This window comes from Acomys minous (genome assembly GCF_964271855.1).
Source record: "Acomys minous genome assembly, chromosome: 2".
Lineage (NCBI taxonomy): Eukaryota > Metazoa > Chordata > Mammalia > Rodentia > Muridae > Acomys > Acomys minous.
The window spans coordinates 81,801,025-82,089,382 of record NC_140484.1 but is presented as its reverse complement, the minus strand read 5'-3'; the positions used below and the strand labels follow the sequence as shown (position 1 = coordinate 82,089,382).

General features: G+C 42.9%; 5 protein-coding genes, 1 long non-coding RNA gene and 1 pseudogene across 13 annotated transcripts; 3 read left to right on the top strand and 4 right to left on the bottom strand.

Moving 5' to 3' along the window:
• Positions 1-12,962: 12,962 nt before the first annotated feature.
• ARSH (arylsulfatase family member H) lies at positions 12,963-20,124 on the bottom strand. Of its 4 annotated transcripts, XM_084773571.1 has the most exons (12): positions 20,068-20,106; positions 19,725-19,768; positions 18,723-18,788; positions 18,314-18,463; positions 17,931-18,052; positions 17,293-17,418; positions 15,906-16,329; positions 15,564-15,700; positions 15,276-15,410; positions 14,969-15,131; positions 14,461-14,582; positions 12,963-14,046 (listed from the first exon to the last, which is right to left on the bottom strand). In XM_084773571.1, exons 3-12 carry the CDS (start codon positions 18,734-18,736, stop codon positions 13,739-13,741), a joined length of 1,701 nt encoding a protein of 566 aa, XP_084629697.1. In that variant the 5' UTR covers positions 18,737-18,788; positions 19,725-19,768; positions 20,068-20,106; the 3' UTR covers positions 12,963-13,738. The 4 variants fall into 4 exon arrangements, with proteins under 4 accessions (XP_084629697.1, XP_084629695.1, XP_084629696.1 ...); XM_084773569.1 differs by lacking the exon at positions 19,725-19,768 and having other exon boundaries at positions 20,068-20,124; XM_084773570.1 differs by lacking the exon at positions 20,068-20,106 and having other exon boundaries at positions 19,725-19,918.
• Positions 20,125-57,663: 37,539 nt separating this feature from the next.
• LOC311592605 (uncharacterized protein) lies at positions 57,664-198,843 on the top strand. 4 transcript variants are annotated; one of them, XM_084773229.1, is made up of 13 exons: positions 64,767-64,902; positions 96,372-96,488; positions 98,003-98,225; positions 148,863-149,085; positions 159,672-159,942; positions 164,239-164,331; positions 165,156-165,346; positions 179,142-179,284; positions 183,280-183,339; positions 193,448-193,529; positions 197,316-197,429; positions 197,550-197,636; positions 198,570-198,843. In XM_084773229.1, the coding sequence occupies exons 9-13, from the start codon at positions 183,337-183,339 to the stop codon at positions 198,668-198,670; spliced, it is 387 nt and encodes a 128-aa protein (XP_084629355.1). In that variant the 5' UTR covers positions 64,767-64,902; positions 96,372-96,488; positions 98,003-98,225; positions 148,863-149,085; positions 159,672-159,942; positions 164,239-164,331; positions 165,156-165,346; positions 179,142-179,284; positions 183,280-183,336; the 3' UTR covers positions 198,671-198,843. The 4 variants fall into 4 exon arrangements, 1 of the variants encoding a protein (XP_084629355.1); XR_014777460.1 differs by lacking the exons at positions 64,767-64,902; positions 96,372-96,488; positions 98,003-98,225; positions 164,239-164,331; positions 183,280-183,339 and adding an exon at positions 119,927-120,049 and having other exon boundaries at positions 198,636-198,843; XR_014777462.1 differs by lacking the exons at positions 148,863-149,085; positions 159,672-159,942; positions 164,239-164,331; ... (5 more) ...; positions 197,550-197,636; positions 198,570-198,843 and adding exons at positions 57,664-57,750; positions 58,235-58,378; positions 119,824-119,935 and having other exon boundaries at positions 64,679-64,902.
• LOC311592602 (uncharacterized protein C2orf78 homolog) lies at positions 62,321-69,747 on the bottom strand. Its single transcript, XM_084773226.1, has 3 exons — positions 69,597-69,747; positions 66,008-66,766; positions 62,321-64,869 (listed from the first exon to the last, which is right to left on the bottom strand). The coding sequence occupies exons 1-3, from the start codon at positions 69,601-69,603 to the stop codon at positions 62,981-62,983; spliced, it is 2,655 nt and encodes an 884-aa protein (XP_084629352.1). The 5' UTR covers positions 69,604-69,747; the 3' UTR covers positions 62,321-62,980.
• On the top strand, positions 92,061-93,487 carry LOC311593112 (protein LSM14 homolog A-like; annotated as a pseudogene). Its single transcript has one exon. The product of its transcript is annotated as a protein LSM14 homolog A-like (transcript).
• LOC311592603 (uncharacterized protein C2orf78 homolog) lies at positions 117,571-124,960 on the bottom strand. Its single transcript, XM_084773227.1, has 3 exons — positions 124,826-124,960; positions 121,175-121,933; positions 117,571-120,014 (listed from the first exon to the last, which is right to left on the bottom strand). The coding sequence occupies exons 1-3, from the start codon at positions 124,830-124,832 to the stop codon at positions 118,126-118,128; spliced, it is 2,655 nt and encodes an 884-aa protein (XP_084629353.1). The 5' UTR covers positions 124,833-124,960; the 3' UTR covers positions 117,571-118,125.
• VSTM2B (V-set and transmembrane domain containing 2B) lies at positions 169,939-199,975 on the bottom strand. Its single transcript, XM_084773228.1, has 6 exons — positions 199,891-199,975; positions 198,870-199,496; positions 198,147-198,331; positions 197,125-197,154; positions 195,511-195,994; positions 169,939-170,532 (listed from the first exon to the last, which is right to left on the bottom strand). Exons 2-6 carry the CDS (start codon positions 198,949-198,951, stop codon positions 170,444-170,446), a joined length of 870 nt encoding a protein of 289 aa, XP_084629354.1. The 5' UTR covers positions 198,952-199,496; positions 199,891-199,975; the 3' UTR covers positions 169,939-170,443.
• Positions 199,976-199,978: 3 nt separating this feature from the next.
• On the top strand, positions 199,979-233,954 carry LOC311592606. The gene is made up of 3 exons (XR_014777463.1): positions 199,979-200,103; positions 228,752-228,859; positions 233,212-233,954. It is a non-coding gene; the product is annotated as an uncharacterized lncRNA (long non-coding RNA).
• Positions 233,955-288,358: the final 54,404 nt, after the last annotated feature.

The following is a 288,358-nucleotide window of genomic DNA, read 5'->3' as shown; positions in this document are numbered from 1 at the left end:
AGAACAGTTGGGGAGCAATGTCTATACGACATAAGGGAGATTCTCAGAATAAAGATAGCAACTAAATATGGAGGGCCAGAAATCAGCATTTGAATCTTTTTTCAGTACACAATTACATTATACCTTTAGCGTAAAATTCCTCAAGGGTGTTGTAGAAGATCATTATGAAGTACTGAAAAAAGCTGGGGAAGTAATACAATCCCAAAGCATTCTTTTGGAATATTGATGCTTGGGGTGTCTATTACTGGCTTTCACCTTGACTAATTACCTAAATACCTGCAATTAAATAAAACCTAAAAATAGAGGGCCACACCTGTGAGAATTTTTTCTTTTAAGCCCTTTGAGAAAAAAAAAAAAAACCAAGTGTTACTCTGGCAGTAAGTCAGGAAAAGTGAGCACAGTCTTCCCTACATTAGTTGGCCAAAGGCTTTCTCTTTAATATTTTCTAGTTTTCAGTAAGGACATGTTTTGTTCTTACTGTCTGAGGGCTGGCTTCCAGGGTCACAGCAGCTTGGAGCTGCAGCCATTGCTGCTCACTGCCTGCTGCTGTTACAAATCCACACTCTATTAGCAAACTATCCTTAATGTATCTTGTGCCAGCAGTGACCCAAACAAAACTCATGCTGTGCAACAAATGCAGATGAGCTTTCTTTTTTGCTTTAAGGATGAATGTCCTTCCCTGTGGTGCAGATGTGCTGATGGCCGTTCCTCTGTGCTAAAGGACAGTCCTCAATATTTGTAATAAACCTTGTCGCAGATTCTGGAAAAGCCTGGCAAATCATGGTGCTAGTGACAAATATCTACATGTGGAATGGCTGGATGTCTTCCATTAAATGTTTGTGGAAGAGGAGATATAGACAGTTGGGGAAGTTTGCACTATTACTGTAATAGTTATAACTGTGCTTAATAGCATTCACCTCAACTACTTAGATTTCACCTTGTTTGTACATGATGACAAGTCGCCTCTAGGTCTCTGTGTCGGCTCAATTTTCTTAGCAAATATATTTTACTATGAACTTATTAAGTGAGAGTACCTCAGTTACAACCCGATTAACCTTAACAATAGGAAAGAATGATTAAAGAATACAATAATAAAACCGTAAGGATATCAGTTCCGAGGAATGATTCTCCTGGCATAATCAGGAGGATTTCTTCTGGTGGAACCTGAATCAACTAGAACCCGGAACCTCAGTGGGAGCCTGGAGCCCCGAAGCCTTCCTTGGAGCCGTTCTCTCTAGGAGCGTCTTGAAGTGGAGTGATGAAAAGCCAAAACTATCCCAGGTCTCCAAAGGTTCTGGCCTCTTCTTTTTGGCTCACATTTATATCTCTTCTCAGAATTTGTTCAAGGCTGTTTTTCAGCTGGTTAATAACCAATCTCCTCCACACCATGGTTTGACTTTGAAGGGGATAAACATCACCTGCTCTCTCACAAGTCCTTTTCTCATGCCCCACTTGTGATCTAAACAAAAATCATATTTATCTTTCCCTCATCGCCCCATTTCTATTAAATAAAATAAGCTATATACAACATTTCTGTATGGTAGAAATGCAATGCCTCTCCTGATCACATGTGCTGTATTTAAAGAGTTTAAAGTCTGCATAGGAGAATTTTGCTTTAATAAATAAAAACTAGTATGTTTAATGTTTATATGTGGAAACTCAATGAAAAACATACTTAATATACCTGGCTGAACTTTTTTCACTTTATTTTACAACATGTGAAGTAATGACCAATTGTGTGTCTAACTTTTAAAAATCCTTCCTATTTATTTCTTTTATATACATTGGTGTTTGCCTGCATGTACGTTTCTGTGAGGGTGTCAGGTCCACTGAAACGAGTTAAAGACAGTTGCTATGTGGGTGCTGGGAATTGAACCAGGGTACTGTGGAAGTGCAGCCAGTGCTCTAAACCTCTGACTCATCTTTTAGCCCCCTGAATCTCTGATTTTACACCACTTGGTAAAACTACAGTGGTTTCCCTCAGGAGCTTTTCAGGAGCACTTAAAACCTCATAAAATTTGCATGGTTTTATTTAAAATTTTTGATTGGCATTTCAGGCAGCATAAATATAGCAGAAACTATATGGTACATTTTACTCTTCATTTATAGATATTTTGGCTAGCTTTATTTAAAAATCTTTAGGCAGTACTTTTCTCACTAAATTTCTGCATGTACTTACCTGAGTGATTCAACTGATTACACAGATTTGGATTTCCTTTGTGTGAAGAAATGTTTGAATGTATTAGACTATGGGCAAATTTTAGGTGCAAGGCACCAAAAGGACAAGCGTGTCTTGTGTGTATCTACTAAAAAATACATAATAAAAGAATGACCGAAAGACATAAGTTAACCGTAGGTGTCATGGTACTGTCTCAGCTATTGTTCTATAGCTGTGAAGAGGCTCATCTTGCAGCATTTTGCTTAACACTTTCAGATAATATGAAAACTCACAAGCAAGGGAGAAGCTTCCGGCTTTTTAAAAATTTTTTTAAAGAATGACCATCCAAATTGTTCGACTTTACCAATTAAGACTCAGGGGCCAAATGTTGGAGTGAAAACGTGCTAGCTCAGAAAGGCAGAGAAAGCACCCAGCTGACCTTCCTACTCAGCTCATGTCCCAGAGGGAAAAAGCCAAAGAGCCAAAAGCCCAAAGGACAAAATTCTCCTTCTTCTTTACACTATCTTAAATATTCTTCTCTCATTTGTACTCTTGTCTCTGGGATTGTGGGGACACCATCTCATTACTCATTGGATTTATATCATGACCATTCATGGATGGCTCTGTTAACTGAGTCAAATGCATGTCAGTAGATGGAAATGCTATTTTTAAAAGTGGGCTCATTGCCATAATGTCTTGTAAATATTTAGGTTTCTTTCCCACTGAGATTTTATGTCTCATGGATTTAATCCCAGGTGATATTGCTGTGGCTGGTGGCTTGCATTCATACTGTTCTCCATTTCCTTCCAAATCTGGCTGAATGTATGAAGGGCTGTGAACTCATGATCCATTCATTCTCAGGGTATCATCTCTGAATGTCCATGTTCAAAATGCTCTACACAGGAGATTATTAAGGGATATTTCATAACATTACCAAAAATGACATAATTACTTAACCAAGAAACATCATAAATTATCAAAGAAGTGTTTGTACACCTTGGTACGAGGAATAATTTCTGAAAAAGTCACACATCGCAGATACAATTTTCATTCATGGTAGTGTTAGGGTCCTGGTGAGCTGCTGAAGAAAGACTCTAGACTCAGGCAGTATGCAAAAGCAAAGAGCCTTTATTCTGCAGAGATTTCCAGCATGCAGGAGTGACCACCTTGACAAATGGTAACCCTAAAGTGAGTATGGGGCGCAGACAATGGTCAGCCACTCCCTCAAGTTCTGTGTCCTGCCTTGCAGGTTAAGGGATTTGTGGCTGGGTTCATATTTCTCTTTCCATAGCTCTATTCCCCTCCCCGAGACCTATGACAGCAGTGGCCTCCTCCTCAACCATCTGACCACAGCCTATCAGATCTCATTAGGATAGCCTGCATCCTCGTCCTCTGTGTACCCAGAATGCTGCCCTACCAATGGGAAGTAATCAAATTGAGGGCACCAGAGTTCATAACAGAGGAAGTCCCCACCCATCCCCCACCCCATGAAATTGAGAATGAGCTGTATCTGAACAGGGGGTATAGGTACTCTTCATGCATTGTCCTTGGTTGGTGCAGGTCCTCCCCGGTCGAGATCCTCAAGCCTTGATTATCCCTTTGTGGAGCTCCTGCCCTCTGGGGCTTCCATCCTCCCACTCTTGCATACAACTCTCAGTGCTCCTCCCAGAGAGAGGCTGCCAGTCCTAGCATCTATCCCAATCTGCCACTGGGTAGAGTCTCTCAGAAGACATCTATGTCGAGCTAATATCCATTTGTAAGTGAGTGTATACCATGTGTGTCTTTCTGGGTCTGGGTTACCTCATTCAGTATGATCTTTTCTAGTTCCATCCATTTGCCTGCAAATTTCAAGATTTCCTTGTTTTTAATAGCTGGGTAGTATTTCATTGTGTAAATGTACAGTTTCTTTATTCATTCTTCAGTTGATGGACATCTAGGTTGTTTCCAGATTCTGGCTATTATGAATAAATCTGCTATGAACATAGCTGAGCAAATGTCCTTGTTATTTGGTGGAGCATCTTTGGGGCATATGACCAGGAGTGGTATAGCTGGGTCTTTAGGTAGAAGTAGTCCCAATTTTCTGAGATAGCACCAGACTGATTTCCAAAGTGGTTGTACAAGTTTACACTCCCAGAAGCAATGGAGAAGTGGCCCCTTTTCTCTACATCCTTGCCAGCATATGCTTCACTTGCATTTTTGTCTTACCCATTCTGACAGGTGTAAGATGGAATCTCAGAGTGGTTTTGATTTGCGTTTCCCTGATGACTAAAGACTGTGAGCATTTCATTAGGCGTTTCTCTAGGATTCCGTGTTCCTGAGTTGAGAATTCTCAGTTTAGCTCTGTATCCCATTTTAAAATGGGATAATTTGGTTTGGTGGTATTTAATTTCCAGAGTTCTTTATATAGTTTGGATATTGGCCCTCGGTCAGATGTAAGGTTGGTGAAGATCTTTTCCTAGTTTGTAGGCTGTTATTTTGTTCTCATGACAGTGTCCTGCACCTTACAGAAGCTTTTCAGTTTCATAAGGTATCATTTATTAACCATTGATCTTAGAGCTGGAGCTATTGGTGTTCAGTTCAGGAAGTGTTCTCCTGTGCCAATGAATTCAAGGTGGTTCCCCACTTTTTCTTCTACTAGATTTAGTGTGTCTGGTTTTATGTTGAGGTCTTTAGTCCACTTGGCCTTTAGTTTTATGCAGGGTAATAAATATGGATCTATTTGTACTTTTCTACATATAAACATCCAGTTACACTAGCACCATTTGTTGAAGATGCTTCTTTTTTCCATTGTAGGGTTTTGGATTCTTTGTCAAAAATCAATTGTCCACAGGTGTCTGGGTTTATTTCTGGGTATTTAATTAGATTCCATTGTTCAACAAGCTTATTTCCCTGCTAGTACTATGGCATTTTTGTTACTGTTGTTCTATAGTCAGCTTGAGATCAGAGAAGGAGATTCCTCTGGAAGCTCTTTTATAGTACAGGATTATTTTTGCTACTCCTGGTCTTTTGTTTTTCCATATGAAGAGAAGATATATCTTTGCTTCTTTTAATATATTCTTCAATTTATTTCTTCATAGACTTGAAATTTTTTAAATAAGTCTTTCACTTGCTTGGTTAGAGTTACACCAAGGTTCTTTATATTTTTATGGACATTGTAAAAGGTGTAGTTTCCCCAATTTCTTTCCCAGCATGTTTGTTATTTGTATATCTTGGTTGAATTTTTCCTTTAATGGATACGAAGTGTTCTTTCTCATCTCTTTTGAATAATTTTGGTTGAATGCATATTTGATTAGATATTGGAATGGCTACTCCAACTTGGTTCTTGTGTCCTTTTGCTTGGAAAATATTCTTCCAGCACTTTACTCTGAAGTAACATCTATCTTTGTGGCTGAGGTGTGTTTCTTGTATGCAGCATAATGCCAGCTACCATTTATGCATCATTTCTGTTAGTCTGTTCTTTTTATTATAGAGCTGAGTCCATTGATGTTGAGAAAAATTAATGGCCAATAACTGTTATCTCTTTTTATTTAATGTTGGTTGTGGTAGTGTGTCTAGTTTTTGTTTTGCTACTGAAATTAACTGTTTTCTGTTTTTTCCCGGGTGCAATTAGCCTCCTTGGGTTGGAGTTTTCCTTCTAGTATCTTCTGTAGTGCTGGATTTATGTAAAGGTAGTGTTTAATTTGTTGTTGTTATTGTTGTGGAATATCTTGTTTTCTTCATCTATGGTTACTGAAAATTTTGCTGGTTATAGTAGTCTGGGCTGGCATCTGTGGTCTCTTAAGGTTTGCAAGACATCTGCTCAGGCCCTTCTGCATTGTATAGTCACTGCTAAAAGTTGAGTGTGATTCTAATAGGTTTGCCAGTGTATGTTACTTGGCCTTATTCCCTTGCCACTTTTAATATTTTTTTCTTCATTCTGCACATTTAGTGTGTTGATTATTATATTGCAGAAGGATTTTCTTTTCTGGTCTACTCTATTTGGTGTTTGTATGACTTTTGTATGTTTATAGGCATCTCTTTGTTTAAATTGGGGAAATTTTCTATGATTTTGTTGAAAATAATTTCTGGGCCTTGGAGCTGGGCTATTGTTTAAGTTATCAATAAGGCCTAATAATGTTTGTTATCAGGCTTATACTTACTATTACTACATATAACCCGCTAGCAACAAATCAAGACACAGACACTTGTTATATTTTAAAATAGCCTTAGTTAACCTGGGGCAGGGCAGACATTGCTCCTCTAAACTACTTCCCATAGTGGGACCAGTATGGGATACCTGTTTCAATCCAATGCATTCTGCTTCTACCAATTTCTACCAAGCTACCTCCCATCCCAAATACTCGCTAATGTTCTTCATCTGGGCCAAGTCTCCATCCATGCCAGCCATGTGCTTCTCTTACCCCTAACCCGTGATGGCAGGACCTCCTTCTCCTCTCTTCTCCTCAGGTCCCTCTTCTTCCCAAGATTCCTTCTGTCTCCCCATGCCTGGGAACCTTACCCACACCTATCCCGTTTGCCCTGCCCACGTGTGATGGCTTTTTATTAATTAGCATCAAAATACATCAGAGCAACCCCCAACACTGGGCATCTTCTCTTTCCTTAATTCCTAGTATTCTTAGGTTTTGTCTTTTCATGGTGTCCTTGATTTCTTGTATTTTTTATGTCAGGAACTTTTTAGCTATCAGAGTTTCTTCCATGGTTGCATCAAAGCCTTCCATTGTATCTTCTACACCTGAGATTCTTTCCTCCATCTCTTGTATTCTTTGGTGATGGTTACCTCTGTAGTTCCTGTTTTTCTCTTTAAGTTATCTCTGCAGGATTTCATCAGTTTGTTTCTATTTTCATCTTCAGATCTTCAACCATTTTATTGATTTCCTTCACCTGATGTTTGCATTTTCCTGAATTTCTTCGAGTAATTTATTAATTTATATCTATAAGCCGTTGTCATGGCCTCTCTAAGATCCTCAAACTGTTTGACTCTATCATCTTGTATTTCTTTACACAGCTTATTCATTTCATCCATTATTGTCTTCATAAGGAAATATTTGAGGTTGTTTTATTGTATTTCAGTTCCGTTTGATTGTCCAGGGCTGATTCCTTTAGGATAACGGCGTACTAGAAATGCCATATTACTTTGGCTTTTGTTGTTTGTGTTTTTACACTAGCATTTGTCCACATAGCTGCCTCTGTCATTGTGTGGTAGTTTCTGGTGTCCTTCACTGTCTATTGAGAATAGCTCATAGTTGAAAGGCTATAGGCGGAGAACCCTCACCTACAGGGATCAGGGAATCCTTCTGTGAATCAGCTGGGTGGCAAGTATCTTATTGAGTATCTTAGCATCTATGTTCATAAGGGAAACTGGTCTGTAATGCTTTCTGTTGAGTCTTTATGTGGTTTGGGTGTCGAGGTAACTGTGGCCTCACAAAACAAATTGGGCAAATGCCCCTTCTATTTCCATATTGTGGACTAATTTGAGGAGTCTTGACATTAGCTCTGTTTTCAAACTGTTAAAATTCCGAACCAGAATTTTTTGGTTGGAAAACTTTTAGTAACTGCTTGAATTTCACTAGGGATTGTAAGTTATTTTTTCACCTTTTAAAATATTATTTAAATACATTTATTTATACAATTTATCAGCTTCTGCCTCCTATCTTCCTGTTTCTACCTCCCACCCTCTTACCCCTCCCCCTTCTCCTCAGGAATATGGAGACATCTCTCCCTGGTACCAACCCACCCCAGAACACCATTCTCATCAGGATTAAGCACATCCTTTTCCACTGAGTCCAGAGAAGGCAGCCCAGCTTGGGAAAAATGATCCAAAAGTAGGCAACAGAGTCTATGTTAGGGACAGCCTCTGATCCACTTGCTAGCCGACCCACATGAAGACCAAGCTGCTTATCAGTTGCATATGTGTTGGGGTTCTAGATCCAGTTCATGCATGCTCTTCGGTTGGTGCTTCAGTCTCTGTATGGGCCTAGGTTAGTTGTCTTTGTTGGTCTTCTTGTGTGCTTTTCCCTTCTGGGACCTTCTATTCTTCTCTCAACTCTTTCCCAAGACTCTTGGAGCTCCACCTAATGTTTGTCTGTGGGCTTCAGCATCTGGTTTGATCTGCTCCTGGGTGGATGACAGTTATGCCAGGCCCCTGCCTGCAACCATAGCAGAGTTTCACTAATAGTGACAGGGTTGGTGTTGTCCCATAGGGTGGGTTTCAGGTTGGGCTAGGCATTGGTTAGCCAACCCCCCAATCTCTGCTCTATCTTTATCCCTGTATACCTTGTAGGTGGGGTAAATTTTGGGTCAAAGGTTTTGTGTTGGCTTGTAGTCCTGCTCCTTCTACTGGAAGTCCTGCCTGGCTAGGAGGTGTCCACGTCATTCTCCATGTTCCTGACTACTAAGAGTCTGAGCTACAGTCACCCCATATTTTCCCAGGAGCCTACCCTGTTGCAGGTCTTCAGCTTGTCTCAGAGACACCTTCTCCACTTGCTTTCCCTTCCCTTTCCGAGGCCTTTTGCCTCCCACCCCCTGTTCTTCTTATATTCTTCCCCTCTCCACACCCTCTCCCACCCAGTTTCCAATCTTTATCCACTACAGCAGGCCCTGAATTTCCTAACACAATTGAAACACACACACGCTCAAACACACACACACACACACACACACACACACCCCACACACATACCCGTACACACACACAACTTAAATCTGTTCTTATGAAGATGATAGAGGCCTTTAAAGAGTAAATGAATAAATTCCTTAAAGAAACACAGGCAAATACAATCAAACAGATAGGTATCTTTAAAGAGTAAATTAATAAATCCCTAAACAAATACAAAAAAATACAAGTTTTTATAACTTCTTTATCTGACCTTGATTTAACTTTGGTGAGTGGAACCAATTGAGAAAATTATCCATTTTTTATGTTTTCCAGTTTGGTAGAGTATGGGATTTTAAAGTATGTCCTTATAATTCTCTGGATTTCCTCTATGTGTGTTGTCATACCCCCATTTTTGTTTCCCATTTTGTTCAGATATTCTCTCTGTGTCCTTTAGTTAATTTAGATAAAAGTTTGTCTATCTTATTTATTTCCTAAAAGAACCAAGTCTTCATTTTCTATTTTATGGATGTTTTGTGTTCTTTTGTCTCTGTTTTATTGATGTCAGCCCTCAGTTTGATTATTTCTTGTGGTCTACTCTTGAGTCATTTGCTTCATGTATGAGTATATCGTCAGTTTTGGAGAGTGTTTCTTGAGGAGCTGAGAAAAAAAGTATATTCTTTTTTGTTTTGATGGAATGCTCTGTAAATATCTGTTAGGATTATTTGGTTTATAGCTTCAGGTAGGTCTGTGATTTCTGTTTAGTTTTTGTCTGGTGACCTGCAAATGTCAAGATTTCCCTCTTTTTAATATCTGAGTAAGTATTCCATTGTGTAAATGTACCATTTTCTTTATCCACTCTTATGTTGAGGAACATCTAGGTGCTTTTCAGATTATGGCTATTATAAATAAAACTGCTAGGAACATAGTTGAACAGATGTCCCTGTTGTGTGGTGAAACATTTTCCAGGTATATGCCCAGGAGTAAAATAGCTTGGTCTTGATGTAGAACTATTACCAAATTTCTGAAAAAGCACCAGATTGATTTCCAAAGTGGTTATATAAGTTTGTACTCCTAACAACAATGAAGGAGTGTTCCCTTTTCTCCATAACCTTGCCAACATGTGCTGTCAGTTGAGATTTGGATCTTAGGCATTCTGACTAAGGTTTAAGATAGAATCTTAAAGTCATTTTGATTTGTATATCCCTGATGACTAAGGATGTTGAACATTTCTTTAAGTGCTTTTTTGGCCACTCGATAGCTTCTGTTGAGAATTCTCCTTTTAGCTCTATATGCCATTTTTAATTGCATTATTTCATTTTGTGATGTTTAATATTTTTAGTTCTTTATATATTTTGGATTTAGGCCTTTGTCAGCTGTAGAGTTGTTAAAGATCTTTTGCCAATCTGTAGACTGTCTTTTTATTCCATTAACAGTGTTCTTTGCCTTTCAGAAGCTTTTCAGTTTCAAGAGGTCCCATTTATTAATTGTTGATCATAGAGCCTTAGCTGTTAAGTTTTCTGTCCAAGAAATTGTTTCCTGTATCAAGGAGTTCAAGGCTCCTGGTATCATGCTAAGGACTTTGATCCACTTAGACTTGATTTTTGTGCAGAATAAATATGGATCTATTTGCATTTTTCTACATGTAGACATCCAGTTAGACCAGCACCATTTGTTGAAGACACTATCTTTTTTTTCTGCCAAAAATTGATGTCTGTAAGTGTGTGGGGTTGTTTTTTTCTGGGTCCTCAGTTTGACTCCATTGATCAACCAGTCTATACCATGCCATTTTTTTATTACTGTTGCTCTGTAGTATAGCATGAAATCAGGGATGGAGAAACCTCTAGAAGTTCTTTTACTGTATAGAACTCTTTTGGCTATTCTGGGTTTTTTTGTTTCTCCATATGAAGTGTAAAGCTGTTTTTTCAAGGTCTGTAAAGAATTGTGTTGGCATTTTGATGGGGATTGCATTGAATCTGTAGATTGCTTCTGGTAAGATGGCCATTTTTGCTGTTTATCATACTCATCCATAAGCATGGGGTCTTTTTCCATCTTCTGATATCTTCTTAGATTTCTTTCTTCAGACAGTTGAAGTTCTTGTCATACAGGTTTGCTTGGTTAGAGTTACACACACCAAGAAACTTTATATTATTTATTGCTATTATGAAGGCTTCTTTCTTTCTGAGACTGTTTGGCTTTTTTATACAGGAGGGTTACTGATTTTTTTTTTTAAATAATCTTTTATCTGGCCACTTTGCCAAAGGTGTTTATCAGCTATAGGTGTTGTCTGGTGGAATTTTTGGGGGTCACTTATGTATACTGTCATCATCTGAGAATGAAGATGCTCTAACTTCATCTTTCCAATTTATATTCCCCTTGGTGTCCTTTAGTTGTCTTATGGCTCTAGATAGAATTCCAAGTACTACATTGAAGAGATATGGAGAGAATAGGCAGCCTTGTCTTGTACCTGATTTTAGTGGAATGTTTTTTGAGTTTCTCTCAATTTAATTTGATGTTGGATAAAGGCTTGCTGTATATTGTCTTTACTATGTTTTGGTATGGCCCTTGTGTCCCTGATAGCTCTGAGATTTTTATCATGAAGAGGTGCTGGATTTTATCAAAGGCCTTTTCTGAATGTAATGAGATGGTCACGTGATTTTTCCTTTTATTCGTTTATATGATGAGTTATATAGGTAGATTTTTGTATGTTGAACCATTCCTACATCCCTGGGATGAAGTCTACTAGATCATGGTAGGTGATGTATTTGATGTTTTCTTGGATTCTATTTGTGAGTATTTTGGTGAGCATCAATGTTCATAAGGGAAATTGGTCTAAAATTCTCTTTCTTTGTTGAGTCTTTACATGTTTTATGTATTAGGATGACTGTGGCTTCATAGAGTAAGTTTGGCAATGTTCCTTCTGTTTCTATTTTGTGGAATAGTTTGAGAAGTCTTGGTATTAGCATTCTTTGAATGTCTCGTAGAATTCTGTGCTGAAACCATCTGCTCTTGGGCTTTATTTGATTGGTAAACTTTTGATGACTGCTTCTATTTCGCAAGGGAATAGGACTGTTAAAACCATTTACCTGATCTTGATTTAACTTTGGTAAGTGAAGTTTATCAAGAAAATCATCTATTTCTTTTAGAATTTTCAATTTCGTGGAAACAGTGTTTTGAAGTAAGATCTAATGATTCTTGAGATTTTCTCCATGTCAGTTGTTATGTAGCCCTTTTCATTTTTGATTTTGTTCATTTGGATACTCTCCCTCTGCCTTTTAGTTAGTTTGGCTAAGAGTTTGTCCATTTTATTGATTTTCTCAAAGAACCAGCTCTTATTTTTGTTGATTCTTTGTATTGTTTTCTGTTTTTAAATTTAGCCCAGAGTTCATTTCCTTTCATCTATTCCTCTTTGGTGTGTTTGTTTTGTGTTCTTCTACAACTTTCAGATGTGTCATTAAGTTGTTGTGTTGGATCTCTCCAATTTCTTTATGAAGGCATTTAGTTCTATTAACTTCCATCTTTGCACTGCTTTCATCATGTCCCATAAGTTTGGGTATGTGCCTTTATTTTCATTGAATTCTAGAAAATTCTTAATTTCTTTATTTCATCTCTGCTCCAGTGGTCATTGAGTAGGGAGTTCTTTAGTTTCCATGAGTATGTAGGCTTTCAGTTGTTTCTCTTTTTGTTGAGTTCCAGCTTTAATCCATGGTGTTCTGATAAGATGCAAGGGGTTATTTTGATCTTCTTGTATCTGTTGAGGTTTGCTTTGTGAGTATATGGTAGATTTTGGAGAAGGTTCTGTGCAGTGCTGAGTAGTAGCTATATTCTTTTGTTTTGGGGTGAAATGTTCTGTAGATAATAGGCCCATTTGATTCATGATATCTATTACTTTCATTATTTCTCATTTTAGTTTCTGTTTTGATGATCTGTTCATGGTAAGAGTGGGGTGTTGAAATTTCCCACTATGAATGTGTCTCTGTGAAATTTAAGCTTTAATAATATTTATTTTGACTCCCACAAGTCTTGCTCCCCCCCCATATACAGTCTCACTGTGTCTAAGCACATTGGAGAACCTTATGATTTATGGATGTGGAGTCACTTCCTGTTTTGCGAATGCAGGATGATGACTACAATGTTATGGCAGGTGATGCTGTAGCCGATACTGATTTACTCTTCCAATAATGCACTAGGAATGACAGGAATCAGAAAACCTTTGGCATCACATAATTTATGACAATTTATTAAAATTTATGAGCTTATTACAACTTATGGTAATTTAGTGCAATTTATGCTGGTTTATGATTATTAGTGATTAAGGAAGCACACAAAGTGGGTTCCGAAGGAAAAGGAAGTGGACAGGAGTGGATGTGAATAAGACTGAATAGTAAACGGAGGCAAAAGAGGAAACAAAGCAGACAGAACAGGAAGTAAAGGAAATGAAACAGGAAGTAAAGGAAATGAAACAGGAAGCAAGGGAGATGGAACAGAAAGTGAAGGAGACAGAAATGGAAGCAAAGCATATGGAACAGGAAATGAAGGAGACAAAACAGGAAGCAGAGGCAAAGGAATAAGAAGCAAAAGAGAGAATAGGAAGCAAAAGTGACTGACCAGGAAGTGACTTGATGTCATGTGTGAAGTTGTCAATAACAGCCACCATGTTGGATCCCAGATGGACACTGGGAAGCATTGTGCCAGGAGCACTGCTGATGTCTGGGAGCACTGTTCATGGAGTATCCCAGAGTCAGGGAGTACTGGATGGGTAGTTCCACCTTGTTATGGACCACATGCACAAAGAACTCCGTTATCAGCCAGGAAGTACCGTGGGAAGCACCACTTGTCAGGGAGCTGAGTATGGTGAGCACTATAGTGTCAGGCAGCACTGTGTATAGAGCACCCCACTTAAGGGAGCACTGGATGGGGAGTACTTTAGTGTCCCAGAGCACTTTCCTCCGCCATCCACCATCTGAGAACACTGTACAGAGAACCACTCAGAAGTCCTCCCCAGTGCAGCTGCACAATGGGAAGGTGCCGCAGCATGGCTGCAGCCATGGCTTCCAGAGCGCTTTGTAGATGGTGAGCTGCCGCGGGGTGGGACTGATTGTGGCGCGGTGGTCCCTCACGGCAGCTGCCATCTTGCCAAGCACAGTGTCTGACAATGCATCATTATTCAGAGGCTGCAATTCGCCTGGGTCCCGAGAGAGGTCGAAGAGCAGTGGGGGGTCATGGTGGGTGACATCACCAGAGCATGAGGTGGAAGGACCGGGGGTCACGTAGTGCACCTTCCATACCGTGCTGCCTGCATGGGCAGGGCCAGGTAAGCCAGGGACCAGAAGGACACATGCGTCCTCAACAATTACTGTTCCCCTTCCACTTCCTCTTCCCTTCCCCCAACTTGTGTCCATCTCCCTCCACTTCCAGTTGTCCTCCCTTTTGCTTTCTTCTGCCACCTGTTCTTTTCCCAATTCCTGTGGGCCTCTCCTGTACTTCCTGTTGCATTCTACTACCTTCCCCTCACCTTTTGTTCCTACTCCCTCACTCCCTGTCCTAGTGTCTGTCATGCCCCCCAATTCCTATCATCTCTACTTCTAGTGCCCCTCACACCCACTTCCTGTTCCCATAACCATTCTTCCTGACTCACTCACCTCCCCACTTCCCATCCCATCCCCACTCACAATCCCAGCCCCCACCTTTCTGTCCTGCCCCCACTTACAGTCTCTCTGGTACCAGCGGACACTGTGCAGGAAATCCCCACAGTAGTGGAACAGGAACTCATGCTCGTGTCGGGTCATGTGACCCTGCAGCAGTGGCATCAGGTCAAGCCCGTCAATCACCCTATGAACAGGGAGAAAGACGGGTTTCCTTGCATGTATTAGTCATCCATCAGAACAAACCACAGTGACTGTCCATCATTCCTCAGGACACACCCACAGTGGGTGCCAATCGCTCATCAGGACATGACCACATGGCTGTCAGCCACTTATCAGGACAAGCCTATAGACTGTAAATTACCCATCAGGGCACACCATAGCCCTCCTGTCAGTCACCATCAGGGTGTCAATCGCCAACCAGGACACAACCACCCTAGGTGACAATCAACCATCAGGACATGCCCACAAGTGGTGTTAGTCAACTGTGAGGATTTGCTTGCAGCAGGTGTCAGTCACCCATCATGGCCCGTCCTCAGCCCTCCTGTCACTCACCCACCAGGACCTGCCCACCTGTCCCAGGGGAGGATTCCTCCGCCCACATGAGCCAACGTTGGGTATAGGTCCATCTGGCTAGTGGGCTCATCCAGCACTAGTCCAGCCTGCAGCACTGTTGGCCATCTGAAGATGCCGGGCACCCGGACTCCGCCCTCCCATCCGCCCATGCCGCTTCCTCCTGTCAGGTAATGAACATGGCCACGAGATGGCGGGCCAACGTAAATGGGAAGCAGTAAAGGGTTAGAATTCCTCCCTTGAATTTTGACCTCCAACCTCCAGGCAGTGACCAACACCCCCAGGCATTCAAGGATCCATCACTCACCCCTGTAGACCCCGTTCCAGCCACCCGCGTAGGCCCAGCCCACCCGAGCATCCAGGCGGCCACCGTTGTCGGATGTGAAATAGACAAGTGTCTCATTGGTCAGGAACTCCTGGTCCAGGGTGGACAGCACCTTTCCTAAGGGAGGGGGCGGAGCCAGGAGTGAGCACATGGATGTAAGGGCAGGGCTTGTGTACACATGAATGTACAATGTGCGGCCTGTGTGAGCATGTGAGTATGAGGGCGGGACATATGAGATGTGCGGTGGGCTGTGCCTGACGCGTCACTCACCCACCATCCAGTCCAGCTCCTCCACATTGTCACCATATGCCCCGAACTTGCTCCGTCCCCGGAAGTCCCCACGTGTGGGTAGAGGTGTATGCACGTGCAGGAAGGACAGGAAGAGCAGGAAGGGGCGGTGCTTGTGCCTGTGTTGGGACTCACACATCAATCATCCTTGGGATATTCCCATAGACACGCCCACAGCCTGTCAGTCACCCATCAGGACATGCCCACAACCCTCCTGTGACAGTTATCCGTCGACATAGCATGTCAATCACCCATCAGGACACACCCACAGTTGGTTCTCCCTCACCCCTACCCCTAACCCATCAGTCACCCTTATGACTTCACCTGTCGATGAAGCCTAGCGCCTCCCTCAGCATTAGCCCAGGGGCCCTGGTCTCGTCAGCTGGCTGCTGTATGATGTCATGGTTGCGCATAATGATGCAGTTCCACCGCCTCACAAAACCATAGCTGCTGAACCATGACAGGAAGAAGAGGGCAGCCACAACACCGGAAGTGGCAATCACAGACCCAGGGACCAGAAGCCAACCTGCCAGGCGGACCGTGAGCAGAATGAAGAAGAGGGCCAAGATCGCGGCTGACGTCACCCACAGCCACATGCGCAGTCGCAGGTGCACTTCTGGGGTGGCACCAGCTCCACAGTCTCCCAGCAGCCCTAGTGGCATCCCATAGAAGTAGTCAAAGCCGTGGTTGAGTGGGTGGGCGCAGTGGTCTCCGCGGGACACGCAGCTCAGGCCCAGATGCCACTTCCCTGTGGGGGTAGGTGGTGACATCACTGCTACGTCATTGCTTTGTCACAGGGACAACAGGCACATGTATCCAGTCACCCTATGGCAGGTGTATAATGTGCTGGCTGTGGATAACATCACTGGAGGTATGATGTCATTGCAGGGACGTTAGTGCCATGTCATGGTATTAACAGTGATGTCACAGTGGCCTCAGGTGCACATTCCCTTTTCATAGGTGTGTAGTATTTAAGTTTTTAATGATGTCATTGAGGAGGGGCTGTGGACGAGTCCCGGTAAGTGTCCCGGTAAGTGATTGATGTATGAAGGTCAAGACGCAGAAGGGTGAGCTGTATGAACCTTTTCCTTTGGTTGTTTGTGACAGTGACAAGTGGCCTTGGGTCATGGGAGAGTAACAAGTGTTAATCAACTGATATCAAGATAACATGCACAGCAAGAAGCGGCCAGATAGGTTGTCTCACCCTCAAAGGCTCTCACATGGCTGCAACAGGGCTTTACCCCACCCCTTCACTATATGACCTTTACCCTCCTCAACACCTTCTCATCTATGACCCCGCCCCTACCTCAGTCCTTACCTGTGACCCCAACCCTTCATGTTCTCCCATGCCCCCTCCACTTCTCCAGTGGCCCCTCTCCCACTCTTACTCACCTTTGACACAATCTCAGTCTCTCCTCACCTATGATGACTCCTCCTCACCCATGGCCCATCCACCACTGAACTCTGCCCTGGCTCTGACCCCCTCCCAAACAACCATCCCACTCCCCCCTCCCTCAATGCCTGACCTCTCCCTCTATGTCCGACCCTAACCTGATGTCCCACTCTCTTCCTTCCATTAGCCATGCGCCTTCTATTATGGCCATGCCTTCAACAACAGCTCTGCCCTCTCATCAATGGGCTGGCCCCACTTCTCCTTTGCCACATCCCCTCATGAATGTCCAACCCCCTTTAACCTGCCCTACCCCCTCACCAATGAGCCCAGTGCGGTATCCCCGCTGCTGCAGCATCTTGGCAAACGTCGTCTCATTGCTCGGGAGCCCACCGGATGCTCCCAGCCACGTGATGTCACGAAACATGTCATTAGGAGATGCCATTCCTGGGGTCACAGGGGTTAGAAGGTCATGGTTGCTGCCAAGCCACTGTATCAGCCTGATATCATCATGCACAGGATGCCACGATGGCATCAGCAATCTCAAAACAGTCTTCATGACATGAGAACCCACTGGTCGTGGCATCCTGTTCCACCATAATGATGCCATCACCCCAGGCTCCCTGACAGATAGTTGTATGTGGACATGCAAATATATGCAAATTTATCGGAATGCCGAATTAGCATGTGGCACTATAGGCCCATCAGAGGACCAAGTCTGTACTGGGAATCTGGGAGGTCATATGGTGCATTCTGTGTAAGCCTTATACTGAGTGTGATTGCTGATGAGAATATCACCAGCCCTGTCCCCATGCACCTTAGGGGTATTGCTTCTTGAGGAAGGCTGTGCCATGCATGCTGGGTAATTTGCACTTTACTTGTGATGGCGTACTGTCCTGGCCCCATGCACGTGGTGACATCACGGCTACCACCACCACTCCCTTTCCCGAGGTACACACCTGAGCGCACTGGGTACCGCCCAGTGAGGAAGGCCGCTCGGCTGGGTGTGCACATGGAATCAGCTGCCAGGTGCTGAGTCAGCATCACGCCCTCCCGTGCCAGCCGGTCGATGTTGGGAGTGCTGTTGGGTCAAGAGGCCACACATGGTGGGCGCGGCAGACAAGGGTCATGGGGTCCCCTCCACATGTCAATCAATGCCCCATGCCAGCCAGTCTTGGTGTAATCCATGAGCAAAAATGAACTGTCAATCATCATTACTGACAGGTAAGGGGAAGGGACAAAGTCACTGGGGTCATGTGACTCCAGTGCACAGCTTAAGCAATATGACTGTCACCCTGGAGTGCTGATAAGGCGTGGAGCGAAGAGGCAGGACTAAGTATACCTGATAGAGCTGTTCCCGTAGCAGCCTATGTCACCTACACCAAGGTCATCTGCCATGAGCAGCACAATGTTTGGCCTGGAGTTCCGGGTCATGGGTTTGTCAAACCGGTCCATGAGCACACAACAAAGGGGTAGCCACAGCCAGCTGGTCCTGCGGGAAGTGACATCAAAGGGTTATCAGGACATGCCCACAGTCCTTCTGTCAGTCACCCACCAGGACATGCCCACAGCCCTCCTGTCAGTCACCTATCAGGACACGCCCACAGCCCTCCTGTCAGTCACCCACCAGGACATGCCCACAGCCCTCCTGTCAGTCACCCATCAGGACATGCCCACAGCCCTCCATCAGGACACGCTCATAGCCCTCCTGTCAGTCACCGATCAGGACACGCCCACAGGAAGTGGCTTACCAAGTGCTCAGCATCTTCCTTTTGGGTCTGTGTCCAGGGGGCTTCTGGGTAGCAGCTTCCTTGTAGCTAATCATCATAGGACATTAAAAAAAATCATATAGCCGAGGGGGGTGCCAAGGTATGTTGGGAAATTTTCATGGTGGATGACATTATAGGAGGAAACGTCATGACATCGTTAGCTTTGCTTCCCCCAAACTCTGACCCCTCCCATCCCTTGCATATCCTTGATACCTGATCCCTGACCTCCGCCAAGGGGAAAGAGAAGAACCTGCTGTTCCATGCAAGGTATGCTGGGAAGATTGCAGGAATGGGATGTGGGAAAATGAGGAAATGACGTCAACTACCCTGGGCCCTTCTCCAACTGACGAAGTCAGGAACCCCAGGGCTCCCCAATTGATGACATCAACAACACTGACCCCTCCCCCAAATTACATCCTGGGTAAATTAAAGTCACTAGACGGTGGCACAGGAAATAACAGTAATTGATGTCTGGGGTTCACAGGGGAGGAAGTGGAGGGCCAGGGATACAGTCAGGATGACATCATAATGTCACATGGTGGCCAGGAGTCACCTGTGGTCAGAGGTTAAATTCAAAGTGGACGCAGCCTAGTGTTTAATTTTCCTATCATTCCCTTGAAAGGGAGTTAAGCAGCTAGTCCAGGAGGGTTGGGCCAGGTCGGCTTATTATGGGATGCCAGGCAACATCATAGTTAACGAGGAAAAGGCAAAGAAATTTACATATGCCTGCCAATCAAGCTATCAATTCCCATCGTGCTTTGGACACAGCTGTCAATCACACACATCATTTTCTGTCATGTCTCTGACAGTCACAGCTGTCAATCAAACTATCATTTCCCATCATTCCCCACTCCCAGTCACAGTTAGAATCATTTCTTTCCCATTATGTCCCAGTCACAGCTGTCAATCACCAATCACTTCCCATCATGCCCCAGTCATAGCTGTCACCCACACTCATCACTTCCCATCGTGCCTCAGTCTTACCTGTCATGCACACTGACGATTTCCCATTTTTGACACAGTCATACCTGTCAATCACACACATTATTTCCAATCATGACCGGGATCCAGTGTCAGCTTTTCCAGTTCTCAATCAAATCTTCCTCATTTACATACAAACCAAATGACATCAATCAATCATTTCCCTTCATAACCAGGACCCAGTCACAGCTGTCAATCAAACCTTACCTCTTTCCCACCTTGACCAACTGACAGCTGTCAATCAGTCCACCCATTGACCCCCCTCAAACCCCCACACTCCATGAGAGGCATACAGCAGAAGCATTCCCCTCCCCCTGCATTGAGATGACAAACCAAGGACCCTTACCCAGGACAAGCTCTGTCCGGTCTTCATGCACCTACTTCTCCACAGAACCCTTCCCAGCATGCCCTGGGTCCTCATTAGCATAATGGACCCTAATTAGCATGATTATAAGCCTGCTGCCCTCACTGGCATAATTAGATGCTAATTAGTGAGTCTTTGCTTTTAAAATTATAATTCACAAGGACTCCTGCACTGCATGGTTGCAGGAAGGTCAGGCTGGGGGTGACTGTGACTGCAGCCTGATCCCTTTCTTCCCTTCCCTCCCTCCTCTCCCCACGCCCTCACCCGCTCCTGGCTCCCTCCCAGCCCCCTACCTCCCCTATCCCCCACACCATAAGCCTGGAGTGATTGCAGAGGTCAGAGGTCAGTCTTCACGTTGGCTGCTGGGTACACCCATGGGAGGGTGACACCAACAGTAGGCAGTGCTTCCTTGTCAATCATTCGTCAGGATAAGGCCACTGACATGCTTAGAGTCCTGCTGTGCCTGTCAATCACCCAACAGCATTTGTGCATAGGATTGGCTAGTGCATGAAAGGAGGGGCCTGCGCATACTGGGAGGGGCTCTGTGTTTCTTTGGAGAGTCGTGGTGTATTCTGGGGCGGGGCTGAACATTCTTCATAGGTCCTGTACATTCTGGGAGAGGTGTGGTATATTTTAGGAGGGATTTGTCCTGGGAGGGGTGTCTCTTTTTCTGGGAGGGGCCTATGCATTCTCCATGGGCTCTGCTAATGCTGGGAGAGGCGTGATGTATTCTGGGTGGGATCTGTTCATTCTATGAGAGTGGTGTGGTGAATGCTGGGAGCGGCGCGCGAGGGGGGGGTGCGAGGGGGGTTAAGAGGGCCCTAATGCATGCAAAGAGGGTCTAGTGCATGTTGAGAGGGGCCTAGAGAATGATGGGAGGACACTCGTGCATGATGGGAGGGGCTTGTGAGGGGCCCTATGTATGCTGGGAGGATCCTAGTGTATGGGGGGGGTGCTATACATACTGGGAGGAGCCTATGTAGTCTGGGAAGAGCCCTGTGCATTCTGGGAGGTGCTTAGTGCATTCTGGGAGGAGTCTTGTGCATGTTGAGAGGGGCATAGTGCGTTCTTGGAGGAGCCCCTGCATTCTTGGCAGAGCCTTGTGCATTCTGGGAAGAGTCTGGTGTATTTTCGGAGGGGTCCCACGCATTCCCCAGTGTGCCCTGGCTTCAATCTACCCACTCTTCTCCTTCAAGCCCCTACACGCCTAGCTACCTCCAGGGAGCCTCCCCACCTACCACCCCTCGCTCCCATCCCTGCATATTCCCATTTGCTGCTGAACAATGCAGAAAAGTCACTCGACCAACCCTGTGGCGCTCAGATTGTATAACTTCTCAACCTGTGCAGCAGGGGTTGGGAAGGAAAGAGGGCAACTGGAGGGGGGGGGAGAGATTAAGTTAAATTAAATCTAATCCAGTCTGAGCAGGTTCTACTGCTCCCTCCAGCTCCTCCCCCTCCGTGACAGCCAGGCCTGGAGATTGTGGCCAGAACAGGTTTGATGGGTTCCTTCCCATCCCTCCTCCCCCTGCTCTGATTCCCTGGGAAAGAATTGAGGAGCTTTCAGACAGGCTGGAACCTGTTCCAGGCTGGGGACTAGTAAAGCTCCTTAGGTAATGGGTAGGATGGAGACAGAGAGAGTAAGAGGATGAATTTTCCCAGGGGTGTAGGGAAGGAGAGGAGATGGGGTTTGACTTGGGAGAGGAAGGATGAGGGAGGAAGGAGGGGGTGAGGATTATCTGGGAAGGGGATGGGGGCAAGAAGATGGGGGTAGTGAGTATAAAGGATGCAGGGAATTCATCAGGAAAGTCGGGGGGAGAGGGAGACATTAGGGTGTTGGAGAAACCTAAGAGGGGAGGGAAGTCTGAGGGGAAGGGGAAATCTAAGGGGAGATGTGGGGTGCAGGGAGAGTCTAATGGGGTATGGAGAGTCTAAAGGAGGAGAGGGTATCTAAGAAGGAACCTGGAGAACTGGGTAGTCTAAGAGGGAATGGGGGATTCTAAGCTGAATCTGTGATGGAGAGGATGTCTAAGGAGGGAACCTGGGGTACAGGAGGAGTCTAAGGATGGAAGCGGGATCTAAGGGGGTAACCTGGGGTACAGGGGAGTCTAAAGGGCAACCAGGTATGCAGGGGGAGTATAAGAGGAAAACTGGAATGCATGGGAAGTCTAAGGAGGGACCTGGGTACAGGGGATGTCTATGGGGGGCCAGTCTACAGGGGAACCTGGGGTTCATGGGGAGTCTAAGGGCCAACCTATAATATAGAGGAAGATAAGAGGGGAGAGAGAGACTAAGGGAAATTTGGGTTGCATGGGGCCTCTAAGGCCAGAAAGGAGGTCTAAGGTGGGGTAACTGGGGTACAGAGGAGTCTAAAAGGCAACCTGGGGTGCAGGGGGAGTGTAAGGGGTTGAGAGAGTCTAAAGTGACAGAACAACCACTCTTAAATGGTTCCTCATAAAACTGAACAGTTTCTGTAAGGCAGAGGACATTGTCAGTTGGACAAAGCTGCAGTCAACAGAATGAGAAAAGATTTTTACTTGACCTCACATCCAATATAGGACTAATTTCCAATTTATATAAAGAATACCAGACACTAGATATCAAAAGGCCATATCATTCCATTTAGAATGAGGGATAGATCTGAACAGAATTATCAATAGAGAAAACACAAATAGCTGAGAAATACTGAAAGAAATGTTCAACATTCTTAAGCACCAGAGAAATGCAAATCAAAATGGCACTGAGAATCCCTCTTCTACCTGTCAGAGTAGCTAAGATCAATAGTAATAGTTACAAACCATGCTGGTGAGGATGTAGAGAAAAGGGAAACACTCCTCCAGTAGTAGTCGGAGTGCAAACTTACACAGCCACTGTTGAAATCAATATGGCAATTCCACAAAAACCTGGACTTGATCTAACTCTAGATCCACATAAACAACTGCTGGGCATATACCCTAAGGATGCTCCATTCTACAACAAGGATATTCAACTATGTTCATTTTGGCTTCACTCACAATACGAAGAAACTGTACAAAACATATATGTTCCTCAACAGAAAATGGATATACAAAATGTGGTGCATTTACACCATGGAGTCATACCCAGCTATTGCAAAAAATTGCCTTATAAAAGTTTCAGGAAAATTGATGGAACTGAAAAATCATCCTAAGTGAGGTATCCAAAACCCAGAAAGATACCTATGGAATGTATTTATTTATAAGTGGATATTAACAGTTAAGTAAATTATTTCCATGTTACATTCCTTAAGTCCAGGGATGCTGGGTATAGAAGAGGGATCTAGAGTTGGGAAAACATGGGTCTTTGGGGGAGATGGTAGTATAGTTTGCTCTAAACTCATGCAGGGGGTAGGGATGGTAGGGGAGATGGAAGAAAATACAGGAAATGGCCACTGGAATTGGGAGACCTTTGTGTTGTGTGAAGTGGAAAACTAGTGCACTGGAAATGTCCTCAAATCTATGAAGGGGATCCAAATGATGCCCCCTAGAAATTGGGGAAATGTAGTCTCAACAGGCCATCTATTGTCACCAGGTAAGGCTTCCTGTGATTGTACTCCATAGCATTCAATTAAGTATTGGGCATAAGCCACATGGAAATCAACATAACTATACTAAGACAAAGGCATATTAATCCTTAACCTGACAGAGGGGCTCCATTGAGTTGGACAACACCAGTATACTCATTTTACATGGAGAAGTCAATATAGTCTTACATGGAGCCTTCAACCGTATATTCTAGTATCTTTGCAGGTTGAAGGTATTCTACAGACTACTGACAGAGAAAACGGAGAGCCAACTTACCTACAGGGCCTTTGACCTACAACGCAGCCTGCAAAAAAATATGCTAGGGCAATGGAAAAACTGAAATTATGGGAGTAGACAAACAACATCTGATTTGACTTCAGCACCACTCCATAAGAAAGAACTTATTCATGACAATGCTTTGGTAGCCAAGAAAAAGAGACTTCATAGCCTAGTGTATGTGGGTAAAACACTACTTGTCTTTTTAAAATGGAAAGATATCAATAAAATGACACTAATGCTATTTGTCTATACTTGTAGATCAGTATCTTACCCTGTCACCATCAGAAGATTCCTAGGAAACCATTTATGGAGAGAGAGAGAGGGGGGGGGAGATTGTTACTGTTGCTTTCTATAATTCTTCAAAGGAAAAGGCTTTAGAGAAAATAACACAAAAATTTATAGACTGGACTGAGAAAAATGCTAGGGAATGGGAGACAAAGCAAAATGAAAAATATGTAATTTGGAAACAAACTTTAGAAGTTAGAAAGGCTTATAACTCAGAATAATAGTACTGAAATAGAACCAGAAGAAAAAAGGCAAGAACATGCAACACAACTGTTAGCCTGCAGGTCCTGTTTACTCAGATAATTAATTTTATTTCTTCTCTAGTCTCTGATGGGGTTGAGGACAGTAAAACACTATGAGTGTAACATTAGTATAATTTCAGATTGTTTCATGGTTCTTCTTTCTGTATAGAGTTTAGTGTGTGTGTGTGTTGTATATTGATGTAATAATATAAATGTATAGGTAAAAGGGGGCGTTTTATTAGACTAAAAAGGGGAATTGTGACACAGAGGAGCTTAAGCAGTCAAGGAGCAGAGTCAAGACTGAAGAGAAACCCACCATCCCCAAGACCAAGAGGAAGATGAATCTTCCTGAGCTCAGCCACAACAGCTTTAAAAGGTCTCCAACCCACCTCGGCATGCATATACTGGATTCTGTACAGGTATTTTACCCACTGGGGAAGAAGAGTGAGTCCCTGCAAAAATTTTGGCAAGGACAATGATCCCAGTCCAGGCCCAGGCACCACAGCACTGCTGTATATACTACGTGAGGGCCACAGCCGTGACAAAATCCTAGGCAAGGAACAGAGAGAAGAGAGCAATGCTATGAGAAGTGTCCCTCTTCTTCCTAGTTTGAGCTGGCCCCATGTGGGAAGGTCAAGTTAGTACCTCTGCCATTCATAACCTTGGGCAAGCCTCTAGATAGACCTGTTTCTAGAAACCCTCTCTTCCTTGCTTCGTGGAAGCCCACTGCAGCTTACCCTGCATGGTCTCCTTCCCATTTAGCCCAGCCTACTGACTCGGGCCATCCCAACTCCCTCCTGCCAGCACACCTTTGATGGCCTCTGCCAAGACAGCTCTGCCATTTTCCACCAGTACCACACACTCTAATGTAACCACCCAGTCTAGCACTGTCCTTCAGTCAGCTGCCTCAAGGCCTGCACCCTATAGAGCATCACCTCATATTTCACTCTGGAGGGAGTGAACAAGATCACTTCACCTCCCAAACCTCAAAAGCAGTGTCTGCTGCAAGAATTCAGCCACCAACCAATTACATGAGGAAAATTAACATTCCAGGGCCCATCACAAATGAGCAGAGGCCAGAGAGGGAGGCCATGAATAGGAGGGCTCAACAAGAGCAAGAAAATGCAGCTTTTCCTTTAGAGGGAGAGGATATGGAAAGTTCTCAATATTATGGCTGTGCAGTGTAAGAGTGGGCCACGTTCTATAACAAAGTGCTTTTCAATGTGAACAAGAAGAGATACAAACACAGATGCAGATAATGTACTGACAGAAAAAGATTTGTATATACGTAAGAACATATGTTGGAATATAGAAAACTTAGTAGATACTGGACAGATAGACAAAATATTTATATCCACATATATTTGAATACTTAGTAAAAGTACCTTGAAAGTGTTAAATTGGTTATTTTACTTGTGACTAATATAGGTGTCTTCTGATGTTTCTCTTAATGTTGATGATTTTATTTCATGTTCATTTTTTGAAGGACCTCCATTGTGATTCTGTTTTCAAAGTACAATAACACATTTTATATTGAATACAACTCAGTAAATATTTATTTAATATTAAATCAATTAACAACACGATAGTCATGTTAAAGTCATTCTCCTTGAGTTTTTCATTCACTGGGCATGCCATGTATTGAAGTACATATTGAATATTGTGCACACTCTTCCTCCATTACCATAGTCCTGTGCATTTCTCCCCTTCTCACCACAGCCCTCTGTCATCACTTTTTCTGCTACCGAGCTTTGCTTCCAACTTCATGAAACACATACATACAGGATTTCATTTATGCAAGTACAATCTAGGATCCACATATGAAATAAAATATAGTTAACTGAGTCTGCTTAATTCACATGATAATCTTCACTGACTTTTTTGCCGAAAAGAGTATAATTTTATTTTATTTTATTTTTAGGAATATGTAATTTTCCATTGTGTTTACACATCACATTTTCTTTATTCCTTTCTCTGTTGTTGACATTGGGGCTATTTACCTAATGTAGCTGCCTTGGATTGTTAAGATTGACTATTTCTGGTGTCAACCTGACTTCATCTGTAATTAACTCAAACTCACTTTTCTCGGCACACTTGTGAGGGACTTTTTCTTAATTAAAAATGATTAAGTTATTTGAAATGGTCTGTGGGCAACTCAATATAAATCTGCATCTTTTTATGTGGGAAGATCTGCCTTTCCTTTGGGCCATACCTTCTGGTGACAGCCTATATGCAGAATGTGTTAAAAGGAAGCTGTTTTTTTTCTTCGCTTGCTTGCCCTTGCCCTTGCTGGCAAGTCCATTCCTTCACTTGCATTAGAACCTGCTTCTCTTGGATTCCAGACAGTATACTTAGGACCAGCTGAGACAGAATTATGGAATGAACAACTACTGTACTCTTGGGACCGTCTGTTGGTGGGCAGCCATTGTTGGACTCACCAGACTATAGCCTGTAAGCCATTCTAATAAATCCCCTTTCTGTGTATAGATAGATGCATAGACTCATTCTATCTGTTCTGTTCTCTAGAGAACACTAACTAGATGATATTATGGACAGGTAAGAGCTAGTACAAGTGTAGTAATTGTAGCAAAGAACACAGAAGAACACCCTTAACCTGAACTGAAGTTCTGTTCTGCTGGCCGGTAGCTGTATGGGAAATTCGTCCAAATCATGCAGCCCCAACCCTCAGTGCCCTTGGTCTATTTTTGGTTTTTTTGAGACAGGGTTTCTCTGTGTAACCTGCCCTTTGTCTTTGAAGCACAAAACAAGTGTGCTGCAATCAACATTTAATATACAAATATGCCTTTTAATATAGGGAGTTGAAATCCTTTTTGTAAGTATTCAGGAGCGGTATTAACTGGGTCATGGTGTAGATTCATAATATGCCATAGACTTCAAGTGTCCTGTCTGTACCAACTTATAGAACTCAAACTTTGTGCTTTACTATCTCATATAATCCAAATACTTTGCTTTTATCACCCCAGCAACTTATCTTCCTCATGGTCTGCAAGTCTCATTTCCTTCCCTGTCCTCAGTCCCTGGCGTAGGTATCTCCCTTGACTCAGTCTCCCGCTGAAGCTTTCCAAGGGTGCTTTTGGTTAGTTTGGTTTTATTTATTATTTCCCTTTATTGAATTGTATTTTAATAACATATATTAAATTCCTGTATTATTCAGCTGTTTATCTCTCTTGGGATACATTATTTAGGTCCCCCTTGAGTTCTTTAGACATACTTATAAGCATTCTTTTGAATTCTTTCACTGAGATTTCATCTAATTCATTATCAGTAGAGGGCATTATTGTGGAAATAGTAACGTTGGATGTGTCAGGCTGCCATAGCATTCAGATTGAATCCATCTGATCCTGTGTTTCATAAACTCCAGTCAGGAAGAAAGAGCTTCTTTCACTTTATGTTTTATCTTTTTAGTTTGCTCATTTTACATCTCATTTGTAGCTCCCTTCCTTGTCTCCATCTAGTCCCACCCTCCTTCCCTCTTCCTCCTCATCCCCATTCTGCTAGTCCTCAGAAAGGGAAAGCCCCTCTCCCCTACCATCTGACCCCAGCCTATCAAGTCTCATTTGGACTGCCTGTATCCTCTTCCTCTGTCACCTGGCAAGGCTGCCCCACCAGGGGAAGTGGTCAACAAGTGGGCACCAGAGTTCATAAGAGGCAGGCTGTGCTCCCCATATTATGGGACCCACAAGGACACTGTGCTGCCTAATGACAACATCAGAGCAGGGGTTCTAAGACCTCACCATGCATGGTCCTTGGTTGGTGTATCAGTCTCTGCAGCACCCTGGAACTCTGGCTCAGATTCGTTTACTCCATTGTTTTGCTTGTGGTGCTCCTGTCCCCTCCTGTTTTTCTGTCCCCCAACTACTCCATAAGATTCTCTGCAGGCCACCCCAGATTTTCACTGTGACTCCCAGCATCTGCTTTGATTTACCACTGAGTGGAGTCTTTCAGAAGACCTCTTGGCTAGGCTCCTCTCCTGTTCTTTCTCTTCAACATCTTCTGGTATACACCATGCCTGTCTTTCTGCATCTAGGTTACCTCACTCAGGATGATCATTTCTACTTCCATCCATTTTCAAGATCTCCTTGATTTTAATAGCTGAGTAGTAGTATGTTGTGTAAATGTACCACAGTTTTGTTTTCCATTCTTCAGCTGAGGGACATCTAGGTTGTTTCAAGATTCTGGCTATTATGAATAAAGCTGCTATGAACATAGTTGAGCAAATGTCTTTGTTGTGTGGTGGAGTATCTTTTGCGTATATGCCCAGGAGTGATATAGCTGGGTCTTGAGGTAGAACTAGTGCCAATTTCCTGAGAAAGCACCAGATTGATTTCCAAAGTCGTTGTACAGGTTTGCACTCTCACATGCAAAGGAGGAGTGTTCCCCTTTCTCCACATCCTTTCCTGCATGTACTGTCATTGAGTTTTTGATCTTAGCTATTCTGATGGCTATAATGTAGGATCTCGGAGCTGTTTTGATTTGCATTTCCCTGATGACTACGCATCCTGAGCATTTCTTCAAATGTTTATTGACCATTCAATATTCCTTTGTTGAGAATTCTCTGTTTACTTTTGTACCCCATTTTCTAGTTGGATTATTTGGTTTAATGGTGTTTATTGAATTCTTTATATATGTTTTGGATATTAGCCCTTGGTCAGATGTAGGGTTGATGAAGATCTTCTATCACTTTGTTGACCGTGTTCTTTGCCTTACAGAAGATTTCCAGTTTTATGAGGTTTATTTATTAATTGTTGATCTTAGAGCCTGAATTGTTGGTGTTCTGTTAAGGAAGTTGTATCCTGTGCCAATGAGTTCAAAACTTTTCTCCACTTTTTCTTTTAACAGCTTTAATGTGACTGGTTTTATGTTGAGGTCTTCAATCTACATGGACTTAGTTTTCTGCAGGATGATAATTATGGGCCTATTTGCATTTTCTACATGTAGACATCCAGTTAGACCAGCACCATTTGTTGAAGATGCTTTCTTTTTTCCATTGTATGGTTTTGGCTTCCTTGTCAAAATCAAGTGTCCATTGGTGTGTGGGTTTATTTCTGTGTCTTTGATTCAATTCTATTGATCCATTTGTCTGTTTCTATGCCAGTAATATGCAGTTTTTATTATTCCTTTATAATACAGCTTCAGACATATACCTAAACATAGTAAAAACAGTATACAGTGAGCCTATAGCCAACATCAAACTAAATGGAAAGAAATGTAAATCAATTCCACTGAAATCAGGGACATGACAAGGCTGTTGACTAACTATCTTTTCAATATAGTATTTGAAATCCTATCTAGAGCAATAAGACAACTAAAGGATATCAAAGGGTTGCAAATTGGAAAGGAAGAAGACAAGTATCATTATCTACAGATGATATGATAGTATGACATCATATATGATAGTACAATAGATGATATGATAGTATACACATGATTGTATGATAGCATAAGTGATCACACATATTCTACTAATGAACTCCTACAGCTGATAAACACCTTCATCAAAGTGACTAGACACAAAATCAACTAAGAAAATCAGTAGCCCAACGTTATACAAAAGACAAACATGTTAAAAAAAGAAATTAGGGAAACAACACCTTTCGCAATAGCCACACACACAAAAAAATCTCCCTGTAACTCTAACCAAGCAAGTGACTGTAGTTTATAGTCTAATCAATAAACTCAATTCATCAGGATGGCACAACACTCATATCACACAGAGAAAGACAGCTTCCCTGGGAACACACACACACACACACACACACACACACACACACACACACACACTATCTCCAGTTGGATTGGCCTTAGTTATATGTTGTTCTACCCATAGCCTGTGCAGTTGTGATCATAACAAAGTACACTACCACATACCACATGGAGTGGCCACAGGAGGATTTTACCTGCAGATACTGCTCCTTCAGACAGTCAACCTCAGTTGAATGCCTTATTAATAGCAAGGGCCATGAAATCTCAACTTCCAAACTCATCCTTTCATTTTTATTACATTTATTTATGTGAATGTGTTCACATACATACACACATATGTAAACATGCCACAGTGCACATATGGAATTCAGAGGACTATCTGTAAGAGTCTGTATTCTCCCTCTCTATGTGGGTCCCTGGAATTCAACAGTGGTCATAATGCTTGATGGCAAGCACCTGTACCCACCAAGACATCTTACCAGCTCCCCAAAACACAACTGAGCCATTTTACTAACTCCCCAAACTCACCTTTGGTTCTTTTCTCTGCCACACTGAACACCAACTTGTTGTATTAACTTTTCCTGGGGAAGTATAGGGAATCTATTACAAACCAATGTAAGGATTCCTTTCACCAAAGTTAAACTTGGTGAGTCAATAAATTTATTTATAAATAAGAGCATAAGTGGCCACAAAATAGCTTCATCACTGGAAAGTCCTACTCCATCATGGATGATGACCTCATAGAAGCTGCATCATGCAGTTTTAATTTCAGTTAACCTTCCACTTCTATATAGTCCAGCATCTCCAAAGATCACTGGTAGTTAGATTATAATGTCAGGAAAGAGTAATTGATGGAATCCCAATTAAGAGTCCCATGATCCTCTCCTCCTTCTACTGTAGAGTGTTGACAATTTCATTACCATTAATGTAGACTTAGCTATTGCTACACTGTTCTGTTCCATTTGTTGCTATGGCTACCATAACAAAGTAATCTGTTATCAAAAATGGCAATGAGATAATCATGGCAAGCAATACTATAACAGATGAGCAGGACAGAGGCAACTTACTGAATTGACACTGGGTATTAAATAGAGGAGGATTCAATTTGTAGAATAGAATGGAATGGGAGTATAGACCCTCAGTTGCGGTTTGTTTGTCACAGTCTAGATGTCCTTGTTAGACTCCTAGGTACCTGTTACACCCCTGAGTAGCCCTTTGTGAAGTCAAGTTACACATGAGCCCTGTCAGTTGGTGATCCTTGAGAGGCTGGATTGCAAATGTGTTTGTTGCCTATGACTAGCTCTAGGTGCAGTTAAGATGGGGTCATAGATACTGGTCCCACTGTTGAACAGGCCTTCATGGGTTAGGTCACAGATACTAGTGTCATCACCAGGTAGTCCTTCAGGATTCTGGCTGTGAATGTTGGTGATGTCTCTGGGTAGTCCTTCCCATGTCACTGAGAACTTGAGTCTATTTTTCCTTGAAGGCTCTGTATGTGAACCTGTTTCTACCTCACTGAATACCTCAGGGTTGTGATCCAGAGCTAAGTAGAAAAAAATCATTTTAACTAAAATCAGCATGTTGACAAGGGTGCCTACATTGTTCATTCTTTTCAATATAGTACTTGAAGTAGTAGAACAAGTAAAAGGAAAATAGACAGAAAGGAAGGAGTCCAGCCATGATTTCAGGTAACATGGTATCTATGTAAGAGGTTCTATAAAGTATACCAGGAAGATCTCAGAACAGATAAGGATTTTCAGCCAAGAGGCAAGACATAAAATCAACATGTAAAATAAGTAATCTTTCTATATGCCAATAGCAAACATACTAAGCATCAAATCAGGAAAACAACCCCACTTATGCAGCAACAAAAAATAAAATGCCATGGAATAAACTTACTCAATTGCCCCAGTGCTATGCCCTTATATATCCTTCATGGGATCCTATTTCTTGCATAGCAACACACTTAGCAGGTCCTGCATCACTGTGAGTTTACTCACATCACACTCCACTCCTCCCATCAGAATCTTAAGGAACTGTTTGAGCAGGTGGAAGCTGTACCTGTCAAGCAGCACCAAGAGAGGGGGGGGGCAGACAGACAGGCAGACAGACAGACAGAAAGACAGACAGACAGAGAAAGAGCTTCGATGCTGCCACTTCACCTCCTGGTGTACAACAAGCATGATGGCATGAAGACATGCATGCTCATGCTGCAGCCATGACAAAGATGAGGTAGGTGACCAGAGCTGGACCTTGCATGGCACAAACATCTGTGTGGGAATGGAATTCCATTTTATTCAAGCACATGGTTGGTATCAGTGACAACATTTTGATATTGCTGACATGACAGCCACATGAAGGCCAACAGGAAAAAAATGAGTGCCACAAAATTGGTAATCTAATGAGTCTAAGAAAAGAAAAAAAGCTCCTTGCCCATCTGGAGGTGGGAGCCCAAAGACTGCACATGGCCAGAACCCTGCAGACCTGGGAAAAGGAATCCAAAGCAGTAGACACTGCAGCTCTGTGTCAGCATCACCCTTGGGCATCTCTTTCAGCCAGTGACAGGGTGGTAAGGATTCCCAAACGTTATGCATTTTCAAATTCCTCTTTCTGTACTCATCAACTAAAGAGAAATAAAAAAGGCCTTGCACAGGTAGGGACCTTCAGGTCAGAGATGTGGGAAATCATCACCCCTCCATGGCCCTCAGAGAAATGCACAGGACTCTCCAGAAGTGTCTTCATGGTCTCAATAACCTGTGGTTTGGATTTTTCCTGTAATCTGGGACATTTTGTTTCTCTTTCTGAGATTATAATATATAATACTAGAGAACCAAAAATCATAGAAAGAGCATCCATAAACCTGTGGATTTAGACATCACAATGTACTTTTGCTGCCTTCCAGATAATGTATTTGATTACATATTACCAGACAGTTGTAAATAGATCTCCAATTGTAATATCTTTTTCAGGAATGCAAAAAAGAGAAAAGAATAAATTAATTTCAGTATTAAAGCTATTCTATGTACAATATGTACTGATAAAATATAAACTGATAAAAATATAAACAGACAGGACCAGAGTGATAGTGCAGACATTTGAGTACTGACTGCTCCGGCAAAGGACCTGGGTTCAGTTCCCAGCACCTGCATAAAAATCACAACAGCTTGTAAGTCAATTTTCAGATCATCCAACATCCTCTTTTTTTTTCAATATACCAGGTACATACTTGATACACTTGCATACATGCAGTCAAAACACTATAAATGTTATATGTGTGTATATATGTGTGTCTACATGTGCGAGAGAGAGAGCAAGAGGTGGAGACAGAGAGAGGCAGAGATAGTGAGACACAGAAAAGCTAGGTCAGGTGGCAGCACTAGTTTTAGTTTATGGCAAGTATGCTAACTGGCAGAGACTCAAATCATTGCACCTAAGCCTTCACCCTTCCTCAATGATCAACCCTTTAAGACATAGCCTAATATCCAAAATAAACAAAGAATTGAAGAAATTAAACACCACCAAACCAAATAATTCAATTAAAAATGGGGTGCAACACTTAATAGAGAATTCTCAAAAGAGGAATATCAAATGGCTGAAAAACACCTAAAGGAATGCTCAACATCCTTTGTTATCAGGGAAATGCAGGCTTTTGAGAATCCATCTTACACCTACCAGAATGGCTAAGATAAAAAATTCAAGTGACAGCACATGCTAGCATGGATGTAGAGAAAGGAGAACACTGCTCCATTGCTGGTAGCAGTGCAAACTTATACAAACACTTTGGAAATCAATTTGGCATTTTCTCACAAATTTTTGACTAGTGCTACCACAGGGGACAGCTATACCACTCCTGGGAATATAACTGAAGGATGCTCTGCCATACCACATGGACATTTGCTCAACTATGTTTATAGCAGCTTTATTTATAAGATCCAGAATCTGGAAACAACCTAGATATCCCTCAATTGAAGAATGGATAAAGGAACTGTAGTATATTTATACAATGGAATACTATGTAGCTATTAAAAACAAGGAAATCTTGAAGTTTGCAGGCAAATGGATGGAACTAGAAACAATCATCCTCAGTGAGGTAACCCAGACCCAGAAAGACACACATGGTATATACTCACTTATAAGCAGATATTAGCCCAACACAGATGTCCTCTGAGAGACTGCACCCAGAGGGGGATTGAGACAGATGCTGGGACTTGCTGCTAGAATCTGCCTGGAGTCCTGAGAGTGGTATGGAAAAATGGGGGAATGAAAAGACCCAGAGGGTTTAGCAGCACCACAAATAAACCATCCAGGTCAGATGATCTGGGCCCAGAGGTCCTGCACAAACTGTTGTACCAACCAAGAACAATGTATGCAGTAAACCTAGACCCCCTGTTCAGATATATGCAATGGACAACTCCTCCTCCATGGTTGTGGGGGGAGTGGGGACTCTCTCTGACATGAACTCTGTCAATTTTATCACTTCCCTTGATAGGGAGGCTCTGCAGGCACACAGAGCAAGGAGAAGCAGGCTATCTGAATGAGCCCTGGTAGGCTGTGGTCATATCCTGGTGGAGGCAGTCCCTTTCTGTCAGAGGTCTAGGGGAGGAGAATAGGGTGGAAGAGGGAGGCAGAGTGAACAGGAATATACAAGGAATGGGTAACAATTGACATATAATCTGAATAAATTATAATAAATTAAAATAAAAAACAAAACCAACTAAAAAAAGAGACATGGGCCTTAGAGGGACATTTAAGACCCAGATGATTGCCCCTGAGCATTCAGTCTTCCCCATTCACTTCCTGACCAGCTGTCAAAACAATCCTCATCTGCCCTCAGCCCAGAAGTATTTCTCATGAAGGTAACAGTTACACAAGCCTCCCTAAGACTAACACACACACACACACACACACACACACACACACACACACACACACACACACAAACAGAACCATCGTTGGTCAGCACTCAAACTAAGGCCCTGTTGCTTTCCTTGCTGTTGAAATACTTCTGATTTTCTGTATTTTATACTTCAATTGTCATCTCTGAATTAAAGTTTTCTTACAAGCATGACAATACATAGGGCTTGAGACGGAAAAAGCACACTGAATGCTAGGAGGAGGTGGGCCACACCTAGAGCAGAAGAGGCAGAGAGAGGCTGATGCCGCCTCTGCTCTGTCCTTTTCTTGTCACTGAGGCCCGGAGAACATAAGTGGACATCCAGTTGACATTGGGGAGCAGTTTTTAAATATCTATCTTCAGGATCCAGCGACCAGTGATAAATTAAAACTTCCTTATCTGTTAACTAGGTGGGTAAAAGTAAATCTATTGGACACCCTTTGAGAGTGTGTCTGTCTTAGGTCTTACACATTGATCCATCACACAGCTTTATCCCTCCCTCCTCCCTATTAGCACCAACTGTAGAACACAAGTACTGAAAATTAACAACTTTAATAGTCAACATGGCATAATTTTTTTCTGATCAATTACCTAATTAAAGATAGAAAATATCCTGATGATCAGAATGAATTTATGTGCAGTTCTTATATCTCTTGGTGCTGTCTCTCTCCTGGGCATCCGGCATTAACAGTGCATCACATTGCAAGAACCAGGAAAATTTCTTGTGTGCTCTGTGACTCCAGAACAGGGAGTGGAGGGCAACACTTTGAAAAGTACAGTGCTTGGGACAGACATAACTCAGCAGGCATGCCTTAGCCAGGAAAATCTGTGAGGCTATTTCAAGAAAGTCCCAAGCAGGGGTGAGATCCCCACACTGAGTCCCCTCACATACTGACTTCCTATATCCCTTTATGGGGATCTTGGGTGGGTAGGGTCCAGCTCAATTAGATCATTCCCAAAATGAAAAACAAACAAACAAAACAAAACAAACCACTTGTCCTTATTTACATCCAACAGAGATAAGTGAGGCTTCCAGGAGCTCTGTCCTTCTCAGATGGAATTCTAACTTATCTATAGTTCGAAGGGGAAAGTGGTCCAGTGTATGTACTTAGTCTACTATTCAACTCAACCCATCCTCAAATTCTATCTTTACCTATTCCTCATTTCCCCTTTAACATCCTGACTCTTTCAGTGGCACAGACGACAGATTCACTTTGTGACATGACAGGTTTATGTATTGCCCCTCCAGGCACATTTGTATTTCAGAATATGACCCCAAAGAAAGCCTTCTGCTAACTCTGCCTGAAAGAAGGATGCTCATCACTGCTGTTGGTATCTTGGGTCCGCATCTACCTGGAACAGCAGCTTGCCTTTCACTATAATGATAACGACAGGGAATCTGGCATTTTATGGTGTTCCCCAGAATCACGCCACTTAGAAATCTACCTACTTGAACATAGGCCAGGTGCTTAGTCACTGATACCTGAATATCCCTCCCACTTGAATATGATGAGGCCCTGACATTCTTCCTGCCTTAATGCCTTCTCACACAAACTTGTCTCCCACAGTGATAAGGAAAAAATTAAAATCCCAGCCTAGATTGCATCATTAACTGTCATCATACACTCAGTAAGTGCCAAAATAGATGAATAATGTCAACTGGTAACAATTTCCTTAAGTGACTTCCACTCCCTTTGTCTAATGACACTTGCACCTTAAATTCATGAGCTCATAGTCACATATAGTGCTCAATGGTGGACACATACACTGTTCAAAGCAGAGACACTCTGCAGATATGATTGCCTCTCCATGGTGATAACAAAGTCATTGGGTAGAATATTCTTTCATAGAGAAGGGGGAAATCATACCTTCAAAAAGCGAGAGTGACAAGTCAACCTCCTTGCATTCGTCGGATCAGCCCAGTGTTGGACTCACTACAGTCTACCAGTGCATACTGTCCTCTGGGGTGGATGGTCTCCTGCCCTTCCACTCATTTAGCAGCCACCAAGTCATGAATGTTATCTGCAACCACATCTCTTTTCCTCCTTTCTCTCTCCTTTTAACCTCAGTCTCATCTAAGCTATCTGGCTTTGCTGAGGTGTTAAATCAAAATCCAGTTACATTGTTTATGAAAAATAAGTATGATATTGAATGTCTCCAGATTCTACTCATAAAGACCAGCTGTGATCCTAAGAAGTACTGGGTAAACCTGATTTTTAACAAACATGGAGGGAAATCACTCCCAAACTCTGGAAGAAGGCAGCAGCCCTGCTTTATTCCTGATGCTGCCCTGACATCTAGTGGGCAAATAAAGCATCATTCTGAAGACTCTTTCAGCCTTGCTGGCTAGTATTTCTCCAAGCCGGTCACTTCCCTATCCAGGAAATCCAGGGAGAGATCTCAGGGCTGGCAGATCATTGAGAGGAAGAGGCAGGGAGATCATAGTGTGGGGTAGCGTGGGCAACCTATCCTGGGCTCAAAACAAAACACAAAGGGTAGGCTTTGAACTCATTAGCAGAACTCTTGCCTAATACATGAAAGCTGCTAGGATCATTCTCACATATAACTGGTTATCAGACAACTAAGCAGGAAGTGGTATTGGGTGGATTTATGATCAGTAATTATTATGGTGCTATCTTTACACATGTAGCCAATAACAGGGAGAACAATGAGCACAGTCTTTAGCTCTTTTTCTGTAAGTCCATCTTTTCCTCTAAGCCATTTGATGTGTTTGCTACAGTATCTTATAGCTCTTTTCTTCCAGTTCAGGCAGAGGGGACATCTGCAGCTCTGTCCTCTCCTGATCTAACTTGAAGATTCCTGCTATTGATGCAATTGTTCAGTCCTCGTCTATCCTGAAGTTTTCTGCCTCTGGTGGCATTGTTTGTTCATGGTCTAACTTGTGGTTGCCTGCCTCTGCATATTTTTCTTCCGCATTACTTTTGCATACATTCTTCTATACTTCTTATAAAAGTTTAAGCTGCATGTTTCACATTAAAGGACAAAAGAGGCAGGAAGAACGAAGGGTATTCCATCTTTCAGAAAGCACATAGTGTGAGGTATTTTCCAGCAAGTTCCCAGAGTCTCCTTATGATATCTCTTGACACAAAGGAGGTCCTTGGGCTTCTAGTGATAGAGTTTCACTGGTGGGAGTTCATAGGCCCTTGCAAGATTGGGAAGACTTTGTCCTGGACTATTTGAAGAGCCTGGATGGACTTAAGGAACTTCTATTTAGACATTTCCGCCATGAATTCTGAGGAGAGTTTAGGAACTAGAGGAGGAAGTCTACCAAACATGGTCTCATAGAGAATTAATCCACAGGAATAGGGGGGTCTTCTGGGCTTGGAACAAGGAAAAGGGAAGGAGGGATACCCAATCATTGCCAGTTTCTAGGGTTAATTTAGTTAAGGTCTACTTCAAGGCCCAGTTCATCCTTTCTACCTGTCTTGAACTCTGGGGATGGTAAGCACAATGTAATTTCCAATTAGTCCCCAAAACCTTAAATAAGTGGTGTGTCAACTTAGAGATGATGGCTTACCCATTGTCTGATTCTATAATGAAGGGGAGCCCATACCTTGGTATGAGTTCATCAATGATCTTCTTGGTTACTAGGGATGCTGTCTCTCTCTTCGTGGGATAGGCACCTACCCATGTTGAAAAGGTATCTATGAAAACTAGAAGATACAGACTCAGATCCAAGATGGTGGCACAAAATACACACCTTGTTAAATCAGCAGGACAGCAGTGACTATTCAATAACCAAAGGACCTATCTGAGAATCACAAAACACCAGTACTGGTGACCCATAGGTGAGAGGAGTCCAAACGGTGTGGAGCATAGTCAGATCCAGTTTTGGGCTACCTCGCAAAACCACCAAAAAGTCCTGGGTCTCTGCATAAATGAGTGCATAGCCTCCGAAGCCTAGCACCCCACTCCTGGATGGTGGGCAGCTTTTGATCTCCTGGGGCACAGAAGGAGCCGTGGCTTGCAAAAACACCAGCATCTGTGGGTTCTAACACCAAGCAGGCACCGCAGCCTGGAACACAAGTGGATTTGACTCAGGTCACCCAGAAAAGTCACAGAAAGCTCCACTCCTGGGTCCAAGCAGGCACTGAGCACATGCTTCAACCAGAGCCATCACAATGGGAAGAGGTCAGTGTAAGAACACAAACAACAATTCCTAGGACCATTTGATAAAACCAAACCCTAGCAGTCCCACCACCACAACAAGCCCTGGACATAATGTCACCTCTGATGCACAAGACAAGGACTTCAAATCTGAGATTATGAAAATGATAGAGGCCTTGAGGGAGGAAAATAAATCCCTGAAACTAGAACAGGAATACACAAAAAAGAGAAGAAAGAATTGAACAAATCAAAGAAATTAGCAAAAGACAGAACTAAAATTAAATAAGAAAAGGAAATTGAATAACAGGTTTCAAGACCTAAAATGGAGATAAAAATGATAAAGAAAACACAATCTGAGATAATCCTGTAAATGGAAAACCTAGAGAAGAGGACTGGCTCTACATACACAAGCATTGCCAAGGGAATTCAGGAGATGGAAGAAAGAATATCAGGGTTAGAAAATATAATTGAGCAAATTAAAACAACAGTCAAAGAAAATGTTAACTCTACAAAGCTCCTGCCACAGAACATCCGAGAACTCTGGGACACTATGAAAAGACCAAACCTAAGAATCATAGAGATAGAAGAGAAAGAAGACTCCCAAATGCAAGTCCCAGAAAATATTTTCAACAAAATCATGGAAGAAAACTTTCCTAATCTAAAGAAAGAAATGCTCTGAGCCCCATTTCTCTATTGGGTTATTTGGTTTGGTGGTGTTTACTTTCTTGAGTTCTTTATATATTTTGGATATTAGACCTTTGTCAGATGAAGGGTTGGTGAAGATCTTTTCCCAGTTTGTAGGCTGTCACTTTGTTCTCTTGACAGTGTCACCTGTCTTACAGAAGCTTCTCAGCCTCACGAGGTCCCATTTATTAATTGTTGACATTAATGCCTGGGCCATTGGTGTTCTGTTCAGGAAGTTGTCTCCTGTGCTTATGTGTTCCAGACTCTTCCCCACTTTTTCCTCTAACTGGATTAATGTCTTTGGTTTTAGGTTGAGGTCTTCAATCCACTTGGACTTGAGTTTTGTGCATGGTGACAAATAGGGGTCTAATTGCATTTTTCTACATGTAGAAAATGCAGTTAGACCAGCACCATTTGTTGAAGATGCTGTCGTTTTTCCATTGAATGGATTTGGCTTCTTTGTCAAAAATCCAGTGACCAAATGTGTGTGGATTCATCTCTGGGTCTTCAGTTCGATTCCATTGATCCACTAGCCTATTGCTGTGCCAGTACCATGCTGTTTTAATTACTGTTGCTCTATAGTACAGCTTGAGATCAGGTATGGAGATTCTGGTGGCACTCAGAGGAAGGATAATAGGTCACCAAGAAGAGACTCGATACCCTATGAGCATATACAGGGGGAGGAGGTCCCCCTCAGTCACAGACATAGGGGAAGGGAGTAGGGGGGGAAGCGGGAGGGAGAGAAGAATGGGAGGATACAAGGAATGGGCTAACAACTGAGATGTAATATGAATAAATTAATAATAAAAAATAAGTATAAAAAAAGAATTAAAAAAAATGCCCATCCATATACAAGAAGCCTACAGAACTTCAAATAGACTGGACTGGAAAAGAAAATCCTCCCATCACATAATAATCAAAGCACTAAATGTACAGAGCAAAGAAAGAATATTAAAATCTGCAAGAGAAAAAGGCCAAGTCACATATAAAGGCAAATCTGTTAGAATTACACCTGACTTCTCAACAGAGACTATGTCAGCCTGGACAGATACCATGCAGACACTAAGAGACCAGAGATGCCAACACAGACCACTATTCCCAGCAAAATTTTCAATCACAATAGATGGGAAAACAAGATATTCCATGACAAAACCAAGTTCAAACAGTACCTAACCACAAATCTGTCCCTACAGATGATACTAGAAGGAAAACTTAAACCCAAGGAGGGTAACTTTACCCAGGAAAACAAAAGAGATACACAACCCCATGTGCACAAAAACAAAAGAAAGGAAGCGTGCTCTCTCTCTCTCTCTCTCTCTCTCTCTCTCTCTCTCTCTCTCTCTCTCTCTCTCTCCCCAATACTACCAATATCAAAAAATAGGAACCAATAACCACTGATAATTCATATCTCTCAATATCAATGGCTTCAACTCCCCATGAAGAGACACAGGGTAACAGACTGGATGTAAAAACAGGACCCATCATTCTGCTGCATACAACAAACACATTTCACCCACAAAGGTAAATATACCTTAGAGTAAAGGCCTAGAAAAAGGTATTCAAAGCAAATGAACCCAAGAAACAAGCTGGAGTAGCTATCCTATTATCTAATAAAATAGACCTTCAACTAAAACCAATTAAAAGTGATAGGGAAGGTGACTTCATACTCATTAAAGGGAAAACACACCAAGATTATGTCTCAATTCTAAACATCTATGCTCCAAATGCAGGAGCACCCACATTCGTAACAGAAACATTAGAAAAGCTTAAATCACACATTGAACCCCACACAATAATAGTAGGAAAATTCAACACCCCACTTTCACAAATAATAGATCATCGAGGCAGAAATAAAATAGAGAAACAATGAAAATACTAGACATCATGAATCAAATGGACCTAGTGCGCGTACACACACACACACACACACACACACACACACACACACACACACACGGGGTGGGGAGACAGAGAGAGAGAGAGACAGAGAGAGAGAGAGAGAGACAGAGAGAGAGAGGAGCTTTTCACCTAAACATAAAGAATTCACATTCTTCTCAGCACCTCACTAAACCTTCTCCAAAATCGACCATATACTCTGTCACAAAACAACCCTCAACAGATAAGAAAAGATCAAAATAATCATTTGCATCTCATCAGACCACCAAGGATTAAAGCTGGAACTCAACAACAACAGAAACAACAGAAAGTCTACAAGCTCATGGAAATGGAAAAACTCGTAGAATTCAATGAAACTGAAGGTACAACATATCCAAACTTATGGGACACAATTAAAGCAGTGCTAAGAGGAAAGCTCATAGCACTAAGTGCCTTTATAAAGAAACTGGCGAGATCCCATACTAACAATATAACAACACATCTGAAAGCTCTAGAACAAAAAGAAGCAGACTTACCAAAGATAGTAGAAATCATCAAACTTAGGGCAGAAGTCAATATATATATTGCTGAAGATACTTTCTCTTTTCCATTGTATGGATTTGGCTTCTTTGTCAAAAATCAAGTTATCATAAATTGTGTGTGGGTTTATTTCTGGGTCTTCTAGTCAATTCCATTCATAATTGGTATTAGCCCTTCTTTGAAGGTCTGGTAGAATTCTGTGCAATCCATATCATCCTGGTGTTTTTTTTTGTTTTTGTTTTTGTTTTTTGTTTTTTGTTCTCATATATATATGAGAACAATTCAAAGAATCAACAAAACCAAGAGCTGGTTCATCGAGAAAATAAACAAGCTAGACAAACACTTAGCTGAACAAACTGAAAGGCAAAGGGAAAGTATTCAATTCAACAATATTGGAAATTAAAAGGGAGATATAATGACAGACATTAAGGAAATCCAAACAATTATTAGGTTGTATTTCAAAAGCGTATATGCCACAAAATTTGAAAATCTAAATGAAATAGACAACTTTCTTGATAGATACCAACTACCAAAATTGAATCAAGATCAGGTAAATAAACTAATTAGTCCTATATTTCCTAAGGAAATAGAGGCAGTCATCAAAAGTCTCCCAAGCAAAAAAAAAAAAAAAGACACACATGGTATGGATGCACTGATAAGTGGATATTAGGCAGATAATACAGGATAACCATTCCACAAACTAAACACCCAAAGAAGCTAAGAAACAACGAGTGCCCATGGGAACATTTTCCTGGTAAGACTGAGAACCTGTCCTAGAGCCTGGGCCTCGGGTACTACCTTGAGTACTCTGACATACCCTTGATTGAGAAAGGAGAACTTGGGACCTTTGATCTCAAGGTCCATCCGTTCTCATCTGGAAGCAAACAGTGACTGGACCAACCCACCAGAAGCAGAACACAGGCTCCCTGCTGGATGCTGAAGGACAATTGACCCATCTCCCCATTTTATTTTTTAAAGGAGGTGTCATCATAGCATGCAGCTGCGGGCTGTTGGGTGTTGAACCAGAACCTGACTGCCAGTGACCTTATCAATATTGCTTACTTGCCATTTTAAATTGGATGAGGCAGGGTGCAAACATCAAAATAAAGATAGCTAATAAAGGGTCAGGAACATAAGGGGTTAGTGGACCAACTTAACTGTTTAGTGGGTCTTAAAGTCAAGTTTGTACAGAATTTTTTGAGGATATTAACGTGATCTCAAATAGACAAGCCATTATTCTCAATACTATGCAAGTCTCCATATGTATGGAACTTATTAGGTCTAGCTCCCCTATTTTGGATCAAGACCCCCAAGAGAGTTTATCTGTTGCTGGAGGAATCCCAGGCTGCTAACTGTGGATGTCATCACCTGTCTCAGAAGTCCCCAATAAGATATGTCTAGCCGGTGGCTGCTGCATGGTTCAGGCAGATACAAGGAGGATGGCAGGTCCAGGAAGGAATCTCTTATCTCTGTCTGGTGTGCAGAAGTTTATTCTTCCTTGTGGAGATAGGCCTGGAAGCAAACACAAGGGGCTCAGATGCCTGACAACTGGATATCTATGTAGAGGGTACTTTAAGAAAAGGAGGTAATGGGGCTGGAGAGATGGCTCAGTGGTTAAGAGCACCATCTGCTCTTCCAGAGGTCCTGAGTTCAATTCCCAGCAACCACATAGTGGCTCATAACCATCTATCCTAAGATCTGGTTCCTTCTTCTGGGTGCAGGTGTACATGCAGGCAGAGCACTGTATATGTAATAAATAAATAAATAAATCTTTAAAAAAGAAAGAAAAGGAGGTAATGCATAGGTTAATCCAGTAGCCATCTGATTGTCAATGCATTGTACAGGCCTAGAAGAAAAGGCAAGGGGTATAGTCTAATAAAGGGTAGCTGTTTGAATGAAAAATAGGGAAATTTCCTGGGAGTCTGTATGGGTATCATGAGGGTACTGCAGAAAGCAAGAGGTGGGTGTCAGAGGACTCTCAATTTTGGGCTGGCATCTTTTATGTGGGCAGTCACCTCTGTTGAAGTTAGGAAAGCAAGAAAAGGGGCTGTGAATCATAAATTTTCTTAAAGTAGTGTTAATTATGTATCCAAAATAAACAGTAATAGCTTGTCTGTTAGAAAATAAACTGGCTTTAACAGTTGGTAATGCAGGTTATTTGACTTGAGAAGTGGATTCATGATTCTGGAACAACATATCAGATGTTAATCTTTAATAAAACCCATAATCATACAGAAGTAGTCTATCATCAAATACAGAGAACAATTAAAATAGATTTTTATCTCAAAATCCTGTTTTTTACAAATAGAAATGTTAAGTCAGAATTTCCTATGGAAATTTACAAAGACATTTAAGTCCTCACTGTTTAGGTTTTTGTTTTTTCACATATAAATTGTGTTTTGTCTGCATGTCTGTATGTGCTCTACATGGATTCACTGTCCATTGATGCCAGAAGAGGGTGTCATAACTCTTGGACCTTTAGTTACAGATGACTTTAACTGTACAGATGACAGTATGGGTGCTGGGAGACAAACTTGAGTCCTCTGCAAAAGGAGTAAGAGCTCCTAGCCACTAGGCCATCTCTTCAGCTTTCACCTGCCCATTACTAAAGCCCTCCATATGATGCTGAATCATGGATTTTTCCCTTCCATGTGTTAAATGTCAGACCTGAGGGGTGTCCTTTGTCACTTTACTTTGTTCTCTTCTCAGGCATTCCAAGTATTGGGATCCCAGGATGGACTTTTTTTTTTTACTTTTATTGAATGTCTATGATTTACACATCATGCACCAAAATCCCACCAGTAAAATAAAACAAACAGACAAACAAAAAAAATCTTGTCACAGAAGCTGTAGTGTATCATGTAGTATAGCCTTTTGTCCACCTATGTTTACTTTCTTTTTTTTAATTTTTAAAATTAATTTATTCATATTACATCTCAGTTGTTAGCCCATCCCTTGTATCCTCCCATCCCTCCCTTCCTCCCACTTCCCCCCCACTCCCCTCCCCTATGTCTGTGACTGAGGGGGACCTCCTCCCCCTGTATATGTTCATAGGGTATCAAGTCTCTCCTTGGTGACCTATTATCCTTCCTCTGAGTGCCACCAGGCGTCTCCATCCAAGGGACATGGTCAAATATGGGGCACCAGAGTTTGTGTGAAAGTCAGATCTCCTTCTCCACTTAATGGTGGAGAATGTCCAGGATGGACTCTTTAACCGAGATTTAGTTTGTACTCTTGATCTCTTCATTCCCTCAACAATAAGAAACATCAAGAAAATACCTATATCTTGTTCACTATCTTATCCTGTTTACTTGCCTGATAAGAAGATAACATGCAAGGCAAATGCCACAACACTCTTTAATTCCTTCCTTACACCTTCAAGGTCCTGTTGGTCAGCCAACTCAGCTTCAGTTGCATGTCTTACTATATATAGCAGCAGTCACACCACCTCAGGGATGGCTTTCCAGAAGTCTTGTGACACACATGCTACTCAAAGTGACTGCAATTAATGCTCTAGTCAATGAACCATATTCATCAAGAAGGTACAACACTCATATCACATAAAGACAGCCACTCAAATAATACCACAATAAATAAAGTCATGTAATTGGGTGGTATGGTGCATATCTTTAATCCAAGCACTCAGGAAACAAAGGCATACAGAGCTCTGTGAGTTTGAGGCCACCTTGAACTACAGAGCAAATTTATGGGCAGCTAAAGCTGCCTCAAAAAGAATCACTGGCCAGTCTCCGTAATGAAAAAGGAATCAAAAATTCTCAAAAAAAGTCAACAAAATTTTATGACATATCAAAAAAGATTCATCCACCATTATCAAATTGCCTTCACTTCATAGATACAAGGTTGGTTCAACATAGGAAAAACAGTAAATGTCATAAATCACCTCAAGGATTCAAATAAAAATATCATATTAAAAAAGTCAGAAAACTTCTTTCTCAATGACATCCATTTATGATTTAAAAAGATACTTAAGAGGGCAGACACTTAAGGAAAATGCCCCCTCTTCATCCCTTCCTCCCTTCCTCCATCAACATAAAAAAGAACAGGAACTAATAACCACCAGTCCTTAATATCATTCAACATCAATGGCCTTAACTCCTCAATAAAAAGACACAGGTTAAAAATATGGATGTGAAAACAGAGCCCAGAATTCTGTGGCATACAAGAAATACACCTCAGCAATAAAGACAGACATTACCTCAGAGTAAAGGGCTGAGAAAAGGTATTCCAAGCAAATGGACCAAAGAAGCAAGCAGAAATAGTCATTCTAGTATATAAAACAATACATTCAACCAAAACCAAAAGTGATGGGGAAAGGACACATTATACTCATTAAAGGAAAAATACATGAAGAGGACAACGTCTCAATCCCAAACATCTATGAGCCAAACACAGGAATACTCTCACCCATGAAAGAAACATTACTAAAGCTTAAATCACACATTGAACCCCACACATTAATAGTGGGAGACTTCAATACCCCACTCTCATCAATAGATAGATCATCAAGACAGAAACTAAATGGAGAAATAATAAAAATAATAGCCATCATAAAATAATTGGATCAAACAGATATCTACAGACCATTTCTCCCAAACACAAAGACTATACCTTCTTCTCAGTGCCTCACAGAACCTTCCCCAAAATTGACCATATAGTTGGTCACAAAGCAAATCTCAACAAATACAAGAAGACTGAAATCATCCCTTGCATTCTATCAGATAACTATGGACTAAAATTGGAACAGAGAAACAACAGAAAGCCTACAAACAAATGGAAACTGAAGAACTCCCTACTCAATGACCCCTGGGTCAGTGAGGAAGTAAAAATAGAAATCAAAGATTTTATATAATTCAAAGAAAATGAAGGCACAATGTATCAAATCTCATGGGACACAATGAAAGCAGCACTAAGAGCAAACTTCACATCATTAAGCACCTTCTGAAAGAAATTGGAGAGATCCCGTACAAGCAACTTAACAGCACACCTGAAATCTCTAGAACAAAAAGAAGCAGGCACACTCAAGAGGAGAAGATGGCTGGAATCATCAGAAAGATACCAACTACCAAAATAGAATCAAGATCAAGTAAACAAATTAATTAGTTCTATATTTCCTAAGGAAATAGAGGTAGTCATCAAAAGTCTCCTAACTAAAAAAAGCCCAGTACGAGATGGATTCACTGCAGAATTCTATCATACCTTCAAAGAAGAGCTAATGCCAATTCTCTTCAAACTATTACACAAAATAGTAATGGAAGGAACATTACCAAACTCATTCTGTAAGGCCACTGTCACCTTGATACTTAAACCATACAAAGACTAAACAAATAAATAGAATTTCAGAACAATTTCCCATATGAACGTTGATGCAAAAAATTCAATAAAACCCTTACAAATTGAATCCAAGAACACATCAAAAATCATTCACGATGAGGGAGATCCAACATGGCAGCTTGGAACACACAGAGTTTGATCAGCAGTACAGCAGAGACTATACAGTGACGTAAAATCGAAAGTGAGAACTACAAAACACCAATGCTGGGGATTCCCAAGTGTGAGGGGCCACCCTGTGTGGAGCATAGGTTGGTCCAAGCCTTCAGTCACATGGCTAATCAACAGAAAAGTCCCTAGAGCCTTGAAAATACTGGCAGTGTGCCTGGCAGATCCTGCAGCTTCTGAGCTCACTGTGGGGCAAGGAAACACCAATGTTCGTGGACTCTAGAGAAAACAAGATATTCCACAACAAAAGCAAATTTAAACAGTACCTATCCACAAACCCATCCATACAGCAGATACTAGAACGAAAACTCTAATCCAAGGAGGCTAACTATACCAAGAAAAACACAGAGAATAGATAACTTCACTTTAAGAAAAAAAACAAAAATTAGACAAGTATTCAAACACATTACTATAACCAATATCAAAACAAAAGGACCTAACAGTCACTGGTCATTAATCTCTCATTCAATATAAATGGCCTCAACTCTCCAATAAAGAGACACAGACTAACAGAATGGATGCATAAACAGGTTTTAACATTCTGCTGCATTCAAGAAACACATCTCAGCCATAAAGATAGGCATTACCTCTAAGTAAAGGGCCAGAAAAATGTCTTCTAAGAAACAGGCACAAGAAGCAAGCTCAAGTAGCCATTCTAATATATAGTAAAATAGACTTTCAGCCAAAATTAATCAAAAGAGATGAGGAAGGATACTTTACACTCAACAAACTAAAAATCCACCAAGAGGACATGATAATCCTGAACATCTATACCCCAAATACAAAGGTACTCACATTTGTAAAAGAAACATCAATAAAGCTTGAACCACACATCAATATCCACACATTAATAGTGGGAGACTTTAATATCCCCATCTAACTAAAGGATAGGCCAGCAAAACAGAAGCTAAACCAAGAAATAATGACATTAACAAATGCAATGAATCAAATAGACCTAACATATCTATAGAAATTTTCATTCAAACACAAAAGATTATACCTTCTTCTCAGCACCTCAGGGAACCTTTTCCAAAACTGACCATACAGAAAGTCACAAAACAAGGCTCAACAGATCAAAGATTGAAATAATACTTTGAATCTTACCATACCACCATGAACTAAACCTGGACCTTAACAACAACAGAAATAGCAAAGAGCCTACACAATCTTGTAAACTGAACAAATCTCTACTCAATGATAACTGGGTCAGAGAAGAAATAAAGAAAGAAATTAGGGTCTTCCTAAAATTAAATGAAAATGAAGGTACAATATATTCAAACTTATGGGACACAATGAAAGTACTTCTAAAAGGAAAGTTCATAGCACTTCACAAAGAAATTGGAAACATCTCAATACAAGCCTTACCATAATGGCACATATGAAAGACGTAGGGGGAAAAGCAAACACATTCAAGAGGAGTAGACAGCAGCAAATAAGCAAACTCAGGTCTGAAATCAATAAATTAGATACAAAAAGAACAATTCAAAGAATCAGCAAAACAAAGAACTGGTTCTTTGAGAAAATCAACAAGATAGACAAACTCTACTCAAATTAACTAAAAGACCATATCCAAATCAATAAAATCTTGGCATGACTCTAACCAAGTAAGTGAAAAAGTTGTATGAAAAAAACTTCAAGTCTCTGAGAAAAGAAATTGAAGAAGCTATCAGAAGATGGAAAGGTCTCCCACACTCAAGGATCAATGTAGCAAAAATGGCCATCTTACCAACACCAATCTATGGATTCAATGCACTCCTTATCAAAATACCTCCACAATTCTTTGCAAATATTGAAAGATAAATTCTTAACTTCATATGAAAAAAGAAAAACCCACAATAGATAAAACAATCCTGTAGAATAAAAAGTCTCCTGGAGGAATCTCCATCTCTGATACCATCCTGTACTGTAGGGCAACAGTAATAAAAATGGCATGGTGTTGGCACAGAAATAGCTGCTTGTTCAGTGGAATTAGATCGAAGACCCAGAAATAAGTCACACACGAATGGACACTTCATTTTTAACAAAGAGGCCAAATCCATACAATGGAAAAAAGATAGCATCTTCAACAAATGGTGCTGGACTAATTGGATGTCTACATGTAGAAAAATGCAAATGTACCATTATTTACCACCTGCACAAAATTAAAGTCCAGGTTGAATAAAAACCCAACATAAAGCCAGACATACTAAATCTGTTAGAAGAAAAAGTGGCAAAGAGCCTTGAACTCATTGGTACAGGAGATAACTTCCTGAACAGAACACAAATAGCTCAGGCTCTAAGATCAACAAGTAATAAATGGAACCTCAGGAAACTGAAAAGCTTCTGTAAGGCAGAGGACACTGTCAACAAATCAAAACAACAGTCTACAGACTGGGAGAAGATCTTCACCCAACCCACATCCAACAAAGTGCTAATTTCTAAAATATATAAAGAACACAAGAAATTAAACATCACCAAACCAAAAAACTCGATTTAAAAAACGGAGTGTAGAACTAAACAGAATTCTCAGCAGAGGAACAACGAATGACAGAAAAACACCTAAAGAAATGTTCAACACCCTTAGTTATCAGGGAAATGCAAATCAAAATGACTCTGAGATTTCATTTACACCTACCAGAATGGCTTAGATCAAAAATTAAAGTGACAGCACATGCTTGTGACTGTGTGAAGAAAGGGGAACACTTCTCCATTGATGGTGGGAGTACAAACTTGTACAACCACTGCAGAAATCAATCAGGTACTTTCTCAGAAAATTGGGAATAGTGCTACTGCAAGATCCAGCCATATTACTCCGGGGCATATACCCTAAAGATGCTCAACCATACAACAAGGACTTTTGCTCAACTATATTCATAGCAGCTTTATTCATAATAGCTAGAATCTGGAAACAACCAAGATGTCCCTCAACCGAGGAATGGATAAGGAAACTGGTACATTTACACCATGAAAAGCTATTCAGGTATTAAAAACAAGGAAATCATGAAAATTTCAGGCAAATGGATAGAACTTGACTCAATCATCCTGCATGAGGTAACCTAGACACAGAAAGACATGTGTGGTATATACTTATTTATAAGTAGATATTAGCCCAACATAGATCCCTGCTGAGAGACTCCACCCAGCAGGGGATTGGGGCAGATGCTGAAACTCACTGCTGGATTCCACTGCTGGACTCCTGGTAGATTGCTGAAACTGGTAAGAAAGAATAGGGGGCAGACAGAAGGACCCAGAGGGTTCAGGAGCCCTACAAGGTGACCTTCAAGATCGGTGGATCTTGACCCAGGATGTCCTGTACAAACTCCTGGACCAACCAAGTACAACACAATCAGTAAACCCTGAATCCCTGTTCAGATATAGCCAATGGACAGCTCATTCTCCACAGTTGTGGGGAGAGCAAGGACTGCCTCTGACATGATCTCTGGAGCCCTGAATTTGACCATTTCCCCTTTGGTGGGTAGGCCTGGTGGGTGTAGAGAGGAATGGGAAGCAGGCTATCTGGATGAAACCTGATAGGCTGTAGTCATATAGCAGGGGAGGATGTTACCTTCTGTCAGGTCTAAGTGAGGGTAATAGGGCAGAAAAGGGAGGGTGAGAGAGAATGGGAAGATACTCAGAAGGGGATAACAATCAGGATGTAATCTGTATAAATTAAAATTTAAAAAGTCATTCACCATGACCAAGTAGGCTTCATCCCAGGCATGCAGGGGTGGTACAATATGTGGAAATCTATCAGTGTAATCCATCATAAAACACATAATCATCTCCTTCTAGATGCCCAAAAAGCATTTGACAAAACCCAATACCCATGCATGTTAAAAGTCTTGGGGTGATCAGGGATAAAAGGCACATACCTAAACATATTGAAGGCAATATATAACCAACATCAACCTAAACGGAGAGAAACTTAAATCAATTCACCGAAATCAGGGACAAGACAAGACTGTCCACTCTCTCTGCATCTCTTCAATAAAGTATTTGAAGTCCTAGATAAAGCAATAAGACAACAAAGGAGATCAAAGATATACAAATTGGATAAGAAGAAGTCAATGTATCACTATTTGCAGATGATATGAAAATTTACATGAGTGACTTCAAGAATTTTATCAAGGAATTCCTACAGCTGATAGACAATATGACTGGATACAAACTCAGTTCAAAAGAATTAGTATCTCTCCTTTATACAAAAGACAAACAGGCTGAGAAAGAAATTATGCAAACAAAACCCTTCACAATGGACACACACACACACACACACACACACTCACACACACACACACACACACACACACACACAAACCCATAAAGTATCTTGGTGTAACAATAACAAAGCAAGGGAAAGACCTGTATGAAAAACACTTGAAGTCTCTGAAGAATGAAATTTAATAAGACATCAGAAGATAAAGATCCTCCATGTTTATGGATCAGTAAGATTAACATAGTAAAAATGGCTATTGTACCAAATGCAATCTATTGATTCCATGCAATTCCCATCAAAATGCCAACAAAATTCTTTACAGACCTTGAAAGAAAATTCTCAAGTTCATTTAAACAAACAAACAAACAAACAAACAAACAAAAAACCCTCAAATACCTAAGCAATCCTATAGAATAAAAGATCTTCTGGAGGTATCTCCAGCCTTTATAGCAAGCTTCACTATAGAGAAACAGGAATAAAAAACAGCACAGTTCTGACAGAAACAAGCAGACTGAACAATGGAATTGAATCATCAAAGGCTCAACCATAAACTGATACACCTATGGACAACTGATTTTTTGAGAAAGAAGGCAAAACCATACAAAGGAAAACAAATAGCATCTTCAACAAATATTGTTGGTCTACCTGGATGTATACTTCTAGAAAAATGCAAACAGACTCTTATTTATCACCATGTACAAAACTAAAGTCCAAGTAGATTAAAGATCTCAAAATAAAACCAGACACACTATAACTGTTAGAAGAAAAAGTGGTAAAGAGCCTTGAGTGCTTTGCAAAGGAAACAATTTCCTGGACAGAACACCAATAGCTCACCCTCTAAGATAAGCTATTAATAAATGGGACCTCAGAAAACTGAAAAGCTTCTGTAAGGCAAAGGACACTGACAACAAAACAAAATGGAAGTGCACAGACTGGGAAAAGATCTTCACCAACCCTACATCTGGTCAAAAGCTAAAATCTAAAATATGTAAGTAACTCAAGAAATTAAATATTCCCAAACCAAATAATCCAACTTTTAAAATGAGTACAGAACTAAACAGAAAATTCTCAACAGAGGAATACCGAATGGCCGAGAAACACATAAAGAAATGCTAAACATCCTTAGTCATGCTAAATCAGAAAGGCTAAGATCAAAACTTCAAGTGACAGCACATGCTGGTGAGGATGTGAAGAAAGGGGAACATGTGTCCATTGATGGTGGAAGTGCAAACTTGTACAACCACTTTGGAAAACAGTCTGACAATTTCTCAGAAAAATGGAAATAGTTCTACCTCAAGACCCAGTCATATCACTCCTGGACATATACCCAGAAGATGCTCCACCACACAACAAGGCCATTTGCTACACTATGTTCATAGTATGTTTGTAATAGCCAGAATCTGGAAACAACTTAGATGCCCCTCATCTATAGAATGGATAAAGAAACTGTGGTATATTTACACCATAAAATACTACTCAGCTATTAAAAACAAGGAAATCTTGAAATTTGCATGCACATGTACGGAACTAGAAATGATCATCCTGAGTGAGGTAACACAGACCCAGAAAGACTAGCACGGTATATACTTACTTATAAGCAGATATTATGCACATAATAGAGGATAACCACACAATAATACATAGACCTAAAGAAACTAAATAACAAGGAGGATATTAGAGACAATGCTTAATTCTTATTCAGAAGAACAAATAGAATAGACACCAGAAGCAGCTGAAGAAAAGAAACAGAAAGGGAGCCTACCATAGAAGTCCTTTGAAAGACTCCACCCACCAGGAGATCAAAGCAGATGCTAAAACACTCAGCCTAACTTCAGGGTGGAGTGCAGGGAGTCTTATGGAAGAGTTGGGGAATAGAAAGACCAGGAGAGGTCAGGAGCTCCACAAGGAGAACAATGGAGCTAACAAATTTGGGCAGAGGGAGGAGGTAATGCAGAGACTGATGCACCAACCAAAACCATGCATGGGGAGGACCTCAACCCTCTGCTCAGATGTAGTGGATAGGCAGCACAGTCTCCTTGTGAGTCACATAATATGGGGAGTAGGGACTACCTCCAACATGGACTCTGGCTCCCACCTGTTGATCACTTCCCCCTAGCAGGGCAACCTTGCCAGGCCACAGACGATGAGGACACAGGCAGTCCAGATGAGAAGTGATAGGCTGAGGTCAGATGGTAAAGGAGGAGGGGTCCCCCTTCTGAGAACTAAGGAAAGGAGGGAGAGGACATAAGGGAGGGAGGGTGGCAGGAAGGGGTAGACAATCAGGATTTAAAGTGAACAAATTAAATAATTTTAAATAAATTTGAAAAGGAGGAATTATTAAATCTAAAAAAGCATGCATGAGATGGGTCTAGGCCTTCTACATGTGTTACAGATGTGCAGGCTGGTCTTCATGTGGGACCCCTAACAGTAGGGAGAGGGGCTGTCTCTGACAACTTGATATGGCAAGGAGGGGTTGGTATCCATGATAGGCCTCCCCTTTTCTGGGAAGAAAAGAAGTAATGGGGGAGGGGAGGTAAGAAGGAGGGACTGGGAGGGGAGGAGGGAGAATAAGATGAAATCAGGATGTAATAAATTGATGAAAAAAGATCACCCGTAAAAGCTTATGGTGCTTAAGAATCACTGGGATCTTATTAAAACATGGGGTTTTGATTCCCACTCTAGACTCTGCATGTCTCAAAAATTCCTCAATTGATTACATTTAGAGTTGTTCTGATTTAAAACACCCACAAATTATAATTATGCTTGGGCAGTTGCTCAGTAAGTCCAATGAAAGGCACTAAGAATGAGAGGGTGTATATGGTTGCAACACTAAATGCTGCTGACTCTAAGAGGTTTAAAACAGATTTTTTTCACATTTTAGAATCTATAAAATTGATACATATCCAGACCAGATAAAATACAACCGTCTTTATATACAGAATTCAGTTCTCCCTTGAACTGCATTTGAGACCATACTTTAAGAATGCACAGGGCCTGGAACTCCGGGACTAACTTTTTTTTTTTTTTCCTGATTACAGATTCCTAGCATCAGAGGTGAAAGACTTTTTGCAACAGGACACATGCAACAGCTACGGAACATTCATTGCTTGTCAAGCAGTTGATTTAAAATGGTACATAGACAGAAATGTGTGTGTGTGTGTGTGTGTGTGTGTGTGTGTGTGTGTGTGTGTGTGTACGTATTTATTTTAATGCTGTTAACCTTTCTAAGCAATTTTAAACAGTTGTTATTCCTAGGTATGCACAATAGCGTTGAGATATGCCAAGGAACTTCATCTCTGATTAAAAGGCATGACAGGGGTGTAAACTACCAAATCAGAGGCTTAATTTTTACTGCATCTTCTCTTTGCTCTAATACAGCTCCAGTGCTTGCTTCCCCTTCCTGGAACATCTCTTTTCTGCTCACATACCAATGGCTTAGGTCTGTGATACTGCACCTCAGCATTTTACAGGGGCCAAAGGTGAAAGGGCAGCGAGTAGAGGGGAGCAGGGCCTTGACAGCTGTTATCCTGGCGTGTAGTGGCTAGGTCCGGCCAAGGCCTTGGATCCACTTCTTTTAGTTCTCCTGAGAGGATCCTGACATTGGAGATTGAATCTGCTGATTCGCACTCTACATCTCGATTTATTTTGTGTACTGTGATCCAGTTCCCTAGAAGCTGTCTTGGTTGCGACAGGTATCCCGGATTCATTTCATAAACCATCTTCCAGTTCCTGTCCCTCTCTACTCTGATCCCAGCCCAATTCCACGTCTTTTATCCCGTTTACTCTTCTTTGTTGGACCGCTTCCCGAGCGCTCTGATGACGTCGCCTTCAGGACTCAGTCATTCCCTTTCTTCACTTTGTTCAGCAGTGTTCACGCACCAGAAATCTTTCTTTCTTGTTTAAAATTCCCATTGTACCCTAGAAACAACCTACTGTGCACAGTACGCAGACTTGCTCTAGCTGGTGTCAGTGGACTGCAAGCAGATTTCAGATGTGGCGTCTCGCGTGACATCATCAGTGCGTGTCCTTTCTGTCAGCACATGCGCCTTGAGGGGAGAGTCTTCGTGGCTGAGAGATGGGCAAGCGGTGAAGGCCCGCGCTGTGGCAGGTGGAGTCTGTTTGTTGTGGTCTCTTCAGTTTGAGACTTTCTGGCTGGAGCACTCCGGCTGCCTATCAGGATTAATGAAGTATATAGCGAGGTGAACTGGCGGCAAGGGAGATTAGGGCCTACTGTGAGCACAAGTGGGCCTGGGATGTCGGCGGTAGGCTGTAGTGAGGTCTGATGATTAATTTTGCCTTTTTTTTTTTTTTTTTTTTTTTTTTTTTGTAGCAAGGGGCTCACTGGGAGGCCACGAGTGGCCTACAAGTCATTCCAGAGATTACTGGTCACATTTTGTAACAGTGGCCTGAGATTTAGTTGTGTTTCTGCTACTACGTACTTTTATGACATTGTTTAAGGGCCTCTTTCCTATGATTTTTTTTTAAAAAAGGAGTAAGATTAGCTGGTGTCAGGAGCAAGAAGGTAGGTATGCATATGTAGCATAGTTAGTATAACAAACATTATATTTATGTTGAAGGTCATTACATTCAAATCCTGAATTCCTAACTACAGCCGAAGCCCATCTCTCCAAGGCTCCTCACCTGTGTGACTTAGCTTAGCTTAAGGTCAAGTCCAGTCTCCAACAGAAGTCTTTGATTGGAGGGTCAGGATCCTGGGGGACACTCCCCAGATTTGGAGAGCAGAGTGATACTCTTGGGAGTTCTAGGACTGTCTAGTCATCTTAAATGAGTGATGTCACTGGCCTCTGCTTATCAGGTGCAGCCTTAGGTGTGGTGAGAGTCTCTCACTAAGCTATTCTTATGTGTCTAATAGGCATTCTTAAAAACTATGTTCATTACAGCTGGTGTTGATGGTCTCATAATTTTTTAAATTTAATTTTTCATTCTGAAAATAAAACTCTCCCTGTGTAGCCCAGACACTTGCTACTAGCCTGGCTGAGCTTGAAAGTGTAATGTTCTTGTCTCAGCTTCTGGAGGGTTGGAATTTACAGGTCTCTTAATGCATCCAACCCAGGCAGCATTCTTGAGACTCTGAACTTTAGTTTCAGTCATTATGTTAAGAGATAAAAATTATTCTGATGGCTGTAGATATGGGAAACAAAGGCCCAGCCCAGCCTCCTCTTTAGCCCACTTATTAGGAGTCACTTCATGGACCCTTTTGAAATGCCTAATGTAGCTTTGGGTATCTGCCAGTGTTCCCTGTGATTTTCAGATTACTGTAGGGTGATGGGTTCCTCAGAGCAACAGTGACACCACTGTTGCCTGATTACTAAAATATTTGTTCTTTAAGATAGAGACATGTTCACTTTGTTACCTATTAGAATTTTTCTGATCACTGTTGATGATAGCAATGTACTGGAAACAATATTTGACAGCATTGGACTGAGCAAGTGAAGTATGTGCTGTTTTATTTGGTAAATTAAAATTATCATATGCCTGATAGCATGCACACCAGTAATGCCAGCACTCAGGAGGCTGAGGCTGAGGGTAATAGATTTTCAGGGCCTATTAGCATAGACATTGAGACCCTGTCTGAAAAAGCAGACAAATGAGAGGTTCCAACAAGTCTGATTCCTTTAGGAGAGTTACATAGCAAAAGGATCACTGGAATCCATATTTTTAAAAAACATTTTATGTTTATTGGTACATTGCCTGCATGTATGTTTGTGCAAGGTGTCAAAAGCCCTGGAATTGGAGTTACAGGTAGGTGTGAACTACTGTTTGGGTACTGGAAATGAACCCAGGTTCTGTGGAAGGCTAGCCAGTACTCCTAACCTCTGAGCTGTCTCTCCAGTCACAATAACCTATATGTTTTTTAAAGAGTTTTTTTTTAAAGAAAGTGTGTGTGTGTGTGTGTGTGTGTGTGTGTGTGTGTGTGTGTGTGTGTGTTGGAACCTCTGGAAAATCAAAAATTGCTCTTGATCCCTGAACCATCTCCCCAGTCCTCTGAATCTGTGATATAAAGACAATTCTCAGGTGGGGTGTTCTTATATAAACTGATATGGTAGGGTCCCCTGAGAGATGAGGTAGTCATAATTTTTAGGATGACTGTAAGCAAACAATAAATCTATACAGAAAAATTATACAAGTATATTTAAAGCTTTTAAAGAATGGTGGGGAAATGTTTTTTGCTTATTTTAAAACCATCATTTAATGCAAATGACACTTGTTTTTTTTTCTTTTTAAGGCAATGAATGATAAATTTTGCGACATGGATGTGCATATATTTTTCCATGAGTGTGAAAGTTCTGTGAGAATTTGAGGTTTGGTGACATGGTGGTGACTCCACCCACCTCCAACAATGTACTTTGGAAAAGTTGAAGTAGAATTGGTGAGTTTGCTCAGCAGGTAAACGTATTTGCCAACCAAATTTGACCATCTGAATTCCCCCCCCAAAATCCCACCATGACAGAGGACAGATTCCAGACAGCTGACCTCTGACCTCCCCACACATGCTGTGGAAAAATTGGATGTATTTTATCAGACTCTTAAGGATGTCAAGATGTACAATGACCTCATGAGATTCTGACAATTAGGACTTAAAGAAGTACATGACATTTTATCTGGAATCTTCTTAATTGTTAAGGTGGTGCTTCCTATATATACCCCTGTACTGAATCCTTTTCTAGTGAGGAATCTGCAGCTACAAGTGATTGGACCTTTCCTTGCTCTACTAGGTAGTGCCAACCTTGCCCAGATATTCTGCTTAATGTGTCACTCTGCAGGAAACACATTCCCTGATAGAAAGGAGAGTGGTAGGTCTTCCAAGACTCTGGTCATCCTATGTAAAAAATGTTTCTTCTATATGGTATCATTATTACCACTGAGTGCCTTATAGATCTGATGCAGGATCTCCATGAAAAGTGTAAAGTAAAATAATTTGAAATACAGTATCCCAAATAAGGACCTCCAAAAAGCCATATGCCTTCTTGATGCTAAGTGCCTGAGTCTGGCTTGTGTCTCAGAGTTGTTGGCTAGGAAGGTCATATAGACATCTCAGATTCTAAAGACTGTGTGATCCTGTTGTTAGCTATCCTGAGGTAGATAGTAGTCCCATTTCTTGAGTTGCATAATATCAAGAAATCAGATGGAATCAAGCTGGAGTCTCACTTCCTGCTGGCTAGCTTCCATCGATAGAGTAAGTCTTTCCATCCTGTTGTTGGAGAATGCTCACACACTGTCCACCTCATATGAGGGCTACCTTTCACACAATATTGAAAAGTCAGGATATACACAGTCACACAAAGAAGGCACAGTGGTTAGGTATAAAACCAACCATTTTACAATTCAATTTGAGCAACAGTGGCACAGCATGAAGGTTATATCTTATTCTATGATCCAGGAAAATATCCCCAGTAACTGAGGAGACCTAAGAAACCAATGGTGAGAGAGCTGCTATGGTTTTATTGAATGGAAGGTATGGGCATCATTTCCCTTTTAAATAGGCTTGCTTGTGCCCATAGATTCGTGTAGCTGTCTGTGCTGCAGTAACTGCTATAGTCTGCCTCCTTGCCTCTTTGCTGATGGAGTTATAATTGTGTAAGCTGCTGGGACTCAGTGTTTTTTTTTTTTTTGTGGTGAGATAATAACCTAATATGGATAACAGCAGAAATGGTTCATGTACAAATTCGTGCTTTGAAGGATCCATGTAAAAGATTGTATGAGCTGCAGGACACAGTGTTGCACACCTCTAATCCCAACAGTTGGAGAGGTAGAGACATGCAGATCTCTATATCAGAGTTAAAGGATATAGATCCAAATGGCTTCTATACTGTGAACTGATGTGCAATAATCCTATGCCAGTGCCCATATATGGAATTAAAATAGCACATGGTGAATTATGTGCCTAAACACCTCAATAGTCTATTGCTTTGGATCACTCCCTTCTATATGAAATTGTCCTGTGAGGATAATTTAATATAGGTAGTAGGATCTTTTAATCCTGGCCTTTTTAATTTTGTCTGCATGGGTGACTCTGGACAGCAAATGTCCTTTGTTAGAATGGACAGGATTAGGCCTTCACAGATGTTGAATATTTGATATTGTAAAAATAGCTACACCATGAGAATCTGCAGGTGGATGAAATAACCCAATAAATTCTGATGCCATTACTCCCAGAAGAAGGGTGGGTTTGTGTTCCTTTTCCTCCATTAGGAGTCCTAACTACTTGGATGGTAGCATCTTCAGTCTTCATGACCCCTGCTACTAAGATTCTCAGTTAGCATTAACCCTATATCCCCTCAACCCAAATGTCCCTCAACCAAAGAATGGACAGAAAAACTGTGCTGTATTTACACAATAGAATACTACTCAGCTTTTGAACACAAAGAAATCTTGAAATTGCCAACAAATGGTTGGGACTAGAAAAGATCATCCAGAGTGAGGTAACCCAAATGCAAAAAGATATTCATGGTACATACTCATAAGCAGATTTTAGCCATATAGAAAGGAATAACCATACTACAATTCATATACACAAAGAATATAAAAAACAAGGAGAACCCATGGAAGGATGCTTAAATCTCACTCAGAAGGGGACAAAGGGTAGGCAGTGGAAGTGCTTGAAGAGAGGGAACAAAGTAGGGAAGGGAGCCTGGACAGAAATGAGGTTGGAGAACAGACTTGGGAAGAGCTGGGGTGGGAGAGCTGAGTGCTTGCAGAAACAAGAGACACTGTGGTGGGAGCATCACTGTGCAAAATTGGAAACCTATGACAGTGTAGGATTCTGGGAGAAAATCAATCTTAAAAATACCAAGGAAGTACAAGATTCCCTGTATAGTAAACTCTCATCTCAGATGAGGTCAGTGATGCTCAGCTATGGTAGCTAGTAATAACTTAGTAGTAGCTTAGTAATAGCATAAGGAGACTTTTGGATAAGTTAATATGAGTTGAGTTCCAGATGTAAATACATTAGTTAAATCTACTGTGGTTTTAGAGGGATAACAAAAATATTCCTTGGCCTCTTCATCAAATAATTCTGGGAAACTTGGATATTCATGTATATATAGAAAGAAACTTGATTCTACCTGGAACTGTGGAGCATTCCTTTAGTCCCAGCCATCTGGAGGCAGGGGCACAGGCAAAGGCAGAAGCAGAGGCTATGGGAGGCATATCTCTGTGAGTTCAAGGCTATCCAGGTCTACATAGTTACTTCAAGGACAGACAGTGCTTTGGAAAGAGAACCTATTTCAAGACACTCAAATTAAATTAAAAATCCATGCATTAGATTCCTTAAGGGTCATATTACCCAAGTCAATATGCATCAGAGCCCTGAGTGTAACAAACTTGAAACTGTTAGAAAACAGATACCACATAGAGTTGAAAGTACAAGTATAGGCCAGGATGGAGCAGGACTCCAAGCACTCAAGTAGTCCTTCCCATAATTGATGTGTGGTTTCTGAGGGAACTAAGGGGATAATTGCCAGCAAACAAAGCAGTTACTTCAGGGAATGGCCAAGAGAACGGGAGCAAATCTTTGTTATTATATATGCAGATAGAGGATTAATATCTAGATAATTTACAATGAGATAAAATGTCTAAATCATAGGAAACAATGCAACTCAATTGTTGAGGGTAAAAAAAGAAGTCCTCAATGATTTAATACAAAAAAATTGTGAGCACATAAATATGTTCAGATTCAGGAAGAATCAGTGAAATGCACAGTGAAACTCCAGGAGATGCCATTCTTGGTCAATCAGAAAAGAGATGACAAACACTGATTAGGGCATATGTATGAAAAAAATGTTATACCCTTGTGGTGTGATGAAGTATTCCACCCTGTTTAGATGTCAGCATGCATGGTCCACCAAAAGCTGAAACCGGGTTTAGCATATGGTCCAATTTTACCATTAAAAAACCTCAGCATATTGGAGAAGTACTTGGCCATCAGTGTTGACTGTAGCTCTTGATGTCGTACATTAGAGAACCAAGCTTAGTGTCCAACAGCCTTGTCATGGATGAGAAAATGTGATGTACATATAGAGCAAAATATTTACAGCCAGAAAGTAATGAAGTTATGTACAGAAATCTGGATTCCGCTCACGCCTGGTGAGATGACTGAGCATGATGAGAACACTTGCTGTTCTCTCATAGTCCCAGGCTGAGTTCCTAACTCCCTCGTGGTGGATCAATCTTTCTTCATTCCAAAACCAGAGTTCTGATGCCCCCATTGCCCTGTGTGTCTACTGCACACATGTGTTGCCAAGAAACATATACAGAAGAGTCACACACATTAAATAAAATATTAAGTGGGTTTATTATAAAATGGGTGCAACTTGAGACAAACATATTCATCTAATTAAACCCATCTAAGAGAAAGTCATCTTAATAGGTTTTTTTCTCATATCTTGGTACTAGATTGTATATACACGAAAGTATATATTTCATCTCATGAAATAGTGGGAAGAGCTCTGTTCCCAAATAATGGTTAAGAGCTGATGTGAGAAGTTTCAAATGGAATGAACTGTGGTCTCAACCTGAATGTGTCCTGTTTACAGTATAATGTTAGTATATATATAGTGTTCAGTGACTAGTACAATGAAAATGAGGGTGAAAGAATAATTTTCTTAACAGTATATATTTTGATGAATTGTGTGCATAGTAATTGCTATATTTATGTACATACATGGCCTTGGAAAACTAAATTAACAATAATAATATCTAAGTTATGAGAAAATAAAAAGGCTTTTATCTTTTAAGTAAACTATGGATTAAAAGCACTGACTAAAATTTTTTTGTCAATTTTACTGTATTCAAATATTTACAAATATTATAGAATATAGGTCTGTGTATATAAACACAAAAGTCAATATTCATCTACATACCTACATATATACCTATGTCTCTATATATTTAATGTATGCATTGCTATTGATGTCTATATTTATCCTTATCCATACTGGTAAACAACTTGTTACAAACATTTGGCCTCCTCTTACATTGCATAGCCATAATATTGAGAAATTTCCATGTCCTTCTCCCTCTGAAGGAAAAGCTGCAGTTGCCTAGAGGAGGGGTACTTGACAGCATTCTCTCGCTCCTGCTGAGCCCTCCTCTTCATGGCCTCCCTCTCTGGCCTCTGCTCTTTTGTGATGGGCTGTGAGATAACTGGGCCTGGGATGTCAACTTTCCTCCATGGAATTGGTTGCCGGCTGAAGTCTTGCAGCAGATACTGGGTTTGCGGTTTGCCAGGTGATGGTGCCTTCTTCCTGGCAGCAGAAACAAGCTCTGTTTGGAGTGAAGTGTGAGACGATGCTCTGTCGGGTGGAAGCCTTGATGCAGCAGACTGAGTCACAGTGCTAGACTGGATGGCTTTGGGTACATTAGATTGTGAGGCACTGGTGGAAATGGGCAGAACTGGCTTGACAGAGGCCATTGAAGATGTGCTGGCAAGAGATGGTTGGGCTGGCATGACTGGAGTTGGCTGAGCCAAGTGGGAATGAGGCCTTGCAGAGTGAGCTGCAGTGGGCCTGTGTGATGTCAGGGAGAGGGGCTTTCTAGATACAGGTCTGGCTTGAGGCTTGTCCAGGGTGGGAAAAGGCAGAGGTACTAACTTGACCTTCCCAGGTGGGGGCAGCTCATACTGGGATGAGGTCAGACACTCCTTGTGAGCACCTATTTCTGCTCTTTGGGCATTGCCTATGGTTTTGTCAGGGCCTTGGCCTTCATGTGGCATATCCAGCAATGCTGTTGTGGCTGGACCTGTCCTGGGATCTTTGTTGCTGCTCGAGATTCTGAGGGCCTGGGAGGAGCACATGCTAGTTTTCTTCTCACTCTTCTTGCCCAGAGGGTGAAAGACCTGCACGGACTCCAGCATGTGCATGCCGAGGTGGGTTCGAGGCTTTTTAAAGCTGTTGTGGCTGAGCTCAGGAGGATTCCTCTTCCTTTTGCTCTTGGGGATGGTGGATTGCTCTTCTGTCTTCACTTTTTTCCTTGACTGCTTAATTTCTTCTGTCTTCTTCGAGGTATTTTCTCTGGTCCCCTTGGTGTTATCTTGCTCCTGTGTTCTAGCTCTGCTGGGCTTGGGTTCCACTTTCTGATCTTTGCCTTCCAAGAGCTTAGCCCTGTTGTCAACAGCCTTGTCAATGACTCCAGCACTGGTCACAAACTCCTCTCCCTCCATCAGGTCCCTGGGATGGATTTTGGCCTGAAGAGCTCCATCAAGCAGCTCAGAGGCTTCATGGTCTTTCTTCCTCACCTGCTCTGATGGTCCACTAATAACTGTAGAGATGTTCTGGGCCTGATCCCTGCAGGGACCTGTGGAGACTTTGGATTTGGTTGCTGTGGGATCTTGGAATTGTTCTAGGTCTGTGAGGGTGTTGAATAATTGTGGAAGGTGAATATCTGCCACCAGTGTTTTGATGTCTGCAAAGTCGATAGTGGACATCATCACATTGTCCAATGACCCTTGCTCTTCTGGTCCAATGATGCTACCCTCCATACCGGCATTGTCAGAAACAGGCTTCTGCCTTAAGCTCACAGAATCAGTGCAGTCTAGAAGCTGCTGCATGTCAAGGTTTGCTAAAGAGAGGAGTGATGTGTCTTGGTTTTCTTTTGTGCTTTTATGGGTATCCAGAGGCATTGGAAGCTCAGGTTTAGTCTCATCCAAGTTTTTATTCTCTGTTTGTTCCAGGCTTTGAGCTGGAGGCAAGGCCAGGAAATCTGAAAGGCTGTGGATGGAGGCTGTTAAGGACCTGTCCTCATCCACAGGTGTTGTCTTCATTTCGGAAACCTGGGTGTGGGTGTTGCACAGTTCTGGGCTCTTCATCAGACCGTGTATATGGCCAGAAGGTGGCAATCCCAGGAATGCTTCCATTTCCACCACTGAAAAAAAGTCAAGAAAGAAGTCAGTACCTGGTAAGTGAGATGCTTCCTCACCCCTTTCTTTGGAAGCATCACAGCACTCTGGTGCTTTTAGCTATGTAGATGGCAACCTATGTGTTCTGCTTGGGCAGCAATGGCAGCACCTCTGTTCACAGACAAATGGTAACTGTTCAGTTTCTGGTGACTATGCCATGTCATGTTTTCTCTCATGTTTTTGTACAGAATTCCCTATATGTGTGCTCCTCATGTGCCTTTCCCTTTGTCTTTCATACAGTGAGTCTCATTCCCTTGGGAATTTGTTGTTTGGCATGTTGTCTGGTCCATAACATTCTCGAACTTGCCTGACTGTACAACTTCTTTCATTTTAGGGCATTACTCAGATGCCCCCAGAATCCTGATTTTTATGTGGCTTTATGTATACAACTCCATTTGGATACTGCTATGACACAGCATTTCAACAGTGAAAGCTTCCTCTAGACCCATGTTTGTCCAACTTCTTAGAGGTACATGGCAATTGATTTAAGAAGTTAAAATCTTTCTGTTTGGGCATGAAACAATGTTAGAGAACATTTCCTCATTATTGTACAATCTTGGTCATGGATTACCTCTGAAGTACCACAGCAGGAGAGAAAGAAGCAGCAGCTTTGGATAACTTAGCCATGGTAAATGGGCTGCCCCTAAATTTGTCCCTGCAATTTGAGGTGTAAGGTAATTCGTTTAAAAGTGCTTGGCCCTGGGAGGAGTACTTTCGCCCGGACAGATTTGAGCTACACTGCCCTGAAAAATGATTTCCATTCGTGGAAAATTTAGTGTTACCAGCACAAAATCTCTCCATGTTTTCTTAAGGCCCAGAGTAATAGATAAGGAAGGAGACTGTAGGTAATTATTGTGTGAGACTGATTATCTTTGGTAGTGACATGTGTGACCGTGGGCACCACTTATGCAGGATGGATGCCTCACACTATAGCTCTGCATTGTCTCTCATTATAGAGTCTGATGATGGTGATGGAAACTAGAGCTGGAATAACCTGTCAAGACTCACATTCTCCTTCTGTGATGAGTCCCCACTACTGAATGTTAGCGCTGAGTCTCCTTAGAGTGCTAATACCATTCCTTCCTCTCCTGGCTTTTTACTCACCTTGAAGACTGGTATCTGTCATTGCTTGAGCTGGTGCAGAGTAGAAGGCAGAGGTGGAAAGTGGTGCTTGCACTTTCTTTGGCTGAATCTCTTTTAGCACCATCACCATTTCTGGTTGCTGGGCTGACGTCTGACTCTCAGGGTAGCACACAGAGCTGTAGGTGTGCAGGCCCTGTCCCCGTTTTCCAGGAATCAAAGGACAAAGGCCATTGTGGTCATAGTAATAGACCTGGCTGCCTTCCTGGTAAGAAGGGGCCAGGCTGTATCCTTGATTTGGCATCTGCAGTGGTATGGCATGGTCAAAGTTGTTAGACAGTGTTGGATACAAAGGGACTATCACATTGGGATCTAAAATTTTATCACGCTCGGCTGTCACAGACAGTGAGGAGAGTGTGGTGTCCGGGTCACTGACAGTCACAGTGAAGTCCTGGAGTGAAGTGGCCCTCCCACCAGTGCTTCCTGTTAGATCCCACTTGAGAGAACCTGGATAGGAAAGCGTGGAGGTGGAGATCTGGCCCTGGTCAGTCAGCACTGTCAGCATAGCCGTGCCAGCATGTTGGTAAAGGTAGGTACTGCCCATAAGAGGCTGCAGAGAAGTGCTGGAGGCTGATGGCAGGAGCCAGGCTGAACTCCCAGCTGAGGTGGAGACCCTGGAGAAGTTGCACACCCTTCCTGCTGAGGGTGTGGAGTTGCTCAGTACAGGTAGAGAAGGCTGCAGAGAACTTTCAGTCCCAAAGAAAGCTGAGCTTTGGAAATTTTCTGTAGGAAGCAAGAAGACAGTGGGAAAATGATGAGACTGACACTTCCTATCTTCCTGTGGAGAGTAGTGCTATCTCCAGTTTGTACTCTTTGGGAGAGTCTGAGACTGATGTTCCCTCACCTGCCTCTTCTTCCTGAGTGGGCATGGAATCTCTAGTTGATTTAGTTCAGCCTTTGCTACAATGTAGACAGTGTCCTACTTTGCCCTGCCTTGTCCTTCTCTTAAATCTGTTGTGACACTTCATCATAACTGTGTACTGGAAAAGAAGTATTTGGAGGTGTGAGAGCTTAGCTTCCCATGCCTTTGCTTCAGTCCTATGCAGATCTTAGTGCATATAAGAAACAGGTCTCAAAAACTGTCCATATCCCTTAGATATTCAAATTTTGTGGCATATATGCCTTTGAAGTAGGATCTTATGATTCTTTGTATTTCTTAAGTGACTATTGTTATGTCTCTCTTTTCAATTCTGAGGGTATTAATTTGGATAGTATCTCTCTGCCTTTTTCCTTAGTTTGGCTAATGGTTTGTCTATTTTGTTGATTTTCTCAAGGAACCAGCCCCTGGCTTTGTTGATTTTTTGAATTGTCTCTTTGTTTTTACTTTATTGATTTTAACCAAGAGTTTGATTAATTCCAAATGTCTGCTCTTCTTGGGTGTTTCTGTTTCTTTTTTTCTACATCTTCCAGATGTGTTGTTAAGTTGCTTATATGATATATACTCACTTATAATTGGAGACTATCCCAAAAGGGATGTCTCATGAATGTCTTCACTTACCCTGAGCATGGGATAGATGTAGGACATCCTATTGGGATTCTAGGTGAGAGAAGTATAGGAGAATGAGAAAATAGTAGGACCCAGAGGGTCATAGAAACCTACAGGAAGAACATCATGATAAGCAGATCTGGACCCAGGGGGAAATGCTCAATCTACTGCACCAACCAAGGAGAATACATGCAGTAAACATTGAACCCCTACTCAGATCTAGCCAATGGATTGGACATTCTCCACAGTTATGTGGAGAGTGTGGACTGACTCTGACATGAACTCTGGTGCCCCATATTTGACCACTTACCTGTGGTGGGGAGGCATGGTGGCACTCAGAGAAAGAATATGCAGGCTACCAAGATAAGACTTGATAGATAGCCTATGACCATATAATAGTGGATAAAGTCCACTTCGGTCAATGGCTTTGGGCATAGGGGATAGGATAAAAGTGGGAGGGAGAGAGGAATAGGTTGATACCAGTGAGAGGATAACAACTGAGATGTAATCTGAATAAATTAATTAAATAATAAAAACATAAAAAAGGAGACAGGTCTCTCAACGTAGTTCAGACTGGCTTTAGAGTAACAGAGATTGGCTCTAGATTGCTGTTATCATAGGTGTCTGCAAGCACCTTTACTGCAAGCTGTTCTTTACTATGAGCATTCTTGTTTATTAAAAGTGATATATCAATGATGTTGTATACAAATACTTGCGCATTCTATCTCCTCGTGCACATCTTCCATTGTTTCTATAATTCATGACCTCTTCATTTAAGTATAACTATTAAACACATATTTGATTGTAATTTTATGAATATAGCCTGCTGATAACATTTCTTGGGGCTTTCAGGTATTTAAGGTTGACCTCGTGATCTGCTAACCTATTAGAGGGTTCATCCTAGAATAATTTGATTCTATGTTACTGTTAATTGACCATAACTCTTGTAGAGGGAAGCCTTCTGAGGATTCCCTCACCTTTGTCAGTGTGTGCTGAGAAGAGAAGAACTGACACTAGGGTGCTCAGCCCCAGTGATGATACCCAGCATAACCAGGCATTGAAGACTCGGGGAACTTTGTACAAGAGGGAAGGGATAAATTGTAAGAGCCAGGAACTAGTGGGAAAGTGCCTTCTGTATATGACAGGGGAGCTGCACCCAGACAGCTCTCAATAGTGTGGGTACCTAACCAATGCTATGGAAATGAACATGCTTTAGGCCTTTTGATTTGAAAGGATCCCAAACTATCTGTGTTTTCCTTTAGAATCACCTCTGCAATTCTGACTTATTTCCATATTTTCTCCCCCCTTATCTTTATACTTTGATATGCCTTCAGGTCCCTGTTGGTCTATCTTTCACATAACAGCCTCTAAATTTCTTTCCCTACAATAACTGCCTTCTCAGACTCCAGTTCCCTCTTAGTCTTTCCAACATTCTGTTTATCTAAGATATACCAAGGACTCTAAGACCTAGCAGACACTCTCTTTATCTCTTTCTGTATTTTTTTTATTTTGTTTGTGTCAAGACAAGGCCACTGGAGCATAGGGTTGACTTGATCTGATCTTCATTAATTCAGCCCTTACATGTTGTGTTCACTGATGAAGCTGTGTGTAATGTGCACATGTAATGTGGTGATAAGTGTATTACCATACCTAGTGTAACTGACACATTTACAATGGTACTGAGCAGTAACAGGGAAGTAGTAGTGGAGAAAGACCATTACAATCATGGTATGAAATCTAGATCTCTGTACATCTTGTTTATCTTTGTTTCTGTTGTATTTACCACTATCCAGGAGGGCTAGATTTTATTCCTTGTTCACTTACTTGCCTCTTAAGATTCAAGTATCCAGAGTCCAGAGCATAGTGGCATTGTAGTCTCAGTGAGGATGAAGAAACAGTTGAGAGTAAACTTCCAAATTCACATTCTTAGTAAGAACCAAAGTGAAATGTGACATTGAACTTGATATTTCTGTATCAGTAGTATCCTCCTTAGTATTCTATTTAAATGTATACTAAATATAACAAAAGATAATATGAAAACAAACAATTTAAAGTTTCTTTCCTTACCTGACATGGTCAGAGTAGGGGTGAGTAGGAAAAACAGTGATCCAAATTATAATGGAGCAGGGTAAATGGTAGGTCTTGACGAATGTACTGACCAAACTAGCACCTGTGTCCAGTATCAGACAGAGGCCACTGGTCACTGGTCACAGGTGACCTGTGATCCAATTTGTTTACAGGCAGCTCCATGGAAACCCCAATATTCTACCAGATGCTGATAGGGCGAGAGCAAGAATGATGTCATAAATCAGGCAGTAGCCAATGGGAAGGTGAGATTCTGAGCTAAAAGACAGGATTGGGTGGAGGAGATGCCAGAAGATAAACAGCAGCCATGAAGGTTGAGGTGTGGGGATGGTGAAGGTTGGTAATCTGCATGGCATTCCTTCTTCCCTTGACTTCTACCCTAGGAGATCATGGCAGTGCTCCTCAATGAAGCTGTGTTTTTATGCATATGATATGTCACATTCCAACAAAAATATATCCCATCAGCACACACTATACATACAGAGAGCACCCTTGGACAAGGAGACAGACATCTAGGTTGGGGCAACTCAGTTGAGAAACCACTTTAATTTATCTGAGATGTGAGCTGTCAGCATTTGTTCATGACAAAAGGATGAAATTATAATTCTCATTTGTGACTGTGTTGAAGGGCAGGGCTGAGTGTATGGAATGCACCTTGTAGCAGATCATGAACTCCAAGACTCTTCTCTTTGGGTTTCTTGTCCAGGATTCCTTTTAAAAATCTGTGCTACGTAGGTTAGACACATTTTCTCCTCTGTTTTCTTCCTTCTTTGTATGATTTGATTCTTGTACCATTTGATCGTGCATCCTTACACTAGTGGGTGATATCACAGTGATCTTCTGTTCATCATGCAAATGCTTGTCAAAGTGGATTCTGTATTTAGAACAAACAGCAGAGGAGCAGAAGTTGAGGCTGTAAGCATCCCCTCCTTCATTCATTTATTGCTGTTCTCCTGCCCGTACTCTGTGAATCCTTTCTGGTTTCTCTCCTTCTGTGTTCCTGAGCTGGGTTTGTCCTGTAGCACGTGTTGTTCTGGATCTCACTGTGGATTTCCCTCTGTGTTCAGACACTTGGGCACTCTGACTCTGTGTCCCTTTGTATAGAATCATGGTTGTGAGACACTGAGTCTGACTGCCTTCACTTTTGTTCACAACCGAGTGAAGTGTGGCAGTTACGGTAGCATCTTTCTTCCTGCAACAACCTCTGTAGAACTTTGGGTTTCCAGCATTCTCTGCCATGCTTGGGTAGAAGACTAGGATAAGTAGAAAGCAGAATACCTGGAGAAAGGAAGAAGGCGTTTGTAGGTACAGATGCTGGGTTACATGAACAAAGACGTTGGTGTTTTGGTTCCTATGTGAGAAAAAGAGGAGCCCATCTCTAAGTATGTCCTCACAGACAGGAATATATTTAGCATTTTGTAGAAATACAGGGAATCTTGTATCCTTTGTCATTTTTGATGTGTCTTTTATCTCCTTTTTCTTTCACTCACTGGTAGTTTCATAGACTATAGATTATGGCATGGGTCTAGTATGTATTCGTAAACATTTCTTATCTATCTGTGCACAAAGCAGTAGCTAATATGACAGTGACTATTACCCTTTATTTCAAATGACAATAGAGTCACTTAGGCTGTCTTACAACAATCACATTGTGTATTAGGGGTTTCACTCAGGAGCTTTGACAATGACCTAGTGGTGTAGCAGGCAGTTGCATGTCTGGCTCAGTAGAGCAGTTCCTCCATGCATATCATTTAATGTTGTGTAATTATGGACAAAACTCTGCTGTAAGAATGTCCTTTTTTACATGACACACAGAACCATGATCAGGGAGAGGACAAAGAGTCATGGTTAGAGACAGACACAAAGGACAATGCATGTGCTAGCTATAGTTTAAGTAAATTGACAGCCACCACATGCTATATAAGTGAGTTTTACGAGTTTTTAAATCAAACATTCATAGATGGCATAGGTGAAACAAGTGGACTAATGCAAGCAAAATAAGCGTATGCTATCTTGTGTTCACTAAACCCTCTGAATAAGCTATATACATTGGTTCACTTGCAAAAGTATGCTGTGTTGGAGATTGCTCAGCTATCATGTGCCCTCTCAGTGACCAGATATGGGCTAGAAAGGAAAGTGGGACGTCTGTATCTACAGTGTTATCCTGGAACTTGTGAGAAATATGCATAGATTGAGGTGGACATCCAGACACTGACCATGTTCTTGTCTTTGGGTCACTGTGATGAGATTGGCATGATTTTCCAGACCCATCAAGGGATTCTAAGACACATAATAGACCCATTAGAGTCTGACAACTAGGAGTTAAAAAGACATGTGGCATTTGCTCTGGAGCACAAACATCTTCTTAATTCTTTAGGTAGCATTTCTTATGCATACTCTTGTTCTGAATCCTATTTTTGTGAGGAATCAGTAGGTACAAGTGATGGGACCTTTTCATGCTATACTGAATCCTGTCAGCCTTTTCCAGGGAAATCTGCATAGTGTGTGACTCTGCAGGAAACACGCCCCCTGAATGAAAGGACAGGGGTAGGCATTCACATCCCCTTGTCATCCTTTGTAAAAATATTTTGTTTCATGTATGGTATCATTGTATCCTCCAAGTGCCTTATAGATTTGGGACAGCATGTCCACAGAGCGTTAAAGTAAAAGAATTTGAAGGATGAGACATGAGACATCTGAAAGAAATGGAGGGAGTAAACCGCGTGAAAAGGGATGGGGAGGGGAACAAAGGTGAAGATCAGGTGTCAGGAGGGGAGGGTTGGGAGAGAGAACAGAAATCAGAGAGAGTATCTCTGGGCCAGGGAAGGGCCCCTGGGAGTCTGTAATGGTGATACAAGCTGTGTCATAGCACAGGACATATGGAGCCTGAAGTGTGAAGTGCCTACTTTCTATAGCCAGGTGGAACTCGTAGTAGAGGGTACAGAAAACCAACCCATACACAAAACACACCAGCCAACTAGTGACTGGCCCAACTTGAATTACATGCTATGAGAAGGAACTCACCACTGACACTATTAATAATATTCTGCTATATAAGCAGACAGGAAGCTAGCATAAAAGTCATCTGAATGCCTTCACCCAGAAGCTACTAAAAACAAATGGAAAAATCCATATCCAAACATTAGGCAGAGCACAAGGAATCTTATGGAAGAGGAAAAGGAAGGACTGGAAGAGTGAGAGAGGTTAACGACACCACAAGAAAACACACAAAATCAACTACCCTGGGCCTTGGGCTCACAGAGACTAACCCACCAATAGAGAGCATCCATGGGACAGATCTACCCACCCAACCCCCAGACACATATGTAGCAGATGTACAACTTGGTCCTCATGTGGAATCTCTGATAGCAGGAGAAAGGGCTGTCTCTAACTGTTGCTTGCCTTTGAATACCTTTCCCCTAACTGAACTATATTGTCTAGCTTCAATAGAAAATGACGTACCCAGTACTACTTGATATGCCAACAGGGTTGTTACCCAAGGGAGGGCTCCCCTTCTCTGAGAAAAAGGAGGAGGTACACAGAGGGAGGGGAGGCGAGGAGAGAGTGTAATTTATGACTGGGATATAAAATTAATTAATTAATTAATTAAAAGAAAATAAATGGAGCATCAACTGAAAGCAGTGTACCTTTTCAAGTATAGTTTAGTAAAGGACACCTTTTAAGGTGTTGCTGGATATATGAAATATTCTACCCTCTCTGTATTTCAGTATGGAATGCCTGTAAATACCAAAAGTAGGTCTACTGCATATTCTACCCATACTGCTTCATGGGATTAAATGTATTAGTGATTTTCACATCACTGTAGATTGGAATACTGTCATCAATATCTAAAGACCAGAACTTGGTGTCCAACAACAAAGGAATAGGTAAGGAAAATGTGATGTCTACTCATAGTGAAACTATTTTATACTAAATGAGAACAGAAAATTAAAACTGCCAATACTACATCTCAGCATATTTTCACTGACTGGGGAAGCCTTGGTAATTTTTTTGCATAAATATAGGGCATCTTGTGGCCTTCCTAATTTTTTTTGTGTTATAGCTCACCTTTCCTCACTAGGTTTATAGACCACAGATCATAGCCTGGTTTCTCTATGCATTTATGTATGTTTCTTATTCTATATGCCTTACAAAGTACAATTGTTGATGACAGTGCTTATTAGTCCTTACTTTAAAATGACAATTGAGCAAGGGATCTTGTTCTCTGTCATTTAAGATTCTACAGATTTACTTGTGACTTTCTGCACACTACATAATTTCTCACAGTTTGCATGTCAACCACAGGAGAAATGCTTTTCCGTGCAAATAGTTCAATGTTGAGTAGTGGTGGACAAACCCCTGCTGTACCAATGTCAGTAATCAAAGGACACCTGAAATGCCTTTGTTCTTCAGGCCACCAGATTATTTCAGGACTGAACATCATCCATTTATGACATCTGCTGTATTGTTCCCTTTTCTATACTGTGATGCACTTCCTGAGACCATGAAGGACGAAAGTTCATTTAGGCTTTAGTTTTAGTAGTTTTAGAAACACATTGTCTCCTGAAGAATAGATACAAGAGGAATAGAAGGTCATCAGGACTGTGTGAGGAGGAAGCTAAACACACACACACACACACACACACACACACACACACACACACACACACACACACACAGGGGAGGGAGGGGGAGGGAGAAAAAGAGGGAGAGAGAAAAATGTTTTTTGATATCATCATTATTTCTGTGACTTTTCACAGACAGCTGAGACCATTATCGTTCTGGGTTCATATTGATGGATGAGGGTTAATTCCTGTCAGTTTGGTAGTGTTTGTCAGTCCCTTAACATTTATTTGCTTCCTTACTCCTGTAGTTTATTCCTTCTTGTGGCCTCATAGGGGTATTCATCTCTCTCTTCTGTGTATAGATCATCTTTATGTCAAGTCATCCTCTCCTTAAGTTCTGTTATTATTAAGTATTGATTTCTATGGCTTGTATCATCAAGGTAAGTTCTCTTTCTTCCTTCAAATATGGATGGTTTCTGTGCTGGAATACAAATCTAGGTTAGCTGTAGGTGTCTTTTATGTGATTAAATAGATATTCTATGTTTTCCCTGAGGTTACAGTATAAGTTAAAGATCCCACTCTTACTGTGATGTATTTGCTTACATGTGTGTTCTAAGTTGCTTATCCATGACTATGATAAAGCACTGAACAAAAGGAAGGAAGTTGGGATGGAAAATTGTGTCTTTACAGCCAGTGTCTCTGGAAGCCAAGGCAGGTGATCAAGACAAGACCATGAGGCATGAACTGAAACAGAGAACATAGTGTAATGTTGCTTACTGGCATGCTTCCTTGACTTTCCCCACTACTATTTTATGTCAGCCAGGCTAATCTTTCAAAGTATAGTACTATCTATGTGTACAAGTCTATCTATAGCAATTATTAATAATTATAATATACCATAGAAATAATCATTGGCTAATATTATGGAAGTAATTTCTATATTACCATTTCTTTTTACTGGCTGTCTCTAGGTTGTGTCAGGTTGACTATTTGGAAGTGGTTTTCTCTTGCTGTAGTCGAGATGGTTTCTTTGTTCCTTCTGTGTAATGTTTGATGTAACCTTACTTGGAAGTTCTTTTTGTTTTATGTGTTTGACAGTCTTCATTTTCTGTGATTCCAATTAAATCAAGGACTGGAAAATGGCAGAGGATGGAGAGAAGTTCCTGATATAAGAGTGTTTTTTGGGGGGTGTTATATGATATTCAGTCCCCAGATATGGATAGGCCTGTGTTCATGAAAGTCTTGGGAAAGAAGTTCGTTCAACAGTAACCAGGGTAGCTGACAGAAGTTTAGTGCCTATTTTAATCTTTTGGTGTGGCATGGTCATTGTAAGCTATGATCAGCCTTGATAGTTCTGAGTGACCCAAATCAGCATGCATATTGTATTTAAAGTGCCAAAGGAATGAAGTAAACTACAAATTGAAAGACAAGAAAACAGAGCTCTTCCTGTTTGTGGAGTAATAGTTTCATCTACACTGAGACACTGTTTTCTTGAGAATAAAGGAGATTTATGAGACAGAAGCAAACAGGATTCACGTGTCCAGAAAAGATGAACTGCAAGATGTATAGAGATTCTCCCTTGGCTTATAGAAGTACTAAATTATTGTTGGGGAGACATTTTCCACACTACACCAGTCCATCTGTCTTCAGGTAATGGTGGTCATAGGACCTAGCTTTCTTAAGTTTTCAGTCATGGTTATGACCACTGTTTGGTTAAACATCTGCCTCTAAACAATTCATTGTAATGCTATTAATCTGTTAGCTATACTCCTTTAAGAAATGCTATTATCATTTCCAGCTCCTTAAGTTGGAGTTGTGTGGAATTACTTTTGAAGTCCATCCCTGGTGTCCTAGTTATGATGAGAAGTCTTGTGTTTATCCTTCTCTAGGAAAAGATGCCAAACACAGTCATGGAAGAAAAAAATGTGGCAATACTTGTGCTGTGTTACAGTTTTAGGGGGAAAATGGGCAAGAGAAGAAATTTTAGCCTCTATAGCTATAGTAACATGCTGGGTCAGAGCTGTGTAGATAATGTAAGCAGGTGCTGATCCACATTCTTCCTCATCTTGGATCAGGTTAAAAAAAAACGTGAGCTGCTTTTACTAAATTCCCCAAGAATGGAGAAATTCACAGTGGCTCCATGCTGGTCAGAATACCTACAGTTAGAGGAGGACACAGTGAATTATCTGACCAGAGACCTCTATAAGCTATTATTTCCATCATTCCCTTATACCCAAACTTGTCCTTCTGAGGGTCATTTGATACAGGTGGTGGTTCCTTTTCATGCTTGCCTTGTTAATGGTGGCTAGATTGGTGACTCTGGATAGCAAATAACCCTTATTAGAATGGACAATAATGGCCCTTAACAGATGCTGACCTTTCTGGGTCAAAAAATTTTGTTTAATGGTCAGTAAAATTGTGCCTTCTGAGTGCTTTATACATTTGGAACAGCATGTAGAAGAATAGTAAACACAGCAGTTAAGGCATTTGAAAAGAGACACGCCCTAAAGCTATCTGGTTCTTAAAATCCCTGTTCTAGTGGAATGTTATCTACCTATTCGTGGTTGATCACTAAGAATGCAGAAGCCTAGAGATCTTAAAGGTTATTTCCAGTGGTTTTGGCTACATGTACAACTAGATGACAAGACACTTGTGCTGAGACACTTCACATTCTGTTTGCAGCACTTTAAGAAAGTACCTTAGCATGGAAGTGGGAGCTTCTTTTATTTTGCTATCTGGCTTTCACAGACCCAGAAAGTTCTTTTCAGGCTGGTGGGGAGAAATGGAAGACAAAAGTCCTAGTTCATTGTTGACTTTCTGTCCTACACTGTCAAAATGTCCAGCTAGATCTATACGCTGGTACAACAAAGGGACAGTTGTTAGGTATATAAACAACTTTACAATTTGATTTTATGAACAGAAGGGAACCACATCTTATACTATGATCTAGAACAATACTTTCTGTGACTTAGGAGGCCATCCATGCCAGTGGGAAGAAAATAGTATTGTTTTCTGTAATGGAAAGCATATCCATTTCCCTTATAAATATTTGTACTTGCCTCCATAAATTAGTGCAGTTGTGATTGCTGCTGTGCATGCTTCAGTCTATTTCCTTGCTATGCTTCCTTTTTACTTGGTGTTGTTTTCTGATGAAGAGAATAACTTGTCAAGGTTGGAGGAAAAAGTAATGTAATAGATATTAATTGGTAGAGCATTAAACTGTGTTTTTTTATTGCAAGGTAAAACGTGATCATTTAACTGTGAATTTTAGTAGTGATTACCTTATTGGAGACTTGTGAGAAGTAACTCATAACAGTGTGGTGACAACACTCTTTAATAGAACAAAAAATAGAGCTTTTTTTCTATTTGTCCCCTTTACACATTTAACTATTAATTTATTTGTTGAAGATGTGTTTACTCCTTACTAGTGCTTGTTTTGGGAGGCTATATTCCATTTTCAGGGGATACTAAGGACTGACACTGGTGTATTGAGTACCAGTCTAAAACTGAAAAAGAATCTCGAGCTTAGTGCACCATACTATTTCTTCAATTTAATAAAAATGTCTTCTGAAAGAATAATATTAGTTTAAGAAATATCCATAGATAAACAAGTCCTATTGGAAAAAAAGGAAAAAAGAAACACACAAAGTTAAGGTAACACTGACTCCTTCAAACACATAATCCCACAATAATATCTTTTTTATTTTTTCCAATTTTCTATTACTTTTTACACATACATTTAATTATTACACATATATAAACTAAACTACATACAGCAAGAAGAACCACAAAATAGTCAGGAATTATATTCATATTACATTCATAGTGTTTTGGCTGTTTGTATTTTGCAACCTTGAAGAAAATATTTTCCTGCCTTGGTGAGTCTAAAACTCTGATTATAACTCAATATCTATCATATCTCATCGCTATCAACTTAAAACATCTATCTAGACCTAAAAAGATCATAACCCCTAAACAACTAAGCTTAATTGTGAAACTAAACTATTTAGTCTTCAACCCCATCAGAGATTTGAGAACGAGCAAAAATCAATTACCTAAGCAAACAGAAAGTGCAGGTTAGCAACTTCCAAAATGAAAAAATGACAAAAACAATTTGCTGCCAGAATAGTCACCCAATATCTCTATAATGTTTGAGCATCATCTTCAGATTTTTGATAGACATATTTGTGAAGCAGGAATTATTGAGGACATCTTTACCCTGTCTTGGCAGAGTTTGGTCATCAACTCTGCTTGCATCCAAACTTTCCAAGTTTTAGGCAGAATTCTGTCAGTGGTCAAAACAAGGACATTATGCCCAGTAGCTGGTTTGCTATATTTGATGCCATCTCCATGAGGAGGTTCTGTGATTCTCATCATTATCTTTGATGTAGGCTGGGTGTTGCCAGAAGTTAATCTGTCTTGTTTTCAAAGAATCAATGAAAAATATAAACATCATTAAATGCCATGTTCTGTAGGACTCTGAGGCTTTTGAAGACGCTATCTAACTATTTTACCTTATCTGTCTATAGAATCATACCTATCTGTTAAAGCTAGGATATATATTCTTGTGAAATAAATAGACTAGTTATTGAAATGACCACGATTTGCTCAGTTGACAATTAACTTGTCAAATGTACTTATCCTAAACAGCCTGCAGTAGGATTTTCAAAGTATTGGAGTGCATCTACATGAGTGGTATGGGTACAATACATCCATATTAGAGTAGAAATGTATATAATGTGTGTGAAGAATAATCTTAAATTTGAATTCTCTATCAGTGTATCAAAATTGAACTTATTTTGGATCAATATACAAATTTCTATACCAATAAATTAAAAATAACCTTGTGAGTGAAGTTAAAGCCTTAAGAGGAGGAGTCAACTAAGAAATCTACTGTTTTATATATATATGAAATATATATATGAATTCATATAATATAAAAAAATATATATATATATTCCTGCTTTGTTCTTTTCAGCCCCTATCTACTAGGCCATCTTACCAAGTAGCATTGGTCAAGTAGTAGGCCCCTGAGTGCATGTCAGAAGGTCAACAACAGTCCCCTCTTCCCCCCACATGGAGATTCCACAGTTTATTGGCTAGATCTGAAATAGGGTTCTTGGTTCTTTGCATGCACTGTCCTTGACCTGAGTATCAGTTTTTGGAGAACTCCCTGTGCCTCGATCCACAGGCCTTGATGGTCTCCCTGTGGAGCTCCTCCTCCCTCCCTGCCCTTCCATTCCCCCACTCTTACCTACAACTCTCAGCACTCTGCCCAGTGTCCAGCTTCAAGTCTCAGTAACTACCTCTGTCTCCACTGGGTGGAGCCTCTTGGAGGAAATCTACAGAGTGCTAAAATCCACTTATGAGTGAATATATACGATACATGTCTTTTTGGGCCTGGGTTATCTCATTTAGGATGATCATTTCTAGTTCCATCCATTTGCTGAAAAATTTCAAGATTTCCTTGTTTTTAATAGCTGAGTAGTATTCCATTGTGTAGATGTGCCACAGTTACTTTATCTGTTCTTCTGTTGATGGACATCTATGTTGTTTCCATATTCTGGCTATTATGGATAAAGCTGCTATGAACATAGGTGAGCCAATGTCTTTGTTGTATGGTGGAGCATCTTTTACATATATGCCTTGGAGTGGTATAGCTGGATCTTGGGGTAGAAATATTCCAAATTTTTTGAAAAAACACCAGATTGCTTTCCAATGTGGTTGTACAAGTTTGCACTCCCACCAGCAGTGGACAAGTGTTCCCTATTCTCTATATCCTTGCCAGCATGTGTTGTCACTTGACTTACTGATCTTTACCTTTTGGAAAAGTGTGAGATGGAATCTCAAAGTCGTTTTGATTTGCATTTCACTGATTACTAGGGATGTTGAGCATTTATTTTAGTGTTTCTAAGCCAATCAATATTCCTGTTTTGAGAATCCTTTGTTTAACTCTGTACCCCATTTTAATTGGATCATTTGTTTTGCTGGTGTTTATTTCTTGAGTTCCTTATATATTTTATATATTAGCCCTTTGTTGGATGCAGGGTTGGTAAAAATCTTTTCCCAATCTGTATGCTGTCGCTTTGTTCTGTTGACAGTGTCTTTGGCCTTACAGTAGCTTTTCAGTTCCACGAGGTCCCATTTATTAATTGTTGATCTTACAGCCTGAGCTGTTGGTGTTCAGTTCAGGAAGTTGTCTCCTGTGCCAATGAGTTCTAGGCTCTTTTCACTTTTTCTTCTAACAGATTTAGCATGTCTGTTTTTATTTTGAGGTCTTTAATCCATTTGTACTTTAGTTTTGTGCAGGGTGATAAATAGGGATGTGTTTGCATTTTTTTAACAAGTAGACCTCCAGTTAGACCAGCACTATTTGTTGAAGATGCTGTCTGTTTTCTATTGTAAGGTTTTGGCTCATTTGTCATATTTCTGTGTCTTAAATTCCATTCCATTCATCAATCACCCTATTTCTATGCCAGTACATTGCCATTTTTATTACTATTGCTCTATAGTAGAAGTTGAGATCAGGGATGGAGATTCCTGGGGAAGATCTTTTATTGCTCAGGATGGTTTTAGCTATCCTGGGTTTTCTTGTGTTTCCGTATGAAGTTAAGAATGATCCTTCCAGTTTGATAAAATATTGTGTTGGTATTTTTATGAGGATTGCATTGAATCTGTAGATTGTTTTTGGTAGGATGGCCATCTTTATTATGTTGATTCTCCCAATCCATGAACATGGGAAGTCTTTTCATTTTCTGGTATCTTCTTCAATTCTCTTCTACAGAGACTTGATTTTTTTTCCATATGAGTCTTGCTCTTGCGCCGTTAGAGTGACACCAAGATACTTTATATGATTTTTGGCTATTGTGAAGGGTGGGATTTCCCTAGTTTCTTTCATAGTTGGTCTGTTCTTTGTTTGTCATTAATATACAGAAGGGCTACTGACTTTTTCATGTTAATTTTGTATCCTGCCACTTTGCTGAAGTTGTTTATCAGGTGTAGGAGTTCCTTGGTATATTTTTGGGGGGTCACTGATGTATGTTATCATAATGTCTGTGAATCGTAAAACTTTAAGTTCTTCCTTTCCTATTTGTATCTGCTTGATGTCGTTTACCTGCCTTATTGCTCTAACTTGGACTGCAAGTACTATATTGAAGAGAAATGGAGAGAGTGGACAGTCTTGTCATGTCCCTAATTTTAGTGGGATTGATTTAAGTTTCTTTCCATTTAGTTTGATGTTGGCTATAGGCTTGCTGTATATTGCTGTTACTATGTTTAAGTATGTGCCTTGAATCCCTGATCTTGCTACGATTGTCAACATGAAAAGGTGTTGGATTTTAAAATGCTTTTTCTGCATCTAAAGAGATGATCATGTTGGGTTTTTTTCCCATCAGTTTGCTTATATGGTTGATTACATTGGTAGATTTCTGTATATTGAAATACACCTGCATTCCTGTTATAAAGCCTAGTTTGTTGTGATGAATGAGATTTGTTATGTGATGTTGAATTCAGTGTGCCAGAATTATATTGAGTTTTTTTGTATCTATGTTCACAAGGGAAATTGGTCTGAAATTCTCTTTCTTTGTTGGGTCTTTGTGTGGCATAAGTATTAAGGTAACTGTGGCTTCATAGAATGACTTTGGTAGTGATCCTTCTGTTTCTATTTTGTGGAACAGTTTGAGAAGTATTGCTATTAGTTCTTCTTTGAAGGTCTGAGCTGAATCCATCTGTCCCTAGCCTTTGTTGTTGTTGTTGTTGTTGTTGTTGTTGTTATTGGAAGACTTTGGTGTGTGTTACTATTTCCTTAGAGGATATAGGACTGTTTAATTTATTTGCCTGATCTTAATTTAAATTTGGGAAGTGGAATTTATCAACAAACCTGTCCATAACATTTAGATTTTTAAATTTTTTGGCATATAGGCTTTTGAGGTAATCCTTAATGATTTTTTTATTTCCTTATTATCTGTTGTTATATCTCCCTTTTCACTTCTGACTTTGTTAATTTGGGTACTCTCCCTTTGCCTTTTAGCTTTCCTAAGGGTTTGTCTCTCTTGTTGATTTTCTCAAAGAACCAGCTCTTGGTTTTTTTGATTCTTTGAATTGTTTTCTTTGTTTCTAATTTATTGATTTCAACCTGAGTTTTATTATTTCCAGCCATCTAATCCTCTTGGGTGTGTCTGCTTCTCTTTTTTTGTAGAGCTTCCAGGTGTTCCATTAAGTTGCTTTTATGCCATTTCTCCTATTTCTTTTGAAGGCACGTAGTGTTATGTACATTCCTCAAAGCACTGCTTTTATTGGATTTGGTTATGTTGTGCCTTCCTTTTCACTTAATTTAAAGAAGTCTTCATTTTCTTTCTTATTTCACTCCTGACCCAGTTGTCCTTGAGTAAACATTGTTCAGTGTTTATAGGCGTTTTGTTTATCCTATTGTTGTTGATATTCAGCTTTAGACCACGGTGTTCTGATAAGATTCAGGTGATCATTTCAATATTTTTTTGATCCTTTGAGGCTAGTTTTGTATTGTCAATTTAGGAGAAAGTTTGGTGTGGTGTGGAGAAGGTATATTCTTTTCTGTTTGGGTGAAAAATTCTGTGGATGTGTGTTAGGTCCATTTGATTCATGACCTCTGTTATCTTGATTATTTCTCTACTTAGTTTCTGTGTTGAACATCTGTCCATTGGTGAGAGTGGGGTTCTGAGGTCACCCAATATTATTGTTTTTGGGATCAACGTGTGATTTAAAATTTAAAGGTATTTCTTTTACAAATGTGGATGCCCTAGTATTTGGGGCACAGATGTTCAGGATAGTAATGTCCTCCTAGTGAATTTTTCCTTTGATGAGAATGAAGTGTTCTTCTCCATCTTTCTTGATCAATTTTAATCGACAATCTACTTTATCAGATATTAGAATGGCTATTCCTGCTTGCCTCTTGGATTAATTTGCTTAGAAAATCTTTTTCCAGCTGTTTACTCTCTGGTAATGTCTATCTTTGTTGCTGAGATGTGTTTCTTGAATGCAGCATATTGATGGATCTTGTTTTTGCATTTTATTTTGTTAGCCTGTTTCTTTTTATTGGGGAGCTAAGGCTTTTGATGTTGAGAGATATTAGTGACCTATGTCTGTGGATGGTTTTATTGTGGAGCTGGTGTTGTCTGTGTGTGGCTGTGCCTATTTTAGTTTTGTTGTTGTGAGATTATCTATACACTGTATTTTCTTGGGTATGGTTGACCTTATTGTGATGGAGTTTTCTTTCTACTATATTCTGTAAGGCTATATTGGTGTTTATATATTGTTTATTTGGATTTTATTATGTATTTATTCAATACAAGTATCTTCCTTACCACCTGACTATTGTAAGCTAGAGGGAAAGGAGGTTAAAAAGAACATGCATAAACCTTCCACATTTTACATCTCATTTCCACAGGATGTGTCTCTAGGCATCTCTAGGCCTGTACATTTATCCTCTCCCCAATTGAAGCAATCCTCCTCTACTGTTCTGAGCCTGCAATCCTTTCTGCCCCCCTCTCATCCTTCCATCTCCTCTTTTGTCAGTCTACCACTCACAGTCTTCTCTCTGGTTTTCCTCTCCCATCAATGGCCAATTTTCTACACAATGTCCGAGGTCCTTTTTCTTAAGGAAAAACTCAGGATGGCTCCTCTCAGTCCATCACAATGTTTATCTCAGTGGGATATCTGTGGTGTCTCAGAAAAAGCCCACCAAGCCTGCTTTCATGAGGGACCAAGTCACATTCCTTCTAAGGACAAAGTCCACTAAGTCTATTTTCACCTTGCGTTGTCATATTCCTTCCACAGGTTTTGTCATGAAATATCTTGCTTTATACATCTATGGTGAGTCTAAGTTTTAATGGATATAGTATTCTGGGTTGGCATCTGTGGTCTCTTAGTGTATGGATGACCTCAGCCTAAGCCCTTCTGTTTTTCATGTTCTCTCATGAGAAGTCAGGTGTAATTCTGATGGTCTGCCTTTATATGTTACATGGCCTTTTCCCCTTACTGCTTTTAATATCTTTTCTTTGTTCTGCAAATTCAGTGTTTTGATTATTAAGTGATAGCAGGAGTTTCTTTTCTGGTCTATCCTATTTAGTCTTCTGTAGGCCTCTTATATGTTCAAGGGTATTGGAGAACTTTTCTTCTTTGCTCTTCTTGAAAACATTTTCTGGTCCTTGGAACTTTGCATCCTCTTTTTCATCTACTCCTATAATCCTGAGGTTATGCCTTCTCATGGTGCCCTTCATTTCTTGGATGTTTTTGTCACAAAATTTTCTGTTTTACTATTTTCTTTGAGAGATGCACCAATTCTTTCTACTGTATATTTGGACCCTGAGATTCTCTCCTCCATATGTTGGATTCCATTAGTTATACTTGTCTGTTCGATTCCTGCTTTCTTCTCTAATTTTTTCCATGTCAAGGGTTTTCTCAATTTGAGTTTTTTAATGGTATCTAGTTCTGTTTTCATGTCTTGAACTGCTTTACTCATTTCCTTCACCTGTTTGATTGTGGTTTCTTGTTTCTAGTAGGTAGTCTCTTTTTGTTCCTTTGTATTATCCTGAATTTCTTGGAAGAATCTATTTATTTCCTCTTTACAATTCTCAAATAACTGTATATGCATAGTTTGAATGTCAGTTTCCTGAGATTCAGCTGCATTAGAGTATCTGCTGATGTCTGGGCTTTCTGGTGAAGCTGTGCTGTCCTAGTTTTTGTTGTTTGTCTTCTTACCCTTTCTTTTAGGCATCTGCTTAGAGGTTGTGGGATTTCTAAGCTGGCAGTCATGGGAGTGAGTATCTTTGGAAAACAGCTGCTTCATATACTGGATTGGCCGTCACTGTCCTCCTGGGTCTAGATTCGTCCCAGCTCTGCCACCCAGGATCAGTGATTTTGTAGGATTCCTCTGGCTACTTGTTTCCTCAGAGAAATCAGCCTCAAATAAGAACAGTGGCTTGGATGCCAGAATTCTGTGTTGCTTCCATTGTATTTATCCTTTGTTCATCTGCAGGCCTACCCTTCTCCAGTACTCTAAAGAGTGCAGGGTGCTTGGAGCTTGTGGTTCCCAACCACAGGGAAAGTCCATCCTTGGTGGGGTAAGGATGGGGGCTTCATTTTATCCTCCCCACTTGTTTCATTTGAGAAGTCCCCAAGACTGTGTTTTGGATAGGAGCCCGTTTGCTCACATGTTTTCTGCACTACACAGCCACCTGCCACACAGCAGCCCTCCACAGATATCCTTCTGTTCCCCAAGGTTTCTGTGCTCTCTCTCCTGTATTTGGAGGAGCACAGGGTATTTTAAGTTTGTGCCTTGTGTACCGGGAGTTGTCCACCTGCAATGAGGGGACAGATGGTGCTCTTGATTCATTCCCTTCAGTCTGTTTCCCAGTCCCTGCAGCTCTGCCCTCTTAACATGGTCATTAGTGTGCACTGCCATCTTGTCCCTGCTCAATAGCATCTTCTTTTTTTAAAAAGATATCTATTTTTATTATGTATATGAGCATGCTATCTTCATGTACACCAGAAGAATTTATCATAATTTATCATAATATAGATGGTTGTGAGCTACCATGTGGTTACTGGAAATTAAACTCAGGTCCTCTGGTAGAGCAACCAGTGTGCTTAACCACTGAGTCATTTCTCTAGGCCCCAATAATGTCTTCCAATGATATTTTATGGAAATCAGTGATAAATGTGAAATCTCAGCTCTCTAGAGTTGGGAATATTGGGGGAAACATTCCTGAAATTTATAAGAGGAAATATTCAGTACTAAAATTAAAATCACTGAGGAAAGCCAAAGCAATAGCATGCATATAGCTAGAACACTATTATCAGAGCTTGAAATCGAGTATGGAAATTAGTAAGACATGAAGATAAAACATTTTAGAGATATGAAGCAATTAAAACACAAACCTATGAATCGTGTCTCTGGGAAAAGCAGAATAATTTTACATTGAAGTGACAGAACACATTTAATATGAAATACTAACAAAAGTTTCCCCAAGTTTTAAGAATGAGTTGCCTGATTCTGTACAGGTGGCATCTAGAAAACTAAAGGAGACCAAAGTAGAACCTTGCCCATCACATTACTGAATGAAAAAGGGGGAGAGAGTACCCTAGTCCACCATACCATACCAGCTCCAAGAATCCCAGGGCCACTAACATTCCCACAGAACCTGCCCAGCCTACACCCAACTGCCTCACCTCTACTCAGCACTATATCCTAGCCCACACCTCCAATAGCAGCCCATTGCTCCACCAAAGGCCAAAATGGTACCCAGAAGCCCAGGTAGGCTACATTCTGTTGGACAGCCTTCCACCACTCAAAAAGCTTCCCAGCACAAAGTCAACCATCCCTTCCCTCCATATCACTATGTCACATCTTCACATCACCTGTAGAGAATGCCCAGTTAGACCAGAGGCCACACCAGCAGCCAGAACTCCAGCACCCAACTTGGTTAGAAAACTCTTCCTTAAGCACAGGCCATTCAGCCATTAGAAGTCCAGACACCAACTTGACGTGAGACCCTCTGCTCAACCACACACCAATCCAGCCTGAAGGCCAGAGAGGAAACAGAAGCCATAGAACAAAACCCCCATCTAACAAAGACAAACTTAGAAAAAAATTGACATTTAGATCTATAATCACCCCAAACCCAGGTGATCAAATGCCAGTATAAAAATCAATGATAACCAGGGGAATATGTCACTACTGTTGTCCAGCTATCCTAATACAGCAAGCGCTGAGTATTCCAACACTGATGAAGCATAAGAAAATGACCTTGAAAACAACTTTATGAAGAAAATACAGGTTTTTAAAGAGGAAATGAACAAATCACTTAAAGAATATGGGAAAGCACAAACAACTGGAGGAAAATAATGAACCTCTTAAAGAAAGCAAAGCAAAACAAACAGTTGAAGGATATGAATAAAACAGTTCAAGACCTGAACATGTAAATAGAAGTAATAGAGAACACAAACTGAGAGAATACTGGAAATGGAAAACCTAGGTAACTGAACAGGACCTCTAGTGGAGATAAACATGTTTTTGTTTTGATCCCTAGTATGGGATGGGGAGCAGACTTGCGAGATAGCAGCAGTGTTTATCCACTTGGAAGTCAAACCACTTTCTGGGGGAACTTGAGTTTTGTCTGCTGAAAAACATCATAGTACAGACTCTGAGAAGATATATATATATATATATATATATATATATATATATATATGTGTGTGTGTGTGTGTGTGTGTGTGTGTGTGTGTGTGTGTGTGTGTGTGTGTGTGTACAGGAGGCTGGGGCTTTGGGGGTCTTAGTATTGTTTGGCTGTTCATCACTCCACTTCAATATGTTCTAAGAGAGAACTGTTCCAGCGAAGGCTTCAAGGCTTTTGGGCTCAAGCTGAGGCTTCATTTCCAGTTGCTCCAGGTTCCAGCAGCAACTGTGGTAGTTTTGCTAATATGCTGAAATCCTATAGACTATGCCAGGAGAATAAGTCTCAGGAACTGAATCCAACAAGGTCTACTAATCCTGTTCCCCTAAATCTCCTTTCACTCCTATCTAGGGTGGGTGGGTTGCAAGAGAGGTATAAGCATTTAACCAACCCCAAATAAAGTAGGTTTGGAAAAGGTGAAGCCTACAAGGAACTACAGACACAAGCACCACCAACAGAATAAAAGAGATGGATGTAGACTCTCAGGCATTAAAGATCCAATAAGAGAAGTAGATGCTTTGGTCAAAGAAAATGTAAAATCTAAAAAGTTCCTAACATGAAACATCCAGGAAATGTGGGACACTATGGAAAGACACGAACCTACGAATAATAGGAATAGAAGAAGGAGAAGAATACCAGCTCAACTGCCCAAAAGCATTTTTAACAAAATACTCAAAAGTTTCCTAATCTACAGAACATGCCTGTAAAAGTACAGTATGCATACAGAACAGCAAATAGATTGGAGCAAAACTGAAAGTCCCAGCACCACATAATAATTAGAACACAAAACACACGGAAGAGAAAAAAAATTACTAAAGGCTGCCAAGGAAAAAAGCCAAGTAACATAAAGGCAGACTTATTAGAATTACAGCTGACTTCTCAATAGAGACTGGAAAAGCCAGAAAGGCCAGAACAGATGTTTTTCAGACTCTAAGAGACCACACACAAAAGCCAGCCCAGACTACTATACCCAGCAAAACTTTCAGTCACCATAGATAGAGACAACAAGATATTTTGTCATAAAAAATCAAATTTAAGCAATATCCATCCACAAATCCAGGTGTATGCAAGGGACTAGAGCAAACTGAAACCTAAGGAGGTTAATTATACCCACAAAACCACAGGCAAACACAAACACACACACACACACACACACACACACACACACACACACACACACACACACTACAAACTACCAACAACAACAGCAAAATACCATAAATTAACAATCCCTGGTCATTGATAGCTCTCAACTGTTGACCTTTCTTGTTGTAGCCAGAAATATTGTCATGGATGTAGGACAAAGAAAAACTTGTATGTTCAAACTGGCTAAAAATCTATGATCACCAACAAAGCTCTACAGAAGATAGCAGAAAAGTCAAAAGCTATGCCATGCTTAAAGTTGGACAATTCGATATTATGAAACTACCTTACCATGACAATCAATTATGTAGTAATACTTGTTAATGTTTTTTATCTGGGCTGGATTTTTCATCTACGCTGCCGGCCATGTGCTTCTCCTCCAGTTAACCCATGGCGACCTTCCTCTCTTCATTTCAAGTCTCTCTCCTTCTCCTTTCTCGTGGCAATGTAGTTGACGATGACCTAGCATATCTGGAGTTCTGGGATTATAGGTGTGCACGACTATGCCTGTTTCCATGGGGGTGATTGGGTAGGATTTGGGTCTTCATGTGTGCTAGGCAAACACTGTATCAACTGAATGAGAAAGAGAATGCCTTACAGAACATAGTCTTACACTGTGCTCCCACAGGACATCTGTGGCATCAGGTTTATTTCATGTGCCTTGAGGTGCTTAAAAGGAGGTGAAGGGCGAGCAAAGGAACTCAGCAACATATGCCTAGCACCCATGAGGCCCTGCATGTCAGCCCATCTTCTGTCCAAAAAGAAAAAAGAAGCAGCAAGTTAGAAGAGGAACAGTACTGGCTGGCCCTAGACTCATCTCTGGACTCCTGATGCAGTGTCTGTCCCACTGAATTCACCATCCGGACCCCTATCTTGAGCAAACCAGGGGATTGTCAGAGGGTTCCCAAATGGGCCAGTGGGCATGGTGGCAGGGGTAGGGGTGTGTGGTGTTGGGTGTTGATGACAAGCACCTGCTCAGCCTAGCAGGAGCTCTGTGCCCAGAGAGCTGGGGATTAGGCCCTGCCCAGTGCAGATGGGGGTGTTTTGTGTTTGTTTGTTTGTTGTTTGTTTGTTTGTTTGTTTTCACAGGCTGCAGCTGCCTGGAGATGAGCAGCTGGAGTCTCTCTCAGCAGCTCAGGCCCTCTGAAGAAGTCAGGAGGGGTGATAGGTTTCCATGGGATGCTTTCTACTGCCTTAATGAGGAGTCCTGGGAGCAGGACTGAAGCCAAGCCTGAAGCCAGCAGCCTAGGTTGCTTGAGGCCACAAGTCCTGTGGTCCTGGCTCCCCACCTGCCTCTCTGTTCTCTGTTCCCATTGGCCTGTTTGTCCCTGTGGAGCCCCATGCCTGCGGGTCCATCTTGGGGGAAAATTGGACCCTGGATGTGGCCTGGCACACAGTATCTCAAGCTCCAAAGTTGGCTTCTGAGAAGGAAAGACAAATTGAAATCCAGATGTGTGTGGAGAGGCAGTGTTTTAACTTGTTTTCATTTACAAGTGGGGAAATTGAAGCCAAGGCTACCCTGGGGTAAGAGGCCACTGGGAAGGAGGGAATCCCACCCACTCACCCTCATTTCCATCATTTGGTTACAGGCAGGCCTTACCAGTTAGAAAAGTGATAGTTTGTGGAATGTAAGACCTTCAGGAGGCGTTTGTTGATTGACTTACTAACCATAAATCCCACTAGACAGAATGGGGGAACAGGGGTAGCATGTTTTATTTTAATTAAAAAATTACATCCTTAGCCAGGTGCGGTGTTGTACCTTTTTAATCCCAACATGAAGGAGGCTGAGGCAGGTGGATCTCTGAGTTCCAGCTAGCCTAGTTTACATAGTGAGTTGTAGGGCAGCTGAGGCTACATAGTGAGACCCTGCCTTTGAAACAAAACTTTAACAAGCATTAATTTATCCATGTGTGTGCATGCTAAAACCTATGTGGAGTTGAGAGGACAACTTTCAGGAGTGGGTTCTTTTCTTCTACTTTGTGGATCCCATGCTCACACTCACCTTCCCATGCTTGGCAGTAAGTGCTTTTATCTTCTGAGCCATCTTGACACCCCTTATTGCACTTTTTGAAACGATTTTACTCTGTTGCAAAGTTGCTATGGAAGTGAGATGCTCCTGACTCTGCCAGGATAGTAGAGATGTGTACCCCGTTACCTGTCAGATGTAGAAAACTTGTCATTTCCCCAGCACCCTATCCCTCAGTATTCAGACATAGGCTCTGGTTCTCTGTTCACCTAGGGCATGTGGTTCACTTACATACCAGCCCCGGGTGCCCTCCATCCATCCTGAAAGAGTTGTTTTGCATATAGAAACTGCTGATAACTCAGAATTAACTACATTATTTATAGAACTGCAACAGGTCATCAGAAGCAGAAATTATTCCTTGTATATTACTCATATTCAATCCCATACAGGTTTACCAGGTCCACTGGCACAAGGAAATGAAGAGATCAACAAATTATTGATAGGTAATATATTCGAAGCCTCAAAATTTCATGAAAAACATCATGCCAATGGTAAGGGGTTAAAAAAAGATTCTCTATCACTTGACAACAAGACAGAAAAATAATTAATAAGTGTCCTACATGTTCCTTATATAGTCAAATACCATTACCTGCTAAAATTAACCCTAGAGGTAACAAAAGGAATGAAATTTGACAGATGGTTGTATTTCATTTTACAATGCATCATACCATTGATGCATATTCAAGTTTTCAATAAACAACTGCCTTAAGTTCTGAAAGGGCTGACTGTGTGATTACTCATTTACTAAAAATAATGACATTTATGAAAATACCTACACAAAATAAGACAGACAATGCTCCTGCATATGTGTCCTTTAAGATGAAAAACTTCTTTATGTATTACAATATAAAACATGTTACTGGTATACTTCACAACCCCACAGGACAAGCAGTTGTGGAAAGAGCTAATTGTACCGTAAAAGAAATCCTTATTAAGTAAAAGGGAAGGGTAAAGGCACCCAGGGACTGATTAAATAATGCTTTGTTGACTCTAAAATTTCTTAATGTTAATGATGAAGGGACATCAGCTGCGGAGAGACACTGAGTGATAGAAAAGACTAAGGAGGAGGGCGGGAGGCTTGGTTGGGCGGCGGGGACCGAAGGTGAAGGAAAAGGATAGCAGAGTCGGCGCAGCTGCCATGTTGGTTCTGAGGTGCCTGCTGTAAGGAGTGAGCAGGCAGTCATGTGGAGCGGGATCTGCCTGAGTGTGAGCTACGATGTTGCCATGAGCGGGGACAACCCTTACATCAGCAGCAAGATCAGCCTCATCTCCAAGGCAGAGATACGCTATGAGGGCATCCTCTACACCATTGACACGGAGAACACCACAGTAGCCCTCACCAAAGGTTTTCAGGCCCTATTATTTCTGAGTCATCCTCGTACATAAGGGGAGTCCAGAGCTGAATATGAGGCTCAAGTTCCAGCTTACCCATGGCTCTTGGCTCCCATGGCCACATCGGCTTCATTTATCATCTGAATGTTCGATCCTTCAGTACAGAAGACAGACTAACAGATCGCCCAATACCACCTCGAGATGAAGTCTTCCAATATATTATATTTCGAGGGAGTGATATCAAAGACCTCACTGTATGTGAGCCACCGAAACCACAATGTTCTTTGCCTCAGGACCGAGCTATTGTTCAGTCTTCACTAGGTTCATCTTCTTCTTCATTCCAGTCAGTGGGTTCCTATGGACCTTTTGGCAGGATGCCAGCATACAGTCAATTCAGTCTGAGTACAGTAGTTGGGCAGCAGTTTGGTGCCGTTGGTGTTGCTGGGAGCTCCTTGACATCCTTTGGAACAGAAGCATCAAATAGTGGTACTTTATCCCAGAGCATTGCAGTTGGTTCTGCTTTCACACAGGATACAAGACCTGTAAAACCACAGCTAGTCCAAGGTCGATCAAGCCCTCATTTAGACCCTTTGAGAAAAAGTCCAACCATGGAACAAGCAGTGCAGACCACCTCGGCCCACTTACCTGCTCCAGCACCTGTTGGGAGAAGGAGCCCTGTATCAACCAGGCCTTTGCCACCGACCAGCCAAAAAGCAATAGATAACCAAGAGCATAGGCGAGCTGACGTACACAAAGTCCCAAGGCCAGAGAATGAGCAACTCAGAAATGATAGCAAGAGGCAAGTAGTTCCGGGCTCCTAGGAGAGGACATGGGGGTCATCGAGGTGGCAGGGGAAGACTTCATATCGTCAAGACGGGCCAATGAAATTTGAGAAAGACTTTGACTCTGAAAGTGCAAATGCACAATTTAACAAGGAGGAAATCGACAGAGAATTTCATAACAAAATTAAAAGAAGATACACTTTAGAAACAAGAGAAACCTGTAAATGGTGAAGATACAGGAGACTCTGGCGTTGATAAGCAAAACCGGGAAGGCAAAGCCGATGAAGAAGACCCGCTTGGGCCCAACTGCTATTATGACAAAACTAAATCCTTCTTTGACAATATTTCTCGTGATGATAATAGAGAAAGGAGACCAACTTGGCCTGAAGAAAGAAGGTTAAATGCTGAAACGTTTGGAATCCCACTTCCTCCAAACCGTGGCCGTGGGGGCTACTGAGACAGAGGAGGCCTTGCTTTCCGTGGTGCCAGAGGACATGGTAATGGCCGAGGAGGGACCTTCACTGCCCATCGAAGATTTCATGGCGGATTCAGAGGCAGTCGTGGGGGGGGGGGTGGAGTAAGGAGTTTGCAGATTTTGAATATAAGAAAGACAACAATGTTGCTGCATAGTCTACAAATAAGTCTATGGAAATAGGTGACTCCTAGCTCTTCATGGTCCTGGAATGTGGTTTCAGTCTTTGTGAAGAAGGAAGAAGTGAAGTTGATGTCTGTCTGTCACCAGCACTGGGTTTTGTCTGTTTTTCTGCTTCATTTCAAAGCTACACTGCAGTTGCTTTGGGGCAGGAAGGCTCGTCTTAAAGTACAAGCATATGTGGAGTAGCAGAAGGTTGTGGTTTCTGGCATAGTGTTGAGCTAAAGTGAGCTTAATGGGACTGCTGTTTTTTTTTTTATCACTGAAAGGATTTTTCTTATCACTAATTAATTGTATTCAGCGATTACTTCCAAGTTGCCTGCAGATAGGCCATGATACTGTGTTTTGAGCCACACAAGGTTATGGATGTGTGTGTGCATGCACACGTATGTGCATGTGTGCCTGTCTGTATCTTTCTTTTTGAAGATCCTATAATGTGAGGTATCTTATTTTGACAATTAGGGTGCTGAATGGTAGAGAACTCTGTCAGTCCACTATGTACACACAGGTAAATACTGTTTCTTAGACAAAGGTAACTTTTTATATAGTTGTAAAGTTCCATTATAATCCATTACCAAAGAAACATTAAGAATTCTGTATATCTGTATAAAAAGCAACTAATTTTTTAAAAGAATAAACGTTTTAAAGTAAGGAAACATGTGTCCTTGCCATGCTGAAGAGCAGGTGGATGGGCCTTTTCCCCCTTGCATTCTAGACCTGAGGCTTTTGATTTCCTTTTTAATGTTTGGAACATACATGAAGATTTGATAACTTTATTTCATTATCTAAAAAGGATAAATTATTCATGCATAGTGTATGGACCACATTTTGTAGCAAACCACAGAATTTGTTCAGATAACGGATATTTTCAGTGTATGAATATAAGTAATCATAGATGAGAATGTACCTCACTGTATTTTAAGACATTGAAGCTAGTCATTGGTTGGCCTCTTCCTCCTGCTGTGCCTGGAGTTCTGTTGCAGTGACACTGACCCCTGTTTTACTTTTTTGATATTTAAGCTGTAGTTTAAAAAATTATCTGGCCACTTTGTGTTTTTAATAAAGGCCATGGAATAAAGGGATCCAAACATTTAAAAAGAAAGAAAGAAAGAAAGAAAGAAAAGAAAGAAAGAAAGAAAACACTGAGGAGCTGGCACAACCAATATTCTACAAAGATTTGTTGAGTATGAAATGGAAACTTACAATAGTTTTGAGATGGGGTTGTGGCTATGCGTATGTTTCCACAGGGAGTGAAAAAATATGGTTACCAACAAAACTTATAAAGATTAGATCTGACCATATAACAAGTGAATATTAAGAGCTACCTGGTTCTTAGAACTTGGCATTGTTTCATACAGCTTGGAGAACTAATGCCCTCTTCTGGCCTATGGTGTACATGCAGGCGGAGCCTTGTATTATTTGTAAAAAACAGGACAATGCTGAAGACAGGCAGGCAGCCTGAGTGATTTAACCCCAAAAGAATGCCTCTGGCGCCCCAAGCAAATTGCCTCAAGTATAGGTACTAACATACCTATACTAATGATTTCCAAAGTTTGCTTACTTTCAAAGGAAAAACCAGGATAATGATGAAGATCGAACTTCTGCCTCTGACACTACTATTTCCTCCAGAAATTGCATGCATATTAACAACAAAACGGCTAGCCAAAAGGATTGATCCCCAAAAGACTGGACAAAAACAGATACAGCTAGCTTTTCCAGCACTTGGCCAATATTTTATTTTTCTAGAGTACCCAATTTTTTTTTCTCCTAAATGGCATAAAGTAATTTTGAGAACATGAGGCCCACGTTCCCACTAGGTGGGTTGGGTGTTTTTAGTGGCTTACCAATGCTCATTTTTGCCTAAGGGGGTTAGTTACAATTAATAAAAGTTACATTTGGGAATTTCTTTCTTCTATCATTCTTTCTCTCTGATCTTTCCATCTAATCTAATATTAAGGAAAAGGGGAAGGAAGGGAGGATATAGGTTTATAGAATAAAAGGTAGATTATTGAATCTACTAGCCTCCAAAATCTTACATTGGTATTGTAGATTGATGAAAATTTAAGGCTTTTGATTGATGGAAATTTAAGAATATTTTATTCAACTTTTGCTTCACATTGATAAAAACTTAAGTTGTAGATTGCTATTCATTTTTTGCCTTATGCATTGTATATGTTGATAAAATATTAGATATTGTATGTTAGAAACTTAAGATCATTTTATTCAATGTTTATTTAATGTATTATTCATGTGCCACTTATGAAAACTATTAATAATCTGTTCAGGAAGATCGGAGATAAAAGTTGGTATTTAGTTACCTATAAATCTTACTAGATGCTAACTTACTTTGTCCTAGAGCAGGTTTGTTTAATTTCTTGTATATGCCTTCAAAGGAATAGATTGAGAACTGTAAGAATAGATAGAGAGTTGGTCTTCAAACTCTTCAGAGATCCACAGAATGTGGCATTTACTGATGAGGGCTTTCCTGACAGAGAGAGATATCTGCTCTTGGCTGCATGGAAGATGAGGGGCATCAAGAGACAAGGGTGACAGAATGGTCACTAGACTGAGGAACTGAATTATCTCTACTGCTGATGACAGGCTGACTGTCCACTATGATCAACAGTGTTGCTGGAAAGTTGACTGTCCAGCTTTGAAAGACTAGGTGAACCAAACTGTTGGAATTCCTGCTTCAAAAAGCAGTTTGTTGGATGTTTTGGGCCGACAAGGCTGAAGATTGATTGCCCCAATAATGGGCAGAATCCGGTGATTGTTCGAGTGGTCTGCTCTGTCTGTTCTATCAACACACCTGGAAGTTGCCCACCAGCACTTCCTTTATTAGATAGAATTTCCTTCTTGGGTCTCTGATGGGATTGAAGACTAGATAGCCACAGTGTTACTAGAAGCTTTAGTTTAAGAAATAAAACCACATTTATAGATTGATAATTGCAATTTATCATAAAGAGAAAGCACTTTGTTACAACATCTGGCCAGCTCTTACATTACATGGCAATAATATCAAGAAATTGTTATATTGTTTTGTCAGCAGGAAAAGCTACATTTTCCAAAGAGAAGGATACTGGACAGAATTCTCTCACTCCTGCTGAGTCCTCTTCTTCATGCCCTCACTCTCTGGCCTCAGCTCTTCTGTGATGGCTGTGAGGTAACTGGCTCTGGAATTTCAATTTTCCTTCACAGAAGTAGTTGGTGGCTGAAGGCTTGCAGCACATAATTGGTTTGAGGTTTGGGAGAGGATGATACCTTGTTCCTGGAAGCAGAAACAAGCTCCCTCTGGAGTGAAGTGTGAGAGGATGCTCTATAGGCTGCAGGCCTTGATGCAGCTGACTGAGGCACAGTGATATGCTGGATGGAGTTGGGTACATTAGGTCGTGAGGCACTGGTGGAAATTGGCAGAGCTGGCTTGGCAAAGGCCATCAAAGATGTGCTGACAGAGGCTTCAGGGATGGCCTGAGTGGGATAGGCTGAAATGAGTGGGAATGAGGCCTTGCAGGGTAAGCTTCAGTGGCCTGAAAGAAGCGAGGGAGAGAGGCTTTCTAGAAACAGGTCTGTCTAGAGGCTTGTCCAGGGGTGGGAAAGGCAGAGGTACTAACTTGACCTTCACATGTATGGGCAGCTCATACTGGGATGAGGTTGGACATTCCTTGTGAGCATTGCTTTCTGTTCTCTGTTCTCTGTGCCCTGCCTAGGGTTTTGTCAGGGCCCTGGCCCTCATGTGGCATGTCTGGCAGTGCTACTCTGGCTGGGCCTGCTCTTGGATCTTTGTTACTGCTGAAATTTTGCAGAGCCTGGGAGTAGCATGTGCTAGTTTTCATCTCACTCTTCTTATGCAGTGCATACGAGATCAGCACAGACTCTGGCCTGTGCATGCCGAGGTGGGTTTAAAGCTTCTTAAAGCTGTTGTGGCTGAGCTCAGGAGGATTCCTCTTCCTCTTGGTCTTGGGAGTGGTGTGCTGCTCTTCTGACTTGACTCTGTTCCTTGACTGCTGTAGCTTCTCTGTTTTCTTGGAGTTGTTTTCTCTGGTCAACTTGGCTTTGTTTTGCCCATGTCCTTTAGCTCAGCTGGGCCTGGGTGCCACTTTAGGAGCTTTGTCCTGTAACTGCTTGGCCATGTTGTCAATAGCTCTGTCACTTCCCCCATTACTGCCCACAGCCCCCTCTCTCTCCGCTAGGTCTCGGTGCTGTATTTTGGCCTTAGGAGCTCCATCAAGCAGCTAAAGTCTTTATGATTTTCCTTTCCTAGCAGGTCGGGTGGTCCACTGTTGACTCTGCAGATTTCCTGGGCCTGATCCCTATGGATAACTGTGTAGTATGTGGACTTGGTTGCTGTGGGATCTTAGAATTGGTCTTTGTCTGTGAGGGAGTTGAAGATTTGGGGAAGGGGAATAGTAGTGATGTCTTTAAAGTCAATGCTAGATACCATCTCATTCTCCAGCACCCCTGACTCAGATGCAAGATGCGACCTCCCAAGCTGGCATTATCAAAGCAGGCTTCTGTCTTAGGCTCCCAGCATCAGCACAGTACAGAGGCTGCTGCATGTCAGGGTGTGCTAAAGGGAGGAGTGGTATGTCTTCATTTTCTTTTGTGTTCTCATAGGCATTCAGAAGTATTGCAAGCTCAGCTTTCATGTTATCTAAGTTTTTACTCTGTTTTTTCTAGGCTTGGAGCTTGAGGCAAGACCAGGAAATCTGAAGGGCTGTGGATGGGGGCTGATAAGGACCTGTCCCCATGAACAGGTGCTGTCTTCATTTGGAAAACCTGGGTGCAGGTGTTGCACAGTTCTGGAATCTGCATCAAACAGAGTGTCTAGCCTGAAGTGTACAGTCCAAGGATGCCGCCATTTCTACCACTTAAAAATGATCAGGGAAGAAATCAGTACCTGGTAAGTGAGATGCTCCCCTTTTCTCATAGCCCCACAGCACTCAGGCCCTTACAGTAGTGGGGCACACATTCCTCTGAGCTCTGCTTGAGCAGCACCTCTGTTCACAGACAGGTGCTGACTGCTTTGTTGTTTCTGCTGACCATGCCACGTCATGTTTTCTGAGATGTTCTTGTTCCTTTGTGTTAATATGGTGCATGGGAGCTTCCTTGCTTTCCCCTTGAGCTCTGATACAGTGCCACTCTCTCACTTCATTGGAACTTTGCTAGTAGGTAGGTGGTTTAGTTCATAATATCCTAGAACTTACATGACTTTCCAAACTTTCTTCAGTCCCCACAACTGTCTCCCAAGTCCCAGAATTGCACAGGATCCAAGGCTCATGTCCCCATGTGCTTTCTGCCTATTCAAGTTCCGATCCTTTCTCTCTCTCTCTCTCTCTCTCTCTCTCTCTCTCTCTCTCTCTCTCTCTCTCTCTCTCTCTCTCTGTGTGTGTGTGTGTGTGTGTGTGTGTTCCTCCTGCAATCAGACCTCAGATTTGTCTCAATTCTAGCGGAGCTGTCTTGAGACCACCAGCAAGACCTCACTGGATCACAAAGTCTTGAGATACACAGCTGGTACCACAGCCAAACCATGAATAAACAGATGACTAAAGGCCAGGGTAAGAACACCGTAAACAAAAGCCAGGACAACGTGGATCCCAGAAACACACACACACACACACACACACACACACACACACACACACACACAGAGAGAGAGAGAGAGAGAGAGAGAGAGAGAGAGAGAGAGAGAGAGAGAGAACCAAACAAAGAAAAAATCTGGATATTTTAATGTAGCTGAAACACAGAAAAATTACTTTAAAGTTCTGTTTATGAGTTCATGGAGGAAACAAATAACTTGTTGGCTCTGTTTTTTTAGCAATTAAACTTTATTATACAACCCAACTACCTTACACAAAAGGGAAAAATGGTTAAAGAAAAAAAGAGTGAACCTTCTGGTATCTGTTTCACAGGATGGGTCCCTTGGTGTCTCTGGCCTGTTCGCTGATCCTCTTGCCGATCCACATGCGCTCAAGCCCAGTCTGACCCTGTTGTTCCTCTGTCCTCTCTCTGTCTGCCTGTCTGTCATGTGTAAGGGGTGGTCTCTCTCTCCCATTGAGGGACGATTAGAAACACAATAGTCCAGGTGGAGTCCCCAGGTCCACTTCCTGAATTCCAGGCCCAGGATGGCTCCACCCAGTCTATCTCAATGTTAATCTCAGAGAGTATCCATGGTGTGTTCAAGGGCAAAGCCCACAAAGCTTACAATCCTTCCCACAATAACTCTCTCAAAGAAATTCAGAAAATACAGTCAAGCAGATGAATGAGTAAAATAGCTTATGACATTAAAATGGAAATAGAATAAATAAAGAAAACACAAACTGAAAGGAAAAACCTGGAGATGGAAAACTTAGAGAAGAGAGGAGGAACTACAGGGGTAAGTATGACCAACAGAATATAAAAGATTGGGGGAGAGAATCACAGCGCATTACGTACAGTTGAAGAAATCAATCCATCTTTCAAATAAAATATTAAATTGATAAAAATTCTTAACACAAAACATTAAGGAAATCAAGGACACCCTAAAAAGATGAAATTTAAGAATAATAGGAATAGCCAAAAAAGGAGGTTCCCGGCTCCAAGGACCAGAAAATATTTTCAAGAAAATCATAGAAGAAAATTTCACCAACCTAATGAAATGGATGCCTTTAACATTCAAGAGGATTACAGAACACCAAATAGACTAGACCAGAAAAAACATACCCCGCTGCCACATAATAATCAAACACTGAATATATGGAAAAATATTAAAAGCAGCAAAGAAAAAAGGACAAGTAACATATAAAGGCAGACAGATCAGAATTACACCTGACTTCTCAACAGAGACTATGGTTCTTGAATTCCAGCTGACAACACATCACTGATTTCTTATACAAATGACTTGGGAAAGTCTTCATTTCCCTCTGAAACTTCATAGACCAGGTCTTCATTGTCTATACTACTCTCAACATCCTTATTTTCCAGCCTCCTACAGAACAGCCAATCGGTCTCTCAACATTCAGTGGATTTTCTACCCCAAAGTCTCAAAGTCCTTCCATAGTCTTTCCCAAAAGAACATGGTTAGGTCTCCCACAGCAATACCACATGATTGTGGCACTAATTTCTGTCTTAGTAACCTTAGCAAAGGTTACTATTGCTATGCTGAAACAGCATGACCAAAAGCAAGTTGGAATGGGTAGGGTCTATTTGGCTCACATTTCCACATCATAGTCCATTATTGAAGTAATTCATTCTGAAATATTGGGGCAGCAACTAATACAAAGGCCTTGGAGGAGTACCACTTGCTGGTTTATTCATCATAGATTCCCCAACCTGCTTTTTAATAAAACCAAGGACCAGCAGCCCAGGCATGACCATACGCACAATAGGCTGGGAACTCCCACATCAATCATTAAGAAAATGCCTTACAGTTAACCTACAACCTGATCTTATGAAGACATTTTCTTTATTGAGTTTCCCTCCTTTCAGATGACTTTAGGTTGTATCAAGTTGACATAAAACTAGCCAGTGCACTCATGGTCCTTATCAGAGCAATAGAAACCAAACGTAGACACAACTCTGTAAATTATAGCATAGAATAGGGAAAGAATTCCATGCTAAAGACATTGTCGATAAACTCATAATAAATTGTTTCAAACTTTGCAGAAGAGATTCCTGTTTATGTACAGGATGTATTTATTATTTTTAAGATCAAGAAGAGAGATTCAATGAAACCTGTCCCACCCATGTAACCGTATATTCACTAACTACAAGAAACAAATGTGACATTGAATGTTGCAAGAGATAAATGCCACATGGTATATAAAGGGAGATCCAGTAGAACAACATAAAAGTGAAAAAGCAGGAGAACTTGGAATAATATATTTCATGCTCTGAAAGGCAACTTGCAATCTATTGAATGGTAGATAGCATGAATTTTGCCATAACTGAAGTAGAAAATACAATTTCCCATGATAGAAACTGACGAAAGCCAATCATGGCCACTAAACTATAGAAGATACTAGAAGACTAAAAACTATGCCATGTTTATGATGGCAAGAGTTAGTAGTGTGAAAATGGCTACCAAGTCAGTTTCAAATTGAACAGTAACCTCCATGAAAACTCAAATGCTATTCTCCCAGGTATAAAAAAAATACTCTGAACATTTATATGGGCTGACAAAATATCCCACATAGCCTAAAATGGTACCTATGAATGAAAGTACCATTGCATTTGGAGTGTAGATGTTCAGAATTGAGATTTTATCTAGGTGAAATTTTCCTGTGATGAGTATGTAGTGTCCTTCCCATCTCTTTTCATTAATTTTGGTGGAACTTCTATTTTCTAGGTACTCGAATGGCTATTCCAGCTTGCTTCTTGAGTCCATTTGCTTGGAAAATGTTTTTCTGAACCCTTCTCATTTAGGTGATGCGAATCTTTGTTGCTGATGTATGTTTCTCATATGCATCAAAATGATGGATTACATTTTCACAAGCTTTCTGTTAGCCTGTACCTTTTAATTATGGAGTTAAGACCATTGATGTTGAGAGATTTAAAATGACCAAAGATTGTTAATTCCTGTTATTTTTATGTTGATGGTATTAGGGTGTGTGTGTGTGTGTGTGTGAGTGTGTGTGTGTGTGTTTTCTTTTAGTTTTGCTGGTATGTAGTTGGTAATTTCCTGTATTTTCTTGCTATAGTTACCCTCCGTGGAATGAAGTTTTTATTCTAGTACTTCCTTTAAAGCTGTATTTGTGGATAGATTTGTTTAAATATGGTTTTGTCTTGGAATATGGTTTTTTCTCCATCTATGGTGATTGAGAGTTCTGCTGAGTATGGTGGTCTGGGGTGACAGGAGTGGTCTCTTAGGGTTTGCAAGACATCTGCCCAGTCCTTTCTGGGTGTTAGAATTTCTGTTGAAAAATCATGATAGGTCTGAGTGTATACATTAGTTGGCCTTTTTCTCTTGCCACTGTTAATATCCTTTCTTTTTCTGGAGAACTTTTGTTTTAATTATGTGGAAGGGTGAATTTTCTTTTCTTGTCTAGTCTAATTTGTGTCCTGTATGCTTCCTTTATGTTTATAGGTATCTCTTTCTTTAGATTGGGGAATTTTTCTTCTCCAATTTTGTTGAAAATAATTCCTGGTCCTTGGAGCTGGGACTCCTCACTTTCTTCTATTCCTATTATTATTTGTTGGTTAGGTATTTTCATAGTATCGCAGATTTCCTAGACATATTTTGTCAAGATTCTTTTAGATTTAACACTTTCTTTGAAGTATCAATTTCTTCTATCATATTTTCCAGCCTCGTCATATGTTCTATGCCTGAGATTCTCGCTTCCATCTTGTGGATTCTGTTAGTGATGTTTGTGTCTGTTTTTCCTGTTCTCTTTCTTACATTTTTATCTCCAAGATTCCCTAATATTCTGCTTTCTTTATTGCTTCTACTTCCATTGTCAGATCTTAGACAATTTAATGCATTTCCTTCACCTGTTTAATTGTGTTTCCCTGTAATTCTTCAAAGAATTTATTCATTTGTTCTTTAAAGGCTTTTATCTTGTTCATGAAACTAGATTTAAAGTCATTTTTTGGTTCTTCACCTGTGTTCAGATATATTGAGCCAGATGTTCTGGTGTTGTCATATTGCTCCGGCTCTTGTTAGCTGTTATCTTACACTGTCCTTTAGCCATCTGGTTGTCTCTGGTATTGACAGGCCTCAGTTAATGCAGTGCAAGTTGTGGGTCAGAAAATGGAGCATTAGGGAGAAAGTGAAATTGACCTCTGTTGGGAGTGTTTTAGAGGGACTATGTAGCTGGGAGTGAGGGGATTGTAGTCTTCCCTGGTGGTCATTGCTGGTCTAGGTCTCTGGTAATGCAGGAATGGTCATGATCTGGGAGATAGAACAGGCAGGGGAGCCTAGCACATCATGGATGTTCTTGTGAAGTGACCTGGCTGCTGTGGGCCTCCAGGAATGGAGACTGCTCTGTAACAGGAATAGATTTCACAGGAGATGAGGCAGGGCTTTCCTCTACCAGGTTTTCCTAGAAGGACAAAGTAGGCTGGGAATTATATTCAGATGTGTCTCACCTCATAGAATTGGAGACTCCTAGTCTCTGGGAATGCACAAAGGGGTGAGTCTAGTAGACAGAGTATGCAAGGGGAAGGGCATAGCTCACTGCTGCTGTGTTTGCCCAGTTGCCTGAGTCAGGAAGCAGGCAGGCAGGTAAAAGTCTCACAGGTCTGACCTGAGTGGTTGCTACGGGCCTCAGGAAATGAGTGCTGCACTCTGGACCCTGACTGGAGTGTATAGTGATGGGGTGGGGCTCTCTGCTGCTAGGTTTGTGGGATGACAGGGCAGACTGGAAACTGTGGTCAGAGGGTTCTCACCTGATGATCCCTGGGGACTGACAGCTTCTGGGGAAAGAACAGTGGATGGAGGGGAGAGAGAGAGGAGTGTAGCTCATCACTGCTGTGTTTCTCCAGATTCCTGGTACAGATACAAGTCTGGCATGTAGACAGTGATTGCCATGTTCCTCTAGGGATTGGAGCTCTGGAATGGGAATGGATTATGCCCGAATACAGACTTTCTATGTAAGGCCTAATGATTCTTTATATTTCCTCAGTGTCTGTTGTTATACTCTCTTTTCATTTCAGATTTTGTTGATTTGGATACTGTCTCTTTCCCTCTTAGTTTGGCTAAGGATTTATCTATCTTGTTGACTTTCTCAACTAGCTCTTGGTCTTGTTGATTTTCTGAATTGTTCTGTTTCTAATTTATTAATTTTATCACTAAGTTTGATTATTTCCTACCATCCTACACCACCAAAGACCAGCAAAGGAATAACAGTGCAAAAGCATTATCCTACTGCCCATTGGGTTCTATTTGCTCCTTCCAACCATCACTAGCCCATTCACATGTCTGCTCCCTATTCAACATCACATGCTCGCTCATGAGACATCCCATGGTACAAGTGAGTCTTTAAAGAAACAAGAAACTTCGACTGAAGGCTAGATTCCCTCAGCTTAAGAATGGATCAAGAGCAGGGTATGGTGGCACAAGCCTTTTATCCCAGCACTCGGGAGGCAGAAACAGGTGGTTCAATGTGAGTTTGAAGCCAGCCTGGTCTACAAAGTGAGTCCAGGACAACCAATGTGGCACAGAGAAACCCTGTGTCCAAGAAGGAGGAGGAGGAGGAGGAGGAGGAGGAGGAGGAGGAGGAGGAGGAGGAGGAGGGAAAAAGAAACTGTGCTTCATTTCCACAATGGAAGACTACTCAGCTATTAAAAACAAGGAAATCTTGAAATTTGCAGGCAAATGGAAAAGATTATCCTGAGTGAGATAACCCATACCCAGAAAAACACATATGGTATATACACCCTGTTAAGCTGATTTTAGACATATAGTACAGGAAAACCATACTATAATTCACTTGTTTAAATAAAATAAATAACAAAGATGGCCCAAGTGAGGATACTTAAATCTCTCTTAAAAAAAGAAATAGACAATGGAAATGGTTGAAGCAAAGGAACATGGTAGAAGAAGGAAGTTTTTAATCTTCCTTCATCTATGGAGATATCTGTTGGCTTTGTTTCTTAACAATTAAACTTTATTATACAACCCACTATCATATATAAGAGGGAAAAAAGGTTAAAGGGAAACAAGAACAAAGCTTCTGGTATCTGTTCCATGGGACGGATCCCTAGGTGTCATTGGCCTGTACACTGGTCTGGCCTGTATGCTCGTCCTCTTCCCTATCCACTTGCGCTCCAGTTTCGAACCAGTAGCCTTCTCCTCTCCTCTCTGCTTGTGTCTCTCTCTAGGGTTCAATGGCTGGTCTCACCTCTAGATCCCTCCTACCATAGATGTTTGGTTATAAACACAATATTCTGGCCAGAATCTCCAGTTATTTCCTGAACTCCAGAGCCAGGATGGCTCCACTCAGTCTATCATAATATCAATCTCAGTGGGGTGTCCATGGTGTTTCCAAGGGGCAAAGCCTGCCATGACTGCCTTTACAAGACAAAGCCTGCAGTCTTTCCACTCATCCCCCTTTTATTTAAAATAATAATAATTAAAAACTGTATACACAAATATACATATATACAGAATCATCAGGTATCAAATACATAACCCAGTACTTTTATATTTATGATCCTTGGAGAAAATGTTCTACTATCCTATCCAAGAGTGTCCGTTTTTATTGTCTAAAGTTTTTTTTTTTACAAAATATCTTCATTCTAAATTGCAGTTATCAGTCTATACACGTGTTTTTAATTCTTAAAGTAAAGCTTATATTAACACTGTGGCTATCTAGTCCTCAATCCCATCAGAGACCCAATAAGGGCATTCGTTCTAATGTAAATGAAGTGATGTTGGGCAACTTCCATGTGTGGATAGGACAGAGAGAGCTGATCACTTGGACAGTCACCGGATTCTCTCCATCACTGAGGCAATCAGTCTTTAGCCGTATCGGCCCAAAACAACCAACAAATTGCTTTGTGAAGCTAGAATTTTGATAATCTGCTCCATGTAGTGTCTGCAAAGCTGGACTGTCAACTTCTCAGCATCACTGCTGATCATATTGAACAGTCAGTCTGTCATCAGCAGTAGAGATAAGAGCAGTTCTTCAGTCTAGTGACTATTCTGTCACCCTCATCTCTTGCTGCCCTCATCTTCAATGATGTATATGGAAATGCAACCAGGAGTGGATGTCTCTGTCAGGAAAGCCCTCCATCATTAAATGTCATATTCTGTGGATCTCTGAAGAGTTTGAAGATCATCTCTCTATCTATATTCAAAGTTATCAATTTATTCCTTTCAAGACATATACAAGAAACTAAACAAACTTGTTCTATGATCAAGTAAATTAGTATCTAGTAAGATGTATAGGTAAATAATACTAACTTTTATCTCCTACCTTCCTGAACAGGTTATTAATAGTTTTTATAAGGCATTACCTTTTCAAATGAGTGGCACACGAGAAATACATTAAATAAACTTTGAACAAAAATCTTAAGTTTCTACTAACATATAGTATATAATAAGATTTTATTAACATATAACATACAATTCATAAGGCAAAAATTGAATAACAATATATAATTTAAGTTTTTATCAATGTGAAGCAAAAGTTGAATAAAATAGTCTCAAATTTCCATCAGTCAAAATAGTATTAAGTTTTTACCAATCTACAATACCAATCTAAGATATTTGAAGCTAGTAGATTCAATAATCTACCTTTCCCGGGGCGGTGGCGGCGCACACCTTTAATCCCAGCACTCAGGAGTCAGAGGCAGGCCGATCACTGTGAGTTGGAGGCCAGCCTGGTCTACAAAGCAAGTCTAGGAAAGCCAAGGCTACACAGGGAAACCCTGTCTCAAAAAACAAAACAAAACAACAACAACAACAAGAACAACAACAACAACAAAACCAATCAATAATCTACCTTTTATTCTATAAACCTATATCCTCCCCTCCTTTCACCCTTTTCCCCTAATATTATGTAGGAGAGAAAGATAAGACAAAAAGAAAGATAGAAGAAAGAAATCCCAAAATGAAGCTTTTATTAACATTTAGCTAACCCTCTTAGGCAAAAATGAGCATTGGAAACCCACCGAAAACACCCACACCCACCTACTGGGAATAGGTTTGTCAAGTTCTCAAAATTACTTTATGTTGTTTAGGGGAAAAATAGCTTTTGGGTACCCTAGAAAAATAATATATTGGCCAAGCGCTGGAAAAGTTAGCTGTATCTGTTTTTGTTTAGTTTTTATTCAATTGATCCTTTTGGCTAGCCCTTTTATTGTTAATATGTATGCAATTTTTTGAGAAAATAGTAGCGCCAGAGGTGGATGTTTGGTCTTTATCATTGTTTTTGTTCTCAGTGCTAGAGGCATTTTTTCCCCTTAGGTTAAATCACCCAGGCTGCCTGTTTTTTCTTTATCATTGTCTTGTTTTTTGGCTCTGAAAATAAGCAAACTTTTGAAATCATTAGTATAGGTATATTTGTACATATATAATTTTTCAAGGAAACAACACTTAGGGCACCTTGCTCACAGTGCCAGAGGCATTCTTTTGAGGTTAAATCACCCAGGCTGTCTGCTTTGTCTTTATCATTGTTCTGCTTTCTGTAAATTATATAGGGCTCTGCCTGCATGTACAACAACAGGCCAGAAGAGGGCATTAGTTTTCCAAGCTGTATGAAAGAATGTCAAGTTCTAAGAAATGGTCAGATCTAATCTTTGTAAGTTCTGTTAGTAACCATATTTTTTTCACTCCTTGCGGAAACATATGCATACCCATGACCCATTCTCAAAACTATTGTAGGTTTCTATTTTATATTTGACAAATCTTTGTAGAATATTGGTTGTCTCAGCTCCTCAGTTGTTTCTACCACCCAGTGTCCCTTCACATTAACATTAAGAAAATTTAGAGTCAGCAAAGCATTATTTAATCAGCCCCTGGGGTCTTTACCCTTCCCTTTTTTAAAATAAGCATCTCTTTTAAGGTACGATTAGATATTTCCAGAACAGCTTGCCCTGCGGGGTTGTGAGGTAAACTATGAACATGTTTTATATTATAATATATAAGGAATTTTTCACCTTAAGGGACACATATGCAAGACCATTGCCAGTCTTAATTTCTGCACGTACTCCCGTAATTGTCATTATTTTCAGTAAATGAGAAATTACACAGTCAGCCCTTTTAGAACTTAAAGCAGTTGCCCATTGAAGACTTGAATATGTGTCTATGGTATGATGGACTTGCTTCATCTTTTTAAATTTTGTAAAATGAAACACATCCTTCTGTCAAATTTTATTTATTTATTATTTTTTTGTACCTTTAGGATGAACTCCAGCAGGTAATGGGATTTGATTATACAAGGAAGATATAGGACGCTTCTTAATTATTTTTTGTCTTGTTTTTAAGTGATAGGGAATTTTTAAACCCCTTATCATTAACATGATGTTTTTATGAAAATTTGAGGCTTTGAATAAATTACCTATTAATAATTTGTTGATTTTTTTTATTTCTTTGTGTCAAAAGACCTTATAAACCTGTCTGGGATTGAATATGAGTAATGCACTTGTTGTAGTTTTATAAATAATGTAGTTAATTTTGAGTAAATTTATCAGTTGTATAAGTAAAGCAACATTTTTAGTATATTTAGAGTCAGTAATTATTTTAAGAGATTTAGGAAAATCTAACAATGCCATAAGGATAGTATGCAATTTTCATTTTGGAACTGATGTAAATGGGCTTTTAATCACTTTAGTCATTTTATCAGATATATAATGAGTCATACACAGTTTATTTGTATCAGTGAATAAGGTGGGTTTCCCTGGAATTGGCAACCTCTTTACAATATTTGGAAGAATTTAATTAGTTTTTAAAAATAAACTGTTTATGTTTGTTTGGGGGTATCTATTATTAATGTCTCTTAAATAGTTACTACAAGTTCTTTGTCAATCTTTATTAGCCATAATGACATAATCTCAGAATCAATAAGAAGTACTACCATTTTTGCTGGGTCCATTTTTGACAGTTGGTGCGACCTTATTTTTTTCTTTGTAATCAATTTAGAAAAAAATTTATGGATGTTTTAATTTTTTATTTTGTTAATTTGTCCATGATATCCATTTTATGATTTTTGTCTTTTCTTTGAATAAGAAGCCCAGTAGGAGAATGTTTTGAAGGCATAATAACCAGAATGTAACCAAGTTTAGGATCAATTTTATCTACATATGTCTTTTGCAGTTTTTGTTCTATTAGAATTAACCTTTTTGTGTTTTGTTTTGTTTTGTTTTGTTTTGTTTTGTTTTAGTGGTTAGACACCTTGGACTGTTTAAATCTGAATCCCTTGTAATGTTTGAAACAATTTACTTAACTCATAGGTAGTTAACCCAATTGTAGGCCTTAACCAGTTAATACCTTTTATTAATTTTTGAAAGTCATTAAGAAATTCTCTATGGACAACAGAGAATGGACCTTTTGTGGTCACATTTTTTTGTTTAGTTATTTTATAGCCTAAATAGGTAATTGAATCTCTTTTTTGTATTTTTTTATAGCAATCTGTAATCCCCAGTATGGTAGAATTTTTTTGTGTTTATTTAAACATTTTTTAAAACATTAGGATCAAAAGTGGCTAGCAGAATATCATCTATGTAATGGTAAATGATAGATTGAGGAAACTATACAAATTATTTCTTTTTAAATATATTTTATTAATTTATTCTTTACATCTCAATGGTTATCCCATCCCTTGTATCCTCCCATTCCTCCCTCCCTCCCATTTTCCTTTTAGTCCCCTCCCCTATGACTGTGACTGAGGGGGACCTCCTCCCCCTGTATATGCTCATAGGGTATCAAGTCTCTTCTTGGTAGCCTGCTATCCTTCCTTATTTCTAATGGTTGTTATACAAAATATTGGCATAAGGTTGGGGTATTTAACATTTTTTTTGTGGAAGTATCCCCATTGATATCTCTTTATTGGAGAATTACTCTTCAGAGTAGGTACTGGGAATGCAAACTTTTTTCTGTTCTTTTTATGTAGAGGTTTTGTGAAAAAACAATCTTTTAAATCAATTGTAATTTTATACCAAGACTTAGGTAACAATGGAGGCAAAGGAATTCTAGGTTGGACTGAACCTATGGGTTGAATTACTTTGTTTATGGCCCTCAAATCCATTCTCATTCTCCTCCAGCCTGATTTTTTTTTCTTACCAAAAACAGGGGAATTCTAGGGATTGGAAGATTTGTTGAAATGTTGAGCCTCTAGTTGTTTTTTTACTAAAGAGTAGAGTGCCTGTAACACTTTTTTTTTTGTTAGGGGCCACTGCCCCTGCCATATAGGTCTGTTTGAAATCTATTTTAAGGGCAGAGCTGTTGGTATTTCAGCAGTGCCCCTCTTATAAATTTGGACACTCTAAACTTGAGGAGTTTTAAGGTTGGACAGTGGTCATTGCTTGTGATCATTTTTGATTACTTGTATTAATATCTTCACCAGAAGTATATATCATTGTACCCCTAGTTTTAACATTGTTTCTCTTTGTAATTGTAGGAATATTAATCTGAGTACATCATTATTGTAAGAGATATATTTTCCCATAGATTTTTGGGTATGTCAGCCACATAGGGTCTTAGCTTTTCAGTCTGTCCTTCTGGTGTCACACACTTCAGCCACTGCACATTTTGTTTTATTTGAGATAATTTACCAATTTTTATAATTTTGGTACAAACCTTTTGAAGTGTCCAATTTGGGTTCTAAGACTTTTGAGACACGATTAACTCATCAGCTCCTATGTCCATTAAGTCTTTTATTTTAACACCATTTATTTGTATAATTTAGGTCTCTGATCATTAACTATTGTTTGTCAGAACACAGGTGTCCTTGTGCTTTCATCTGCACCAGTCCTTTTTACTGGAGAGCCTTTGTCCTTACTGTAAGGAAACAGTTGAGCCATTCTGTCCCTGGCATTAATTTTCATCTTTTTCTTTACACATGTTATGATTTTCATTTTTACATTTATAATCTCTATCTATACTACCAGGATGCACAATAAAACCATGAGAAGTCAGAAAATTGTTTCTCAGAACCAATCCTACTCTGCCTGAAGGCAAAGGACCAAAAGCACCAATATTTAATTTGTAACATTCAACCTGTAGATATAGGGTAAGAGGCAATTGAAGCCAGATCTAAGGCTGCACTGTCTTCAGTAGTATGCATAAGATCACTAATACTTAGTTCTCATTTTCCTGTGGGTCTGTCACTTTTGGACTAGCAAAGGGAATTTGGCTGGCATTGTTATAGGGCCCCGAGTCGATGGGCCCCTCTTGTTGTTTCCTGTTGGGAAGATATTGCCTTGTACATTTCTTTTAGTTTGACAATCCCTAGACCAATGTTTTCCTTTCTCAAAGTGACTACAGTACCCTGGAAGTGTTGACATCTTATTACTATTATGGGTAGAACCTCCTTGTTCTTTCTTATGAGTTATGGTGTGCTTTTTGGGGGGGGGTGTGGTATTGTGTTCATTATTTTGAGGTCTGGGATTTTTATCTCTACAGTTTTATTGCAAATGACCAATTCAACACAGTTAAAGCACTAGATATTAGAATATCTGGGCTCTCTGGCTATAGCTTGTCTCGCAATATTATTTTGATACTCCTGGGAGTTAATATTAGCTGTCTCCTTTACCCAATCAATCATCTAATGGAGCTCTTCTTTCCTTTAATGGTCTAAGTACCCTCTTACATTTAATATTTGTATTTTCATAAGTCATTATAAGATTTGATGTCTGTTTGGTTACAGAATCTGGCAACACTCTGTCCATAGTGGATCCTAATCTCTGTAAAAATTTTGTGAAGGGTTCCCCAGGTCCTTGAAATACTTTAGTAAATGGAATAGTTATTTTCCCAGGTTCCTCTATGAGCTTCCAAGCTCTCAAGGTTGCAATACGACATGGTTCAATCACTCTATCTTTACCTTGAATATAAGCCTTTGAGGCAATAACTGAAGAAGAGAAAACAAGACAATTGACTAGTGGCAAAGTTTCCTCACCTTGCTCAGCTAACATTCTTCAGTCGACACTTGACATTTTATCTGGAGTACAAAGATCTTCTCAATTCTTAAGGTAGTGTTTCCTATGCATACCCCTGTTTTGAATCTTTTTCTAGTGAGGAATCTGCAGGTACAAGTGATTGAATATTTCCCTGCTCTACTAGATAGTGCCAACTTTGCCCAGATATTTTGCTTAATGTGTCACTCTGCCGGAAACACGTTCCCTGATAGAAGGGAGAGTGGTAGGTCTTCCAAGATTCTGCTTATCCTATGTAGAAAATGTTTCTTCTCCTAGATTGTATCATTATAATCATCGAGTGACGTATAGATTTGAGGCAGAATCTCCATGAAGAGTCTAAAGTAAGATAATTTGAAATATGGTATCCCAAATAAGGAATTCAAAAAAGACATATGCCTTCTAAATGCTAAGTGACTGAGTTTGGCTTGTGTCTCAGAGTTGTTGGCCAGCAAGGTCTTATAGACATCTCAAATTCTAAAGACTGTGTGATCTTGTTGTTAGCAATGCTGAAGTAGATAATAGTCCCATTTCTTTAGTTGCATAATATCAAGAAATCAGATGGGGTCAAGCTGGAGTCTCACTGCCTGCTGACTAGCTTCCATTGATGGAGCAGGTCTTTCCATCGGGTTTTTGGAGAATGCTCACACACTGTCTACCTAATTTGTGGGCTACCTTTCATACAATATTGAAAAGTCAGGATCTACACACTCACACAAAGAAAGCACAGTGGTTAGGTATATAATCAACCATTTTACAACTCAATTTGAGGAACAGAGGCACAGCATGAAGGTCATATCTTGCTCTATGATCCAGGAAAACATCCCCAGTAACTGAGAAGATCTAAGATACCAGTGGTGAGAGAGCTGCTATGGTTTTATAGAATGGAAGGTTTGGGCATCATTTCCCTTTTAAATATGTTTGTTTGTGCCCATAGATTAGTGTAGCTGTCTGTGCTGCAGTAACTGCTATAGTCTGCCTCCTTGCTAGGAAATCCTCTTTGCCGATGGAGTTATAATTGTGTAAGCTGCTGGGGCTCAGTGGTTGTTTCGTGGTGAGATAACAACCTAATATGGATAACAGCAGAAATGGATCATGCACAAATTAGTGCTTCAAAGGATCAGGGATTGTCATGAAACATGAGTGCAAAAGATAGTATGAGCTGCAGGACACAGTGTTGCTCGCCTCTAATCTCAGCAGTTGGAGAGATATAGACATGCAGATCTCTGGGAGTTCAAGGCTGGCCTGGCCTATGAAGTCATCTCAGTGCAGCCAAGGCTACACAGTGAAATCCTGTCAAAAAAGAAAAGAAAAGAAAAGAATGTGAAAAAATGGAGTAGAATAGTGTAGTATGGCTTTTTACTCCATAAAAAGGAACATCCTATTGTGATATTTTTATCAGTGGTTACCTTGAGTGCATGTAGTCTGAATAGATCAACATAGATCAGATAACTAGGTCTTGGAAGTAGATCTTAACAGTCTAGAATGGAAGGATCCAAGGAGAGTCCTGGTATCTTGATTTGACATCCTACCACATAATTCCTTTTGAGATACAGGCTTTAGTAGTAAATGATCTTTCTAGATGCTAAAAATATTAGTAAAGCATTAACTGAAAGTGGAGCACTTTGAATAAAGCTTCCATGAGAGACTACTCATAGAATGTGGGGTTGGGAATGTAAAGTATTCTACCCTTTATTGTACTTCAGTATGGAGTTTCCTTAAATATCAAAACTATGTGTAATTAATGCCCAAAGCATACCATTCAATTGGATTGAAAATATTAATGATTTACGTGTGACTGTAGATGTCAGCAATATCTGTATTAGGACTAGACCTTGATATCCAAAAACATAGGAGTGGTTAAGGAAGATGTGGTGTCTACACACAGAGAAATTATTTTCACCAAAAAAGAAAATGTGGTCACATTGTTTGCAAGATAATGTATGTAGCTGGAGCTCATTTTATTGCACCAAATTCATTCAGGCCCAGACCAATGTCCACTTCTGCCTTCTTGCATATGTGGATCATAGAGTATAAAGACATAATATACATTCATGAAACTGGAGACAAAGCCGTGAGGAAGAACATAGATGCCTACGGGTTGTTGTGAGAGGTAAGCAATCTGCAGATCTTAGTAACAGAGTTACAGTGCTCAGTAAACAAAATACACTTCAATAAAAATAAAACATGTTCAGTGAATAGTACAATCGGAACTAACTCAATGAGAAAACTTTGGTATAAGTATAATATTTAATTGCTTTAATACAAATGTAATGTTTCTTGTGCTTTCTTTTATATAAAGCATTTATACAAGGTGTTTTATTTAAAAACATAAAAATTAAAATAATATCAGAGTTAAAAGATATACATCCAAATGGCTTCTATAGTATAAACTGGTGTGCAATAGTCCTATGCCAGTGCCTTATCTGGAATTAAAGTAGCACATGGTGAATTATATGCCTAAACACCTCAGCAGTCTTTTGCTTTGTATCACTTCGTTCTCTAACAATTTGTCCTTTGAGCATAATTTCATATAGGTAGTAGGATCTTTTAATCCTGGCCTTCTTAATGGTGTCTACATTGGTGACTCTGGACAGCAAGTAGCCTTTGTTAGAATGGACAGGATTAAGCCTTCACATATGTTTAATATTTGATAGTGTCAAAATAGCTACACCATGAGAATTTGCAGGTTGGATAAAATAACCCAATAAACTCAGATGTCATTCCTCCCAGAAGTAGAAAAGCAATCTTTTTTATTCACTTTATATCCAGATTGTAGCCCCCTCTCTCCTCTCCTGCTTATCCCACTCTGTGTCCTACTTATCCAATTGTTCTTCCCCAACACCTCAGAAAAGGGAAACCCCTCCACTATCAAGCCACCCAAGTACATAAAATCCCATCAGGACTGAGTGCAACTTCCACCTTGAGGCTTGGCAAGGCAAGGCAATCCCACCAAGGGAAAGTGATCAAAAAGGCAACAGAACCCAAGCCTGAGACAGTCCCCATTCCTCTTACTAGGGGCCCCGTTGAAGACCAAGCTGCCCACTGGTCACATCTACATAGATGGCCTAGATCCAGTCTATGCATGGTCCTTGATTGGTGCTTCAGTCTCCATAAGCCCCCACAGGACCTGGTGAGTTGCCTCTGTTTGTCCTCTTGTACAATTCCTGTCATCTATGTCTTTCCACTACTGTTTCAGAAGACTCCCTGCTCTCTACCCAATGTTTGACTGAGTCTCAGCATCTAGGTCAATCCACTACTGGGTGAAGCATCTAATGGGATAGCTATGTTATGTTCCTGTCTGGAAGAGTAGCCGAGTATCATTAATAGTATTAGGGGATGCCTCTCTCCCATGATGTGGGCCTCAGGTTGAGCCAGGCATTGGCTGAACATTCCCTCAATTTCTGATCTATATTTATCCCTGCACATCTTGTAGGCAGGGTAAATTTCAGATTGAAGTTTTTGTGGGAGGGTTGGTGTTCCTTTTCCTCCATTAGGAGTCCTAAATAGTTAGATGGTGGCCTCTTCAGTCTTCATGATCCCTGCTACAAGGATTCTCAGATAGAGTTAACCCGATATCCTCCCAACCCAAATGTCCCTCAACCCAAGAATGGATAGAGAAACTGTGGTATATTTACACAATGGAATAGTACTTAGCTTTTGGACACAAAGAGATCTTGAAATTGCCAACAAATGGTTGGGACTAGAAAAGATCATCCTGAGTGAGGTAACACAAATGCAAAAAGACATTCATGGTACATCCTCACAAGCAGATTTTAGCCATAGAGAAAGGAATAACTGTACTACAATTCACATACCCAAGGAATATAGGAAACAAGGAGAACCCATGGAAGGATGCTTAAATCTCACACAGAAGGGGACATAGAATAGGCAGTGGAAGTGGTTGAAGAAAGGGAACAAAGTAGGGAAGGGGGCATGGACAGAAATGAAGATGGAGAACAGACTTGGGAAGAGCTGGGGTGGGAGAGCAGAGTGCTTGCAGAAACAAGAGACACTGTGGTGGGAGCATCACTGTGACAAACTGGAAGCCTATGACAATGTAGGATTCTGCGAGAAAAGAAATCTTAACAATACCAAGGAATTACAAAATGCCCTGTATGGTAAACTCACATCTCAGATGAGGTCAGTGATTCACAGCCATGGTAGCTAGTAATAACTTAGTAGTAGCTTAGTAAAAGCATAAGGAGACTTTTGGATAAGTGAATTTGAGTTGAGTTCCGGATGTAAATACATTAGTTAAATCGACTGTGGTTTTAGATAGATAGCAAAAATATTCCTTGGTTAAAACATGGCCTCTTCATCAAATAATTCTTGGAAACTTGTATATCCATGTATATATAGAAAGAAACTTGATTCTACCTGGAACTGTGCAGCATTCCTTTAGTCTTAGCCTTCTGGCAACAGGGGCAGAGGCAGAGGCACAAGCAAAGGCTATGGGAAGCATATCTCTGAGTTCAAGGCTATCCAGGTCTACATAGTTACTTCAAGGACAGAAAATGCTTTGCAAAGAGAACCTGTTTCAAGAAACTAAAATTAAAAATACATGCATTATTTCCTAAGGGTCATTTGGTAAAATGTCAATATGCATCAGAGCCCTGAGTGCAACAAACTTGAAACTGTTAGAAAACAGATACCATATAGAGTTGAAAGTACAAGTATAGGCCAGGATGGAGCAGGACTCCAAGCACTCAAGTAGTCCTGCCCATAATTGATGAATGGTTTCCAAGGGAACTAAGGAGATAATTGCCAGCAAACAAAGCAGTTACTTCAGGGAATGGCCAAGAGAATGGGAGCAAATCTTTGCTATTATATATGCCGACAGAGGATTAATATCTACACCATTTACAATTAGATAAAATATCTAAATCCTAGGAAACAACGCAACTCAGTTTGTTGAAGGTAAAAAAAGAAGTCCTTAACGATTTAATACAAAAAAGTTTGAGCACATAAAGATCATCAGATTCAGGAACAATCAGTGAAACGCACAGTGAAACTCCAGGAGATGCCATTCTTGGTCAATCAGAAAAGAAATGACAAACACTGATTAGGGCACACATATGAAAAAAATGTTATAATTTCTGGTGTGATGAAGTATTCCAGCCTGTTTAGATATCAGCATCTATGGTCCACCAAAAGCTGAAACCTGGTTAGCATATGGTGCAATTTTACCATTTGAAAACTTCAACATGTAGGAGAAGTACTTGGCCATCAGTGTTGATTGCATCTCCGGCTGTAGTACATTAGGTAACCAAGCTTAGTGTCCAACAGTATTGTCACGGATGAGGAAAATGTGATGTACATATAGTACGAAATATTTTCCACCATAAAGTAATAAAGTTATGTATAGAAATCTGGATTCCGCTCAGGCCTGGTGAACTGACTCAGCAGGATAAGAACACTTGTTCTTTCATAGTCCCAGGCTGAGTTCCTAACACCCTCATGGTGGATTTCAATCTTTCTTCATTCCAAAACCAAAGTTCAGATGCCCCATTGCCCTGTGTGTCCACTGCACACATGTGCTGCCAAGGAACATATACAGAGGAGACAACACAGTAAATAAATTATTAAGTGGCTTTATTATAAAATGGGTGCAAGTTAAGACAAACATATTAATCCAATTAAACCCATTTGAGAGAAAGTCATCCTAATATGTTTTTTCTTTTATGTTGGTACTATATTGTATATACATGAAAGGCTATATTTCATCTCATGAAATAGTAGGAAGAGCTCTGTCCCAAAATAATGGGCTGATGTGAGAAGTTTCAATTGGAATGTACTGTGGCCCCAACCTAAATGTGTTCAGTTTACAGTATAATGGTAGTAAATATACTATGTTCAGTGACTAGTACAATGAAAATGAGGGTGAAAGAGAATAATTTCCTCAACACTATAGATTTTGATGAATTGCTTGAATATTAATAGCTGTGTTTATTTACATATATTACCTTGTAAAACTAAATTAACAATAAAATATCTAAGTTATGAGAAATGAAAAGGGCCTTTATATATACTATGGATTAAAGAACTGACTTAAATTTTTTTGGTCAAATATTTACAGGTATTATAGAAAAAAGGTCTGTTTATTTATGTAAACACAAAAGTCAATATTCATCTACATACCTACATATATACCTATCTCTCTATATATTCAATTTATCCATTGCTATTGGTGTCTATATTTATCCTTATCCATACTGGTAAACAACTTGTTACAAACATTTGGCCTCCTCTTACATTGCATAGCCATAATATTGAGAAATTTCCATGTCCTTCTCCCTCTGAAGGAAAAGCTGCAGTTTCCCAGAGGAGGGGTACTTGACAGCATTCTCTCGCTCCTGCTGAGCTCTCCTCTTCATGGCCTCCCTCTCTGGCCTCTGCTCTTTTGTGATGGGCTGTGAGATAACTGGGCCTGGGATGTCAACTTTCCTCCATGGAATTGGTTGCCGGCTGAAGTCTTGCAGCAGATACTGGGTTTGCGGTTTGCCCGGTGATGGTGCCTTCTTCCTGGCAGCAGAAACAAGCTCTGTTTGGAGTGAAGTGTGAGACGATGCTCTGTCGGGTGGAAGCCTTGATGCAGCAGACTGAGTCACAGTGCTAGACTGGATGGCTTTGGGTACATTAGGTTGTGAGGCACGGGAGGAAATGGGCAGAGTTGGATTGGCAGAGGCCATTGAAGATGTGCTGGCAAGAGATGGTTGGGCTGGCATGACTGGAGTTGGCTGAGCCAAATGGGATGGAGGCTTTACAGGGTGAGCTGCAGTGGGCCTGTGTGATGTCAGGGAAAGGAGCTTTCTAGATACAGGTCTGGCTTGAGGCTTGTCCAGGGTGGGAAAAGGCAGAGGTACTAACTTGACCTTCCCAGGTGGGGGCAGCTCATACTGGGATGAGGTCAGACACTCCCTATGAGCACCTATTTCTGTTCTCTGGGCATTGCCTAGGCTCTTCTCAAGGACTTGACCCTTATATGGCAAATCCAACAATGCTGTTGTGGCTGGGCCTGACCTGGGATCTTTGTTGCTGCTGGAGATTCCCAGGGCCCGGGAGGAGCACGTGCTAGTTTTCTTCTCACTCTTCTTGCCCAGAGGGTGAAAGACTTGCACAGACTCCAGCATGTGCATGCCGAGGTGGGTTCGAGGCTTTTTAAAGCTGTTGTGGCTGAGCTCAGGAGGATTCCTCTTCCTTTTGCTCTTGTGGATGGTGGGTTGCTCTTCTGTCTTGACTCTGTTCTTTGACTGCTTAAGTTCTTCTGTTTTCTTGGAGTTATTTTCTTGGGTCCACTTCATCTTATCTTGCTCCTGTGCTCTAGCTTTGCTGGGTTTGGGTGCCACTCTCTGAGCTTTGCATTCCACGTCATTGGTCCTGTTGTCAGTAGCCCTGTCAATGACTCCAGCACTGGTCACAAACTCCTCTCCCTCCATCAGGTCCCTGGGATGGATTTTGGCCTGAAGAGCTCCATCAAGCAGCTCAGAGGCTTCATGGTCTTTCTTCCTCACCTGCTCTGATGGTCCACTAATAACTATAGAGATGTTCTGGGCCTGATCCCTGCAGGGACCTGTGGAGACTTTGGATTTGGTTGCTGTGGGATCTTGGAATTGTTCTAGGTCTGTGAGGGTGTTGAATAATTGTGGAAGGTGAATATCTGCCACCAGTGTTTTGATGTCTGCAAAGTCGATAGTGGACATCATCACATTGTCCAATGACCCTTGCTCTTCTGGTCCAATGATGCTACCCTCCATACCGGCATTGTCAGAAACAGGCTTCTGCCTTAAGCTCACAGAATCAGTGCAGTCTAGAAGCTGCTGCATGTCAAGGTTTGCTAAAGAGAGGAGTGATGTGTCTTGGTTTTCTTTTGTGCTTTTATGGGTATCCAGAGGCATTGGAAGCTCAGGTTTAGTCTCATCCAAGTTTTTATTCTCTGTTTGTTCCAGGCTTTGGGTTAGAGGCAAGGCCAGGAAATCTGAAGGGCTGTGGATGGAGGCTGTTAAGGACCTGTCCTCATCCACGGGTGTTGTCTTCATTTCGGAAACCTGGGTGTGGGTGTTGCACAGTTCTGGACTCTGCATCAGACTGAGTGTCTGGCCAGAAGATGGCAATCCCAGGGATGCTTCCATTTCCACCACTGAAAAACAAAGTCAAGGAAGAAGTCAGTACCTGGTAAGTGAGATGCTTTCTGGCCCTCTTTTTTTTTTTTTTGAAGTATCACAGCACTCAAGCCCTTTTAGCTGTGTAGAAGGCATCCCTATGAGTTCTGCTTGAACAGCAATGGCAGCACCTCTGTTCACAGACAGATGGTGACTGTTCAGTTTCTGGTGACCATGTCATGCCATGTTTTCTCTCATGTTTTTGTACAGAATTCTCTTGATATGTGCTACTCATTTACCTTCCCCTTTGTCTTTCATACAGTGAGTCTCATTACCTTGGGAGTTAGCTGTTTACCAGGTTGTCTGGTCCATAATGTTCTAGAACTTACATGACAGTACAACTTGTTTCATTTTAGGAAATTACACAGATGACCCCCAAAGGCTGGTTATTATGTGGGTTTAGGTATCCAACTCCATTTGGATACTGCTGTAACACATCATTTCAACAGCCAAAGCGTCCTCTAGACCCAGGTTTCTCAAACTTCTTAAAAGTACATGACAATTGATTTAAGAAATTAAAATCTTTGGTTTTGCATATGCCACAATGTAGAGAACATGCTCTCATTATCATACAGTCTTGGCTATGGATTGGCCCTGAAGTCCCACAGCAGAAGAGAAAAGAAGCAGCAGCTTTGGACAACTTAGCCTTGGTAAATGGGCTGCCCCTAAGTTTGTCTCTACAGTTTCAGGTATAAGATAATGCTTTTAAAAGTGCTTGGAATCTTGGAGGAGTACTTTCTCCATGACAATTTTGAGCTGCACTACTCTGAAGAAGGGTTTGCATTTGTGGAAAATTTAGTTTTACCAGTACAAAAAGTCTCCAGTGTTTTTTAAAGCCCAGAGCAATAGATGAGGAGGAGATTGTAGGTAGTTAGGGCTAGGGACAGATTATCTTTGGAAGTGACATGTGTGGGTGTGGTGAGCTCTGTGAGCATTACTTATACAGGATGCATGCTACAAACTATAACTCTACATTGTCTCTCATTATAGAGTCTGATGATGGTGATGCAAACTAGAGCTGGAATAACCTGTCAAGACTCACATTCTCCTTCTGTGATGAGTCCCCACTACTGAATGCTAGCGCTGAGTCTCCTTAGAGTGCTAATACCATTCCTTCCTCTCCTGGCTTTTTACTCACCTTGAAGACTGGTATCTGTCATCGCTTGAGCCGGTGCAGAGTAGAAGGCAGAGGTGGAAAGTGGTGTTGGCACTTTCTTTGGCTGAATCTCTTTTAGCACCATCACCATTTCTGGTTGCTGGGCTGACGTCTGACTCTCAGGGTAGCACACAGAGCTGTAGGTGTGCAGGCCCTGTCCCCGTTTTCCAGGAATCAAAGGACAAAGGCCATTGTGGTCATAGTAATAGACCTGGCTGCCTTCCTGGTAAGAAGGGGCCAGGCTGTATCCTTGATTTGGCATCTGCAGTGGTATGGCATGGTCAAAGTTGTTAGACAGTGTTGGATACAAAGGGACTATCACATTGGGATCTAAAATTTTATCACGCTCGGCTGTCACAGACAGTGAGGAGAGTGTGGTGTCCGGGTCACTGACAGTCACAGTGAAGTCCTGGAGTGAAGTGGCCCTCCCACCAGTGCTTCCTGTTAGATCCCACTTGAGAGAACCTGGATAGGAAAGCGTGGAGGTGGAGATCTGGCCCTGGTCAGTCAGCACTGTCAGCATAGCCGTGCCAGCATGTTGGTAAAGGTAGGTACTGCCCATAAGAGGCTGCAGAGAAGTGCTGGAGGCTGATGGCAGGAGCCAGGCTGAACTCCCAGCTGAGGTGGAGACCCTGGAGAAGTTGCACACCCTTCCTGCTGAGGGTGTGGAGTTGCTCAGTACAGGTAGAGAAGGCTGCAGAGAACTTTCAGTCCCAAAGAAAGCTGAGCTTTGGAAATTTTCTGTAGGAAGCAAGAAGACAGTGGGAAAATGATGAGACTGACACTTCCTATCTTCCTGTGGAGAGTAGTGCTATCTCCAGTTTGTACTCTTTGGGAGAGTCTGAGACTGATGTTCCCTCACCTGCCTCTTCTTCCTGAGTGGGCATGGAATCTCTAGTTGATTTAGTTCAGCCTTTGCTACAATGTAGACAGTGTCCTACTTTGCCCTGCCTTGTCCTTCTCTTAAATCTGTTGTGACACTTCATCATAACTGTGTACTGGAAAAGAAGTATTTGGAGGTGTGAGAGCTTAGCTTCCCATGCCTTTGCTTCAGTCCTATGCAGATCTTAGTGTATATAAGAAACAGGTCTCAAAAACTGTCCATATCCCTTAGATATTCAAATTTTGGGGCATAAATGCCTTTGAAGTAGGATCTTATGAATCTTTGTATTTCTTCAGTGACTAGTGTTATGTGTCCCTTTTTATTTAGGATTTTATTAATTTGTAGTGTCTGCATTTTTCTTAGTTTGGCTAATGGTTTGTCTATCTTGTTGATTTTCTCAATGAACCAACTCCTGGTTTTGTTGTTTTTTTGAATTGTTCTCTTTTTAATAATTTATTGATTTCACCCAAGAGTTTGATTATTTCCACATGTCTACTTTTCTTGAGTGTTTCTATTTCTTTTTTCTATGGCTTTCAAATGTGTCATTAAGTTGCTTATATGATATATACTCACTTGTAATTGGACACTAGCTCCAAAAGGGATGTCCCATGAAAATCTTCACTTACCCTGAGATTGGATAGATGTGAGGACATCCTTTTGGGACCCTAGGTGAGAGAACTATGGGAGAATAGCATAATAGAAGGACCCAGAGTATCATAGAGACCTACAACAAGAACATCATGGTGGGCGGATCTGGACCCAAGGGCCACTGCCCAAACTACTGCATCAACGAAGGACAATACATGCAGTAAACATTGAACCCTACTCAGATCTAGCCAATGGACAGAACATCCTCCACAGTTATATGGAGAGTGTGGACTGACTGTGACATGAACTCTGGTGCCCCATATTTGACAACATGCGTGTGGTGGGAGTCCTGGTGGCACACAGAGAAAGGACAAACAGGCTACCAAGATGCAACTGATAGATAGCCTATGACCATATAGAGGGGGAGGAGAGCCCCTCAGTCTCCCCCTCAGTCACAGACCTTGCAGGTGGGGGCGAATAAGGTAAAAGCAGGAGGGAGAGAGGAACAGGTTGATACCAGTGAGGGGATAACAACTGAGATGTAATCTGAATAAATTAATTAAAAAATAAAAATTAAAAAAAGAGACAGGCCTCTCAACTTAGTACAGACTGGCCTTAGAGCAACAGAGACTGGCCTCCTTCTGCCTCCGGAATGCTGTTATCTTAGGTGTCTGCCAGAATCTTAAAGCTGTTCTTTCCTATGAGCATGTTTGTTAATAAAAGTGATATATCAGTGATTTTGTATATGAATACTTGCCCATTCTATCTCCTTATTCACCCCTCCATTCTTCCATACTTCGTGACCTCTTTTCATTTAAGTATAACTATTAAACACACACACACACACATACACACACACACACACACACACACACACACACACACAAATATATATATAACCTGCTGATAACATTTCGTGAGGTTTTCATGTATTTAAGGCTGACCTCTTGGGATCTGCTAACCTATTATAGGGTTCATCCTAGAATAATTTGATTCTCTCTATGGTACTGTTAATTGCCCATAACTCTTATAGAGGGTAGCCTTCTGAGGATTCTCCCACCTTTTTCAGTGTGTGCTGAGAAGAGAAGAATTGACTGTGGGGTGCCCAGCCACAGTGATAATACCCAGCATAACCAGGCACTGAAGACTCGGGGAACTCTGTACAAGAGGGAAGGGATAAATTCTAAGAGCCAGGAACCAGAGTGGGAGAGTGCCTTCTGTATATGACAGAGGAACTGCACCCAGACAGCTCTCAACAGTGTGAATACCTAAATAACGCTTAGAAAATGACAATGCTTAAAGCCTTTTGATTTGAAATCTGAAGCTCTCTGTGACACAGGGTTCCAAATTATCAGTTTTCCTTAAGAATCATTTCTGCAATTCTGACTTATTTCCATATTTTCTGACCCCATATCTTTATACTTTGATATGCCTTCTAGTCCCTGTTGGTTTGTCTTTCATGTAATAGCCTCAATATTTTCCCCTCAATAACTGCCCTCTCAGACTCCATTCCCCTCTTAGTTTCTCCCACCTTTTTATATAAGACACACCAAGTATTCTAAGACCCATCAGTCACTCTCTTTCTCTCTTTCTATATTTTTTATTTTGTTTGTGTCAAGACAAGGCCACTGGAGCATAGAGTTGACTTGATCTGATCTTCATTAATTCAGCCCTTACATGTTGTGTTCACTGATGAAGCTGTGGGTGATGTGCACATGTGATGTGGTGATAAGTGCTCCACCATACCTAGTGTAACTGACATATTTACAATGGTACTGAACAGTAACAGGGAAGAAGTAGTGGAGGAAGACCATTACAGTCATTATATGAAGTGCTAGATCCCTGTACACCTTGTTTGCCTTTCTGTTTCTGTTGTATTTAACACTCTAAACAAGGATCAGATTTTATTCCTTGTTCACTTGCCTCTTAAGATTCAGGAGTCCAGAATTCAGAGCATAGTGGACTTGTAATCTCGGTGAGGAGGATGAAAAAACAGTTGAGAGTAAACTTCCAAAATCACATTCTTAGTAAGAACCAAAGCTAAATGTGACATTGAACTTGATGTTTCTATATCAATAGTATCCTTAGTATTCTATTTAAATGTATACTTAATATAAGGAAAGATATGATGAAAACAAACATTTTAAAGTTTCTTTCCTTACCTGACATGGTCAGGGTAGGAGTGAGTAGGAAAAACAGTGATCCAAATTATAATGGAGCAGGGTAAATGGTAGTCCTTGAGCAATCTGCTGACCAAACTAGGCTGTGTCCAGCGTCAGAGAGAGCTCACTGGTCACTGGTCACAGGTGACCTGTGATCCAATTTGTTTACAGGCAGCTCCATGGAAACCCTAAGATTCTACCAGACACTGATAGGGTGAGAGCAAGAATGATGTCATAAATCAGGCAGTAGCCAATGGGAAGGTCAGATTCTGAGCTAAAAGACAGGATTGGATGGAGAAGATGCCAGAAGATAAACAGCAGCCATGAAGGCTGAAGTGTGGGGATGGTGAAGGTTGGTAATCTGCATGGCATTCCTTCTTTCCTTGACTTCTAGCCTAGGAGATCATAGTAGTGCTCCTCAATGAAGCTGTGTTTTTATGCATATGATGTGTCACATTCCAACAAAAATATATCCCATCAGCACACACTGTACATACAGACAAGAAGGAGACTTGTACATACAGACAAGGAGACAGACATCTAGGTTGGGGCAACTCAGTTGAGAAATCATTTCAATTTATCTGAGTTGTGAGCTGTCAGCATCTGTCCATGACAAAAGGATGAAATTAAAATTCTCATTTGTGACTGTGTTGAAGGGCAGGGCTGAGTGTATGGAATGCACTTTGTAGCAGATCATGAACTCCAAGACTCTTCTCTTTGGGTTTCTTGTCCAAGATTCCTTTTTTTAAATCTGAGCTACCAGGCTGGACTCACATTTTTTCTCCTCTGTTTTCATCCTTCTTTGTATGCTTTGGTTCTCGGACCAGTTTGACCCTGCATCCTTACACTCATGGGTGATATCACTGTGAACTTCCCTAAGTGGTCTTCTGTTCATCATGCAAATGCATGTCAAAGTGGATTCTGTATTTAGAACAAACAGCAGAGGAGCAGAAGTTGAGGCTGTAAGCATTCCCTCCTTCATTCATTTATTACTGTTCTCCTGCCCGTACTCTGTGAATCCTTTCTGGTTTCTCTCCTTCTGTGTTCCTGAGCTGGGTTTGTCCTGTAGCACGTGTTGTTCTGGATCTCACTGTGGATTTCCCTCTGTATTCAGACACTTGGGCACTCTGACTCTGTGTCCCTTTGTGTAGAATCGTGGTTGTGAGACACTGAGTCTGACTGCCTTCACTTTTGTTCACAACCGAGTGAAGTGTGGCAGTTACGGTAGCATCTTTCTTCCTGCAACAGCCTCTGTAGAACTTTGGGTTTCCAGCATTCTCTGCCATGCTTGGGTAGAAGACTAGGATAAGTAGAAAGCAGAATACCTGGAGAAAGGAAGAAGGCGTTTGTAGGTACAGATGCTGGGTTACATGAACAAAGACGTTGGTGTTTTGGTTCCTATGTGAGAAAAAGAGGAGCCCATCTCTAAGTATGTCCTCACAGACAGGAATATATTTAGCATTTTGTAGAAATACAGGGAATTGTGTGCCTTTTGTCATTTTGATCTGAGTTGCATCTCCTTTTTCTGTCCCTCACTGGTAGTTTCATAGACTATGGATTTTGACATGGGTCTAGTATGCATTCATAAACATTTCTTATTCTATCTGTGCCCAAAGCAGTAGCTAATATGACAGTGACTATTACCCTTTATTTCAAATGACAATAGAGTCACTTATGCTGTCTTACAGCAATCACATGTGTATTAGAGATTTCACTCAGGTGGTTTCATACTGACCTAGTGCTGTAGCAGGCAGTTGCATGTCTGGCTCAGTAGAACTGTCCCTTCATGCATATCATTTAATGTTGTGTAGTTATGGACAAAACTCTGCAGTAAGAATGTCATTTTCACATGACCCACAAGGAACCCAGGGTAGCAAGAAGACAAGGAGCCATGGGTAGATACAAACACAAAAGACAATGCATGTGCTAGCTACAGTTTATGGAAATTGACTGACATCCACCACATGCTATACTAGTGAGTTTTGCAAGTTTTTTAATCAAGCATTCATAGATGGCATAGATGAAACCAGTGGATAAATGAGAGAAAAATAACCTTCTGCTATCTTGTGTTCCACAATACCCTCTGAATAAGCTATATACATTGGTTTATTTGCAAAAGTATGCTGTGTTGGAGATTGCTCACCTATCATGTGCCCGCTCAGTGACCAGATATGGGAAAGAAAGGAAAATGGGACGTCTGTATCTACAGTGTTGTTCTGGAACTTGTGAGAGATATGCCTAGATTGAGGTGGACATCCAGACACTGACCATGTTCTTGTCTTTGCGTCACTGTGATGAGATTGGGGTGATTTTGCCAGACCCAGTAGGGGTTCTAAGACACACAATAGACCCATTAGAGTCTGACAATGAGGAGTTAAAAAAAGACACATGGCATTTGTTCTGGAGTACAAAGACCTTCTTAATTCTTAAGGTACCATTTCCTATGCATACCCTTGTTCCTTGAATCCTATTTTTTTTTTTTTTTGAGGAATCAGTAGGTACAAGTGATGGGACTTTTTCATGCTATACTGGATCTTGTCAGCCTTTTCCAGGCTTAGTGTGTGACTCTGCAGGAAACACGCCCCCTGAATGAAGGGGCTGTGGTAGGCATTCACAGCCCCTGTCACCCTTTGTAGAAAATGTTTTGTTTCCTGGATGGTATCATTGTATCCTCCAAGTGCCTTATAGATTTGGGACAGCATGTCCACAGAGCGTTAAAGTAAAAGAATTTGAAGGATGAGACATGAGACATCTGAAATGGATGGAGGAGTAAACTGGGTAAAAGAAGATGGGGAGGAGAAGAGAGGTGAAGATCACGTGTCAGGTGGGGAGGTCAGAAAGGGAGAACAGAAATTGAAGAGAGAGTATCTCTGGGCCAGAGAAAGGCCCCTGGGAGTCTGTAATGGTGACACTAGCTGTTTCATAGCACAGGACATATAGAGCCTGAAGTGGCTACTTCCTGTAGCCAGGTGGAACATCTAGTGGAGGGTGCAGGAGACCAACCCATACACAAGACTCACCGGCCAACCAGTGACTGGCCCAACTTGAGTTGCATGCTATGAGAAAGAACTCACCACTGACACTATTATTAATATTCGGCTATACATCCAGACAGGAGGCTAGTGTAACAGTCATCTGAATGCCTTCATCCTGCAGCTACAGAAAACAAATGGACAAATCCATGTCCAAACATTAGGCAGAGCGCAGGGAATCTTATGGAAGAGGAAAAGGAAGGATTGAAAGAATGAGAGAAGTTAACAACACCGCAAGAAAACACACAAAATCAACTGCCCTGGGCCTTGGGCTCACAGAGACTGACCCACCAACCAGAGAGCACCTATGGGACAGATCCACCCACCAACACACATACACACATATGGAGCAGGTATACAATTTGGTCCTCATATGGAACCTCTGATAGCAGGAGAAAGGGCTGTCTCTAACTGTTACTTGCCTTTGAATACCTTTCCCCTAATTGAACTATCTTGTCTAGCTTCAATAGAAAGTGATGTACCCAGCCCTAACATGGTTGTTACCCATGGAAGGTCTCCCTTTCTCTGAGAAGAAAGGGGAGGTGCACAGAGGGAAGGGGAGGGGAGGAGAGAGGGTAAGTTACAACTGGGACATAAAATTAATTAATTAATTAAAAGAAAATAAATGGAGCATCAACTGAAAGCATGATACTTTTTCAAGCAAAGCTTACTAAGTGACACCTTATAAGATGTTGCTGGGTATATGAAGTATTCTACCCTCTCTGTATTTCAGTATGAAATGCCCTTAAATACCAAAACCAGGTCTACTGCATGTTCTACCCATACTGTTTCATGACATTTAATGTATTAGTGATTTTCACATCACTGTAGATTGCAATACTGTCATCAATATCTAAAGGCCAGACCTTGGTGTCCAACAACAAAGGAATAGATAAGGAAAATGTGATGCTACTCACAGTGAAACTATTTTCTACTAAATTAGAACAGGAAATTAAAATCGCCAATTCTACATCTCAGAATATTTTCACTGACTGGAAAGTGCTTGGTGATTTTTTGAATAAATATAAGGCATCTTGTGGCATTCCTGATTTTTGTGTGTGTGTGTATTATATCTCACCTTTCATCACTCATTAGTGGGTTCACAGACTACAGATCATAGCCTGGTTTCTCTATGCATTTATATTTGTTTCTTAATCTATATGTCTTACAAAGTACTATTGTTGATGACAGTACTTATTAGTCCTTACTTTACAATGACAATTGAGCAAGGGGTCTTATTCTCTGTCATTTAAGATTCTACAAATTTAATTTGGACTTTCTGCACACTACATAACTTCTCACACATGCAGTTTGCATGTCAACCACAGGAGAAATGCTTTTCCGTGCAAATAGTTCAATGTTGAGTAGTGGTGGACAAACCCCTGCTGTAGCAATATCAGTAATCAAAGGGCACCTGGAATGCCTTTGTTCTTCAGGCCACCAGATTATTTCAGGGCTGAACATCATTCATTTATGACATCTGCTATATTCTTCCCATTTCTATGCTGTGATGCACTTCCTGAGACCATGAATGAGGAAAGTTCATTTAGGCTTTAGTTTTAGTAGTTTCATAAACACATTGTCCTGAAGAATAGATTCAAGTGGAGTATAAGGTCATCAGAACTGTGCGAAGAAGAAGCTAAGCACACACACACGTGTGTGTGTGTGCGCACACATACATTTGTGTGGAGGAGAAGCAGGAGGGAGAGAAAGAGGGAAGAGAGAGCAAGAAATCCTGTTTTTTCATATCATTATTATTTCTGTGGCTTTTCACAGTCAGCTAAGACTATTATCATCCAGGATTCATATTGATGAATGAGTGTTAATTCCTGTCAGTTTTGTAGTGTTTGTCAGTCCCCTAACATTTATTTGCTTCTTTACTCTTGCAGTTTTTTCTTTCTTGTGGTCTCATAGGGGTATTCATCTCTCCCTTCTGTGTATAGATCATCTTTATGTCAAGTCATCTTCTGGTTAAGTACTGTTATTAGTAGGTATTGATTTCTATGGTTTGTATCATCAAGGAAAGTTCTCTTTCTTCCTTCAAATATGGATGGTTTCTGTGCTGTCATACAAATCTAGGTTAGCTGTAGGTGTCTTTTATGTGATTAAATGGATTATCTATGTTTTCCCTGAGGTTACTATATAAGTTAAAGATGTCACTCTTACTGTGATGTACTTGCTTACATGTGTGTTCTACACTGGGCTAAAATCCACTTATGAGTGAGTGTATACCATGCATGTCTTTTTGAGTCTGGGTTCTCTCCTTTTGGATGATCATTTCTAGTTCCATCCATTTCCTTGCAAATCTCAAGATTTCCTTGTTTTTAATAGCTGAGTAGTATTCCATTGTGTAGATGTGCCACAATTGCTTTATCCATTCTTCTGTTGATGGACATCTATGTTGTTTCCATATGCTGGCTATTATGAATAAAGCTGCTATGAACATAGGTGAGCCAATGTCTTTGTTGTATGGTGGAGCATCTTTTACATATATGCCTTGGAGTGATATAGCTGGATCTTGGGGTAGAAATATTCCAAATTTTCTGAGAAAACATCAGATTGCTTTTCAAAGTGGTTGTACAAGTTTGCACCCCAGCAGTGGAGGGGTGTTCCCCATTCTCTATATCCTCGCCAGCATGTGTTGTCACTTGACTTATTGATCTTCAGCATTTGGAAAGGTGTGAGATGGAATCTCAAAGTCGTTTTGATTTGCATTTCACTGATCACTAGAGATGTTGAGCATTTATTTTAGTGTTTCTCAGCCAATCAATATTCCTTTGTTGAGAATCCTCTGTTTAGCTCTGTTCCCCATTTTTTGATTGGATTATATGGTTTGCTGGTTTATATTTCTTGAGTTCCTTATATATTTTATATATTAGCCCTTTGTTAGATGTAGGGTTGGTAAAGATCTTTTCCCAATCTGTATGCTGTCGCTTTGTTCTGTTGACAGTGTCTTTGGCCTTACGGTAGCTTTTCAGTTCCAAGAGGTCCCATTTATTAATTGTTGATCTTACAGCCTGAGCTGTTGGTGTTCAGTTCAGGAAGTTGTCTCCTGTGCCAATGAGTTCTAGGCTCTTTCGACTTTTTCTTCTAGCAGATTTAGCATGTCTGGTTTTATGTTGAGGTTTTTAATCCATTTGGACTTTAGTTTTGTGCAGGGTGATAAATAAGGATCTATTTGTACTTTTTAAACGTGTAGACCCCCAGTTAGACCAGTACTATTTGTTAAAGATGCTGTCTTTTTTCCATTCTTTGGTTTTGGCTTCTTTGTCATAAATCAAGTGAACATAGGTGTGTGAACCTATTTCTGTGTCTTCAATTTGATTCCCTTGGTCAACCACCCTATTTCTATGCCAGTACCATGCCATTTTTATTACTATTGCTCTATAGTACAAGTTGAGATCAGGGATGGAGATTCCTGGGGAAGATCTTTTATTGTACAGGAGATTGTTTTAGCTGTCCTGGGTTTTTTGTTTTTCCATATGAAATTGAAAACAAATCCTTCCAGTTTTGTAAAATATTGTGTTGGTATTTTGGTGAGTATTGCATTGAATCTGTAGATTGTTTTTGGTAGGATGGTCGTTTTTACTATGTTGATTCTCCCAATCCATGAGCATGGGAGGTCTTTCCATTTTCTGATGTCTTCTTCAATTTCCTTCTGCAGAAACTTGAAGTTTCTTTCATATGAGTGTTGCACTTGCTTTGTTAGAGTGACATCAAGATACTTTATATGATTTATGGCTGTTGTGAGGGGTGGGATTTCCCTAATTTTTTTCACAGCCTGATTTTTTGTTTGTTTGTTTGTCATTAGTATACAGAAAGGTTACTGACTTTTTCATGTTAATGCTGTATCCTGCCACTTTGTTGAAGTTGTTTATCAGCTGTAGGAGTTCGTTGGTATATTTTTGGGGGTCACTGGTGTATGTTATCATAATGTCTGTGTACAGTGAAACTTTAACTTCTTCCTTTCCTATTTGTATCCTCTTGATGTCCTTTAGCTATCTTATTGCTCTATTACTTCAAGTACTATACTAAAGATAAATGGAGAGAGTGGACAGTCATGTTGTGTCCCTGATTTCAGTGGGATTGACTTAAGTTTCTCTCCATTTCGTTTGATGTTGGCCATAGGCTTGTTGTATATTGCCTTTACTATGTTTAGGTATGTGCCTTGAATCTCTGCTCTCTCTAAAACTTTCAACATGAAAACGTGTTAGACTTTTTCAAATGCTTTTTCCACATCTAAAGAGATGATCATGTTGGGTTTTTTTCCCTTCAGTTTGTTTATATGGTTGATTTCATTGGTGGCTTTCTGTATATTGAAGTACACCTACATTCCTGTTATAAAGCAAATTTGGTCATGATGTATGAGTCTTTTTAATGTGATGTTGGATTCAGTTTGTCAGAATTATATTGAGGTTTTTTGTATCTATGTTCACAAGGGAAATTGGTCTGAAATTCTCTTTCTTTGTTGCATCTTTATGTGGCATAGGTATTAAGGTGACTATGGCTTTGTAGAATGAGTTTGGTATGATCCTTCTGTTTCTATTTTGTGTGATAGTTTGAGGAGTGTTGGTATTAGTTCTTCATTGAAGGTCTGGTACTGTTCTGTGCTGAATCCACCTGGACTAGAGGTTTTTTGGTTGGAAGACTTTTGCTGACTGCTACTATTTTCTTAGGGGATGTAGGACTGTTTAATTTGTTTGCCTGATCTTGATACAAATTTGGCAAGTGGAATTTATCAAGGAACCTGTCCACAACATTTAGATTTTCAAATTTTATGTCATATAGGCTTTTGAAGTAAGCCATAATGATTATTTGTATTTCCTCATTATCTGTTGTTATATCTCCCTTTTCATTTCTGACTTTGTTAATTTGGGTACTCTCCTTTACCTTTTAGTTAGCTTTCCTAAGGGTTTATATAGCTTGTTGATTTTCTCAAAGAACAACTCTTGGTTTTGTTGATTCTTTGAATTGTTTTCTTTGTTTCTAATTTATTGATTTCTGCCTGAGTTTTAATATTTTCCGCCATCTAATCCCTTTGGGTATGCCTGCTTTTTTTCTAGAGCTTCCAGATGTTCCATTAAGTTGCTTTTATGCCATGTCTCCTATTTCTTTATGAAGGCACTTATGCTATGAACTTTCCTCATAGCCTGCTTTCATTGTCTCCCAAAGGATGGTTATGTTGTGCCTTTCTTTTCATTTATTTCTAGGGTGTCTTTAATTTCTTTCTTTATTTCATTCCTGACTCAGTTGTCATTGAGTAAACATTGTTCAGTTTTCATGTGTTTATAGGCATTTTGTTCACTCTATTGTTATTTTGTATCTCTCAAGGCTTGTTTTGTGACCGATTATATGGTCAATTTTGGAGAATGTACAGTGTGGTGTGGAGAACAATGTATATTCTTTTCTGTTTGGGTGAAAAGTTCTGTAGATGTGTGTTAGGTCCATTTGATTCATGACCTCTGTTATCTTGATTATTTCTCTACTTAGTTTCTGTGTTGAAGATCTGTCCATTGGTGAGAGTGGGGTTCTGAGGTCACCCACTATTATTGTGTTGGGATCAATGTGTGATTTAAACTTCAAAAGTATTTCTTTTTCTAATGTGGGTGCCCTAGTATTTGGGGCATAGATGTTCAGAATAGTAATGTCCTCCTAGTGAATTTTTCCTTTGATGAGAGTGAAGTGTCCTTCTCCATCTTTCTTGAACAATTTTAATTGGCAGTCTACTTTATCAGATATTAGAATGACTACTCCTGCTTGCTTCGTGGATCAATTTGCTTGAAAATCTTTTTCCAGCTCTTTACTCTCTGGTAATGTCTATCTTTGTTGCTGAGATGTATTTCTTGAAAGCAGCATAATGATGGATCTTATTTTTGCATTTGTATTATATTGTTAGCCTGTCTCTTTTTACTGGGGAGCTAAGGCCATTGGTGTTGAGAGATATTAGTGACCAATGGTTGTTGGATAATTTTATTGTAGAGTTGATGTTGCTTTTGTGTGGCTGTGCCTGTTTTAGTTTTGTTGTTGTGAGATTATCTATATAGTGTTTTCTTGGGTGTGGTTGACCTCATTATGATGGAGTTTTCCTTCTACTGTCTTCTGCAAGAGTAGGTTGGTATTTATATATATTGTTTAAATTTTATTTTTGTTGGCTTTGCTCCTTAACAATTAGGTTTTATTGTGAATTTATTAAATACAAGTATCTTCCTTACCACCTGACTATTCTAAGCAAGAGGGAAAGGAGGTAAAAAAGAACAAGAATAAACCTACCAGGTCTCAGTTCCACAGGAAGAGTGCCTAGGTGTCTCCGGGCCTGTATGCAGATCCTCTCCCTAATGGCCCTCCTCCTCCTCCTCCTCCTCCTCCTCCTCCTCCTCCTCCTCCTCCTCTTCTTCCTCCTCCTCCTTCTTCTTTTCTCTCTCTCTCTCTGTCCTCTCTCTCTCTCTGTCCTCTCTCTCTCTCTCTCTCTCTCTCATCTTTCTGTCTCCTTCTTCTGTCAGTCCACCACTCCTAGTCTCCTCTCCAGTTCTCTCCTCCCATCAATGGTCAATTTCCAATACAATAGCCCGGTTGGAGTCTCTGGTCTTTTTCTCAGTTCCAAACTCAGGATGGCTCCTTTCAGTCCATCACAATGTTTATCTCACTGGGGTATCTATGGTGTCTCCAAAAAAGCCCACCAACACTGCTTTCCTGAGGGACCAAGTCACATTCCTTTTAGGGGCAAAGCTCACAAACTGACTTTCACCTTGGGTCAAGTCATCTTCCGTTCACAGGTTTTGTCATGAAATATCTTGTTTTCTACATCTATGGTGAGTCTAAATTTTGATGGATATAGTAGTCTGGGTTGGCATCTGTGGTCTCCTAGTATGTGGATGACCTCAGCCTATGCCCTTGTGCCTTTCGTGTTCTCTTGTGAGAAGTCAGGTGTAATTCGGATGGTCTGCCTTTATATGTTACATGGCCCTTTTCCCTTGCTGCTTTTAATATATTTTCTTTCTTCTGCAGATTTAGTGTTTTGATCATTAAGTGGCAGCAGGAATTTCTTTTCTGGTCTAGCCTATTTGGTCTTCTGTAGGCCTCTTATATGTTCAAGGGTATCTCTTTCCTTACTATGGGGAACTTTTCTTCTTTGCTTTTCTTGAAAACATTTTCTGGTCCTTGCAATTTTGCATCCACTTTTTCATCTACTCCTATAATCCTGAGGTTATGCCTTCTTATGGTGTCCTTGATTTCTTGGATGTTTTTGTCACAAAATTTTCTGTTTTACTATTTTCTTTGAGAGATGCACCAATTCCTTCCACTGTATATTTGGACCTTGAGATTCTCTCCTCCATATGTTGGATTCCGTTGGTTATACTTGTCTGTTCGATTCCTGCTTTCTTCTCTAATTTTTCCATGTCAAGGGTTTTCTCAATTTGAGTTTTTAATGGTGGCTGGTTCTGTTTTCATGTGTTGAACTGCTTTACTCATTTCCTTCACCTGTTTGATTGTGGTTTCTTGTTTCTCGTAAGTAGTCTCTTTTTGTTCCTTTGTATTATCCTGAATTTCTTGGAAGGATCCATTTATTTCCTCTTTATAATTCTCAAATAACTATATATGCATAGTTTTAATGTCAATTTCCTGAGAGTCAGCTGTATTAGAGTATCTGCTGATGTCTGGGCTTTCTGGTGAAGCTGTGCTGTTCTGGTTTTTGTTGTTTGTCTTCTTACCCTTTCTTTTAGGCATCTGCTGAGAGGTTGTGGGATTTCTAAGCTGGCAGTCATGGGAGTGAGTACCTTTGGAAAACAGCTGCTTCATATACTGGATTGGTAGTCACTGTCCACCTGGGTCTAGATTCGTCCCAGCTCTGCCACCTAGGATCAGTGATTTTGTAGGGTTCCTTTGGCTACTTGTTCTCCTCAGAGAAATCAGCCTCAAATAAGAACAGTGGCTTGGATGCCAGAATTCTGTGTTGCTTCCATTGTATTTATCCTTTGTTCATCTGCAGGCCTACCCTTCTCCAGTACTCTAAAGGGTGCAGGGTGCTTGGAGCTTGTGGTTCCCAACCCTGGGGAAAGATCAGCCTTGGTGGAGTGAGGATGGGGGCTTCTTTTTATCCTCCCCACTTGTTTAGTCTGAGAAGTCCCCAAGACTGTGTTTTGAATAGAAGCCCATTTGCTCAACTGTTTTATGCACAACACAAGCCACTCACCACGTAGCAGCCCCCCACAGTTGTTCTTCTGCTCCCCAGGGATTCCATGCTCTCTCCTGTATTTGGAGGAGCATGAGGTGTTTGAAGTTTGTGCCTCCCAAACCGAGAGTTGTCCAGGGGAGACCTTGGTGTTCTTGGTTCATTACCTTTAGTTCATTTCCTAGCCTCTGCTGCTCTGCCCTCTAGACATGGTCCTTCCTCTGCACTTCCATCTTGTCCCTGCACAATAATATCTTCTTTTTTTAAGGATATCTATTTCTTTTTTTAAAAAAAGGTATCTATTTCTTTATTATGTATATAAGTATGCTGTCTTAGTGTACACCAAAAGAGGGCATTGGATCATAATACAGATGGTTGTGAGCCACTATGTGGGTGCTGGGACTTGAACTCAGGACCTCTGGTAGAGCAGCCAGTGCTCTTAACCACTGAGTCATCTCTTCAGCCCCCAATAATGTCTTCCACTGACATTTTATGGAAAACAGTACTGAATGTGGAAACTCATCTCCCTAGAGTTAGAAATACTGGGGGAAACATTCCTTAAATTCATGAGGGGAAAGATTCAGTAGTAAAGTTAAAATGTATGAGGAAAGCCAAAGCAATAGCATGCATATAGCTAGAACACTATTATCAGAGCTTGAAATCAAGTCGAGTATGGAAATTAGTAAGACAGGGTGATGAAACATTCTAGAGGTATGAAACAATTAAAACACAAATCTATGAATCGTGTCTCTGGGAAAAGAAGAATACTTTTACATTGTAGTGACAGAACATATTTAACATGAAATACTAACAAGTGTTTCCCCAAGTTTGAAGAATGAGATGCCTGATTGTGTACAGATGACATTTAGAATACTAAAGGAGACCATAGTAGAACCTTGCCCATCACATTACTGAATGAAAGAGAGGGAGAGAGTACCCTAGTCCACCATACCCCCATGGCTCAAAGAATCCCAGGGACCACTAACATTGCCACAGTACCTGTTTAGCTTACACCCAACTGCCTCACCTCTACTTATCACTGAGTCCCAGCTCACACCTCCAGTAGAAGCCCATTGCTCCACCAAAGGCCACTATGGCACTCAGAACCCCAGGTAGGCTACTTTCTGTTGCCCTGCCCTCAGTCACTCAAAGGCTTCCCAAACTAACGTCAACAATCCCTTCCCTTCATGTCACTATGTCCCATCCTTGCAACACTTGCAGAGAACCCCCACTTAGACCAGAGGCCACACCAGCAGCCAGATCTCCAGCACCCAACTTGGTTAGAAAACTCTTCCTTAACCACAGGCCGTTCAGCCATTGGAAGTCCAGCCACCAACTTGACGTGAGACCCTCTGCTCAACCACACACCAATCCAGCCTGAAGGCCAGAGAGGAAACAGAAGCCATAGAACAAAACCCCCATCTAACAAAGACAAACTTAGAAAAAATTGACATTTAGATCTATAACCACCCCAAACCCAGGTGATCAAATGCCAGTATAAAAATCAATAGTAACCAGGGGAATATGTCACTACTGTTGTCCAGCTATCCTAATACAGCAAGCGCTGAGTATTCCAACACTGATGAAGCATAAGAAAATGACCTTGAAAACAACTTTATGAAGAAAATACAGGTTTTTAAAGAGGAAATGAACAAATCACTTAAAGAATATGGGAAAGCACAAACAACTGGAGGAAAATAATGAACCTCTTAAAGAAAGCAAAGCAAAACAAACAGTTGAAGGATATGAATAAAACAGTTCAAGACCTGAACATACAAATAGAAGTAATAGAGAACACAAACTGAGAGAATACTGGAAATAGAAAACCTAGGTAACCAAACAGGACCTCTAGTGGAGATAAACATGTTTTTGTTTTGATCCCTAGTATGGGATGGGGAACAGACTTGCGAGATAGCAGCAGTGTTTATCCACTTGGAAGTCAAACCACTTTCTGGGGGGAACTTGATTTTGTCTGCTGAAAAACATCATAGTACAGACTCTGAGAAGATGTGTGTGTGTGTGTGTGTGTGTGTGTGTGTGTGTGTGTGTGTGTGTGTGTGTGTGTACAGGAGGCTGGGGCTTTGGGGGTCTTAGTATTGTTTGGCTGTTCATCACTCCACTTCAATATGTTCTAAGAGAGAACTGTTCCAGTGAAGACTTCAAGGTTTTTGGGCTCAAGCTGAGGCTCCATTTCCAGTTGCTCCAGGTTCCAGCAGCAACTGTGGTAGTTTTGCTAATATGCTGAAATTCTATAGACTATGCCAGGAGAATAAGTCTCAGGAACTGAATCCAACAAGGTCTACTAATCCTGTTCCCCTAAATCTCCTTTCACTCCTATCTAGGGTGGGTGGGTTGCAAGAGAGGTATAAGCATTTAACCAACCCCAAATAAAGTAGGTTTGGAAAAGGTGAAGCCTACAAGGAACTACAGACACAAGCACCACCAACAGAATAAAAGAGATGGATGTAGACTCTCAGGCATTGAAGATCCAATAAGAGAAGTAGATGCTTTGGTCAAAGACAATGTAAAATCTAAAAAGTTCCTAACATGAAACATCCAGGAAATGTGGGACACTATGGAAAGGCTGAACCTACGAATAATAGGAATAGAAGAAGGAGAAGAATACCAGCTCAAATGCCCAAAAGCATTTTTAACAAAATACTCAAAAGTTTCCTAATCTACAGAACATGCTTGTAAAAGTACAAGAAGCATACAGAACACCAAATAGATTGGAACAAAACTGAAAGTCCCAGCCCCGCATAATAATTAAAACACTAAACACAAAAGATAGAAAAAATTACTAAAGGCTGCAAAGGAAAAAGGCCAAGTAACATAAAGGCAGACTTATTAGAATTACAGCTGACTTCTCAATAGAGACTCTAAAAGCCAGAAAGGCCAGAACAGATGTATTTCGACTCTAAGAGACCACACACAAAAGCCAGCCCAGACTACTATTCCCAGCAAAACTTACAATCACCATAGATAGAGAAAACAAGATATTTTGTAATAAATATCAAATTTAAACAATATCCATCCACAGATCATGGCCTATGCAAGAGACTAGAAAGAAACTCTGTCTTAAGGAGGCTTACCTAGGGTATGTGGTTCACTTACACACTAGCCCCTGGTGCCCTCCATCTGTCCTCTGCACTACTGCAGACCCTCCTACCTATGTGCTGTGCTTCCTCCAGAACTCCCTTCTACCTCTCCCTGTCACATCATTCTGGCCTGAATGGACACAGTTCACATAGCAGCCATTATCAAATGGAGGCATGTCAATTTCCCTTTAATTAATGACTGACTTATTTTTGAGACAGGGTTTCATGTACCCTAAGCTAATCTCCTCCACATATTCCAACCACCCTGACATCTGGAGAAAACGTTCGAGGGTTCATATTCATCTTGGTAATTTGCATAGAAATGTAAGTAGGTCTTCCCGGCCCCAGTGGATACCTCAGCACTCCTTCTTGCCCACACTGATCTAGAGAGTGAGTAGAGATTTGCATTCTCTCCTGTATTTTGTGCAGGGTGTTCTTGGGGACATCTAAAAGGAAGAGTGTAGGGAAGCTGTGTGGGTGTGGGGTCTCAGCTTTTCTTTATGTCAACATGAGATGTCGTCCTTAAGCACATTACACACTTTAAAATCTTTTTTTTTTTTAAGATTTATTTATTGCATACATAGTGTTTTTGTCTGCATGTATGGCTGTGCACCAGAAGAGGGCACCGATTTCATTATAGATGGCTGTGAGCCACCATATGGTTGCTGGTAATTGAACTCGGAAACTCTGGAAGAGCAGACAGTGCTCTTAACCTCTGAGCTACCTCTTCAGCAATACAAATTCATTGTCTGAGATGGTTTTTGCAGAATTTTTGGTCACTCTGTAACTTGACTTTCCATCCTTTTTTTTTTTTTAAGATAGGGTTTCTCTGTGTAGCCATGGTTGTCATGGATTCGCTTTCCAGACTAAGCTGGCCTCGAAGTCACAGAGATCTACCTGTCTCTGCCTCCCAAGTGCTGGGATTACAGGCCTGTGCCACTACACCCGGGTAACATTACATACTTTAAAACAAAAACAAAAACAAAAACAAAACTGAAAATTACCAAGGTTTCCCAAAGTCTCCACCAGGGAGGCCAGGGGCATCTCCTCACCTGTTCTGCTGGTACCCTGGAGGCTGAGATGGGAATTTTGAGTTCTGGGCCAGACTGGACTGTTGAGCAAAACTCTGTCTCACAATGCCCTCCCCACCAGGTCCAATAATAAAAATGTGGGGAGCCCCCAGGACCACACAATGTGACCTCATGTGTGGAAGTGTCCGGAGCAGGAAGCTCTACAGATTCAGGAAGCAAAACTGGCAAAGGAGCAGAAACAACTGCTGCCTTTAGGACTATGGGATGTTCTGAAATTAGACCACAATAATGATTACGCAGTATAACAAAAGCATGCTAAATGTCATTTCCCTGTGCTCTTTAAATATACTGAATTTTATTCAAAATTCACTAACTTAAAGAAAGATCAGAGTGGGGTGTGGTGGGGCCACAGTTATCTGGAGACAGAGCTTGACATTTGGGGGCAGCTTGACAGCAAGTTCCAGGAAAGCCAGTGCTACATAGATAATGTCTCAACAACAACAACAACAACAACAACAACAACAAAAATATTTTAAAAAGTGAATGGAATGACATGTATCAAAGACCAGCTTCACAGCACAGGGGAAGCTGAGGTGGGGCATAGATCCAGTGGCTGGCTGTGACCCTTCAGACTTTGAGGGCAACTTTCTAAGCCAGACTGACTGTTGTCATCAGTGGCTCCCACTGACAGTGGAGAACTGAGGGGGACAGAATTAAATTGCTGGCAGCAGGAGAAGGATGATAGCTTCCTGGCAGGGGCTCACAATGTGGTTACATCCTGTTTTTCTTTACATGAATAATGACAATGAGTGTATGTAAGAAAATGCCTTCACAAGATCAAATGTTTTATGTACTATGGGTGAAAAACCTACATGAAAATAAAAGTTATTTCCAAGAACCCACATACATTTGTAACTAACCAACTTGTTCTATGCTAATAGAATAAAAACAAGCAAGGTGACTTCTCATCCAGCTTTCTTTACTGGCAAGCTGCAACATATGATTTTTAAAAAGAATCAATTCTCCTAAAAAATACTCATAAAAAATCTTAAAAGAATCACAAATCTAAATTTCTACATTAAAAAGCCAGCCATTTCTACTTTAAATCATAAAGGTGCTCATCTACTCATTAATATTTTTATTAAAGCATATCAGCAAGCTGGGGGAAAACTAAGTACAAGAAACTAGTCACCTTGAAATCCAGCTTCAGTGAAAGTGTCATGGAAGCTAGTGGTAATATGGGCCATTGTTCTTGCTTCAACAACCTCAAAAACTCCCTAGCTTTACTATTAAGGGTGTACACTTTCATAACTTCAAATTGTTCTCTAAACTTTTCTGCATCAGAACCAGTAACAAATACCTAATACTGTTAAATAATCTATTTTTTACCTAAAATATTCTAGGTCAGAGCCACTAGAGAAAACATCTTTACTGAACCTTGCTAAACTATCTGTTTTTGCCAGTTGTTTCTAGGCTTGGTGGTCATTGATATCTACATCTATAGGCTCTTTTCAAGGGTGGTGGTTGTATCATTAGTCTGCTCCAGCAGCAATACCTGAAAGAGATCAAGCATTGCTATTGTGGTGTCAATGATACTGCCCAGTGTGTGGCTGGAAGCATCTCCCCTTACAGTACCCAGACAATTCCTGTATCAGGAGGATTATGAGGACCACAAGGGTAACAGGCAGAGCTGTCCTCCATAACAGCTTGAACTTCTCAGGACTCATAGTTCTCCAGATTCTGCCTCACCAAGACCCATTCATTGTGGCCACATTCCGTGAGTTCTAGAGTTGATTTTGCTGTTCCTACTGCTAAGCCTCCAAAAGAATCATCCTGAGGTCCTCAGTTCCATCCGGAGGACCCTGTGGTACATGGAGAGAACCTGAAGGTTGTCCCTGCCTCCACTCAGGCTCCATATCTCTGTCCACTTCCAAGAGCAGTGGGTTGGGATTAATGGTCCTTTCCATTTGAGTAAATTTCTGGTGTACTCTGGGATGTCCTCTTATCTCCCCTGTGCAGATGAAGAATCTTCCTGCCTCAGCCTCCTAGGTGCAGGAATGCAGAGGTGCATGGACCGCCACATTGCATTGCATTTATTGAGCATGTGGTACACCTGGCTGGTGCTCAGCAGGGACTGCCTGTATTAAGTAGCCTTCCTCTCTTCTCCCTGTCACCGTGCTCTTGTTTGCTGTGCAGGGGCTTGAAGTGGGCAGGACAGAGGCTGGGTAATGTTGGCCTTCGTCCATTCACTCCCTGGCTCTGCACAGTCAGGCATAGTGGGGAGGGGAAATCATCTAGATCTCATGCATTCTAGACCAAAGTAAGAAGAAGGTGAGTTCTCAGGTGGCATCAACATTGGGGGAAATGGCATTCCAGGAAGGGGCACAGCCTGGCCAAGGCCAAATGGCTCTACAGAAAACTCTGAGTCTTGAAGCTACTTTGCGGAGTCTGAGACAGAAAGCATGGTTTCTGCTTCTGGGCCCCAGTCCTCTTCTCAGAAGGCAAGTGGACATTTGGGAGAAATTGCAAACATGTAGAGGAGTTTCGCACGTGGAGACAGAAACAGAAGCAGGGAAGTTAGAGAGAAGTTGCTTACTGACCCTTAGGAACACCTTCCTTTAACTCCCAGTCTCAAATCTCCCCTCCCCCATCTCAGCTGCTGTGGCATAGGTAACATTCACCAAGCTCAAGTTCAGGCAGATGAAGAAGGTTTAAGAGCTGAGCGCACTGAGAGGTTGCAACAGTGCGCTGACCATCCTCAACAGCAAATATACAGAGTACAGCAAGGCTCATGAGAACTGCATCAACAGGGCTATCATACAGCTACTGGAAACCACCTGCAGGCCCCAGGATCATCCCACCTGTGTGGCCCAATTAGGTTCCTGGCCTCTGTGCCTCTGCAATCTAACAATGTGAGAACTCACACCTCAAGGAACTCCGTATAGTTTAGTGCCTGCTGTCCAGCAGGAGCAGGCCTTGCTCATCTTGGGTCCTACTCAGTAGACAGGTGGAGGAAAGGCTTCTCATCCAGGTACCATAGAACTATGTTTCAAGACTGGGGTAAGATTGGAGGGCACACCCTGTCATCTGCTTTCCCTGCAGAAGCTGAAGAGGAGGGGCGTGCGTGGGCCCAGGAAGACCTGAACTGAAGATGGAGGAGGGACCAGAGGGTGCCAAAGAGAAGCTGCTAAGGGGGTAGGAGGTGACACAGGCCTGGCTCACCCCTGCCTTGCATCTATAGCAAAGGACTTAGTTGTTCTTTCTGTGAACTCCTCCAACCCTAAACATACTTCCAACATAAGAGTGTGAGATTGAACCACAAAGAGTAGGGATAAAGGGCCAAGGAGGACATCCACTTCTATGGAAGCTGGTCTCACCTTGAATGGGTGTGGAAATATCCTGGAGAAATGGGTGTTATAAGCCAGGCTTTGAGTGACATGTAAGAATCCAAGAAACAAGTCCCAGTCTGGTCTGAGCGAGGTGGGAGCCCTTTGGCATCCAGGAGTGAGACTTGTCTTGATTAGGCTGTGGACAAGGCTGTAAGATTTAAAGAGGGCACCAGCCAGCAAGCTTATCTTCTTTGTCAGTCTCTCAGTCCCACTTCCTGCCTCCCTCCCCTACTCTCATCTCTAGCAATCTCAGCGTGTATGAGGATGGTCTTTCCTGCCAAGTGGCCTCCTTTTCATAGCCTCTGACCAGCATCAAGTCCCAGAGCTGGTCTTGTATTCCTGGCCCTCTAATGATTTCCCATCTCTACCTTTGCTCCACATGCCAGGCCCTGGGCAAAGCCACTGTGGCCTCTACCTCCTTGGGCCGCTTGCCCTTCTCCCACTTGCTCCCAATTTGCCCTCATCTCCCTACCCTTACCATCACCCCTAACCTGCCAAGCACCCCAACTTCCCACCACCACCCTCTCCCATGGCTCCACCCTCCCACTCCCTCCTACCATCCCCTCCTCCATCACATCTCACCACCACACTGGCTCGATCTGGGATGAGTCAATAGGTATGTCACCATGGCTGATGGGAGTGGGACTGGGAGTGAGAGGGGATTTTGTGTGGTGACCAGGATTCTAGTCCAGACTGGGGCAAGAAGGGACAGTGTTCCAGAAAAGTAAAAAGGAGACTACCCAAAGATGGCTCAAGGGTTAAAGGTACTTGCTGTCAGTCTTGTCAGCTTGAGTTCTAATGATGGCCTGTGTGGTAGAAGAATCAACTGCTCCTGGCAGGTGATCACGTACATACACACATGAACTCACAAAATTAATTTATATAGGGAGAGGGAGGGAAAAGGTTCAGTGGCAAGAGAGCTTGCTATGCAAGCATTAGTATCTTAGTGTGAATCCCCAGCACCATATAAAAATCCAAATCTGACCCAGGGACCTGTAACTCTAGTACCATGGAGTGGGATGGAGACAGGATCACTGTGGCCTAGTATTGCATCTCTAGGTTTAGTTGCAGACCCTGTCTGGAGGAAACAAGATCAAGAATGGCAAAGCAGGACATTAAATTCCCTCCTTTCTAGCCTTAGCTGCTGTGTCAGTACCATCCCACAAGTAGACAGTCATAACACATATAAAAATGAAGGAGGTAAGATGAAGGTTGTGGGATTATGTGACTAGAGTTTAGTTCCCAGAATCCTGGTAATAAACCCAGTGTCTAGCACACTGGAAGATGGAGGCCCAAGGATGACATAAGCTTGCTGGCTGCTAACCTAGAAACTCAGCTTCATGTTTAGGGAGAGACCTTGCCTCAAAAAGAACATGGAAAATCATCTTAGAGTTTCTGTAAGGGGACAGGCAAGTATACTCCAGAACTCACACAGGGACCTATATGAGTATCAAACATACACACACACACACACACACACACACACACACACACACACACACACACACACAGTTTTTGAAGGGGTAGGATATCCTTAAGCAAGCGTGATGTTTTGACAGCACTTGTTGCTATGTGTTCAGTCTCCAGAGAAAAGTCACATGACGGAAAAAGAAAATCAACTGACCTCACAAGGTTTCCTTTCATTTTCACATGCACATTACAAGCCTCTTTTACATTGGAAAGAATCAATGAAATGAAGAGTTGGTTCTTTCAGAAAATCAGTAAGGTTGACAAACCCATAGCCAAATTAAATAAAAGATGGAGATAGATCTAAGTGAGTAAAGTTGGAGACAAAGAATTGACACTGAAGAAATCTGAAGGGTCATAAGAACATACTTTAAAATTCTGTATGCAATAAAATTGGAAAACCTAAAGGAAATTGATAAACTCCTTGATATATATTGCCTGCCAAAATTAAGATTAGCCAAGCAAGTTAAACAGACCTATAACCCCTAGTGAAATAGACATAATAATTAAAAGATCTCCAAAACAAAAATAGTGCAGAGTCAGATAGTTTTAGGACAAGATTCTACCACTTCCAAGCAAGAGTAAATGCCAATAATCTTCAAATTGTTTTACAAAATAGAAACAGACTGAGTATTGCCAAATTCATTTTATGAGTCCACAGTTACCCTGATACCCAAACTATATAAAGACTCAACAAAGAAAGAATTACAGACCAATTTCCTTTATGAACATTGATGCAAAACTACTCCATACAATTTTGAAGACTAAATGAAAAAATATTTTAACTAGATCATCCATCATGATCAAGTAGGCATCATCTCAAAGATGCATGGATAGTTTAATATACAGAAATTGGTAAATGTAATCTACCATGTAAGCAAACTGAAAGATAAAAACCACATGATCATCTGATTAGATGCATAAAAGGTCTTTGACAACATCCAACACCCCTTTATAATAAAAGTCCTGAAACAATTATGGATGCAAAGGATGCACCACAACATAACAAAGGAAATTTACAGCAAGCCTATAGCCAATATCAACTTAGATGGAGAGAAACTCAGAGCAATTCCACTAAAATCAAGAACAAGAGAAGGCTGTCCACTCTCCATACCTATTCAATCAATATAGTTCCTGTAGTCTTGGCTAAATCAATAAGACAACTAAAGAAAAGGCGATACGCAGGAAGAAAAGACATGTGCAGGTGATATTATTGTATACATAAAGGGCACTAAAACATCTGGAAGGAAACTTACTGTTGACAAACACTTTCAATAAAGCAATAGTACACAAAATTAACTCACAAAAATCACTAGCCTTCCCGTGTACAAATGGTAAAAGAACCGACAAAGGAACCAGGGAAACAGTACCGTTCACAACAGGCTCGAAAGATATATCTCAGGATTCCTCTAACGAAGCTAATGAAAAACTGATATAGTCAAAACTTTAAGACACTGAAGAAAGGAGCTGAATAAGACATAAGAAGACGGGAAAATTTTCCATGCTCATGAACTGGTAGGATTACTATAGTGAAAATGACCATCAAATCCAAAAGCAGCCTGCAGATGCAATGCAGTCCCCATCAGACTTCCAGCCCAGTGCTTTGCAGAAATGGAAAGGACAATTTTATTTCCTATGTTAATCCTAAAATGTTTAGACATGAAAGCCTGTGTGTATATATTTCATGAAAATAAAGACAAAGCTACATAGCAATCACAGCTAAGGGCTGTGATAAGAGTGAGAATGGGCAAGATGGTGGTAAGAGAGGGGCTATGAATAATATACGATATAGGACAAGGAAAATAAAATTTAAGAAGAATTTTAATACACCTATAGAATTTTATTACTTGCTGTAATTTAAAATATTTTTCAGTTTTATTTCATATGAAATATGATATGATATTTAATTTTGAAAACTTATAAATTATTATGTTGAGAGAAATATATTAAGCATTTATGCTATTTATAAATATAAATAAGTAACTTACATTTCAAGTCTTCAAATTTTAACAATCATAAAATTTCCCCCAAAACATACATGCATTTTAATACACATATGTACCATATGATTTTTCATATATATATGTGTATGTATATATATATATATATATATATATATATATATATATATATATATATATCTCAATAATCTCCTTGAATAATCTGTAGCAGTGTCCATAGCTCCCCTTGTTGATGTCGAAGAGCACTTTGTTACAACATCTGGCCAGCTCTTACATTACATGGCAATAATATCCTCTCGCTGTGAAGGAAAAAGCTGCATCTTTCTAAGAGAGTGGTTCTTGACAGCGTTCTCCTGCTCCTGCTGAGCTCTCCTCTTCATGGCCTCACTCACTGGCCTCTGCTCTTCTGTGATGGGCTGTGAGATAACTGGCTCGGGAATTTCAATTTTCCTTCACAGAAGTAGTTGGTGGCTGAAGGCTTGCAGCACATAATTGGTTTGAGGTTTGGGAGAGGATGATACCTTGTTCCTGGAAGCAGAAACAAGCTCCCTCTGGAGTGAAGTGTGAGAGGATGCTCTGTAGGCTGCAGGCCTTGATGCAGCTGACTGAGGCACAGTGATAGACTGGATGGAGTTGGGTACATTAGGTCGTGAGGCACTGGTGGAAATTGGCAGAGCTGGCTTGGCAAAGGCCATCAAAGATGTGCTGACAGAGGCTTCAGGGATGGCCTGAGTGGGATAGGCTGAAATGAATGGGAATGAGGCCTTGCAGGGTAAGCTTCAGTGGCCTGAATGAAGCGAGGGAGAGAGGCTTTCTAGAAACAGGTCTGTCTAGACACTTGTCCAGGGGTGGGAAAGGCAGAGGTACTAACTTGACCTTCACATGTATGGGCAGCTCATACTGGGATGAGGTTGGACACTCCTTGTGAGCATTGCTTTCTGTTCTCTGTTCTCTGTGCCCTGCTAGGGTTTTGTCAGGGCCTTGGCCCTCATGTGGCATATCTGGCAGTGCTACTCTGGCTGGGCCTGCTCTTGGATCTTTGTTACTGCTGAAATTTTGCAGAGCCTGGGAGTAGCATGTGCTAGTTTTCATCTCACTCTTCTTACGCAGTGCATACGAGATCAGCATAGACTCTGGCCTGTGCATGCCGAGGTGGGTTTAAAGCTTCTTAAAGCTGTTGTGGCTGAGCTCAGGAGGATTCCTCTTCCTCTTGGTCTTGAGAATGGTGTGATGCTCTTCTGACTTGACTCTGTTCCTTGACTGCTGTAGCTTCTCTGTTTTCTTGTAGTTTTTTTCTCTGGACCACGTGGCTTTGTTTTGCCCATGTCCTTTAGCTCAGCTGGGCCTAGGTGCCACTTCAGGAGCTTTGCCCTGTAACTGCTTGACCATGTTGTCAATAACCCTTTCACTGTCCCCATTACTGCCCACAGCCACGCAGCTAAAGTCTTTATGGTTTTCCTTCCCTAGCAGGTCGGGTGGTCTACTGTTGACTCTGCAGTTTTCCTGGGCCTGATCCCTATGGATAACTGTGTAGTCTTTGGACTTGGTTGCTGTGGGATCTTAGAATTGGTCTTTGTCTGTGAGGGAGTTGAAGATTTGGGGAAGGGGAATAGTAGTGATGTCTTTAAAGTCAGTGCTGGATCCCATCTCATTCTCCAGCACCCCTGACCCTCTCAGACACATGTTGAGAGCTATCAAGCTGGCATTGTCAAAGCAGGCTTCTGTTGGAGGCTCCCCACATCAGCACAGTGCAGAGGCTGCTGCATGTCAGGGTGTGCGAAAGGAAGGAGTGGTGTATCTTAGTTTTCTTTTGTGTTCTCATAGGCATCCAGAGGTGTTGAAAGCTCAGCTTTCATGTCATCCAAGTTTTTATTCTGTTTTTTTTCTAGGCTTGGAGCTGGAGGCAAGGCCAGGAAATCTGAAGGGCTATGGATGGGGGCTGATAAGGACCTGTCCCCATGAACAGGTGCTGTCTTCATTTGGGAAACCTGGGTGCAGGTGTTGCACAGTTCTGGAATCTGCATCAAACAGAGTGTCTAGCCTGAAGTTGACAGTCCAAGGACGTCTCCATTTCTACCACTTAAAAATGATCAGGGAAGAAGTCAGTATCTGGTAAGTGAGATGCTCCCCTTTTCTCATAGCCCCATAGCACTCAGGCCCTTACAGCAGTGGGTCACCCATGCCTCCGAGCTCTGCCTGAGCTCTGTTCACAAACAGGTGCTGACTGCTTTGCTGTTTCTGCTGACCATGCCATGTCATGTTTTCTGAGATGTTTTTGTGTTCCTTTGTGTTGATATGGTGCATGGGAGCATGATGTGAGCTCCATCCTTGCCTTCCCCTTGAGCTCTGATACAGTGCCTCTCTCTCTCTCATCATTGGAACTTTGCTAGCAGGCAGGTGGTCTAGGTCACAATTTCCTAGAACTTACATGACTTTTCAAACTTTCTTCAGTTAATGGCATTGCTCAGCTGCACTCCGAAGCCTGGTTTAGGTATCCAGAACCAATTGAGCACTCCTGCCAGGCAAGCATTTAAAAAAGGACAGCTTGAAGAAGTGGCGGTGGTCCACAAGATGGCAGCAGTGAGTATCTATTCTATCCGAGTAGTGGAGGAAGATCAGAGATTCCAAGTCCAGTGAGTAAAATGGCCTTGACTCCAAAACACCAAACTTGGAGTTTCCTGGACAGGAGGGCACATCCTGGGAACAGGGGACACACAGATCCAGGCACCCTGTGGCTGTCTCCCAGGCTCAGAAATACCTCAAGGCTTGCAGCCCCTTGCACTGTTGGTTTTTTCGAACACAGATCCAAGTACTCTCCAATCCCCCTACCGGACCACGTACTTCTTATCTGAGGGCCACATCTCGGGGGAGATGGCAGAGCAGGAGGACAGGATCGCTACCTCTAAAGATGGCTCTGCTGTTTGCCAGTGGAGACAGGCTGAAAAAAAGAATCATAGAGGATCCTCATCCCAAGATGGTGGAATCCAGCAGAATCTGAGTGTTCTGGGAGCTCAGCATCTGCTTGATCAGCAATCCACAGCATGATTGCATCCAAAACACCTGCACACTTTCATGTTCCTCAGAACTTCTCCCTGACACCACTCCGGACGCCAGAAACTTGTATATCCAGCCTTCAGTTTAGTTCTTTCCTGAACAGCAGGAGACATCCCAGGAGCTGTGGGTACACAGTCACAGGTCCCCACAACTGTCTCCCAGGTTCAGGAATTCCACAGGGTGCCAGGCTCATGTCCCCAACAGCTGGCTTCTTCCATAGTCAGTATAAGAAAGTAGAAGGGAGAAACCAGAGTATCATTAGGACCTACCCTCCAAGGACAACATAATTCCTGAAATATTTTGTTGGTGACACATCCCAGTTTTACTCATCCTGGAAGGTGATAATGACAGGAGTAGGGACCATAGGGACTATTTTGGAAGCTGGTTATTGTAGAGGTAGGCACATTTGTGGGAATCATCCTCCAAACTGCTCTGTTTATTTCCTTTTTCCTTATCAAGCCAGCTGCTCTGGTAGGTGCTACTTTGCCCTCTCCAGGTCAGGTTTAGGCTGTCAGGAGATCAGATTCTTCTGTGGGTATTGCTGGTTGCAAATGAAGATTATCCTATGACAAAAGCTATTCTGGAAAGTGGTGAGGGAATCAGCATAAAGCCTCACAAAGCCTATTCATGTGACTTCTTCACTTTGCAACTTCAGGGAGGAAACGTTACTTGTTCTTCATTGATGTGGTGCTTCAACTATCTTTAAAAAGTATAGAACATTCTATTAAGCTGCCCTAGATTGGGCACAGCTAAAGCAACAGTGCATTCTTCCAGTGCCTTAGGCAGTGAGTCCCTAAATGAAGTTTATTTAATGAAGAAATTAGCTCCAGTTGGATTCTTGAGATGGAATTACGGGTCCATCTGAAACAAACTGGGAGGAACAGCAAGCTCAAAGGTTGAGGAAAAGCTGATGAGAACTGTTTGTTAAGGATCTTCCCCTCTGATTTTCCTCTATGCATCCCTCCTGCTCCTCTTAGCCTCTGCATCACCTAATGAGCACATCTCCTCTCTCTTGGTCTTCTGATTGGCTCAGCATGAGCACAGGTCCAGCATGGGTCAACCAGAAACATGATGATTCAACTCAGGAACTTTTGATGAGGTGGTGAACTTGGCACCAACCTACTAGTGGTGTTTCATGCCCAAGAGATAGAGGAAGAGCCAGGAGTACCCCGCTCCATTGCTGTAAACTAGCTTTCGTAGCATCCAACTTTGTAAGTTCTCTTTTGGCTTAAGCCAGTTTGGATCACCCAGTTCTTCCAACCATGGACGATCCTGCCAGTGTAGTCTCCTTTATGATCAGGTGGTACCTACTCTTCTTTGTCCAACTCAGTGCTTTGGATACATATAGTATCAATTATCTTTCTTCATGTTAAACATGTGGCTTTTTGGATATGCTCACTAGACACTGGCTGTTCTGCATCTGGGATTTAAGACATGTTCATCTTTGCACCATGGTGTTCATGAAGCTCAGTGTCAGTTATACAGTTGCTGACACATTTAACCTGAACCTCTCCATAACACTTTTCAACTGCTGAAACATGGGATGCAATCCAAAAGGCCTTTGTTCTTTGTTGCCCATCTAAAGTAGAAAAGAACGAACTACCTTAAGACAGGGAGGCTGTATCCTTGTTTTTTACTTCAGGCCAGTTTTTCCAACTGTTAGCTTTGCATGGAAAGTTAAACCATTTCCAGAATCTCCCTACCGCCTGCAAGCATTACAGTTTTAGAATTACACACTCTATTGCTCTGCAATTAAGCAATAATGTAATTAGAAATGATGTGCAAAAGATGAGGCTCTGTGGGGCATCTTCTTTAAAATGCTTTGTTTAACTATTGAGCTCAGTGTCAAGAAAGACTAAACATACATGTTTCTATTTCATAATGTTGTAAGGAATTGTCTTAGAACAGTTGTGGGCTATGAGTCATCACTTCTGTGCAGCCTGCACTTTTCTGATATGAGCTATATTCAAGATCCTCTCACTCTTGTGGTACCAACTCTGCTCATCACTGTGCAATGGGGATGATTCTACAGGCAGATTGCATCTTCCATCACTTTTTCATGTCTTATTGAGAACCAAATGACAACGGCCTTGTAACAACTACCATCTTCCCTCTCTTGTCCCTCTCAGGACAATGGGCTTCTGCGTCAAGGTGGTATTCTTATAGGAGCCCTGTTCCCAGAGCTCAGGGTTTCCATGATTGTTGCCCTAGGATGGGCTTTCCTGACATTTCTTTGACATGCTAGGGAAAATCAGAGTAACATGTCTACCTAACTGCACAAAGCTGGCCCAATGAGCATGGCCAGTGAGCACTTTGTAAATTGTGACATCCTGCTTTCTGAGATGATGGCTTTTAACCTGAATGGTTACTATGTCTTTCCTATTGAAATGGCTGCAGTGATGGAGCCATATCTTTAGTGTTATTATGGGAATTAGCTGTTATAGTGTTTTGTATTAGGTCAAGCACATGAAATTGCTAATATTTAATTATTTTTAGCAATTTTATTAAATAGTTTTACATATACATTTATATTTATATATAATAAACTACCCACAGCAAGAAGAATGATGAAACATTCAGGATTTATATATATATGTTACAGTCATAGTGTTTTGGCTATTTGTATATGACAGCCTCGAGAAAACATCTTTCCTATCTTGGTGAGTCTAAAATTCTGAATGTAAACCAATATCTATCATATCCTATCTCTATCAACTTAAAACATCTATCTAGACCTAAAAACTTCTTAACACCTAAACAACTAAATTTAATTGTAAAACTAAACTATCTGGTCTTCAACCCCATCAAACGCTTGAGAAGAAATAAAATTAATTATCTGAGTATACAGGGGGTGCAGGTTAACAGCTTCCCAAAAGAGAAGATGACAGAGACAGTTTGCCACCTGAATAGTTGCCCCAAATTCTCTATAACATTGGAGCATCATCTTCGGCCTTCTGGCCCAATACATGTAACAGACATATATTTGTGAAGCACCAACTATTGAGGACTTACTTACCATGTCTTGGCAGTGTTTGGCCATTGACTTTGTCTGCATGCAAGCTTGCCCATTTTTAGGCAGAATTCTGTCTGTGGTAGAAATGAGGACATTTTGCCCAGTGGCTTGTTTGGCACATTTGAAGCCTTCTCCATAAGGAGGTTCTTTGATGTTCATCATCTTCTTTGAGGTAAGCTGGGTGTTGCTAGGAGCTAAACAGTCTAACTGTAAATGTATCTTTGAAATAATAAAAAACATCTGTAAATGCCAAATTCTGTATGTTTCTGAGGTTTTTAAAAAGACCTTATCTAACTATTTTACCTTATCTTTCTATAGAATCATATCTATTCTATATGTATATTCTAGGATGTATATTTTTGTGACAAAAATAGACTAGTAATTGATATCACCATGATTTTCATCAACTAACAATTAACTTATATAACTTATGTATCCTAAACAACCTGCAATAACACTTTCAAAATATTGGAAGTATACTTTGTATTATAATTGAATTGTATGGGTATAATACTGCATATTAGAATAGAAATATTATGATGTGTGTGAAGAATAATCTTAAATTTGAATTTTATACCACTGTATCTAAAATTAAACTTATTTTGCATTTATATACAAAATTCTAACCAGTGAATGAAAAATAACCTTGTGAGTAACAATTAAGGCATTAAGTTGAGGAGTAGATTCACTAATATACTTTTTGTCCTATCATCCCTATATATTTCTATATTCCCCTTTTTTTGTTTTTAACCCCTATCTCTAAATGTAAGAGTGAAAGATAAAAGAAAGGAGAGACATCCCTGAGTACAACCTTGTTTTCTGTCTAAATAAAACCAATAATAGCTTTCAACCAACTCTTGTGCACAGTGACCCAGTCTTTGGCTTTGATCTTCTAGGAGGAAGTATTCCTTCTTTAACCACCAGTTTTGCACCCTTTGGGATACACATTCTTGGGAACAATTTATAAAGGCCAACTGAGATATCCCAATATCACGTGTGCTGTGGTGACATGTACATCTGGCTGAAAACTAGAGCAATTAAATGAAGAGTAGAAAAGTCAAAATCAATCTGTTAGTGACTCTGTATCTACAAGGTTATGTAAACAGTTTAAAATTTTCAAGAAAAGAACTTCTCCATGCATGGTCCTTGGTTGGTGCATCAGTCTATGTAGGTCTTCCTTGGCCCAGATCTGTTGCCACTATAGTTCTCCTTGTGGAGCTCCTGTCCCCTTCAAGCCCTTCTATCCCCATTTCTTCTCTAAGTCACCCTGCACTCTTCCCCAAAGCTTAGCTGTGAGTCTCTGCTACAATCCCCTGCTGAGTAGAGTCTTTTAGAGGACGTCTATGGTAGGCTCACTTCTTGTTCCCCCTTTTCAAGCACTTCCGGTGTCTCTTCTAGTTGCCCTTACGAATGAACATTCACCTGGAAGACGTAGACGACCTGCTTAGCTGTGGTTAGTCAATGGGCAGCACAATCTCCGTATGAGCCCCATAATATGGAGAACAGGGGCTGCCTCTGCCATGGACTTGTTGCCCACTCATTGACCACTTCCCCTGGCAGGGCAGCCATGCCAGCTCCAACAGAAGTATAGTATGCAGGCAGTCCTGATGAGACATGATAGACTGGGGTCAGATAGTAGGGGAGTCCCCCTTTCTGAGGACTAGGGGAAGGAGGAGGGGGAAGAGGGAGAGATGGTAGGATTAGGAGGAGACAAGGGAGGGGCCTACAGTCTGCCTATAAAGTGAATAAATTAAAAATAAACAAATTTAATTTTTAAAAAAGAAAAGGACTTCACTCAAAAAACAAACAAACAAAAACTCAAAATTTTGCAATTCAGCTTTCACTTCTCAGGGTGCTTAGAGACCATGCTATTTAGTAAAATGTTTTAAGAATCTCTGTGAGAATCATACCAAAGACAAATAAAGGAACACTCTCCAGGCTAGCATTTCTGACTTTTTATTTCTTTGATATTGGGGGGGTATATTACTGTTGTAGCTGTGTGTGTGTATGTGTGTGTGTGTGTGTGTGTGAGAGAGAGAGAGACAGAGACAGAGACAGAGACAGAGACAGAGACACAGAGAGACACAGAGAGACACAGAGAGACAGAGAAAGAGACAGAGACAGAGAGAGAGATTGAGAGAAGGAGTCACCTTGTTTTTTAAATTTTTAACCTTGTGTTAAATTATTGTGTTTGTGCAGTGCAAACATATGAGCATGCGGATGTGTAGGCTTGTGTACACCCATGAAGAGGCCAAAGCAGACTGTCAAATGTCTTTCTTTATTGTTCCCTCCCTTGTTACTTGGACAGATTCTCTTACTGACCTGTAAACTCTTCATTTTGGCTAAACTGGCCAGCTATTGACTCTTAACATCCTCTTGTCTCTGCCAGTGCTGCGTAACAGGCATATGCATCTATATCCAGCATGTTTTCATGCCTCTTGTTTTGCCTAGAACTGGGATTACAATTATGTACCATCACATGTAATTTTTTTTACATAGGCTCTGGGATATTGCAGGTCCTCATGGTTGTTAATCAATCATGTTATTCATTGAGCATTAATGTCAGCCCTATTTCTAACTAAAGCCAAGAAGATTTTTATTTTCATTTTCTGTGTGTGACTGTTTTGCCTGGACATATTGTCTGTGTACCATGTGTGTGCCTGGTATGCTCATAGAAGTCAGATGGGTATCTAATGCCTTGAAACTGGAGTTACAGGTAGGTATGAATCACCATGTGGGGGCTGAGAACTAAACTCGAGTCCTTTAGAAGAGCAGCAAATGCTGTTGATGGATGAAACAGCCCCACACCATCTCTAACTTTTAAAACCTGTAAAGTGGCTTGACTCAGCATCACACTGAACTTCTGCTAATGGTATTTTCCTAAAGGGGCTTGATATAGTGGGGTTACACAGTGCATATTCTTCCTTGAGCATGCTGCATACCTGCCTGGCCCAATATTGTATACATGCTACACCTTGCTATTTTGTGGCTGAAACTAACATACTTTATATAGACAACTTAAGAGAGGAAAGATATGTTTGAGCTCATGATTCTAAGGTTCCCATTCATCCTGCTGGGCAAGGCGTGACAAAATGGAACACAGCACACTATGGCAGCTGGAAAGCAGAGACAGGGAAATACTGTGCTCAGCTCCCTTTCTCCTCTTTTCCAGGCTCCCAATCCACAGGATGGTGCCATCCACATCTACAATGGCAATCCTCAGTTCAGCTTATGCTGTGGATATGCTCTCCCTGAGAGGCCTAGAGGCATGCTCTAGGTCCCCTAGGTGATTCCAAGGCCTATCAGCTTGGCCTTGAAGACTAAGCATGACATACTAACTTTCACAAGAGCCTCTCACTTCTCAAAAAGACCTCTGTCAGCAGCTCCTTAGCTCTCCGTTGGGAACATTCCCCTCTCACCCTGAGGCTCTGGCTCTACTGATAGCCTGTCGACCATACCTATGAATAAGAGTGCCACAGTTTCATGGTCACTGTGGTTTAGATGGGAGTTGTCCCCCCCCCCCCCCCACTTCCCGGGCTCATTTTTGAATGTTTATTTCCCAGTTGATGGAACTGTCTGAGAAGCTTTAGGTGATGTAGCCTTGTTGGAAAAAGTGTGCCACCAGGGAAGGGATTTGAGGTTTCAGAGGACTCTTGTCCTTCCCAGTGCTTCTGTGTGCCTCATGGTTGTGGATCAAGATTTGAACTGTTGGATGTTTCTTTGCCATGACAGATTCTAGCCCTCTAAACCCATAAGTCAAACTTTATTTTTAAACATTTTCTTTTATAAATTACCTTAGTATCTTAGTTATAGTGTTTTATCCCAGCAATAGAAAAGTAACTAAGACCTAGGAAAGGCTTGAAGACAGCAAGAGCCTGTAGCAGATGCTCCTGGTTTCACAGCAGATCAGGGCTCCGAGTGAGAATGGAGTTACCAGTTAGGTAAACTTCAAATAGCTAGCCAGGCTTCATCTACTGAGTATTTCATAGCCTCTTCAAATAGCACTATCATCTGGGGGACAAACATTCAGAACATGAGCCTGTAGGAGTCATTTCAAATCCAAACCAAACATATGACATTGTGTCAACCCCAGAGCTTCAGGGGAGAGGTGGACTCTTTCTACCTGCTGCTGAACCAATGGGAGATGATTCTGGAGCCAAACATAAAGGAGTGTGCCTACAAACCAATAATTTCAAGGAAAGCAAGGGTGGGGATGAAAGAAGAATCAGTATTGGTAAAATTGATTTCTGTCCAAATCCAGCCATGCCTGAACATCTCAGCCATGAGAATTGTATCCCTGGTATATATGGTTGATCTGGTCCTGGAGAGGTGCTGAGTTCAAGGGAGGCTCTTCAGGAGCACAGGGGTCCCTTTGCAGGAGCCGCACTCCTACTGGGGTTTACAGTGAGGCTACTGAGAAATGTAGGTGCTGAGAAGTACAGATACTGAGAAGGATGCCATACTTTGGGGAGTCAAGCTTATGTGAAAATTAAACTCAAGGAGATCATAGTGCCTGCTTGGATCTCAGTTCTGAGTCTTGGTGGTGTCGTAAGCTTGCTTTCCCGAAGAGACATGTACAGAAGGTAGAAAGAAAGGTCGGGTCCAGTGGTATGCATGATAATTAGTGTCAGGCTATTCTGTTCTGATGTGACATCCCTCCTCTAAAACACAGTGCTGTGTGGCCTTCCCTAAGCCCCATGTTTGCTTGTGAAGGTTGAAGGAATGGGTCAAATATTTTTTTCTCACTACAATCAAATTGCACTGCTTCTCCAGATGGGTACTGCTCATGCTGGACAGTGGGCTGAACAGGTCCCTTGGCTAGTAAGAAGAGAATGGCATGACTGACCACTTTCATAAGAACCAGTGAAATAGGAGAGTCTGGAGCAGATGGCAGATAAGGCTGTGGGTAGTAGAGGGTAGGACAGAGTAGGTTACGAGTGTTGAAGGGTGTATACAATATGCATGGCACAGGTGGAGCTATGGACCAGAACCCATCACAGCACAATGGCTGAGCAGGAGTGAGATATATAGGAGGCTGGGAACACATGATAGCTATCTGAGGACTAGGTGAGGAGGGGACATCAGAGACAACCCACTCTGGCATGACCAACTGAAGTGGCTGAGCCAGAAATGCCGTGTTGAGATGTAGAAAGGCGTCCTTTAATTAAACAGTGATGTTCCCATCATGCTCTCTAGCAGATGATGGGGTGAGTCTCAGGGCTGAGATCTGATTTGATCTGATCTGATCTGATCATTACTTGCTGAAAGTAATTACTTGGCTGCAACTTTAATGGCTCGGTTTGTGGGCTGTGTTAAATGTCCCTGTGTTTAAAAAAAAAAAAGTCTCATCAAAATGTCATTGACAACTCACTTCTTATCACATCTCCTCAGAACAAAATCTTCCTTTTAATCTTTGCTGCTAAGCAAATAGGTTCTCTTCCTGGGCACGGGGAAGAGTAGGTAGGTTATTCAAGGAAGGCTGAAGAGGGGCTAAGTATGTTCTTATTAGTTTATCTCATAAAACTTTGCAACCTGCATAGCTACATTAGCTCCTGGGAGCCTGTCAGAGATGCAGGTTACCAGGCTGACCCTGAAAAGTGTACCTCAATACAATCTTCCTAAGAAGTATATGTGTTCAGATGCTTCATAAGGACCACCAGGATGGGTATGTATTCCAGCATCTTCCAGGACAATGGGCACCACTGGGTTCCTGCATGAGGATCAGTAGGTGAGGCTGTTGCCTTTGTTATGGTAAAGTAGATTAGAAAGAGAGAAATGGAGAGGGGAAGGAGGAAAGAGAGACAAAGAGTGAGGAAAAGAGGTACAAAAGCATGTTTTCTTTAGGCTGGGTGTATGGGAACAATACCAGGTCTTCAAGACCCTGAGCAAACAGAACCAATTGTCAGAGATAGAGGATTTGTGTGGATGTGGTTTAGAATAGTAGCAATGGGCCAGCAAGAAGGTTCAGTGGGTTAAATCGCCTACCATCGGGCCTAAGGAACTGTCCCTGGGGCTCACTTAGTAGAGAAGGAAAACCCACACCTGCAAGTTGTTCTCTGACCTCCAGATACTTGTGGTGTGTAACTCCCAGCAAATGAATATAATAAAATTTCTTTTAAATGTTTTAAAAAGTATTTTTAATGAATTATTTTAATTTTTAATCATGTGCATGCATCTGTGTGGATATGTGCCCATGCGCGTAGGTGCCTAAGGAAGCCAGAGGTGTCAGATCCCCTAAATTTGTAGTTATGGGTGATTGTAAGTTGTCCCAGGATCAATAAGTATTCATAACTTTAGAGCCATCCCTCTAGCCTCCCCCCTCCCAAAACATCTTAGAAAATGCAGCCATGATGTTTTAGTCTATCTGAGCAGTTACAGTAAGTGACAGATCTGGAGAACATCTCTCAAGTTTCCAGCTTACAAAAAGTAACTGATTGATAACTGATTGATCACCTTCTAGAGGCTGGAAGGCCCAAGAAAAAGGCAGTGGAAGATTTAGTGTCTGGTGGACTTCTTAGTGGCTCAATGGTAGTGCCCTCACATGGAACAAGGAGTGCAGATCTTTCTGACATCACTTCTATAAGGGTAAAAATATTTTTTTAAAGACCGTATGCTCTATTCACCCCCACAGGAACCTCATCTAAAACCATTATTTGAAGGCCTAGGATTTCACATCTGAATTTTGGAAGGATGCCAAACACCCAGATCCTCGTAGGCAGCCAGAATTTTTCTCTGGCTCCCACCCCATCCTATGACAGATGAAAGTTCACCCTTGTCTGCCATGAGGCTGCCACAGTCCTGATAAAGATGAAGAAAACTTCAGTTGTTAGCTGGGATACATGGTCCCTATACAGAGCCTGACTCTGGTTAGCCTAAGCTGGGGAGAATATCTGCTAATGGAAGTTAGACTTGGAAGTTCATGGGGATCACTAATGGACCTGAGTGAGTCAAGTTGAAGAAGCCACAGTCAGGCCTATATAGAAGGACCATCTGGCTCTTTACCGTGGAGTGTTTACGTGTTCCTCTCATACTTTCAAACTCTAGCAGCACCTGGTAACTTGGGCTTTTATGGGTACTTGTCCCTGAGATGGAGGAAAGCAGGAGTGTGGTTATACTAGCTCCCTCATTGTGAACCCATTTCTGACTTAGCTGCAGAAAACAAAATCATGGTAATTACTCAAGAAAACACTAACCTCATGTTGATAGTTAGTGAAAGAAAAATGGAGGCACTACACTAAACCCTGCAAAGATCTGTGTCCTAGAACAACGGTTTTATTTGAGGATGATTCCAAAAGAGCAGAGAGCATTATCTGGAAGAAAGAGCTGGTAACAGATGTGTTCTTTAGGTTGCTGTTTTGAGATGCTGAGATGGGTTTCACGCTGCAAGCAAAAATACAGGGAAGCCCCAGGGTACCACCGCAGCTCTCTCTTTGCCTGATGAGGTTTATGGCTTAGAGGAGACTCTGGAAAGAAAAGGAGGGAGACAGAAAGTGTGCCTGAGTAATTATTCTTTTGTGTACGAGCTTTGCTCAGTGCTCTGGAAACTTCCATTCCAACAAGACTGAGTTATAGATGCCTAAGAGAATGGCATGCATAGTACAAGAAGCATCTGATACTGTTGCAGCACATCTCAAGGACTTCAGAGAAGAAATTGCAGATATCTCATTTACTTGACAAATTCTGGTTTTCCTCACAACCAGCAAAGGCATTCTGAATACCTGGATTGTTCTGGTTCTTTGTGACATCTCCATGTGACAGTCTTCTTCTTTTCCTCCTGTGGGAATCTGTGCACAGAACAGCCTGGCTCTGGCAAGGAGAAGAGCTGGTATTTGTTTCAGAGTTTTTCTTGTTTCTGACCAATGGCGTGCCCTCCTTACCTAGACATCTGTCTATCAGGACAGGTTTCCTGTGGTTCACGTGGCACTGTCTCTTCCACAATGCTAGAACCACTCAGTGCATCCTTGGCTCATTCAGTTGGACATATGCTGCATGTCACAGCCCTTGTCCGCCAGTTTATTCATGCTCTTGATCTGGTTCCGAGACTCCTACACAGGCTGCCGTTGGCTCAGACAACCCAAGATTTTCTGGGCTTTGTCTTCACATTTCAAGACACCTCAAAAAGCAATCCATAAGGCTGCCACTTCTGGTGACAACTACTTGTGAAAAAGCATTGGATTTTACCCAAGTGACAGCAGCTTTGCTGGTAGGGAAAGCTGGCTGCCTGTGTGTCTAACAGAACTCTCTAAAAGGGGAGAAGAAACTGCCTTGTGCTGGCTCATCATCTCCAAGGACACTTTAGTTCTACCTCTGGGTGAACATTGCCATCCTTCCTTCCCAGGGACCCCATCACAGTGAATTAGTTCTCCTGAATTCCACTCTAAACTTGTTACTGTGTTTGCTGCAGTTCAACTTGAGTTCTAGGTAACTATGTTTATTCCTCCTCTTCATAGTGGGGAGGGAGGCTTAGCTCACAGCCAGCTTCCTGTTCAGGAAGTCATAATCTGTGTGATAGATGGATATATGTAGCTCTGCTCCAGGTCTCCATGGCCTTCTGTGCCCATTCCATCATGGCTGCCACCCCTCTAGTTCTTGGGCCACATTTTGGTAGATGGTGTGGTAGGTGATCACCCATCACCCTTTCCGCTTAAAAGATCGGCTTGGTGCCACACCGAGGCACCCAGGAGTTGGGATTGAAAGTGCTGATCCTAGACAAGTGTCTTCAAGGGAGTAACAATGCTTCTGACAGCAAATAGAGAGGGGCATCTTTACAGAATATCTTATATTTGGAGGTGTGTAGGAATGTCATTGTGTGTTTGTTTGTTTGATACAGGGTTTCTCTGTGTAGCCTTGGCTATACTAGACTCACTTTGTAGACATTGAACTCACAGTGATCTGCCTGTCTGTGTCTACCTGAATGCTGGGATGAAAAGCATGTACCATCACACCCAGATAAAATAGCTTTTTAAAATTAATTTTATTATTTTCATCATACTACAGAAATAACAAATGCTTTTTTACAAAATAGATAGACTTCAACCAGACATATAATCCCATCTGCCTACAAAATATAACTTTTTATTTTTCTTTGCAGTGTTGGGATTGGGAGCCAAGGACTTATATATCCTAGGCAGGTGTTCTACCATTAGCAAACACAGCCCAAGACAAAAACTTTTAGCACCTTGGCATATAGTCTTGCAAATATTTATCTGTGTGTGTCTATGTACACACTTCCTTTTTGGAATCCAGATCCTATTTAAAGCCTGTTATTGAAGATTGCTATTAAGAGAACCTGTAGAGTGAATCCATCAAAAGGGGAGTCAATCACTCCCTAGATTTATTTGTGCTGTTGGTTCAAGTAAGGCCTAGAGATCATTAACTGTTTGAAATAAGGGTTGAGGGTGTCTCGCAGTTTGAAAATTTTACCTCTATCTCTGTCTCTTCTTCTCCTCACCCACCTACCCATCTACTTATTCCCATCTGTCCCTACTCACCTACCCTCACTCTTTAATCCACCTTCTCACCCCTCCTAGCTACCTATCCATCCATCCATCTCTCCACCCACCATGCATTGATGCACGTATGCATCCATCTAGCTATGCCTTCCGGCCATCAATCAATTGATTTATATCAATCTACCAAAACATCCATGCATTCATCTGTCCATTATCATTTATTAGCCAATCATGTATTTCCTAATTGTATAGTGAGAGATTAACACAAAAAGCCCATGAGAAAAGGCAGGCTGACTGATTGAGAGCTTCCTCAGGGAGTCGTACACATGCAGTGCTACATATTTATGGCATTCCCCAAGGACTGGATTACACAGTAAAAGATTAACATCCCTGCTGCACAAATTAAAAATGCTCTATTATTTGCAGCACGGAGCAGAGCAGAGAGGATCAGGCATCTTCTCTTTGAACAGCATAATTGAATACCTCTCAGCCTGAAACCCTGGCTGTATTGATTTGATTTAATTATACCAGCATTTGTACTCTAGTAACTTCCCCAGCCTAGGAGTGCCACACGGTGCAACATTGCAGTGCCACCAAGTCGCCACCCACTACCCCTAGTCTGATAGGAGTGCCACACGGTGCAACACTGCAGTGCCACCAAGTCGTCACCCACTACCCCTAGTCTGAAGGTGTTGACAGCTCTAAGCACAACCAGTCAGTCCAGTGGAATCAGATTTTGCTGATAAAGGAGAGATTTGCTGGTAAAACTTATATATTATTTGATAGGAATTAGCATTCTGAAACATGCCTGGGCCTTCTATAGGTAAAATCACCATTCATTAGCTTGGGGTTTAGATAAGCTGCAAGATGTGGAATGACTGAGGGCTCAGGAAGCCAGGGTAGCTCAGGAAGCCACCGTCTTTTGGTCTCTTTTGGAATTTAGAGAACAGAAATCTATTGAACTGTACATGGGAAGTCCAGCAGCCTGGTACATCAGCATCATGTGTTGTAGGCATGCTCACTGCAGACTTTTTTTTTTTTTTACAAAGTCAAACAGAAAATTTTATACACTGTAATTTACCCAAGGAATTATGCATGGAACTCAACATTTCCGAGGAAAAGGGAAACCCAGTGTAATTTTGTTGATATCTTCTTGGAGGGAAAACAGGACACGGGTTATTTGGAAAGCATCAATTACCTGGTTCACTCTGGAAGTTAACTTAGACAACTGGCTCCCCATTGGAGTAACACTCTGAGAGGCTTGCCTGTCTCCTGGGCCTGGAAAGCCACTAGAATGCTCACAGGCCTCCAGAGCTGTGGAGGTGAGAGATGGGATGGAGACAAAGTCAAAGTGCAAGCTCTAGTGCCCACAGGTGCTGAGGTCATGTGCCTTTGTGAGGCAAGTGGATGGGAATCCGGGTGGCAGACTCTCCAGGAGGCAAGGAGATGGTTTTGTCATGAAGTATGAATATATAGATCCTTTGTGCCTATGTATTACGAGCCAGAAAGTTGAGTTTTTACATGACAGTGCCTGGTGTGGTAAGACAGTTATAAAACCCCCTGTTTTAGGCAAAACAAAATGTGTTATGAATCCGATGCAGAAGGAGAATGTCCAGCTTGCAGGTACAGGTGAGAGACGGACTTGGAGTTGAATCTGTCTTGGGCATGCAGAGTTGTTACTGTATGTAACTCACAAGGCCGCAGAGAAGGCTTTTTCTTCTCTCTTTGTTTTATGTTCACCTGTAGAGATATGACCACTGGCTGGGGTGTGTATGATATGCTGTTGTTGTTGCTCTGCCTGTGCCCTTATTTATTCACTTGGTAATTTTTGATAATGCAGTAAGTACCCACCTCTAAACTTAACTAATGTCATGATTCTCATCTGTGTCCAATCGTCTTGCAAAGCATTTTTATTATATTTGTTTATGTACTCTGTGTGGTGTGTGTGTGTGTGTGTGTGTGTGTGTGTGTGTGTGTGTGTTTTCATGGCACACATTTGGAAATCAGAAGACAACTTTTGGGAGGTGTTTTTTTCCAGAGGACTGCAGAACTCTGGTCATCAGGCCTGGTGGCAACTACCTTTATCCACTGAGCCATTATAGTAGTTTATCTAGTCCTCTTTTTTTTAATGAACACATAGTTTCTATCTACCCTTCTCTTTATCTCTGTCTTTCTCTATCATCCATCATCATCTCTATCAATCATGTATCTATCTACCCAAACTTGATTGTCTATTTTTCTATTATTTATACATCTATATGTCTTTTTATCTGTCTTCCTCCTCATCTATCAATATACATCTCCCTCCTATCTATCTACTAACAATCATGTATCTAGCATTTGTATGTATGTATGTGTGCGTGTATGTATGTGTGCATGCATGTATGTATGTGTGCGTGTATGTATGTATGTGTGCATGCATGTATGTATGTATGCATGTATGTATGTATGTGTGCATGTATGTATGTATGTATGCATGTATGTATGTATGTGTGTATGTATGTATGTATGTATTATGAATGTATATATGAATGATCTGTATCTACCAATCTTATCCTTTCTTCCACTCATTACTTATCAGATGTCTATTGGCTTTGACGCAGTTTTGATTTATTATCTAAAGGCATTGCATTGTATGGACTTTCCTTTTTTCATATTAACAGATGCTGATGTTCACCATTTGGACTCTTGATGTTTGTGGCCCATTCACCCTGGTCCATGAGAATATAAGAATAAGCTACAGCAGTGTCCTCTGACTGGTTTACAGGCACTTGTTTCCAGGTTATATGAAGAAAGTTCTACAAGATTATGGTATACATATGCAACGTTCGACACTCAGGCGTGGACTAATTGGGTAAGAGTATATCTGAATGCTCAATTTTAATAGTCATTGTCCAAGTTCTCCCTGTTATGATTTTACCAAGGCATGCCACAATTGATCCTCAAATGATCTGTGAACCCATGTTCTTTCTAATACTTAGCTGTCACAATTTTAACATTTAATTAATTAAATGAACATCGTCATTATGGTTCTGGCTTTTTTAAACAAATTATGAGTCAGACTAAATACCATTTATGTTTACTGGCCATGTTTTTACTTCTATGACATGGTGGTTCATGTGATTTATCTATTTTCCTATTGTTTTCTCTCTTTCTCTCTCTCCCCCTCTCTCTCCTCTCTCTCTCTCTCTCTCTCTCTCTCTCTCTCTCTCTCTCTCTCTCTCTCTCTCTCTCTGTCTCTGTGTGTGTGTTTGTGTGTGTGTTAAAATACAGTAGAACAGGACAACTTGCAGGAGTCTGTTTTCTCCTTTTACCACGTGGGTCCTGAGATTGAACTTAGGTTGTTGGGTTTGATGGCAAGTACACACACTTGTTCAGCCACTTCAATGTCCTGTCCCTCTTTTTTTGTTGTTTTTGTTTTTGTTTTTGTTTTCTCTATAATTTCTAGGAATTCTTTATACGTCCTTAACCCCAGTTTTCTGATGGAGGTACTTGCAAATCTCTTTTGAGTTGTCAAGCATGTGGTATTTTGAGAAAGTACATCACAGTAGCCTCAGCTAGCTTAGAGCTCTGTGGGTAGACGAAAATGGTCACAAATTGATGTTGATCATTTTGTCTCTGCCTCTGGAGTGATAGGATTACAAGCATACTCCACAGCTCCCTGCGACTTTTAACTTCTTTGGATAAGGGAACACTCTTAGACATATCGCATTGCTATAATCCCAGTACTCAGGAGGCAGAGGCAGGAGGATCATTTCAAGTGTGAGGCCAGCCTGGGCCTGTCTCAAAACAACAAACGAATAAAAAAACTATTCACTTAGACATTCAATCCTCCCTAACTCCAGAGTTCTTTCTTTTTTATATGCCTGATACAGGGTCTTACTATGTAGCTTAGGCTGGCCTCAAAATTTAGATCCCCCTGCTTCTGCCTCCTGAATGTCATCTGTGTTTTCTAAGAGCTTTCTCTTCTCAGTCCTTTGAAAACACTGGGCACAGGCAGCATTGAATGATTTGGGTTTTGTTTGTTTGCTTTTTTGATGGTTGATTACAGATGAGACTCAGTGTGAAGTCATGTTTTCCTTTACTTGAAATATGTTTTTGGTGTCAATGGGTCTCCGTCATTCAAAAGCTCACTATTCCCAATGTTCAATACTTTGCCTCATGTTGCTTCTGCAGCAGAAAAATTGGGGCAGTTCTCTCATAAATGTCTTAGCAATATGAGAAAGGGCATTCACTTGTGTGTGGTGGATTGTCCTGCTTCTTGGCTGACGATAGCAGGTATCTCTGAAGGGCATCCATGTGACTGTGCCAAGTCTGGACATCCAGGCTGGCTGGAGTTTCCCTGTACAAATGTGTACATTGAGTCCAATGCAGATACGTGCATGGACTATGTAAATGTGCTGAGCCTCTTGCCATGCCTGGTCCAGGAAAAGCTGTAACCTCAGAAATGCTGGTAGAATGGGAACACTCATTGTCAAAACACAAAAACAAACAAACAAACAAAAAACCATGATGTGGTGAGGCTTCGTAGCAAAGCCATGGAGGACAGGCCTCATCCAGAAGCATCGTAAGCCTTTAACTTTGAGCAAAGCCCCAAGTGGCCCTGCTTATTGTACTTGAACCAAGGCCCACTCTGGATGGGCCAGGCAAACATTGTATCCTCTGCCACTAAGAGCATGGACTTAGGGTGAGAGTAGAATTCAGAATACTGCTGTTTGGTCATATTACATCCTGTGAAACTCCCAAGAATTTCTGTCTGTTTCCTCCAAGGACAAGCTTTTAAACTGATGACTGCTTAAGACTATGAGTCAATCGGCCGTTGGGATGTACTATCAACCAACATGCAATCTGTATCAGGACTGCAGAATTCAGGGCTTCCACTAGGCCTGGTGCATGCAGGCCTCCCTATCCTGTTTGCTTTCACTACCTGGATCAGCCTGCGGTTCTCAGTCTTCCTCCAGCTTTTAGTGTGAAGTAATTGACAGACTGATCTACACAGTTCCAGCCCCTTAAGATGATTGAGTGCTGCTCACAGACTGGGGTCAGAGTACTCTACAGCCCAGTGTGTGCTTGTTACATAGAAATAAGTCATCTTGTCCTTGAATCCTATTCATGCCTGTCTTTGTCTAAAGTCAAGTATGAAAAGGAAAGGGAGTTTGGGCAGTGAGTGTTACAGTTTTCCAATTTGGGTAGATGCTTGACCTTCTATGTTTGTGTACAGAATATCTATTTCTGTGCAGGCTATGCTTCTGTCTTCCTTGAGAGCTGTAGGGGTGGCCCAGCCCACAGTCTGCATTGTGAAGCTGCAGGTGCACACTTCCCCCTTTGTGGTCGTACCAGGAGGGATATTAGTAACGAGTGCACAGACCACAGGGCCAGGGGTATTCACTCTTGCTTCTTGCTTGAAAGAGCTTCTGTGTGAGCTCCATTTGTCCTGTTGTTGGAGTAGGTGTGAAGGGGTTAAACCTTCACCTCCTTGATATTCTTGTCATTTAGTCCCTAGAGCATCCGACAATTGCTCCCAGATGCTCACTCTAACCTTGGCTAGGTGTCTAGGCTATCCACCATGGTAGAAGGTGAAATATATATACCTGTGTTCCCCGGTGCTAATTTTGTTTACTGGGTTTGTTTCTTTGGTTGGTTGGTTGTTGCTTGTTGCTGTTATTGCTTTGAGACAGGGTTTCACCAAGTGATTCTGGCTGGCCTGATGCTATGTAGATTAAGCAGGTGTTGAGCTCACAGAGATCCTCCTTTTTTACCCCTTGAATAGTGGGATTAAAAGCATGTATCACACCCATCTCTGAGGTGCCAAGAAAGCAGTGTCTCCACAGATCACCTACCTTTCTTTTTCATGCCTATGACGCCAAAGTGGGGACCTTCGCAGGCACCCAGATTCCTTCTCCTGTGCAGCAGGATCTGGATTGTTGATGGGACAAATTGTCTGTATCTCAACCCCTGCACTGGTCACCTAGCACTTCAACCTGTCTCCAACACATATTTCCTTTCAACCTGGCATCTGGAAAGTGCTTTTGCTTATTTCAAACACAAAGGACTAAGGTGTACTAAAATGTTGGCCTAGTGCAGTGTCAAGTTCACTATAAAACAGATGTTTCTGGACAGATTCACTATCCACCAGGCAAGATAATTAAATTCACAGCTCAACTGTTACTGATCAACAGAAAAGAAATGTGCATCCATCAGAAAGAGTTGTCCTGAGGCTTTCTCCACACAACATCTCAGGCACAAGCTTCATGCTAGGGTCTCTGCACATGTGGGATTTTCCAAACATAAAATATATCTTTTTTCTTAACTAAGCAATTGATCATCTAAATACTGGACTAGTCATAATTAGCAGGGTTGTGACACAGTATGAAGCAGCCCCCCTCAAATCACTGGTTTTAAATAAATAAGGGCCATTCCTCATTAAGCATTGTCAATCAGTGTTGCTTGTCAATCATTACTGTCCTGTAGCCAGAGGGAGCAAGGCTCTTGCTATTTTGAACGTTCCTGTTGTCTTACCAGAGGAGAGTGCTTCAGAGAGGCCACCAAATATCTTGAATTAATCTGTTCTTCTGTGGGTGCTGTGGCCCCACCTGCCATTGGATGCTAGAAAATGTAGTCATACTGAGTCAGAAGAGAAAAGGAGCATTTGGTGAGCAGTGCTGGCAAGTATGTGTTTGAAACATAGGCTAATCCAGATACAGTGTCTGACACCTATACTCCCAGCATTTAGGAAGAGGCTGAGAAGGCAGAGGAGGAGGTTCAAGGACAGCTTGGGCTATATGAGAATTTCAGGCTAGCTTAGGTTAGACCAATCCAAAACTAAAACAAACACCCTAAATAAACAACAGTTATAAATGTCTGGCTATCTTTTAAACAACCCACAGGTCTGGGTATTTAATGGAGTCTTGTCATGAAATGAATAACTAGCTACCAGAGCATATTAGTGTCTCTGAGACATGCAAATTATCCCCAAACTCACAGATTTCAGAGGCTAGAAGCCATCTGGAGGTACATCATATAGGAGATTAACTGTCTCTCCTGACTTCCTTTTTGAGCATCAGTAAAGCTAGGACCAGTACAGGCTGGTCTGTAAGCTTACACAGATGAGGTTTACTGAAGGCCAGAGGGGATAGCTGGCCCTTGGCTTATACAGTAGCTCTCTCATTCTTTCAGCATTCATCCTTGCCTCTATGAAGTCCAATGTCCCTTAGCAGACTGGGCAGGTATTCCTGTCTGCTCACTGTGGCCCAGCCTGGTGTCCTGGGATTGCCTTCCATGCCAGGGGACATTCAGCTGGTATCTGAGAAGAGGACATTACAGCGTCTGGCTGCAGCTGGCACTGAAGCTTGACAGTCATATATGGTTGTACAAAGTCTACTTAAAGGCTTTTAAAAAATTAAACTATTATTGAGCAGTATACAGTACAGTTTAGAAACAACTGTATATCCTTGTTTCCAATCTTTATTTAAAAATAAATATTATTGACATTGAGTTTTAATTATGATGTTTCTTTTTAATCAAAATGTCTCCAAAGAAATAATTTAATAAAAAAGGGAAAGCCCTCAAAGAAAATGTAAATTCAAAAAAAATTCTAAACACAATAATCTCCTAAAAATATTTTACTTTGTCAGAAAGGATTTGACCCAACATTTTTACATATTATCCTCAAGGTACCTGCTCAACAGTTCGTGCAAAATGAAGATTCAGAGGGAATGTGAAGTAAAGAAAAATACATTGCCGTGAAGAACTCGGCGCCCCATGCACACCGCACGGCCTGCACTCCATCCTATTTGGAAACATGATGCATTATTTTAAGTCTTCTAGATTTGTGTTACTTCCCCAAAAATATGATTTATTTATTTTTGCATGGACTTCTTCATGCTTCCCTCGGTCTCTGTGTCCATATGGCAAAGTGTCCTCCTGGGGTGCCTCTGAGGTTTTACGTCTGTCAGTGCCCTAGAAGTGGGTGCAGTAACTTATGTAGCACTAACAAGAGCAGAGACAGCAGAGGGTCTGTGCTGTAGCCAGGGCCAGTACCTGCAGGTGAAGAGAAAACAGACAGTCAGCCAAACCCCTGAGAAACTAGAGAGAGCTCTGAGGCAGACCAGAGCAGTGGGAGGCTTTCCCAGGCTTCTGAAAGCACAGCAGCCAAGTAAAGGCTACCATGGTTGCTTCAGTTTAAGGATGGAACCAACTGTTGTCAGACACAGATGCCCTTCCCCTGAGGTGCATATGCCAAACTATAGTTCAAACTTCCAAGCCATTGCTTTATTTTACTAAAGAGAACCTGCTTCTTTTCTCCCTAGAACGATTCTTTAAAGTTTCCTTGACACCAAGGCTCAGCCCCGCCACCCTCTCCACGAAGATCCCACATCTGCACACAGCTCTGTCTTCTGTGTGACCTCTCCAACCTCCTGCCTAAATGGCACAGGTCCTGTCTTGAGTGGTTTGTTGTTTTTGTGTGTAAGCCTTCCTTTTATAGCCACGCTTTCAAGACACACCTTGAGCTCAGGAATCATGTCCCAGTGTGTATGAATACCTAAGAGTCTATAGATATGGCCCCATGCCCATCTCTTTCTTCAATACCTAGGTGCCTGGTCTTCTTCTGGGCCCTACCTCCATGCACAACTTCATCCTGTCTCCTCTGGGCCACTGCTCGGGGCTGTTCTCAAAGTGTCCAGATGTTGCAAATGTCTCTCTGTGTAGCCAGGGAAAGTCCATCCAAGAGGCCCTCGCTTCTGAGCTGCCAAGTGTGTTGCTTTTCCTGGGCTTCTCTGCACTTCTGCCTTGGGCTGGGAGATTCCACTGCTGATTGCTGTCCCATAAATTCCTGCATGGACTCCCAGTAGGCTGGGCTGCAACCCCACACCTAGGAGAATTGTGGGAGGCTCTTCCACTGGTCAACAGCAGATATACAGAAGGTATATATAGAAGCTATGCAAAGCTGACTGCTCTAGCTGCTTCTGCGGCAGTTTGGGCCTGCTTGTCTCCATCAGGTCAGATAAGGGGCTTTCCCAAAAAGGCTGGGCCTGAGTGTGCAGTAGCAATGTCAGTCTTAATATGTAAAAGTACTATTAATCTTTTCTTTTGTTTTAGTTTTTTGTTAGTCCTTTTTTGACAATTGCATTTATACCATTTCTACCCGTCCCTCTCTGCCTCCAACACCTCCAACAGTTCACCAGCTGCCTCAAACACATTCCTTCTCTAATAATTGTGTGTGTGTGTGTATGAGTGTGTGTGTGAGTGTATGTGAGTGTGTATATGTGGGTGTGTATGTGTGTATATGTGAGTGAGTGTGTGTGTGTGTGTGTGTGTGTGTGTGCTCATGCGTGTATGTTTAGGGCTGACCACTTGGGATTAGATAGCTCTTAGAGAGCTCATCCTTCAGAATGGTGATTCTCCTTCTCCTAGCAGCCATTAATTGCCTATAGCTCTTCATCTAGGAGTGAGACCTTGTGAGCTTTTCCCCTGTCCCTGTTAGCATGACAACTGGTGTTGCCATTGTAAAGGTCTTGTTTAGGCAGCCATATTGTTGATAATTCCATGGGTACAATTCCTTGTCATTTATAGAAGACACAAATCTCACAGTAGATGTCTTAGTCCTCTGGCTCCTACAATCTCTCTGCCCTCTTTTTGGTGATGTGCTCTGAGCCTTGGATTGGAATTAAGACTTTTTTCTTTTTAACATATCCAAAATAGTTGTCATCATGCCTACTCCATACATGTTCTTCATCAAATTTTGCTTAGATACAGCCCCATTATCCCATCCCATGGTTGTCTCCAGTACTGCTGGTCTCCTTTCTAAATAGTTCGCCTTTTATTTTAATTGTATATGGACACACACACACACACACACACACACACACACACACACACACACACGTGGGGGAGGGAGAGGAAGAGGGAAGGAGAGAAGGAGGGAGGTTGGGTGGATTATTTTGTGTAACACAATGGCTACCAGTTCCATCCACTTTCCTGAAAATATCATAATTTCATCTGAATAAAATTACACTGTGAAATACTACTCAGCTATTAAAAACAAGGAATTCCAGAAATCTGTAGACAAATGGATTGAACTAAAAAAGATCATAATGAGTGAGTTAACCCAGAAGCAGAAAGAGTCAAATGGCATATACTCATTTATATCTGGACACTAGCCCAAGGGGCATATCCCATGAAAGTCTTCACTTATCATGAAAGTGGGATAGAGGGGAGGACATCCTATTGGGACTCTTGGTGAGAGAAGCATGGGAGAATGGGGAAATAGAAGGATCCAGAGGGTCCTAGAAACCTACAAGAAGAACATTATGACAGGTGGATTTGGGCCCAGGGGTTCTGCTCAAACTGCTCAAACCTTGGCTCAAACCAGCCAAGGACAATACGTGCATTAAACTTTGAACCCCGAACCAGATCTAGCCAATGGACAGGACATTCTCCACAGTTGAGTGGAGAGTGGGTATTGACTTTCACACAAACTCTGGTGCTCCATATTTGACCACTTCCCCTTGATGGAGAGACCTGGTGGCCCTCAGAGGAAGGATAGCAGGCTACCAAGAAGAGACTTGATGCCCTATGAACATATACAGGGGGAGGAGGTCCCCCTCAGTCACAGTCATAGGGGAGGGGAGTAGGGCATAAGTAGGAGAGAGGGAAGAATGGGAGGATACAAGGGATGGGATAAAAATTGAGATGTAATATGAATGAATTAATAAAAAGAATAATGGGCATACCACTCTAAACATCTGAAAAAAATTCTAATGTGCTTTTTTCTTTATCCAGTCATCTGAGTACTTAGGCTGAATCTGTACTGTGGTAGTTGTGGCTAGTGCCACAGTACTGTAGTGCTTACTACTGTAAGCATAGATGTGTGGGTATGGTGAACTGGCCTCCAGGTTCATACCTAGGCATGATGTAACTGGATCCAGCCATTATTCTTCTGTCCAAAGCACTTTTCCTACTCCCTAATTCGTCTTGCCCTGCTGGAATTTGTACATGTCATAAACTCATGCCCATGACTCCTTTCTCTTTATAAAAGAGGAGCTGAAGAGATGATCCAGCCAGAAGCTCCCTGACTCCGGCTGCCCACATGTGGACTGGTACTGTTTCACCCCATCACACCATGGAGTAAGGAGAAGGCAGGCTCTTCCTGAGTCCAGCCATTCCAGAGTTGCTATTTCTGTGCCCAGCCCTGACCCTGGCTGAGAAGTGCAAGGACCCAATCCAGACACACTGGCCTTCCGATCTTAATTTCCTAAAAAGTCTTTTCTCCTGCCCTCCTGTAGTCCATCCACATTGCCTCAGGCCATCACCAGAAGAGAGAATCACAATGCATTGATTGCTCCAAAGACTACACTACTCCCCTGCATGTCCTCATTGTCGCATACTGCTCAGATGACAGATGCGATGGTGGGCGAGCTGATGGATAGCTAGAGGTCTGAATTGAATTCACAGAGACTCTCAGGGGGAACTATGGACATACGAGAGGTAAAGAGAGACTTAAACTTGATTCCAAGTACCCCCTTGACTGGGACTATTACAGTCGCGCTCAAGATTAAAAGTTTACAGACTGAGAACATAGCTCAGTTATCCATAGTGCACACAAAGGCCTGGGTTCAATCCCCATTATGCAAAAGCAGCTTTTTACTCTGTGCTAGACCAGAGGTAGAAGCACCAGGGACAGGAGGATCACATGGTAGCTGCCTAAAGGTTGCCTATGGAAGGCAGAAATCAAGGTCTGTAGGGTCTCCAATCTTGTATATCTGCTTTGTGGCAGCAGTTGAATTCCTAAGCTTAGCTTGTTGCTAACTGACTGTGCGACCCTAGGCAGGCCAGGAGTTTGTAGCATATGCCATACAATTAACATGTGTGTGGCTGATGTCATTAGACTGGGCTCTAGATTGAGCAATATCATAGAGGCAGGCTTCAGAAATGGCCACAAAAAAGCCATCCCTACCTGGGTGTAGTGGTGCACACCTTTAATCCCAGCACTCGGAGGCAGAGGCAGGTGGATCATTGTGAGTTCGAGGCCAGCCTGGACTACAAAGAAGTCCAGGACAGCCACGGCTACACAGAGGAAACCCTATCTTGAAAACGACCCCCCCCCCAAACCCAGAAGAGCTACCCCTGTCTCCAGAGTCCACATCCTGTGGTAGTGTCCTCCCACATGACCTATTGTAGACTGTGGAGTATCACTGGGGTGAGATAACAAAAGTTTACAGAGGACAGTGCATTTTGGAATGAACTGTCTAAGCCTGACTCAGGACGAGGGTCATGAAATGTCCTAGCTAAGGTCCCTCTATACCAATCAACCCCCAAATGAATTGGTACCAACTGCCTAGACGAGTCCAGCAGAGAACAAATGCTAAACTACCCAGAGGAGCCCAGACAAATCAGAGCTGAGAAAACTTCCATGATTTCACACCAAAGTCACTAAGTTTTTACAGTGACTTGTCACACGGCAAAAGGTACCCCATACGACATATAAATAAAAGAGACCCAAATAGTTAATACCATACAAGCAGAAGTTTCAGAAAGTTCAGTGTAAGCCAAGTGTGTTAGACACACCTTGCAAAGCCAGTACTCAGGAGGCTGAGGCAAGAATCCGCCTGGCCTACAAAGTGAGACCTTCTCTCAAAAGAAACAAACAAATAAACAGGATCCAGGAAGATATCTCAGAGTGACAGCATTTATCAAAATGCACAAGGCCCTTTGCGGGATGCACAATATCCCCAGAATAACATTTACATTTATATATGTAAATAAATATGCATAACGTTTTTGGGATGGCAAGATAGCTCAGCATGCTTGAAAGCCTGGTAGCCTGAGTTCAGTTCCAAGAACCGTGTAAAGATGGAAGAAGAGAACCAACTCCAAGAACAACATTTTCCAAAAACAGTCCTAGATGAACAGGTTTGAAGAACTAATTCTGGGAATAACCTCCCAATAGGGAATTTTTCCAGCATGGGAAAACTGTCTTCTCATCTACTTATTTTTACAACACCCCTGGATCCCATTCTTTGAGGGAAGTCTCCTTTTGTGATGTCCTGTACTGGGCTACAGGTCTCCTCTGCATCTGGGGCCTGAGTCCCTGCTTTGCTGTCTCCCAGATGCAGCCAGCACTACTCCCTGGACTAACAAGTGTAACTCAGGTTAACCCTGTAGGAAAACGGGTGGACAGTGCTGGCTGGGTGTGTTTGGCTCAGCTCACGTAGGCTTACTGGCCTACCTTGTGGCCTGTTTTCTGACATTTCTAGGGCATGAGGCTGAACAGACAGACTGGCATGCTGAACTGATGGGGTGCTAACAGCCTTTTCAGCTATTTCCTCTCTTTCGGAGCAGAGCCAGGAATGGTGCTGGAGTGCACACACGTTTATTAGTATGATAAAGCTGGAGAGTCGGGCAGCCCAGGAGATGAGGGAAGCCCTGGGAAGCAGACTGACTGGTTCATCTTCATCTCAAACAGCACTGCTGCCGTGCTCACAGTTCTTAATGAAACTGAAGTATCTCTGGATCAAAATGAAGGTATCACCTGAGAAATTAATTTTTATCATTTAGGCAGCAAGCAAGATGAGAGATATTCTAGAGTTATTTAAAATATACTTGGAGTCAAGTCTGGTGGCACATAATCCCAGCACTTAGGCAGAAGAATTACAAGTTCCAGGTCAACTTGGGATAAATACTCAGAGCTGACACCATGTTTGGGGAAGGCGAGGGGAGTGATGGGGAAATGAGAAGGGAGATGGGGAGGGAAAGAAGTAGGGAAATGGAGGACAGTTGGCAGGAGCGAATAATAAATAAAATGAAATAACCAAGGGAACCAGAAAGAGACCAATGGACATAAGTGTATGCATGGGCACGCGCGCGCGCACACACACACACACACACACACACACACACACACACACACACACACACACACACACACACACACTCTCTCTCACTCCAAGCAGCTTTTGCCAGGAAAATTCCTCATTTCTGTTTATCCAGCAACAAAAGAATTCTGAAGCCCTAACAGAAAAGTTAGGATTTTTGAAGTTAGAATTGTTGAAGCCATTTAAGGTTTTGATAAAGAAAAGGAAGAGGCTGTCCCTGAGCAGATTCCAGTCCTGGGAATGGAGATCCCAGCATAGTTTACAGTGGGATGTGAGCTCTCCCCATCACAGAATGAGAGTTCTGTGCCCAGTTAGCAGTGTCATTTTGTGAGGCCTTAGAAACTTTAGGGAGGACCTAAAGGAGGGAGTTAAGCCACTTGTAGTGTGTCTTAAGCTCTGGTCCTTCCTGCCTATCATGAGCGAAATTCATAATAGCATACACTCCTACCATGATGATGTGCCTCACTACAGGCCCCAAGTAACAGAGCCATGGACAGAGATTCCTCCTTTTAAATTGTCCATGTTGGCTACCAGGGAACTCTATGAGTGTGGCACTGGTGAAACCCACATGTGGAACTGGGGCATCTGATCTGTGTGAAGGCTGAGGAACCTCTGACCCATCCACCTATCTCATGGTTTTGCAGGCTGTGGCAACTTGTACACACACAACACTAAGCCAGAGTTTCAGAGTTGCTTGCCAACTGAGGTTTCCTTTTTTTTTTTTTTTAAGGCTTGAGGAGTATAAGTACAGTTACGATATTTTTAGGTCAGCAAGCTAGTTCTGGCTCCGATGGCCTGAGTGGGCTCGAGCTCATTTTGCAGGCTGGCACTTTGCCTATTCGTGCCTCCCTCTGCAGAGCTCTGCAGAACGTGCACACATATAGTGCAGGCAGAGGGAGAGCTGGTCCAAAAGCTAGTACTGCTCCGTCTCTCATGGGCAAAACCATTCCACCCCTGAGCCTGGCTGTGATGTCAAAGGACCCCTGGAGAGTGTATCTGCACCTTTCTCCCCACCCCTACCCTTCTATTGAACACAATAAAAGCTGCTGTGCACTTTGTGAGGTGCTAAACCTGTCTTTGAGCAAAGGTTTCTTGGCTAGAAAAGTTAGGAACCCAAGCCAAGTTCGGGACCCTGAATGGGGGTCCTCTGTGCACTCATATTCAATTGTATTGCTTTCTTCTTTTACAACCTCTGTGGATGAGACAAAGGGGCTGACTCAGGGGCAAGTGTGAACTCAATCCTCCATTCCAGGCTAGACAGAGCTCTCCTTTTCCAGGACCTGCTCTGAGGATCCTGCCATTCCAGCTGCACCTGTGTTCTCTCTGAGAACAGCAGGCTATCCCCGACCCTACCCTCACCCCAAGCCAAAGGAGAACAAAGAGGGCAGCACCTGGGCCAAGGTCAAAGTCATGCATGATCCCTTCTCCACATGTCATCCAGAAGCCTCAGGTGGGGCTAAGGCAGTCTGCCACTTCAGGGACCTGGCCTTCACTCTTCATCACACTTACTCCCTACTTCCTGCCTCTCTGATCATAAACCCTATCTTATGCAGAACCTATCAACAAGGTGAGAAAGGCACAAAATGGACACATGAGGGTGGAATTCAGCTTGTAGAAGAATGGAAAGCAATGACTTTAGAGTTTTTTTTTAAAGGAAATTCTAATCTGACATATGAAAATTAGGAAACTCCTAATATAAAGTACATAGATTTTGGAAATGCCCAGCCACCAGCACCCCTGCTCCTACTTTTCCATTGAAGCTTGCTACTCTTCTCATCAGGAATCTCCCAGTCCTTGCCCTCCTGCCCCCAACCTGGGCTCAGGTGAGCTCCTAGTCACCACCCTCACCTCTGTGAAGTGGATTCCTGTACAGCCTTTCTCATTCACCCGGCCCACACCCTGCCATTTGTCGATGTCCAAGTTCGCAGAGTCTGAGCCAGCTCTGGCTCAGAACCCAAGAGGAATCTGGCATGGATCCCACTAGGTCTGTGCTCAGCTGGGAGGCGGGCAAGGGCAGGCCCCTTTCCCTGACATGGGGCTGACCCTTCTGGCAAGCCCAGTTCTCAGGTCCCCTGCTGGACTCCGCACAGATCCAGCTTGCTGCTGGGTGGGAAGATGGCATCATGCAAGGCTGCCTCCCCTGTTGACATTTTAATTAAAGCCTCTTCATGGATATTTATCCAAAGGGAGCCAGTGAGGAATAATTGAGCACTAAGGGAGTTTGTTTGGGTGGAATTCATTTCTGCCATAAAATTAATATGTACTGGTAAGTGGGACAAAAACTACAAGCAACTAACTAATGCTGTTGTGTTTTAAAGGAAATATATATCTCTTGGAGAAAAGGCTGTCATGGGGCATGGAGACAGACTTCATCCGAGATGTGGGTCTGTGCCTTTTCTGGTGGCTTCCTGACCACTCATCCTACCCAGGCCCATGAGGCTTGTTGCTTCAGCCAATTCCCCTAGCTCCCCACCCTGCTCAGACACTGGGAGGAGCCTAACTGCTTCTGGAGTATTTGAGTCACTTTTCATTACCATGACAAAATACCTGAATAAATCAACTCACAGGAGAAAGGAATTCCTTTGCTCATGGCTTTCAGAAATGTCCGGCTGTGGTCCGCTGGCTCATTGCTTTGAGGCTGTGGTGAGGTAGAACGTCATGGCAGAAGGACACAATGGGATGAGGAAGAAGGGGGGGAGGGCCGGGTGAGATATACTTTTCAAAGCTGTACCCTCAGTAGCTGACTTCCTCCATCTTTGCTCTTCTTCTTCCTAGCTAATCATTCAGCTAGGAACAATTACGGCAAAGGATTAATCCAGCAGTGGAGTTGGCAGCCCTGTGTGTGGTGCAGTCGCCTCTCAACCGTGACACTCTCTGGGGACTAAACCTTTTTATATCATTTCGAAACCCATAAACAGGTGAGTGAAACATAGGCTTTACAAGCATGGGATTGAGTCATTCCTCTGCCACAGCTTAATGGTGGCCTTGGGCTTCTGAAACATTTTTCTGGCTTCATTGCCACCAATGCTCAATTGTTCTTGCATGTACTTGGAGAAGACATCCTAAGGTGCAGAGCCTTGGACGGATCTCCACTGCAGAAGAAAAAGTCACCACCTCAGTGCCACCATGGGGACCTCTCTTGATCATCCCAATAGTTCCACACTTCCATCCATGTATGCTGGTCCGTGGTCCTTTCCAGAACTCGAAGTGAGCCTGTATAGGATGACTAACAAATGCCTCTTGGCCTAATCCATCCTTTATGTCTTGACTGCCTGTTGCTTCCGGATCCCTCCTTTTATGTCTTGACTGTGTATTGTCTCCACCAGGGAGCCTGCCTCAATCACTAAGGCACAGAAAGCTAAGCACTAATATCTCTGCCATCCACATGACTTGGAGCTTGTTCGGTGGCACAAATTAGTCTAGTAATCCTCTCTGTATACCATCTCACTCCACCAAATGTTTTACTTACACACACACACACACACACACACACACACACACACACACACACACACACCAAAACTTCATTTTAAAATAGAAAAGTTGAGATCCATTGAGGAGAGGTAACTTGCCTAAGGTCCAAGGTTTCCAGATAAACTATAGGCCACACAGTTAACTTGGAGTTTCAGTAAACAGTGGACAGTCATTAGTGTCAGCCTATTCTAAACAGCTCATGGGTTATGCTTAGATCAAGATACCACTAACTATTGGAAACCCGTGTTTAATGGAAAGTCCTCTGTTTTTATTTGATATAGATAAAGGCCACACTAATGTCAGCTGTACTGACTTAAACCCAGGCAGCCTGGCTTATGTCCACACAGTGTATTACACACACCACCTATGCCTTTCCTAAGACCAAAACCCCAAAAGTCATTTTCCCACTGATCACAGTTAGAACCCAGCCCTGGGCGGCTTCCCCGGCAGGAGAGGAGTTTTCTCCTGAATTTTAATATTCACAGCAGCTTATTTTCACTGTTTTCTTGTTGGTTCATGCTAATTGTATATAGTATAATGGGTTTCATCGACATTTTCTAGATTGCTGGGGTTGGATCCCAAGAGTTTGTATAGGCAAGTGCTTTACCACTGAACCATACCCCCAGTGCCTCAGTGGGGATTCTAGGCAAGTGCTCTATCACTGAGCCACACCCTCAGCCCCTTTCTGGGGATTCTAGGCAGGTGCTCTCCCCATTGAGCCATACCCTTAACTGTTCACAGGGGATTATGGGTAGGTGCTCTACCCACATAACTATACCCCCAGAACCTCACAGGATTCTAAGCAGGTGTTCTACCACTGAACCACATCCTCAGCCTCTCTCTCATTGGTGGGGTCTATCACTGAGCCATGCTCTCTGGCTTCATTGTGGCATTTTCACACATGCACAAAATATAATTTCTTGAATGGCCAACTCAGTTGGTGGGTCCTTGCCAGCCTATTTATTTCAAAATGGAATCTTGCTCCACAGGATCCTTTCATGAAATCACTTAATGACAGTGGTGAGTGGTCAGGCTTTTTTCACAGTCAGGTAGCTGTGGGCAGTGGTCTACCAGAAGCCCTTAGCTACAGTAGGAATGAGTGATCAGCATCTGACCACGCTCCGACTGCCTTTCTGTATGGGGGCCAGTCCTCATCTGAGGAGATCCTATACCTAATCCCCTTTGGTTTGATAATCTTTGGGGCCACAGGTTACTAATAGGAACCCAAAATATTCTTAGTGCTTGGAAATAGTCTCTGCCTTTTGTGAGAATTTTCTCCTTTGCCCACTCACAGTGACTGACCTTGGGAAGTGCAACCCAATTTTCTCTTTCATGGTAAGTCCTAGAATTAATGACTTGGCTTCATTGCACAGTTGCTGGGAACCTGTAGAGAATTCTGGCCAGTGGCTTCCTGATATCTGTGAATTCTTCTAGGCTTTCTAGCTGTCTGGAACCTCTCCTGAACCCTCTGTAGGAGGCAGTTTTTTGTTTTTTGTTTTTTGTTTCTGTTTTTGTTTTGTTTTGCTTTTTTTTTTTTTTTTTTTTTTTTTTTACCTGCTTCCTCCTTCCTTTGAGCGCATCAAGTTCCAGGCAACTTGGAGACTACTTGTGTGCACTCACTTCTCTTGCTCCATGCCTTCAGGAACGCCATCTTTATTGTCAGATCACCCTTTATCCTCCAGGGATCTGGGGTATACCAACCTTCCCCTGTTGAGCTGAGAGATTCTACAAGAAGACCCTAGGAAATCTCTGCCTCTGCTGGCTATTTCCCTGTGCTACCTCCTTTGCACAGCTTGTCACTATATCAACTCTCATCTGGACCCAGCCTCATTCTACTTTCATCCTCCGTGCCCCTCACCCATCTGTCTTCCCCTTCCCAGGAGTTCCCTTCAGGCATCGAGTCAGAGAGTCCCCTTGTCCCAAGGACGCTAGAGCAAATTCAATTTCCTCTAAGCTGTGTATGGACAGCTGTGAATGTGTTTGCTTCCTGACACTCATGTCTTCTGCCAGAAGGTGAGCCAGAGAGTGGGGAGACTGACACAACTGAGCCTCCCTTTCTCTTTGCAGCCTGTGCTGTGAGATGCAGTGTTTGCAGGGCATATCTTTGAACACTCTCATACTCCCCGGCTGCCTACTGTGCAGAAGTGTCCAGATGCTCCATATAGAGCCTCCGCCTTGGCTAAGGACCTGTCTGAGATCCTCAGGGAGCCAGGCTCAGTAACTGGACCTTCTAGCTAACTATAACTCAGACACATCTCTCATGCACATTTCCTCAGACACATTTCAACTTTTTATTTCACTCATTTCTTCCCTAATGTTTTCTTTCTTGCAACATGCATTCTTAACAAGCTGTTCCAAGTTCCATATAGTGCACATTAGTGCACTATATTTGTGTACATATTTTTGTGGGCTTTGTCTATTACATAATATCTATAATACATTATATATAATTATATTTATAGTTTGTGCTTTTGGGGGTTTGTTTGTTTTTATAGACATAGTTTCTCTGGTTAGCCTTGGCTGTCCTGGACTTGTTTTGTAGACCAGACTGGCCTCAAACTCAGAAATCCCCCATCCTCTGCCTCCTCAAGTGCTAGGATTACAGGCAGGTGCCACCATGTCCAGCTTGTACACATACTTTAACATGTAATTTGGACCATATCTGTTGTATTTAAACATATTTAAATAGTATAACTGTTTTTTTTCTAAGTAATTGCTACAGAAATCAAAACACAACCACTAGAAGTTTGGCAAGGACCTGATGCATCTCAATGGTAGAACACCTGCCTAGAATCCTCTGGTGAGGGGCTATGGACATAGCTTAGGGGGACAATGCTTGTTCAGAATGTGCAGGGCACTTGACTCTCAGCAATACAAGAAATAAACTTGCAAAGACAAATGCAATTATTAGAAATAAAACCAACTGATGCTGGCAGTGCATAGCAGTTTACAGGGTTTCAAGGAACACAAGTTGGAATACTTGCTCTAGGTTACCTGAGTCTACTTCCCTTTGTAAAATGTGGATTTGTGGATTCTGGGGGGCTTGTGAGCCCATTAAACCGACTGCAGACTAGAGCTACGGTAGTGAATAAGGGTGCCTAACCTTCCCTGAAGTCTCCTACCCAGCCTATTTCCATTGAAGTTGCCTGGTGTTCTTTTCTCCTGTTCTGTTTTCATGGTCCTTGAGTCAGACCGTCCAAGGTTTCCCTGGATCAGGCACAAAATGACTGGGCTCTCAATGGTTTCTCATGGCAGGCTGATCAACAAACAGCAGCGGTTCTTGCTCCAACCTCCCTAGACTTCTCCTAAGAACTAGTTCTGACAAGCACTCATCATGTGGTATTGGTCCCAGGGCAGAGAAGAGCCCTATGACCAGAAAAATCAGCTTTACCAGGCCTGCCTTCCCATTTGCAACCCCTGTCTGTCTTCTGCTTCACAGATACCTGCATGCTGCTTTTCACAGAAGACGTTCCTCCAGAAATATAATTTAGCCAAAATGGTGAATGCATTTTAATTACCCAGGGATAGTGCTATAACTTGTCTCATTAAATAAAGTTAGTGCCAAGGAACTGCCCATGATATGTCATGCATTAAAATATGACTCTGGAATACAACATATCATGAAATATGGCCCTTTATGTTCTCTTGTTACATTAATCTTTAAAGTAAGTACTGTTAGTTATTCATCCACTCACCTATAATCTGGATATATTTTACTGTCTGAGGAGACAAACCTGTAATATATTTTTGATAATCGTCAAGAGTCTGGGGCCAGGTTCTCTTCCCCAGATAACTTAGCATCCATGCATTGGAGTGTATACCACACCTGTCTCAGAAAGCTGGAGGCAATCTGTGGACTGGCTGTGCCCCAGCTCTGCCCATTGTACTGTCCTCTTCAGTGGCTCAGAGGTAAACACAGAACATGGACTGGCATGGCATTCTGATCACACCACTGCCTGGGACATTTCTTCCTATGGTATCTTCCCTGCTATGTGTTCCAGAAATTCCACACTTAGGCATGTTGGCAGCCCTGACCCATTCATCCTGCAAGGTTCACCTGGCCCCCAACCCACTCATCTTCCCATCCATCTTTTATCCACAGATCCACTTGTCTATCCCCTTTCATCCAGCTACATACTTGTTCCCACTTCCCTTTTCCCACCTATCCAGCAGTTACTTTTTCCATCCACTTTCAACCCATATATCTATCATTGTGTAGCCACACATCCCCTTTGCCTTCCTCTAAGCCCATTACCTATTGCTACAGCTTGGATTTGAAATGCTTCTGCCTCAAAAGATCACATGTTGAAGGCTTGGTCCTCAAATGATGCATCCATTCATGTAGAGGTAACTGCATCATAAGGGCTCTTATCTAATCAGTGGGTTACCTCACTGATGGATTCATAAGTTGGTGTTATTTTTAGTAGGGGATGCATATCTTTAGAGTTGGATTGTTATAGTAAATTGTATCCCTTCGGCCTACAAAGCAAATAACTGAAACAGGGAGACTGAAACGTACCTTAAAGCTGCCAGCACTTTGCCAGGCAGAGACTGAACTGATTCTAATCTACCCATAAACTAAACAAATTACTCTAAACCTTATAACATACACATATTCCAAGCACGTGCCACTAAATTAAAGTACCAGACACTGATGCTGGATCAGACCCGACAGGATTCATCCTTCAGCATGCTGATATGCTGACATGCTGCGTTCTTCATGGTCCATCCACAACTGCCTCGGTTGCTGTTGTCTTCAGAACATCTCCCAAGACAGCTTTGGAGAAAGCTTCTGATCTCAGTTGGTCCAGCATATCAGACCGTCCCACACAGGACTTTTATTAAGCTTGAATTTTTCAACAATTAGAGACTGGACCACAAATTCTATCTCTAGCTTGTTTAACCATTTTCCTAGTTTTATTTGGCCCCCTGTATAGGTATTATTTGTCCCACAGCAGCCTGAAGAAGATTTAACAAGAGAACGCTGTCCCATTTCCCTTAAAGGGGGGTTGAGTGAGGTTTTGGATGGTTGGAGGAGGATGGTGGGGACTTGACGAGGACGGGCCCAGGGGTCATAATGGCAAGTGCTTGGAATATGTGTATGTTATAAGGTTTAGAGTAATTTGTTTAGTTTATGGGTAGATTAGAATCAGTTCAGACTCTGCCCGGCAAAGTGCTGGCAGCTTTAAAGTATGTTTCAGTCTCCCTGTGTCAGTTATTTGCTTTGTAGGCTGAAGGGATGAAATTTACTGTAACAGTGGGGTCTGGTTGGAATTGGGCCACTGGAGGGTTGTTTTGGATATTGTGCGGGCCTACTTCTTTGTTTCCTCTTTGCTTCCTGGCTGACACAAGGTGAGCAGCTGTGCTCTAACATGTGCTCCCACCACAATGTTCTCTCTCACTTTGAACCCACAAGTAACTTTTGAAACCATGAGCCCAAATGAACTTTTCTTTATTTAAATTTCTTGTGTTGGGTATTTTTGTTGTAGTGAGGGAAAATATAAATCTTTCCTCTACTCATTTATAAATCTCTCTTCCATGTTTTACTACCTATTAATTTTTCTTTCCAGTCCTGATATACCTACTCATTCATCTATCCATGTATTCATCCATGCACCAACCCACCCACCCATCTGCCTACACACACACACACACACACACACACACACACACACACAGTGTTCTCACTCACCCACCTCATAGTCCTTTCCCACTCATTCCATCCTTTATCCCATCTTATCTCATGTCCATACAGTCACATGCCCTTCTCTCAACTCACCTGCCATCGGTTTCCCTTTCCATCCACCTACTCTACCTCTTATGCAGGCATCCATCCATCTGTTGGTCTAACTAGCCCACACAATGTCTTCTATTGGCACTGTTTTCCCTGAGCTACACTGCCTATCTCTGTGTCCACACTGGCTGGAACCACCATCTCCAAAGGATCCTTCCTTGCTCTACCCTGTTTTTGTTGACCACATGGCCTTCAGAGGAAAGAAAAAAACCCCAAAGTCTTACAGATTGGTCTTATTTAACCAATGACCTTTTTTTTTACTTCGTGTCTTTGAAGAGCAAAACTAACCCTTTGTCAAGCCTTTAAATTTACTGGGCTGTATGCCACAAAAGGACATTTGCACATCGTATCCCCTTCCTGGAAGTCAATACCCTTATCACCTTACTTTCAATCTCTTAAGGTTACCTTACAATCTCTTTACATTGTCTACTTAAGAACAATTTCTTTTCTTGGTTGGAAAAAATCTCAGAGATTCATCCCATGGATTTGGTGTCTCTTTTGTCCCTAGAGTTTGGTGTGTTATGCTTCTTGACTCATTTGCAGTAATTACCAATGCATATCATGGCATGGAATCCAGTTAGACTTTACAACACTCCCAGCACACACCATCCACTGCTAATCTGCAATCCTAAGCCATAAAATAGCTCCTCTTCACCATCAGTGGCACCCTTTATCTAGCAATGGCAACATGCCAGATGGGGCCCTTAGTCTCCTACCAATACTACCTCACCACAGTTCATAGTGGCCTTGTGTAGATCTCTTAGCCCCATGCCAAGCTCTTCTACATCCAACTGACCACAAACAAATATTGAGACAGTTGTCACAGGCTCTGTGGCATGCACACAGTACACCTCTAAGATTTCTATTTGTAACTGATGTCATAAATAATACAAGCCTAGAATGCTGATAGGTTTGGTAATTTTCAAATATGTAAGCTCCAAAATTGAAAACAGAAAAGCAGAGTTGTTTTGACTGGAGAAAGATAAGGTACTACAATGCTCTAGGTTGTGTCTTCCTGTTCCTTCTCAATCCTCCTGTAAGGTCTCAGAGGCACTCCATACGTTCCTTATAGGGATTCTTTAGTCTCAGAATCGATTGTTCCCTTTCTCCTTCTTTCCTTTACTGAGTTTCACTGTGTGGCATCATCTGGCTTTGAATCCTTAAGCCTCCTGCCTCAGCCTCCCCAGAGGTTGGATTATAGGCATGTACCCCCACTATGCCTTGTAAATACTCCTCAGTCCAAAAAACTACTAGTCAAAGCCAGACACGATGGCTCACATGAACATCTTCAGCACCAAGTAGAATGAGGCAGAAGGAAATGAGTTCAAGGCCTGTTCATACTCACAGTGAGATCCTGGCTCAAGCAATATCACATCCCCTAAACAAGAAACAGAATCCTACTGCTCTACACTCCCTTTGACTTACAGGTGTGAAGGTAGAGGCCAAAGGATAAAAGGGCTGGCCAGGCCACACAATAATAGTGACAAGGCCCAGGTTATCCTTCTGTGTAATTTACCTTCTAGGCCAGTCCTGTGTCCACTGAGAGGCCTCACTCTCTTGGAACTCTGAGTTCCATGACATCAAAGCACAATGATGCAGGGGGAAGGAGGAGGTTCTTTCCCTTCCTGTCCATGTCCAGGCTGCACACTCCACTCCTACTCCAGTCTCTCAATAGCTTAGTAGCTGCTGGCTCATGTCATAATGGTTTGGTCTTCTTGGGTAAGGCTGAAGTTTTGGGTGGCTAAGTAAACACCCAGGCTGAAAAAGAGGCAGAGAAGACTTAAGAGGATAGTGGAGTGGAACGGGATAGGATGAGCACAAGGAGCAATGGAGTCAGGGTTCTGATGGTACCCTCCCACTTGTCATTTCCTTCTTCTTCTTCTTCTTCTTCTTCTTCTTCTTCTTCTTCTTCTTCTTCTTCTTCTTCTTCTTCTTCTTCTTCTGAGGTCTGGTGTTCCTCTAGCGAGTTGCTGATGTATAGGAGCTATACCAGACTGTCCTCTAACTCTGGTGCTCTACTTCCCCTTTCTACCTTTGTGGCTTTCTTACACTTCCTGGGGCTTGGTCAAGTACCCCCTCCAAACCATCTCTGAATTCCCAAAGAAAGTCAAGTATCACCTTCAAAGACAACAGCCACTGCTGTGTATTTGAAAGCAGAATGCCTAGGGAGAAAAGAAGTTGAACTTCCTTCTGGCCTGGCTTGTGAAGTCTATCCTGTTACTCCTCCTTGGGTGTCTACAGTGGTCAGTCAAGCAGGAACCACTATCCCCACGCTGCAGATGAAAAAGAGTAGGTAGCTTGCAGCAGTCAGCTCACTGCACTCCTAAAGCCCCTTCTAGGGCTGAGACCACTTACCTCTGCATCTCTGAGGGCCTGTACCTTTAACTGTCCCTCTGAAGATCAAGCCAAACATGACCTTCTTAGCTGCCAAAGGTCTTCCTTTAACACGGCCCTGTAACAGGGAATTTTTGCTTTGGGTGTATGGATCTGTCTTCCCGCAAGACTTTCAGACCTCATCAGCGACATTCAAACTGTGCTCAGAGGGTAAAGAGCTGACCCTACATATAAAAGGTGTCTGGTGGACAACGGTTGGATGAATGAATGAGTGGGCTAGCTCCAGCCATAACGAATATGGGCACATAGAAGCAGTATCTTCCATTGCTCTGGCCAGGGTAAGTCCTCAGCTAGGATCACACTCCAGAACACAGGAAGGAAGTGCTGTGCCATGTAACTTGAAGTTGTTCAGTCTTCGGGTAAGCACTTTGGTTACTAGGTCTTGGAAGCCTTTCTCCCAACTACTAGCTCTCCTGATCCACCTTTCACAGGCACAGTTATGACCCAGTGATCTGAACACTAGACCATAGCTTTCCCTAGGTGCATGTCTCCTCCTTGGCTCTGTCCAGTGCCTGTCCTGAGTCATGGCCCAGATCAGGAACCACATCTCCACCTCAAATGGAGCCAGGATAACAACCCACAGAAGTGGACATATCAGGAAAAATGTGCTTATGAAAGGCAAGTTGTATACTGTGACCCCAGGTGGTTGGAGCTCCAAGGTCCAGAAATAGAGAGAATTTGTTGGCACAAACCTGGGTTTGCCTGCAGAGAAGGCAGCTAAACAGCGGGAATGATTAAAATGTCTGGAAAACCAATGCAGACCTATACACCCAAAGCAAAAATTCTCTGTTATAGGGCCATGTTAAAGGAAGACCTGTGGCAGCTAAGAAGGTCAAGTGTGGGTTGATCTTCAGGGGGACAGTGGTTGCACTCCCTCTTGAGCTGACCCAGCATTTACTATGTTTGTGCTTTGAGTCTTTCACAAGGATGGGCAGCATGAGTGACATAAAAGAGAACTGACTGACCAAGTCCTTCCTCTGCCCTCATTAATAGCCAACTGCCTCCCCCCAGTCTGCTCTATCACTCAGTGTTCCACTTCAGCCAAACACTAACCTTGGAGCAGCCAATGGGATGGATCCATTTAAATAGGATATTTACATGAGTCTCTTCCCTTAAGCCAGCAAAGTTATCAGACTCATTTCCCAGGAAGTACCTCTCTGAGAAAGGTCCTTCCCAAAGAGGAAGTAGGAATAGGAAAAACGTACAGTACTGGCTCATCCTCAACTTCCCTGTAGCCTTTACATAAGGCAAAGTGAGACTTCTCATTTCTCTAGAGGAGTTTGCAAGAAGTGCCTGGGAAACATCATCAGAGCACTGGGGAATAAACAGATAATACCACCTCCACCCCTTATGCTGCAGAAAATATCTTAAAGCCTTGCCAGCAGTCCTGTAAAAGCTCCAGGGTTTAGACCACAGGCAAAGCCCTTGCCACTGTCCGAATGGAGCAGAACTAATCAATATCATATTACAGAAGCACTTGACCTCGTTTATCCCTGCGGATGCTTGGGGAATCCTTAACATTCAGAGCTTTTAAATATGTGTTCCCGGTGTGTTTAATGAGAAGCTCCTTAGTGGTTTGGCTCCTGGTGACATTTAGAGAATCTGGCACTTGGCTTTTCTCTAGGGGGCTGCCAGTCCTGTGGATGAAAGGATTTGCTCGAGCAAAACACTGGAAAAGGGGCTGTGTTCTTGGGGAAGAAGGGAGAGAAAGAGTTAGGAAGAACTGCTGCTAACAGTAGAGGTGACAGTGGCAGGCATACATGCACAGTAGAATGCAGATATAACCATTTTTAATCATTACCCTGCAGGAACAGCTCCTCTTTCTTGGGGATCTCTAATACCAAGAGAGAAAGGCTGGGCTGTGAGCTGACTGGCCATTTACGGGTATGTGTGAGGGATAAAGCCATTACATTTCATGCAATCTTCATAATCCATCACAGGGAGCTGTGAGGGGAGCTATGGAAGAATCTAGGACATCAGGGTATCACTTAAGATGAGAGGTCATCATCCCTAACTGACTCTTTCAAGCATGTAAACAGTCTGCCTACAGGAAGCCTCCCTTGATTGCATCAATAGTCCATAGCTGCCTTTTCTAGTCCCCACTCATGGGAAGCATGAGGCTGGGCTGGCAGAATCCCAGTGGCTGGCTGAGAGAAAGAGAATCTCCTATCACTGAGAAGTCATTATTTTGCAAATACTGGAGAAGATGCAGATGTTTTTAGCCAGCTGTGAGCCTCCAACACTTCTTTCATGAAGTCTTTTCATTTTTTTTTCTCCCTCAGGATGCTCAGTGAGTCCCTCCCTCTTCTGAGGACACTCTTTGCCATGCTTATTTCCTCCTTTCTGAAGTGACGCCCTTATATCATATCAGAGGAATAGAGAGGAGCATATTATTTACAGCAATGGTCTACAGGTCCTCCTGAACCCAGGGTTTCTGACTTTGCTGTTGTGATTGGGGATTTTGCAGCATTTTGATTCTCCATCATCACTCTGATACCACTGTGCCAGCTTTGTCACCTACCCAGGACACAGGCTGAAGCAGAGTTTCTTACTTCATCCAAAGCCCCTTTTGGTCATGGTTTGTGGTTGTCATGGCAACACTCAAGGATGCCCCTCCCCCCATGGCTCCCAGCAGAAATAGCCTCTTCAACACCACAAGGAACGCTACAATCACACCATGGCCTTGGCTGTTGTCTCACCATTAATTGGTACTGAGAGCAGCTAGTTCTCTGTAGCCAGACACACCCAGCAGGGGTTGTGATGCTTCACCTTGGAACTGGAGCCCTGAGGCTAATTAGAGATCCACTCATCACCATCAGACCCAAGGTCCCTGCAGAAGGGAAACTCTTGCAAACATGAATCTTTTTGCTCTAAACTATATTCTTTTTTTGAGGCTGGGATGGTTTCCCTGGTGCCTTTCATTCATTAGAAGAGCTTGGAAGATACTCTGTCTTCCCCAAACTTCAATGACAACTAGCAACATTGTGTTCATGACAGTGGATCAGCATCCACATGAATACTGCTGCTAACAGTAGAGGTGACAGTGGCAAGTATACATGCTCAGTAAAAGGCAGATAGAACCATGAATAATAATTACACTGCAAGAACAGCTTGTCTTTCTTGGGGATCTCGAATACCAAGAGAGAAAGTTTGGCTCACATGATAAAGGGATACAAACCTAATCCATGATCAGTAATAAAACATGTAGAGGTGGCTGGGGCCATTCTTGAAGTTGCTAATCTGAAAAGGCTGGGGTAACCCTTTCATTACTCTGGGCCCTTCATTTTCTTTTTGTCACTGTTCTGTGAGGCCTGGGGATGTCCTCTATGGGCAGATTGCCCAGGTGCCCTTGTCTTTGGCTTTGAAAAGGTTTGGCTAAAAGGAAGCCACACTAGCTATATCCAATAAAGGCATCAAGTCCTTGCTAGATCATGGCAACTCAACCAAGTCACTCTATTGAGACTTGCAGACCACAGGTTTGATCTTGGAACCTTGTCCTCCAGCTACTCTGACTTCTGCCAATTTTGTCCCCCATCCCTTGTCCTGCATCCCATAAACACTAACAGGTCCTGTTGCTGCTGGCCCTGGAGACTTGCAACCTTACTTTTCTGGCTGGCCTAACCCTGTCTCTATCTCCATAAATACTGTGTCCCAATGCCCCTCAATGACTTCGATTAGCTGTGCCTCTTCTCCACCAGTATCCTTACTGAGAAACACTACAAACATGCTTGCCCATTAACCAAGAGCAATGGGCCTCTTTGGCTTATAACTGTGCACTGGGGAGAGGCTGAGGAAGCAGGCACGGAACATGCTCTAGTCTCTTTTTTGCTGGTGGAAGTTCTGAGATATTCTTGAGCCTGCTGCCTCCCTGGGGAATTCATAAGACCCAGAGCTGGTTGTGAGCTCATGGAAGTCTTGCAGAAAGGTTAGTACCCATGCTGCAAACAGTCTGAAGGCTTCAACCTTCCCTCCTAGAAATCAAAGCTGTTAGGTATGTTTATAAAGTAGAGGTCATGTGTCCCAGACTCAGAGTGGGATACACTACTAAGCAGCTCTCTCAAGACTTTCCCTGGGCGGGCGGGGGGGCGGGCGGGGGGAGGGAGGGGGCGGGTATGAGGGCAGTGCATAGTCTTGCTGACTTCATCTAACCACCTTTCATCTTCAAGAGGAAGCTGGAGAGAAATGAGAGCTTGGTCTGAGATATCCCTCTTCTTGGCCTGTGTAGGAGCTGGCAAAAGTAACTGGACGATATAAATATCAAGAGCCACCATGTCCCATGCAGTGGTACAGCACTGTGTGCCTTGCGAGGAGCCCAGATACCTGTGCTTTCTGAATGGCAGTGAATACTACTGTCCCCCACAAAAAAGACTAACAGAAATACCAACCTGCTGCCATTCTGACCTCCGTGGTATTAATGTCAGACCCTGGGACTGGCAGACACTCAAGACCCCACCTGCTGTGACAGCTCTAACAACTGTGCTGTCAGAGTTCTGATGCAAGGACCCTACATCTTTTAGGATACAGTATATCATTCCACTCCAGGGATGAATTCTCCGTTGTGGAAAGAAGGCCCTGGAGCATCTTCACTTGCTCATATAGCTAGCACAGAGACTCGAGAGCTGACTGACCATGCTTGGTTCTCAAGGACCCAGGCACTAGTCAAAAGAAGAGGAATTTCAAACAGGGATGAGTAAATGTCCTAGATCTCATTGTAAGTCCATAGGTCGAGGCAAGCTCAGTCTTAGGAATCTCTAGCACATGGATTTCTTGAGTCAAAGCCTCTAATAAATCCCATTAGTGCCATTCATCTGTCTCTCAAAGCCCCTCCACAGCTTTCTATCCAGCTGTCAGCTTGTTTATTTTCTCCTCTTTTCCTCCCCATCTCGAGGAGTTAAGGCCACAGTGATGTCATGTACTTGTAATGTGCAGAACTTTCCACACTGAGCTCCTTCTGTATATGTTCAGCCATGTTGGTCTCCCTCGCCGTGGTCCAGAAACAATGGAGCATCTGAACTATAATGTCTGAAACCACGAGCCAAGTCATTTCTTAAATCATTCCATTCGCTATAGCAATTAAAAAGTCAGACCAGCACACTGTCCATTTTACAGAGATGCTAAACCACTTAACCAAAGTCACACACAGATTCTTAGATGACAATGACATAACTCTTATCTTGGCTTTCAGATTACCTATTGTGCTACTGCTCTGGGGAATATTCCAGAGGTCTGCTCCAGTCTGTCACGCATACCTATTCCCTACTTTCCAACAGGAAAGAGCAGAAGGGTCTTTTCTTTTCACTAATCAGCAGCAATTAAGCCAATGATAGCATGAGTCAGTAAACACTTTCTTAATATATCCACTCTGTGCTACAATAGAGACAGTTAGTTCCTACAAACTGTGTGCCCTCCTCCATTGCAGAGAGAGCAAGCTGGACAGCAAATTGTCAAGACAACTGACCCATTTCCTCTGAAAACTTACATCTATGTTGGATCACGTGGTGGTGAGTTGTTGAGGGGGGATGTGATGCCTGCCACCTCTAGGCCTGGTCCTTAGAAACCCATTCATGAATGACTTTTCTCAGAGAAAATGAAGGACTCCAGAATGCTTTGAGTTGACACCTTCCCCAGTTTCTCCCTAATGTTGCAGATAGAGCCATTCTAAATGCATAGGAAATAAGTGAATTCACTGTGCACCATGCAGGCCTTATAGCCTTAGAACTGCCTCAAAAGGACATTTCTGTTTCTCTTTCCTTATATGCTGCTATTTGATGCCTCACAGAGATACTTTTAGAGCCACTCTCTTGAGCTAATTCGGTCTGTCAACCAAGGTCTCTGAATGACTGTATGAACAGCACTATGCTATTCCCACCCTAGGACAAGATGTGATGCAAACAAAACCATAAATTTGGATACTGACATTTTGGCTTATTGTCATAGCACCTAACATTATCTTAGATTAATATGGATGGCACAGAGTCCCAAGTTAGGCAGGAGAGTGGGATCTCTTTGGAGCTGACCCATTTTTCTCCTGGCTTGGCCGGAGTTGGGTGGATGGTATAACGTAGGTCTCTGGAGCTAAGAGGAGCAAAAAACCTCCCAAACCACAGAGGATGGAGACACAGTTAAGTCTCCCAGGGGAGAGACACACAGTAGTTTCCCACAGGGATGACACAGAGCTGGCTCCCACAGGAGACAAAGAGCAAGCTACTGTTGCAGGGTGTGTGTGTGTGTGTGTGTGTGTGTGTGTGTGTGTGAGAGAGAGAGAGAGAGAGAGAGAGAGAGAGAGAGAGAGAGAGAGAAGGGGGAGGGGAAAATATATTCCCATAGGGAGATACAATGCAATGGGAGTAACTAAAGGAGAACCAAGGCTGAGCTGAATCTCAGAACGAACCAGCCACTTCAAAATGTCAAAGGCAAGTGGGTAGTTTATGTGGTGATGTGAGGCCTGTCACCTTGGATTCAGTGAGTTCAGTCCTTGTGCCTGCATTCTTAGCTAACAGCAATGGACAGACTTTGAGAACAGCCAAGCTGGGGCCATGAAGGTATGCCATATCCCTTCAGTGCCTTGTGAGTCACCTAGACTTCCAAACTGTAGTACCAGAAGAAATCTCCATCATGGAAAATATACATCGTGTAAGACAGAGCAGAGGGTCCAGTCAGGGCATGAATTATATAAAACCAGATTCTAGGAGTGAGCAATGGAGCTAGTCTCTGAGTTGGGTTGAAGAGAGGAGCATCTTTGAAGAAGAGGTACTTAGCACAGAATTTTCAGCTTTTCTAGACATCCTAAAACCCTAGCTACTGCTAGGCAAACTGGTCCTGGGTCTTGCACCAGCGCAGTTCATTTTTCTGGTCTTCTGTTCTAACAATCCCAAACCTCAGCTCCTTGCCTCCCATACGTTAAATCCTTAAGAAAACAGGTCATCCTCCATGAACCTTCATAACTGTAGCACGGGGATGCATCCCCAGCTCTCTTCCTTCTAGAACCAAGGAGAGCTAGAACTCTGGTCTACATACAGAATTTACAGCTAGTGTAAAGCCACACCTACAAGCCACTTAGCAAAGGCTAGACAGTCAGACTTCCTGAACCTTATAGGATGGTTCAAGGCCATCAGTCAGCAAAGATGAACAACAGCCTGCTTTCACTGCTTTCTTAGTCTCACAAAAGGGGCTAGTCCCCACCTGGAGAACATCTGTCCAAAGGAGAGTCTGGCAGTACAGCTCTCAATGCTGTCCAAGAGAGGACACCTCACAATCCAGCCTCAGTGCCAAACAGTGCAGTCTGCACAATTATGAATCTTCTTGGTAGGATGGTCCAACCAGCTAAGAGTCAAGACTGGGAAACACAAGAAAAGAGCGGGAAAGGTGCTCTTGGTGCACACAACTACAGCTGTGATAAGACTATCTGCCATCGCTGTGGATACCCTGGCTGCTCCCCCTTTCTCTCCCGCGCATACAAGACCCCACTGGGACTTGCCTTACCGGAGCCCTGCCTCTGGCGCAGAAGGACAGCCTGGCCGGATGGAGGTGATGCTGAAGAAGAAGCAGCAACAGCTGCTGGGACAGTTGTGGTGGCTATGTGGGTCGCGGAGGCAGCGGCTGCTGCAGCGGGAGCAGCCTCAGGGACGCCTGATCCAGTGGGAGGACTCCCAAGAGGTGGGTTCTTGTCTCCAAGGCTGGGTTCCAAGGTGGTGCGGACCGCGGTGCCTGCGTTGTTGGAGCTGACAGCGCTGGGGGCTCCGTGGCGACGCGGGCCGCTGCTCTGGATGTGGGACACCGCCTCTGCAGCCTGCATGTTGGGTGGTGCGAAGCGCGACAATACCCGCAGCAACGCCTGGGCCTTGTGCTCCTGAGTGTCATCATCGCTGTAGTCCGAAACGCGACACTCATACACACCTTCATCTTGCAAGCGTACAGCAGACAGCCGAAGCCGGTGTGAGATGTCATTGCCCTGGACTCGCACGGTCTGCAAGACAGCCCTGTTAAGAGGTCTGACTAGTGGGCTCCACACCTGCTTCAGTGATTGTGGGTCTTGCCTCCCTGTCACTGTGCCAAGTTTCTATAACGTTCTAGTATTTCCTAACACCTCAATACACCTCACCAGTGGCACAAGGCTCTCAGTTCTGCCTGGACATCATGTTGTTGTGTGCACTGTTGCATCTCCATTTCCCAGCCATCTTAACTCACATTTACACTGGCTTTAGGGTTTCCCATATTTCCCCTTCCCAATGTAACTTCACCAATTTGCAAGTAATTTCAGGCTGCATCTCCGGTGACACTAGCCATCTACATCCTTTCTGTGCCTCAACACCCAAGCTAACTGTTCTGGGATATCCAATATGTATCCTAAATCATGCTTACTTTATTTATAATCCAGAGCACATGGGGTATGGCTATCTTGCCTGTAGCATGCACAACTACACCTGCCCTGCCCTATCATTTACAGCTAGACCCTGCCTTGCTTAGGACTGACCACTTGTTAATATCCTTGACAAAGCCCTTTTTCTCTAAAGCTTGGTGGAAAATCTTAAGACTCTAAAAACATGGAGATAGGCCCTCACCTCAGAACAGGACCTCAAAAAGGCTTCAGTTGTTTCCAGACCCTGCTATTCCCATGCTCCAACTTTACAAATCCCATACCCCTTGAGTGCATAAGATAAAATGCCATCAGAGGAGGAGGAGATGGCTGAGTAGAGGGTGCTTCTGGCAGGGTTGGGGAAAAGTGGGTGGGAAGCTGGAGCCCCACTGAGCCTGAGCTAGAACCCACATTTGAGATCTTGGAGGAAAAGACAGCAGAGGAAGGAGAGGGCAAGTGTGCTCCAGGGCCCTGAACACATGCTACAGAGGAAGGGGAGTTTTACTGGTGAGCACCCAGCAGGGTTGTGGAACTCCAGACCCTTGAGTTATACAAAAGACAGCCTAATCCCTCTACTGGCAACACATGGAGCCCAGAGACTCCAAGTCGCCCACAATTCATCCCTGAGGTAGTAGATAGGGCTCCTCATGGCCTGGCAGCTGAGGCTTTCTAAAGGGGAGGGAGCTGCGGGCCCCTAAGCGGCCAGAAGGGGTCTCCCGCGGCCCACGCTCCACACTTACGCTGATTTTAGTTGCATCCTTATTTGTTACCTAAAATGCAGGAGGGGGGGGGAAGGGAAAGAAGGAGAGAGAGAGAGAGAGAGAGAGAGAGAGAGAGAGAGAGAGAGAGAGAGAGAGAGAGAGAGAGAGAGAGAGAGAGATTAAACCGTTGGCATTTTTGTACATAGTAAACTCTGACCTATCTGACACAGGCTGGGAGCTGAACCGCCTGGAGTGTGGCATGGTGGAGAGAACCAAATACATTAGGATTCCCTCAGTGTCCAGAGAGAGAGAAGCAGTTTTAGGGCTAAAACCAGTTCAGTCAGGTAAGGAGTAGTTACCCTGACATACACCTGTCTGCCTGGGAGAGTGGGGGTTTGGGGCTGTTAGGATGCAGAGGGAACCTCATCTCCTACTCACTTTCTCTAAATTCTCCACTTAATTAGGAACTGTGGAAAAACTGGATGGATGGTCCAATGTCATGGAGGCCCTGACAACCTGGCATGTGTGGAAGATGAGAACAGGAACTCTGAGTAGGATCCTGGGGACAGTCGTAGTTGGGTGAGGGTGTGAGTGCTAGTGTGGGTTATGGGGCAGATAGCAAGGTTTTCCAGCCAATTAGGGTGGGGCAGCCCCTCAGATGCGGTGGAAGCTGGAGGTGACCTGCTGACTACCACGTACAGTTTTCTAATCCGTAAATGCAATTTGAAGGAGCTAAATTCCTTGGCCTTGAGCCCTGAGGGGATTCTGGTAGTGATTGTCTGTCTCAAGCCAACACCCATCAGAGTGTAGTCCCATAGCTAGCAAGCAAACTGGACCAGGTGTGGGTTTTCAAGTGCTGAAGGAAGTTCCCTGAGGTTGCAGAGAAGGGAAACAATGTAAAGAACTGACAGCATCTAGGGACGGCAGCTTACTTCGACAATGCTATGGAGATGCAGAGGATGGGAGGTGGCTGAGCGACAGGGCGGCGCCCTGTAGGGGTAACCCTCACATCCCCTGGAGCGAGCAAGCTAAAAGTGGATAGCGCTTGGGCAGCGGATTACCTTGCTCCGGGCACCGGGCACACTGAGCGCCAGCTCGTGTAACAGCTCCCGGGGAGGTTCCTTGAGGTACCACCACTGAATCTCCAGAGAGTACGAGGTGGCTCCGCTGGCCCGGAATGCGCAGGGCATTTCGATATCGTCTCCCTCCCGCACCGTTACATCTTTAGGGACTTCGGTGAATGTAGCTGGGGGCGGGAGAGAGAGGCGTGACCACTTGAAAGGCGAAGGGGCTAGGGGCAACCCGAGGCTAAGGCGATCAGTCTCCTGCTCTCCGGCCTTGGGTCCCCCGCCCCCCCCCCCCGCCCTGTCCCCGGCTACTCCGCGGCCCAGGGTGGGAGGCTCCAGCAAAGTTCAGGGAGCAGCTGCAAGGGGGCAGCGGGGACTCGCCACTTGCTGCAGGCTGCTTCCCTCCTGGTCTCGCAGGGTGCAGGGGAGGTAGAGCCGCAGCACTGGTGCCGGGCAGGGGTGCGCCAACTCTGCTTGCTGCAGGCCTCCTATGCTTACCAGTGGCCCCTGAGGAATGACTGTCTAAGACGCCACAGCCAAGGCGACCCTCATCTGCGCTCGCTACCAACTCCTACCCTGGGTTGAACACCGGGATCGCTGGAGACTGCGAAGCCTACCACTTCCTTTCCTCCTCCGCGGTGGCCAAGCTGGCAGACTTCCGTGGCCTTAGTAAAGGGTCCCCTGAGCCTATCGTGGCCGCTAATTTCCCGCGCTCACCGTCGGCGACGACGAGCAGCAGGCCGTGCAGCAGCAGAGGCGGCAGGTATCCGAGGGCGCCGAGCCGGTTCCGCTGTTCCATCTCCCGCAGGGTTGCGGCGGCTGCGGGGGCCCGGCGCGGAGAGGCGACGGCGGCAGCAACGTGGGCTCGGATCCGGCTCCAGCTCGGGCTAGGACTCCTCCGAGCCTGCCATGGCCTCGCACGGCGCCCCCTCCCCTGGCCGCTGCCGGCCGCCAATCAGCCCGGCTCCCGTGCCGGCTGGCCCGGCGCGGCTCCGGCGCGCGGGGGGCGGGGGGCCGCTGCGAGGGTCGCAGGAGGCGAGGTCCCTACAGGAGGCTCCTTCGATGGGTACCTCCTTCAGTCCCGTGGTTCACAGGATACTAGGGACCCGCAGTTCAGTCTCTGCCCGGCGGGCCGGGCAATGGCTGGGCTGCGTCAGGACCCATGTTTGGGGAAGGGAGTGAGCGCCAAGGAGCCACCAGCGTCTGCCTCCCTGGTCTCCTTCTGGCTAGGCTCCCGACTGCCACCTCCTCCGACTCCTGCCGAGCTCTCTTGCCGCCGCCCCCGCCGGTTTCTCCGCGGCTCTCTCCGCAAGGCGAGTGGGCGCTCAACCGCGGCGCGCAGACCTAGCATCCGACCCAGCGCAGCGCGGGGAGAGCCGGTCCAGCGTGGCGGACCCGCAGCCAGAGATAGGCGGCGAGAGGGGGAGGGGAGGAACGGAGGGGGCGGTCAGTGGCTGGGCAGCCAGCAGCCACCTCCCCAGCTTCACCCGGCCCTCCCTTCTGATCCTGTCCCGCCCCCGCCTCATCACCCCTCATCCCTTCCTCTGCTCGGTCACTCGGAACGACCACAGTCTCCCTGGCTGCATAGCAGCCCCACCCGGCGTCTGCATTGCTTAGGGGGTCCTCCCACCCAAACTCCTGATTTCTTCCCAGTGTCCAGCCCTAGAAACAGCTGCTCCACCCTGCTTTCTGTGTGTCCCCCATCCTTTCCGCAGCCCCCAGGGCCTCAACTCCTTACCCAGCTTTGGACCACGAGCCACACCACTTTTTGGCCCAGACCTGGGCGCCAGGGGACTGCGAGAATGGAGGAGCACTGTGTCGGGCCAGAAGCTAGGCCAGGTGACAGTGAAGACAGGAGTCCGCAGTGTGAGAGCAAGAACTGAGAGCCCAGGCGCCTGGCGAGCAGGTGCCTGTGGCACGGAGCGCACCAGAGAACCAGCAGGCAGTGGCCGTGAGTGACGGCAGAGGCAATGCGGGTGGGGTGGGTGGGGAGCACTGGGCACGACTCCGGGCTCTGGAGGTTTCTGGGTGGGGAAGGTCTTCCTGCTCAGAGAAAGCCAGCTAGTGTCCTGTGTCCTAGCAAGCAAGCCCTTCCTGGCCATTTCCCCTGTATCCATTACAAAGGGGTCCACGCAAGTCGAAGGAGGCAGAGGTGGAGTACACAGCTGGGTTCCAGATCCCATCCCCCACTCTTGCATCTTTTGTGTCCCCCAACGTTCCCTGGCCATCTCTTTTGCCACCCAGAGAGTGCAGTACGCCTTGGTAAAGGGGATATAGGTGCATGAAGTAGTTCAGTCCAAGCACAAGGGCTTGGGAGAGCCCTGGAGTTCTTCTTTCTTCTCTTTCTTTTCCTCAAGGGATTCTCCAGCTAGTGGTCTGGTCTGGTCTCTTAGCTTTATCCAAAGTTATGGTGGCACATCCCAGTGAACTTTCCCTGCAAGCTGGGGCCAGTCTCTAGTGTCTCTGCCAGTGAACTAACAGCTAGTTAAGAGAGAATCAGAGAAAGGAAATACTTTTCCAGTGGCCATCCTTGTCTAAGGCAAGAGGGACACAGTACCAGAGAAAATGCTGCTAACCTTTTCTAAGCTTTGCCCTCACCAATTAGGGCCACAAGCACTGCATCCTTCTGCTCCTCCTCTTCCTTATGTGACCAATGGATCATTTTCACCCTCTGTTCACTCACTGACACTCTGTGAACAGAAGACCTTATAACCTTTTCCTCCAAGGTTCCCATTGCCTGCTCTTTCTACTTATCACCATTGACCTGCCTCCCCTGGACACTCCACCAGTCCTTAGAAACTACTATAGGTCTGTGAATGCAAGACCTTGCAGGACCCTTGCTGTCCTCAGCTTTTGAAGGGAGGGGGCAGACTAGTATCATGGTACACATGTGCACAACCATAGCAGAATTCTAAGGGAGCAGTTGCAGAGTTGATTCCAAGCATTAATTCCAAGCTAGCATGAGCTAGCCCACTGTACATTGGCTTATTTAGAGAGGCAGTGAGCTTCTTTCCCAGTACCAGATCCATTCAAGGACAGATGGCAAGAGACCAGGCTTGCTGGAGGGGATTTCTGCAGCTAGAAGGAGGTACCACTTTGGTTAATCTGAAGGTTTGTGGATTCTTTCTACCCATTATCCCTGGCAGGATTTTTTAGGGGGTGCCCGTGACCCAAGTTGTTATTGCTATAATAATAGAAAAATAGTAATAGTTGTTTGCCACCGTGTAATTATCACACAGCAGACACTGGCTGCATACTTTCTATAGATCAGTTCTCAGCATGACTGAGAATTCCTTCTCAAACCAAAATCAGATCACTCATTCCCTTCTCAGAAGCCTACAGTGGCTCCCACTCTCCTCAGCACAAACGCCAGTGGCCTCCCAAGGTCAAAAGAGTGCCTTCTCAGGTTTACCTTCTCCTCTGTCTGTCTGCCTTCTCCTCCTTTCCGTCCTCCCTCTTAGTCCCCCCCCCCCCAGAAGGTTCTTCCTCTTGCAGTGCAACGCACTAGGCCCACCTTAGGCCCTTCACACAGCTGCCCTACTCGGCTGGGATGTACCTTTTGATTTTCGTTAGGAAGTCACTTTGTTAGTTACGACCACCCACTTTTAACTAGTGTTTAACTCTGCCGTCTGGAGCTCCCTCCCCCAGCACTCCTTGTTTACCCTTTTGTTCTTTTCCTTCGAAATATCTACCTTCTACCATACAATTCAATGTCTTTACTTACTGTCATCCCTGCTTAGTGTGTAAAGCGTTTGTCTGCTTTAGTCACTGGGGCATCTCTGGCTTTTAGCACAGGGGTCTAGGGAGACAATGTGGTTTCAGCTCATGTTATGGGTGAGGTAGTTGAGGCTCAGTGATCTTGTGGAACTTCCCTAAGGTCGCAGTAGTCGGTAGCCAGTAAGGCTTCAGCCCGGGTCTGTCCTACTTCGAATTCTTTTTCCTTTTTCATTTCTTATTAATCTGTTCACCCATCTCCCGAGTCAAGGAAGTCTGGAGCTCCTGAGAAGGAGCAGAGCCACCTCCTCAGCTCTGGGTTGATAGGAGCTGCTGGCCTGCTCCTGTAAAAGAGAAGGGTAGAACAGGACCTTCCCCACTGCCTTTAGCACCCAGGTGTGCTAGTGCCCATGATGAACAAGGAGCACCTTCAGGAGCACTAAAGATGGCTCCTGTCCCCTTTGTTGGGGTTTCCTAGTGACAGGGTAGGATGCTGACCTTGTTCGGGCCTAGACCCCACCTCTGAAAAGGGAGCCAGATTCTTCTTCACCTGTCCTTGTGGGCCAGAGTACTAAAGCAGGCACCTGCAGTAGAGTGTGGATATGTATCTTCCCTAAGGGTTGTTCTCTCTGGGGACACAGCCACTCATCCCTAAATATCTCCCCAACACCTGCAGAGATTCCTTGCTGGCATACATCCTGTTTGTATGAGGGAAATAGTTTTCTGTGATGGATCTGTGAGAGCATTTCATGAATGCTATTTCCTCACCATAGTTGCTCATTGGTGAGGTGGAGAACTGTAGGATTCCCCTCCCCCTCTCCCTCTATAATCATATATCTGAAATGCCTGTGGGGCCACAGTGCCCAGGGGCCTCCCATAATGTTCTTGGTAGCCTTTGAACTGTCTGTGTCCTTGGTGTGTTCCTGTCAGACCTGGCTGGCGTGCCTTGAGTGTCCTTTCACATCAGCTGTTGCCATGGTTTGGGCACAAAGCCTTTGCATGTGCCATTCTGGGGATGGTATCTGTTCCATCCAGTGAGAGCCACAATAAAGATACTGTGAAAATATCTTTAACACAGCTTTACTGAATGTGCCTCCTGGAGTCACTTGCAAAGTTTATTTATTTTAATGTTCCATCTTGGAGTTGAGGTTTCCATAGTCTTGTCCCAGCTGACCTTTCCTGTCCTTTCCTTGCCACGTGCAGCAACATTGATTCTGGGTAATGTGTTTTGATTTTAAGATGTAGCCCATCCATAAACTTTTCTATCAATAACTCCAGCACACTCTGGGTACCAGACAGCTTAAAGCAAACTATAAGATTTATGGGGACTTTTATTTTTGGACATTGTAGTCATTCGTTTGCCATCAGTGTCAGGGGATAAAGGCTTGGAGTCTGGCCCCAAGGGGACACCACTGCAAGGACAACATCAGGTCAGGATCTATAAAGATTGCTAGAGAGAGAGAGTTAGGGGGATTGCTTCTGAGCCAGGAGGGCAAGTGAAAAAGCTTTCACTTTGTGTTCCTTTTGCCCTCTTCTGTCCAGCCTCATGACCAACTTTGAGTGTCAGATTCCAGGAGGACAGCCCCTGCATTGCACGAGGGCAAGAGAGGCTCTTGTATGCTCATCAGACTTTAGGCTGTGACAGAGGCTCCCTGGCTCTGTCCTTGTACCTTCTGCAAAGGTGGCAAAGCTTTTCAGTCTGGGATCAGCTGGTTTACAGAAGGGATCCACAGCTGTCAGGCCCCAGGGTCTGGCCTGCCACTGATCCCTGCAGTAGTACTGGCCTTCACTGGGGCTATAGACCTGGGGCTGTTTGTGAGGCTATCAGAGCCACAGTTTACTGGGTTACGCCACTGCTTAGAAAAAGGGGATGGAGAAGGAAAAGCCCAGGGCAGAATCTGCTTCACCACCTTCCAGCATAGGAGACACTTCAGAGGTGAAGACATGAAGGGTGCCCTGCACAAGGCCTCTGCACTTAAGTGAGGGGTGGTGGTGTGGAAAAGGGGAGAGGCAGTTTGCCCAGTTTTTAAAGTCAGAGTCTCATAGCTAAGGCTGGCCTTGAATTTGCCATCATTTTGCCTGAGCTTTCCTGAGTTCTGGGCTTTAAACCCCCAGTCCGGGTGAGGACTTTTATGCCTAGAACAGAGAGGCTGAGAGCTGCACAGGGTTGACCCTCGTGGCTGGGGTGAGAGTTGGAGGCCCCTTGGGAGGGAGGGCTTCCTGACAGAGGTGAGCCTGTGTGCAGAGCGTGAATGAAGCTGGCTGCTGTGGGCCAGGTAAGAGTATGTTACCATCTTCAGTGAATAGCTGAACAAGGCTGGCCCAAGAGACCTGGAGATAGAGATGGGACCTGAGACAGAAAGGAGTCCAGAATAGGAAGATATTGGGCAGAGTTGAGAGACAGGTCAGGTTTTGGACTTGTGACAGGGAAGTAGCAGGACCCTGGTGGCTTATACTGTAGGGTGAGGCAGGAGCAGAGATATACGCACATCTATTCACAGTTGGGGCAAAGGCAAAGTCATTGCTATAGACAGCTCTTCATGGACTGGTCTCTCAGGAGACAAGCTTATCACCTTTTTCAGCTCCCCACATTTACCTTTGAGTACAGGCCCTAGAAGAACATACTCAGGTATAAATGCCCAAGTCAGGGAGTGGGGTGTGGGGTGGGGGATGGGGTGGAGGGGAGGGCGGGGACTATGAGAGCTGAAGACTCACTTGCGGGGTAGAAGTGATAGCACAGTCCACATTGTGAAGCCATACCTGCTGGCTTTTGATGCTGTGGGGATGTAAGTTGAGTCATTACAGTCATTGTCTAGTGGATCTTCAACCTGGGTGCTAGGGAGAGGCAGAATTAGAACAAGAAGTTACCAGGAGAGTACCTCCTAATGGAGTTTAGCCACCCCACCTCTGTGTGTGTGTGTGTGTGTGTGTGTGTGTGTGTGTTATTTAAGCATTTGACAAAATAAATCTTTAGATCTATGGAGAGTTAATTTTTTTATTTTTAACGTTCTCAATGCACTTGGAATTTTATTTCCCACTAGATCTATTAGTTTAATTTAGTAGGGGACAGACTGTGCACTTAACCAAAAATTGCTTTGACATTATGGAGAATTAAGAGGCTCAGGCCAGATAGATGGAGCTGATCGATCTGCTTGAGATAAACTCTATTATTTCCACACGCAATTTCTTCACCTTAATGATGAAGACAGTGATTAGAAAACACAACACTGTCTGATCATGACTAGGCAAGAAGGTTGGGGCTCTCATTCCCATGTCTTTTTCAGCCATCTGGAGGTTACTTCCTTGGCAAGACATTGTTGGATCATGGCAGTGGAGATTCTTTGGAGTGTATAGTCACCTATAGCAGCCCCAGATGTCCCTTCCTGGCAGCTGTGGTCTCCATGTGAATGAGTATCCTTCTATAGAGTTGACCTCATATCAGAGAACCAGTGTGAGTACAGGACTTAAGACATAGAACTGGGGGGTCCAGATGGGCAAGTCCAAAGGAAAGCAGAACAGCCAGGAAGTCATTCCTCAGGGACAGTGCCTGAGTGTGGACCTCCTCTCCTTAGGAGATTCTGCAGTCTTGCCTCAGCTGCTGTGGAATGGATGAATTAACATCTGCACAGTAGTTATGTGAGTGGCCAGGGTGGATGCACGCAAGACTACAGTATTGTGTCCCCAGCATGTGGACCTTTGGAGCAGCTCTCAATGTGCCATCTCTACTAAAGTACAGCCCTTGATCTAGGACCTCAAGTTTGTAGCATCCTTCTAGAACTGTCTGGATCTCCACTTAGAAGTCTCTGGCCAGAGCATCTCCATAGGGTCCTGGGCCAGTAGGGGCTGGTCAATCCTGTCTGTCCTAGACAGTCCAGTCCGTGGCAGTTTTCTCTTGAAGAGCCCATGCCTACACTTGGGTATGTCCAAGCATCTCTTGAAGAGCATGCCTACACTTGGGTATGTCCAAGCATCTCTTGAAGAGCCCATGCCTACACTTGGGTATGTCCAAGCATCTCTTGTTCTCCTGACCCTCATATTTAAAGTCTATACAGGAGTGTCAGGAACAGTCAGTGTCTTACCTCCCATGCCCCAGTGGTAGCTCTGAATAGTGCAATAATGGAGAAAGGCCCTTTATCCCATTAATACTGTCCTTGGCTGTGTGGCCCCTGCAGTTCTAGCAGAAGACAGAGTTCTGGCCTTGTCTAAGAACTCCAAGGCTGGGCCCTGGAAGCCACCTGTAATCACTCATATGGCCAGCCTGCTCCAGTCCTAGACAGCCCTGCTGCTCCAAGTCTGCAGAACTAACTGGAATCTTTTGCCAGAAAGCCTTCATGGTGATTTCTTCTCCATTCATGTCTGTCTGTTCTTATTTGTTCACATACCCAGAGGGATCCTCCTCTGTAGTTCAGTCCATCTGTCTCAAGGGGCTGGTGATTTCTAGGGCTCTGCCTTGAGTACTCTGAAGCTGCATCTGGGTTGAGCATGGAGGTGTGGTTACTAGTGGTCTACTGTTAGTTAGCATAGGAGGTGACAGGGCAGGATTTCCAACATCTGGGGAGGATTCCTGGACCATTCTCACTAATTCACAGAGCATCTTTCTTTTCACACTTTCCTCAAGACCAGCATAGGGATAGCTCCACTTGCCTGTATGGGTCTGTGCCTGGAGCTGGCAGACCTGAGGAAACTTACCACCCAGCTATCTGGTAGGGAACAGCTGTTATTGAAAGACCTGTGGCTGGCCTGAACCTTTTCAGGGTGGGAGCTCTGCCCAGTTCATCCTTACACCAGACCAGACACATTGCTCACCATGTGGCAGGTATTCAATGGGTGATGAGTGGCAGGAAGCCAAAGCCATTGTGTGGCCCCTGCTGAGTTCCCAGGCTTTTCAAAGGAACTTAGGCCTTCATGGTCTCACCTTGGGAGCTGGCCTATCTATACTGCAAGACTGTGGAATGGGGAGTAGGAAATTGTCTCAAGATCTTATCTGACACAATCTCTAGCTTCAGGGCCTTTCTAGACACGCCTGTGTCAGGTTACTTCTATACTGGAATAGTCACAGGCAAAGGCACAGACAGAGTCCAGGAGGTACAGGAGAATTACATAAGGGCAACTGCCCTGGTCTGAGTGGCCAGACTCTGGCCATCTTGGCTGCTGTAATGGTCCTTATGCCCAGCTCTTGGAGGAGCTCTGAAGTACTGCTGTGACCTTCATGCCTGAATCACCCCCTCAGACTCTGTCCTGCTGGTAGACTGGCAGCTGCCAATGTTGTGCGGTTTGTGAAATGTCAGTGGTTTAATATCAGTTCTGGAGGGTTTATTGCCTCCCCCTCCCCCATTTTCCAATGGGATTTGATCCAATCAAGGCTGATCTCGATGATGGTAGATTTGTGTTCCCATCTGAAGTTGACAAAAGGTCACCTGCCTGGTGAGAGGAACTGCTTTGACCCAATGCTCCTGTCTTTGATCTTCCTCTAGGCTCATCCCTGCAGCACAGTCAGGCGGGGATGCAGTGTTTGATCATGGAAAGCTATTGTCAGGGCGAGTACCTGGAGGTTTAAGATCTGTAGTTCCCAGCAACTAAAGACGCTGGCTTCATCTACAGAATATCTTGATATTTCAGAAGTGACTTAATTTTTCTCAACAATGTTTTAAAATATAATTTTCCTCTTTCTGGGGGAAAAAAAACAAGGTTCCCACTGAGATTCTCTTTGTGGGGAAAGCCTAGCCCCAGGCCATGCTGACTTGTGCCTCTGCTCTCTCTTTGGCTCATCACTGGGGTGGGAAGAATGAGTTATAGATAATGACCAAATGGTCAGTGGGTTCAGAATTCACCTCTCCTTGCTAGAGAGAAGTTGGACCACATGATTGCAGCAGCTTCCACTGGCCTGCCAAGTGCTTAAGGGTCATGTGTGTGGCAGGACTTTCAGTATATTCCTGGGCTGGTTATGATCAGACAGGGGAAAGGATGGGGACTGAGGCAGGAGAGAAAGGCAAGGAACCATATGATGACACAAGAATGGAGAGGGGGCCCTATGCCCAAGACTCTGGCTTTTCTCACTAGCAGTGTAGGAAGAATTCCAGCTTAATTAACAGCTAGCTTCTTAAGGCCTTTCTCCTTTTCCGAATACAAATCTACAGTTTAGTAGGACTCTCAACAGAAGCCCTGCTTTCTGAGAAGAAACATGTACTAAACCCTTTGTGCAATTTCCCTGTTCCCTGGACTCATCAGATTATACTTGTGCCCAGGGCACCTACCGAGCTAGCATGTGGTTTTACATATCAAAAGAGAAAGAAAGGGGTGGGTGGGGCTTCTTATCAACCTTTCAGATGTAACTTGAGAGCCTACAATGTGTTAAATACCTCAATTGCTAAAACAGTTAATTTCAACTCTCTCTTTGCACTTGGGTTTGTCTTACTTTTGCTTTCTAAGCACCTCTTTTTATGTTAACCCTCAGGATTAAAGTCTGCACTAAAATATCTTTAGTAAAATAGTCATCTCTGCTTCATACTGCCTTGTCCTAAAAATCTTTTCTGTGGCAAAGCTACAAATCCTGCACTGGTCTGAATAGAAGTCCCAAAAAGATTAGAGGAACTTCCTCAGGCTGCTGAAATTAACAACAGTGGAGCTGCATCTCTGTTTGTTCGCCTCTGATAGGGTGAAGGACCGAGATAGACTATGAGTGATCCAAGTGCAAACTAGAGGTTTACCAGGGATCACACATTGTGCTGCACCAGCGTCCTGGGTAGGCCTGAACAGTGGCTGTCCTTGGGTTCCAGTCGCCAGCATCACCTACCTTTCACACTGCATCCTCTTTCCTGTAGACTCTCCTCTCAATGGCAATCAGATACAAGGGGGCTCTGTAAATGGATCCTCTGCCTTATACCATTAGCTCATCGTTTGAGGACCATGGTTCTAGAGGTTCAGTCTTGGGATATATGAAGTGGGTACATCAGCAGAGCACATGTGCAGACAGATGGCATTTCTATTGAATGTGGGAAGAATGTTTTCAGACACAGAACTCTTTACGTGCATGTGCTGTGTGGGGCTAGGGTGTATGTATATGGGGATGGGATGTGTACACACATAGAAATAGGGAAGCAGTTCCTAGCCAGGTAGCTGGCTCCCCTGAGCCTCTGCAGGGGCTGAAGCAGAACATGAAGTAGAAGCCTGTTCTGAGAAAGCGCTCTGTTGTTCTCTTCTTCTTCTTCTTCTTCTTCTTCTTCTTCTTCTTCTTCTTCTTCTTCTTCTTCTTCTTCTTCTTCTTCTTCTTCTTCTTCCTCTTCCTCTTCCTCTTCTCACGTCCTCTTCTCCTCATTTTACTCCTCCTTCTCTTCCTTCCTTCCTTTCCTGTCTCTGCACCCCTCCACTTCCTCCTCTTTCCCCTGGTACAAGTTCCCTCCTGAGACCACAGATCTGGGCCTGAGTCCTTCTCAGCCTCCATTCCTCGGAGCCATGCTGGACTGCTGTTGGGGAAGATAGGATGGTAACCCTTCCCTAGCCACAGAAGAGGATTCACCCTCCCCCATGCCATTTGGGGCTCAGGACCCCTCCAGATGCCTAGAAGGTTGTCTGAGATATCCTAGATGAATAGGGCACACTGTAGATTCCAAGACCAACAAAGATCAGATAGATGTGTAAAAGGGTGAGGCTCATTGCAGAAATACTGGGAATACAAAGAAAACTGAGGCATTTGTCTGCAGATAACCCCTGGGCTCTGAGGTAAAGTACCAGAATAATCTACCCTTCCAAACCAGGAGTTGTCTTTCAACCAGTATTTTTGGAGGTGGCGGGGTGCATCAGAGGGAGGGTATATTGGTATTATTTATTTTTGAGACAAGCTCTTGCTCTATAATCCAGTTTGAACTCCATCTCATGAATCCTAAATACTGAGATTTCAGGCATGTGCCACCACACCTGACAAACCTGACTCCTTCCAAACCTTGTCCACTGCCAACCTGATCATTTCTATGCCCCATGAGTCCAACAAGAAGAATGCAAGTCCCCTTTCTGTTCCTCTCCTGGACCCATTGCCACAAGCTGTGCTTAACCTTTGGTATGACCACAGCTCTGCCCTTTCTTGTTTACTGCTCAGTCACTACCCTACTGCCAGCCTCTGTTATCTGAAGGATGATACCCAGGCATCCCACTGACGGGGCACTGGATGCTGTACCTCCCATTTGAAAACAGCTCCGGTGGTCAGTTGGAGTAATAAGAGCTGCACTAAAGCCTGGATCTTTGTAGCATGTTCCCTCTGGGATTGGGCTGTGACTACAGATGGACATCTCTGATTTCTCTTTGTTGTTGCTGGTGCCATTCAGTTCCTAGAAACTTTGTCACTTGGGGCCAAGTGACTTGCTGACCTGATGCATTAGAAATTCTGTTGCATTTTCTCTTTCTTGTCTCTCATAATAATCAGTCATGGGATGTCTATAGTGTTCCTGATATAGTTAGATCACAACGAACATTTCTTGAATTAATAAAAAGTGCAGACATGTGGGTATTCACTTGTGTACCACTTGCTTTTCTCATTACTGGGACAGAACTGCTACCAGAAACAGCATGAGGGAGGAGGGATCTTACTCCAGGAAGGCCTGTCAGTGACACATCTTATCTAGTTGGGCCACAGTCCCAACGGTTTCACATCCTGTCCAAACTGTCCTATAGGGAAAGGACCATGTGTTCAAACACTTGAACCCTCTAGGGCGTATTTTCTTTTTAAATCATGTTTCTTGCCTGTGAGAGAATCACAGACGGAACATAGGAGCTCCAAAGCCATATAATGAGGTCTTTGGAGGACACAGGAATGATACACAGAAAACACTATGCCTGTCCCTCTGAGCAGCAGAGGCTGCCCAAGCCCTGCCTTGGTGTGCTTGCTGTCACTTCTTTGGTTTCTTCCAAATGAAGCATTTTCTGTCTCAGCATCTCCAGTTGACGACTATGTAGACACAGCCACTGGGTTAGTCAGTGCCATCTCTGGTGAGCAACTGGGTAATTATTTCCAAAAATATTGACTTGTAATGTGAAGAAAGCTCTTCTCCAGGCCACCCGTCAGCAGAAAATTGCCTCTGGTATTAACATTTCATCAACCACATAATGTGAATTGATGTAAATGCATAATTAGAAATAATAGCCTGGGAAAATTCACTCTTATTTATAAAATTGGGCTTGTTAAATTAAAATGGGAGCTAACGACTTCCATTTCCCTGGTAAAACATGGCCTGGGTTCTCCTCACCGGGCTTTGCAAAGGTCCCGACTCATGTCTCTGGGAGCTTCTGTGCATCCACATCTGAGAGAGAGAGAGAAAGAGAGGGGGGGGGCGGGGGAGGGAGAGAGAGAGAGAGAGAGAGAGAAGGCAGCGCTCTGTGTAGGCACAGACTCACCTGTCCTAAAGGTGGCTCTGCAGTCACATGAATGGGCCTCTCAGAAATATCTCAATCAAAGGCAATAGCAGTCCTTGAGGAAAGAAGGGTGGATATAAAATTCTTGGCTGTCATTCTCCTGGGAAGCAGGGGTCAGCTCACTGGCTGAGTCACAGGGCTTACAAGGTGCTATATGGTTATAATAAACCTAGTTTCCACCTTGTTCTTACTTGGAAAATGCCCCAGTCTCTGACACAGAAATATCACATTCTCTTTACCAACTAGGACCTATCATGTCTGGCCACAATGCAAGCAGGGCATTGAAGGGTCAGGCCTATGTTACCAGAAAGGCAGTCCTTGAAACAGGAGTCCAAAGCAGGTGTCCCGATGACTGGAGCCATCTTCACTTTATGATGTCAAGCCATCCTTTCTGCTACTACACCCCAGCTGTGTTGTGATTTCTCATCAGTTTTAAGGTTTTATTTTAAAATGCTCATTAAATAATAATCACATGTACATATAGTTTGGGTTTTTGTTTGTTTGTTTGTTTTGTTTTGTTTTGAGACAAGGGTCTCATTAAAATAACCCAGGCTGGTCTTGAATTTGCTGGGTAATTTACATAAGTGTTAAACTCATGATCCTCCTGCTGGCCATGCTACCATATCCAGGTCAATTAAGCACAAAAGACTTAATAACCTATGAGCATACACAGGGGGAGGAAGTCCCCCTCAGTCAGTCATTGGGGAGGGGAGTAAGGGGAAAATGGGAGGGAGGGAGGAATGGAAGGATACAAGGGATGGGATAACAATTGAGATGTAATATGAATAAATTAATAAAATTAAATTAAAAAACAATGGACACTAGAGGAAACCCAGGGCCTTGTATATGCTAGGCAAGCACTCTCTGACTTAGCAACACCTCAGCCCAATCTGGAGCTTAAATGGGCCCTCCCCCATTCTAGAAGCTCCCCTACAGACAGCTTTTACCCTGGGCTGTGGTCTGTCCTTCTATAGCCATCTTAGGAAGCAGGTCCTTTGTGCTCTGAAACTGAGTTCCCAGGGGCCTGGTGTTCAAGAGGGTCTTCTTGATTTATCTAGTTGCAGAGCCTAAGGTGAAGTCAGCAGAGAGAGGGCTACATTCTCTCTCTCTCTCTCTCTCTCTCTCTCTCTCTCTCTCTCTCTCTCACACACAAACACACACACACACACACACACACACACACACACTGCTGAAGAGCTCCATAGGCAAAGGTGAATAAGCAGATGTGATGAAGAGGAGACATAAATAAGGAAGCCCTTTTAACCACCCCCCCACCCCCCCCTGTGCTAAGGCATCGAGGCTCTCCAGGGTAGGGGTGACAGTCTCCCTTCGTCAGACAGGGCAGGCAGAGTGCTGCCTACAAGGACCAGTGGCTGGGCCTACTGTGCCCTGCTTCCGTGTGTTAGTAAGAACCTGACCTTCCTAGGAAATGGACAGTCTCTTTCCTTGAAACTGACTCTCTGTGAGGAGAAAAGGAAAATTCTCATATATCACTTTTGCAGGGGACAAGCATGTAGCCACATCAGGGGTGGGCTAGCTCAAGGTCACTCAGGGGTCAGGGGCCAAGTTCTGGTTTCAGAATTCCTTGGAGCTGAGTCCTAGGTGTGGCTGGCGTCCCGCTGAGGCTGGGTGTTTTGCCTAGTAACCAGAGCTGCCTGCTGGCCTCTGCCCCACCTGTCTCCACCACAGGCATTGTGTTTTGAGGCCGGTGACTGGGAGGGATGCTTACAGCCCTGCACGCAGCTCCCCTGGCCTTCCTCCCACCCTTCTAGGCCACACAGGTTCCCTTTTCATGTGGGAAGAAAGCTGAGCACTTGTCTCCAGGAACAGCCGGGCCTTGTCCGCTCAGCTGTGGCTCTGTGGCCCAGACAATCCCTGCTATGTCCTAAATGCCCAGAGGCTGACGGAAGTGCCTTGGCTGGGACCCAGGAACTGCAGGGGGTGGTAGGCTTTGAAGCTTGGGCCTGCGGGGTGCCTATCCTCCAGAGCTTCTAAATTTCTCTCACAGTTACCAGAGGGTGTGAGAATGGAAGGCTGTCAGTGGGTCCAGAGTTCCAGGCCTGGCTTCTTTCTCACTGGCTTCCAGATTATGAGAGGCCAGAGGATACACACAAGAGGGCACGGTTGCATAGGCTGTAGTCTCAGAACTCCAGAAGCTGAGACATAAACATTACTGAGCTGCATAGTAAGACCCTGTCTCACACCCAAATTAACTTAAAAATGAAAAGAAAACACAGCTGCCCTGTCCAGCAAGCTGAGTCCTCCAATGGGGTGGAGGATCTTCCTCTGGGTGCAGAGGAGGCAGGGGAGACTACCAAGCCAGACAAATGTGTTTATCTTCAGCTCTTTATCTCTTGTCGCCCCAGGTGTGGGACTCTTCCCACTGTGCTATCACCAGGCCAGGCGCAGAGGCCTCTACTAGTCAAAGGCACCTGACCCCTCCCACCTCCCAGCCTCATCTCCTCATTCGTCAGCCCTGTTTCCCTCAAGGAAGGTTAAAGTTTGCCCTTAACCCTCTGATTGTGCCCAGCTATGTATCTGAGCCTCAGGGTTGTCAAGTAACTGGCCCAAGGCTGCACAGCTGCCCATCTGCATCTGTTGCTCCAAGGCCTGTCCTCAAAGCCAGAAGGCTCCATTGCTTTTCTGGGCAGCTTTGCTTTTGCCATTTCCTCTGCCTGAAAAAATATTTTCTTTCTTAAGATGACATGCAGTTATTGGGTTCCTAACCTGTGTTAGTCTTGGTTTTACACTATTAAAGGGAAAATAGTTCATAAACAAGCAGGTAGAAAGGAAACCAGCACTAAAGTCTATATAGAAAGTTGAAAAGGGAGTGTGGGGCCTGGGGGTACTTTAGCATCGATACCAGGGAATGCCATCCTGAGGACCTTGCATCTGGATGACAAGGTGGAGGTACAGATGTATAGACAGCAGAGAAAAAGCATCCCAGGCAGAGGGGAGGGTCATGCAAAGGACCTGGGTTGCAACATTCAGAGAATGATGAGCTATGTATGGGTCTTGGAACTTCAGGAGTAGTTGCAGAATTGTGAGGTATAGAGCACATGATTGTGCAGGATTCCTGCTGATGTAGCTTAATGTAGCTTCAGCTTCCACCACAGCCCCCTGCTCTTCAGATGCCAAGGCTTGGAGAGGAGCTGTGGAGGTCAGAAAGTAGGTGGAGGGTTCTCACTTGGCCTGCATGTGGCCCAGAAGGTAATGGGGGCTGCTGTGGGAGGAATGCTGGAAAGGCTGAGTAGTCAGATTCTCAGGATGCACAGTTACCCGGAGCAGTAGAAATCGCAGTTGAAGGCTTTCAAGACCCAATGACTAAATACTTCAAAAAGAACAGAGATGTTAGTTTCAGTCCATGCTAGTTTGGTGGGGCAATACATCTTGGAGGTGGGAGGTTGTGGTAGAGAGATGGGGAGAAAAGGGAAGGTAGAGGGAGAGAGAGAGAGAGAGAGAGAGTAAGGGAGAGAGGGGGAGGGGGAAAGGAGTCAGGGAAGACATTCCTAAGGACACACATAATCACTTACTTCCTCCTTCTGGGTTCTCTTTTCTCGAATTTCTACCTATCAAAACAAGCCTATGAAGTTTATTTGTTGGTTGGTTTTGTTATCTTTCTTTCTTTCTTTTTTTCTTTCTTTTGTCAACTTGACACAAGTTAGAATTATCTGGGTATAGGGAATCTGAACTGAGGGATTGTCTCCATCATAATGCCTATAGGCAAGTCTGTGGAACATAGTATTGATTAATGACTGATGTGGGAGGGCCCTGTCTACTGTGGATGATAGCACCCCTGAGCAGGTAATCCTGAGTTGTATGAAAAAGCAAGCTGAGCAAGCCAGTAATCAATTTTCTTCTATGATCCCTGTGTCAGTCCCTGTCTCCATGTTCCTATCCTGTCTTGTCTTGATGTCCCTGTTACTGACTGTGACCTATGAGTTGTAAGATGAAATAAACTCTTTCTTCCTCCAAGTATGTCTTGGTCAGTGTTTATCACAGCAACAGAAAACTAATTAGGGCATAGCACTACCAGTTGGGGACCAAACACTCAGTATAGGAGCCTGTGGGAATGGCTCATATTGAAGCCAAGCAGGGTGTAAGGGAGCTGTAATTGGACCAGAGCTGGGGATGGATGGACCACAGTAGGCTCAGCCAGACTCTGGTCTCTGTAATGTAGAAAGAGATTTGTCTTGAGGAAGGATGCACACTTCCTTTGGCCTGATCCTTTTGGGATAGGGATGTACCATAGAGTGGGCTCTGACCTTGGGGTAGAAATGTCTCTTGTGACTTGACTGATTTCATCCTGGCTCTGGGGGAGGCACAGAGAAGCTTTCTTGATTTGAGAACCACATATCCTTTTTAAGCTGTTACCGAGCATGGGGAAACAATGGACTTTGAGTTTAAGGTGCTCATATCCTGATGGCTACACTGCCCCGTTGTATGTCCTGTGGGGAGAGGTCCTGATTCTGGCTGGCCATGGACTCGTTTGTAGGAGTGGCAAGGCTCTCCTTGGGTTTTGGCAGGCTATGATCAAGCTCACCAAAGGAACATTGTTCTTCCAATAGCTGTTTCCTGTGGGAGCCATGGGACACCCCATGACTCTGACAATGGCTGCAGCCAGGGTCATGTTTCTGAGAAGCCCAAGGGACATACAGGTGCATACTAACAGGTCCAACTCATCTTTTAATTTTTCAACACTGAAGTCTGGAGTTGAGCTTTTAGGCCAATGAATATAAACCACCACAGAAGCTCTTCACAGCATCAGCAGCATTACTCACCCCACAGTTGTTGAAAATTAGAATTGTCTGTAGCTTGTGCTTGCTTTCTCCCTTCATTTCAATTTAAGAACTAAAACCATTTAGCTCATCAAAAATACTAGCAAGGAAAATGGTTTTTCTTTTTTAAGTGCCCCCCAATATTTTGCGTTAGTGTGTTCCTTGGAAGAAAGTAATTTACAATGCAGACAAGATAATTATCTGACTTGATTTAACACGGTGGATTGTGCTGGTATACCCCCCTCCGCTGCCACACACACACACACACACACACACACACACACATACTATTGCCTGTGGGAACCTGGTAGGGGAGAGTTCTATTTTGGGCCAGTTACTTAGAAGAGAACTACTTGGACCTGTAGCTTCTCACACTTAACAACAGGTTGGCAGGAGCCTGGCAGAAGCTTCCTGGTGACTTTGGTCATTTTGGAGTTGCGTCTTAGATTTTCTATTGGGACTAAAAATTTTGCCCTGTCAACTGGGAGCTTATGTCCACACACGTAAATCCTATTTGGAGCCTAAAGCCTGAAGAAACTCATCATTCACAAGTTACCTTACCCAGATCACAGTGTCTGCACCCCGTTTTTCTAGCTCCCTAGATAATGGAGCATTGGCCTAGAGATTTGTGTGAGTCCTTCTGCTGAGGAGCAGCCCAGAGCTAGGCTAGTTGAATTGAAGCTAAATACCCAGTTTCCTTCCCTCTTGGTCAGGCAGTTCCAAGGCCTATTTTGCATAGTGGCTCAGAGGTGCCCATGGGCTGGCACCCTATTTGTCCCAACAACAATGCCTCAAGACCACTCTCACTCCCTCTTCCACCTTATTCCTCTACCCTGACAGTTGGGGGGGGGGGAGGCTTTTCCCTGACCTTCTGACCTCAGCCTATCAGATCTCATCAGGACAGCCTGAGTGCCTTTCCTCTGTGTGCCCAAAAGCCCACCCCTCAAAGGGACAGTGATCAAATCTCAGGCACCAGAGTTCATGTCAGAGGTAGTTCCTGCTCTCCTGGACTACCACCATCACCACCACATGGAGAATGAGCTATTCATCGGCTATATCTGAACAGGAGGTCTAAGTTCTCTGCTCTTAATGCCCTAGGTTGGTGCATCAGTTCGGGTACCACCAACCCCCACCCCCTGGGTCCAGAATGGCCAGGTTTAATGGTCTCCTTGTGGAGCTCCTGACCCTTCAGGGTCCTTCCATCCTCCAACTCTTCCATACAACTCCCAGTGGCCCAGAGTCTAGCTGCAAGTTCCAAATCCTAGCTAGAGCAATAAGACAATTAAAAGATATCAAGGGAATATAAATCAGAAAGGAAAAAGTCAAAATATTACTATTTACAGATGATATGATAGTCTACACAAATGACCCCAAAAATTCTACCAAGGAAGTTCTACAACTGATAAGCACCTTCAGCAAAGTATCAGGATATAAAATCAACTCAAAATATAATCAGTAGCCCTCCTGTATACAAATGACAAATGGGCTGAGAAAGAAATTAGGGAAACTATACCCTTCACAATAGCCACAAATAATATACAGTATCTTGGTGTAACTCTAACCAATCAAGTGAAAGACTTGTATAGAAAAAACTTCACATCTCTGAAGAAACAAATTAAAGAGGATATGAGAAGGTGGAAATATCTCCCATACATTTGGATTGGGAGAATCAATATAGTAAAAATGGCCATCTTACTAAAAGCCATTTACAGATTCAATGCAATCCCTATCAAAATACCTACACAATTCTTTACAGACCTTGAAAGAGCAATTCTTGCCTTTATGTGGAAAAGCACAAAACTCATAATAGCTAAAACAATCCTGTACAATAAAAGATCTTCCAGAGGATTCTCCATTCCTGATCTCAAGCTATGATACAGAGCAACTGTAACAAACACAGCATGGTACTGGCATAGATATAGGCAGGTTGACCAGTGGAATCGAATTCAAGACCCAGAAATAAACCCACACACCTATGGACACTTAATTTTTGACAAAGAAGACAAAAACTACAATGGAAAAAAGATAGCATCTTCAACAAATGGTGCTGGTCTAACTGAATGTCTACATGTAGAAAAATGCAACTAGATCCATATGTATCACCCTGCAAAAAACTAAATTCCAAGTGGCTTAAAGACCTCAACATAAAACCAGACACACTAAATCTGTTAGAAGAAAAAGAAGAAAGAACCTTGAACTCATTGGTATAGGAGCAACTTCCTGAACAGAATAGCAATAGCTCAGGCTTTAAGATCACCAATTAATAAATGGGACCTCATGAAACCAAAAAGCTCTGTAAGGCAAAGGACACTGTCAACAGAACAAAATGACATCCTACAGACTGGGAAAATATCTTTACCAACCCTACATCCAACAAAAGGCTAATATTCAAAATATATAAAGAGCTCAAGGAATTAAACACCACCAAGCTAAATAACCCAATCAAAAAACAGGGTACAGAGCTAAACAGAGAATTCTCAACAGAGGAATCTAATGGCAGAGAAATACTTAAAGAAATGCTCAAGATCCTTAGTTATCAGGGAAATTCAAATCAAAACAACTCTGAGATTCCATCTTATACCTATCAGAATGGCTAAGATCAAAAACTCAAGTGACATACATGCTGGTGAGGTTGTGGAAAAAGGGGAACACTCCTCCATTGCTGGTGGGAATGCAAACTTGTGCAACAACTTTAGAAGTCTATCTGGCACTTTCTCAGGACCACATTCTATGTTGTCCTTTCCCTATCTCATTTCCCATAACCTAGAAAAATTACTTGAGATCAGGTGTGGTGGCATAGTCTCGGTGCTTAGAAGACAGTGGCAGGATTGTCAGCTCTAGGTTAGCCTGGGGTACAGAGCAAGACCATGTTTCAAAAGAAATCAAAGAACCTACAACAACCAGAAGAAGGAAGGGAAGGCAGATACAGAAAGACACAGAGAGACAGATACAGAAAGACACAGAGAGGCAGATACAGAGAGACAGGGAGACAGGGAGATAGAGAGAGAGAGAGAGAGAGAGAGAGAGAGAGAGAGAGAGAGAGAGAGAGACAGAGAGAGAGAGAGACAGAGAGAGAGAGAGAGACAGAGAGAGAGAGACAGAGAGAGAGAGAGAGAGAGAGAGAGAGAGACAGAGAGAGAGAGACAGAGAGAGAGAGAGAGAGAGAGAGAGAGAGACAGAGAAAGAGCGACAGAGACAGAGAGACAGAGGCAGAGAGACGCAGAGAGACACACAGAGAGAGAGAGAGATCAGAGAGTGTTAACAAAGCAAGCCTGCTTTGCTCTTATATGAATAAATATCTGCCCATCAATGACAAACCAAAGTAAAGATTCACCCAAGTGTAGCATGGTGAAACAGAGAATTTGTTATGAACATTCTTCACTTATGGCAGCTACATCATTGTGAAGTCCCACACTAACATGGGTGAGGACTCATGAAAACTACATCCTTGAAACCCTCCCTTAATCGCATTCACATCCTATGTACCAGTGCTTCCCAGGAGTCAGAGCAGTAGTGGTTGATGGAATCCCAGGTGACTGTTTCCCCCAACTCTAGGATGACATGTCAACAGCCTGTGTCCATTGCCATAGACAGGACTATCACAGTCTGGGTCTGCTTTTCATTGCATGACTTCAGGCCAGGATCCTCCATAAGCAATCATATCACCATAGTGGACTATGGTCATCTTAGACCACAGGAAATGTGTCTACCTGGGGGTGGGGGTGGGCTGACCCAAATGCAAGTGTCCTGCAGAGAGGGGACAGGGGACCTTTTGGCAACTGAGTGAAGAAATGTTGATGTTGACAGGGTTGGGTCATAGCTGAAGACATACAGGATTAATAGACACATCACCTACAGGTTTCTGTGGTCCCCACTGCAGTGTCCAGCATCATCCCATATTGTTCTAGGGACTCCACTCCAGACACATGTCTCTGGAGTGGGTACTCAGCAACTATCCCTCTTTATTGCTCATCAGCCTCTCTGCAGTATAGGAGATGGCCAAGAAGGCACGTGTTAAAAACTTGGACCAAGAAGCTACAGAGAAAATGGAAATCCCAGTGTGCTGTGGAAGCTGCAGAAGCCAAGGTGCTGTCTTGAGCAACCTTCCTTTGCCTTGACCGTAGTTTCTGTGTGTTCTTTTCATCAATTGTCTCCTTGCTTGCTACTGAAGTTCCTTAGATGAAGCTGAGCTGATATTATGGAGTATTTCTGTATTAGTAGTTCTTGTCATTGCTGTGACCAAATATCTGCCATACTTCTAGGAGTTATCATGGTGATGAAGGCAGGGAGCAGTTGATGCAGGCAGAAGCAGGAGACTGGGACTCCTCACATACTCTATGAAAGACAGGAAGCAGAGAACAAAATGAGAAGTGGGGTCTAGGCTGTGACACGCAAAGGTTTGGCCCTAGTAACTTAAGTCTGTGACCATGTCCTAAACATTCCATGGCCTCCCAGGCAGCACCCCCAGCTGGGGGCCAGGCATTCAACAAAAGGAACAGTGTAAGGAACACTGTACATTCAATCTATAATGGGGCATGGGACACATATGCAATATAGGAATTTCAAAATTAGGTTCAAAGGAGACTCTATTCCCCATTGCCACTACCATTAGAGGGGAAGTAGGGACTTGTGAAACTGGAGCTGCAGTAGCTCCAGTCCAGTCCCCCGAGGAGCTGCCTTGAGAGTCACGCTGGCTGTTGGGAAGAGTGGACAGAAAGGACAAGATCCCTGCTGACCCTCCATTCTCTGCTCAGGACCACTGTTTCTCCTGTGGTTTTGCCTTCTGATTCAACCAATCCTGCCTCTTTTCTAAATAGATTACATTTGTCCATTTCTGTCACTTGTCACCAAGGGTCCTGACTGTCATATCCACATTAAGACATATTTGTGCAGCCACAAAGGCCCTTGCTTTTGTAATCCTATTGATGTCAGCAGCAGAGAAGCACAGTCTTCTGTGGATCTCCCTCAGTGTAATGGCTATGCAGTCCCAACTGAGGAGCTGTACGAATGTCATCCATTCTGTATGTTGGTAAGGAGGAATCTGGCACCCTGTGTACCAGATCACGAGGATAGTCTACATTAATGGCAAAAACCATACCAATGGTCCTAGTTCTCCAGGTTTAAGCCTGTCCCTTACACACATACACACACACACACACACCACGCACCACACACCACACACCACACACCTGATCAGAAATTCACTCCTAGCAGTGTTTGGGGGAGGATGTCACCAAGGAGAAAGAAACACGTAAATGGCCTGATACCAAGTGGAGAAAGGGTGGGTGCTTCCCTTCAGGGCCTCATGTGTCTTCCAGGATGACACAGAGAAAAGTGTCATGGCCTTGGCAGTTGGAATCATATGCTGGGCTCTACTGTGTACTTCCTGGAGTCCTCTGTGGGTGGACTCTCTAAAACATAGACTTCCAGAGCTGACTTGACCAGTTGACTCAGCCTGGTGTGTTCCCTGCCTGGTGATTCAGTGAGACTTGACATCTCTTAGGGTTCAAATCTCATGCTGTGAATGCTGGATTCCCAGACTGTAGTATGTAGTGAAGTCTTTAGGAAGTGGAGCCTGGACAGCAGACAGGAGGCTCCAAGAGCAGTTTATGAAAGATATTTTCCTCCTTGGCTCTTCCTAGCTGTGCTGTCTGCTGAGAAGTGAAGAGTCCCCTGTACATGCTGCCTCGACTCCTACTATGTCTTTTCTTCCCTGATGGGCTCAAAGACCCCTGAGGGGTGCCAGGATCAGCCCTTTCTCTTATTAGGTGCTTCTGTCAGCTAATTTGGTCACAGCTTCTCAAAAGGAATTCTCTCTACTTAGGTCCTCAGAACTGGCTTCTAGTGAGAAAACTGGCTATGTCCATCTGCTAAGACCCCCTGGCCTCTGAGAGACTTTGGGGACTGTCTTATTATCCAGCCTTATGGTGGGACAGATACAAGATCCTAAGGGACATTCATGTAAACCAGGCCCAGATTCCTCCTGAGTCCCAAATATCTTACAGTGGAAGTTCCTAATGCGATCCCACCACAGAAAACCTTGCTCTCAAGTATAGACGACAGAATTATAAAGTTATGTTGGGCTGAGGTTAGAAAAATGGAATAAGCATTCAGAAATGACCCAGTCACCGATTTGGTTTTTGGCAATCAAAAATGGATTTCTTTAGACCAGAAATGGATTCTTTACATTCCCCGTTTCTCTGCATCTGTGGGGGCTGTCACTCCCAAATCTGCTTGCATCAGGGCTCGGTGTGTGTTTGGAATCCAGAGTCATTTTCTGGAGACAGATGGCATTGATTTCACATTTGTTCCACTGTGCCTGCCTCTCACAATGTATTAACATCAGCTTCTGACATGAAACTCCAGAAGACATCAGAAACGATTTGATCTGTCACTTAAAAAATATATATTTTGTGCTGGACCTAGTTGGCCAGGCCCGTAATCCCAGCTACAATGGAAGCTGCAGCAGGAGATCGTAAGTTTTAGGCCTGCCTGGGCTACAGAGTGAGTTTAAGAACACCCTGGGTAATGTAGTGAGAACTTGTGCCAAAATAATAGGGGGAAAATGTGTGTGTGTGTGTGTGTGGGTAGTGTCTTGCCTGGAACACACAGCCCTGGATTCTATCCCAGTATAAAAGATGTATCCTCTGCAGGAGAAGTAAAGAGAAACAGGACTTTACAGGGCCCATCTCTGCTCCTTTCTGCATGTGATCTGTCTCTTGTTCCTCGTATTTCTGACATTTGCTTTAGTAGCTTCAGGACAAGGTGGAGATAGTGAGTGGCTGTCACGTCTTGGTATGTGTGATATGAAAAGAATACTGTGAAAAGAGTTATTCACAGGATGATTGCTACAGGTCCCTGTACTTGGGCAAGTCACTGCTCCTCTTTGAGCATCAGTTTGTCCATTGGTAAAACAGACGACGATTGCTCCTCATTCTTTCTCGTGATCCATGAGAGGGTAGCTGTCACTCAGGTGCACATGAATCTTTTGGTAGTGGTAAACACTGAGTCTCGTATATACAAACATGTACTCTATGGCTGCATCACACCCCTGCCCCTACCAACTCCTCTTGACCTTTTTTCCAGTGTTGTGAAGCAGATGCTCTGCTGCTGAGCTATATCTCTGGTTCAGTCTCCCTATAATAAAATTATTATAGTCAAGGCTGGTCCTCCTGTGTAGTCACCTGAGTACCACAGCCAGCTCCTGTAACTTCTCTGAAGTCACCCAGAATAGGCAGTTTCTTGGAGCCATGTGTCCTTGAGGACCTGAATAGTCAAGGTGCAGAAATCAATGTGATCCATGGCTGCTAGAAAGCCCTTCAATACATCCTGGTCTGAAACACATTGTCTCAGAGTTGATGGCGGGGTAGGAAGGAACTTATTTGCATAAGACACCCCTACTCCCTCCAAAGGCCCTGAGACAACAGGGGCTAGGTCCCTGTGGAATGATTCATGACACTAAACTGCACAAGGACAACTGAGAATGCTCACTGCAAAGAAGCACAGCTGGGGACCAGGCTGAATCCAGTCACTGCATGACTCAGGAGAGGGGTGCTCCCCCTCCAGGGCTCCTCAACTGGGTGGCCTCACGCTGTTCCTTCTGTCAGTTCTGCTCAGGGAAATCTGCAAATGCAATGCCAGGCAGACACTGGAGGAAATGAGGACAGACAGCAGACACTTAGTCCTGCTTAGAAGGTCATGCAGTTCTAGCTGGCAGGCTTGCCTTGGATGCAGGCTGTTGCTGACTGCACAGCCCCTACTAGGGTGCCATCTCCTTTCTCTCAATTAAATGTTGGTTTGGAATAATGACCACCAGCAGAGTGTGAGTCCCACCTGTTCTAAACCTCCGGGAGCCCCAGTGCCAAGAGCCATGCAAGGCACACAACAGGGGCTCCATCCATCTCACTCAGACAACTGATTTTTGGTACTTTCTGGGGCCTTTAAGAACCTCTAGCACCTTCTAGTTTGGCACACATCTTCAGCCTTTGGACTAAACTCACAGTGCCCCCCCGCCCCCCGGACACACACATAGAAGCAGTTCTGTTAGCTGATGCTTGAACCAAAACCCTCCTGTTTTCCACTAAAAAGTGTCCTAACAGAAAATTAGAGCCAAGCCAAAGTTTTCTCTTCTGATGTCCCAGAAATTGTCTTAGGATAAGGACAGCCTTGGTCTCTAAGGCAGGGGTAGCTTCTCCAAAAGACGAGGCTGAAGATGGGTACATGAGTACTGGCCCTCCCTGTCACAGTTCTGTCCCATATGCCAGCATAGGACCCTCCCCTTCCTACTAACTGCTGTACCCAACTGTCATCTGTAAGGATGGGGATGTGAACTTAGCTTTAAAAAAATCTCTAGGATGAAAGTGTCCAAAAACCACCAACTGGAAGGCCATGGAGGCTGCTTTTGTCTTAGATGGTGCAGTTGGTAGAGAAAGTACACTTAAATCAAGCATGACATGGTGCCGGAGTTCCGCCCCTGGGGAGCTTTCTGTGTGCCATTCCTCTGGGTTTACTCCCCCTGTATGCTCTACTGTGTAGATGCCTTCTTTGTCTACAGGATATTATTCAATCATATCAGGTGGAAAGTCAACAGCATTTGTCAAAAAACATCTCAGGTGTGCATGCCATCAGTCAAATCAAGTCATGTTTCTGTGCCTGTACCTCTGGTAATGTGGTGGTTTGTATGAGAAATGTCTTCCCAGAGGCTCATGTATCTGAACACTTAGTCTCCAGTTGGTGGTGCTATTTACAGGAGAGGTTATGGAACCCTTAGGCATTTTTGTGGGTGCTGGGAATGCAAACTCTGGTCCCCACAGGTGTACAGCAAGCACGTATGTTACACAGCGAGACTCTCACCAGTCCCGAGTTCTCATTCTTCTTAAAAGAGGCTTTAGATTAAGAGAAAAGCATGAAAAGAAGTTGAAATCCATCATGTACTGGGAACTATTTGACTTCAACCCATTTCTAGGGTGAAGTTTCTGCATGTGGGGGACACTGGGAGGGAAGCAGGTATCCTCCTCCTTTGTGTTACTCATTCAGGATGCGTGGACTCTCTTCTACAAGGCCTCTTTAATTGTGTATTTTGTTACATTTAAAGCTTACCTTTTCCCCTGCCAAAAGCTTTTCCTTTTCAAGCTAGGTTTTTTTTTTCCTCTCTAAAGAATCAGGGCTACTACATTGCTTGAATTTTTTTGTAATGAAGAATGCTAGTTTCTCAATTTTTCTACTTTAAAGAATATTTGAACCATATGTAGCTTTCTATTTGAGCTGTTTTCCACAGGCTTTATCATGAAGCCTTATTTGGTCCTTCTGACTTCCCTCTTTCCCCTTCCTTCCCCCCTTTTTGTCATTCTCTCCCCATCTCCCCCTTTCTCATTCTCTTTCCTTCCCATCCCCTGCCATTGCCCCACCCTACTCTGGCCTCTACATTCTCCTTTTGCTCTTTCCCCTCCTCTGTTTCATCACTTCCCCTTCCTTCTTCCTCCTTCCTTATCTCCACCCTGCATCTTCCCTTCACCATGTGCCTGACCTCTCCTCTGTCCCTCTCTCTCTCTCTCTCTCTACCCTTCCCCCTCTTCTCTCAGCTTCTTTTTTTATATTTTATTGTTATTCATATTACATCTCAATGGTTATCCCATCCCTTTTATCCTCCCATTCCTCCTTCCCTCCCATTTTCCCATTATTCCCCTCCCCTAGGACTGTGACTGAGGGGGACCTCCTCCCCCTGTGTATGCTCATAGGGTGTCAAGTCTCTTCTTGGTAACCTGCTATCCTTCCTCTGAGTGCCACCAGGTCTCTCCATCCAGGGGACATGGTCAAATATGGGGCACCAGAGTTCGTGTGAAAGTCAGACCTGACTCTCCATTCAACTGTAGAGAATGTCCTGTCCATTGGCTAGATCTGGGTAGGGGTTTGAAGTTTACTGCACGTATTATCCTTGGCTGGTGCCATAGTTTGAGCAGGACCCCTGGGCCCTGATCTGCCCATCATAATGTTCTTCTTGTAGGTTTCTAGGACCCTCTGGATCCTTCTAATTTGCCATTCTCCCATGCTTCTCTCACCTAGAGTCCCAATAGGTTGTCCTCCCCTCTGTCCCATTTTCCTGGTAAGCTTCTTTTTCCATTTTTCTATACTTCTGGAGTATACTGGCAGTCAGATTGCCTTTAAAAACACACTAGGCTTGAGTGTTTATCTGGTCCCTGAGTTCATCCACAGTCTAAGACTGTCTGCCTGTTGTACTACGCAAATGTGGAAGTGGGTGGTTCCAAATTTCAGCTCTCCATTTTCAATGCCCTCATTGGCTCAGTCATCCCTTGAACTGAAGCAAATTGAAAAAAGAAGCATCTGTTCTCCCTGCTTTCCTCTAGGAGTGTGTAGAGTCATTTTTCTTCAGGCTGTAGTCACATGTATAGGAGGGAGGGGTGGGCACCCAGGGCAATGAAAGAATGGAGGAAGGGAGAGGTTCTCCAGAGGGGAATGACCTTCTGTAGTTGCAGCTGCTCCAGAGAAGAGGGAGGAGTAAGATAAGGGGCAGAGAGTGTAAAGAGAGAAAAGCCATGGAGTCAAGATCAGGCCAAGGAGGATGACAGCACTGTAAGGTGCTGGCCAAGGATACACTGGAAAACAAGGTTGCAGGGTGCTGAAAATGGGGCTGAATTTTCCAGGGACACTTGGGAACATTCCTTCCCTGTGGTGTGTCTTCCAGCCTTCCCTTGTGCCACAAGCATGTAATATGGAGGCTGATGCAAGAGGATCATAAAGTCAAGTCCGTTTAACCAGACCAAATTGGAAAAAAAAATGACGAAGAGACCGGGGGACACATCTTAGTGGTAGTGCCTTTGTGTGGCTTGTACTAAGCCCTAGGTTCAAGCCCTAGGACAGAAAACACAAAACAAAACTGAATTTCTGCACAACTAACAAAAACAAAGACAAAACAAATAAACAAACACAAAAACTGTGGAGATTTTGGTAAAAATTGGGAGCTCTTTCAAGGGGGAAAATGTTAAAATAGTAATGAACCATGTTGGTGGTCAAAACATGACGACGTTTGAGTTTGACATTGCTCATTTTTTGGCCTTTCTGAGAGGCTAATAAACAAGATTATGAACCAAAATTATAGTCAAAACATGCCTTGACCTCTTTGACCTATGGATAGTAATAATTCTTTTGACCCTTGGGTTTTTTTAATATTTACTTTTTACTTTTTATTTATGTGCATGTGAGTATAATGCCATGTATATGCAGGTACACAGAGGTCAGAAGAGGACATCAAATACCCTGGGGCTGGAGTTACAAGAGGTTGTGAGCACCTGGCAAGGGCACTGGGGACCAAACTTAGGTCCTATGGAAGAGCCACAAGTTCTCTTAACCTTTGAGTCCTCTCTTCAGCCTTTATCTATGTTTCTTATCTTGTTAGCTTGTAAAACTTTACAATGTCAGTTACCAACTTCCAAATTGAAAAAATGACAAAGATACTTTGCTGCCTGAACAGTCACTCCTAACTTGCTATAATGTTAGAACATCATCTTCAACCTTCTGGCCCAATATATCTGACAAACATATTTGTGAAGCAGGAACTGTTTAGGACTTGCTTTCCTTGTCTTGGCAGAGTTTTACCTTCAACTCTACCTACATCCAAGCTTGTCAATTTTTAGGCAGAATTCTGCCAGTGGTTGAAATGATGATATTTTGCCCAGTGGATTGTTTGCCACATTTGAAGCCATCTCCCTAAAGAGGTTCTCTGATGCTCAACATCTTCTTTGAGGTACTCCTGGGTGTTGCCAGGAGTTAACCTGTCTTATTGTCAAAGAATCCTTAAAACAATAAAAACTTCCTGTTTACTCTGGTAATTAATTTTATTCCTTCTAACGTCTCTGATGGGATTGAAGAACAAATTGGTTAGTTTCACAACTAAGCTTAGTTGCTTAAGGGTTAAGATGTTTTTAGGTCTAGATAGATGCTTTAAGTTGATAGAGATGAGATATGATAGATATTGATTTACACTCAGAATTTAAACTCACCAAGTTAGGAAAATGTTTTCTTCAAAGTTGCCAAATACAAATAGCCAAAACACTATGAATGTAACATTAATGTAATTCCTGATTGTTTCATGGTTCTTCTTGCTCTAGGTAGTTTATTTTATATATGTATAATAATACAAACATATATGAAAACATATTAATAAATTTTAAAAAACTATACAATGTACCTTATAAGCCTTCTATAATCTCATTTACTAAGGAAAAGTCTCTTAGATAAAAGTACATCAAAATATTTTTGTAATCTTTTATTACTTTTGAACACAATAATTTCAAAAGCAACCAAAACTATATAGTTCTCCTATGATAGTCACAGTTAACTGAGATTCTCTATAGAAGCTTTACCTGCCCTTCCAAGTGTACAATTGTCCTTCTGTTAAGCCTTAAGCCTACTTCTTTTCTAAACTATTTGGCATTGAATTTAGAGTCTTATGCAAGCCACCAAGTGATCTGCTTCTGAGCTATGTGTCAAGACACATAAACACACACACACACACACACACACACACACACACAGAGCTGCATTTGAACTTGTGATCCTCCTGCCTCACCCTCTTGAATATCTGTCATTACAGGCCACAACTACCAGGCCCAGTCCAACTTTTCTTAATAAATTAATTCCAATGTTGCTTCATAATGATTCATCTTAAAATTCTTTGTGTGTCTTTAGTGAAGAGCCAGGACATACCTGAAAGAGTTCTCAGGTGAGTGTCTCCAGGCTGCCAATGAAGACTGGCTAAATTCCTGAGAAGCTGACTTTCAGCAAAGCCTCCCAGAGGTAAGTGTTCAAGTTGAGAAGGGCTGGTGTCTCATCTAATCCCCAAGCAGTGAGGTGGGAGGATGCTCACAAAATTAGTCAGGGTCTGGGAGGACTGCTGGACTACCTAGAGAACAGAGTGGGACTTCTTCAAGCCAGTGAGTGAGAGACCCTAGACTTCCTCTCCCTTATCAAGGAACTTTCTTATCTTGTAAGAGGCAGACCTGAGATTCATAGGAATGGAGGCTGGGTGGTAAATAGGTGACAGAATCAGGAGGCTGGGCTGCTGACTCCTCTTTTCTCCAGGCCTCAGGCTACAGTCCCACTGGATTAGTTGCTGCACTGAGGGAGGGCCTCAAGATGCACATTTTGTTGTAAGTTAGCAGGTTGGTTGAAGGCTGGACGCACAGGGTGAGCTGAGGATTAGGACTCTTGGCAGGCATATCTTATCAAGCAGGTTTTCTTTAAGCATTACCTCTGCTTCTGAGGATGTTAGGCTTCCTATGGCTTGTCACAGCACCCTCCTTCGTTTAGGAAGCAAACTCTTTCTTCAAAGCTAAGCTTTCTCCTAGGCCTGAGCGATTAGCAGCAGATTCAGATTAATGGGGTCCAAATTAATGTGATTTATCGTCATGGCTTTCATAAGCTGTACTCTACTTATTCATCCACTTTTATTTTATTTTATTTTCAGGGCCCAAATTTAGGACACTTGAAGTATAGTTGTGCCTGTAAGCATACAGAACACTTTGTAAAGTGTTCTGGAAGGCACACCCAATGCTTCCTTTAGGAGTGATAGCTCTAAGTAGAGGATTGTTGCTATGTCGATTTAGCATGTAAAATATTGTACTTCAGCAAAATTCAGGCACTTTGACGCCTTCAGTAGATGGTACTTGGAAATCTCCCCAAATTTGAGTGTTCCTCCAGGCTTTGAAAAAATAAGACAGCAAGCTATTTGCATGTTTCCAGTGTGAGTGGCTCACAGAGATTGCCACCATGTTTGTGCCACCAGCAAGATTTCCATGCAACAAGCATGAACAGCCTCTGCACCACAAATCCACCATCTTCCTTCTAGAGGGTTCGTGAGCACTGGTTGGCATTCCAGCACAGCTCATCTTTCTCATCTTCCAGGTTGTCCATCATATGTGTGGTCCTTTGAGGCCTGGAACAAACCTACTGAGGAATTAAGGGTCTTCACATTTGTCTTTCACTGTTTCTGGGTTAATCTGGCATCAGGAAGCGGTCTCTGCATTCTTGGCTCCACAAGAGGGCCTGGTACCTCCCCTCACCCACTCCTCAGGAACCAATGTTTTACCCAGTGCCATTTAGTTCTAAACGATTATGTAATTACATTTGTGAATGCAATCCTGCAGGGCATTATTCTAATTATAGCCCACAATCCCTTTCAGCCACATTCAGAGAAATAATTTGTGCAATGAAATGGGGCTTCTCCAGCTGCCGCAGTGTCTAAAACCTGGGCACACAGTCAGCTCTGCCTCCTGGAATCAGAGGCAAGGCCTTCGTTCTTTCTTAGGAAGAGATCCAAGAGTCAAATCCCCAGAGCCACCCCTCAAGAACAGTTTTCAAACACCACAGAGTCCTTTGCTCCTAAATCCTTGACTTAACAATAAATTGCTCATTCTGCAATTGTGAGTAAATTTTGTGTTATGTAAGTTACACCACAGTCAGTAAAGCTGTTTAAAAACAAAAGAGTTACTAAGCTAATTATAATCAAAGAGAAATGGAGGTGTCCTACAGGTAGGTAGTCACTGTGGGTCAAAGGAGAGCATGTGAAATGACAGTGACTCTGAGGGCCTTGAGGTTGATGGTCCGTGAATCTGAGGCTTCATTGCTAATTAATGTATGTCAAATTTAAAAGGTGGTGAGGATTTTATATGATGCGTTAAGCTGTTACTTTTGCTTTCTTCATGTATTTCCTCCCTTCCTCCTTCGCACTTCATCTTTCATCTTCTTCCTTTTCTTCCTCTCCTACTTCCTCGGCATCTGTTACTAATTTGCACTTGCTTCTTGATGTGTGGGGAATCTTTCTAGCCGTTTCCCAGCTATAGTTCCTAGAGATCGTTATTTGGTAGGCTGCATGAGAAGCATCACGTAACATCAGGCTTCCTGGAGTGTCCTGTGAGCCCCACTTTCTGGCATCTGAGCACTGAGAGGTCATGGTGTCCTCTAAAATCCTGAGAGGTGAATATCTTCTTCTATGATGCAGCCCACAGTCATGGGTGTGAGAGAGAAGCTTATCCTGAGTTCCAAGTTCCCAACAGCAAGACTACCAAGCATCAGGTCTGTTCTTAGCTGGGACCCACAGGAATAGGAACAGCTGAGCCTGAAGGCTTACTGCACTGTGTCCCTAAGGTCACTGATCTGAGCTTTCTGATTCAGATTAATCTGTCTTAATCACCATCTTCTGCTTATTGGTGCTTTTGTAAAATAAAATTAATATTTAATTATTAATTATGTATTAGGCTTCCCAGAGAGGTAGAACTAATAGAATAAAATGTGGACATATGAAAGAGGAATTGGCTGATATAATCCTGCATGCTAAGTCCCCAACAGACTGTCTGAAAGCTTGACACCCTGTGGTGTAGGTCTCATGGTTCAGTTCTGAGACCAAAGCCAGGAGTCTAACTCTCATTCTGAGGCTAAAGTTTGAGAACCTCAGGGGGTATATATTAAAAAGTCCAAAGGATGGGCTGGAAAGATGGCTCAGTGGTTAAGAGCACTGACTGCTCTTCCGGAGGTCCTGAGTTCAATTCCCAGCAACCACATGGTGGCTCACAACCATCTATAATGGGATCAAAGTTTGCAGTTCAGAAGCTCAGTGACAGGAAAAAAGTGTGTTCCCGCTTAAGGAGAGACCCCAGTTCATCTTCTTCTGTTTTTAATTCAGGTTCTCCACCAATGGACGGTGCCTGTCCACCCTGTAGGCCCATCTCCTCATGGCAACGCAGCCACTCAGATATGGCTCTCAAACTGTCCAAATTGTGCTTCATGAATTTCATGAATCTAGTCAGGGTGGCACCTAAAGTCCACTATCAAGTGTTACTACTGTGAATCCATCTCCGTGTTGTAATTGCTTCATGTCGTCAGATAAGTGATTTGAGTCATAACAAGCCATTGGGTGTTAGCTTTTTAATCTGTTAGCTGAGTTAAAAATGGGGAAGGGGTGAGGAGGAGATATCAATGTATATGATATATATTTGCATATAGGAGGGTCTTTCTGCTTGTCTTGGTTTCCTGTTGGTGAGGCACTCTCTGAAGGAAGGTCAGGGATATTCAGAATCCTCTCACGCTGCTGATGAGACTATATCCATTTAATGTTTTACAAAGAAAACACATGTTTTCATTTTCCTGTGGGATTGTGGCCACTGATAGTTTGTCCATGCTCCAGTGAATGGCCCTACCCCTTTGAGCATTAGAACATCACTAATTGGATTCAGTGGGTTATAAAAAACAAAAGAAGGAATAAGACTATTTGTCAGTTATAGTGACACATGCATTCTAGAGGCTGAGGTATGTGGAGCTTTGTGAGTTCTAGTCTAGCCTGGTCTACATAGCAAGCCTTAAGATAGCCAGGACTACTTACTAAGATTCTGTCTTTTAAAAATTAAAAAAAAAAAAAAAGACTCTTTAAAAAAAAATCTGAGACAATTCTCTACAATGTACATTTTAGTAAGTTTCTAAAAGCTAATAGATTGTAACACTTTGTGGAAAAGGCTCTAAGCAAGGTATGTTAGTTTTTCTTTGCAAACTGTCCACATGTAAATGAAGTGAGATCTTAGAAATTTGTCCTTAAAGATTAAGACACTGGCCTTGTGTGGTGGCATAGACTGCTACACGCAGTACTCACAAAGCAGAGGCAGAGGGATTTTGAATCCCCAGGTCAGCCCAAGCTACCTAAGGAGTATCAGGCCCACCTGAGCTACTTAGAGAGACCCTATCTCAAGAAACAGAAACAAACAAACAAATACCCTAAACAAAAATAAGACATGTGGCTGTTCAGTGAAGCCTGTTCCAATCTCCTATTTTCCTATCATTCATCTACTTTTCAGAAGTATTGAGCTGTTTCATTTTATTCTTGCTTCATAATGACATCAAGGTTCTTGACTTCCCCCAACATCTGCTTTTAGAGGGAAGCAGCCATGCATTTGGATGCAGACCTCATGCAGTCTCTCCCATTCCAGGCCGTATGGGAGTCTTGCCAACAACTCTCTGCTGTGGGCAGATTTGGGGGCCCTGGTGTGGTGTCAGTTCTGATGTGAGGCTTTCGTCAGGTGGTCTCCTCTCACCTCAGCTTTGCTCTCTGTGAAATGGGCCAGAGCCCATTCGCAGATAAATGATCTTCTCTTCTTCCTCAGCATCAAGTGTGATGGTGGCTACGAGCCGATATTGGAAAGCCATACGAACAGAGCAATGGCAGAGAACGCACCTTAGGACTTCATGGACCTGACCAGATAGATGACTTTGTGGCTCCAGTTGTCTCAGCATGGCCCCATCAGAACCACCTCGGGCTGCCGAGAGCAGCCAAACAGAATTTCAAAGGATCCGTGTGTCGTGTCAGATAGACCGGGACCTCTGACCTCCAGAGACTCTTCTGTAGGCTCAATTTTCTTAAAAATTATACTTTATTATGAAATTATTAAATGAGCTTCCCTCCCTTACAGCCCGACTAGCCTAAATAGGAGGGAAAGGAGATTAAGGAAAACAAGAATGAAACCTGGGAATCAGTTCCTAGGAAAGATTCTCCTGGCTTTAGGCAGCAGGATTTCAGCAGACCAGCAATACCGCCAAAGTTGCTGCTGGAACCTGGAGCAACCGGAACCAGGAGCCTCAGCCTGAGCCCAAAGCCTTGAAGCCTTCTCTGGAGCAGTTCTCTTTAGGAGTGGGCGTCTTGAAGTGGAGTGATGAACAGCCAAAAACCAAGTCCCAACCAAAAGCTCCAAGCCTCCTGTTTTGGGCTCATATATATAATCCTCTCAGTCTGTTCAAGGATGTCGGTCACCAAGCTCCCCCATGAAGTAGTTTGACTTCTAATCCTGCTCTCTCACATCTAAGTGGTAAACATCCTGCTCTCTTCCCCATCCCACACGTAGGATCAAAACAAAAACAGGCTTATCTCCCCTACACGCCCTTTACCTCTGCCAGACTCAAGCTCTTCACTTGGGAACTGGATCATCTTTTGGAGGGGATATGTGGGCTGTGGGTGATGGAACAGGGAGTGCCGGGTATAGTGGCAGGTGTATACAGGATTCTGCTGCGATGTCAGGTGTCAATTCCTGAGCAGTGAATAGGAACCCCCAGACTATCTTTTCCTGTAGTTTGTGATGCTCAGTGGTCTTGTTCTGGAGAGTACTGTAGGGGAAGCAATGGGCTACTGGGAATGATTTTAGTGTATTTTTAACTAGTGGTTTTTTTTTTCTTTTTGAGGCATTTCCACAAATCTCTGCTGATGCAAGCTCTCCATTCTTTTTCACAGTCACCTGCAGCCGTTGGTTTATCACAGGCCTGGTTCAGGTCCTTGCCAGAGCAGTAAATCCGGCTGTAGGAGCTCGGTCTGTGAAACACCCTGATAGTTAATCGCTCCCTCAGATCTCCTCTGGGAAGTCCTTACTGCACCTCTCAGACCTCTCTAGCCTTAGAAATAAATCAGGCTATCTCCCACTCACATGGAGGCAACTGCTGTTTTCCTTGGGATTGTCCCTTTCAACAAGAGGCAGACAAAAGCGAGGCCAGCCGAGAGAGTTAAGCCCTGCAGTGAAGGCCAGTGTGTCTTCAGCAACGCCTTTCCAGCCTTACCTGCATAATTCCCAGGCTGTATACACTGACCTTCCTATAAGCACTTGAAAAATTCCCCAACTAGAAACTCCCTGCTTAGAATCTCGCAGTGAGGGCCTGGGTGTATTGCTCAGTGGTCCAGCACCTACCTAACATGGGAAATGTTCTGGCCTCAGCACTGCAAACCATGACAAAAGCACTGCTGAGCTGTGATCTCAGTCTTGTAGGGACCCTTTGAGGTAGCATGCTGAGTTCTCCTCAGAAATGTTTTTCCAAAGGTCATGAGAGGGGGGTTTTCTTCATAGAGAAGCTTTGTTCCCTGCCCTGTTTCTTGATTCTAGATGTGGCCCCCCACTACCCTTCTGACACACACACACACACACACACACACACACACACACACACACACACACACCTTGGTCTAGCTCCAGCTTTTGAAGCTTCATTTTCTATCCTTACAAGAACACCCTGTAACTTGCAGAGCAAGCCTGGGCAGCCCTTGGGGTGAGCTGCTGTCTGCAGCTATGAAGACAGTCCCATTGTAAGAATATAGCTTTAGAACCCAGCCTCTGCTCAGGCCATAACATTTGCAGTAGTCTCTTCTCACAGATCTGAACAGGCACCCTCTGAGACGTTATCTGTGAGTTTCTTAGCCAGCAGACTCCCAGGTTCTAGGAACTCTTATCAGAGAATTGACTTTGCATCAAAGGGGTGTTGGTGGCCGTGCAGTGTGTTCCTCACCTGCTTTTCTGCCTCCTGCCTGGGAATCTGATTTCACAGCACAAGCCTGAAGTTAGGATCTCTGATTCCCTACAAAGGTATAAAAATAGACCCAACTTCTGCCTCCCAGGCTCTGACTCTTCTCTTCAGAGAAGTCACTGTGCTATCTGACTCTGGTATCAAGTATTCTAATGAGCTTCTTACTCCCCAGTAATCCTCCTCTTTGTCCTTCTAGAGCTCCCCTCCTGAAACATTTCACTCACCCCACAGTGGCTGCTGACCCTCAGGCTAAGCCAAGAGGCTTAGAATGTGCCTGGCCTCAAGGAGCTGCAAGCCAATGACTTTGGCTTCATGACAAGTGTCGGCCATGAAGAAAGTATATGACAAACGAGTCAAACTCTTTTGTTGCTATGGCTGTGATTGTTTGATTTCGGCACCGGACTCCCATGCATCTCAGAGACTAAAAGACATCCCTGAGGCTAAGTGCCACCTGCAAACATGTTAACTTTCATCCAGGGAGTATTTAAACCTTAAATAGTTGCAGCTCTGAAAGGATTTATATGTGAGCACGTGTGCGTGAGTGTATGTCGTATATGCGTGTGTGTGTGTGTGTGTGTGTGTGTGTGTGTGTGTGTGTAGGTATGTGAATGTGTATTAAAAGACCCAAAGGTATGAAATTGGTCAGTCTAGGGGTGCTTAGGACAAAGTTGGATGCTGGCCAGAAACTTTCCACCTTCTTTTTGGTAGCAGCTCAGTTTTGTTTGTGTTCAGAGATTTGCTGGATTTCCTGGAGCCTTTCTCACTTGCTGGAATAGCTGCCCTGGGGTTGCCTCCTGCCTAGATCTTAAGAGGCCCCCTGCTGTTCAGAGGGCTGTGTGCCTCTCCTGATGGTACAAAAGATAACTGCTGTGGAGCTGGCTGCTACACATCCTACTCTGGAAACAGAGTTAAGAGCAATCAGGAAGATTGATGGAAGAAAACACAGAGCCTTTCTCTGCTGGTTCATTTTGGTCTTTCAAAGGTTCTTAAACTTGTGCGGAAACCTTAAGTGTAACCATAATTAAGCCCTAGACATGGGAGGTGGGTGGATGGAGCCACATAAAGATTCCTGAGCTTTTCTTACAAGGACTATTCGCCCTCCCCCCTCCCCCCATCTGTCCAGTGGGTTTGGAGGACCCTCTCTAGAGTCAGGGTGCATCTGGTCTCCTGAGAGGCCCAGTCAGCCATCAATATTTGGGGTTGCTTGAATCTCTCTTTGGGCTTGAGCTTTCAGACGGTGTACTCCATTCCAACACACACTCTCTCTATAGACTGCCTGAGGTGGTCTCTCAGTGTGGTGACTCTGCCCCTAGAACGGCTAGGTGTCTAGATGTTACAGGCTAATCAACTCCTCTGAGGCCCCAGCTCCTCCATTGTGAGGACACAAGACTTAAAACTTCCAGGCCTTCTAGGACAGCAATTGTCAGGGTTAAAATTTTCCCTTCTTTGGCTGTGGTGGGAATGGAACTAGGAACTTAAATTTCCTAGACAAGCGTTCTGCACTGAGCCACACCCCAGCCCCTCACTGGGATAGTCTAGACAAATGCTCTATTCCTGAGCCATGCCCTCAGCCCCTTGTTGGTGTAAAAATCACTGTCTCATCTTAACGGAAATAGGAGAGTTTAATCTGGAGCCTTTCTGAGTGACCATGGCCCAGTGTGGAAGCAGTCTCATGAAGTTTTGTAGTTTTGAAAAAAAAAAAATCAAGGTGAGTTTATAATACCTTGCTTGGTAGATCAGAGGCAGGTACATTGAGATCAGGAAGCTTTTTTATAGCTCAAGATACTATCTAGCTTTTGGGTTAGTGTGAGCTAGCGGTCTGCTTAATTAGTAGATTCTAAAACATTTTTAACCGTTACTCATGAAATGTTAGTTCAGACACAGAGGTGGGCAACGTATGACTGTTCTGGGGAGGCAAGAGTTAGCCCCAGAGAAGGTTACTAGTATTTTAGATCTGCAACATTCCAGTCTCTCCATAGTACAATCAGTCTTTGCAGACACAGATTCTTTTCATTTACCTGTCATATCTCTCACTGGTGTAGCCAAGGCAAGTGCTTAACCACTGAGCCACACTCCCAGTCCCTCACTGCTGAGTTCTGTAGGCTGTGGAGTATGCTTCAGGTTTCTAGCTTTTGTGAGCTGTCACTGATGCTGGGGTGGGCTTTTGTTGATTTATTAGTCCTCAAATATTTTCTGTTCCATAATACTCATTGGTTCACCAAGTTGGACTTTGGTGGTATCTGTCCTGTCTCCCTATCTGGGGTGATAGACTTTTGTTTGTATCTCACCAGGAATAGCATCACACAACAATAATTTTTCAGCTTTTAAAGTCACATGGCTCCAAGGCTGTAATTTACAATCATGTTCAAGGTTTTCAAAATACGAGTTAGTTCGCCTATTTTTCTTGCCTTAGCATTTCCTTTTGTAAACACAACTGTGAGGTGGCTTGGAAGGTACATGGTTCAGGGTTGGGGGTGAGAGAGGAATACTGATTAGGAGATAATGTTTTGGCGGTGTTTGAGATCTCCGTAAGAAAATGGGGCAGTGTCTACACAGGTGATCTTCACCTGTGCAGGTGTGATTCTGACCTTGTCAGTTGTGTTGACATTCCTGGCTCTCAGCCAGCATGTGTCAGGGTCAGGTGGCTCTTCTCTCCTCCCATGTCCCCATGCCTTCCTCTCCTGCTTCAGTTGGACTCTGCCCTTATCTTGGGCACTGCAGAGGATAACTTTTTTTTTTATCTGCACGGGCACCCAGGGGGCCTTCCCATATGTGTGTCTGGGACCTTTCCTGAGAACAGTGTTGGCCTTTATCTGTGGCTGCAGCCTTGTCCCCAGGGAAGTGGCAGAGGGACTGAGGTTCCTGAAGTCTTCTCCTCCCTGGGCCTGGGGTGGTGGCACTGACAATGAAATTAAAATCCTCTCCCACCCTTATCAGCTTCCCCAGAAACCTGTCTTGGATGCCGTGCTTACTCCCAGCCAGCCTGGGAGTCCAAATAGCAGTATGTTTTCCACAGCCCAGATGTCTAAATCATACTGCTTAGCACAGTGCTTTAAAAATATGTACTGCTTTTGTTCAGCTTATAAATGCCATACATGTTTACCACGATAATATAGAAAATATGTGGAAAAAGTATATAAAAGAATAAAAAAACTTCCACAAAGCCCCTCAGAGGCAGATGCTCTAAACTTAGCAAACTTCTATGTAGACTTTACCTCCCTCCTTCTCTCACTCATTCTTTTTTAATTTTTTTTTGTTATGAAGTAATCCAAACAGAAATAATACAGGTAAAATCCAGCCCTAACCCATACTTTTATTAGTAATCTATCTTTTTCTTTCCCTTTATCTTTTCTCCTCTCTCTTTCCCCTCCTATTTTCTCCTCTTACTGCAGGAATCCCGTGGGTCAGTTGAAGCCTTCAGGTCACTCCTGACAGAGTAAAGAGTGTGTGTCCATCCTTGTCTGTTGTCTGTATTTTTTATTTTGATGCTCAGCTTGCCTTTTCTATTGGAGATTATATGTTTGTTGTTGTTGTATATACAAGAAGCAGAAAGGATTCTGGACCTGAAGAACCTCTACCTTGAAGTTTGTACTCACTCTGTCTTCTGCCCAGGAAGATTTTTAGCTAGTAATCACTTTGCCTTCATTCCCCAAGTAGCTGGGAACACAGGTTTGTGGTACAAGGCTAGTGCCTCTTCTCTGTAGAAATCTCTCTGGAGTTGTTACTTCCCTTAGGCTATTGCTTTTGATAGTCTGTGTGGTGGTTTAAATAGATATGGCCCTCATAGACTCGTGTGTTTGAATGCTTGGCCCATAGGGAGTAGCACTATTAGGACACGTGATGGTATAGGAGTATGTGTGGTCTTGCAGAGGAAGTATGTCACTGAGGGGGCGGGCTTTGAGGTCTTATATGTGCTCAAGCTATGCTCAGTGTTGCACACAGTCTCTTGCTGCCTCTGGATCAAGATTTAGAACTCTCAACTCCTCCAGCACCGTGTCTGCATGCACGCTGCCATGCTTCCCACCATGACGATAATGGACTGAACCTCCAAAACTGTAAGCCAGACTCAATTAAACATTTTACTTTATAAGAGTTATCTTGGTTGACAGGACATTCTACACGGTTGAGTGGAGAGTGGGGACTGGCTTTCACGTGAACCCTGGTGCCCCAAATTTGGCCATGTCTCTTTGATGGGGTGGCCCGATGGCACTCAGAGGAAGGATAGCAGATTACGAAGAAGAGACTTGATACTCTAGCATCATATTCAGGGGGAGGAGGTCCCCCTCAGTCACAGTCGTAGGGAAGGGGAATGGAGTGAAAGCAGGAGGGAGGGAGGAATGGGAAGATGCGTGGGATGGGATAGCAATTGAGATGTAATATGAATGATTTTATTTTTCAATTAAAAAAATGAATTTTTAAAGCTGAGAAAGAAGGACCAAATCACATACAAAGGTCACCCACTTAAAACAATTGCCAACTTTTCAGCTAAAACCGTAAAAGTGGTGATGGAGTAGACAGGTGTCTTTAAAAAAAAAGTTACCTTGGTCATGTTGTCTTCTCACAGCAATAAAATCCTAACTAAGACAGTCTGTCCATATTTTTTAGTTTGTAGTGGCTTATGGTAACACTATACTGGTCTTAGTTTTGAGTACCCAGATACTGCCTTTCCAAGATAGCTAGTTTCGTTGTTCTTGTTGTTTTGGTTTTGGTTTTGTTTTGTTTTGTTTTTCAACTTGATACAACATAGAATCACCTGGAAAGAGAGAATTTCAACTGAAGAATTGCACTAGTAAGATTAGCTTGTGTCTGTGTCTGTGGGACATTTTCTTGATTGAAAACTGTTTAGGAGGGCTTGGCTCACTGTGGGTAGCACCATCCTCTGGAAGGTGGGTCAGGACTGTATAACAAGCCTAGCTGAGCATGAGCTAATGAACAAAGTAGTAAGCACAGTCCTTCCATGGTTTCTGATTCAGTTCCTACACTGAGTTCTCCTCTGACCTCCCTCAATGATACACTGTGACCTGGAAGTATGAGCCGAAATAAACTCCATTCTTCCCTGAGTTATTTTTGGACACTGTGTTCATCAGAGCATCAAAAAACAAACAAGGAAGGTTGTTATATAATTCTGCTTCAGATATATCTACTTTGTTATTCTTTTGAAACAAGTGACTCTTGAATGTATTAAATATTTCTCTTGATAGTGGTGTTTGTTTTCCTTCTGCGTGAAATGCTTTACAGTAAGCTCTCCTGGTGCTTCTGTTAGATTTTTGTATAGCAGAATGCTCCCAAGAACAAATAAAAAAGAGTGGGGGTTGTTTTAATTGATTTTTGCCAAGGCTTTGGGAAGGGTGGTGGTCAGAAGCCTTGACAACCATGGCAGACAGGAAGAAGAGTGGAGCCCCAGGGACATGCAACCAATCTATTTCTTCCAATGAGGACTCATCTTTTACAACTCAATCACTTTCTAGGAGATTTCAGCTTCTGTGTATATCAATGAATTAAAGTATTCATTAGGACAAACTGTTTGTGATCTAAATATCTCTGGAATCCAGGTGTTTCCTTGTTTTGTTTTGGGACACAGGGTTTAGCTGTGTAACACAGCATTGGCTGCCCTGGAACTCACTTTGTAGACCATGCTGGCCTCAAACTCACAGAGATACACCTGCTTTTCCCTCCCAAGTAGTGATATTAAAGGCATGTGCCACCATATCTGGATGTTTTTGTTTTTGTGGAATAGTGTTCTTGATACATTTATTAAAATAAAAATAGAAGCGTCCTTAAAAAGTTTCACAGAAGCATGTCCGTAGACCACTCCACTTAACAGTTACCATAAATCTTTGGTGCTCAAACTTACACCAAAAAGATGTATATAGACGTATATAAAGACCATGTGCATGGACGAGGTGTAGCAACATCCTGTTTAAAAAAAAATCTGGTGCATGAAGAAGAAGAGGAGGAGGAAGAGGAAGAGAAAGAGGAGGACAAGGAAGAGGGCAAGGAGGAGGAAGATGAGGAGGAGGAGGAGGAGGAGGAGGAGGAAGCTGCCCAGGGTGAGGAAGCAGAACACTCAGGGGCCAGAAACAGGTGGACCTCTGTGATTTCAAGGGTAGCCTGGTCTACAGAATGAGTTCAGGATAGCAAAGACTGTTACACAGAGAAACCCTGTCTCAAAAAAACCAACCAACAAACAAGAAGAAGAATCCCAGTATAAGTAAAAGACACTAATCTGGGTGTCTCTCAGGTCAGTGAAGTTGTCCATCAAGATTGATCATCTCAGGTGGCCACTCCAAAATACCTTGCATTCCATTTGTGTCATGAGCAGCATACCTCCCAGCTTCTTGCAATTAACAATTTGTATGTAAAATCCTCAGAGAACTTGGACCTTGAAGCCACTGCTGAAATAGAAAGCTAGAAGTGCCTGGTGTTAACATCCTTCCTACAGTACACCAGGAGGCCTGAGTCAGTAACAGGCTAGGTGAGAGTCCTTCTGCTCTCACTGCTCTTCTCCCTTCCTGATAAAACACTTATATTCTAATCCTTGCCGACAGCATTTCTCCCTTTGAGACTTTTGAGTCTAATTTTCTTGAGTAGTATAACATTTAATGTTATCATTTCTATATGCCATATGTCTTTCAGACAGGGTCTCTTCTAGTCTAGGCTGACCTTGAACTCAAAATGTACATGACCTTGAAGTTCCGATCTGCCCTACTGGAGTTTCTTCTGGTGCTTTATGTTAATAAATGTAACAGGAACTATATTCAGCTTATACTATAACTAACCACTCACATGTAGCCCCAAATATTAACTTTTTTTGTTATTAATGCTTTAATTTTATGTATATATTCATTTGTTTACTGTGGATTCTGAAAATAAAACCCTGAGCATGCTAGGTAAGCTCTATCACTGAGCCTCAGCTTTATTTGCGTTTTTTAGTATGAGTAATTGAATTTAGAAATGTTGTTTAAAGGTGTTATGTTTTTCTAGTTTGTTAGTTTCTGGTATAGTTGCACTGGGGTCTATGCATACTGTCTGGAAGCCAAGAGCATTGAAACCTGTCAGGCTTCTGCAGTATCTTCCTACAAGGCTATCTATTTGTAAATCTTCCTTATTTTGTTGGAAAGAACGCATATCTCCCTTTGCCCACAGAACAACTCCTCATATATCTGTTGGATCTAGTTTGCTACCATCTCGTACAAATTTCTCTTATCATAAGTAATTTTTTCTGCAGTAGCAATTTCAGAAAGAATGGGTTAGACTTTCTCACTCTAATCATACATCTATCAGTTTCTTCTTGGAATTATGTCAGTTTTCTTTCCTATATTTTTGAGGTTCCATTTCAGTGAAGCACATCAAATGCCCAGCTCTCCTATCTGCTCATGGACTCTCTCTCATTTATAGTCACAGTCTTTTAGCTCTGTAAATGCATTTTGCACTAAGTTTGATAGGATCTGCTCCTAGACTTGCTGTCCTCTTCTGCTTCCATGTTCCTGTTATCTGGGCCACTGTTGTTCTTGTGTAAGTAGTGAGGACCGTTCCAGCTCCACTGTCAGCCTTCCAGGATGGCTGGATTACCATGTGTGTCCTGTACAGAGAAACAAATCATTAGTCTCTGAAAAATCCAATCTCTTGCATTCTATCTTCTGATTTGTAACTTAAATCAGTTCAAATGTATTACCAATATGAACATGAGATGCTTCCATGTACTTTGTTTTTTAAGAGGTTGTTGTTGCTGTTGTTTTTCTTTCCCTCTCTGCTTCTTTTTAGTTCTACTTGATGATCAAAACTTTTTTTATTCCTTTCTGTCAAATTGGAAACTAAAATTTTACTTCTATTTTCAAACAATTATAATTGTTAAGTATTTTGGAAGTTTAAGTTGCAAGAAATTAAGTAAAAAATTCCTCAAATCATCAACATTTTCACCACCAGAAATGAATCACTTAATATTTTGACATTTCTTTCAGAAAAATTTTCTATTGTTTTTATAAAAATGAAATATACTGATTATAATCTCTTTAATAAAGCAAAAATGAACAGCAAAGAAAGGTAAAAAGGGTGAAAAGATGCATCAGTTAATGATGAGTTTACCTTGCAAGTATGAGGACCCAAGTTCAATCCCCAGAACTCATGTAGAACTACTGAGCATTATAGCAGTCACTTTTAATCCCAGCACCAGGAAGGTGAAGACAGGAGGAACCCTGGGCTCCCTGGCTACCTAGTGCAACCTAATTGCTGAGCTGCAGCCCAGTCAGAGCCCCTGTCCCTAAGGGACATAGTGCATGAACTTGTCATCTGGCCACCTCATATGCACATACATATGTCCCAGAAATACATGAGGCACATGAAATTCCCAGCACACATATCTGCTCACAGAGTGTCTTCTACTTATGACCACAGAATCCTTTATCTCTAAATGCTCTTTGTGTTAAGTTCTATAGTATCTGGAATTGCTATACACAATCTAGATCTGACTACTCAATAACACATGGAATCTGCTGTTTTTCTAAGTCTGCTTATTTGCCTTTCATGATGGTTTCCATGGTAAACTCTGGCCATTTTCCTGAAAATAACACAACTTTCTTCTTCTTCGTGGCTAACAGTCTCTTTCTAGTTTCCTGGCTTCAATGGATATTCTAAGGTAGACATACAAATCTAAAGATTGGAAGCTAGCATCCACACATGAGAGAAAACCTGTGGTTTTTGTTTTTCTGGGTCTGCGTGACCTTGTTTTCCCCAGTTCTGTTCATTTTCTTGCATTTTTCATAATTTTATTTTTCTTTGCTGTTGAGTAAAATCCCAAAGTAGGCTAGTCCGTGTCTCTTTACAGGTGAGATGAGGTCAGTTACATTTAAGGTTATTATTCACAGAGATTTACTGATTCCTGTAATTTTAGTTAAGTTTTCCCAAGTGGTTTTGTTATTGCTTGTTTGCTTGTTTTCCTCCTTCCATTATTAATATTAGGGATTTGCTGATTATAAGGTTGGACATGACAGATTTCTTTCATTCTTTTTTTTTTTTTTTTTTTTTGTGAAACAGATCTTTATTGGTTGAAAAAGACCCAGCCATTGTTATTTTGAACAGTACAGGGAAATGAGGTGATTGAGCTCGGGATTGACCAAGGCAGTGGCAAGAAGAGGGTCTGTGCTTTTGTGCCCTTAGGGACCATGACACCTGGGAAAAACTGTCATTCAGAAATACTTATTTCTGAATGCCCTATTTGTTTTTTATGCTTGTGATAAATATCATGACCAAAAGCAACTTCAGGCAGGCTTTATTTCACCATACAGCTTACAATTGTAAAGAGAATCAGAGCAGAAACTGGGGGCAGGAGCTAAAGTGGAAGCCGTGGAGGAACGCATTTTCTGACATACTCCCCATGCCTTCCTCAGTTTGCTTTCTTGACTCTACCACTCGACCATAATTAATGAACCACTCCTAGATTTTTAGATGCTTGTGGTTTACATTTTTCTTTAAGAAATAATCACGAACTATTCATTTAAAATTATTGTTTGTTGATGACAGGCTCCTTTATTTTTTCTTTTTCCTTCGAGACAGAGTTTCTCTGTGTAGCCTTGACTTCTCTGGACTCACTTTTTAGACCAGGCTGGCCTCGAACTCACTTGCCTATGCATCTGCAAATGCTCAGATTAAAGGCATGTGCCACCCTGCTGGGCTGACAGATTTTGTTTTACCTCTCATTCCCTTCATTAAATTTATTTTATTTTTATTTTAAACTAAAATTTTAATTTTAATTTTAAAAATGTAACTGAAATATACTTATGTCCTTTTTCTTCTCTTCCATGTTTGCTTTTCTCTCCCATGTATGTATATATATACATATAATATATATTATATAATGTATATATATATACATATATACATTTGTATGTATGTGTATGTATACGTGTGTACATTCACATAACTACAACTTGTTGTTTTTGTTCATTCAGCATTGCCTATAAGTATGTTTGCAGGGCTGACCACCAGGTATTGGATAACCAATCAGAGGGGTCCTCTGTGGAAGATTAACTCTCACTCTCAGTAGTTGCTAACTGTTTGTAGCTCTTCATCTGGGGTAAATACCCTTGAAATCCACTCCATGTTAGAATGTCAGTTGGTATTGAAATTGTTCAGGACTTCTTTGGGTAGCAATGTTGTTGAGAGTTGGGTGCAACATAGCTAGAAGGCGCAACCTCACAGTAGGCATTCTGGTCATCGGGGTGTTACAGTATTTTACCCCCTTTTCTGAGATGTTCCCTGAGCCTTGGGTGCAGGAGTTGTGTTGTAGCTATATCATCCTGTGCTGGACGCCCTACAGTTGGTACTCTGCATCTTCATAGTTATGGTTTTCTGTAATGGTCTCTCTCTGCTGTGAAGAGAAGCTGTTTTTTGATGAGGGGTAGAAGCTACACTGCCTCACAGGGCAGGCCAGCTCATTGGAGGAGCACAGAATGTTCTATTGATTTTGGGGTGGGGGGACAGTTGTTGTTATTGTTTGGTTTGGTTTGGTTTTTCGTTTTATTTTGTTTTGTTTTGTTTTGTTTTTGACAAGGTCTCACTATGTAATCCTGATTGGGAATTACTATATAGACCAGGATGGCTTTGAACTCTGCCTGCCTCTGCTTTCTGAGGGCTGAAACTAAAGATGTATGCCAAATGCCAGACCCAAAACCTTTCCTTTTTTTTTCCTGTTTCTGTCATGATTGAAAGCATAATTTTCCATCTTCTTACAGCATTCTGTGCTTTAAAATCCTGTAGTGTCACCGAGTATCACCAAGTACCACAGTTTGTGCTTGTCTCGAATTGTCCCTATTTCATTGTCTATCTTAAAAGATAGCTTTGCTGTATCTAGCCATCTTGGCTGGCAGTTATTTACTTTGCAGGTGGACAAACACCCGTGCTTTCCTGACCTTTAGGGTTGCAGACAAATATCTGGTGTTATTCTAATGTGTTTGCTTTGGTAGATTATAGCTTTTAATTTTTTTAATGTATGTTTTATTTTGACATCATAACTATAATAAGTAGTCAAGAGATTTTTCCCTTGTCATGCCGATTTGGGCTTTTAAATGCCTCTTGGGATTGAATGCTCATTTCTTTCTCTGGATTTGAAGAAATAATTTGGATTTGGTAAAGTTTCACTGAAAATTAGTCTTTATCTCAGCTCCTTTATTTTGTAGACTCTTTGACATGGCCACATATTACTGTCTCAGAGTTCTTAGATGTCATGGTCATGCTCATTTCTTGTTTTCTTCCTTCTTCCTACTTGAGCTCAATATTTCTTTAGCCTTCTTCTCCATTCCTGATATCTTCTCTTTTGCTTGCTTGAGCCTACTAGTGATGCTTCCTGTTGGGTGTGTGTTTGATCCTCACTGAGCTCTTTTTTCCATTTCTATATACTTTTCTTGCAAAATTTCACTTTTGCCGCTGAGATTTTTTTCTTCCTTTTTGGTGACTCTCCTTGATTTTCTCATTCATTTTGTTGACTTTTTATCTGTGCTGCTGACTTTCCTCTTCAGGTCTGGATTGAATTAGTCTCCTTGTTTGTCTCCTCTTGGAGGTCATTCTCTGTTTTTACTTTTAAATGTTTGAAATTTTTATCTTACACTTTATCTATTACAGTGTCTTTCAACACAGTATTGGAAAGTTATAATCTTTGGGAGATAAAAGCTTTTCTTTTCCACATTTCTTTTGTTTTATGAAACAACTTACACATTTTAAATAAACATGTTATCTCTTCTCTTTTACTTGAGCTTCTTCTCATTGAACAGCCTATTCTGCACCTAAATCTCCAGTGAGGTGAAAGTAGTTATGGTAGCAGCAATATTAAATTATTCAACTTATAGAAACACACTTAAATTTGATTAAAAGGTAAAGAGATGGATCAGTGGTTAAGAGTGCTTGCTGCCCAGCCATGACACTCTGAATCTAGGTCCCAGGATTTGTATTACATCCAGACATTGTCTCACAAGTACCTCTTACTCTAATGCTGGAAGAAGGGTCATTGTGGCTTGTTGGCTTCCAGACTATCCAAAAACCGAAACACCAAAACCAAAACACATGCTTCATACTTAGGGAAAGACTCTGCAGAGAGTGGTAGAGGAGGAATACCCAACACCCTCTTTTGATTTCTATGTGCATTCTTCCGTGAGCGTGCGCGCGTGCGCGCGCGCACACACACACACACACACACACACACAGATATACATCATATGCACACATACCCTCCCTCCACATACTTGATTAATAATCTTCAGATGTTGCCAGTGGCTTCAAACGAGAAAACTGATCTAGAATGTGCTATACAGTTAAAAATCATGTAGGGTGAATGTAACAAACACCAAATGAATGACATAAAGGAATAGGAGGAGTAAGTTAAACAAATGAAAAGAAAAAAACGGAGTGGAGAAGAAAGTTACAAAAAGCAAAGAGTAAAAAAAAAAAAAAAGAACAAAAGATCAGAAAATATGAAGTAAATGAGGTTTAGTAAGTTAATCAGGTGGAAGGTATCTTTGTATTGTGATTTCATTCTATTAGACTTTTATGAAACATATATGTGCTACTTTATAGCTGCTCCATTCACTTTTTAACATATGGAAAATGTTTTGCATTATATCTTTGGATATTTTTCTATTAGAAATATCCCCCACTGTGTGTGTGTTCATATGTGTCTGCATAATGAGGTCAGAAGTTGGTGTCATGAATCATCCTAGATTGGTATTCCAATGTTTTTCACTGAGACAAGGTCTTTATTAAACCCAGAGCTTGCTGGAGTGTCTAGTTTTGTGAGCCATCTTACTGTGGAGATCCCCTGCCTCTGCATTTTGAGGCTGGGATTACAGATGTATTGCTGCCATGCCTACCCAGCATTTACAAGGCTTTTTGTGGACAGAAACTCCAGTTTTCAAGATTGAGTGCTGAGTGCTTTAACCACTGAGCAATCATCGCAGCTTCAATTTTACAATTTTAAAAATTGTATCTTACACATCATAATGGCATGTGTCTGAAGCAAGGAAGCCTCTGAACAGAAATTTATAATCTGATCCTGAGTAAGGTCACAAGCAGTCTTTTTGTATACTTTTAAGGTTATAGTGACTCTCAGATATCTAATCTACCTCCCCAGCTTTCTGACACAGGGTTTGATGTAGTCCAGTCTGGCCTGGAATTCACTGTGTACATGAGAATGTCCTTGAATTCTTGATTCCTTTGCATCTACCTTTCAAGTGCTGGTATCCCAGGCATGTGTCACTACATTTGGTGCCTTAAGAACTGGATTCTTAATTGTGCTTTTGTTATAGGACACTTTGAAATTATTATGGGATGGTTATTTATTGTAATAAGAATTTACAGGCCAGGAACTATACTAAACACATTCACATTACAGGGACTATTTCTTTAATTATTTTGTATGTGTATATGTGGTGTGTGTGTGTGTGTGTGTGTGTGTGTGTGTGTGTGTGTGTGAGAGAGAGAGAGAGAGAGAGAGAGAGAGAGAGAGAGAGAGAGAGATGTGTCTGTGTTTGCATCAGTGTGAGGTTGTGTATACAAAGATTGGAGGTAATGTTGGAATATCTTTTCTATCACTCTCCACTCTGTTGTTTTTGTTTTTGTTTTTGAGTTAGGGTCTCCCATTGAACCCGCAGCTCACTGACTGGCTAACTGTCTAGCCAGTAATGTCCTGGTTTCATCCTATCTCTGCTTCCCAGTACTGGTATTACAGGTATACACTACCACACCTGTCTTTTTACATGGATGCTGTGTATCTGAGCTCGAGTCCTTATTCTTGCACAGCAAGTACTTTACCTGTTGAACCATTCCTGGAGCCACTTATTTCCTTTAATTTTTACTGCATATAATCTCCATTTTAGTTATTTTTATTTTTAAATTTAACATAACATCTCTATTGATTCTCTGGAACTTCCACATCAGGCACCCCAATCACACTCACCTCCCTGCCCTTCTATATCCCCTGTCCCTCTCCCTTGTGACAGCCTTCTCAAAAAATAAAAAATAAAGTGACATCCATACATTCACCAGAGCATGATCAAACTCCTAGTGGCCTGCCTCCGAGCAGAGCTGCATCCTTTCCCCTACCCCTGCAATGCTGCGGGAAGCCATCAACTGTGGAGATCCACACTTCATCACCCGCACCATACTTCCCACACATCAACACAGACCCTGGCTGCAGTAGGGCCATGGACCCAGGCATGGCCCTCTGAGGCAGCATGGCCCCAGACGTCACCACAGCCTTAGGTGGCAGTTCAGGCCACTCAGATCAGAATGGCCCCCTGCAGCAGCACAATGCATGGACACTGACACAACCCCAGGAGCAGCACATATCTGCATGACCTTTAGTGGTAACACAGGCCACTGACATCATCATAGACCCCAGCTGGGCTGCAGCAGGTCCTTGGATCCTGACATGGCCCTCAGCCACAACATGGACGCGGACATCTTCATAGCCTCAGTTGGAAGAGCAGGTCACTCACATCAATGTGGCCCCAATTTGCAGCAGGGCCTACAGGCAACAATGCGGCCTCAGGCAGCAACACAGATCCTGGACATCGACATGGCCTCCGCCCCGGTGGCAACATCGGCTACAGACATCAACGGAGCCAGAGCTGCCAGCTTTCACATTTGTCTCCCTTTCTTTCTGATCTGTGTATTTGTTGTTCAGCTACAGGAGTCAGAACTCAACTCTCCATTTTATTTTATCAATGAGAAAATGGAGGTGAGCTTGAAAAGGGCTCTGTGAACAGAAAAGCAAAGCCAGAACTCCAGTTTTATAACTCCCACTCCCCATTCATTTATTGAGCCACCAAGCCACACGTTCAGTTTACACATTACCTTACTCTCTCACTTGAATACCAAGCTTATGCTGGTCTCTGTGCCTGGTATTAACCAAGAGCACTAGTCCTGAGTGCTGACACAGTGAGTACCTGCACTTGGTAGAGTCCAGGTCTTGGCAATTGGCAGTTTAAGTATCAGGAAATGCTTTATCCCGTGGACACTTGTACAGCTTAATTTAACTTCTCTCCCTCGAGCCTGGAGCATGCTTGAGGCTGGAGTACGCCTTGTTAGAGTGGCACACAGTGTTTGCATGGAATCATAACAAGGTCTGTAGTTGATTTTCAGCAAATATTGACTGAGGTCCCACAGAGAGCTGTCAGAGCTCAATTATGGTGGGGTACTGCATCACTAATAATGGGATTTATACACCTAATTTCTCAAGTGAGACTCCTGAAGGTTTATCTATAACTGCCACTGATGGAGTGACAGCATGGTAGCAAGGCATCTCACCCACAAGAGAAGAGGCCATGCTTTGTAATTATCTACTGGGTGAGCACAGGTCCAGCACCTTGTCTCCTTGGGAACGCCCAAGAAGGCAGGGCAGATGGGAAGCATCCTCATTTTTGCAGAATAAGCCAGGAAAGATTGTCTTCATGGAAAGCAGTGAGTACCGGAATATTTTGAGTTGGCCAGGGCAGTATTAATGTCATAACTAGTAAGCTTGCACCCCAAACCTGGGCTGGGAATGAGGATGAGAGGAGACTGCTGGGGATGAGCTGAAAACAACTTCATTTTTGGTTTCTGAAATAGAGAGAGGGCCACAGCGGGTTTTGGGATTATTGTATCCGTGCTCTTTATTATAAGATGGAGAAAGTAAAAGTGATTATTCAGCAGAAGGGAAACTTTTACTCTGTTAAGTGGCTGAGCGGTGACTTTCATTCATATTCAGATACCCAGGCTCAAAAAAGGCCAGAAGAAACTTAGTGGACCCCAGAACCATCCAGACTGGGAGTCTTATTAGTTACTTTTCTAGTGCTGTGGTAAAATGCCATGACTAAGGTAGCTTATAGAAGAAAGTATGTATCTGGGTTTATAGTTCCAGAGGGTTAAAGTCCATGAAGGCTGAACAGATAGAGCAGGTATGGTGGCTGGAACAGCAATCAGGAAGCTCTCATCTTGAACTCAAGGCAGTAAACAAAGCAACCTCAAAATAGCACAAAGTTTTAAACTCTTACAACTGGCCCCCAGTGACACATGTCCTCTAGCAAGACTGCACCTTTTTTGCCTCCTCAAACAGTGCCACCCTCTGGAGACCAAGCGTATACACAACATCCAAACCACCAGAGGGAACCTCCCAGTGCTTATCTTCTGGGACATATTCCTTCCCATCCTGCTTGGGTAAGTCCAGGCTGACCTCTGTCTCCTGTAAAGGGAACTCACCACAGGAACAGGTCATCAGGCCGAATGAATTCTAAAAATCCAACAGGCCTGAGTGTAAGTGGACTTTGGCCTGTCACCTAGCTCTGTGATTCTGTAAATTCTTTTACATAAGCCTCAATGTCCTTAATTGTAAAGTGATACCATGATAGCAAATGTCTGATGGTTATAGATGAAAGGATTAACTGAGATGATGAATGCAAAAAATTTTAGCATCCTTCCTGACTTGGAAGAAGCACCCAATAAACCCCAGTGATTAATATTGTTTCCTTATATATATATATATAAGAGGTTATATCACAGGGAACTATTGTACAGCCCCTTGTTTGTCTGAGAGGTGACACCATCTTTCTGTGGATCTTGGTACCTTCTTTCTGAGAACAGCTAGGAAAACTGGCCTGTAACACTGGACCTGGGGGAGTCCCCACAGGTTTGGTCAATTTCCTTCCCCCAGCTATGGAATAAGCACCATGTGCTGGCTGTAGGCATTATTTGTGGATACCATCTTTTCTTTTCCTCCTGCTCCTCATGTTTTCCTTCCTCCCCTCCTTCTCTCTCTCCTGAGAATAGATCTGTAGTTCTCACAAATTCTAGATAAGTGCTCTACCACTGAGCTACAACTTTTAATGTATAGTTTTTATTTTGTTACATGGTTTCATTAAGTTAGTCAGGTTGACCTTGAGCTCATGATATAGCCTAGGCCTTTAACTTGTGATTCCCTCTCAGCGCCTTTCTAGTAGCTGGGATGGCTGACTTGTGCCAGGCCTGCCCACTTGTCTCATGAGTTATCACTATACAATGTGCAATGAAAGCCTATGCTGTAAAATGTTGGCCAATGATTAACAAACAGCTGTGTTTCCATGCCCTGCTTATGAAAGTCTTCAGTGCATTTCAAAGACCACATAGTGAATAGACATCATGGAACATAAAGGTTCCTGGGTCAGGCAGTTTTATACAGGGTTTGTCTGTGGGCTGATCTAACAGTCAGTGGGCTTCTGAAGTTAGAAAGGCAGGAGGGCAAGAGATTCAGCAGCAGCTGGGCCACACTCTGGCTATGAGCCTCCAGGGAAGAGACTCCTGTGTACTAGGTCAGTAAATCCAGGTCTTGCCTCTATACAGATGCCATATCTCAGCCAATAGCCCTGGTGCTCAGTAGCTAAGGCCAAAGGAAACACAAGAAGTCCCATCTGGTTTCCTAGAATGAAACCCTTTCATGAGGCCACAATCATATATGCATGAATGGTGCATTCCTGTGACCTATTCCTTTGGTTCTCTGTTTAGAGAGACTCTTCTCCTGTCCCTTGGAAAGCAGGACCTGGAGGAACCCAGGCAATGATATGTAACAGGCACATTTGTGAATGGTGACAGCATTTGTAGCATCTGCTATGAGGTATCCTGTGCTTGTAGACAAGAGGCAATGGGGCATCCTCTCCCACATTTTCCTTCCTGGCTCCTGGCAGCACTTTGACAGGCTTCTGTTTGAGGGGCCTGGGCTTTAAAAGACTGGGAAGAAACGGCCAGCTGCATCTGCAGAGTGGCCAGACTAATCCATCAGGTAGATATGTGCAATACATCATTAGGCAGTTGGAGAGACAAGAAGCTTGAAGACTCAGGTCCCCACACAGCACAGTGTCCACAAGGGAATGTCAGCTGCAGGGCTATTAAGCTTGAAGCTGGACAAGAATTCCTTCCATGTATCAGGAGATCGCCAACACTGGCATTTGTTCTTGAGAACTTTAGACGACAGGTATGTCCTATCTGTGCTCATCTAATTTTGAAAAGTCAACTCCAAGTGGGTAGACTGGGGAGAAAGAGCTGCTTTACATCGTGAGTCCTGGGAAAGATGAACGATACTATGAATGAATGAATGAATGAATGAATGAATGACTATAAATGCGATCTGTGCAGCTGTGAGAATTCTCCTAAGAAAGCTTGTCCTTGAGATGCTGTGCAGTAAGGACTGTGGTAGACTCTCTGTCCATCAACTTCCCAGCCTAGGTTCTCATCCTCTTTCCAAGGGACAGGGAAAGAAGCATTGGTACCATAGATGGACTCCGCAGCATGCGTCAGGTTGTAATTTTCTGATACCGAGAAGACAGATTTAGAAAATGGGTTCAGTGGAGCCAGAGAAGCCTGAAGTTCGTGTAAGGCTCTTGAGAAGATCAGAAGTGTATGCAAGTAGGTTAAAAAAAAATCTGCCATTTCTTCTTCCTGCCCATTTCCAGAAGTGACTAATGGGAAACTGTCTTACAGAAGGAGCCCATAGCTCTGGCCACAAACACTGAATGAAAACAGCAGCTCTTTCTGCTTGGTGAACAGAAATCAAAGGCTTGCATGCATGACTGAACTCAAATCACTTGGGAACCTGTCATTAGTTAATCTATTCATTCCATACACATAGATTAGATGCTACTGATGACACAGCGGTTCAGGGTCTGTGTTGTAGGCAGGCCAGGGCACCATTCTCTGATATGTTCTCTGGTCCTTGGCTATGTACATCGTAGGTTGGCAAGGGTAACTGGGAAACTCTCTGAACTCTGAACAGCATACATGCTCTTTCCCAATTGTTGCCTTCTTGGAATTATGACATTTTATTTTATTGGGCAAACATCATGGTTGAAATTGCTGCCGGGCAGCAACAGCGGGCACTAACAGCGTAACAGAACCTTCATGCATGAAGCCAGACCCACTGCCTGGAAGACTGAACAGAATAGGCAGAGAGGCTTGGCAGCTGGGAGCTCCAGGGTGAGAGAAGTCAGAGCCATGGTCTAGTCATAGAATATTTTGCTGATAAGTTGTGGAGGGAACAGGATTGGGCACAAGCCCATTGGATGGGGCTAGAGGTGGGCTCTCTGAGCTCTACAGGACATCATAAACATTGGTATAAGGGTGAAGACACAGAAGGGCCTCCTGGACTCCCAGCAAATAGAAAGGGCCAGGCAATCATTAAAAGCTAGGAGACAACAAGGGAGCTTGCCCTACATGTCAGTCAGCTAATAAATATCACTGTCTACTATTATTACATGCTGGAAGAAGCACTTTGCATGCATTATCTCAGTTAATTCTTCCTGGCATTCTGAGAAGCAGGTGTGTTCACTATCTGCATTTTGTAGGCAAAGAAACTGGAGTACATAGAGGTTTGCAAGAGAAGAGATAGGGATCTCTGTCCTATGTGTGTAGATTCAAGAAGTTATGCACCTTACCACCTGCAAAGCAGAGGGAGAAAGGGATGAGACAGAGCAAATAGAAGACTTCAGAACATTGAAAGTTCAGAGCACGTATACTTCAGGACCAGGCTGTCACAATCCCCTGAGCCAGCCCTCAACAAGTATGTAGACTTGTTTAGCTTGGACTTTATTTTGTATCTGTAATGAATATGGAAGGACAATCTGGGAGAAGATACTCATGATACTGTGAATATGTTTGACAGAGGAATTGGTATCTGGGCTATGTAAAGAATGGCTATAAGCAGTGTAGCTTATATCAAAGTATATCAAAACTTGGAGGTCTGATGTAAGAATATGCTAAGGTAGGACATGCTAGTTTGGGCTACATAGTGAATCCAGAGGCAGGAGGAGCCTCCATCGAGGAAGTTACGGACTGAATGAATGTGTGTTATTTGATTGGTCACACCCATGTCAAAGACCAATACTGAAGTCTCATGAGAGTGGAGTGGCAAAACCTTCCCTAGGTGAGGCTGAGAGGATAGGAAAATCTCCTTGGGTATGAATGGGAATATTGACAGTGTGTGCAAAAAATTCCTACCATTGATCTCCCCTGCCATGTTTATGGCCTGAAGACTGCTCCCCTATAGAGATTGTTCCTAATAGATTAGTTAAACCTTTCTCCTTGTTTTTTCTTTTTCTTTTTTTTTTAAACAGGTTTCTCAGTGTAGCCCTGGCTCTCCTGCACTTGCTTTGTTTTTAAACGATTTTATTTTGGTTTCTTTCCTCTACCTCCTTTCCTCCAACACCCCAACACTAGGTATGAGAGAAAGAAGGTTAGAAGGGACAAAGGACACAGACTTCTTTAGACTTAGTTTCTTGGGGGCAATTCCAATCTTCATAGTCAGGATGTCCAGCAAACCAGCAAACCAGCCAACAAGCAAACTTACAAACCAGCAAACCAGCAAAACCAGCAAACCAGCAAACTAGCAAACCAGAAAAACCAGCAAACCAGCAAACAAACAAACTTGCAAACCAGCAAACCAGTAAACAAGCAAACCAGCAAGCCAGCAAACAGCAAACCAGCAAGCCCTCAAACCAGCAAAGGTGACAGCAGGACAAAGCATCAGCAGCTTTCTTCCTCTTCCGACTATTTCCTTGAAGCATTCCTCAAAGCATTCCTTTCTTCTCTCTCTGGGCTGTGGTATTTATACCCTCTCAGAGTCCTCAGAATTAAACTATCTGCACCTGGCAAAGACCACTCCCCTCTCCAAGTTGCATGAGGTTGTTATCAGATGGCAAAGATCATGCTCTCACATGTAGCAATTATATTTAACAGTTATATAAACTAAGTCAGCCCCATATTCCACACTTGAGATTAAAACAAAAGATGTTTAAATAACATAACTGAATTTTTAAAGAAACCAAAACTTCCACTACACTGTACCTCTACCCCCTTGTTTACCTGTGTGTAATAACCTGCCTACCCATATGTAATAAAGATGCTGAACTTCTAAGGTTTTGTGAACTCTGTATCATGGAGCCCAGATCATTCATTGGATCCCATTCTTCTATGTATTTGCCTTTTCTGTGTATTGTCCTTTCTTTATTCTCTTGTAGCTCGAGGTAGGTCAATCCCTGGAGTCATGTAAGGACTCAACAGAAACCTGAGGTACATAGTGAGCCCTTATCTCTAGAAACCAAGAGTTATTAAAGTAACTCAGTGATAGAAGACTTGCTTAACATGCACAATGCCCTTGATTCATTCAAAATACTGCACATGCACACACACAAATTATATAGATTAAAGAAAGTATCAGCAACTAAAAAAATTGGAAGATTAGAGAGGCATTTTAAAAATGAAAATATACAAATGGCCAGTAAGTATGTAAGAAGTCACTCAAGATCATTAGTTATCATTAAAAATAAAATAATAGCAGAGGACTAGGTACCAGGACATCTAAGGTTTAACAGCATAACAACCTGCTAAGTGTTGGTGGGACTGTGAAGCCACTAGAGTGCTCATATTCTGTGAGTGGGAATGCAGCATGGTTCAATAATTTTGGCATCTTTTAAAACTGCACATATGTATACCTTATGATCTATAAGTTGCATTATGGGAAATATGCCTACTACAGGTGCTTTAGGGTGTGAGGTGGTTGTCTAGGGGAACTGCATAGTTTGTTCTGTAGATCAAACAAAGGATTGGATGTCAATGAAAGACGTAAGATAGAAACACAAAAGGCTCAACAGTGGCATGTGACAAAAAATGAAAGCAACAGATAGAGAAAACCAGAAGGTCTTGGGCAATCTGAAAAGGCCTCAACTTGGAAAATGAAAGCGGGAACATGAGGATAGAACACGGAAGCAAAATTCGTGTTTTGTTTCTGTTTCTGTTTTTGGTTTTTTGAGACAGGGTTTCTCTGTGTAGCCTGGGCTGTCCTGGACTCACTTTGTGGACCAGGGGGGCCTCGAACTCACAGTGATCCACCTGCCTCTGCCTCCCGAGTGCTGGGATTAAAGGCATGCACCACCACGCCCAGTGCAATCAACTTTATTAGAGCAGAGAAACAGACTCTAATGAGCTTGGGAGTCTGCCAGAGGGTGGCTCTGGATCATACATTATACAGGATCCTGGGGCTCTTACAGAGGTTCCTTTTCTAGCTAGTAGGCATTTATAATGGTTTCAACATTCCTTCAGAGGGAGGCTGGGGCATGCCACAGCTCTGGGAGCATAAGCATCCCTCTTAAGTGTAAGTTACCTCAACCCTCCCTTATGCCCAAAAATATGAGTGGCTGTGTGTTCTGAAGACAGAAACAAGGATGTTTATAGTAGTTATTCATAACAGCCCCTCTGAAAGCCCATCTGGATGTTTTTCAACAGGTGTATGAATATACTAAATGTGTGTTATCAGCACAGGTGAGGAGTTTGAAAACATCATTCTGGGCAAACAAGATTTTGGGTAGATATTTCTTCCAAACTGAAACATTCTGACTTAGAGTTGAGGAGGTGCCAAAGGCTCCCCAAAGGTACAAAAATATTCAAGAAGCTCAAAAAACAATACCAACTCTGAAGGCTGGTCCTAAGCAATGGTTGCTGGAGAGATCATGTGATAGAGTAGGAGACTCAAGCACAGTTTTGTGAGTTGTCTTTTATACCAAGCTGGTGTGGTGAGCTGGGTAGTTTTATGTCAACTTGACATCAGCTACAGTCAAGAGGAGGGAACCTTAACTGAGGAAATGGCCCCCACCAGATTGGCTTGTGAGAAAGCCTGTGGTGCATTTTCTTAAATAGTGATTGATATTGAACGGCTCAGGCCACTGTGGGCAGTGCCATTCCTGGGCAGGTGACCCTGAGGTATATAAGAAAGCAGGCTGAGCAAGCCATGTGGAACAAGCTGGTAATCAGCACTCTTCCATGCACTCTGCTTCATCCCCTGCTTCCAGGTTCCTGCCTTAAGATCCTGCCCTTACTTCCTTGGAAGGTGAACTATAAGATGAAAGATGAAATAAACCCTTTCTTTCCCAAGTTGCCTTTGGTCATGGTGCTTTATCACACTAATAGAAACCCTAAGGCAGGAGGCTTTTCAGCAACTGTCTGTGTCTCCTACACTATTGTAAGTAACTCCAAGAAACTCACTGGTTCACTGAAAAGTTTGTGAATGGAATCATCATCAGCATCAGCATCACCACCACCACCACCACTATTATTATTATTTGGCTTGTCATCAGTACTGAAGAATAGTAGTCAACTTCCCAGTAAAGGTCATCTAAACAACACAGAACCATTTATAGAAAATTCAAAGTCAGATGAAGCTCATCAATGGTCATATAAATTAGAGAACATGTTGGCTTGGCAGGGCCAGGATAGAGCTTTCTAGGTGCTGGAAATATTCTGTTTTGTTATGAATGATGGCCACATAATAAATGTGTAGTTTAAAATTTGCTAGGCTGGACACTTGACATATACACTGGATGTATTCTATCTAAAGCAAGCAAACCAGAAAATTCAAGTCTCAGATCTACATGATTCCTTGGCCTTTTACTCATTAGACCCTTGGATGTGTCCTTAACTCCATTTTGGGCCTTTGACTTTCTCCTGTAAAATCCAAAGGGACATGCTAGTAGCTGGTCCTTCATTCTCCCGATTAAGCCTCTCACTAGAGCTTTTCTTTCTTTTTGAAAAATGTATGCACTTTACATCTGATCATAGCCACCTCCTCTTCTCCTGGTCCCACTCTCCATCCCTCTTCCCCCATCTCCCTTCTCTTACTCATCAGAAAAGGGGACCTGCTCTGCCAACACACAAAATATCAAATTGTATCAGAATCACACATCCTCTTACATTGAGGCTAAGCCAAGCAACCCTGTCAGAGGGTCATAATTGAAAAGTAGGCCACAGAGTCCATGTCAGATACAGCCCATGCTTCCCTTACTAGAGGACCCACATGAAGACTAAGCTGCCCATCTGCTACATATGTGTAAGGAGTCAAGGTTCAGTTCATGCATGGTCCTTGGTAGAAGCTTCAGTCTTTGTAAGACTTTCTTGGCTCAGGTTGTTTGATTCTTCACCACAGCTTTTCTTGTGGCTATTGATTTAGCATCCTGTCTCATAGCATAAACTCTTAGAAGTACAACCTTTAGCCCAACCACTGCATCGAGAACTCCATAAGACTGAAAGTGAACTCTATGGAAGTCTCCTTCTAGCTTGGTACTGTTGGCATAATCTGCGGAGCTCCAGGCTCCTGGCTGAACTTTATAGAAGGGAGGAGAATCAGTCTTTAAATATTTTTTCCTCCTGTCCTTCACACCAGGCTACTGGGACATAGTCCATCTATTTTGAGTCATCTCCTGTCCCTCCAGATGAATAAGAATCCTTGGCATCACTCTCCAACTTTCATCTCTATGGGCCATTTACTTTTGAGTGGCAGAATATCTGGTGCCTCCTGATACAGGATTTATCCTGGCATTTCATTCACTGACCACTTCTTTTTCCTAGCTTATTTGCTCCCCCGTAGGGGGACATTCAGGATAGGAGTAGTTTAGCTGTTTATAGACAATGAAACTAAGACCCAGAAAAATGAGCAGCTCATTTGAAGTCTACACAGTTGCTTAGTGGTTGCTGTAGCATTAAGGCAGGTCCTATGACAACTTCTGCAGGATCATGGCACCACAGTCCTTTCCAAATATTGGGGGTAGAACTGTCAGAGAATAGGCCAGCTGCTTAGTTCAAAAGAGCTGGAGGCCCTAGAAGTCTCAGTCTGGTGCTGAAAGTCTGGAAACTTCATAGAGGGTTGCTGATGTTGGGAAGCAGGCATTCAATGTTATGGCATGACTGCAGTGAGTGACATACTCAGAAGGGATTCAGGCACACAGGCTGCCCTTTTAAAAAAAGACTTCCTTTCTGGGATGTCCCTTGGAAGGTCTTTTCAAAGAGGGTTTTCTATCCCAAGTCAATTCCTACCTGCCACTCATCTCTGAAACCCACATGCCAACCCCAGACACAGAGGTACCTCTCATCAGTCTTAGACATCTTCTAATCAAGTCATGTTGACAAGCAAGATAAACTATCACAAGTGGCTTTCTCAGTGTGTTAGTCAGAGCTGCCTAGAGAAACAGAAGTGATAAAATAAATTATATATATGATTTATATACTATACTGTGTATATATCATATATTTTATATCTATATATTATAGTATATATAAACTATAATTATGCGTACACATGAATTTTATATACACACACATACATACATACATACATACATACATACATACATAAATACATATGATTATTATAGTGGCTTAAATGTTATGGGCCAACTATTCCAACAATGGTTGTCTTCCGATGGAAAGTCCAAGAATCAAATAGGTGTTCTATCCATAAGGCTTGATGTTTCAGTTGGTCTTTAGAATATGCCAGAATCTCTGAGAAGTAGGTTCTAATGCCAGTGAAGGAATGGACTTGCCAGGAGAGTGAGAACAAACAAGCAATGAGCAAGAGCTTCCTTCTCCCATGTGTTTTATATAGGCTGCCACCTCAAATGACTCAAATCAATTAAGAAAAAATTCCTCACCAGTGTACTTAGCCACTTGGGTTTTACTTAATTCCAGCTATAGTCATGTTATCGAACAAGAACTTCCCTCACATTTAGGTACTGGAGAAATGGTTCAACAGTTAAGAGTGATTGCTGATCTTCCAAGGGACCTGTGTTCAGGGTTCCCAGCACCCATGTTAGGTGTCTCACAGTTGCCTGTAACTCCAGAGAACCTGATGCCCTTTTCTTTCTTCTGAAACAGAAATATTTAAGTTAAAATATTTAAGGTTGTTGCTGTTAGGTGTGAGAAGATAACTCATAAACCTAAGACTTGTGGTTTCCCATCTGTGACACAGAAGTTTCTGGCACATTGAGATGGGTCATATTATTCTGAACACTGTCCTTTCTGGGTCTCTACAAGCATTCTGTATCCTTGGCCATGGTTCTGGTATTAGGCATCTGCTTTCCTGTCCATTTCTCCTTTGTGCCTCTACCTCCCCAACATTTTTATTCCTTTGGCTTGAGAAGTCTGGACTCTGCCTTACTCTCCCATCTCCAGGTTGACAAACCCACATCTAGTCAATAGTGTATCATCCTCTTGGCTATTATGATTGGTTCAGAGATGGCCATATGACATAGGCTGGGCTAGTGAGGATCAGTCCTGGGACCTCAGGGTTTTGCTATTGGATACAGAATGATTGGAAACCACTCCTGGGACAGGAGTTCTTGACTTGAATTCATGGGTAGAATTTTTTCATATAGTTAGTTTCCTCTCTGTGGTAGTTAATCTTTATTGTCAGCTTGACTCAGACACAGACATCTTTGGATATGTCTATGATGATATTTCCAAAGTACATCTTGAGGACTCTGATGGAGTCATAATATGCTGGCATTATTGGGATGTGGTGAAAAGTGGGAGGACAGCCAAACTGGAGGACCATGCAACCCATATTTTGTATATCATGAAGTTAATAATTGGGGTACATGAGGGAGAATAACAGTGGTACTATGGGAGATGGAGCTAGTTTAGATAGAGAAGTCATGATAAACATTTCTGAGAGGATAAAATTTGAGATGAGATATAGTCACTGAGGCAAATGCTGAGGAAGAATGTTCTAGGCTTCAGGACTAGTATATGCGAAGGTCCCAGGGCAGAGTCGAGCTGAAGATTTTGTGGCACAGAAAGATGAATATGTCTGAGCTATATAGATGGATAGATGAAACTGATGGTAACATAGATTAACTTACCCCCGGCCTGGTTGCCATGCTGTAGGGAGTAAATCTTCATCCCCTTTATGTTGGACATTATTGAGAGAGTTTCCAAACAAAAACTTTTAAAAGTAATGGCTTGACTTACCTTTTTGAAAGATCCCCACATTTGCTGCTTTTCTTGGTACTGTGACCAAACATATGCGAAGCAGCTTAAAGGTAGGCTTTATTTGGCTCCAATTTTTTGTGGGTTTAGTCTATGGTTATTCCACCTCAGGCACTTAGGCGAAGGTCATCATGGTGGTAGGGACATGTGTAGGAGAACTGATCACTTTATGGCTAATAAAGAAGAAAGGAGCAAGATACGGAGGGGGCAAGAATAATATTCCCTGACCCATACCCATCTACCTAGTTCTCAAGTTAGGTCCCAACCCCTAAAGTTCCTAGAAAGTCCCACACAGCTGGGACTTGCCTGCCTTTAAATACCTGAGCCCCCTTTATATTCAATCAGAGCAATCACCCCACCTGGTGTTTGGAGAAAGCATTGCTAGGGCCTGGATCATCTTCCCCTGTGGTGTTAATTGGGATCAGGATGGTAGGGAGCCTGGGAGGACAGTGGCACTCTCATAGCAGTGAAAAACATCTTACTTTTCCTCTTAGCATCCTTCATGTCTCTCTTCACCTCTCCTTCATCTGGGCTTTCTGCACATGCTTGAGAGGCCAGGTTCTGAGTCAGATGCATGGACTCAGACATCAGGCAGAAGCATACTCCATGTAGGGGACACCCAAATACTAGCACTGAGATCACAAGCTTTATTAGGCAGCTGGTACTTCAGCTCAACTCACCCACTGGTCACATAACACATTGTCTGAGGGAGACACTAATGAAATCACAATGGTGAAGCCTTAGTTAACAACATTCGAAATCAGCGAGCAGGGCGCTCAGTTCGATTTGTGCAGCACTGTTCTGTGGTGGCTTAATTCATTGTTCACCAATTCCAGTTGTGCATTAATTATAGGTGTCTGAATGGTAATTAACTAATCACTGTGTCACTCCTTTGCCTTTAGGAGGACCTCATTAATTCCAGTCTGCAAGGCTGTCGCTGGTGCCTTTTGCCCCACTGCCACCCCACACCCAATTCTCTTTTTCTTTTTGGCTGCTCTTGACTTATAATCAAATATGAAAGTCATGCATTTTTAAAAATAACTTCTCAGCTGTTTTTTTGGCACTGAAAAATTCATGGTATTACACAGTCCCTTTCACTAATGTTTATTCATTATGCGTTTCCTGTCTCCATGTTGGGTGGTGACCTTACCAACATTGGTATGGCTTTGAGAGCTCTTGAGAACCAGTCTACATCATCTTGAATAATGAAGGAGATTTCCGGAGAAGCACTTGTGATTGCCTGGTTTTCTGATGGGTGGGGCCAGAGGTCTTTCCCCATTCGCAGGTTCCTGAGGCTCTGTGTTGTGTTTGCAGACATGGCTGTTTATTTCTATTTCTCTCTGTTCCTATGTGCTGTGCCCACCTCAGGAAGCGTTACTTCTCATTTCCTCTTGACTATAAGTTCATGTTATAGTTTGAAGGTGGAAGGTTCCCACAGGCTCATGTGTTTAAGCCTGTGGCCCCTTTCTAATGATACTATCTTGAGGAGGCTGTGGGCCGGGCTAGCAGAAACGGGGCATTAGTGCTGGACTTATAAGGGTTATAACCCAACTTAACTTGCAGTCCCATGTGTGCTGGTTTGAATAAGAATGGCCCCGCACATTCATATATTTGAAGGTTGGTCATCAGAAAAGGGTGCTTTGAGAAGGAGTAGGAGGTGTGGCCTTGTTGGAGGTTTGTCACCGGGGCTTGGCAATGAGTTTTCAGAAGCTCAAGACAGACCCGGTGACTCCTTCTCTCTCTCTTCCTGCTGCCTGCAGTTTAGGACATAGAAGTCTCAGCTACGTCTCCAGCATTGTGTCTGCCTGCGTGTCTCCATGCTACGTGCCGTGATGAAGACGGACTAAACCTCTGGACCTGTAAGCGAGCCCCAACGGAATGCTTTCTTTTGTAAGAATTGTTGTGGTCACAGCATCTCTTCACAGTAATTAAACACTCATTAAGATGCCCTTCTTGATTCTTGGCTTTCTGTGTCTCCATTGTGTGAGGGGCTCTGCTTGTTTTTGCCACCGGGCCTTCCCTGACAGGATGGACTGAATGAACCCTTTATCCAAACTAATCCTTCCTCCCTTAAATTGTTCTGTCAGGTATTTTTGTCGCAGCAATGGGAAAGGGAGATAATACAATTGTGCACCTGGATGCACATTAAAAGCCACTAATCTCCAGATGGCCTCCCCAGAATGGTTCAGATGGTCTTCTGCCCATGGGAGTGGGCACTGTTGTCATGAGCAGTTTAGGTGTGTTTACAAATTAATATAATGAAGGTAGGTGGGGTGGTAGCATTGGCTGGGGGAGGGATGGGGGCTGATATAGGAATGCTGTAGCAAATTCCAGGCCAGTGACAACATAGTGAGACCCTATCTAGGGTGCTAGCTTAGCATATAGGAAGCCATGAGTTATATATCAACTTTAAGGCCAGCCTTGGATACATGAAACCTTGCCTCAGAAAACAGAAATTAAGACAAAATGCAAAAGTGTATTTTGACCCAGTGTTCACTCCTGAGTGTCTGGCCCTAGTGGGAACCCCTGCAGCAAGTGAGACAGTCCCAAACCATCCCTTGATCTAGGTGTGTCTACCCACTTCTGTGATGGAGCACAGCAGGGCTCTTGTTCCATCCCAAAGCAAGCACTCTGTAGGAGAGAGGTTCGTTTAAAGTCATGACAAGAGTGTGGGCAGGAACGCAACTATCAAGGTAACAGGAAAATCATCACAAAGTGGTGCTGTGTGGCCACTTCTTATACGTGAGGCCTCTGCCGGGGGTCAAGGACTACTCTTGTTACCATTCTGTCAGCCCATCCACTCTAGAATACTTCAAAGTCTGCAAGTATCTACTTAGCTCCTACCCCTCCTGGCCACTGCCATTTGCTGTCTGCTGCCCTGTATTTCACTCAGTGGGCCCCCTGTCTTCCTTTAGTTTCATCTTAAATGCCATCTCCTCTGAGAGGCCTTTCCTGAAGAGTCTCCTCTTCTCTGTCCCAATAACTCAGGCAAGTTCTTCATCCAAAATCTATCTCCACATTAAACATTTCCTGTGTTAGTTTTTAAGCCATAACCTTCCACCCCTTGTCCATAAAGACTCATGACCAAGCATCTCATAATGCAAGATGCGTTCAGTCCAACTTCAAAAATCCCTATTGTCTGTAACAATTCCAACACTATTTAAAAATTCAACATCTTAGGAAGGACTTGAGGGGTGGGCAGATACGGACAAGATGGGCTGTTGAGAGTGGAGAGGCCTTGGCATGTGGGATAAGGTAGGCACAGAAGATGATGTATCTGATGTACCACATGCCCTGAGTCTGTGCTAAGGCAGGGGCCATTGGGATGGGTATGCAGCATGTGGCCATGATGTTTTACAGACCCCACTGAAGATGGCTTTTGGCTCCTGGCTCACAGGAAAACTTGTGCCTTGGGTTTATACCAGGCGTACATGACCCCACAGTAGATGGTGTCTGTTGAACATCAAACTCACTGGCTATGGATTGGAACAGTCAGAGGCCCCATTTCATGTGTATAGAGGCCTAAGCTCCAAGTGATCTCGGACCTACTATGCCCCTAACTCCCTCTCGGTATTGCTCTTCACTGACGCCCTTTATTAAGACCCAGAAAGAAGGAGACATCACAGCCCTGGCCCTACAACAAACTCTCAGATACCTTCAAGACTTGAGCCCTACTCTCTGTTTCTTTTGCAAGCACCTTATCAGGACACATCTGGCTGACCATGGCACAGGTGTCGCTTTCCTCTCTAGGGAAAGGGAGAAGACGTTCCAGCATAGCTAAGTGTGGTATGGCTGATTTTAAACCTCAGATCCTCCTTGGAATAAGCAGCTTCCATAGACCTGATTCCAGCTTGACCTTTTTTTGGGGGGGGGGCTGCTGAGATGGAACCTAGGGCTTTGTTCATTCTAAGTTAATGTTCTTACTACTAGGTTACATCCCATGTTATCCAACCTTTTTTTTTTTTTTTACTTTTAGACTTGATTTTTTAAAGTTATTCAGGTTGGCCTTGCACTCACTTCATAAACAGGGGTAGTTTTGAAGTTATGAACTTTCTCAGCCTCCTGAACTGCTGGATTATACAAACGTATTAGAGAAAATGAAAGTTCTGCTCTCTTTCTACTGCTAACACCTCAGTGTCCGAGAGCAAAGTCCCCACACAGCACTGAGCTTAGGTTGCCAGTGTACGTCTCAAAACTGACAGTCTTATCTTGTCTACAACCCTGTGATGAGTCTAACTAAAGTGATAGGTGGGAATGGGTTTTTGCCAACATAAAGCATCTTAGAAATGTGAGCGAGAGCTGCCGAACAGAGCTGTGGGATGGTGAGGTCTCTGCTTCTTTACAAGCCTTGGTGAGTCTCCTTTTGAGTTCAGAAAGGACCAAATACAGGCTCTTTTGCCTGTTCACAGAGGCCAGAGTAGTGTCTAATCCTGAACTGTAGCCATGAGAGCCTGGGGCAGACATTTAACCCCTGCCAAGAGGATCCGTGTAATGCTACATAGAGGAAGAATCTATGTGTGTAGACACATAACTGCTCAGACCAACACTAACAAAGGCACCATGCCATGGTGACACACAGCTATTCAGCAGTCCCCAAGGAGTGTCCAGCAACTATTCCACGTTGTTTATTGTGACACCAGACAAGTAGCCATATATCACCAGCACTTAATTTGTGAGAAATGCCTCCACTGTAGACAATGAAAACCCAGCTTGACACTTGAGGAATGACTACACAAGGCAATATCTACTCAGAGAAGAGATGAGCTATAAGACAGTAGTGTATCTCACCAAAACGTGGAAAGAATGAACTATAACAAACAAAATATCTCCTAAAAGAATTATTTATTATAGTGGGAAGAAAAAGGAGACAATTAAGATTATGCTGCAGTTTTGGTCATGAGATTGCCTGTCGAGGTACTGACAGAAGATGTTTGCCACGGACTCGTCACTGTCTTGGAGAGTCTTGGGACCCACTCAACACCCCCCACTATCACCACCACCAGGTCTCTGCTGTGTATCTGCTCATGGAGTGGCTTTGTAAAGCTGCATTTCACTTACATGATATAGCTTAGTGTTCCTGTTGTGTTGACTTAGGGTGGCAGGCTGTCATTCCCACCCCTCCCCCTCCCTTAGCAGCGTGATCACCTGCCATCAGACTAGTGGCCTGAGAAGGAAAAAGAAGAAGGAACTGCCAGGAGCTTTCACGACCTCAGGTGGTAAGTGCAGTGAGAAACAGACTTTTTGAGAGGCGTGCTTCATTGAGCAGCTCGTTTATTTGGGGGAACAAAGACTATGGGCACATGGAGCAAAGGCTATGGAACAAAGGGAGTGGGCAGAGGCTTTCAGGGTGAGTGGACATCATTGTCTGGGCTAAGGTGCTGGGAACATCCAAGTGCTTGCTGGAAATGACCTTATAAAGAGAGGGGATATTTACCCTGTAACCTGGCTACCAGGCTACCTCACATGCTCAAAGGTGGCAGGGGTGTGGCCAAAAGGCTACATGTGCCAGAACATGCAGGCACAGGGCAGGGAGGGGGGAGTCCTGTTTCTGCCAGTCTCAGGATGAGATTTTCAGGGTTTGGATATGACTCAATCTCATTCTTGTTCTAGGCCAGCTTCTCTCTGTTTCATGGTAGCCCTGGCCCCACAGTAGGTACTTGGTAAAACACAAGGGTGAACTGCCCAAGGGGGCTTTCTTGTGGAGTGTTTGGGAGGATTTCTAAGGCTGCTTGTTCCAGGGACTGTGAACTGGCTTTGATTCAACATTTTCCAATGTGGGGTTCATTCTTATTCTAAGAAAGAGGTTCCTAGGTTGTAGAAATTTGGAGAACAACCTATGGGGTTCTTCTTCCTGGTGTGAGATAACATCCTTCAGGGAAGGTCCAAAGATGCCTTCACTAGAAACCAGCACAGGTTGATTTAACCCACTCTATCCCATATTTTTTTTAAGATACTGTTTTTTTTTTTATTTGTGCATGGCACCTGTGGAAACCAAAAGGAGGGAATTAGATCTCTTAGAAATTGGAGTTACAGGCAGATGGAGAACACCTGCTTTGGATACTGGAAACCAAACCTGTGACACCCAGAAGAGCTGAAAGTGCTCTTAAAGACAGAGCCAACTCCCTCACCCCTCCTATGTTTTCTTGATAGCAGACTGCAACCAAATGCAGAGGGGTTCACATCCTGGTGAAAGCAAAGAGCAGACAGACATGAACACAGAAAACATGAAGGCATGGAGAAACATGTATTATCCATAGCAGGCAAGTGGGACATGGGAGGTATTTCCAGAGCCATGACCTCAGGAACAAGGAGAGTATGTAGGCTAGATTCTAGAAACCTATGTCCAGTCATATGAGAGAAATCCCCATTAGGGGTGGCCATGTTTCTGAGTATGCTCAGTTTAAGGTCATATTTTAAGAAGATTGCTTGTATAGTTTGGGGCAAGCTTTGCTAAAGGTCATAGAGCATGTATTGAAAGGTTAAAGTGGCAGGTAGAATGCTTGTGAGTCTGTACAGCTGTACATGTACCGGCATCATAAAGTATTAGTCAAACATAAAGGAAAGGGCACTCCGAAGGTGAACTAATAGGGGCACTTGCACCTAAAGAGGCCCGTCTCACTTGACAGCTAACAGGACCATACCACTGTCTCATGCTCACCCTCGGCATAGAGCGGAACACTGTATGTAGATTTTTACTCTAAGAAGGCTCTCTGGGACTTCTGACACTTAGCAGGGCCTAGTTGTGCAAACAGTTGAACTTTGGAGGACCTGTATCCAGCCCTATGCTCAATGACATGGGAGCATCTAAGGAAAGATCCTACCATTAGTTTGCAGGGGGTACACACCCCACCAAGTTCCTCACTCTTAGGATATAGAAGCACTAGAGCCAGAAGTTTCCTGGGTCATGTTGGTCAGTTTGCCATTACTACCACAAATATCTGAGACTGACTTAGAAAGAGGGAAGGTTCACCTTGGCTAACAGTTTGAGGTGTCTCAGTCCTTTACTGATTACTCATTTTGCCTTGGAGCCTGTGTCTGGGCTACCAATAACAGTGACGACAGAGAGCAAGACTGCATGCCCGTCTCATGGACAGGTGATAGAAGGGAGGGAATATAGGGCTGAGACCCTTGACTCTCAGAGCTCTAAGCCAGGAAGAAGATTTTAGTGGGATTGGGGAGCCACTTAGCCTGATGGGGAAGGGCCAGCTGTGCTTTGAGATCTTCTGGGCTAAATTTTCCCATGACCTTGTATCTCAGCTCACATGTAACTTGTGCAGATCACCTTATTCCCTGATGCCTTCTTCAGATACCCCGTGCCATCTAGCTCTATGCAAGATACTTTGTGCTTGCGTGCATGCATGCCACAATGTTTCCTGTACCTTGCATTGTTAATCCATGCCTACCCTCCCAGTGCAGCTTGACCTGATCACCATCTCTTTCTCTCCTGGCAATAGCACTGATTCCTCTGGGTAATGCCCCCCCTTTCCTTCAGCTGGCTTGTGTCTGGTATTTCTGTTTGGGTCCAGAGTGTAGGCATGTGATCTAGACCTGTACAATTAGTATTTTACTGCTCTGACCCCTGTAACAGCATGTTCCTCAAGAAAGGCCAGGGAGAGCTCTGTTCTGTTAGAAGACCCAGAGAAGAAACTCTCCATGCAGGGAGCTGGCTTCAGAGTTGATGTCAGTCAGCAGGGACAAGGAAGAGGAGAGGTGAGACAGTGATGGGAAGGAAGTTAATAAGATTTCAGGATACTCCTGTGGGTATCCTGGTGGGGCATCCCTGGGAGGAAGTTCCTCTAGCATATAGCTGAATGGCTGGAGGTTCAGGAAGCTGGGCATTGACCTGCTCCAGTTCATTTTCAGTTGATGGCTTCCCCTTGATATGTTAAATACAGACTCCCTCTCACTGTTTTGCTCCCTGCACCAGCATATCAAGCACCCATGATGAGACCCTGCCCTTAGAAAGGCATGTTGATACTAGCCTTGGCTGAACACAAATGCCCAGTGAGGGAGATGGGTAGGCTAGTCAGGGCTCCCCAAACCCTCTCTTGCTGCCATGCCCTCTGTTGGCTCAATATCTGTCCTCCTAGCACTTTGTTCTGATTTGCTTTCTGTTGCTGTGATAAACACCATGACCAAAAACAACGGGAGAGGAAAGTGTTTATTTCATCTGACCACTTATAGTCCATTGTCATGGGAAGCCAAGGCAGGGTAGGAGCTCCAGCAGGGCAGGAAGTTGGAATATAAGCCATACAGGAGTGCTGCTTACTGTTTTGCTCCCTCTGCCTTGCACATGTATGTAGCCAAGGCCTATCTGCTCAGGGATGGTGCTGCCTACAGTGGGCTAAGCCTGCACACATTAGGTGGAAATTAAGATGTCTCACAGGCACACACACAGCCATCGGCCAGTCTGATTGAGACAGTTCTTCAACTGACCTTCCCTCTTCCCACATGCCTCCAGATTTGTGTCAAGTTGAGAAGTGATGAGATGCTAACTGTAACACAATTACTGTGCCTGTGCCACCTGGTTTGTCATTATTCATAGCAGTACTGTTTTTCCTATCTGCTCCCTCTCTTATTTCCAGTGTGGTTTCTGAATTTCTGTTTTCATACTTCTCTGCTGAGTTCAATTCATGTCTTTTGTGTGAAAATAACTGCTGCCCCCAGGCTGTTCACATTCTAAGAGAGATCTGCTTCCTGAAAAGGTCCCAGGAGTATAGGATGCTGAGCTCAGATCCTGATGCCTTGGAACGTGGCAACAGCTGACCCTCCCTTTTTTGTCTCTTTGAGGCAGGGGCCACACTTGCAGCTGGTCAACTGGAGAGAGATACTGAAGATGTTTACACAGTGAACCATACTGTTGTTTTATTTTCAGCCACATCTTCTTCTTATTCTTTTAACTTTAAGAAACAGAGTGCATAAACAGAGTGCATGTGCATGCACACGTGCGCTCACACACACAATACACATTGACATCATAATTTCCCTCACAACTTGGGTTTTTACTAAAGATTTAAAATGCTACTTCTTTAATCTGCTTCTGAAATTGCTTCAGAGATGCCATCATCAGGACCAATGTGCACCAGGCAGTACTCAGCAAAGCAAATGCTACTCAGACCTTATTTGCCTAAAGCTGCCACTCCATCAAGCAATCTGTGAATAGCACCCAGGCTATCCCCTGAGTCCTGTGTGCATTTGGGAAATTAATTATTGCTCTCTCATACGTATCATAAAAGTGATGCACAGGGCCATCAGTTTGCTTCCTTTCCTGAGGCAGATCTATTAAGGCTGCGAGAGGTCTGTGAGCAGTATCTGGCTTTGCATGCTGGCAGAAGGGAGTACAGCATCAGGAGGTCTGGGTAGGCCTGGAGGCATCATAGAAGTCCAGGAGGGAGGATGAAGGGATGCTATGAAATATCCCAAGAGCACCTGCTTTGCACACTGAAAGCTTGTGACTGGCTAATTGTGCCCTGGCTTTGTGTGTTGGGGAGGGTTTCCTGAAAGTCATGCCAGATGTGGTCCAGCTGAAACCCAACAAAGCACATGAAGATATCGAGTGTCACTGGGGTGTCAGAGAGGATTGGTAAGCCAGAAAGGAGAATATGGGTGCCCTGGGACCTGGCTGGGATATAAGCAAATCTATGATTGGAAGTTCTTGCAAAACAGGCCCTCTGAGTATGGAGAGCGGAGGAAGCCTTGAGTGAATGTGGAAAGAGGGATGAACTCCTTAATGTGTATTGTGTGACGTGAACATGGTTATGTTAAGGACCTCAATGCCTCAGACACATGGGAGTCCCTCAGAGGGTTGGAAAGCCTTCCTATGGTTTGAGTGTAAATGTTGAGAAGGTGTGCAACCACAAGTGTTTGAGAAGGATTGACCAGTGTGTGCAAGACAGAACAACTCTAGCATGCTCCTCTCTGAGGACTGCACCCTGAGATTGCTTCCTAGGGAGACTTCCTGCTGAGCTAGCTAACCCCTCCTCCTACACCTTACACAATGTACTGAAGTTCTGGATTGTTACCAATTGGTGCCTTCCATCAGAGAGAACACAGCCCATGCACCCCCAGCTTTTCTGTACATGTGTGTCTGTGTGTTTGTCCTTTCCTCCTTCCCTTGCCTGCCTCAGTCAGGGTTCTGTGATGTAGCCATGCTGAGCAGGCATAGACATAGGACTTCTCATCAAAAGCCAACTTCTACCTCCACCTCAGGAGCAGATGCGATGAGTTTTACATCTGGAAGCCCTGGCCCACACTGGGTTCATTCCGTCTGCAAGCCATTCCTAAGGCAAGACTTGTCTGTGAAATGATGGTAGTCCACCCCCCACCTCCACCCCAGCACACAGAAGATGGGGGTGGTCCTTACACAGATGAAAACTTAAATAATTGGAAATAAAAACAAATGAAGACCTTGCATTCACAGCTGGATCTGGCTTTAGGCTGCTGGCCCGCGATTCTCTCCCCACTCCATTCTGAAGGGCCATAAGGCCAGGTTGTTGATAGGCTTTAGGGTAGCAGGGCAGTGCACTGAAAGGTTTCCATAGGGGGAGGTTCCTTCCTGCCAGCCGCTGTGTAGGTGGAGTGTGCCTTGGGGCCTAGGAACAGTGGGACCCTTCAAGCAGTGGTCAGCTTTGGTCTTAACTGGCCAGGCTTATTGGTTTCCCTCTATATTCTCTACAAACACAGTGGCCCAGGCTGAACTGAGGCCAAAGGAGCTCTTAGAAGCATCAGTCCCACATGCACCAAAGTCCTCTGGTGCTCGGTGACCCCTCCCCACAGGTAGTTCCCAGCTAAGTCCCACCAAAGTGCTGAAACATTCTTTGTCTCTCTAGGCCTGACAATGACTAGCCATGAGGGCAACACTTAGCTGTCATGATGAGGCAAAGATCTAGTTGATCATGTCAGATCCATACCCTGCAGCCATGCCGTCCACTTGTCCTTAGGCTTTCTGACCCCAGGGTCAGGCAGATTTTCCCCCTGCACCACTACAGAGAGGGCTGGGAAAGTGGTTACCTGGAGACCAAGACAGAGAAGATGCTTCTCAATCACACTTGGGCTAGGGCTTCCTTTGCTCCACAGTCCTTTGCAGGCCTCACATCAGTATTTCTGGGGAACAGGAAACCCTAAGTTTTCTCACAAAAGAGACAGAGGATTTCTGCTACCACACTCCTAGCAAATTTAACATTTTTGCTCTTGGAAGAATCAGAGAAATTATAGAAAATCAAGTTGGGGACCACATGAGGCCCCAACCACAAGGAAGCCAGACACTGCCAATACTTCCTCAATTCAGGAGCCTGTGGGCAGAAAAAGAAATCCATAAATTATGGATGGAAATTCATTAATTTGATAGGACACTGAGAACAGATATTAGAGGAGTATGTAGTGGGTTTTCCACAGTGATAGAAAATCATTAGTGCTCTGAATACTGTCCCCCATGCTGGGCTCCTGTGAGCGATGAGCTGGCAGATGAGCCCCAGTGCCTGGCCTCAGCCCCTCCCACTGTCTGATGCCTGTGTGCTGGGGCTGAGGTTGTGTGGGGACTTCAACTATCAGCGTTGTGACCAGAGGTTTATAATTTGGCCATAACAGCTGGGCCAAAGGCTAGGACTTGGCATCTGAGGTCTCAGTCTGACTAAACCCATCTTCCTTTTATCTGGGAACTTAAGAGCTTGAGAATATAGTGACTTGCGCGCGTGTGTGCACGTGTATGTGTGTGTATGTGTGTGTGTGTGTGTGTGTGTGTGTGTGTGTGTGTGTGTGTGTGTCTGCCTGTCTGTGAGTGTGCTTGTGATGCCAGTGTATCACAATACATACATGTATTCATTTCTGTGTACATCTCTCAAGAAAGCTTGTATGTATATATATGAGTATGAGAAGGTATGAGTCTAGACTTGTTTTTCAAGGAATGGACTTCTCTTGATAGGGAAGTGACTAGACAGGACACAGATATAGCTTTTGATGTGCTTTGATCCCAGAAGTGAGGAGGCCCAGGCAAGGAGAAAATGCAAATATGTTCAGAAAGGACATTGGGACCCTACTCAGTGCTCCTTCCATGGTGGTTTAGAGCTCACTCTAAGACAAGGTTTGATTGAAAACCCCAGGTTATGGTCAGCACTCACTCTAGTTCTGGCCAGGACAAGTCGGAAGTGTCACTGTAGGGCACCACTGGCACAGTGTTTCTGTTCCTGCTTGCCTTTCTTGATATGTGTTTTTTAGGACTTTTACTGCCCAAAGAAGTTTAGAGGGAACCATTCATTGAATTTCCTACTTGGAGATCAGAGGAGTATGAAAAGACCCCAAAAACCAATATCTGGGAGAGACTTGGTCCAGGAACACAGGCAGCCTTCTGTCCTGCCACATATGGGGTCCACAAGGCCCAGAGATTGGAGGCAGGGGAAGTCTCCTATCTAGGAGAGAGAGAGAGAGAGAGAGAGAGAGAGAGAGAGAGAGAGAGAGAGAGAGAGAGAGAGAGAGAGAGAAGAGAGAAGAGAGAAGAGAGAAGAGAGAAGAAGAGAAGAGGAGAGGAGAGGAGAGGAGAGGAGAGGAGAGGAGAAGAGAGACAGACAGACGGAGACAGAGGGAGAGACAGAGGCAGAGAGACAGAGACAGAGACAAAGATTGTGAGATGGAGCAGGAGGAGGAAGGAACAGAGAGGAGAGGATAATGAGTGATTTGTTGGATTAGAAACTGAAATGTCAAATGTAAGCTTTCAGGGCTTTAGCTGCTTTTTAGTATGATTAGAAGGAAAGCTATTCAATATTTGCTGTTTAGCATCCTGACTGGGATGAGTACTCAAGCTAACACCATAGTAGGCTTATCAAATTATGGTTTCTCTTCCTGCAAGAGTGGCTGACTGGTCTATTTGTGGCAGCTTTCTGAGGAAGCATATAGGAAAACTTCCCAACAAGCATACCCTGAACACCTGAACACCATTCTGCCCTCCTGCCAGGTGTCAGGCAGCCAGCCACACTGGTTGGGGAAGATACTATGGTGGAGAAGACACCTCATAGTTTCCCTAGGAGGTTCTTGGAACTTCTAGTTACTGCTCTCTGCTTCTTGTGCACTACTATAATGGGGACATAGGTAGGCTATGATGAGGAGAAGAGATGCTGAGGATAGCTCTCTCAGAAGCCACCTGCTCCTTCCTCTGTGTGCCACTGAAAGAGCCTAGCCTAACCCCAAGTTTCAGAGTTCCTGAATTCCGGCAGCAGGCCTGACTCCTGCACCACAGTGTCTCATTGCACTAAAAAGATGTCCCGGGTGGTTTCATGACCATCTGACGAATTGGTTTCTCCAAGTGAAGCCTGCCAAGTAGAAGGGGACTCTGTGGAAGATGGTTCTAGAAGGTCTCCTCACCAGAAGGTTTAAACAAAAGTTGGAGCCTCTCATTTACGACAGTTTTTGAGAGTAATGTTGGTACTTTTCCTCAACGTGTAAGGGCATGACTGATGATCTCTGAGGATCAGGATAGCAGGCAGTGGACAGGGCCCTTTCACTTGGCAAGGCAGGCAGTCTGGGCCTAGAAAGAGGAATGTTTGCCCTGACTCTAAGGCCACACATCTGTGTGCTTCTGAGGGGACAGCCACAGTCCCTCATCCTTGTCAAATGCTGGTACGCCTCCATGATTCTTTCCCCAAATGTAAAGTGAGGGTTTTGGCATGGTCTACTGTACAAATAAGCCTAAGTCAGGACTAGCCAGACATCCCTGTCCAGCACATTTGAGGCTTTTGTCTTCCTAGACAGCAGAGCAGCGATTATATATTCTTTCGAGGAACACAGGTCCTAAGGAGCACTTTGGGAGAACAAAGAAGGTTTTATAAGCCAAGAAAATTAAGGCACGCTGCTTACCACATGTTGTATACCTGTTTTATGATGTTCCCAGGGGAGAAGTCTAAGACACATCTGTTTATTTCAAACTGGAAAGAACTGAAAGATCCAAGGAAGACTTAAGTCCAGCTTTGTGAGTAAATGGGCTTGGTGAAGCTACTTGTAGATGCATGGGTGGCCTGTTGTCAGCTGCACCATCACAGAGTCCCATTCCAGTCAACTTATACTTTTTTCATTAACCACATACAGTTGTGAAAAGGTGATTGAATCACAGGGTCTTGTGAGGGGCTCTTACTCATCTCCCTTCCAACAAGGGGTGTGAAATAGTGTTGTCACAATAGGCCTAGATAGCTATAGTACAGTTCTGTCTATTTTGTAGCCATGACTACCGGTCAGGTTCTTCTGAAGGTCCTCAGAGTTGCTCTGTCCCATGATGGTGATATAATGTCAATCCCAGGGAAATCAGTTCTATTACAGTACTAAATTGTATTCCCTAACACTTTTTGAAATTGAGTCTTTGTAGTCTGGACAGTGTCATGTGTACAGGTAACTGGGTTCTAGGAGTTCAGGGTGGTATCCAGAACAGAGTGAAAAATGGGAGGGAAGGTGCTATGGGAATCCAGTCTCTTTTCTCTTAGAAGACCCCGTCACCCTATGTAGTACTTGTGTCAACACTGATCGCTTGAGGCAAAAGAGAAGAGCATGTGGTGCTCACTGGTAGTGTTAACAGTCTTGCAATTTCATGGGAGAGCATGAATCAGAATGGCTGAGAGGCTTTCCCATGCAGTAGCATAAGGCTTCAGAGCATTGAGCAACTGACATGGGAGCTGTAGACGTGGAGTCACTACCAGCATGTCCTGCCTGAAGTTGATATCTTTTGGTTGATTGGAACCAAAATATAAGATATTAATGTTTCTCCCAAGCAAAGGGGTGGGGAGGAGAAGGAGGGAGAGGAGAAGATGGGTATGTGTGTACTTGTGTCTACACAGTAAGACCAGACAATGTCACTGGATGTCCTTTTCTGTCATTCTCCATCTTATTTTTTACATAGGTATTAAGGTACCACAGACACCACTGAAAGCTTGTCATTTTGTCTAGGCTTGCTGGCAATGATTTTCAGGGATCCACCTGTTTCCTCACTCCAACTATGGGATTACAGGCCCAGGCAGCAATGCCTGGCTTTTATGTGGGAAAGGGGGATTGGAACTCAGGTATTCTTACCTGCACAGTTAGTGTCTCCCTCAGTAAACCATCTCCTCATCCCTGCCCCCATCTTCATTTTCTTCTGGTTTCTTACTATACATTGAAAGTGCTGGTCTGTACTTCCCCTTGGTGGGGAGTCCTGGTGGCACTCAGAGAAAGGATAAGCAGGCTACCAAGATGAGACTTGATAGCCTATGATCATATAGTGGGGGAGGAGATCCCCCTCAGTCACAGACATAGGAGAGGGGAATAGGGTAAAAGCAGGAGGGAGGGAGGAATGGGAGGATACAAGAGATGGGATAACAATTTAGATGTAATTTGAATAAATTAAATTAAAAAAAAAGTGTTGGTCTGTGTGACCATGAGACTCACCAGTACCATGGACAGAGCCTCCCACCTCTAGCCTCATAAAAATCACTGGGTACTGTGTGCAGGGTCTTCCCTGTGAGCTGTCCTGTGAGAAATGCCTGCAGATCCTTTCATGGTGCAGTCTTGCAGGCCTGGCTTTCTGGTGGCTTGCTGTGAGCAGCATGACTCTGTGTTAAATCTTTTGTCACCTTGACAAAGCACTTGATGAAAACAACTTAGGCGTCAAAGGACTTATTTTGGCTCACAGTTTTAAGGGGGTTCACAATCACAGTTGAGAAGGCATGATGAAGAATAGGCATTTATATAGGAACCAAAGAAAATGCCTGAACTTTCAAGCTTACTTTTCCCCTTCTCATTCCATCTGGACCTCCAGTCTCTAAAATGGTGTCACCCATAATTGGAGCTGAGGGTCTTACACTCTGTGGTGATTTGGATGAGAATGGCTCTATCCTGGCTAGTTTCATGGCACAAGCTAGAGTCATCTGTAAAGTGTGAACCTCAATTGAGAGAAAATACTTCCATAAAATGCAGCTATAGGACATTTTCTTAATTGTTGATTGGTGAGGGAGGGCTCAGACCATTGTGGGTGGTGCTGGGTTCTATAAGAACCTGGGTTAGTGGACCTGAGTTCTATAAGTAGGAGGTCTGACCAAGCCATGAGGAGAAAGGAGGAGCAAGACAGGAGTAGCATTCCTCCACAGCCTCTGCATCAGCTTCTGCTTTCAAGTTCCTTCCTTGTTTGAGTCCTGTCAGTTACCTGGAAGCGTAAGCTGATATAAACCCAAGTTGCTTTGGTCATGGTGTTTCAGCATAGCAACAGTAACCCCAACTAAAACTCTTATAGGCCAGTAGTTTGGGTACTTGGTTTCCGGTTGGTGGAACTGTTTGGAAGGGGTTAGGGGCTGTGGTGTTGTTGGAGGAAGTGTGGCATTGGCGGTGGGATTTGAGGTTTCAAGAGACTCGGGCCATTCCTGTTGTGTCTCATAATCTCAGCCTCTTAATTTCTGATCAAGATATAAGTTCTGAACTGTCCCTTTGTTCTGCCCTCATAGATTCAGACCTTCTGAAACTGTAACAAAAATTAAACACTTTATTTTATAAGTTGCCTAGGTCATATGTTTTATCATAGCAATAGAAAAGTAACTAAGTTATGGTCTCTGGAAATGCTTCAACAGACAAGCCTAGAAATGTGCCTTATTGACATCCTAGGCATGTCTCAATCCATCAACCCAACAAAAAATATTAGCCATTCCCTTGAAAATTTGGTCTATATCATGTTCCAGGAATCTTCTGGAAAGGAGACGTTAGAAGTAAGGCAATTCTATTTCCTTTTTCTCTCCAGTCTCTTTCTTGTGGGACCAGCGACTGGAAGTTTCTCAGCATCCTATCCAGGCTCCTCTGAGTTTTGCCTGGCACATGAGGCTCTACCAGAGGTCATTATGCATGAGACCTCTGTGTTGCTTTACATGGTACCGTATGGACACTATGCCATTCAATTCCCATGCCACTCCTTCAAGGCCCTCATTATCTCCTATCTCAAAGGTAAAGTGTCAGGACAGCCCCTCCAAGCTGCTAAATGGCTGAAACAGGATCGAAACCCAGGATGGCCTCACCTTTGAATACTGTATGATTTCGACCCCATCCCACAGAAAGATCAAGGCCCTGCCAGCTAAGTGACAACCCTGCTTCTTCAGCCTGGGAGTGGTCTGGCAGATGAATGTGATTTTTTTCCCTGCATTTCCCTTCAAGTTTCCATCTGTTCACCCAGCAACCAAATTTATGCATGTTCAGGCACCATCTGGGACTGTAGCCCCATTTCCCAATTTGAGGCATTTTTCCATTTTGTACTTAACATGCAAGATGGGGTGGTGGTCCAGAATAAATAGCTCAGCTCAGATTGCCAAGGCTTTAGGTGCCTCTGCAGGAATTTTCTCTGAGGAAGGGGGAGGAGGGGGGGACTTTTTGCTAAACTCAAATTTTGTTTTTGCGCCATGAGGCTATTTCTTCTGGCTGGCATTTCAGGGGGCCCCCATCTGCTGGCTGCGTTTCACGCTGGCTCTTTGTTGTCTCAACTGAGAGCAGATGATGTGCATCAGTGAGTGTGTGGGCATCTATGTGTGTGTGTGTGCATGTATGTGTGTGTATGTGTACATGCCCGTGAGCCCACTTCTCACAACTTTAAAAGTGCTTCTTATAATTTGTTACCTTTAGAGCTGCTGTGCCCATAGTCACACAACCTGGCACCTGGAGAAGCCTGAGATTGAACGCAGAAAAGCAGAGACTCCAGAGGCTGGTAACTTTCAGAGTCTTCAGAGTCCTGACACCCTCGGAGGGATTTTAACCATATTTAGCTTGGAATCCAAAAAAACAGTTATATTTAGAACTGAACTGAACTTAAAAACCATTTTCTCCCACCCCATTTCTAAACAGACTCTTGCTTTTCTGGCTGTGCCATCGTTAGGGTAATTTCCTTTGCTGTCTGCCCTTGTCATATGATTTCCTGCTTGCAGACCTCCTGTGAGTAACATCCATCATTACTGTTACAATCATAGACAGTTAACCTCCAGTCCGGAGAGGGGAAAGACAGGCCCTGTTGTGTTTATTTGTGAGAGAATCTACAAATATTGCTCAGGTCTAGAACTTGTGGTCCTATTAGCTCATTTGACTGAGTGCTGTGATCACAGATTACAGTGACTGATTGGGTACTATCTGGATGTCCTTATGTGTACTGTGCTTTTTATGGTATGTGTCCTCTCACTCTGCTTATCAATGTTTACGAACAGATGATACTACACCATCTTTTGAGATGACATGTGGTTCTCTCTTACTCTTCCTTATATGTATTTCCTTTGTGCCCCTTAGTCTAGGGGGGTCAAATGCTTGTGGAGTAAGAAGGAAGCCTAAGGTAAAGTCCAATGTACGTATGGTTTAGAGGGCTCACCTTCCTTACTAGGTAGTGATTTGCACAAGTGGAAGGTGTCTTGGGGGATGTAGGAAGGCTAGATGACACAGTCTACACAGATCTAGCATCTATGTACCTTATATAGCCGACATTTGTTCTCTGTGTTGCTTTCTCATTGAGGAGTAGTGTGAAAAGGTAGAAAACAAAGACAGCAGCATGGAGGGTGGAATATCCACATCATAACTCTCCAAAGGACACTGAGAATTCCAGGGACCTCCTGCAGTTGATCAAGAGTCAGGAACCCTTCCTTTCTTAGGTACTTTTCTTCCTAGAAAGTTCCAAATCCCTTGTCCTTCTGTTTGAGTGCTTGTACACTACTCCAAAACCCACATTCACAGACTTCTTCCCTTTTCCTTTCTGCAGTACTGGGCACAGAGCCCAGGGCCTCACATATGCTAGAAAAGTGCTGTCCAGCTAGGTTACATTCCTATCCCGTCCCCATTCTTGTGGTACTAGGGATGGAACTTATGGCTCTGCACATGTTAGGCAGGTACTGGACCACTGAGATTCATCTAAAGCCCCCTTTTAACATTTTTGACACAGAATCATATTAAAATGATAACTTGCTGCCTCCTGAGCTTTTATGCTATAGGACCCTAACAATGCATTGACTTCCTAGCCCTGAAGTAATGGTTTTCACAGGTATGAGCTTTGAGAGGAGCCTCACTAATAAACCAATGTCTCATAAGAAAGATTTAAGGATCCCTCTCCTCCCTTCCACTGAGGCTGTGGTTGTACTAAGAAGACAGCTGTCTGCAACGAAGGGAACTTTACCTGGCATTAAATCTTCCGGCACCTTGGCCCTGTATTTCTAAAACCTCCAGTACCATATAGAATAACTTCCTGCTATTTTTAAAGTCACTGGGTCTCGTGATGTTGTTGAAAACATCCTGAAAGGACCACAGCATCATTGTATGTCATCATCCTGACTCTTTGTTGAGTCTTGGTGTAGTATCCAGTCTCCATACACTCCGTAGGACAATGTGGAGGATATCTGCTGAGGTTAAAGGCTTCCTACCTCTGTGACCCTGGCTGATGCTTACTCTTTGCATCATTCTTCCCATCCTGCCCTTGGAGGCAAACTCCTAAGCATTCTTCAAGACCCAAGTGTCGGGTGTCCTCTCTTCTAGGAAGCCTTCTAATTCCCAGGTTGTTCCATCTGTGTACTTTGTTGTCCTTGTACAGTGACTCCAGTGGGCCTGATGGCTGATTTCTCCATCCCGTGTGCTGCTGAGATCAGAAGCTGTAATTTACACCTCAAAGAGTCAGTACTCACCAAGTTAGGAGTAACAAGTTCTGGACAATGACCTGGACATCCCACATGTCCACAAGCACCTCTCAGCTCCCATCTGCTGGAATATTTTCCTGCAGAGCCTGGTGACCTTTCTAGAGCTCTCAGTTCATGTCTCACCACCTTTTCTCCTATTCAGCACTGAGGCTGCATGAAGCTCCTCTGTCCAGGAGTCCCTCCTGAATAGTGGCCTGGAAGCATCTACATGTGACAAGCCAATACATCCTGGCTGGCAGAGAGCAAGGTTTGAGAATCAAGTAGCAAGTACAGGCTATACAGTTTCTTGTAATTAGAAACTAACCAGCTGTGGGTTCCCAGCTGGTCAGTGCTGTCAGGCTTGAGTCTCAGTTGTGGCTGTCTGTGGCAGGGCTCCTGGGGAGACAGTTATGCGTAATAAATGCCCATCCAGCCTCTGCGGCCCACAAAGGTCACTTGTCCACTCCCAAACAGGGACATCCACTGGGGGCCTAGCTGTTGAGAGGAATGAGCTGAGCTGCAAGGGGACATACTTACTTTCTCTGACTGGTCCTCCAACTGAACAGCAAGAACTGGGTGGTCTCGACTGGGGCCCTCTTCTATTTCTCTACATAATATGACTTTGTAATGAAGCTTCATATATGACCGCAATGGTCTCTTCACAGGATCTTTGGCAGTTTGGACAGGTGATGGTGATCTGATGCCATTTTGAGATAATATGCCTGTCCTTTGTGAGACACAGAAATGGATTTCGTTATTTTCTAGTGACCCCCACACCTACAGAATGAAAGAAGAATTGCTTTAAATCACTTCCAAGCCAGACACCATCTCTGACTCTTCTTTAGAACAAATATGGGCATAGGGCAGAGGTGTGTGCTTTCCTGGCCTTGTCTTCCCTTCCTGAATCTTACTTTTGTTTTATGCAAAGCGAGAATGATGATACTTAGGTCTTACTGGAAATAAACCATGTCTCCATATGCAGAATGGCTGTCTAGGGTAAAGGGCACTATCCTGGCTGTCCAGGGTCAGTGGCCTCATATAGCATCTTCATGAAGCATCAGTGATGTGCCACCACTGCATTTCCATTGGAGATAGGGTGCTAGAGGTGTCTGTGGGTGGGATTTGATATTACAACGGGGAGAGAACATGTGCTAGAAAATAATCCCAGACACATGTACTCAAGCTAGTCTATGTTTAGGTGGGGCTTTGGGCTAGAACACTGACAGATGGTGAGCACCAGGCAATAAAGGCTATAGAAGCAGGGAGGAGCCATCGCTAGGTGCAAAACGGTGAGTTCTTCTGAATCTACACAGGGTTTCATCAACTCTCTGGTGGGTGAATCTGGGTCCCTAGGGCAAAGGAAGGATGGTAGTGAGCTGTGGGCATTCCTAGGCAGTGTAATGGAGGCTTGGTTTTCCATATCACCACCGAAGTGGAATGTGGGTCTGTAAAGATGGCCTCTGGGAGGGGTCTGACTTTCTACTCTACTATGCAGCCATTCCATGCTCTCAGAACATAAAGTCTCATAGTTCTATAATCCAAAGACAGCAGAGTTCTGGCACGCTGTCCCTTGGGGACCCAAGAAAGCCGACATGAGACGCATGCAGGAGGCAAATGGAAAGAGGTTGGATTTAAAGTCTAAGGACCTTGGCTTGGTTCTTTCTTCCCATGGGCCTCAGTTCTCTCCTTAGGTAGATGTAAGAGTTGGGTCTGTTGTTGCCAAGAGCTTTTTCCATTAGTGACAGCTTACATTCATAAAGAGCACCATCTAAAGAATCTCAAGACAGTCCTGTCAGTCATCAATTTCCAAGTTTTCTGTGCATTTCTCCCCATTGGGAGACAAAAAATGTGATTAGACCATATGTTAGACTAATTGTTCCCCAAACAGAATAATTTAAAGGTTTGAATATGTTTGCAAGAGGGAAGCAAAATGAAGGGAGTAGTGGGCAGTAGGAAGGGGGCTGGTCCCTTCTCAGAAATATTCCTAAACACCTTTCCTGGGCTTAGTGCCAGGGGGCAGCCATAGCAACAGGACCAAGCACAGGATCTGGATACCTGATCCATGGTGTGGAAGGCGGGGCTGGTTCAAATGTTAATTTGTTCATTCATACATCCACTGTATGTGTATCTCTGGAGTGCTCAGTCAATGCTTGAGCCAAAGTGAGGGTGCTGGGGACCCAGCAGTAAGGAGGCTGACATTTATGTTCTGTAGAGCCCACAGGTTAGCCATGTGGTAGGCAAATCACTAAGGAGTTTCATGGACCAGTGACATGTTCTGGGGTAAGAAAGGATGTACAAGGGACTGGGGGAGGCCAGATGAGTGTCAGGGGAGGCTGATATTCAAGCTTTGACCTAAGGGGGTGAGGATAGTCAGGCTGTGGGAGAAAATATTTCTAGAAGAGAGTGGCTGACAGGAAGAAACACACTACAGGAGTGGTAGAGCCTGTAGAGTGTAGGAGGCTTGTCACATTCAGAGCTGAGCACACAGGGAAAGATGAAAGAGGGGCTGGACAGTTGCCAGAGGTGGAATAAGTCTAGACTCACGAACATGGAGAAAGCACAAAGAAGTGCTACACAAGGAGCTAATGGGATGTTTGTTACTGTCCAGAGCTCTATTCCCTTTCCTACTCCTGGGGAGGGGTGTCAGCTGTCTCAGTCTGGTATGAACTCAAAGTACTCTTGAGACATTAATATGGATCAGACTAGTAAGAGATGGTAAATGCTCTTGGGAGTGACACCGGTCCTGAAGACTGAGGTGCAGTCTAATTCTCTGATAAAGAGTGTAACAACTGAAGAAAGTGAGGATAGGTGGCAGTGCTTTTATCTGCTCTTGAATTAGAAGGACAGACTTGGCCTCAGCTGCAAGGCCCTTCCCAATAAGGCAGGGGGCCTGGCAGCAGCAGCACATACTTCGGCTGAGGAAGCAGGTACCATCAGGTCTTTTACAAATGGGGTAGGGAAGACATTTTCAGGAGAAAGGGACTGCAGATAAGTTTGGCGACTGTAAGGTTGAGCAAGTGAAGATCTGTAGATATGTGAGCCAGGAAGCCCAGAGGACACATGTAGCTGGAGAAGTGCAAGGGCTTGTCTGCCAGGATCAGCTGCCTCCCTCCTGCACACTCTCCTTCCACCATTGCTATCCTACCACCCCGCAGGGGTGGCTGAGTTGAAGGAGGCCTGACAGATGCACTTAGATATGGCTTGGTTCAAAGAATGAGCTTAATTAGGCATTTAAGTCTTTGGTTGTGAGTCTAGGGTTTTCTCTCTTTTGGCATGTGATCCAGGAATACTACTGAGGCTCATTGAGCAAAATATTCAGATAGCTGGAAGGAGATAAAGCAGATGAACACATGTTAAAATTAACCTTCCCATGCCTGCTCCCAGGGGAGAGCAAGGGTGTATTCACTGAGCCCTGGCTGGGCTCATAGGCGCATCACAAGGATGCCTTGTCCTGTGCAGCATTTACCTGTATCTACTTGCCAGAACAAAGAGCAGAGAGACAGTGCAGGCTTCAAAGCTTGCCCTAGAGTTTTCTAGAAGGTCGAGTAAAGAGTCCCTGTCTTGTGCGTCACCTGTATTTAGATTCATGATGACTCTGTAATGAAATTCATTGTTATCTTGTTTTGAGACAGGGTTTCAAAGGCTGTCCTGGAATTCATAAGTAGACCAGGATGGCCTTGAACTTACAGAGAACCACCTGTCTCTGCCTCCTTAGCACTGGGATTAAAGGCATGCAGCACCACACCCTGAAATACCGAGCCTTTTATACCATGGATATAAAAAATAAACTGAGGTACAACTGAAAATCCCAGTCTTTAAAAATTCCAACACTTTAAAAGCTCAATGTATCTTAAAATGACAAAGTTTCTCAACTGTGAGATCCTATGAAATCATAAGCAGGTTATATATGCTCTCTGTTTTTCCAAAAGGAAAGAACTGGGACACAAAAGCGATCACAATCAAGTAAACCAAAGCCAAGAGTGTAGCTCAACAATGGCGTTAGGGATGCTCTCATTCTGAGCTCCAATGGTCTTGGGCCGTCCATCTCCCCAGCTCTGCTTGGCTCGGAAGCTCAGGAAGCTCCACGCCACTCATACCTCTCTCGTGAGTAGGTGTTCCACAGCTACCCTGGGCTATAGTTTAACCAACAGGCTCTCCTGGCTTCTCTTCTACTCTTGCCACACAGGGCTCAGACCCAGCTTCTCTCCATGACTCACTCAGTCTTTTGTCTCTCAAAAGCAGCACTATGTGGACGATTCTTACACATTGCTAGCTGAGTTCAGCTGCCAGCTTGATGTGTAGGCACAGCCCATCTTAAACCACAGATTTTGTGCATTGGCCATGAGGAAATACTACCCTGCTGTCACCGTGAAGCACAAAGTTTTCGCCCCAAGGATGCTGCTCTTACCTATAACAGCTGATTCATGAGGCCTAGATGGCCAGAGTCCATTGTCGCAGATGATGCACAAAAGGTTTTGTGTTAGTGACGCTGACTATTGTTAACCACAGCTGATGCTATAGCCCCAGCTGACCAGCAAGCACAATTCTTAATTCAAGTACATCACAAAGATGGCCCTGACATATAGAGTCTTTGATTCCCTCTGAAACTTCACTAGCCAGGCTTCTATTGTCTGCATTTCTCTCTACATTCTTATCTTCCTAGCTCCCACTATGACAGCCCATTATTCTGCTAGCACTCACTGGTTTTCCCATCCCCAAACTCCCAACCTTCCATGGTCCTTCCCCAAAGCAACAAGGTTAGGTTCCAACTCAGAAACATTACACATTCTTCTGGTACCACTTCCTGCTTAAGGTTTTTTTTCCCTGATATAATCAAACACTCTGGCCAAAGCAACTTTAGGTGGGAAAAGGGCTTATTTTGTCTTAAAACTCCCTGGGAATGGATTTATTTCATCTTAAAACTCTCTGGTCACATCCATCATTGAGGGCAATTAAGACAGGAGCTCAAGCAGAAATCATACAGGAATGCTGCTTATTGGTTCACTCACTGGCTCATGCTCATCTTGCTTTCTTAGAAGCCCGAATGACCTGCCTAGGGATGATGCTGCCCGTAATGGGCTGTCCCCTCCCACGTCAATCATGAATCAAGATGAATTCCCAAAGACATGGCCACAGAGCAGTATCATGGAGGAAATTCTTGAATTGATGTTCCCTCTTCCCAGGTGACTCTGGATTGTGTAAAACTGACCCCCAAAACTAACATTTTCTTGCTTCTTGCCGTACTTCTATCCAGGAATGTGCCCAGAGGTCATTAAGGTGGGCCTTTAGCATCCCTCACCATGCTTGCCTCCTCTTTCTTGTACAGAACAGTTGAGTCATGTCATTCCCTGCACTAAGACAGTTTCTCAACAGACAATAACATAAGCTCCAACAGATTCCATATAGCTAGGACCAAATGCTGCAGAAGCCTAGAAATGGAGTCACTCCCAAGGCATCCTTGAGGCCCAGCTTCCCTCTTCTATTGGACTGAAAATGCATTGAGAGGTGAGCCCCATTTTCTCATATGTAATTTTTTGGGGGCCTCATTTTTGTACTTGCATACAGCAATCAACTGCACGGCTAAAACTAAACTGCTGTCTCCTGGAGCTATCTGCAGGGTGAGGCAGCCGGAAGCTACCCCTGAGCTTTTTCACTGGGGTTCCCAACTGAACATGTTTGGTTTTCTCTTCACAGGTGTTTGCTTGTTTGTTTTGGGACAACGTCTTACCATGTAACCAAAGCTTGTTTTAAAGTTGCTATCTAGACGGGCTCAATTTGAATTTGTAATCCTGCTTCAGCCTTTTGAGTGCTGGGATTACAGGAATACACCACTACATCTGGCTTTTAGGCTTGATTTTTTTTTTCTTTTTCTTTTCCTTTTTTTTTTCTTTTTGCGCATGGGTACCTGGGCTTTCAAGACAGGGTTTCCCTGTGTCACAACCCTGGCTGTCCTGGACTCACTTTCATAGGTATGGAATGACATTTAGTTTTAGTTGCTTGAAACAGGATTCCTGTCCATCTCTGAGGTGTTTTCAGGGGCCTCTTACAAGATATGTGAACAGCACAGAGTGCACATCTGTGGCTTCGGTGGGAGTGTCACAGTCATGTTCTCTGATCTAATAAGACCTGTTATATAGTGCCTTGGCAGAGGAACAGACCTTTCATTCACACGGATACTCACAATGCTAAATGCTAGTGACTTGCTGCTCTGAGCAGGGCTGAGCCCCGTGAGATGTGCACATTCCTGTGAAGAAAAGCAGAGCCAGGAAGAACCTCCCCAAGCTGCAGCTCAGAGTAGAGGGACAGCCAAGTATCTCCAGCTTATGTCCTCCATCACAATTTACATCCTGTAGGGCCTGATGTTAGCTAGTACTACACAGAGCCAGTTGTGGGGGATGGGGAATTTTGTCCCCACCTGTTCTTGAGGACTGTGAACAGCCAGTCGGAGGTAGTTGCAGGGCTTCTAGCCTGCACAGCAACAGAATGACTGAGGCCCCAAGAGAGCAAAAAGTGAATGAGTGGGATAAAACTGATGCTCTTGTGGCCA

Excerpts from the sequence above, each read along its gene's own strand:
- ARSH (XM_084773569.1), bottom strand. Across the intron at positions 15,701-15,905 it reads GCGCTAGGCTTCATCGACAG|GCACAAGCACCGCCCCTTCC; the intron begins GTGAAGTCATAA and ends GTCCCAACACAG. Across the intron at positions 15,132-15,275 it reads CTGGAACGGGGTCTACAGGG|GAGGAAGCGGCATGGGCGGA; the intron begins GTGAGTGATGGA and ends ATTACCTGACAG.
- LOC311592602 (XM_084773226.1), bottom strand. Across the intron at positions 64,870-66,007 it reads GACAGATACCAGTCTTCAAG|TGGTGGAAATGGAAGCATTC; the intron begins GTGAGTAAAAAG and ends ACTTTTTTTCAG.
- LOC311592603 (XM_084773227.1), bottom strand. Across the intron at positions 120,015-121,174 it reads GACAGATACCAGTCTTCAAG|TGGTGGAAATGGAAGCATCC; the intron begins GTGAGTAAAAAG and ends TTTGTTTTTCAG.
- LOC311592605 (XM_084773229.1), top strand. Across the intron at positions 193,530-197,315 it reads CTATGTTGGATCACGTGGTG|GCTGGGAGCTGAACCGCCTG; the intron begins GTGAGTTGTTGA and ends TATCTGACACAG. Across the intron at positions 197,430-197,549 it reads GCTAAAACCAGTTCAGTCAG|GAACTGTGGAAAAACTGGAT; the intron begins GTAAGGAGTAGT and ends CCACTTAATTAG.
- VSTM2B (XM_084773228.1), bottom strand. The coding sequence starts at position 198,951 with ATGGAACAGCGGAACCGGCTCGGCGCCCTCGGATACCTGCCGCCTCTG. Across the intron at positions 198,332-198,869 it reads GCTGCTCGTCGTCGCCGACG|CTACATTCACCGAAGTCCCT; the intron begins GTGAGCGCGGGA and ends TCCCGCCCCCAG. Across the intron at positions 195,995-197,124 it reads AGGATGCAACTAAAATCAGC|ACCGTGCGAGTCCAGGGCAA; the intron begins GTAAGTGTGGAG and ends GCTGTCTTGCAG.